At 46.3% G+C, this 288,358-nt stretch overlaps 1 protein-coding gene across 1 annotated transcript; it reads left to right on the plus strand.

Annotated features, from left to right (window-relative positions):
* Nucleotides 1-79,469: 79,469 nt before the first annotated feature.
* On the plus strand, nt 79,470-231,949 carry ADAMTS3 (ADAM metallopeptidase with thrombospondin type 1 motif 3). The gene is made up of 22 exons (XM_054990701.1): nt 79,470-79,696; nt 88,590-88,617; nt 101,930-102,327; nt 133,783-133,939; nt 178,744-178,943; nt 186,717-186,800; nt 188,722-188,878; nt 193,246-193,351; nt 194,605-194,748; nt 195,602-195,734; nt 197,249-197,362; nt 198,196-198,341; nt 199,514-199,686; nt 203,309-203,442; nt 205,498-205,621; nt 210,737-210,817; nt 217,839-218,002; nt 219,876-220,041; nt 220,919-221,051; nt 223,129-223,336; nt 225,882-225,999; nt 230,975-231,949. Exons 1-22 carry the CDS (start codon nt 79,628-79,630, stop codon nt 231,553-231,555), a joined length of 3,618 nt encoding a protein of 1,205 aa, XP_054846676.1. The 5' UTR covers nt 79,470-79,627; the 3' UTR covers nt 231,556-231,949.
* The last annotated feature ends 56,409 nt before the right edge of the window (nt 231,950-288,358 follow it).

Genomic DNA, 288,358 nt, shown 5'->3' on the forward strand with positions numbered 1-288,358 from the left:
ACATTGATAAAAGACCTCTTGGCCTCAGCTGCCACCTGCTTATGCAGCAGTAGGCATGGGTCTGGTACTGGTAGCACCCCCAAGCTATGGACCTATTCTTTTAGGAGCAGTGCAACTCAATCCTTTTGGCTTGGATCCTTTCTCAGTAAGAAGGAATCCTTCTTTGAAAGAAAATCAATGGTACCAATACCACTGCTAATAAAGCAGTAAACAAATAGCAGAAAAGATGAGCCATTGTCAAGGACCATTTCACTTCCACCAGAGCAAGTTTTTCGTGCTGAAAATATTCACGGGAGAACATTTAGCACCACCCTGCTGCTAGTACAGTGCTGCTGATAGGCAACTGTTAAAACAGCAGAGCAACAATATCGTTCCAGTCTCCTTCCACAACTGTAAATCATTTCAATATATTCATACAGTCAGCTGTGAGATTTTAAAGAAAAAATATTTTGGAGCACTGGCAGGTTACAAAGAAACAGTCTCATTTAGTTTTATGTGGAAACCCAGCTGCTGTATGAATTAGCAGCCACAACGCTGGAAAATATGATTTTGTGATATTTTTATAACTAAATGAACAGAAAGCCAACACAGGTGGCACCACACTTAGCGCATCGTGCCGAAATCGGCCTTCAGGGCACAATGATTTCTAAGGCGCAGCCTCTCCCATCCCCCAAAGAGTTGCTGTTGATATTGGGAATGCTTCTCGTTATTGCTGTTGATATTGGGAATGCTTCTCGTTATTGCTGTTGATATTGGGAATGCTTCTTTTTATATTTCTATTCTGCACATCAATTATCACGCGATGCATTGTACTGTGATCCTAACTAGGTTTGCTTCTGAATTTTCAGCTGAAGTGAAATTTGTAGCGAATATAGGAGTTCCTTTTCAGTTAAACATCTGAGAGATTTCAAGAGAAGCCAAAAGAGGTTTGATCAATGAATCTTCTCTTATTTTAGGACTTTTAGTGAAAATGTGGACTTTTTCAGAATGAAGATGAAGCTGTAGAAAAGAGCAAGAGTCCATTAGTACCTATAATCGATGTATTGTCGAAGGATTTCACGGCCGGAGAACGATGGTTTTTGTGGGTTTTCCGGGCTGTATTGCCATGGTCTTAAGTGTCACAGTGACACACAGAGATCTCTGTCTTTTGGTGCTACACCTCTGAAGATGCCAGCCACAGCTGCTGGCGAAACGTCAGGAACTACAATGCCAAGACCACGGCAATACAGCCCGGAAAACCCACAAAAACCATAGTACCTATAATACTAACAAAATTAGTGGTAGGGTATGAGCTTTCGTGAGCCACCGCTCAGTTCTTCAGATACAGCTAGAATGTGAGTCCATCTGTCCTTATATCTTGGAGAATGGAGTGGAATGACAATTGCTATTGTCATTCGGCATCTGAAATCACTAACCTCTCCAAGATATAAGGACAGATGGACTCACATTCTAGCTGTATCTGAAGAACTGAGCTGTGACTCATGAAAGTTCATACCCTGTTCCTTTTGTATGATTGGATTAATTTTTTATATATATACCATAGGTCAATCTATTATATTTACAATGTACAAATAATATCAAAAAAGACTAACAGTTAAGCTAAATAGGGAAATTAAAAAGTTTATATGCCAATATTGTGATAGAATATAATGTTGAATACAAAATGTTTCAAGTTCCACCTGTAATGAATCCCTCTTCAAAAAACCCTAAAAATGGGTCACCAGATACATCTAGGAGTATTAAAGTTTATTCTTCTTTTCTTTCTTTTTATAATAGAATTGAGGGAAATGTGGTAAAAGTACGATGTCCAGTTATGTTATATATTTTGATTATCTCTTTTATGCAGCCCAAATCTATTACTATATATTTTATATACTTTCCCAACGTAGTCTAATGTATTTTGTATAAGGTTCTACACACTTTCAATTGTCATTTTTATCCCGTTCCTAAATAAAATTTATATTAAAAAAATGAAAGCTCATACCCTACCACAGATGTTGTTAGTCTTATAGATGCTAATAGACTCTTGCTCTTTTCTACTGCTACAGACAGATGAACATGGCTACCCATCTTGTCCTGTCCGTCATATGATCACAGAGCCTCATGACAGCCTAGATGTCTACAATCAAAGACAATAATTAAAAAAAAATTCTTTTAGCCTTGCCTAATTTTAATCCCTTTCTCTTACTTCAGAATCTACCCTCCCTCCCACGAGAGCTGCCCACCGCTGTTCTTAAGCTGCTGCTATGTTCAACTGTACTGTTGCACTATTTGTTATTAATTGTATTGCTGCCATTAAGAAAAAGAGTGCTGCTATTTTTATATTTTTGTATGATGCTTTTAAATGTTTTATATGGAATGTTTTAAATGTTTTTAATGCTGTTATCCGCCCTGAGCCTGCTCGCGGGGAGGGCAGAATACAAATACGATAAAATAAAATAAATAAAATAAAATAACTATTTAATTGGCGTTCCTAAGCTGAAGAATGTAGTTGTAACTCATGTTCAAACTGCTTGTTCATATTCTCTGGTCTCAGGAGGGTACACATGAAGCTGCCAAACCATCAGTCCATCGATGTATTTATTTATTTATTTCATTACGGTTGTATCCCCGCTTTCCCTGAAAAATAGGCTCAGAGCAGATCACATCAAGAATGTAAAACAGGCAGCATAATAATTAAAAACACTTTCAGGTAAAAACATGGTGGCATTCCTATCGCACAATCTCTCAATATGCAAAAATCCATGGGGCGGGTGCCAGTCCTGGGCAGGAAGAATTCCCAAGTTCTCCACAGCAAACACGCAGGTGTGTTGGTTGAAGTAACTTTATTAGAGATCCATCAAGTTCAAGGTGCTCAGACAGCTGAATTAGCAGAAGGGACGTACATGGGGTCAGTGGTGTTAGTTATAGGGAAAGTTCCCGCCATCTGGATAAGGACTGTTAAAGTTTTGGGCTCACAAGAGTTGGTGGGGGGGGGGGGGGAGAAAGGGAGAAGCTAGGTTTAGGCTAGACAGAACAAAGAATGAAATCATCTCAGTTCCCAAGAACTGTTCCCAGCTCAGTTCGAGCTGGCCACAGCTGGCCTTCAAGGACACTTGCTGGAGGCAGCGGGGAAAGAGAAAGTAAGTACTTGTGAGATAACCTAGTGCCTTAACATCAATAAGAAACTTCCCATGCCCTCAGAGGACCAGGACATAACACAGATTACATTCATGGCAGATATGCAGACAGACATATATGACAGCGGGTAGCAAGCTGCCTGATGTTCAGCAGACGGGGGGGGGGGCATGTTCCCCTTTGGTGGGAGGCCAGTTGAGCAGTGGGGGGGGCACTCGCCTCAGCCACCACATGCCTGGCGGAACACCTCTGTTTGCAAGTCCGGAGGAAAAATAGTAAATCCTGCCAGGCCCGAGTTTCTACGGATAGAGAATTCCACCCTGGCCCTGGTTGAGGGAAGGCGAACTTCCCTGGGTCCAGGGACCACCAGCAGATGTTGGTCTGCTGAGTGAAGGGCTCTCCGGGGAACATAGACAAAAGGCAGTCCTGCATGTCAGTATTGTCTCCTCCAATTGGCAGCTGTTCTCCAGGATCTGAGGTAGAGATCTTTCATCACTTGCTTCTTGGTCCTTTTAACTGGAGATCCCGTGGAACGCACCTGGGATCTTCTGCTTACCAAGCAGCTGTTCTGCCACCGAGTCACAGCCTCTCCCTAATCAGTTGAGGGGACACCCAGATTTGACCTAGGGGCCTCTTGATTTGCTGGCAAATGCTCTACCACTGAGCTGGGAGATATCCGAAGCTTTGGAGACATGATCACAACAGAGCATTGTCCAGAACTACTGGTTCTCCAATATGGTATAGTCCCTTACTGATTCTATGGGCTGGAATAGTGTAAAATTATGGGATTTTCTGCTTGCAATGAAAATACATTATATTTGCTGATGCAGACAGACATCCCAGGCTGTTCACTTAAACCAACTACTGAAAAAAATCATGCATTCTATCGGCATTAATGATACACATCTGCTTTATATTACTTGGACGTCTGTGCTCTTGAATGGGAAATGTGATCAGCACTCGGAACAGTTGTGGTCATAAGAGACATGCTGTTAGTGACAATAATTTGCATTGGAAAAATGCAATTGTGTACTCTCTGTTTTTGTGGATAAGGGCCCTTATGAATGTACAGTGCCAACATGAGCGTATGTTGCCCGGAGATATCCGCCCTCATTGAGACCGATGTCTTTATGTCCCCAAATCCTCGGATCATGCATAGTAACAGCCATGAGGACTCTAATCTGGAGAACCGGATTTGATTCCCCACTCCTCCACTTGAAGCCAGCTGGGTGACTTTGGGTCAGTCACAGCTCTCTCGGAGCTCCCTCTGCTCCACCCACCTCACAGGATGATTGTTGTGAGGATAATAATAGCACTTGGTAAACTGCTCTGAATTGGCATTAAGTTGTCCTGAAGAATGGTATATAAATTGAATGTTGTTGTTCTTGTTGTTTTGATATCAAACCAGAGATTCTCTGTCCAAGTGCTTGCATTACCTCAAGTGCTTGCAGAAGGAAGTAGAGTGAATGCCGTAGAGCACACCAGTCAATGTTCTTTTGTGTGATCCTCCCAGACACCATAAATATCAATCCTTGTTTATTAGGACAATAGCCAGACCTTCCAAGCCACTAGAGAAATAAGCCTTACAATGGAGGATCCATCAAGGTACCCATCGGTACAAGGTGGCTCATCATGACACATTCCCAAGACTAGACAAAAATCTGGTGGTCTTTTTCCTACTGAAGCAACCTGACCCAGGAGAGGTCTGACCCAATAGCATCAGTCAGCAGGTACCCCACGAGGGATCTGAGACCTTTCGGACCCCACTACTTTCCAGAAGACAGGTAGAAGGTATACCAAAAGGGCTCCACCCCTGCTACCATTTTATAACTCTGTCTGCCCCCAAACTCTTACCTGCAGCTGACCTGAATGGGCAGAGTATGACCCCCAAAGCTGGATCAATGGGGGGAGGGCAGGCGGGGTAGTCTGCCCCTGGCACCGCCAAAGAGGAGATGCTGGGTGCAGCTGCCAGCCGCCAGGAGCACGTAGGCAGCAGCGTGGGGGGCTGGCAGGCTGCCTGCGCCATTTGCCTGCCCCACAGGACAGGGGGCAGCTGGCTTGCTGCTTGCCCCTTGTCCTGTGGGGCAGGTGAATGGCAGTGTGGGGGGCTGGGAGGCTGCCCGTGCCATTCACCTGACCTGCAGGACAGGGGGTGGCCGACTTCCCCCTGTCCTGTGGGGCAGGCAAATGGCACGAGCAGCTTCCCAGCCTCCTGCGCTGCCTCCACCAACTCCACGGCACGCTGGGGCAGCCGGTGAGCTGCGCGGGTGGCACGCTCCTCCCTGCATGATGATGTCATGGAAGTGATGTCATTACACAGTGTCAGGAGCACGCGTGCGCGTTCAAGGAGCCGGTCTTGGGTTGCCCTGGGCTCCGGCAACCCTAGATTCGGCCCTGACATTCCCTTCCCCCTTCCAGTCTCTTAAACTTCCCTTCCACATCCTTCCTTCCCTTCATTCCTTTTAGCTCATATTCTCTCTGATCCTCTGCCACAGAGCTTTACAGTCTTGTAGGGTTGCCAGCCTCCAGGTGGTAGCTGGAGATGTCCCAGAATTACAATTTATCTCCAAGCCAAAGAGATTAGTTCCCCTGGAGAAAATGGCTGCTTTGAAGAGTGAACTCTATGGCATTACACCCCTCAAAGGCCCCTTCTCCCTAAACTCTGCCCTCTCCAGGCTCCACCCCCCCCCAAATCTCCAGGAATTTCCCAACCTGGGCCTGGCAACCCTAGTCTTCTGGCTTTCCGTAGCCTCCTCCTTTCCTATCCTTGCTAGGGATTCCCTGTTTTCCTCTATCCAAATTCCCTCTCCTTCCTGTTGTTCCCATTTTTGTGCCACTTGCAGAGGTGAGGGAAACCCCTATTTATTTCTCTTCTCTCTGGGAGGCTTGTTTCCTTGGAGTAGCCATGAGAGAGGAAAACACTGAGGAGAAAGGAACTGGGTACATGTTTAAAATGAACCTGAGGATTTTTCAAAGTCAATGGCTTATTGGTTTGCCACAAGCAAATTGCTTCTGCATTTTGTCCCTGAATAGTTCAGTTCTGTGGTCTTACGTTGCGATCATCTTACTTTCCTATGCTGCATCTTGACCACTACAGTTCAGTTACTCTCTGTGTAAAATATTTGTCTCTTCATTTCTTATTCCCCTTCCCAAAGGAATATTAAACTACTAGCAACAGAGCCCATTGTGAGAAGAAATACAATGGGCTCTAGCTACGGGGCCTTGGGAGGGCTGCGCTGGCATGGACCTCCCAAGGCCCCACAGCAGCTGTGGGGAGCTCCACTCTCCCTGCACAACCTTCCTGGCACCTCTGTGGCAGCTGTGGGGCTGCACTGTGCCTTCCCGCCACCTCTTGCCCCCTCAGAGGCCTGTCGCAGGCAGCACAAAGGCCTGGTGCCGACTTCTCAAGACCCCACAGCGGCCCCACTGAGTCATCGTGCCATGCCAACAACTCACTTTTATCCTGGCACAGGCACACCTGCAGGTCCTTCAGTGATCAGTGTGGAGATAAAAAGTGAGTCGTCGCCAATACAGCTCAGCTTTTATATAGTAGGATAGCCTGGAGCTGTATATACAAAGGGCTTTAGAAGATCTGGTACTGGGTTCAGGTCTTGCACTTGTGAGAAGATTCATATCTGTGTTCCTAGACGCAAGGGCCATTTTGGGCAACCGGCAAGGTTAAAAAGAGGAACAGATTTTGAAGAGCCTGAGTGGAGCTGCGGAAAGAGGATGATATATGGCAGGAAAAACTTGCCTGAGGGGTCTGGGGTTATGGATGCACACCCTTATGAAAAGATTCATCCAACCATTTCAATGAGACCAAGATAAGCACTAAAAATGTGCTTCAAGGTGCATGCCTACAACATAAATTGGTTTCTGCGCATAGATCGTCCTTGCAGCATTGGATGATTAAAAGGCATGTCTCAAAAATTTTAGGTTACTAATTGGTTATGAACACCAATCTTCAGAATGTGTATGTTTAGCTCGCTAGACGGACAGCTAGGTAGATACGCACATACACACGTACAGCTATAACTTTGACCTAGATGGCAATAATATTTCACAGACCCCTTAAGAATCTTCATAAGTACTGCCCTAATAATTCATTCCAGTCCTGCTCTTGGGCTTTCGTCCAGATATTTCGAGCTGATACAATAGGATATGCTAACTCGGTTAAAACCAGCTATTTATAAATGAGTTGCAGAAATCTGAAGCGAGAGACGGGAATATTGCACTTTGCTTGTGTGGATAATCAGACACTTCTGGCATTCTGGGGGTTGTGTGTGCCTAACAAGCTCGGATTTGTTTCCATTCTTCTCAAATCATGCCCCCCGCCCCCTTTCCAAGTTAACATTTGCAAAGTCGTCTTTTAAAAAGAATAATGTTGAAAAATTGATTTAAGAAAAGATTTCATATGGCATGCAAAGTATATTCCAGGAAAACTGGCCAACCCCCCAGAAAAATGGAACTTACTTGCAGAAAGTATTAGATCATAAAGTTATATAGAATTCTTGGTTTATTATACTTTCATTCATTGGTATTCAGCGAATTCTTTTTTCTCACATTGCATGATCCATTTGTGGGCTTGTCATTTTCATGAACATCATAATCCTGCGAAACTGCATCTTGTGGGATGTGGGGATGTGCAGAGCCGGCCCGCCCATTGAAGCTGGCCCGGCAGTCACTTCACGGTGCTAAGGCGCCAGAGGGGCATCAGCCCGGGGGCAGAGGTGCGCGCCACAGAGCTGCTGCCGCCACCACCGGCCAGGAGTGTGTGCTGCCGGCAGCAGCATGGGGCAGCTGAGCAGGCAGTCTCCCATTCAGTTGCTTTGCAGGCCAGGCGCAGCCGGCGGCCAGGGCGGCCAGCTGTGCCTGGCCCACAGAGCAACTGAATGGGAGGGCTGGAAGGCCCCCTGCATGCGCACCAGCCCTGCTTGGTGACATCACACACAGTGACATCATCACGCAGCCTGGCACACATCTGTGCACGTGTGCGCATGCACAGAGGCAGCCGTTAAGCTGCCTCTGGTGCCGGCGACGCTGGAGCCGGCCCTGCAGATGTGATACTCTTGCAGTATCAGAGAGAACGAGATGTCCTTGGGGGGAAAGGGCTTGGCTCTCAAATTGAGCACCCTGTAAGGTTTCGCACTGATGCATTGTTTGCATTTTGTGGGGTAGCATTTCACATGCACAGCATTTCGTGTGGTTTTGTGTCTGAACAGAACAGTGGATGGCATTTAGAAGGCCAGTAGTAGCTGTTGGCACATGGTCACATTGCGAGCTTGCTCGGACTACATATCTCACAGAGATCATAGGCAGGTTGTACATTATTTGAAATCAGCTGTGAGTTGCAAGTACGTGCCGCTTCTGTGTGTACGCAGCTGGCAGCATTCATCATTATAATAATTATAATAATTGTTAATTATAATAATTGTTATATATATTTTAACCTTTATGTATCTTGTAATCCGCCCTGAGCCTGCTGAAAATGTGGGGAGGGTGGAATAAAAATCGAAAATAAATAAATAAAAAATAAATAAATCATTAGGCAGCATTTGTCATATTGCCATACCATCAGAGCTTTATTATATTGACCAGACCCCTGTTCCCAGGTAACTATGCAAGAATGCACAGAGAATTGGTGATGCAATTCAGCACATTCAGTTAAGAATAACATGTTCAGGACATTTCATAATGAGTAGCACTTCTTAAGCAGAGAAACTTCAAAGGAAAATTACAACACAAGATTGCTGGAAATGAGTTTATATGCAGATCTGAAACAATGGCACCCCCTCCCCCCGGGCTTAATAGGTACATTGAATTCTTCTCTCACTACAGATGCTGATTTTCTGCTTTTCACCCCCCCATTCTATCAAGCCAATTACAGTAGTATTGTATCTTACACCTTTACTTTGCCCTGACCTGGAGAACCCAGGTGAGCCTGATCTTATCAGTTCCCAGAAGCTAAGCAGGGTTGGGAGACCTCCAAGAAACACCAGGGTTGCAGAGGTAGGCAATGGCAAACCACCTCTGTTAATCTTTTGCCATGAAAACCCCAACGGGGTGTGTGTGTGTGTGTGTGCGCGCCATAAATCAGCTATGACTTGAGGGCACTCTCCACCACACACTCTTTCAGTACTGGAGAAAACCTTACATACTTCCACTTCTAAATGCATTTGAAGAAGAGATCTTTGACTCTCAAAAGCTCATACCCTGGAAATCTAATTGGTCTTTAAGGTGCTACTGGACCCAAATCATGTTCCTCTTGGGGACCCAAATATGCAAGGCCAGAATGTTAGAGAAAAATGTCATCACTGGCTGTATTGACCCATGCAAAATCCAAACCCAGAAGGTCAAGATAGCACAGCATCTGCACCATATGTTGTCACCACCAGGTCTTAAGGCCTGATCTGTACAATCTGCTTATTTCTATTCACCTAAATATTGTAGCGGGGTGGGCGACACACAAAAGAAAAGGCCATACTCTCCTGCTTCTCTTTGCATGCATGCTGAGTGTCATCTCAAGATGGTGAGGCCAATCAGGTTCTTTTGACCTAGCAGTCTGGTTGATTCGGTCCTGTGGCCTGGGTGCCCTTATGGCAAAATGCAAAATGCAACGTGCAATCGGCCTTTCAATTGCTGCCGGTCCACCCCCTAGATTTTTGCCTACTGGGGTGCAAATTTCAGGGTGAGTGGTATGTCGACAAGTCCATGCCCATGCGGTGCTCTGTCGCTTGTGCAGCATATGAAACCTTCAGCACATTCATAGAATGGGCAGCGAAGGAGCTCATGGGGACCCCCATATCACTCATTATCTGGATGATTTTTTTATAGTGGGGCCCCCAGGGGATCAGCTTGCACTGACCGGCTGCACAGCTTCCAGGGATTGGCCAGTGACTTAGGTGTCCCACTGGCACAGGAAAAGACTGAGGGCCCTTCCACCCGCATAGTGGTTAAGAGCGTGGGACTCTAATCTGGAGAGCCGGGTTTGATTCCCCACTCCTCCACTTGAAGCCAGCTGGGTGACCTTGGGCTAGTCGTGGCTCTCTGGAGCTCTCTCAGCCCCACCCATCTCACAGGGTGATTATTGTTGTGGGGATAATAATGACATACTTTGTAAACCACTCTGAGTGGGCATTAAGTTGTCCTGATGGGTGGTATATAAATCGAATGTTGTTGTTGTTATAAAGTTGCCACCACTGCCTCAGCAAATGCCAGGAGATTTTGAGGGTGGTACATAGGGTGGGTGGAGTTTGGGGAGGATTTAATATCAGTTCTGGGTGACAGTCTAGGAAGTTTCCCCAACCATAGATATCCAGGGAAATATGGAGGCAATTTTCTAGCCATTTTTTCTCCTGTTCCTCAATTTCTCAAGGGCAGGCGATTGGGGCCAAGGAGAAATGGAAAGCCTAGCAAGTTCAGAGACCATGGCTCCTCCTCTTATCTGGGGATCTCAGATCTTGAAAGGCTGAAGGCCACCGTCCTACGGCATCTCTCTCCTTCGGCACTAAGTAGGTGCAGGATGACTGGCCAATTCATGATTTGCAAGTGTGTTTGTGATTAGTGTCAGCTGTTCTCATCCAGCAATTTGGCCAGGGAATGCCAGGCGCATGGCATGAACAAATTGGCCATCTATATAGTCATATTGCTCCTTTTCTCTATAAAAGACCACCGCTCACCCCTATGAAACAAGGAGGGGGGGGGTAACTCTAGATCTCCAATAGCGCTTTGCCAGTTAAATCCTGTCTACACCCAATTCAGACCAGGCGGAAGAATCTACGAGCAGCTTGGATTACTGGAAACTGCATAGCAGTTTTGGTAGGAAAACAGACAATAGCCGAGTGTTTGCATTCCAAGAACACAATCTCTTTGCCACAGGAAACACACACATTAGTCATTTGGAGAAATATTAAATGAGGATTCTGGGAAGCAGATTCCAACAAGCTCGGACGTGCTGCCGCCAACTTTTGCACTGGCCTAGTGAGAGATGGGTAATCCCAATGACCTTTCCATGTGAGTAGAATCCCTCAATGGATTCCTTGCTTGGCCTGTGAGGTTTGAAACTTTGCATTGTACTGGCCCAGAAGGAATGGTTCCAGCAAAAGGTATTTGCCTTCTTTGTGTCTGCTGTTCTCTGAAATCAACAGGACAGCAGTCCTTTCCCCCCCCCCCCTTCCAATGTTTCCCACATGGCGGAGTAGTGATGTGTTACTCATCTGTCTAGAGCATTTGTGCTAGTTATAAAAGTATTGGGGGAGACAACCGAAAAACTATGACTGGTATTGGGAATTGGGATCTGCAGATTTCCCCCATTCTTTGGCTTTTCTACCTTTCCTGCTCTCTGCTGGGTTCTCCCTCTCCTCTGTTCCATTTTAACTATGATACTGGATCCAGCGCTACTACTAGAAAAATAAGTTAAGGCAGCTGCAAAAAATGCTTTCTACAATCTCACTCTAGCTTGGAAGATGGCTTCTTATCTTGACATGGCCGACCTGGCTACCTGGATCCATGCTATGGTAACATCAAAACTTGACTATTGCAATGCACTATATATTAGTCTTGCATCTAAGTTAACCAGGAGGCTCCAATTGGTGCAAAATGCTGCAGCTCAACGGTTAGCAAGAGCAAGCTGGAGCATGAACATCACTCCCATCCTACAATCACTCCTTTGGCTACCTATCAGTTACTGTGTTCAATTCAAGGTACTCGTTATTACATACAAAGCTCTTCACGGCCTTGGCCCAGCATGCCTACGGGACTGCCTCCCTCCCTGTCCCTCCACAGCAGCTTCGCTCATCCGAACAAGGTCTCCGGCAGGTGCCAGCCTACACATGGGCAAAAATCAACTGCAGCCCATACATGGGCCTTCTCTGGGTGGCCCCTACCCTGTGGAACAGCCTGCTTGAGGAGGTCAGGAGAGCTCCTACGCTCTTGGCTTTCTGCAAACAATGCAAAACTGAATTATTCAAAAAGGCTTTTTTACTCATATAGGAGGGTGGTATTGTAGGGAGGGGGTCTTGGATGTTTCGCTAATAGGAGAGCGGTATTGCAGGGAGGTGGTCTCAGATGTTTAGCCAATGAGTTGGGAACCATAGGCTTCACCATTATGTTGCTTTACATATTATCTGTTGCTTTGAATATGTACTCGTATATACTGATTGCGCTTCATGTTGTCTAATGTCAATCCTAGAACTGATTATGTTCTGTTTCAGCAATCCTTCAACCCTGTATTGGATCCTTGCTAATGCTATGTCTCTGCAAACCTGTAGTCATCTACCCTATGACACTGTTTGTGGAAATGTCCTTGACACTGTGAGGAAATGCCTACCCTTGTCCTTGCTACTGATTGTACTGATCTCACACTATGTAATCCGCCTTATGTCTCAGTGAGAAAGGCGGACTATAAATAAATAAATAAATAAATAAATAAATAAATAAATAAATAAATAAATAAATAAATAAATAAATAAATAAATAAATATGGTTGTTGTGGGTTTTCCGGGCTGTATTGCCGTGGTCTTGGCATTGTAGTTCACTGTGACACTGAGAGATCTCTGTCTTTTGGTGCTACACCTCTGAAGATGCCAGCCACAGCTGCTGGCGAAACGTCAGGAACTACAATGCCAAGACCACGGCAATACAGCCCGGAAAACCCACAACAACCATCGTTCTCCATCCGTGAAAGCCTTCGACAAATAAATAAATAAATAAATAAAATAATTTCTGAAGCCAATTCTGGAATTTGCACATGTGCTGATTTCTGCAATATTTAGAGGGTTTTTTTTTTAAAAAAAAATCATTTACATCAGTAGAAGTCAGAGGTTTACTCTTTTGTGAATATTAAAAACTGATAAAAACGTAATTCCTAATAATCACAATGGATCAAACTAATAAAAACCTGCTGTTTGGGGGAATTAAAATGCCCTGTCCTTTTGTAGTGGAGAGTGTTGTCAAGTCATAGCTGGCTTATGGCGACCCCTGCTGGGATTTTCAAGTCAAGAGACTAACAGAGGTGGTTCGCCATTGCCTGCCTCTGGAATTCTGGTCTTCATTGGAGGTCTCCCACCCAATTACTAGCCAAGGCCAACCCTGCTTAGCTTCTGAGATATGATGAGATCACGTTCTCCTGGGCTATCCAGGTCATGGCACCGTGTCTTTTTAATAGGGGCTTAATGGGAGGTTATTTATCAGATGAGGTTATTTATCTCCATGCTATGAAAAGCTTCACTTGCCCATTTCCACACATTAAACCTTTATTGAAGGGGCAGGGCACTTTTTCTCCAGGTCTGTTGGCAACCCTACACACAATTGGGGGTGCCAACAGCCTGGAGAAAAGAGTCCTGTCCCTTTAATAGAGATTTAATGGGATGTTATGTTCCAGTTAATGTTATTAACTGCCATCGCCTGAAAAGCTTTATCTGTCCATATTCTGTGTTTCCAGTTTTGTGGCCATAGACATTTTAATAGTGTTGTAGAAGCAAGTTCATTATAACTGATGTTGACAAACCTGGTTTCCCCCTCAGGAAAAAACTACCACCTTTGAAAAAGGCCAGGAATTTTACTAGGCAATAAATATCAACTTCTGCCTTATATGAACTGGAGAGGGGGATAGAAATCCACTGAATTGCCCAACTGCAGACATTAAAGTGGTGGATGGTTGCCAACTTTTACCACTAGGCCTGTTCCTTGCACCTTTAATAGAAGCCAAATAAACAATAACTGAACACTGGTTTTCCCAGCAAGAAGATAACTAAGATAAAAGTATTTTACCTGCTATATTTCTGATTATCAGGCTGCTAAAGGCAATGAGAACAGGTGGTGACTCTAATTCCAGAGTAGGATTGTCAACTGTCGGAAGAAAAAAATGTCCTATTCTTTTAACAGGAGCTCCATGGAATGCATTTTATCTGGTGATGTTATTTACCACCATGCCATAGAGAGCTCCAGCTGCCAACATCCACAAATTAAACCTCTACTGCAAGTACAGGACTTTTTTTCTCCAGGTCTGTTGGCAACCCGATTGCAATGGCACACTGAGCTTTTCCACACAAGATAGATAATGCACTTCCAATCCTCTTTATAGATCATTTGGAACGGGTTTTTTTGTGTGCGGAACAAAAAATCCACCTCAAACGATTGATAAAGTGCATTGAAAGTGCATTATCCAACGTGTGTGGAATCAGCCACTCTCAGGGTCATTGAGATGCAGATTATAAGGCTGCTCATGGAAAGCCTTCACAGGATTGAGGTTCTTGGACAAGGGCACCAATGCAGCTGCTCTGTGAAAGAAGAAATTCTTGTAAAAGCAAAAATAAAAAAGCCACCACTGATGGATTCCAAGTTTCTTTTATTTTAAAGGGGAGAAACGTAAAGCATTTCTTTTGCTAAATTCAAGGTTCTTGATATTCCTTAAGACTGTTGTTATAGGCAAAGTGTTTGAGAGAGAAGGGAGATCTTGATTCTCCACTTTATTATAGGGTGTGAAACACATCTGTGTATAATCATCCACCAGAACTGAAGCTGGTGGAAAACCAGCAGTGCAAATGATTTTCCCAGGTGATTTGCAGGGAAATAATGGATTTGGGAGCTCATGTAGACCGTTGGTGTACTCTCCCCATTCCTGCATCCAGAAATGCTGTAGGGATGATCACCTCACATCAGTAGAGTTATATAAAAAACAATTCACAAGTGCTGCAGAATTAAAATGCATTGGCTTGCATGCACCTATCTATGCATATAAGACACAAGTTTTCCTTTATTTCTCTCCTTTCCCGCAACTGTTTCCGACTCCAGAAAGATAATTCCCAGGGCTGCACAGAGGAAGAGCCCTATGAATTGAGGAGCTGGAATGAAAGCGGGGCAAGGAGGTGAAATAGGGTTGCCAACCTCTAGGTGGGCCCTGGAAATCTCCTGGAATTTACAACTGATTCCTAGACAGCAGGGATTAGTCCCCCTGGAGAAAATGGTTGCTTTGTAAGGTGAACTCTACACAGGGCCCAAGCATTGTTTTTTGTGGTCCACTAATAAACTTACGCCCTGACCCGGGTAGCCCAGGTGAACCTGATCTCATCAGATCTCAGAAGCTAAGCAGGGTCGGCCTTGGTTAATAATTGGATGGGAGACCTCCAGCAAAGACCAGGGCTGCGTGCTGAGGCAGGCAATGGCAAACCACCTCTGTTAGTCTCATGCCTTGCAAAGTCTCCCAGTGGTCACCATAAGTCAGCTATGTCTTGAAGACGTGGTCCATCATCATCAATAAACTTATAAAAAAGTCCCCCCCACACCCACACACACACACCAACACCACAGTCCCTCATCCCGTACATACAATCTCATGAACCATGGGAAAAAATTTAATTATGCAATTACATTTTCTACATTTCTGAAAAATGCCCACACTTGCAACTTTTGTTTAATAATAAACAAACATACAAACAAACAAATAAAGTCCCCTTTTTAAAAAAAATGGACCAGCGTGTCTGAAAACGTTAGGGCAATTCACTTAATGCTACATTTTTCTGGACCTTTTTTCATTGCAAAATTATGAACTAGCCCCTCAAAGTCAATTTCTCTTGCGAGTTCTCATTCAATAGACAAAATGGCTAGGCGGCTTAGCCATTCTTGCCCCATTGAAGAACGCCTTCCCTTTTGACGAGGGCCAGGTTGCTGAAACATCTTTCAGCTTCTACCACCAGGGCTGTCCATTCCCCAGGTCTCATTGCCCACAGCTGCTGGAAGGGTCAGTAGGAGAAAAATTAAAAAGAAAAATAAGGCCTTGTTTACTTAAAGGAAGTTCTTACCACAGAGTTCTGGCAGTTCCTAGAGCTACCCAGAAGTAAAAAAGAGTAGCTCAAGGAAATGTTCTATGGTAAAAACGAGAAGTTCTTGCAATGTCAGTGCAATAACATCACTTCCAGAAGTGATGTCATCACGAGCGAGCCAGGTAGGGTTCCCAGGTGCCCGCTGGTGGTGGGCAAACTCCCGAGGATTTGCCACCTTGCCTGCCAACCTGCCAGTGGTCAGCGGGAGGTGGCAAGCTCACCTCAGGATCATATGCCATATGTCTACTCCCAACAGGCATTGTGACATCACTTCTGGAAGTGATATCATCGCACCGGCCACAGGAGTGTTCCTGCGCTTCATTTAGGGCTGATTTGGGTATAGGGAGGGTATAGGGACCTAGCAACTCTACAGCCAGGAGGGGGCCCCCAGGTGGGGCCTAGAGATCTCCTGGAATTACAAGTGATCACCAGATGACAAGGATCAGTTCCCCTGGAGAAAATGGCTGCTTTGGAGGGTGGACTCTACGGCATTGTGCCCTGCTGGGGTCCCAAACCCTGCCCTCCCCAGGTTCCACCTCCCTCCAAATCTCCAGGAATTTCCAAGCCCAGAGCTGGCAACCCTACGTTGCAGAAGAGGAAAGAGGAGCATTTTCATCCTATAGCCCCTCCTCACTCCCCCCACCCCCCCCAATTCTGTGTCAGAATCCCCAAAGTGCCAGCAGGCTCAAAAAGGTTGAGAACTTGTGACCTTACTAATATTTTACATTCCCTCTTGTCCTGTGTTTGTTAGACTGTGGATTGGATATATATGAAGATGGGATATGTATGAAGGCAGGAGGGAGGGAAAAGAGAAGGGAGCGAGAATCTTTGTGCATTTTCTCATCGAAAGGGAACTCATTTTAGACTACGGTATTTTCTTTCCAGATCTAACTTTTGAATGTCACTCGTTGCGGAGCTTTGACCTCCAAAGCAGATCAATGGATCAGTCTATTCACAGGCCCTGCAGATCTGCAGCGATTAAGCAGGGAATAACTTCAGCTTCAAACAACAAAAGCTTTGCTCGCTGATTGCTGTAGATCAATTCTCGGATAAAAGCAAAGGGGCAAAGTCGCGGATTCTCTTCTGGAATTAATGTGCAGTGGAACGTTTACTGGGGGAAGATACAGACCTAAACATACTGTAGGGAAAGAGAAGGGTTTTTTTTAATTGTAAGTGGATGCCCCATACCCTGGGTGGGCATTGTTCGGCATCTATATAGTTGCATTTGCTTGCAGCCACCAGAGGGAACCTTACTGGTGTTCTGCTATCCCCTGCCAGCCCTCAATAAGACGATAGGGAGAAAATGAGTGCGTGAAATTGCAATCTTCTGACTCTACAAGGTCACTTCTGTTTACATAGCCAGTAATTTTGTGTAATCTGCAAACTTGGCTTCTGTGTTGCTCACCCCGAGTTCCAGATCATTTATGAACAAATTAAATAGCACCGAACCTTATGGGACCCCACTGCTTACTTCCCTCCATTGAGAGGACTGTCCATTCATTCCTCCACTCTGCGTCCTGTCACTTAACCAATTTTTAATCCATAAAAGGACCTGTCCTCTTCTCCCATGACTGCTAAGCTTACCCAGAAGTCTTTGGTGAGCTACCCTGTCAAAAGCCTTGTGAAAGTCCAAGTATATAATGGATACCAGAACACCATTATTTACATGCCTGTTCACTTTCTCAAAGAAGGTGAGACAGGACTTCCCTTTGTGGAAGCCATGCTAATTTTCTCTCCGCAGGCTTTGTTCTTCTAAGTGCCTGATAATTCTACCTTTGATTACAATTTCTATTAATTTTTCTGAGACAGATATGAGGCTAAGCAGCCTGTCATTTTCTGTTTCCCACTGGACCTGTTCTTAAATATCAGTGTAACATTTACTACTCTCCAGTCCCCTGGCATAGTGGCTGATTTTAGTGATATACTGGTTAGGAATTCAACAGTTTCTCATTTGAGGTCATTAAGAATTCTTGCATGTCTGGTTTTCAGTCTTCCCAGTAAGTCTAGAAATTCATCTCTTATTACCTCAATTTGACTCAGTTCTTCAGACTCAATTGCTGAAAAAGATGATGATGATGATAATGATAATAAAAATAATAATTGTACTTAAATACTTCCTGACAGATGAGTGCCTCCCCCAGAGCGGTGAACAAGTTCATGTTATTATTATCCCCACAATGCAGCTGGGGAGCTGGGGCTGAGAGGAGGGGCTTACCCAAGGCCCCCTACTGAGCTCATGGCAGTAGTGGGATTTGAACCAGGAGAGTGCTGATTCACAACCGAACTACTTAACCACTGTGCTACAGCAGCTCTCTTCCAATTGGCAGCTGCGCTCCAGGATCTCAGTTAGAGATTTTCCATACCACCTACTTATCAGTCCTTTTAACTGGAGATGCTGTGGTTTTAACATGGGACCTTCCGTATGTGTCAGTCTATGGAAATCAGGATACTCTGATTTCATCTCCCACCCCTTGCAGCAAGAAATCCAAGGTCTCTTGAGTCAAAGGTTGTTTATTGAGAGAATATATATATATTCAAAAAGTACAAGTGTCCATAGGTTATCCAAAGGCAAAAATAAGCTTTGGCTGTACACAGATCTCTTGTTGAGAATGACGTGTTAAATGCTTGCTACAGTATATCAAACCCCAAAGGCCAGCCCCCACCCTCGGTGTCTACCCAGTTAGTACAGAAGGTGGGGAAACGAAAGGAGTTGTCTCAAGGTCGCTGCGGTGAGCCATCTCAGATAAGGCTGTCTCGGGAACCAAGCTGCTCCTGTGAACATAAACTGTACTGGAAAAATACATCAGTCAAGCAATATGGAAGAACTGCGGGTAACGGACCTGACAGTATGCCCAGCATGGTCATTTCCACATGGCTGACCTTGTTCCAGAAAACAGTGAAATCTCGCACGAAATCGCACGAGAAGACGCTGTCATCGCACGAAATCGTGTGAGAAGATGCTGTTATTATGCAAGAAGACGTGATAACAGCGTCTTCTTGCGTGATTTTGTGCATGATTTCGCTGTTTTCCAGAACAAGGTCAGACATGTGGAAACGGCCCAGATGTTCTGCCTCCAAGTCACAGCCCTCTCTGATCAGTTGAAGGGACACCCGGATTTGAAGCAGGGATCTCTTGAGCTGAGAGGCGTGGCTTCCCCAAGGCCACCTATGGAGTTCATGGCGGTAGTGGGATTCGAACCAGTAGAGTGCTGATTTGCACCCAAACCACTGAACCACTGTGCTACAGCAGCTCCTAACCTTCCTCTCCTGCAATCTGGCTAGTGGCTATTTCCTTTTTCAGGAAAGGAGGAAGAAGAACCACGTGCAAGTGACGCATGCACCTGGAGGCGAGTGTCCAGTCCCACCAAAGCTGCTGCTACCATCCAAAGCAGGATAGAGGACAGCCCGGACTGGTGCTGTGCAGTGGCAGGTCTGCGGTTAGTGGTGGGCAGGGAAACTGACATCTCAAGAATGCCAGTCCCTGATGTCAGTTCTTGCCTTGAGCCAAGAGAAAAAGCGTCTTAAAAAGTGGACTGACCTCATCTGTTGTGGATACATCTACATGTAATTTGAGCATGTTTATTAAGATGCAGGCAACATTTAAAAACACACGAACATTTTGCTACGTCCAGTTTGCTTCGAAACTTATTGAGCTCTTGAAAATGGTAGCAGAGTGGGCTGAAACTCCAAGCTATCCCTATTGTGTCAGAGCTCTGCAAAGCTGCCAGAAAGTAACCATTGAAAATGCTGTATGAAATGATAATAGCCTGTTGAGTGTCGGGACAGGGGGTCTTGGGGGGGCTTCAACCCCTGGGGTGCCTCAGATGCTTCCGGGGGTGGGGTCCTATCATGAAATCACTAATGGAAATGACATCTCTGAATGACAACTTCCCCTCAACTGATCTTCCTCCCAAATGTGCAGCGACAGGATAGCGCTAAAAGCACAAGAATAGTATTGCTGAATTAGTCCAAGGAAGCCAATAGACCTCTCAGCTTTGCTCTCCATTGTCTGCCATTCCACTGAGGGGCAGCAGCGGGGTGGTGGTGGTGGGGGGTCTGCTTAGCTTCCTTTCCTTTTATTCCCTTAGAAGCTTATTGATTCAGAAAATCTTGAGCAGCGGAAAAATTTGATGCAAGAGCTAATTTTTTTTTAAGTATAAGTCGCTCACAACAGTAATGACTGCTGACTGATCTGCTATGCACACAGGCAGTTTTGCAAAAAAAAAGATCAGGTGATTTGCTCACAACTGATCAAAACCTTTGAATTTGTTAAGTCTGATCGTCAAACACATTTCTGGAAAAAGTCACAGCATCCTTTCCTTTTCCTTTCCCACAGAAATCAGTGGGTTGCCAGCACAGGGGGCAACTCTTAGCAGGAGGTGGTGCCCCTGGTACCACATGTGCGTGTGCAAAGTGTGTGCATGCTCCCAGGACCAATGACGTCACTTTGGGTCAGCTGGAAAAAGGGGGGGAGTTTTTAAAAGTTTAAATCACCCTCGGTGAAAATGGTCACATGGCTGGTGGCCCCGCCCCCTGATCTCCAGACAAAGGGGAGTCTATGGTTGTTGTGGATGTTGTAGATTTTCTGGGCTGTATAGCCGTGGTCTTGGCATTGTAGTTCCTGACGTTTCGCCAGCAGCTGTGACTGGCACCTTCAGAGATGTAGCACCCAAAGAAGATCAAGGTGATTTTTCCTTTGGTGCTACACCTCTGAAGATGCCAGTCACAGCTGCTGGTGAAACATCAGGAACTACAATGCCAAGACCACGGCTATACAGCCCGGAAAATCCACAACAACCATCGTTCTCTGTCCGTGAAAGCCTTCGACAATATATAGAGGGGAGTTTAGATCGCTGGAGCAGCATGGAGGGCAATCTAAACTTTCCTCTGTCTGGACATCACGGGGCGGGGCCACCAGCCATGTGACCATTTTCAAGAGGTTCCGGAACTCCATTCCATCACGCTCCAGCTGAAAAAAAGCCCTGCTTTCCTCTCCTACTTAGCTTCCAAGAGTTGACAAGAATGGGCTAGCTTGGGCTATCCAGGTCAGAGCAAATCATCGTAGCCCTACACTTTAACCACTGTACCACCCTGAGCTGAGGGTGTGACTTAAATACACTCCAGAATGTATTCCAAGACATGCAGAAAATCCTTGGTGGCAAAGCTATCATGGGAAAGGTCCCTTCAAGGTAGAAAGCTTGACATCAGTTGGTTTAGATATCGCTTCTGCTTCTCCCTCACCATTAAATCGAGGCAACCCTGCACCCCAAAGTTATTGGACTCTCTGACAGAAATTCCATCTGGTAGTGTGGTTTATTTTTATTTTACATTTTAATGTGCTTGGAAAATGGTATGCTTCTGGCTCCAAAACTGCAAAAATACTTTACATATAGGAATAAAGTTTAATATTCTCCAGACCTTAAGTATTTCCCTTTCTTTTGCAATTGCCAGCTCCATCTCTCAACCCTGGTGGCAAAAGGAGAGAGAAAAAATGATTTGGGGGAAGCAAAGGGCATAGTTGATTCTGAAGCACAAGCTCATCTCCTGTATTAAACCTCCCTAAAAAAGATTCCAGAGCAGTACAGGTTAGCACATTGCGGCAAAAATCACAAAGAGTTTTGCATCTCTTGGGCTGCATCCACATGGATATTGCATTGTCATTCTGTTACAGCCATCATTGGAAACTGGATTACATTGTCCACACAGAAAAACCCAGTTGCAAATGATAGCTATAGCCTCCTGCTCTATTTCTGTTTCCTTCCTTTCCTCCCTCTCACAGCCTCATAGCTTCCTCCCTTTCACTTCTTCCTTCCTTCCCTCCCTTCTATCTTTCCTGGCTTCTTCCTTCTAATCTGCTGCTTCTCTTCTTTCATTTCCCTTCAGGAATGAGTCGGGGTGTCGGACGAGGGCTGTGGGCAGTCCATGCCATGCTGCGGGGTCGGCCCCAGACACCCTGCAAGTAGAAAGATGGTGAATAGAAGTGGGCAAGAACCGGGAAAATACTGAACTGTGTGGTTCGTGGTTCATCGCTTTTCATGAACCACGAACCATGAACTTCCACGAACGTGCCCCGGTTTGTAAACTGGTTCATTTGGTTCATGAAAACATCACTTCCGGGGCAGCAGAAGGTCTGTAGAAAGCCCCGTTGCCTAGGAAACTGATTGATCGATGCCAGGCTGTCTGCAGTGACAAACCAAAAAACAAACCAAACAAACCAGCCTAAAGTTTGTGGCGGTTCGTCAGAAATGGGCTCTGACGAACCCACAGTTCGCAAACCACAAATTGGCCCGGTTCATGATGAACTTTGGTTCGTAATTCAGTTCATGCCCACCTGAATACTGAATAAAATTTTAAAGTAAATAAACTTGGGAAGTTTAGTTTGTGGCATCACATCGTGGCTAACCTCTCTCCCCTCCCCAAAGTCCACCTTTCCTAGGCCCATCCCTCAAATCTCCAGGAATTTCCCAAGCTGGAGTTGGCAACCCAAGTAGCTTACGACCACACTCCAGGTGAAAAATAGTCTACCATTCAAATCGTTAACTGAGTGAACTGCAAGAAGACAGCTCTCAGCACTGGCAAAGAATCTGCTGACTTTATTGTTTCAGTGATAATGTTTAGACGCTCTTTGCCAATTTTCTTAATTCAAGCAACATGGAAAACAGCAAAAGAATTTTGTGTGGCTTAATATGAAACACTGGAGATAACATTACAAGAAAAGCAAGCCAGTTCATCAACCAAATTAGGGGATCAATCAACGGAACGATTTCACATTAACTTCTGACTGTAGTAATGTGCCAGAGCATTTTTTTAAAAAAACAAATCTCATTAAATGTTTGCATTGGATCCTCACAACTAGTTTTAATGGAAAACACACGTCCTATTATTGTTCTTGGAGAGACGGTGGCTGTTGGCTACAATGGACCAAAACAGATTTCCCAAAACAAACGTTAAATCCAATATTATTTTTTCTTACTTCGTAATGATCAGGGAGTTTATTAAGTTGTTAGTAGACTTTTTATGGATGTTAGGAACTGGAAGACAAAAGAACTCTAGGTGGTTGAATGAATAGTTCTCCCCATAAGATGCTCGGCAGTAATGAATGGCTTCTTCTCCTGTGCTTTTCTTATGCAGATGTTGCAGATAATGTGTTCCTTTACCTGTGGTGAAATGCTTCACCTGTTGATTTTTGCAACTCAAGAAGACTCTGAGTCTTTCTACACAAGATGCCTTGGTGCATGTCCATCAAGTGAAGGGAGATGCAATCTTAGCCAGGAAGCAAAGTTTTAAAAGACAGAGCCGGCAGAGATTGCTCCTCAGAGAGTTTGTTAATTTCATCTTCGCCTCCCCTAAAGCTCTGTCAATTTCACCTCGTCAGTCTAAAACTCGCAACCAGAGGGCAGTGAGGAACAGAAATGGGCAAAACCTTTGCCTGCTCTGAGTTGTGTAGGATCGCAACCGGAGGGTAGCATGGAATGGAAGTGGGCAAAGCCTTTGCTCTATTTTTTTAAACTACCCTTCCCAGCTAGCATTGTGTCTCCTGACGTGTTCTCCATGTGTCAGTTGTCTCGTGTAGAGAGACTCTCTGTTAAAAGTTCAAGCGCAGGCCAAGAATTAGCCTTCTATGTGTGGCCCCTTCACTTGCTGACAGAGTGTGTGACGAGAACAAGTGGGCACGAGCATTCATGACCACTCGTTTGGGAGAACGGCATATATGCATGAAAGCATATACTCCCTCCCTGTGACTGCAACATTTGGAAAGCAGTGTTCCCAGGGAGGCAGTGTGTACATGGAAGTTGCTTCTGCACATAGGCACTGTTAAGGTTGCTAAGCCCCCAGTGGAGGCGAGGGATCCCCCATCCTGAGCTCTCACTGCCCACCACACTCCCAGAAGCAGTGGAGGAAAGGGAAGACGGGAAGAAGAAACTGGAGAAATGGGTGCGCAAGTTTGTCTAGGGTAATGATTACTATTAGGACTGCAATGAACCAGCTTGCTCTTCCAGAAAAACCATTGCAGCAGTTCCGAAACTGCTTTCTTCTTTCTTTTTTCGGTGATGGTTTTGCCAGCACTTCTGCCTGGATATTCCCTGTCTGTTTTTCTTGCCCTCGCTTGCTCTCCATTGCCTTCACTAGCCCTGAGCAATCATATCACACAGCCAATCTGATTGGTTTTATAGCACTTTGACACCATCTTGCTCACTGCATGGTCCCTGGGCAAAGATTTTGCTCATGCTTTGTTGGAGCATGAAGCTGTCTTATCCTGAATTATACCATTGGTCTGTCAAGGTCAGTCTAGTCTACTGACCTTGTCTACTCAAGGTCAGTCTAGTCTACTCAGACTGGCAACAGCTGTCCTGGATTTTTTTTTTTACATTGCCTACTATCTGATCCTCTTGACTGGAAGTGCCAAGGATCAAACCTGGCACCTTCTGCATGTAAAGCAAAGCAGTTGCTGTGCCATTGTGTCATGTCTCTATCCCCTGAGCATGTGTGGTCACTATAATTACGCACCATAGTCATGTTGCCCACCCCATTAGGTAGTATTTCCTTGTACGTTATGTGCCATCAAGTCGCCTCCAGCCTATGGCGACCTCCAAAACATCCTATCGTTAACAGATGCCCAGATCTTGCAAACTTCTTCTTTTATTCTTTTATTCACTGCCAAATGGCTTCCTTTATTGAGTCCAGCCATCTCGTTTTAGGTCTTCCCCTTTTCCTACTGCCTTCCACTTTTCCTAGCATTATTGACTTTTCCAGAGAATCTGGTCTTTTCATGATGTGACTGAAGTACGATAGCCTCAGTTTTGTCATTTTAGCTTCTAGGGAGAATTCAGGCTTGATTTGATCCAGTACCCACTTATTTGTCTTTTTGGCCATCTACAGCAGTGGTCCCCAACCTTTTCGGCACCAGGGACTGGTTTTTCAATTTTTCAATTTTTCCACGGACCGTGTGTGTGTGTGTGCACTTTTGTGCACTTTTTTCTATTATTACATTATATAATGAAATAATTATACAACTGTGCAGGCAGGAGGCTGGTGGCGCTTCACTCTCCAGCAGTGGCCATGCCACTGGAAGAGAGGAAGAGGCAGGTAGAGGCAGACTGGGGCAGATGGTAGGCAGCGCTCAGGGCAGCTCACTGCCCAGTGGGCCCGGCAGTGACCCAGCACACAAAGGTGCGAGGGCAGGGCAGGGCAGCAGCAGCAGCTCCAACAAGCACATCCGCACCGAACACAGCACGAGGCAGCAACTGCGCATGTGGTGGCTGGGAGCAGGAGGAGAGACCCAGAGGCATGATGGGAGTCAGTCGGCCAGGCGAGATGATATTTCTAATGAAAAGTGCAGGGCCAGCCAGGTGAGGCGCAGGCAAGGCGTGGCCGCCCCTCCCAAGATGGCGACCACCTACCTCACCTGACCCCTGGAGCCGGCTCTACGCTCACCCGCCACTCACCTCCTGTGCAGCCTGGTTGCTAACAGGCCACAGACCGGTACCAGTCCACAGCCCAGGGGTTGGGGACCCCTGATCTACAGTATCTGCAAAACTCTCCTCCAGCACCACATTTCAAAGAATATCAATGAAGCAATCAATTTATTCAGTCAAAGACCGGCACAAATCTGAACAATACAGAATACAGAAAAAATAATAAATGTTCTTCTTGTCTGCTTTCTTCATTGCCCTTAGTTTGGTATATAACCTTATATTCCATCTAAATGGAAGAGGTAAAATTCTGCAGAGTGGTGGTGGAGCAACCGCCCCAAATATAGTTCCCGGTAGAAGATCAACAGCTAATTAACGATAGATGTGAAGGCCTTCTCTGTTTTTCACTGGAAGAGTTCCTTTTACCCACAGATGAAATTTGAGGCATACAGAGTTTCTTGGATAATTGGGGAGGGGGAATGGAGGTCTTGCATTCCTCTTTGCCTGTTAGGCTCCGAGCAAAATATCATTGTGATCGCCACAATAGGAGCCATTAATGTATTAACAGGGTAATAATATTTTCCTACCTCCTGCTCCAGATTGGCTTCCCAAACGTCAGTCTGGGACTTGGACCACCCAAGCAGTCCAGAACAGTAAGCATTGCAGGCAAAGGTCAACCGCCGCAAAATAAAGAAGCCAAAAGGAGTGTTGGAAAGACTCGTGAAAATACAAAAATCTATTATTTGAAACTGTTGAGGGGGGAACAGCCACCAAGAGAACATTGGAATATAGGAAAGGGTTGGTAGATTGAGACAAGAATTCAAGGAGTTGCAGTGGGAAAGCTAAAAGAACTTAGGAGTATGCCTGAAGGCAGGGGTTTTTTTCCGGGAAAAGAAGTGGTGGAACTCAGGACTGCTCAATGACATCACTTTGGATCAGCTGGAACAAGGGGGGAGTTTTTTAAAGTTTAAATCGCCCTTGGTGAAAATGGTCACATGGCCGGTGGCCCCGCCCCCTGATCTCCAGACAGAGGGGAGTTTAGATTGCCCTCCACGCCGCCAGCGGCACGGAGGGCAATCTAAACTCCCCTCTGTCTGGAAATCAGGGGGCGGGGCCACCGGCCATGTGACCATTTTCAAGAGGTGCCAGAATGCCGTTCCACCATGTTCCAGCTGAAAAAAAACCCCTGCCTGATCGAATGGATTGTTTGGGTGGAAGGGCAGGGTGGAATAATTTTTAGATTTTAACTCCAAGCTTTTGTTGGTCAGTGTAGGAGTCAGATGCAGGCATCTGATGAAGAGAGCTGTGGTTCTCAAAAGCTCATGCTACAAATAAGTTGGTTAGTCTTAAAGGTGCTACTGGACTCTTTACTATTTTGCAACTACAGACTAACACGGCTAACTCCTCTGGACTTATTTTCCTAAGAGGTTCGGGGCTGATCAGTTTCGGGTCAGTCCTCTCTTTCAGAGTTATCACACTGGTGATTCAGTACAGGAATATTGGCAGGGTTGGAGTCCAGTGGCACCTTGGACCAACAAGATTTTCAGGGCATAAGCTTTCAAGAGTCAGAGCACCCTTCTGCAGATACAAATCTTGTTGGTCTCTAAGGTGCCACTGGACTCAAATCCTCCAGTTCTACAGCAGACCAATATGGCTACCCACCTGAAATTAGGAATATTGGCAATGACATTTAATGATAATGATAATGATAATGATAATGATAATGATAATGATAATGATAATGATAATGATAATGATAATGATAATGATAATGATAAACTGCACTTATATACCACTCTTCTAGACAGAGTAGTGCCTCACCCAGAGCAGTGAACAAATTGGTGTTATTATTATCCCCACAATACAGCTGGGAAGCTGGGGCTGAGAGGAGTGGCTTACCCAAGGCCACCTACTGAGCTCATGGCAGTAGTGGGATTCAAACCAGTAGACTGCTGATTCACAGCCGAACCATTTAACCACTGTGCTACAGCAGCTGTACTTTTGAAAAGAAGCTGAAAGCAATTCTATCAGCATTCTCCAGAGTCCTGCCTGCTCTGGGCTGGGAAATTCCTGGAGATTGGGGAGTGGGAAGTGGGTCAGAACCTAGGGAGGGGAGGGTTTGATACCGCAGTGGGGTATAATGCCATAGAGTCCAGTTTCCAAAGCAGCCATTTTCTCCATGGGAAGTGATCTCTATGTTCAGGAGATCAGTTGTAATTCTGGAAGATCTAGGGGCCCCACCTGAAGGCTGGCAAAGCTAGGACTCAAGGTGGGTGACAAAATATAAAACCAATTCGATCATACATCAAAGACCTCCAATGAACAATGTAGTAGGAACAGGATTATGAAACCGCAGAATAATACAAAGAAACAAAAAATGGTCTAAAGCGTAACATACCATAATGCAGGAAAATTACAAAGGCAGAGGACAATGTCATGTGCCGTTAATGCTGTAACTGAAAGCTAAAAAAATAAAAAAAAAATTGAACTTGAATCAATGTGTGTTTGTGTGTTATTCCCTGATGTGAAAGTTAGTTCCCAGCATAGGGAATAATGGGGAGGGGCTGGCCAGCCCACTCTGGGGGTGGTGGGGGAACTTAGGGGTGCACGTTTGTTGTTCAGGTGTGCTTTCCCAGGGACGAGCTTGCACCCAGGAGTGTGCCCTCCACTGTGGCACCCCTGGCCTGTGCATAATTGCCCTGGGAAAGACAGTTTAAAAGTTCCCACTAGGGAACAATGGGGAGCGGCTGGCCAGCCTGCTCGGGGGGGGGGACTTGGGGGGTGCATGTCTTTGGGTCTGTGGGGCTGCTGGGGGGTAGATTGAAAGGGGGATTACGCCTATGTCCATGGGTGTCACATTCCATGGGTTCCTGCTGCGGGATTCTGGATATTCCCACAACAGGAACCAATGGAGTGTGGCTGGGGCGTGGTAAGGTTTTTTTTTTAGGGGGGGGGAGTTTGGTTCTGAGGGGCTGTGTAGTGTGTAGCCATACTGTGGCTGTGGCCATTGGCAGACACGATCCATGTGTTTCTGCTGCGTGGGAATGTTCCCCACAGTAGAAATAAAATGGTGTGGTGGGAGAATCACCTTTGGGGGGCCATAACATGGCCCCCCAAAGTGCTACCTCCCTGAAACTTGGGGAGGGCATGGTAAGGCAGGTAGGAGCAGGTTCCTTAAACTTTGGGTGCATTTTGCTTGCGAAATACCACCCCAAGCCACGTAGAAAGCCCCTTTGTTTTTCCCCATAGGGAATAGAGTGGAGGAGGATGGGGCACTTTCTTTGGGAAGCCATAAAATGGCCCCCCAAAGTGCAATCTCCCTGAGACTTGGGGGAGGGTGAGAGAACAGGTCGAAGCAGGTCCCCTGAAAATTGGGTGCATTTTGCTTGCAAAATGCCACCCCAAGCTACCTAGAAAGCCCTTTTGTTTTTCCCCATAGGGAATAATGGAGAGTGGAGTAGGATGGGGGTACCTTCTTTGGGGGACCATAACTTAGCCCCCTGAAGTCCAATCGTTCTGAAACTTGGAGAGTCATTAGAGGAAAGTTAGGAGAAGGTCCCCACCAAGTTTGGTTTGATTCCTAAAGAAAATGCCCCCCCAGACTCCTGGAAAGCCGGGAGCATGTTCCCCATTGAAAACAATGGCCGATCTTTAAGAAGCAACCCGAATTGTTTCCAAATTGGGTATTTATTCTGAATTTTATTCAGAATTTTTTTCATTCTGAATTTTTTATTCAGAATTTTTCCCCCGATTTGGGTAAACCAAATCGGGAAACCCAAATCACCCTGATCCTGCACACCCCTAGATAGGTCTGCATCACAATACTTAAAGCTCTTAACAGACTGGGGCCATCATATGGCCAGAGCCTTTTCAAGTCTGGTGGAATGCTCTCCTTGTAGAAAGTTGGGCTCTGCAGGACTTGTTACAGTTCCACTGGACCTGTAAAACAGAGATGTTCTGCTGGGCCTATGGTTATGGCTGAGGAGCAGGCAAACTCCCTTGCCAGCCTCTTGCTGTGATCTTGTTCTGGTTTTCGTTCTGTCTCCACTGCCCAGATCTCGGTGGATCTGCATCTAGCCCCACAGCAGTTGATTATGATTGTTGATGCATTGAACGCTGCATCTTGGAGACTTTTGTTTGATTATACCTATATTGTATTATATATTTTCTTTTATGAACTATTTATTACTTGCTTTTATATATATTCTTGCTTGATACCCATGCTTCACTATGGTATTTAATTACTTTAAATCCCGTTATAGTACTTATGAGTATGTAATATTTTTTGGTTTGCGTATGAGTTGCACATGGATAAGGTTTCTTGAGAGCAGTAAGAGGTGATGATGCGAGAGGTGTGAGGTGGAGTTGGACTGAGGGAGGGTTGGTGTGATGAGCACTTCGACAGGTTCACGTGAGAGGTTTGCATTGAAATGGCCCTTAGAAAGGTCATGCACCATCTCCCCGTGAACATTTAAAAACTCAGTTGCTGTACTGACTTTTATTAAGGGTCAAATCACACAAGACAAAATACACTTGAACTATACTCGAATTACACTCAAATGCATTTGAATTACAAAATACACTTGAATTACCTATGTAATTTGAGTGTGTTTTGTCTTGTGTGGTGAGACACTAAAAAATCCCTATTCAGGAGTCTTGTACCATCTTTCTTCAGTTGTCTGCAGTTTCCATTACTTGGTTTTGACCTCAGAACACAAAGGTCCACAGCTGACCAATCAGACAGAGGGGGGTGCAAACAGAGAGGAGCTTGCCAGCCACATAGAAAAGGCAGGAAGATTGGCAACCCTGGGGAACTTTGAGGAGAAGACTGGAAGGTGCATTTGACCGCAAGACACGTTCAATGACTCTCAATAGACCTCTGTGTTCCAACTGCCTCGGGGTGGGGGATGAGGTGTAGAATGTTGTGAGCCCCAATCAGCCCACATATGCAAATGATGTTGAAAGGCTGGCCCAATCAGGGAAGAGTGGCCAAGCTGGCAGCGAGTGGGGGTGCAAGCAGGCAGCAGCCTGCCAGCTACACAGGGAAGCTGTCTCCCTTGGGAAGAACACATTTGACCCCTCTTTACCCCCTTAGGGGGCAAATTTCTTAAAATCCCTTCTTAGTGGGTGTTTGCACCATGAAAGGAATGTTCTCCCCAAATTTCATTTTTCTAGGTCCAGGGGTTTGGGTTGGATGTTGATGAATCAGTCAGGAGTGGACACTTGTCTTTATAGATACAGATTTTTGAATTAATGCTGTTGTAATTGTAACCCACCCTGAGCCTGCTTGTGGGGAGACCGTGATACAAGCTGAATAAATCAAATCAAATTCGGATCTAGATTTCTTTTTTGCGCTGTGTTCTCAGTTGTGCGCATTGGAAATGCAGAGGAGGAAGAAAGACATAAAGGAAAAGAAGGAACTACGGCAAACCATTTATGTACAGTGTGCTGTATCGGATCTGGAATAATTTTAAGTGCAGCAAAAGAAATTCTTCATGCATTGGTTCAGTTCTGAAAACAAAAGCAAGGGATTCAGTATAGCAAAACCTGGAGGGGAAAAAACAGATAAATTTCGAGACATTGCAATGTGATGGATTTAATGACCGAAGAGCAGCCTGGTGACTTAGGGATAGGATATCCATAACATTAGTCATTACATGTATAAATAGCTTGATTCCCTATGCATCCTTGCCTCTCAGACCTGATGAAATCATTGGTCTCTTTTTCAGCAAGGGCATTTCATGCCAAAGGATTCCAGCCACGAGTAGAATGGTACTATAAGCATAACCCCCTTAAAGAGCCAATGCCCATTAGCGAGTGGCTGCTGCATATTGCTAGAAGGCGAGTCAGAATCTATAAAGAGACCATAACTGAGAAAAATGAGAAAGATCTGAACTCGGCCAACCTAGAGTGGACGTCAGAAAGAATGGGTGTCAAGTACGAACTCTCCTTGATCGTTGGAGGTGCCCCAAAGGATGTCTATAGGCATGATGATACTCTTTGGCGTGCAGACCCACTGCGGGTGCAGACAGATGGGGGGAGAATGACTCTCCCCTGGGGAGACTTATTTTTAAACAACGAAGTCTATTTGTCACGAAGAGCATCCCGTTTGGGAACCAGACTTTACAAGTTCTAAGAACTTGTCCTGGGTGCAAAGAGAGATTTATAGACAAAAATGGTCGTGAACTGGGTGCAGTATCACGCTCCTACATCGCCTGCTTATTGAAGAATGAATGAAGTCATCGTTCATCGCCCTGCTTTTACCAAGGATGGTATTCACACATGTCACCGGAGTGAGTGAAACATGATTTCTGCTTGGGCATTCCTCTGTTTATGGCCTTGTTAAGGGTCAGCGGGAGGCCGAGCAATTTGGGGATGCTGAAAAACCAAGTGTGTCTCTGTACAGTACAACTGAAACAAAGCTGGGGAAATAGTTCTCCACGCAGACTGGCTTGCAAGTGTTCAAAACGTGAGAGCTACACCCAGGAAACTCTTGGTTTGAATCTTGCCTTTATGATGAATGCACTAGGTGGACAGTCTGTCACAGCCATGATCCCGCACCTGCATTATGAACCCCAGTATGAATCTATCCTGCTATTGGAGGCCTCTTTAAATGTTCTAAAAACACATATTGCTTTGGGGGTATATTTGTACACTGATGCAAATTCCAGTAAGATTTGAGCCCAGTGGCACCTTAGAGACCAACAAGATTTTCAGAATGCAAGCTTTTGAGAGTCAGAGCTCCCTTCAAGGTTAGGGTTAGGATTAGACATGGGCATGAACCATGAAAAAACCAAACCATGCGGTTTGTGACATTTTCACGAACCAGGAACCACGAACTCCCATAAATTGGGGCAAGTTCACGAACTGGTTCATGGTTCATGGGGTTTAAATGCCCCTTTCCGGCCACTTAGCAGTGGCAGGGAAAGGGGCATTTAAACCCCTGAATCAGCTGCTTGTCGGGGAGATCCTGGCTGGCCAGCCAAGGCCCACCTACAATTTAAATGGCCATTTCCCCACTGCTTCAAGTAGACCAGTTTGTGAAAGTTCATGGAAACAAGCTTCGTGAACCACTGGTTCGCGAACCATGAACCAGGCTGGTTTGTGGGGTTTTTTGATTTGTATTCCGGTTTGTGCCCATCTCTAGTTAGGATCAGCTCTGACTTTCAAAAGCTTACACTGAAAATCTTATTGGTCTCTGTCTCTCTACATGAGACATCTGACGCATGAAGAACATGTGTTGGAAGATGCAATGTTAGCTGGGAAAGGTAGTTTTAAAAGACAGAGCCGGCAGCAGGACAAAGGCTTTGCTATACACCAGAGCTGTGTGAAGGGACTGTGAAATTCCAGAAGGGAAACTTCAGCCCTCCAGGTCGAAGCCTGGCTCTGGAAGGCAGCTCCAGCCCATTTCCATTCCTCGCTGCCCGCTGGTTGCGATCCCACACAGTTTTAGACTGGAGAGGTGAAACTGACAGAGCCTTCAGGGTGGCGAAGATGAAATTAACAAATTCTCTGAGGAGCGATCTTCACCAGCTCTGTCTTTTTAAGTTACACTTCCCAGCTAACATGGCATCTCCATACACTTGACGAACATGCACCGAGGTATTTCATGTAGAGAGACTCTATGGTAGGGTTGTTAAGAGAAATTCTCCTAATTCCCCTTTACTTGGTTTCTCCCTCAAATTCAACTGCCTTTTTTTTAAAAAAGAAATTTGGAATCTGTTTCTAATCAATTTCTTTTTAATCAAAGTGAAGCTTGGAGGGGCAAGAAGGGAGGGACTGCAAAATCTCCGAATTTTACTCTGTAGATGCTCAGAGGCAGGCAATGTCTTCTCAAGCCTTCTTCTCTTCCTGCTACAGCATCCACCCTGGGGCGTTTAACCTAAAATAGTGGAAAGAGCTGAAGTTACAAAATACCGTCTTGATTACTCTTCAAGGAGAAATGAAAGAGAAACGCTGCACTTAAGAAAGAAAAGGAGAGTAGGAGGAATCAATGGCTATACCTAAAAACATGAATTTCAGCAAAAGAAATTCCTCATCCCATAGCAACTCTAAGTGCCACTGGACTCAAATCCCGCAGATTTGAAGAAGGGAGCTTTGACTCGTGAAAGCTTATACCCTGAAAATCTTGTTGGTCTCTAGGATGCCGCTGGAGTCAAATCTTGCTGTTCTATGGCAGACCAATAAGGCTACCCACCTAACTATCCAAATTCCAGTGTATCTTTTGGTAGAAAAATCCCTTTAAAACCAGAAATATTTCTGATGGCAGAAATCATCGTGTTTCCCAGCACTAAAACATCCAGAGCTTGAAATCGTACATGACACAAATCGAAGTGGTCAAGCCGGAACCAGGAAAATAAATATACATCTCTATGCTGACAATAAAGTCTACTTTATACCCAGACTATTAAAGTGACTCAGGGCCAAGCTACAAGTGACGTCTTACACAGGTTGGACACTTGTCAGCTTCCCTCAAGTTTTGATGGGAAATGTAGGCATCCTGGTCTTGCAGCCTTAATGGAGAGCCAAGCTGTAAAACCAGGGCGCCTACATTTCCCATCAAAACTTGAGGGAAGCTGACAAGTGTCCAACCTGTGTAAGACATCACTTGTAGTTTGGCTCTCAGTGCATTTGCGGATGTCAGAAAGCGCTCAGCAATTCAAAGGACATTCCCAAATCCTATCCATACATATATTACAAAGTTGACAATAAATACCATTCTCTTTCATAATAAATAACAATAAATAGCATTCATAAATAACGTTCAGTATTATTATGCAACCATCGATGTAATTATAGCTGCAGAAATATATACGCATAAGCATGAGTTAGAATGTTTCTTTCTCAGATATTCACCTCTCCTCTTTTGCATATCTGAATAACTCACACCAGTATGGTTCCTTTACAAAGCTATATATATATAAACAACAAAAACCTTGTTCGAAACCTCAGAAATTATGCGACTAACAGAAACACTTGTGACTTTTAAAGGAAAATATCTACATTTTATATTCCAAAATTTTTGTGTTTTCTACAGCAACAATGGTTTAAAAACCCTATTAAAATGTTCATGAAAAATGATGTGTATTATTGGATAGATCTTGATTTTCACCTTTCTGTATTCCTCCAGGCATAGTTCATTCATCTGATTGGAGCACAAATGAGCTTTGAGGTCTGCCTTCTGTAACCATTCTTGAGCTCTAATTCTAAACCAAGCCCTGGTAAGGATGCCTTTCTCAGCTGTCTTCACCCTGCCCTTTCTGTTTATCTTCCCTTGAAAACCAATTACATTCAAACCCTATGCAAGCATTGCAAAATTGTTTCAGCTCTGAGTACAGGTGCCAAGATGATTCCGGCCCACCTTAATCAGTCTTGGACCAGTCTTAGACCTTGGACCAGTCTTGATTCGAGAATCTCTTGAATCATATCCCTGAGGGCCTTTCCTCCCCTCCTTACCTGGGTTCATCCCAGTTCTTGCATGGATATTCATCATTATGCAACCATGTTTCGAGCCAGGCTTTGGGGCTTTTGATGCCCTTGAAGGACCTCTGGGCCACCCTCTGCAAGAGATCGTCAGGCGAGAGAACACCTCCAGAATAGGAAGCAAACGAATAAGCCCGTACCTAGAAATCCATCTATTCGTGTGGGAACACATGGCAGAATAACTATTGGCGCAGGTATGAGCATACAGTGATGAGAGCAATGGGAAGAATCAGATGCCCCACCTGCCAACCATCAGAGGCCGTCTCCATGGAATGCCCAGCATGTGGATTCAGACTACAAAGGAGCCCTGTGGCAGGCGATGGAAACAAGCCCACGACCTTTTGCCCTGTTACGCCAATGTGGAATGGCATACTCTGAGGTTTAAACAATCACATAACCCAGTCTGGAGCTCAGGCTTGTAACGAAGAGCGGATCGGCTCTTTGGGGCATTCGTGCCAAAGACCAGCACGGAGAATGCTGATCACTCAGCTTGCCCAGTCTGAGCAACTGATTTCCACTATGGACATGTGAATCCTTTTCAGGGATCTCTGTCTGCATCAGGGGTGAAAATAAATTACGTTTCTTACCGGTACTGTCTGTCTCGGGGGGCTCAAAGCCAAAGATGAGAAGTACTTGTTTGGCGGCCATATTCTTACTCTGTCCCAGACTGTACCAGCTTACTTTCACTCCAGTTGTGTGTTTGTGACATCTGTCCATATGCAGGTATCTGTGGCTCTGCAGTTTTCTGCAATCGTGTTTGCACGTTACATATTATTGCAATTAGCTTAACTGTGCATCATTTTTCTTGTCCATGGATATGTAGTTTTCCACAATGATTTCAGTCATGTCCCACACATCACATGCATATTGTTACAACTAGTTTAACTGTGCATTGTTTTTCATGTCTGCAGATAGGCAGTTTTCTCCACTGTTGATTTCAATCATGTACACGCATCACGTCTGTGTACATGATTGTGTATTGCAATTGGCTTAACTGTGCATCATGTCCCTCGCCAACAGTTCTGTTTCATTGTGCATATTATCTGTAGTTGTCTTAACTGGGCATCAGCTTGTCTAGGCAGTCAATGCTTTTTAACTTCTGCAAATTCAGTGATAATAGTCTCAAACCTGCTCGAAACTCTTAAATGGCATATTTAACAGAAGCAGCAAATATGTGGGTTTTATACTCAAATTTCCACATGCTCCAATATCCCAGTGTTAACATTTTGTTTTTTTCTGCTCCAAAAGGTTGTATTCCACATGCTTTCTCTGTTCAGTCAAACGGCCAAAGCCAGTAGCTTGTAGCCGTTAATGCTAATTTAAGCCGGCCCCTTCTAGTTATCAGTGCCTGCTGAAGAAATATCTATAGTTATTAACTAGCTGCAGGGCAACATGACTTCTCATTTGATAGTCATATTCCAAGTGGGGCTCACAATGTACTTTCCTGAAATGAAAAAAAGCAAATAGCTTTAGCTTCGGAGACTGAACTCAGATGCTTGTTCATCCATATGTCACCTAAAATTCAGAAGATATGTCCTTTATCACGTGCATTGCGCCTCATTATAACAGTTGCTGATAGAGACAGCATTATTATGAGTTGCAACTGGAAACCTCTCCTATAGAGGTGTGCTCTGGGGGGGGGGGATGCTATAGTTTTAGATCTGAGATTTGAGGAGGACGCTACAGCCATTCATTCTTGATTTTCAGGTGGGACATTACAGGTTCAGTCCCATCTCACCATTCACACTGAGCCCAATCTGAGCTTCTTCTGTCTCAAACCTGAAAGTATTTTCCAACTTATTATACCAGGTGTTGTGGGAAAGGCACGGGAGAGCAAGGAAGAGAGGGAGGGGCAAAGATTTGACTGCAAAAAGCTGACGGGTTAGGCAGTTTTAAGAGAAAACTTATTGTCCGTTCTCTGATTTGCAGGTCTACAGCTACAGCATGGATGGGATAGATGCAGAGGAGTTAGCCGTGTTAGTCTGTGGTAGCAAAATCAAAAAGAGTCCAGTAGCACCTTTAAGACTAACCAATAAAACTGGTTAGTCTTAAAGGTGCTACTGGACTCTTTTTGATTTAGCATGGATGGGAGAGACAGGTAAGAGGAATGGCAGAAGTGGCTCTCTCGCAAGCTCCGCCTCTCCCCCAGCCTAACTAAAAGCGTGTTTCCTGTGTTTGGTACCTCTAATTTGATTGGTAGCATCACATTTTTATCCTGCCCCTTTGCTGAGGAGCTCTGCGTGGCCTCCCTGGTTCCCCTCCCCCTCTTTTTGTCCTCACAACATCAAGGGAAGTAGGTTGGGCTGAGAAAGAGAATGACCCGCCCATCAAAGGTCCGAGAGGGATTGGAATTTTAAAAAGTGAGAGCAAAAGCCAGGTCTCCATCGCACTTGGCACCTGAGAGACTCTCTTCTTTGAAGGGTTGAGTGGAATTCCTCCTCCGCTGCAAAGTTTACTGGGTGAGAGTGGGCTAGGTATTACCTCTTAGTCTAACCTACCTCACCGGGAGACAAAATAGAGAAGAGCCACACGTCCGTGGGTGGAAATACACCTAGGGATGCTCAAGTGCTGGATTTGATGTGTAGTCCTCAATTCACATGCAGGCTGTTCTTGCTCAGCACATGTGAATGCTGCTTTCACAGGAGCTCCCTTTGTGCGATCGCATCTGCAAGTGATTCCGGAGGGCAGAGCGCCAATTCAGCTCAGTTTTTGCTGCAAGAACAAGTACTGTAGGCGCCTTTGACTTGCTGATTTGCATTTCCTTATGGTGTGAGAAAATGTCAAGGTCTGCATTTCAGTGAATGGAGGTGGGGGAAACTGGGATACTTTTAGCCGTTGAAGAGGAACTTGATATTGAAGGCATGAATATATTCATGTGGAGCAAATTGAAGTGTGACTGTGCAAGCGAGCGCATGGAAAGTTGGAGGAGGGATATGTGAAATGAGGTGCACTTGAGCATCCCTAGGTACTTCGCAAGGTGTAGTTCCACCCCATGCATGAGGTCCTTGGAGGAAGGGTGGGTGGATAGATCTGGCAGTGATTCCTGTGAGCACATCACAATTGTGTTCATGGGTGGCCTCATTAATACCCTCCCATCTCCAGCAGAGGGCCTCTTCCTCATACTGGGGAATGGTGGAGATTGGTCTCCATCACACAACCCAAGATATTATGAAGTCCCCTTCAAGTGACACATTCTTTCCTGAAATGTGGAAAGGCTACTTTGATTTTAGGAAAAGGAGAAAAAGTTCTTTTCAAAATAATTATAATCATAAACACCTGTTGGTCGAGAAGGTTCTTGGTAAATGGAGAGTTTTGCATCCAAGAAAGGAAACACCTGTACGTATTTTATGACCACTTTCCTGCCCACTTGGTGTCTATTTAGATGACTCAAGGCAGGGCGCACAAGGACACGGCCACTTCATAGAGTTTGGCTCAGCCTCCAGACTCTCAATTGCTCCTCTGCTGTTAACCATGTGTAGTGGTTAGATGCACACACCACAAACTACAAAGCCCACATTGTATGATGTCACTTTCTTTATGGGCCACTTCTGTGGTGAGTGAAACCTCACCTCCATAAGCATATGTGTAAAGATTACAACTCTGCAAGGTATATATTTAATTGGCACTTGGTTAATGCAAAAGGAGAGCCAGTTTGGTGTAGTAGTAAAGAGAGAAGGACTCTAACCTGGATTCCCTACTCCTCCACTAGAAGCCAGCTGGGTGACCTTGGGTCAGTCACAGCTTCTAGGAGCTCTTTCGGCCCCACCTACCTCACAGGATGTTTGCTGCTGTGGGGATAATAATGACATACTTTGTAAACTGCTCAAAGTGGGTGTTAAGTCATCCTGAAGGGTGGTATATAAATTGAATGTTTATTATTATTGTTGTTATTCAAATTATCCAAAACACAATCAACAATAAGCAGAGGTCACATGTTATTATTGATTGGCCTTGCTAAGCTGATACAAGTCCCCACCGGAGACCTAAGTATCAACCAGATATCGGCATAATATGTATGCTGTTCCAAGTAGCACCATCTTTTGCAGTTCTGTAGGTGTTATGTCAGAAAGCTGCAGTTTTTCCATATGAATTGTAAAGTTTTTCAAGATAGTTCCAAGTGCCCAGATGACAATGGGGACTACTGTTGCATTCTTCTTCCATAGTCGGGTAGTTTCTATTGCCAGATCTCTATATTTAATCCTTTTTTCTTTTCCTTTTCCTTTTCCTTTTTCTTCGACTCTGGCATCCCCAGGAATTGCAATGTTGATTATCCAGACTTTTCGATTTTCCACGACTGTTATGTCTGGTGTATTACGTTCAAGGTGCTGATCAGTTTGCAAGATGCAAAGTGTGCCGCTGCAAGGTGGCATGCTTGACGGGGTTGTTGTTGTTACTAAAAGTTCACCTATAACCATTTTCTCAGGTAAGCAGAAGGTTGCAGATTGAGTTTTTCTATTCACTTACTTCATTTTCTATCTGTCTTAGTATGGCAGCTAGCCCAAAGAAAATGTCTAGAGCTGGCCCTGACCACTCTGGACTTGATGGTGACCCCTGCACCTCAACAACTGCTCCCGGAGCTCCACCATGCCCCAATGCCAAGCCTGGAGCTCAGCCAGCCACTTTCCCCAGCCCCAGAACCCTTACCAGCTTGGGGGCGATGATGGGCACGCTTGTGGAGCAGAGGAGGTTAGGCTCTGCAGGCAGGTGGGAGCTGGTGGACACCATGGGCCAGCTGAGCTGCGGGGTGGTGCAGCAGCTGGAGCTGGCCAAACAGCTGATCTGCATGGCAGCACAGCAGCAATCCCCAGCCCTGCCAAGCCCTGCCGCCACTCAGCAGCCTTGGCAGGGAACACTGCCGTGGCTAGCAGAGAAGGGGCAACTCCTGCAGATGCTGGGGATAGGCCGAGCCCTGGCGGGGTGGCAGGCAGGACACCCTGCCAGGGAGGTGGGGTCGAGGGAGGGCAGGAGTGAGCTCTCCATTGGGTACCGACCCAGGGATGTGAGAGGGCTCCCCCATGATGGGTAGAACCAGGACCAGTCCTAGGAAGTACCACAGGTGCAGGTGGTGGGAAGCACAGGGGAAGGGAGGAACAGGGAGCAGGTTGGCTGCCCTAGGGAGGGGGCGGGCTGGAAGGGCACTATAAAGGGAGGACTCCCAGTGAAGCCAGGGAGGAGAAGGCTGGCATGATTACAGAGCAACAGGAAAGGCAGATCATGGCACAGCGGGCAGGAGGTTGCAACCCCCCAGATGGTGCAACCCCCTCCCTTGCCCAATCTGAGACTGAGGGAGACCTTCCTGCCGATGCACCTGGGAAGATGGCTGAAGGGGGGGGGGCTGAAGGACTGGGCAGGGCGGTGGCTCACAGAAACAAAGAATTTCTCCCTTGGGACTCATGAGCAATGTGTCAGGTCCAGTATATATCTTAACTATACTGACTCCATTTTCTAATGCTTTTAGTGTTTAAGTGTTTTCTCCTCAGGTGCACCAGTTCCCAGGCAGCATTCCCACCAGAGGACTGTTTTGTCTAACACCGTTCCACCAGGCATTGGCCTTGAAGGAGAGCAGCTTCCCAGGACTGCAAGATGTTGTTTTGAGAACTGTGGGGGGAGGCTGTTCCAGATGGGTATTGTTACTCTGTATCCTATGCTTGCTCTTCATTGGTAACAATGATCATGTACCATCCTGAGTCTCCTATTCAGGACAGTGGACTATAATGGACCTTTTCTGCAATAAAGCTTCCTTTGCCAGACATTGGACTTATTCTTGCTTCTAAAGGGAATCTTGCAGAGAGTACCTTATTTAGCCACAGTCTGACATTTTGTTACCAATCATGTCTGCGTCGGGCCCAGCGGAATCCAAGGTTGTCCCGGACAGGGATCCTTTGTTTGATCCGTATGCGTCTCCCGACAATCAACCGGTGCAAACCCAAGACTCCCAGGAGCTGGGAGCAACCGGGAACGGAACCGGAGCTTCCACTTCTACCCTGCCTCTCATCGACTTCAGTACTCGAAACGAGACCGAAAGCAATCTCGGGGCAAGGCCGAAAGCAACCGCTCTCCCCTTGATCTCGGTGCCCACCCCGTCGGAGTGGGGAGCCAGACCCCGAGAAACCAGAGAGCGCCGGGCAGGTGGACTCCATCCACGAGTCTCGATGGACGGGCGCCGAAGCCTAGAAACCGTCCCGGAACTAGATAGCAGCCAACCATGGCGATATTGCAACAGGACGTTTGAGCAGATGGAGGGGGACACGTCTCGCCGAGGCGCCCTGAGTTGGGATTATTCCGAACTTGCCCCGTGGAAGGAGCCAACGGAAGTCCCTGAACCAAGTTGGGAGCAGATACGAGGTCGCACCTATGCGGTAGATACCAGCATCTCGGCCGTGACGGGTATGGCCAAGGGAATTCTAGCCGCGAGGTCGCGAATAGTTCAAGGGGACCCTCCTCCGTGGGGCCCTTTCTCCCCGGTGAGTACAGCGAATGAAGGTTCCCTGAGGGAACAACCAGGACCAAGTCGTATACAACAATTAGAAGCTAAGCTGATGGATATGGAAGAAAGCTTGGCTCACGCCATTCATTTAATTTCCTCAATGGGGGCAGGGGAAAGACTGTCTCCTGAAGAGATGGCGATACAGATAGCTACCCTTCAAAGTGTCATCTCCTATCCGATGGAGGAAGTCCAGCAGCGGTCGTCGCCTACCGGCGGGGGGGGCACCTATCCTGGCGAATCGGGAGAACAACCCAAGGAACTTCCCCCTCAGCGGGAAACTCCACCGAGAAGGGACCACCCGGTTGTGCCATCCGGTGAGACTCCCATCGAACCTCCTATCACGGGAGGGGATGTGCCGCCAGACGAGACCCCCGTTGAGAGGCCTACGGAAGGGGAGGAAAAGCCAAGTGATACACCGGTGATACCCCCCCATACTTCCCCGAAAACGGTCCGGCCGGACCAAGCGGGAGCACCCGTGGCTCCATCAGGGGAGGGAGCCCCTGGTCAACCGCGCGAAACTGTTCCCGTCGGGCAACCTCCGGGAGATGGTCTACCAGCGCCAAAAGGCCAGCCGACGCTTCCCAGAACAACAACGCCCGGAGGGGCAAGCCCGCGCGGCCTTCCACCCATTCGGCCTTCGCCGCTGCGGCCCCTTCCGCTTCGACCACAACTAACCCCGCCGCTGCAGCCGATACGTTTGCCACTGGAACAACCCGTAAGACCGCCGCCGACCCAACCGATGGGACCTACACCACTGCGACCCCACCAACCCACCCCTCAGCGGCCGATTACTACTTCGCCACATCAACCTCAACCGCCAGCACCTCAACCGCTACGGCCAGCACCTCCGGCCTTGCCACCAGCCCTGCCGAGAGCACCGCCACCAGCCCTGCCGAGAGCACCACCGCCAGCCCAGCCGAGACCGGCACCCCCGGCTCAACCGGTGAGGCCACCGCCAGCACAACCGGGTCCCCTCATACCTCAAGTGCCATTGAGGCTTCCGGCGGACTTCTACCCAGCCCCGGCTCCGAGGCAAGACCTCCCAATGGGTTGGGTGAAACTAGACGCCACTTTTGATGGGGATCCCTCCAAACTGGGCTTTTTTCTAGTGCAAGTCGTGCAATTCTTCAACCGGTGGGGACACCTCTTCGGCAGCGAGGCCAGCCAAATTGAACACCTCGGCTCCCGTTTACAAGGGAAAGCAGCGGACTGGTACGTAGGACTATATAATATCGGGGCCCCAGAACTCGATACTCTCCAGGGGTTGGTGGATGCTATTAGAGCACAATATGAAGATCCCTTAGAGGAAACCAGGGCCCGAACAGAATTGCAGGCCATTAAGCAGGGCAACATGGCAGCGAGAGACTATATCACGAAATTCCGACAATTGGCTGCCAAGTGCCCCAGGTGTGAGGAGTCCACAAAAATTATTCTGTTCAAACAAGGACTTAATCCGAGACTTTTGGACAGAGCCCTCATGCAAGACAATCCCCCTACGCTGTTAGGTTGGATTCAACTTGTTTGCGAAGTGGAAAATCGCATTTTAGAAGTCCGTTTGGTTGAGCAACAACAACGAACGGGACAAAGAAAACCATTGACCTTACAAAAGGGAGCTCGGGGAGCTGGTTACGCCACCCGTGGAGCGAGAGATGCTAGATGGCAACAAGGGCTGTGTTTGCAATGCGGACAGGCTGGTCACTTTGCAGCACAATGCCCCTACCGGCCTGTGCAAAGACCTCCGCTCCAATTACGGCGTCCAACCCTTGCTCCGTTCCCTGCGCTCCAACGCCCGACTCCAGCTCCACGAGCAAACAGAGGCCGCGGCGCTTCCCAAAGGCCAGCCTCAGAAAGAGGGCTGGAAGCGGAAGAAGTTATGGAATACGATCCCGCTTCCCCATCTGCAGAAGTCAATCCAGAAAGTCCCCAGTCGGGAAACGAGATGGATCTGTCGTAAAAGGGCCCAAACGACAGATCCGCCCCAAGCCCGTCCCTGCACGGAACCGGCCACCTGGGTCCATTTTATTCATGCCAGTGACTTTAATCAACCCAGAGAGAAAAATGCACATTCGGGTGCAAGCTCTTATTGACTCGGGTTGCTCAAGAGACATCATAGCCCCAGCTCTAGTCAATGGACTGGTTTTACCAACTCGGGATTTACAAAATCCAGTAATTTTTGAACAAATGGATGGTACCAACATGAATCCGGTCACGACTGAAACCATCCCAGTGATCACAGGCATGGGACAACATTGGGAAAAGAGGTCCTTTGTCATCTGCTCTACTGCCAAGTACCCGTTAATTCTAGGCAGCAAATGGCTATGTGATCACAATCCCTACATAGACTGGGCTCAAGGATGTATTACCTTCAATCATGCCAACTGTAAAAATCACCGTTGGAATCAAAACTGGGGCGAAGACCCAACTTATAAAGAAAAGGCCCTCCTCACCCAAGAAGAAGTCAACCAAATACCTGAACCGTACTGGCCTTTTCTGAATGCTTTCTCGGAGGAGGAAGCTGATACTCTACCCCCGCACCGAAGAACGGACTGTGCGGTGGAAATTTTACCCGGAGCCTCCTTGCCTAAAGGACGACTCTATCCCATGAGTCTCCATGAACGTGAAGAGCTCCGGAAATTCATCGACACCAACCTCCAACGAGGGTTCATCCGCCCAGCCTCTAGCTCCCACGCCGCTCCAGTTCTCTTCGTGAAAAAGAAGGATGGGGGGCTCAGACTGTGCACGGACTTCCGAGGACTAAATGCAGTGTCCACCAACAACGCCTATCCTATACCGCTCATCCGAGACCTTCTCAACGTCGTGGCCCAAGGTAAGATCTTTACGAAATTAGATTTAAAAGATGCTTACTTCCACGTTCGTATCAAGGCAGGGGATGAGTGGAAAACCGCGTTTAATACGCCCCTCGGACAATATGAATACTTAGTTATGCCTTTTGGATTGACGGGAGCCCCGTCTGTATTCATGTCCATGATAAACGAAGTTTTACATGAATTTCTATACAAAGGGGTGGTAGTGTACCTTGATGATGTTTTAATTTATTCCGACACCGAGGAAGAACATGTTCAAATGGTACAAAAGGTCCTGGCCACCTTGATGAAGAATAAACTGCCCATCAAATTGTCCAAATGTGAATTCCATAAAACCGAACTCACTTACCTTGGGTATTGCATCTCACAAGAGGGGTTGAAAATGGATCCAGCCAAAATACAGGCGATCCAGACTTGGCAAACACCCACCACCCGCAAAGAACTGCAATCCTTCCTGGGTTTTGCCAACTTCTATAGAGACTTCATAGCAAATTTTGCCCAAATCACACTCCCCTTAACAGAGTTGCTGAAAACCAAAGAGAAAGGGGACCAAGCCAAAAAACCCTCCGCTAAACTACAATGGACCCCCGATTGCCAAACGGCCTTCGAATGCCTAAAAAAGCAATTTGTAACGGAACCCATCCTCTCCCACCCCAACGAACAGTCCCCCTTCATAGTACAGGTCGACGCCAGCGATACGGCGATAGGGGGGGTTTTGCTACAGAAGGGGGAGGATGGGAAATTGCGGCCTTGTGCATTCCTGTCTAGAAAGTTCTCAGAGGCAGAAAGGAATTGGAATGTGTGGGAGAAGGAGGCCTTTGCAGTGAAAGCAGCTCTCACTAACTGGAGGCATTGGCTGGAGGGAGCGAGATACCCTTTCGAGGTCTGGACAGATCATAAAAATTTGGAGGCCCTCCGAAGCCCCCGCAGACTGAATGCCAAGCAATTGCGGTGGGCAGAATTCTTTTCCAAATTCAACTTCACCCTCAATTATCTCCCGGGCAAAACTAACTTTTTGGCGGACGCCCTATCGCGCATGCCCCAACATAAGAGCAAGCGGGCGGAGACTGTCGACACGGTCTTCTCGCCTAAGCAACTTGGGGGCGTGGTGACTACTCGCAGCCGCGCTAAGCTGCCCCTCCCGGCCGACCAAGAATGGAAATCGAAACTTAAAACTGAAGTGGAGAAGGAGGGGAATAAAGCTCCGCGAAACAAACTAACCCAATCCCCACAGGGGGATTGGCTAGCTGGGAGCAAGTTTTATGTCCCGGACAGCCTTAAGTTGGAAATCTTGCAGCGCTGTCATGATGCTCCCACTGCTGGACATTATGGGTATCTGAAAACTTTACACCTAGTTCAAAGACAATTCTGGTGGCCGGGCATGCGCAAAGACATTTCCCAATACGTTAGTTCCTGCCCTGTTTGCCTCAGCGCTAAAACCAGAAAAGGGAAACCTCCGGGTCTCCTGCAACCATTGGAAACACCGAACAGGCCCTGGGAAGTAATCTCCATGGACTTTATCACTGATCTGCCTCTTTCAAAAGGACATAATTGTATTTTAGTTGTGGTAGATCTGTTCTCCAAACAAGCCCATTTTATCCCCTGTACTACTATACCCTCCGCTCGAAAACTAGCGGATCTGTTTCTAAAACACATCGTAAAATTACATTCTTTTCCGTCCAAGGTGATTTCGGATCGCGGCGGACAGTTCGTTGCCAACTTCTGGCGGGAGCTTTTGAAAATGTTGAATATTGAACAAGGTATCAGTTCAAGCCACCACCCACAAACCGACGGGCAATCCGAAAAAACAAATCAGATATTAGAACAGTTCCTTCGTTGCTACATCAATTTTCAACAAGATAACTGGGTGGACCTTCTCCCTCTAGCTGAATTCTCCTATAACAACAGTGTACACGCTTCAACGGGAGAAGCCCCCTTCAAAATTGTATATGGGACTCACTTCAATCCCTTCCCTTTGGACGCACCCCCTCTCCATTCCTCTAAATTGCCAGATGTATCCTCATGGTGGGGGGAGGCGGTGCAGCAATGGACTATCATTAAGAGACACCTTGAAAAAGCCAAACTGGATTACAAAAAGTACGCAGATCGCCATCGTGTGGCCGCATGGGAATTACAACCAGGAGATCATGTGTATATTTCCACAAAGAACCTAAAGCTAGCTCAGACAAGCCGCAAACTCGCTTTGAAATTCTTAGGACCTTTTCCTGTGCGCAAGGTAATAAATAAAGTGACTGTCGCTGTAACATTGCCCAAGAACCTTCGCCATGTGCATGATACGTTCCATGTCAGCCTTTTGAAGAGAGCTCCCACCGACAACAAATGGCATATCAAAGCTCCACCCATTCCAACTTTAATTGACGACCAAATACACTATGAGGTACAACAAATTTTGGACTCTAAAATCAAGAGAAATCAGCTTTTTTACCTCATTAGATGGAAGGACTTTGATTCTGGTTACGATGAATGGGTGAACTCTGCACATGTTCATGCTCCTAGATTGACCAAAGCTTTTCATACTCGCTACCCATATAAACCAGGGGGGGATCTATTTTAAGGGGGGCAGAAATGTCAGGTCCAGTATATATCTTAACTATACTGACTCCATTTTCTAATGCTTTTAGTGTTTAAGTGTTTTCTCCTCAGGTGCACCAGTTCCCAGGCAGCATTCCCACCAGAGGACTGTTTTGTCTAACACCGTTCCACCAGGCATTGGCCTTGAAGGAGAGCAGCTTCCCAGGACTGCAAGATGTTGTTTTGAGAACTGTGGGGGGAGGCTGTTCCAGATGGGTATTGTTACTCTGTATCCTATGCTTGCTCTTCATTGGTAACAATGATCATGTACCATCCTGAGTCTCCTATTCAGGACAGTGGACTATAATGGACCTTTTCTGCAATAAAGCTTCCTTTGCCAGACATTGGACTTATTCTTGCTTCTAAAGGGAATCTTGCAGAGAGTACCTTATTTAGCCACAGTCTGACACAATGGACTCCTAGAAATTTCTTAGTAATGTTCTACAGGGAGAAGAGGGCAAGTCTTATGATGTTTATGTTGGAAGAAGCGATGTCTAGTGTAAAAAGAGGAAGAGAAGAAGATCCTACAGGGAGCAGAAAGGGCTAGTCAGATAGGCACGTGAGGTCAGCACCTCTCTTTCCATTGAGTGTCATTCCCTTGTCTTGTCTTCAGATTACTACGCTCAGGCCAATATCCTTTTCTTTATTTCTTGGAAACTATAGCTAGAAGTGTATCTCTATCTCTCCAATTTACTATCAGGTATGTTCGTTCCTAAATAAACTTTCTTTACTCGTGTGATTATTGTTGTGTAGATACTCTGCCAACGTGCCTTTGGGATGATCTGAAGTAGTATAGGGAAAAGTAAAACAAAACAGAAGAGCAGCATATTATAAGGTCAGTAATGGAAGGAATGCCTGACCTAGATAGCCCAGGTGAGCCTGATCTTGTCAGATCTTAAAAGCTAAGCAGGGTCTGCCTTGGTTAGTAATTGGATGGGAGACGTCCAAAGAAGACCAGGGTTGCAGAGGCAGGTAATGGCAAACCACCTCTGTTAGTCTCTTGCCTTGAAAACCCCACCAGGGGTCGCCATAAGTCAGCTATGACTTGAAGGCACTCTTCACCACCAATGGAGGGGAAAGGCCGATGCAGTTACAAAGCTGAGCTGCATCAAAAACCCAGTGTGGAAAAGGTGACACATCATGATGTACGCACAACTGTCTTTTTTTTTTTAACATAACACAAACTGTTGTATTTTAATCCATGTTGTACCCCGCCCTGACCCCGCTTGCGGGGAGGGAGGGTAAAAAATAAATAAATAAATAAATAAAAATAAACTGAGCTTAGATGAGCAGTTTGTCAAACAGACCACAAACCAAAGGGGCAAGTGTTGGGGTATTCTCAGCTCCACGTACTTCCAGCAACAGACTTGGTTTTTTGCTGTGTAATGTGTGAAAATGCCCCGTGCAGCAGGCTTTTTTTAAAAAAAATCCACTAATAGTAAAAAGGTAAAGCCGCCTGCATGTGATCTGTTTTGTATCCAGACCTGTCAGCTCTTGTGCCCTGCGCATGAGGTGTTAAATGAGCTGAAGGAAGCCCATTAGCGTCCCAACTTCTCGTTCAAGTCGGGCTGAGAAGAAGCCCGTCTGGTTTTCAGTCACGTTTAAAGCAAAGGTGCATATTTAAAGGAAGGGAAGTCTTCAGAACTATATGATGGAATTCATTCTGGGTGGTCCTTAATTCCCAGCTCGCGCGTCCCTCTCCCCCCTTCCCCCAAACTCTCGATGGTTTCACCGCTTTGCTATTTCATGTTCAATAAAATATTAATTATCCCTCCTAAAAAACAGAGCTCTGCATAGCAAGCTAGTAGCACTTGGAAGCTAACTTTGGCATCATTCGGAGCGCACAGCTCAGACCTGGCAGAGAGGCCGACTTTCACTGCCGTTTAATAAAACTAAAGAAGAGTGAAAAGTTCAAATATTAGACTTTCCTGTGGAGCTGGTTGCTGGGGCTGGGGGGGGGGGGGGAGTGCCGGCCAATATAAACAGCAGCCCAGTGGTAAGTTCGTGTTTCTGTCTCGTCTGTGGTGAATGCTTGTGAGGGCATCGTCTTGAATGAATAAAACCTCGGGTGCGGAGTGAAGGGCGGGGGAAATCTGAAGGTTGCCGGTATGTAGGCCACTGGGGTTGGTGATCTCAAGGTGAGAGAATTTCTCTCTCTCTTGACTTTGTGGTCATAGAGTACACTGAGGTTTACATCTACTTAAAAAAAATGGAGCATGACTAGAAAAGGAGTCTTTTAAAAACTTTGAACTTGGAATCTTGAGCCTCCCATCTTATGACACAGGCCAGCACAACTCTGTCTCAGAGGTTGCCAGCTCTGGATTCAGACATTCCTGGAGATTTGGGGGGGTAGAGCCTGGGGGGGACATGTTTGGGGCAGGGGGCCTTGGCAAGGAATAATGCCATAGAGTCCACGTTCCAAGGTAACCATTTTCTCCAGGAGAACCTACCTCTGTGTGGCCTGGGGATCAGCTGTAATTCGGGGAGATCTCCAGCCTCCACTTGGAGGTTGGCAAGCTTAGTATCAACTGTGCACAGTACTTCAGATGGTACAGAACTGGACAAGCAGTGGCACTCAGAGCCAAGCTACAAATGACGAATGACACTTGAACGGCAAGTGAACAGACTCACGTGTGTTCCTCCCTGTTCACTTGTGCTGCACTTGCCCTCCACTCAATCACGTAGGGCCAAGCTACACATGACGAATGACACTTGAACGGCAAGTGGATTGAGTGGAGGGCAAGTGAACAGGGAGAAATACACTTGCTGTTCAAGTGTCATTCGTCATGTGTAGCTTGGCCCGTAGTGATCGAGTGAAGGGCAAGTGGAGGGCAAGTGAACAGGGAGGAACACACGTGAGTCTGTTCACTTGCCATTCAAGTGTCATGTGTCACTTGTAGCTTGACCCTCAGAGGCATTTCAAGCCCTTGAAGGCTGCCATATGGGATGGGAAGTCTCTCGCTTGGTGAGTCACATATTACACAGGCCTGCATGTAGGACTGTTAATTTATTATATTTATTTTATTTGGCTCATACGCCACCTTTCCCACAAGTGGGCTCAGGGCGGCTTCCAACAAGGATATACAATCAAAACATACAATAAAAGCATCATACCAACATAAGCCAAGTAACATGAAAAAAAATCCAGGCACCTCTAAGCAAATCAGGCTTCTGTGAGATTACTGTAAACCACGGGCACTGCCATGATATAAATCCAAGGCAGTTGCAAAAAGAGGTCATAGCAGTCAGAAAAGGGGGACAAAATGCTGGCTCTTAGTCAAAGGCCCAGCAGAACATCTATGTCTTGCAGGCCCTGTGGAACTGTAAGGTTCCACAGGACCCGGATCTCTACTGGGAGAGTGTTCCACCAGGCTGGGGCCAGGGAAGAAAAGGCCCTGGCCCTAGTTGAAGCCAGCTGAATATCCATCGTGCTGGGGACCACCAGAAGCTGGTTATCCACAGAGCACAAAGCCTTGTGAGGGTCATAATGGGAGAGGTGGTCCCGTAGACCATGAAGGGCTTTGAACTCTAGAACCCATACCTTGAACTGGATTAAGATAAATTCTCTTAATTTTCCCAGTTTGGCTATGGATCCCGACAGTGTTTTGCCATCTTCTGGGCATGGAGTAAGAGTGTGTGTGGGGAAGGGTTGCCAGCCCCAGGTTGGGAAATTCCAGGAGATTTTGGAGGTGGAGCCCAGAGAGGGCAGGGTTTGCAGAGGGAAAGGGCTTTACCAGGATATAACGCCATAGAGTCCACCCTCCAAAGCAGTCATTTTCTCCAAGGGAACTGTTCTTTGGGGCCTGGAGATCAGTCATAATTCTGGGAGATCTCCAGTCACTGGAGGATGGCAACCGTAGTGTGAGGGGGAGGCACTTGTGAATTTCCTGCATTGTGCAGGGGGTTGGACTAGATGACCCTAGATGACCCTCTTTACTTAGTTTCTTCCTGAAATCCAACAATCCTTTCTTTTTCCTCTTTTTAGAAATTTGGAGTCCGTTTCTAATCAATTCCTTTTTCATCAAATAAAATTTGAAGAGAGGAGGTGGGAGAAGGAAGGTTCTGCAGAATTTCAGAATTTCACTCTGTAGATGCTCAGAGGCAGGCAATGTCTTCCCAAGCCTTCCTATATTCCTGCTAGAGCATCACCATGGGGTGTATCATAGAACAACTGCAAGGGTTGAAGTTACAAAACTGATTTTGATTTCTCTTTGAAGAGAAATGAAAGAGAAACCCTATTCTTAAAAGAGAAACAAGTTAATCTCTCTCTATATATATATCTATATATTTTCAGTATATAGATTATATATAGATAAATAGAATCTCTCTCTATATATCTTAAAAAGTGAATTTCGGAAATAGAAATTCCTCACAGCATAACTACCCTACATGGTATCTGGTAATCTCTTGGGCCTGAGCAATGAGAAAACAGCCGGTTGCCAAGCTACTCTGCCAGTGTCTATGGATGCCAACCATAAGATAGTTTCACATGGGTAGCTGTGTTGGTCTGCAGTAGAAGAGCAAGATTCGAGTCCAGTAGCACCTGGACCAAAAAGATTTACAGCTGAAGCGGACTCTCAAAAATTGATACCCTGGAAATGTTGTTGGTCTTTAAGGTGCTGCTGGACTAAAATCTTGTTCTTCTATTGTAGACCAACATGACTACCCACACGGCTAGTAAAAGAGATCTCAGCCTACTAGCCAGGCACCTCACCCACCCAACCCCTACCCCGAGTGGCTCCTGGAAAGTATGGGCTATGCTTATTATTTAGTTTAAAACACATCAGCTTGCAGCTGGGCCTACATTCCAAGACTCCAACAAACAAGCAAAAAGGAGTAATGTTTGTAGTCAAATATCAGATTTCCTAGCTCTTAAAACATGAACACTTCCAAGAAGTTTGAGCCTTTTTTAAGTTAAGGAAGAGAGATAGGGTCAGACTTCACCTTAGGCAGGAGAAGAGTCCCGTGGTGCAGAGTGGTAAGCTGCAGTACTGCAGCCAAGCTCTGCTCACATGACCTGAGTTCGATCCTGGTGGAAGCCGGGTTCAGGTAGCTGGCTCAAGGTTGACTCAGCCTTCCATCCTTCCAAGGTTGGTAAAATGAGTACCCAGTTTCCTGGGGGTAAAGGGTAGATGACTGGGGAAGGCGAACCACCCAGTAACAAAAGTCTGCCAAGAAAACATATTTGGTGCGATGTCCCCCCCATGGGTCAGTAATGACTCGGTGCTTGCACCTTTACCTTTAAGAGAGATAGGGTCAGATTTCACCTTAGGCAGGAGATTCATTATTTCTCTCTTTTTAAAATGACCTGCAGCTGCAGTTCGAGGACCGAAGTAGCAGCACGGAGCTCCTAGGAGACAGTTTTAAATCTTTCCCTCCACGCTGATTTCCCCAAAATTGCATTCCCATGAGGACAAACACACAGGATGATGGCATTGGGTGATCCAGAGGAGTTAGCCGTGTTAGCCTATAGTTGCAAAATAGTAAAGAGTCCAGTAGTTGGTTAAGACTAACCAACCTTATGATAGCATAAACTTTCAAGAACCACAGCTCTCTTCATCAGATGCATGGAGGTTTTGTCAGATGCATGCCTCCATACATCTGACGAAGAGAGCTGTGGTTCTCGAAAGCTTATGCTACCATGAAGTTGGTTAGTCTTAACCAACTAGTGGACTCTTTACTATCAAAAAATATAGAGGTTTTTCACATAAGCAAAGGGTACGATTCGCAAGGTATCCAGAACTCAGCAGTAAACATAAATCTCTGATAATACTAAATGATAAAAGCAAGCATGCAAGAACATAACAGAGGTAGTGGGATCCAAATGGATTGGAATGGAGTGAACGATGACAATAGCCAAGGCCTATTGATTGTGGCTGAGACAAGAGACTGCAATTCACTTCGTTTCAGGCTGCCAACCTAGCAATATATGTGAAGCATTTTTTCCATGGATATGATATACACCCAAGCATCTCTTTTGACAAACTAACAAGTTTTTGAAGTTTCTAAAAAGAGACTTTGGAGATGATTTTTGTTTGTTTGTTCTTTACACGTGGATGAAAATATTTTTTAAATGCTTTCTATCTATTGCTGCGCTGGCAGCATAACAAAATATGAAATACAGTTTCTGTCTTATTTGTTTCTGCTTATAATTTGTGAGTTTCTTGGAGGCATCAGGGCAAACCTTGAAACCTTGCTAAGAGGTAATAGTTGATTATAATGGGGTTGCAATTTGGACAAAGCATTAAAAAAAATGACAATTTTGCTCTCCACTTGAAAACTTTGACTCATTCACTGCAATCCTAGGCATGGCTACTCAGATGTAAGTCCCATTTTATTCAATGGAGCTTACTCTCAGGAAAGTGTTCTTAGGATTGCAGGAGATGCTTCCCTTCCCAAGTGAAACTAAGCCTACAAACGTATCTGGAATAAATATATCTTATTCCACTGTATATCTCCACCCACAATAAATACAGAATACTGTGGTTGGATGGCTGGGATGGTTGCTTTGCATGCAGAGGGTTGCCAGCTGCAAATTGGGAAATTCCTGGACATTTTGAGGGTGGAGCCTGGAGAGGGCTGGGTTTGTAGAGGGGAGAGACCTGAACAAGGTATAATGCCATGCTCCAAAGCAGCCATTTTCTCCAAGAGAACTGATCTCTGTGAGCCAAACTAGACAAGACAAATTACACGAGTCTATGTGAGTGGCCAGATTCGTTATTTTTCCTTACCTTCCCATGTCTCTTTTACCCCCAGCGAACTTGTGTCTGTGGCTCTGCTCGTTGGCAAAAAAATGGTTTACATGTAGTCGTATTGGCGAGTGTCTGTGGTCAGTATCATCAAGTTGCCGTTTCAGTGTGGTGATTCTGTTTTGCTTCCACTTCCCTCTTCCCGCACAAAAAGGCAATAGGAAAGAGGGGTGGTTACAGGGGACGGTAAGCATGCACAAACTGGTGGTGCATGATGGGATACCATTCCCGCATCTTGGAGGAATACAGAGGAAACCTGGGATCAAGCACAGTCTAGCCACTCTGGTGAATGTACAGAAAAGCAGTGGGGAGACACGTGTAAGTCCATTCGTGTGTCGTTCGCATGCCATTCATCTCGTGTAGTTCGGTTCTGTGGCCTCAATAGAATTTGTAACTCTGGGAGATCTCCAGATACCACCTTAAGTTGGAAACTCAAAGAAGGTCCCAGATTCAGTCCCTGGCATCTCCAATTATAAAGATGAGGTAGCCTTTGAAACACAGGAGGTCTTAATGATTCTGGGCAACATGGGAGCCCAGAATCACTGCCACTTGCCCACTGCTTCCCTCCAAGGCCAAATAAGTAGTAGTCTTCGCCCACTGAAAGCCAGGTGCTCAAGCATTATACAAGACAGGTGCAAGCAGCAGGAGATTCCTCTTCTTCCTTCCTCCTTTGAGTGGTGTGGCTGTGGACAGTTGGAAAAGCATGTGGCCTGGGGCAGCTGTCTACCTTGACCATTGGCTAAGACCCCATTGGGGGGAAAGGCAGGATAAGAAGGAAGGAAGGAAGGAAGGAAGGAAGGAAGGAAGGAAGGAAGGAAGGAAGGAAGGAAGGAAGGAAGGAAGGAAGGAAGGAAGTTCTCCATTAGTCCAGTACCCTGGAGAACTTCTCCTGGTTGGTAGACAATACTACATTTGGTTGTTGTGGGTTTTCTGGGCTGTATTGCCGTGGTCTTTGGAATGGTTCTTGTGTCCCTGCAGCGTAGGAGAAAGGTTAAAGAACAGAGTAGATGTGCTTTCTTGTTCCGAAGTGTTTCCAATCTCCGGGTCTGTTGGAATGTTTCCTCCCCGTAGAGGTGTTCGATGTATTGTCGAAGGCTTTCACGGCCGGAGAACGATGGTCCTAAGCTCCAGAACGATGGCAATACAGCCCGGAAAACCCACAACAACCATCGTTCTCCGGCCGTGAAAGCCTTCGACAATACAATACTACATTTGATGATCCAATCATATGAGGCTGTTTCGGCTATTCATATGGCAGATATTTTGCAGAAATATGTTGCTCCAAGGGAAGATCGCATCTCATTCAAGCAGAATTTGGGGATTTACACAGTCAAAATAAAACAGCTAAAGTGGCTTACAGGAAAAGAGTGGGAAGATTTAAAGATGGCATCGTGTTTCAGTCTGTTCCCCCTCTCGTTTATCTGCAATTTGTACCTGCTGTGGAAGGAATGGTTGTTGGTCCATAGAAGCCCCATTTAATCTGCTCACGTCTGGCATGTGTCAAAGCCTTTATTCACCCTTCTCTGTTAATGGAAAGGTATGAATCATATCAAAATTGTCCAGAGGCAGTTTAAGTCTCTCATCTTTTACTTCAATGACATTTGCTGTTCCGTTTCACTTTATTTTATTGCAGGCACAGCCTTTGTGCTGGCTCAGCGCACTCGGCCCTCTTACTTAGCACACGCATTGGATTTCGACCTGTGGGCTTGCTGACGCAGCGAAGCCAAAAATGAAATCCACAGCGAATCTCTAGCCCCTGATGTTTGCTCTGGTGAAATATCCAAAAGGGACTGTGTGGAATGTCTTTATGAAGGAGTTTTCAGGAATCTGCTTTTTGGAAGCGTTGGCCTCCAGTTACGAGAAAGAATGTAAGGGCTTCTGTCTTTCATAGGTGTGTAGAATATGGAGGATTCTTGGGACAGAGTTTCCATATCCATCTTGGGAAATTCCTGGAGATTTGAGGGTTGTGTTTGGGATGAGTAAAGTATGGGCCAGGGAGGGGGCTAGTTCAGTGGGGATGTGATGCTGTGAAGCCCACCCTCCAAATCTGTCATTTCCTTCAAGGGGATGGATAAAAGTTGTAGTCCTCCAGGTATCATGTCCAGGAATTACAACTGAGGGCCAAGCTACAAGTGATGAATGACACTTGAACAGCAAGTGGATTGAGAGCCAAGCTGCAAGTGATGCCTGATGCAGGTTGGACACTTGTCAGCTTCCCTCAAGTTTTGATGGGAAATGTAGGCGTCCTGGTCTTGCAGCTGTAATGGAGAGCCAAGCTGTAAAACCAGGACCCCTACATTTCCCATCAAAACTTGAGGGAAGCTGACAAGTGTCCAACCTGTGTCAGGCGTCACTTGTAGCTTGGCTCTGAGTGGAGGGCAAGTGAACAGGAAGGAATACACTTGCCATTCAAGTGTCATTCGTCACTTGTAGTTTGGTCCTAAGCTCCAGGCTACAAGGATCAGTTCTCTTGGAGAAGGTGGTTGTTTTTGATGGTGGGTTCTGTGGCATTATACCTTGCTGAGGTTCCTCACTCCCCAAGCCCACCCTTCCCCTGCTGCACCCTTAAATCTCTAGGAATTTCTTAATCCAGAGTTGGCAAGTCCAGGAACTGATCTCTGCAACCTGGAGATCTGTTGTCATTTCAGATCTCCAGCAACCACCTGGAGGTTGGCAGCCCTAGTTGTAATTCTAGGGAAACTGCATGTCCCCCCTCCCCCACCCCAGAAATTGGCAGGCCTATCTTAAAAGCAGCTTTTCATGGATCGTTATAACAAATTTAATCAAAAGTGGGGTTGCCAACCTCCAGGTAGTGGCTGGAGATCTCCCAAATTACAATTTATCTCCAGACTACAGAGATCAGTTCTCTTAGAAAGAGTGGCTCCTTTGGAGGGTAGACTGGAGGCCATTGTACCCTGCTGAGGTCCCTCCCCTCCTAAACCCTGCTATTCCCCCAACCACCCTCAAAATCTCCAGAAATTTCACAACCCACAGCTAGCAACCCTAATCTGAAGTCCTTCTAGGCTCCTCTCATATGTACCAGGCCCTGGGGACGGGCCATGGCTCAGTGGTAGAACATCTGCTTTGTATGTATATGGCCCCAAGTTTAATCTCTGACATCTCTGATTAAAAGGACCAGGCAGTAGGTGATGTGAAAGACCTCTGCCTGAGGGTGGTACTCATCTGATAATTGATCTTCATGCATGCATGCTTCTTGCCCCAGCATGATGATGTCACTTCCAGAAGTGACATCATCACTGGCACCCCAGAGGCCCGACTGACCACTTCTCTGGCACACAGGAAGCTGGGAGAGCAAGTGAGCTGGCCACTTCCTCATCACACAGGAGGCCAAGCGGGTTGCAGGAGGTTGGGTGGGCTGTCTGGCTGGCCACATCCCCTACACACAGCAGGCTGGGCAGGCCCACCAGCCACTCCTCCAGTGTGCAGGAGTCTGGGCTGCTTGGAAGCAGGGGGGAAGGAGAGAGGGTAGCACAGGAAGGCCTGCTGGTGCTGCCACCAGCTCCTGCACACCAGCAGCCAGCTGCTCCTCCCACTCACAAAAATACTGGACATTTATATGTCCGGTATTTAAACCCCACTTCCCCTGGACAGTTCAAGAAGAAAGCAGACTGTCCTGGGGGAAACCGGACGACTGGCAACCCTACCCCCAAGGTCTGCAGAAAAATATGAAATCTTCCAAAATGGAGGGAAGTTAAAAAACCCGAAAACTCAACCTATTGTGAGTTGGAAGGGGAGGAGAGGGAGAATACATCCAAAAGGCACTGTTGAAGAACCCGCTGATGATGTAGGGTTCCCATCCTCCACATGGCGGCTTGGGATCTACCAGAATTACAAATGATCTCCGGGCAAGAGGGATCACTTCCCCTGCAGAAAATGGCTGCCTTGGAAGGTGGACTTGGTATAAAACTATGCGATCAAATAGAGTGAGAGCATGACGTATCTAACGTTTTCTTAGTTTTCTTTTCTTGATATGTTTGAGTGTTACTCCTGCCCTAACATCCCAGTTAGGGATGTTCTTGGTACAGAGTAAGAAAAGAGTTATGATTGACGGCATTCGACCAGAGTAGGGTTGCCAGCCTCCAGGCTGCCTCTTTACTATTTGGAGATGATGCGTTATGCTATGTATTTTGAACAGAACTGCCAGGAAGAAGAGAACAGGAAACGGGTGGACACACTGGCACCTCCGTCGCAGTTACTGCAACTACTGTTCATTGGACTGCCTCGGTGTTCTTCAACTTATCTTCATTTGCACCCTGAGCGGACTTTGGGGACATCTCCATTTTGATTGTTACCTATTCGTGTATTTGTACTTAGCACGGTCAGTTTAAATTGTATTTACTGTATGACTTATGCACTTTGCACTTTATTGTTATTCCATTGACTATCTTTCCTGTGCCTTGTCTACATGGCAGCTGTAGCTGTACTATGATGTTTTGATTGTACCAATGAAAAGTTTATTTCTTTAAATTTTTTGTTTCATTTTTGATGTTAGTTAGTAGATCACAGTGCTCCGTGAGCTTTTTTTTGCCTTGGTTTTTCCGTGATTCTCTCTGTTGTTATTGAGCCTCCAGAAAGTGGCTGGAGATCTCCTGGAATTACAGCTGGTCTCCAGGCCACAGAGATCAGTTCACCTGGAGAAAATGGCTACTTTGGGGAGTGGACTCTATGGAATTATGCCATGCCAAGGTCCTTTCCCTCCCCAAACCCCACTTTCTCCAGGTTTCTCCAGGTTTCACCCCCTAGATCTCCAGGAATTTCCCAACTTGGAGCTGGCAACCCTAGACCACAGTAACGCATACAATGATGCTGTCAACTGCTTTGGTGGAACTTGAGTTCTTAGTTAAAACGCATGCTTAGCTATATTTGGATTTTGGACACAATCCGTAAGTTTATTGAGATGAGATCCAAAAGGCCACGTGTGCAAAGTTGGATGTGTGCTTGCTTGCCTTTATAAATGAATGTTCTTGCTGTCTAGGTATGTTGGTTTGCATGACGATAATGTGATATAACTATTTGCTCATAAAAGTCCAAGACTATTTACAGAACTCGGGGAATGGGATTCCAAGCATCTCTGATCATCTGATATGGGAATTTTTATGAGAGCAACCAAAAAAAATGGGGGTAAGGGACTCAAAGTACATGGCCTGATTTATGAGGAGAAATTGCAAAGGGCTGTGCAAATCCAAAGTGAAGGCAGAGAAGGGACATGAGAGCAGCTAGCAGATATTTGAAAGATGGAACAACTGTGGATGAATCAAAGCAGGGAGATGAGAAGGGAGACGATTCAAGCACTGCATGGTTTTCTGAGAGTGAAAAAATGGAAATGTTTCAGCAACGCTTCAATTTTTGCACAGAACATGTTTGAAAAGTAAATTTACGTTGCGTGCAATGCCCTTTTTGTATGATTGCATTAATGCTTTCATCACAATTGAAAATGAGAAGTTTTTCAAAGGATTTTGCATCTGGAATGTTGGATTCCTTCCTTCCTTCCATCCACACCACTCTTCCACCCAATGGGGACTCATCGTCTCCTCTACGGCACTTTCTCTTCACAGCAATGACCCTGTGAGGTAGTTTAGACTGAGAGTGACTAGCCCAGGTTATCCTGTGAGCTTTCGTGACACACTAGGGATTTGAACCCAGTTCTCCCAGACCCTAGTCTAACACTCTAACCACTACCCACTACTTTGGTTCAGGCTCACAATTTACTGGCTTATCCATGCCCCGGTTGTTACCATGGGCAGGCCATGCGTCAGTTACATCAGCTGTGTTTTGAGTGTGTCTGCTGCTTTTTCCATCTGCAGAGCTCACTCCATTTATCCATCAGCCTCATTCTTTACACTCTGGGTCAAATGTGCATAGCGTTTAGGAGCCAATGGAGAGAAGAGATGCTCAAGTGCCAGCTGGTTTTGGTCCAGTTCCGCTCGCCTGTCTCAAACACGGAACTGCTTGTCTGATAGGCAGTTCACATTGCTTACCATCAGCTTGAACCTGTTTGCTGGAAGGAAGGAAGGAAGGAAGGAAGGAAGGAAGGAAGGAAGGAAGATTCCAGACTGCAGCCAGCAACCTATGGGAGAAACTGGGGGCACAGCTTAGCATGCTGGCATTGTGCTGTGGACTAATGTTATTTCCGGTAAAAACTGGAAATGACATCATTAGCCACTCTAGAATTTACAAAAATTCTTATGATAAATTCTAGAACATTCATGATGTCACTTCTGGTTTTTACCAGAAGTGACATCAGTGTGCTGACACATGCTCCACCCCCCATTTCCTCCCACCAGCACCTGAGAAGCCAGTAGTCAAAGCAGTGGGATGTTGTGAGGTCTCTTGTTGTAGTGGGAGGCCAGGCTTTCCTAGAAGGAAGGAAGGAGATGTAGCAAACTGCACCCGTTACAGAGAAGTTAGCCGTGTTAGTCTGTGGTAGCAAAATCAAAAAGAGTCCAGTAGCACCTTTAAGACTAACCAATTTTATTTTAGCATAAGCTTTCGAGAATCAAGTTCTCTTCTTCAGATGCCTGATACAGAGACCAGTCTCTGTATCAGGCATCTGAAGAAGAGAACTTGATTCTCGAAAGCTTATGCTAAAATAAAATTGGTTAGTCTTAAAGGTGCTACTGGACTCTTTTTGATTTTGCACCAGTTACAACTCTGGAATTGATGTAGAAAGTTTCCTAGTCGTATCAGAATTAAGGAGCAGACAGAGATTCCAGAACACTAAAGGATTTGAAAAAGGGAATCCACTTAATCCCATCTAATGGCCAGGCCACTCTCTTGAGGAAGGTCAGTCCTGGGGAAGGAACTAGCTTTTGCCTTTCAGCCTTGGGGCTCAGTGTGCTCAACCAAAATCCTAGAATGTGCCGTCCCAGCAACCATGCAGACCCCTTACTCCCATCGCAGAAGGCAGAGGCAACACTTGGAGACCACCCACTAGTGCTGGGTAGCCTGGTTGCAAGACAAAGCGTTTGGGTTCAACCCTACATCTTAAGTGGCCACAGCAACATCCTCCATTCCTGGAAGTTATCTCAGATCTTTCGGTCATGCTTCCATAGGGTGACCTCCGTAAAACAGGAAGGGAAGTGACCTTTCGTCCTCCCTCATTGGGAGGGCAAACGCTGTAAAGCCTGAAAGAACCTCCCTATTTTCAAATTACAAAATAAAAATGTCGTCATAAATGAGAGCAATGAAAGAGAAACACTGCTGGATAGAACAATGTGCTAAAAGCAAGTGCTGTGGGGTCCAAAGCTGCCAATGGTTTGCGGTGCATCTAAACCAACACTGTCCGCCCAAGGTCCTATTCCTCCGTAAAACAAAACAAGGCAACTGGTAATGTAAATATAGGTGCTTGCAATGTATAGCTGCTTAACTGCTACATGCCTAAAATGCAGGGTGGGGAGAGATTCCTATACTAACAGTCCAGTCCTAAGTAGTTCCCTGGGACTTATCTGCTAAGTACGCTTACAATGCCAAATCAAGGCTTTTAAAACATACACAAGCTAAATAATGGCATGAAATGCCTGTTCAAGGTGGCAAATTGGGTTCTCTCTCTCTCTCTCTCTCTCTCTCTCTCTCTCTCTCTCTCTCTCTCTCTCTCTCTCTCTTTCTTTCATTCATCCAGGACAGAGGTAATCGAGTTATTTTTTTACTTTCTGCTTCTGGGTAAAATCCAGCAATGTCCATACTTTGGGGGGGGCGGGTCTCTGTGTTAGGTTCTTTTTATATTGATGCTAGCACTGATGTCTTAGAAATTCCTGCCAGTAACAAATCTGGGGAGGATTAAGACTGTTTTAACACCATTGGTTATGCTGCCTTTTTTAAAGGCCTTGATGACCATTTTGGCTGTTGTTATTGATGGCACATTGATATGTTCCCATTGTTCTGCAAAGCTGTAAATTGACTCAGGTATTAAGTTTGTTAAGAACCCTCTAATGAATTCAACCATGGTCCACCTAGTTCCGCATCTTGATCCCTCTGCAGCCATTTAAGTGCTCGGAACACTCACAAGGATAGGATAGAAGCCAAACCTTTATTTATTTATTCCCAATAAATAAATTCTAAACAACCCTCCCTTTGTGTTATCCTCCCATTAACTGACAGCTAGAGATACACTGCCTCCAAACATGGAAGTTCCATTTAGAACACAATAGCATACAAGATGAATAAGACTGATAGCTCACCTAGTCTAGTCTCTTGGTTCCCGTAGTAGCCAACCTTGTATCTCATAGGGCCACTGAAAAAAGATCTTATCTTACTTATTAACATTTGGAAGACTACTGTCTCTAAACATGGAAATTTCATTCAAGCACCATAGTGAATACTGCTTGAGGCACGTGAATGCATCTCGTCTCCCCCACCTTTTAAGCTATCTGAGTGGTTATCACCACATCATGTGGCCATGAGTTCCACAAGCTAATTACAAACTGTGAGTGGAAGTAAGCCAGATAGGCAATGAAAAAAGCAAGTGAATAAATACATAAAGAAATAGTGAGACAGATGTGGAGAAATGGGCACCTCTGCCCACTGCTGATGGGAGTGCAAACACATTAAAAATTCTGGAAAGAAATCTTGGAACAAATAACCCACATGACTGGCTATACGCTCACAATAAGCCCTGAAAAAATCTTTCTGGACCAATGGCAGAACTCAACTATACCACATATCAGGTGCAATCTCATAAGCATCTTCTTGGTGGCAGTGAAAACTGCAATAGCTTCAAAGTAGAAATCACAGAAATCTCCTACACTAGCAAATTGGTACTCTAAGTTATGGGACCACTACATTATAGAGAAAATCATAGATGGCCTCCTTCATGCTGTAATAGAAAAATGGCTCCCATTCATTGAACATATAGTTAAAAGTAACATACAACTAAAAGATCCAGTATACCAAACCACAATGTTATGAAAATTTCAAATCTATTAGTCGGTCCTCGCACAACAACAACAGATATGCACAAACAACTTATTCAATCACTTGGTTCATTATGATACATCTTATCATAATCGACAACAAAATTAAGCTTTCAATCTCGTGTAACATCGTAAGTATTCATGCAGGTAACCTAACTGAGTTATTAACAGACATATAACATAGGAATGTTAGTACTGTACCTCGCAGCAGCTGGTTTTATTGTTATCTTTAATGTTTATCATTATTTATAAGAAGTTAAAATCAATTTTAATAAAAGTGTTAAAATTAAAAAAAATAGTGACGTTATGTACAGTACAATCCTATGCAGAGTTAATCCAGCATAAATCCACGGCCACAGGAGTAACTCTGCGTAGAATTTGCTAGTCCCTCCCTGCCGCACCAGTTTTTGCAGTGTGTGTGTGTATAATCCCTGCGCTGACCCTGAAATTGCAAGGCTCCAACTTTACCTAGCAAAATTGTTATTCTAAGTGGAGCACGGGGCTTGTATTTGAGTGTGGGGTGTGTGTGTGTAGCTAGCAGCTGTTCTAAATTAGGGTAAGGATTTGTTGATTTTGGGAAATGGACAGATGTTCCCACTTCTCAACTGAACAAACAGCGGCAGACAGATAAAGATGTTTATTTGCTAAATCCTGATGCCTTCCTAAGTCTTTAACTAAACAGTTCCCCTTGGAACGAATGGGAAATGCATAGCGCAAGAAGAGCCCGGCTGGATCAGATTAATGGACCATGTAGCCCAGCATCCTGTTTATCCCAGTGGCTGACCAGACACCCTACAAGGCTCACAGCAGAGGCATAGAATCCAAGGCCTCCCTGCCCAGCTGCTCTCTAGCATCTTAGTAAAGAGTCCAGTAGCACCTTTAAGACTAACCAAGTTTATTGTAGCATAAGCTTTCAAGACCCACAGCTCTCTTCATCAGATGTATCTGACGAAGAGAGCTGTGGTTCTCGAAAGCTTATGCATCTGACAAAGAGAGTGGTGGTTCTCGAAAGCTTATGCATCTGACGAAGAGAGCTGTGGTTCTCGAAAGCTTATGCATCTGACAAAGAGAGTGGTGGTTCTCGAAAGCTTATGCATCTGACGAAGAGAGCGGTGGTTCTCGAAAGCTTACGCATCTGACGAAGAGAGCTGTGGTTCTCGAAAGCTTATGCATCTGACGAAGAGAGCAGTGATTCTCGAAAGCTTATGCATCTGACGAAGAGAGCGGTGGTTCTCGAAAGCTTATGCATCTGACGAAGAGAGCGGTGGTTCTCGAAAGCTTATGCATCTGATGAAGAGAGCTCGAAAGTTTATGCATCTGACAAAAATAGCTGTGGTTCTTGAAGCTTATGCTACAATAAAGTTGGTCAGTCTTAAAGCTGCTACTGGGCTCTTCACTATTTTGCTACTACAGACTAACACAGTTAACTCCTCTGCACCTCTAGCATCTTGTATCCAAAGGTAAACTGCCTCCAAACATGGAGTCCCCATTCAGTCTTTATGGCGATTAGTGATAAGAATGTATCAGGGGGCCAAGCTACACATGACGAATGACACTTGAACGGCAAGTGGATTGAGTGGAGGGCAAGTGAACAGGGAGAAATACACTTGCCATTCAAGTGTCATTCGTCATGTGTAGCCTGGCCCTAAGTCCCTATTCAGATTGAGGTTCCATGTGCCTGCCATTTAAAAGAACAGCAAAGAGGGGAGCTTTGTACTCACAACTTCAAGAATCTTAAAGAGCTTAGCCCAGGGCCAGCATCTGCTTGGTGTGTGTTCTTTGACATTTTTGTTACTTCATGTGGCTTCCCCTGTGCAGCAGCACCTCTCATGCAGCAGGATTCCCACACAGAGCCTGCTAAATTTCCTGCTAATTTGTCTGTTGTTCACTGGTCACTAAGGGTGTAAATACACGTTACTAAGTACCTAGGGATGCTCAAGTGAAACTCAATTCATGTGTCCCCCCCTCTCACTCGCACATTCACACTTCAATTTTCTCTGCATGAATACATTCACGCGTTCGATATCAATTCCTCCTCAACTGCTAAAAGTATCCAGAGAGCCAGTTTGGTGTAGTGGTTAAGAGCATGGAACTCTAATCTGGAGAGCTGGGTTTGATTCCCCACTCCTCCACTTGAAGGCAGCTGAGTCACCTTGGGTCAGTCACTTAAGAGCGGCAGGACTCTACTCTGGAGAGCCAGGTTTGATTCCTCACTCCTCCACTTGAAGGCAGCTGGGTGGCCTTGGGTTAGTCACAGTTCTCTGGAGCTCTCTCAGCCCCACCCACCTCACAGGGTGTTTTGTTGTGGGGATAATAGTAACGTACTTTGTAAACCACTCTGAGTGGGCATTAGGTTGTCCTGAAGGGCGGTATATAAATTAAATGTTGTTGTTATTCCACACCCTGGGAAACTCTTACAGGATGACTCAGCTCAACCCCACCCCTCCTGAGTAGATACAAATGACCTACATCTTTTCCACACTGTGACACTGAGAGATCTCCGTCTTTTGGTGCTACACCTCTGAAGATGCCAGCCACAGCTGCTGGCGAAACGTCAGGAACTACAATGCCAAGACCACAGCAATACAGCCCGGAAAACCCACAACAACCATTGTTGTTGTTATTGTTATCCCAGTTTCCCCCACATCCATTTATTGAAATGCAGATCTTGAGACTTTCTCACAGCTTAAAGAAATGCAGACGGGCAAGTCAAAGGCACCTACAGAACTTGTTCTTGCAGTGAAAACAGATGAATTGGCACTTTGCCCTCCGGAATCACTTGCAGATGCAATCACACCAAGGGAGCTCCCATGAAAACGGCATTCATGTGCGCCAAGCAAGAACAGCCTGCACCTGAATTGAGGACCATCCATGCAATCTTGCACGTGAGCATCCCCAGATAATTCATAACATGTATTTCCACTCTAACTCCTTCCTTTGTCAAGGAGTATTATCCCTGCTGTAGGGGGTGACTGCATTCTCCCTTGCTGCTTCCTGAACAGCAGCAAGTGACTTCCACTTTTACAGCCTCTGCTTCGTTTTTATATACTCGTTTTGCAAAACACCTGACTTGCTCTCTGTGAGTCCATCTCCACTCAGCTCTGAAGTTCGCTGGGCGATTTTAGGCCAGTTATTGTCTCTCTGCTTAACCTACCTCACAGGACTGTGGTGAGGATAAAATAAGGAGGAGTATAGACCTCTGCCTCGAGCTCCTAGGAGGAGAAATAAAAGAAAAATGTATTGCTCACTTTGTACGAGGGTAAAATGAACTGAAATTCCCCTCCCCAAATTAAAACAAAACTATTTTGACCCTTGTCCAAAACTAAATATGGTCCTGCTCAGGGGTCATTTTGTAGAAAAAGAGCTGCAGGAACTCATTAGCATAGCTCATTAGCATATGCCATGCCCCTTGCCATTACCGGACGTGTGTCATTAGCATAATTGATCTGATCAGGCCCAAAATGGCCGGGATTCGGCTGCTGCCAGACAGGGGAGTGTTCCCCCACCTGGCAGTAGCCTGATCAGGGCCCTTTTGGCCCCAATCGAGGCCAAAACGGCCCAAAATGGCTGAAAGTCAGGTGGGCAGGGCCACCTGACACATGACCTGTTGGGGGAACTGCTGGAATGCCGTTCCGGTGCGTTCCCCCTCCAAATGAGCCCTGGTCCTGCTATAAAATTCAGCATCACTTCAAAAGCTGGATTGTATCTTTCTCTTTAATTTTTTGAATAATTTAAGATAACAATGTTCAGTATTACCCTGAAAAATTCAGTTTTTACAATTTGACCCTATGTAATCCCTATTTAACAACAGTCTTGACAGCTGGCATTGTTGGGGGAAAATCTTGCCCTACTGAGAATCCAGATATTGTGTCATAAAGTGCCTTACAATTAAAATAATGTACTAATGGAAAAACCCTGATATGGATAGCACAGGCAACCCCGATCTTGCCAGATCTCAGAAGCTAAGCAGAGTTGGCCTTGGTTAATAATTGGATGGGATACCACCAATTAAGAACAAGATTAAAGAGGCAGGCAATGGCAAGTCACCTCTGTTAGTATCCTGTCCTGAAAACCTCAGAAGGAGTTGCCGTAAGTCACCTCTAACTTGACAGCACTTTCCACCACCAGTGATATAAAAACAAGCCACTAAAACAATCCACTGGAATAAACAACATAAACACTATTCTTAAAACAGAAGCAAACTATTTAAAATGCTGGTGAGATAAAATTCTTAATCAAAACCCTGGTTGAAAAGATGTGTTTCAGCCTGGCAGCTAAAAGCCAGTAAAGTAGTTTCCAGGTGAGATGTTCCAAAGGTGAGGTACTACCACAGAAAAGGCCCTGTCTCTAACTTGCCAGCCTTCTCAACTCTGAAGGCAGAGGCATAGACAGCAGGGCCTGTCTGTCAACCAGTGAGCTGGATATTTATATTTATTTAAATATTTATATGTATGTATATTTATTTATATTTATTTATATTTTATATTTATTTATATTTATTTTATTTTTATATATTGGATTTATATCCCACCTTCCCCACAAGCGGGGTTTGGGCAGGTCACAATATCATACTACAACAATCTCAACAATATATAAATACCATAAAAGGCTACAAAATACAATTTAAAACCATATAAAACACTAAAACAGTAAAAACAATAAAACACAGTCCAAGAAGTGTGGCAGGGCGGTAACTTCAGTGCATATCACCGTGGGTAGGCACAACAGATCTCAGGCTGTTTCCACACGGCTTACCTTCCCTCGGAACGACCCGGAACATCGTGCAAAAACCGCGGAAGATCACATTTTCTCACGTGAGATTTGCGCAATGATGCACAAATCTCGCGTGAGAAAACGTGATCTTCCGCGGTTTTTGCACGATGTTCCGGGTCATTCCGAGGGAAGGTAAGCCGTGTGGAAACGGCCTCAGTTAGACTTTGGAAATGGAGCAGACCAGGCAAGGGACCAGCAGTATAGTTTGCCAGCTCCTCAACCATTTTCATAGGCCTGGCAAAACATCTCCATTTTGCAGGCCCGGTGGAACTGCAGTAAGTCCTTCAGGGCCCGGATCTCAGCTGGGAGAGCGTTCCACCAAGCCAGAGCCAGAACTTTATTAACTCTGGCCAGGCGAACATTCTTGGGCCAGGCCATGCAAACATTCTTGGATCATCAGCAAATGCTGGTCTGCAGAGTGTAATGCCCTCTGGGGAACGTACAGGGAGATAGTACGGGAGGAGACGGCCCTTTGTGTATCCTGATCCCAAGCCACTTAGGGCACTGAAGGTAAGAACTACCACTTTGAATTGAGCCTGGAAACAAACAGGTAACTAGCGCAGATCTTTCAGCGCAGTGGTGATACGAACCTTGAAACCAATCCCTGATAAAATCTTTCCAGATACAGTAAAATATCACTCTGTGCAAGTTTCTGCAGATCGAATACCAGATGGTAAGTGGATGTGAGTCATCTCAGCATTAAATAAATTAGTTCAAAGGGGGGAAGAAAGACCATTCTTTGATTTTCCTGTTTTTTTAAAAAGAGGACATCATTAACTTAATGGTCCTCCTTGTGCGTATGCTTATCTTAACCATTAAATGTGTTTATAAATATTCACTGGATGGAAGCCCACAGTGCATTATGTATTCTGTGCAAAAATAACCCTCTCGAGTAGGATAGCCTCTCACGGGGCCAAATCCATGCACATCATCTCACAGAAAAAGACTTTTAAACAGGCTGCACATTTTAGCCGTCTTCTTTTAAATGTCCTTTGATCCATTAGCAGTTTACAGGAGGAGCATAATCTCTCGATCCCCTACTGCAGATCTGTGTTGAAAATGCAAACCAAATTAGAGAATCTTGTCAACCACAAGCAACGTTGCTTTTACACTGTTGCCCTAATGAAATCAAGGGGTGGGGGGACCCAAGTTCACGAAGAGCCTTTCTGATAAAATCCCAACAGCCAGTGCAGTGTAGAGGTTAGAGTGCCGGACTCCCATCTGGGAGACCCGGTTCAAATCCTCACTCGATCAAGGAAGACCACTGGGTGATCTTGGGCCAGTCACACACTCTCAGCCTAACCTACCTCACAGGGTTGTTTTGAAGAGAACCATGAAAGGAGTTTGGGGTCTTCGCTGGGGGAAAAGGTAGGGCACAAATTAAGCAAATAAATAAATAAATGAAGCAAACAAACGGGAAATTAAGCACCACAGCAGTCAAACAGAAGATATAATCATTCAGACAGAAAGTATTATCATTTAGTCCCCCCCACCTCGAAGGTATTCTCTGTTGTACAGTAGAGAAATTGGCTGACCAGCTATCCGTTGTTCCTGTTTTAATTACAGAATGAAACTTTTTGACTGATTTTCCTTCATTCTCCTTCATTCTCTATTTGGGTAGCTGTCTAGTTCCACGGAGGGAACTTATCGATTTATTTGAACAAAACAACCTTATACGGACGATACCAACTGAACTTCCAGAATCTTAACTGGCAAAATGGCAAAAGTCTTTTAATAATTTTTTTCTAGGGGGGAGAAAAGCCGAGGATTAACTTCTATACTTTGTGTAGACCCATTAAAACGGGAGGTCTATTTATGCCCAATTTAAAATTTTATTACTGGGCAACTCAAATGACTCAATTATTACAACTTTTACATCCCAGCCCAGAAGATAAACGGGTGGCTATAGAATCAGTTTACACATTACCCCTCCCACTGCCAGGAACAATATGGTCAAAACCAAATCTTAGATTTCATATAGTTGCTTCAAATCCGATTTTGAGCAGTACTCTTAATATTTGGGACAGACTCAAAAAGAGACTAACTTCTCCCCTTCTTCCTATTTTGAGTATTTTAAACCTACATTGGCTTGCACAAGGTAGCGGCATTAAATCCTTTTCATTATGGCAACAGGTAGGTCTGGACAAACCTATTCAGTGGTTTAAAGACAATGCAGTATTAATTAAGGAAGAGGTGGAATCGAAACTGCGTAAGTGGGTCCATTGGTTCCATTACCTCCAGGTTCGTAACATGATGTTGGAAATAAGCCCCAGGAAAATTACACTTAAACCTTTGACTGCTCTTGAGACCATTATAGATAAATATAACTTAAACATAAGGGGTCTTCTTTCCCGCATTTATAAAATTATTATGGATACCTGTCATCTCCAACTTATGTAAGTAAATGGGCAAAGACTCTACTAATAGATGTGTCTTTAGATGATTGGGACAAGATACGGCAGTCTCCATCAAACTTGTCTCCAATTTTTAGTGTTGGAACTCAATTTTTTAAACTTATAGCAAATTGGTATATGACACCTATTCATCTCCATAGAATTGACACCAAATACACTCCATATTGTTGAAGAAACTGTGGTCAGTTAGGAACATATTTTCATCTATGGTGGGAACGTCAGGAGGTAGCAAATTTTTGGCTAAAGGTTAGGAATCAAATTGTGGATTGGTCGGGAGTGGATATTCCTCTTAGTCCCAAAATTTTGCTTTTAGATCATTGGCCAGATATCCCGGTGCAAAAATGTAAGAGAAGTTTTATTTCATTGTTGGTAGCCGCAGCAAGGCAGACTATAGCCTTTCATTGGAAAGATTCTGCAAAACTTACACTTGAAACATGGTATGATAGGGTTTGGGAAAGTTATATTATGTCTCAAATTACTCATAACGGTTTTTTTAATGGGAGATTATTTACTTTCTAATTTTTATAGTATGCAAATTTATTGGGATCCAGTTATTGCTTACTTTAGAAACAATAACGTTATACAAAACCGTTCTGATTACAAGGTATGGATGTATAAGTAAATAAGTTTATACTATTTCTTATAAATATTGGATTCTGAAATCTGTAAATGTTGGTATTAGACAAAAAGATTAATATCAAAGCTATTAGTACTCTACTGTGTAGCTACTTTATTATTATTTTTTAATTTGGGTACTTCAGGTTAAATGTTGGTCTATTGATTTATAAACTTATCTCACGGTTTATTGTTCCCTTTTTTCTAATGCTTGACTTGAAATTGTAATATTTGTTAAAGACTCAAAAGTCAAAGTTATTTTTAAAAAACAACAATGCCCCTCCCCATTTCACACACACAATTTACTTTTGAGGGGTTTTTTTCCCCTTTACAAAAAGCTGTGTGGAAAGCAACTGAAGAAAGCAGACTTAAAATATAGACATGCTTCTGCCCCACATTTGTTTAAAAAGGTCTTTCCTGTAAACAGGCATATCCTAGCTTTCCTGGGAGCATCTATCTATCTATCTATCTATCTATCTATCTATCTATCTATCTATCTATCTATCTATCTATCTATCTATCTATCTATCTATCTATCTATCTATCTATCTATCTATCTATCTATCTATCTATCTATCTATCTATTCTGCTTTCTCTGCAGAGCAGGGCCGTTTCCAGACGGCTTACCTGCCTCCGGAACGTCGCACCATGTTGCGGGGAAAATGCGAAATATCACGTTTTCTCGCACGACTTTCTCGCACAAAACTCACGCGAGAAAACGTGGTATTTCGCATTTTCCCCACAACATGGTGTGACGTTCCGGAGGCAGGTAAGCCGTCTGAAAACGGCCCAGGTTTAGAGCAGATTATATCAAGGTGTAAAAACAGGTAGCATAATAAAAACAATTTCAGTTTATAAAACCCAGTGGCACTCACATTGTCCTTCACTCAACACTATCTGTGGGGCGGGTGGTGAACGGACAGATGTTCAACAGACTGGTGGTGGGCAGTGTCCTCCTCCTAACAGGAGGCCAGTCAAAGAAGGGGGCCCTCCCAATACAAGCCGACTCCATGCCTTTCGGCTTGACTTCAGGGGAAATGAGGAGTTATGTCCCCAGTGCAGAAGGGGCTTATCTTGCAGCATTCAGAGAAATGCTTGGGGAAGGTGTGTAGGGTGGCACAAAACGGCCAGAAATGCAACGTCTTTCTAACGACAGAAAAATGATGGTATCCAGTGCATCATACAGCTGCCAGCATAGAAGGGTAGTATCTGAATTGCAAGATGGTGCCACTCTGTCCTGCAGTAATCAGATTCCTCATCCGGAGTACTGTGTCCAGTTCTATGCACCATGCTATAAGAAGGATGGAGGCAAATTGGAGAGGATTCAGAGGAAGGCCGTGAAGAAGATAAGGGTCTTGGAAAACAAGCTCCATCAGCAAAAGATGAAGGGACACGTTTAGCATGGAGAAGACTAAGGCAGGAGTCCCCAACATGGTACCCATGGCAACATGGTGTCTGCTGACACCTTTCCTGTGCCTGCCAAGTTTTTTTCAAAAACTGGAAGGGCCGGGAGGAACTTTTGCCCAGCAAAGGTTCTGATTTGCCACTGGGTATTTGATTGGCTGTGCAGATTGTTAAAAATCATTTCTTGTGCAGTAGCAGCAGAAGGATCTTCTTTGGTGTGTGACTGAATATAAGCTGCAGCAGCCATTTTGTGGCTGGCTCCACCTCCTGAGGCAGCCATTTTGTGGCTGCGCCCAACACACTGTGTCAGAATTAGAGATGGGCAGGAACTGGAAAAAAACAGAACCATGTGGTTCATGGTTCGTCAAATTTCCTGAACCACTAACTTTCATGAACCTACCCATGGTTCACGAACCAGTTCATTCAGTTCGTGAAAATGTCACATCCTGGTCAGAAAATCATCACTTCTGGGTCAGCAGAAGGTCACTTCTGGGCCAGCAGAAGTTCACTTCCGGTTCAGCAGAAGGTCTACAGGAAGTCTATTCCCTGTTGCCTAGGGAACTGATTGGCACCAGGCTGTCTGCAGTGACAAACCAAAAAATGAATCAAACGAACGAGCCTAAAGTTCGTGGTGGTTCATCAGAAATGGGATCTGATGAACTGTGGTTCACGAACCACGAACAGGCCTGATTTGTACTTAATTTTGGTTTGTATTTTGGTTCGTACCCATCTCTAGTCAGAATTCCAAAGGCTCCCACAGGCTCAACAAGGTTGGGGATCCCCGGACTAAGGACTCAACTCAACGTTATGTGTGAACTGAGTCAGTTCAGGAGGACTCCCCAGCCCTACTTGTGGTACACGTAACATCTGGGAACTATCATTCCCAAATGCATTAAGCTCATGATTACAGTGGGAGGAGGGGCTTCACTTGCCCTTCCTGAGCCTTTTTCTCAAGCCAATTCGAATCACGCTTACCTGTAGTTGAAGCCTAAGGGGAGATACGATAGCACTCTATGAGGGCTGTCCTGTGAAAGAAGGCAATGCCTGGATCTCTGCTGCTCTAGGGCAAGACTAGATCTGATAGGACCTTGTTACAGGAAGGTAGAGTTTAGTTAAACCATATGAGAATCCTAACTGTGAGAGCAGTTTAGCAATGGGACAGAGTGTTAGGAGAGTGTTGCTGTCCCACGCTTGGAGGTCTTCAGTCAGAGATTGGGCAGTCATCTGTTGGGAATGTTCTTGCTTTGAATTTAATGCGCTGAGCAGGGGGTTGGACTAGATGTCCTTAAAGGATCCTTCCAGCTCTAGAATTCTATGAATCTGCGACAGACCGTTGTTTTGAAATATGAGAAATACTACAATATTAATCATGGAATCATTGCCGTTTTGACATTCTCCAGTTGTGAATCCAGTCTTTTTGCAATCAAATTCTTTCCATCGGGACTGGATGGCCTGTCAGCGTGGCTTTTTCTGATAACAGAAGAATTTCTCATGCAGGACCCTTCCTTTTGATGTCACTTCCAGCAAAGCATGGGGGAAAGTTACAATGTCAGCCAACGTTCATGTGATGCAACCGTCCCTGTGTCTTCTGCAGCGCTACACCAGATATCCTGGAGGAACCGGCATTCAAGGAATAGCGCAGATTGTTCTCAGAATGGGAGTAATTACGTTTGGCTTGACAGTGAAAAATATTTGCCAAAACTGGAGAAGACAGTCTGAGTTTAAGAAAGGGAAGAAGCGGATGCAGAAAAGGAAATTGGAGAATCTCTCTTTGTGATGACTTTAGCACGGCTCCGTGTATTGTCGTGCTCGGAGGCAACAATGGGGTTTTCTTCGGCAAACCCATTACACATGGATTTCCCACAGGAGGAACTGTACCGTTCATCATAGATATATGCAGAAAATAGAGTGACCTGGTAGCTTTTTATTGTTGTACGTTTGGCTGGCTTGATTGGCATGAATGAATGGCCAGACAAAATGTTTCTTAGTGGTAGTATATCTGAGAGGCTTCCATGAATGGGCAGTCCTTATGGGACTAATGTGCATTTTGCAGATAGTGTATTTATTTATTTATTTATTTATTTATTTATTTATTTATTTATATTTATAATCTGCTCTTCCTACATCGGGCTTAGAGCGGAGCACAACATAGATCATAATATAGAATAAAACATGGTAACATAAAACAAGATAAAAGTACCTATAATACAGATTACTTAAAAACAGCATAATTGCACAACCCGTTGAAACAGAGCCCGTGGGGCTGGGTGGCCAGCTGCCAATGGACAGCAATGGTAGGAGGGTGGTTAGATGGCATGCCCACCTCAACCGACATATGCCTGGCAGAACATCTCTGTCTTGCAGGCCCAGCAGATAGCAAACCCTGCCGGGCCCAGGTCTCCACAGATAGAGAGTTCCACCAAGTTGGAGTTCCACCAGGTCTCCACAGATAGAGTTCTACCAAGTTGGAGCCAGGACCGAGAAGGACCTGGCCCTGGTCGAGGCAAGGCAGACCTTTTTTGGGCCAGGGACCACCAGTAAATGTTTGTCCACTGAGTGGAGCATCCTCCAGGGAATATCTGATGAGAGGTGGTCCTGCAGATATGTCTGTCCCTGTCCACTAAGGGCTTTAAAGGTTAAATCCAAAACCTTGAACCTGACCTGGAATTGCACTAGAGGCCAGTGCAGCTGGCACAAGACTGGTTTATATGTGACTGGAATGGAGTTTAGTAGAGAGGGAGAAAAAGTAAGCCGAGATTTTCTTGCTAGAGTTACCTAAAATGGGCCACAGCCTTGTAGAGGCTGCAGCAGATGCTCTCTGGAGATCTGGTACAGTGTTCAGAGATGTTACTTGCTATAGAAAGCGCTGTTTGCATCCACTACATTCTGCTCATATATTTGTAAACTAGCAACAAAGCCTGTTGTAGGAAAAAATACAACGGGCTTTAGAAAGGGGAGGGCGGACAGGCATTTGCTCCTCCTCCATCACTGATTCCAGCTGGTGAAGGAGGGGGTGGCATTGCCACCTTCTCCACTCCTAATACCTGCTGGGTTAACGCAGGGGTGGGCATTGCCACCTTTTCCGCTCCTAATACCAGCTAGGTTAAGGTGGGGGGTATTGCCAGCTGCTCCGCTCATGATCCCAACAGGTTCAAAGAGGGGGTGGGCATTGCCACTGCTGAGACCAGCTGGATTAACATGGGGATTAGGCATTGCCACCTGCTCTGCTCCCAGTATCAGATGGGTTAAGGTGGGGAGAGGGCATTGCCACCTGCTCCATTCCTAATACCAGCTGGGTTAAGGCAGGGGTGGGCATTGCCATCTGTTCTGCTCCTAATACCAGCTGTGTTAAGGCAGGTAGTGGGCATTGCCACCTTCTCCGCTCCTAATACCAGCTAGGTTAAGGTGGGGGGTATTGCCAGCTGCTCCGCTCATGATCCCAACAGGTTCAAAGAGGGGGTGGGCATTGCCACTGCTGAGACCAGCTGGATTAACATGGGGATTAGGCATTGCCACCTGCTCCGCTCCCAATATCAGATGGGTTAAGGTGGGGAGAGGGCATTGACACCTGCTCCACTCCCAATACTGCCACCTGTTCCACTCCTAATACCAGCTGTGTTAGGGGGGGCATTGCCACCTCCTCTGCTCCTAATACCAGCTGGGTGAAGGCAGGAGGTGGGCATTGCCACCTGCTCCCATCCTGCTCCCGGACTGGTTTTCCCACCATGGCATGTTTTCTAGAGGGACATGGTGCCTTGCCTAGGCTTCCCACCATGGCAGTGCCCTCTGGTGGTGCACCAGGGTATAAAGTTAGTTGTCTGAAATATGCTTACTCAATTATATAGTAAGATAAAGGAAATACTATAGTCCTCAGAGCTCTCTCATCCAAAGGAAACTATAGTGGGTAGCCACCAGACATGGTCAAATGTTTCCAATTCATTTATTTTCCATACTGATTTATTCTTTTGCCGATGGCTTCAGTTCTCAACTTTGCACTGTGTATCTGAAGAAGTGAGCTGTGGCTCACAAAAGCTCATACCCTACCACAAATTTTGTTAAGTCTTATAGGTGCTACTGGACTCTTGCTCTTTTTTACACAGCTACCCATCTTGCTCTTTTCTACACAGCTACCATCTTGAACTTTGCACTGCCAGTTTTTTAGGTATGTTTGTACTGTGTACAAATTTCTACAATTTTAATGCTATTTATACAGCGTGACTTTTTTGCGTCTCTAAGGTATGTATGTCTAATGCTGATTTATTGACACACAAATAGGGAAAATGTCACAAAGGAACAGAAAATTCAGCACAAAGAAATAAAAAACTAAAAAAAATGAAGAGTCACGGATTTGAGTCAGAGTGTAGGATGTGGCTGTGGAAGGAGAATCAATACTGAAATGGAGATTTTGAGGTCAGAATAGCAAGGATGCGAGTTCCAAATTGCCCAGAGCTTCCACCTTTCCTGGAAAGAAGTGGGGAGAATGTAGCCACATGTCCTCCGGATGCTTCTGGTTGCTCCGTAAACTGTTTATTCATCATCTACACAATAACAGTTCATCTTTAAAAAAACAAACTTTCATGCTGGGAGGAATCAAGCCCAGATTGATGTATTTATTTGGGAAATTGATATGCCACCTCCCGAGAGAACCTATTTTGGACCAAATCCCCTCTCAATTGCTTGTGGGCATAATCACTTCAATAAAGAAGGGAAAAAAATTATGCATGGAATAGTACATGAATCTGAGAGGCATTGCTGAGTGTGCATCAAGTGTAGGGAGATGCAATGTTAGCCGGAAAGCATAGTTTAAAGAGACAGAGCCTGTGGAGATCACTCCTCAGAGGGCTTGTTAATTTCACCTTCGTTGCCCTGAAGGCTCTGTCAATTTCACCTCTCCAGTCTAAGGTATGGGATTGCAACCAGAGGGCAGCAAGGAATCGAAATGGGCTGGAGCTGCCTTCCAAAACTGGAGAGATTATAATGGGCTGAAGTTTTTCTTCTGGCATTTCACAGCCCTTTCACACAGCTCCAGTGTATAGCAAAGCCTTTGCCCTGCCACTGGCTCTGTCTTTTAAAACTACCCTTCCCAGCTAGCATTGCATCTCCTGACGTGTGTCAGATGTCTTGTGTAGAGAGAATCTGAATATATGTCTTTTCCATGAGCTGCTTGATTTGCGGAGCTTGAACTCTAGGTACAACCAATTCAAGTGTGTTGCAGAAGAAGCTATGCACTTCAGATGCTTGCATAAGGGTTAAGCATTACAAATACTTGATTGGGAAGAGGAAGGTAAGGCCAAAATCACAGGTGTATTTTAATTGTTACTCTCTTTTATCTTCCCACACTCCAGTAAATTAGCATTAACACCATTCACAAATGACCCTGTTCCCACTTTTAAAGACACCGCACCTCCTCTAACGTGCAAAAATCCACCATCTCTGCTGAAGGTGGATTTCCAGAATCGAATGTAGCTTTATTCATATTAAAAATCCCTGCAACTAGAAAACCAGCATAGCAAGGACAAAACTTCTACACCCTCCGCTCTTCTGCAGGTTTTCTACTTGTAAGGTATTTTTAAACACCAGGGAATATTCCAAAAGGCGATCTCGAGAGGAGCAGTCAGTTCGTCCACCTCATCTTTCCCATCTCATTCTCCTGCACATTTATGAGCGAGAACAGTGATCTGTATCTTGGAGACCTTGGTTCTAATCACCGCTCCGCCTTGATGTTTGCTATGTGACCGTGGGCCAGTCATTCATGCACACTGTACCGCACAGGGTTGTTGTGAGGATAAAAAGGGGAAACAAGAACCATGCACGATGTCCGAAATCCCATGGAAGAATGTCAGGATGAAAATGGACCAGAATTTGGAGTAAGCAGCATGGCCCGGATTAGTACTGCATGAGAGCCAACCTTGAACAAGAAACATGTTTTCCTAATACCACTTTACTGCCAAGGAGTTCTTTGCTCTGTAACAAACTGGGGCACTGGAGGGCCAATACAGAGGCCATCTCCAGATAGGGTTGCCAGCCTCCAGGTGGTGGCTGGAGATCTCCTGGAATTAGAACTGATCTCCAGACCACGGAGATCAGTTCCCCTGGAGCAAATGGCTGCGTCGGAGGGTGGACTGTACAGCATTATACACTGCTGAGGTCCCTGCCATCCCAAAATCCCACCCTGTCCAGGCTCCATTTCCAAAATCTCCAGGAAGTCTATTGGCACCTTAGAGACCAACAACATTTTCAGGCGCAAGCTTTTGACAGTCATAGCTCCTTTCCTCAGATCTGAAGGATTTGAGTTCAGTGGCACCTTAGAGACCAACAACATTTTCAGGCGCAAGCTTTTGAGAGTCACAGCTCCCTCCCTCAGATCTGAAGGATTTGAGTCCAGTGGCACCTTAGAGACCAACAACATTTTCAGGCGCAAGCTTTTGAGAGTCATAGCTCCTTTCCTCAGATCTGCAGGATTTGAGTCCAGTGGCACCTTAGAGACCAACAACATTTTCAGGCGCAAGCTTTTGAGAGTCATAGCTCCCTTCCTCAGATCTGCAGGATTTGAGTCTATGGCACATCTTCACAAGACGTCTTACACAAGCAGGATAAAGTGAAAGATCTTACACTTGTTCTCCCCTTCTCTGATACATGTGCACTGCTAGGGAGACAGAGAACACTTGAATATCAGACCACACAGAAAGTAAGTCATTTGAACACCCCTGTGTAAGATGTCTTGTGCAGAGAGACTCTGAGACACCAACAAGATTTCCAGGTGTAAGCTTTTGAGAGTTACAGCTCCCTTCTTCAAGGTTTGACTCTCCCTCCCTCAGGCTCTGACTCTCAAACGCTTACACCCTAAAAATCTTGTTGGTCTCCAAGGTGCAGCTGGACTCAAATCTTGGGTGAAATGGCATCTTTAGAGGGAAGACTCTGTGGCATTTTACCCTACCAAAGTCCCGTCTGTCCCCAACATCAGCTGTCCCTAAGATCCATCCCCAAACCTCCAGGGATTTCCCAACCCGCAGCAGGCAACCATAGTCTTCAGAATCAAGCAGGGTTGCCAACAACTGATCCAGGTCACAGGAATCAGGTCCCCTGGAGATAGAGTTGCCAGCTCCAAGTTGGGAAATTCCTGGAGATCTGGGGGGTGAAACCTGGAGAAAGCGGGGTTTGGGGAGGGAAAGGACTTGGCACGGCATAATTCCATAGAGCCCCCCCCCCACGTGGCCATTTTCTCCACGTGTACTGATCTCTGTGGCCTGGAGACCAGTTGTAATTCCGGGAGCTCTCCAGCCACTACCTGGAGCCTGGCAACTCTACCTGGAGAACGGCTGCTTTGGAGAGTGGACTCTATTGGCATTATATAGAGGTCCCCCCTCCCCAAACCCCGTCCTCTTCAGGCTGCACTCCCCCCTACAAGAATCTCCCAACCTGGACCAGCAACCTGGTCCCGGTGAGTTTCGCGGGCCAAGCGTGTGGCAGGCGGTGCGCGCCGAAGCGCCGGCAGGAGCCGGAGCCAGTGCCAAGTGCCGAGCGCGCCAGCCGGCCAGCCTCCCCAAGCCACTTCCCCCGGGCCGGCGGCGAGAGAGCCCGGGAGGTGGAGCCCTGTCGGGGGTGGAGAGGCGAGGCCGGCGGGCGCTTTATTAGGGCGCCGGGCAGGTGAGCACGAGAGCCGGTGGGCTGCGCGCTCTCGCCTCTCCGCAGGGCTCCCGCGCAGGGGGGCTGCCCGCCAGGTCCGGCCTCCTCCTCCTCCTCCTCCTCTCCGGGCTGGCTCCCTCCCTCCCTCCCTCTCTCCTCCCCTCGGCGCTGCCTCCTCTCGCCGCACAAGAGCGCAGGGGGCGCAGGGGGACTGGGCTGCCGCCGGCCGTGCGTAAAGCTCCCCTTCGCGCAGCTGCCCGGCTTCCTTCCCGCCGCCTGGATCGGACCCGTGCAGTTCTGCAACTCCGGGCTTCCCTCCTCCCCTTCTCTTCTCCTTCTTTTCCCTTTCGCTTCCTTGCACGAAACTCTCGCTCCGGGATGGTCGGGCTGTCAGCCTGCTTGCTAGCAGCCCTTCTGGTGCAGTGGAGGACTTCGGCGCCCGGGCAGGTAAGTGCCAAGCCAGGGGCGGCTGGGAGAGAGGGAACGGATTGTGCACGCATCTTGCACGGATTCTGCACGCATCCTGCAAGGCTTCTGCACGCATCTTTGCTTATGCTGTTGCAGCATTTCTTCCACTCTGTGTTGGGTTTTTGCTAATGTTATGCCTTTGTAAACTTGCATTTATTTATCTTATGATATTGTTTATTGAAACGTCCTTGATATTGACTGCGCTAATCACTCTCTCTATAATCCGTCTTGAGTCTCAGCGAGAAAGGCGGACTAAAATAAAGCGGGCTTTCGCTCCCGCTTGCCCGTCCTCCCGTTTGATCCATTTCTTAGCTTTATTATTGGGGATGTATTTTTTTCTGTATGTCATTTATAGTCTGCCTTTTCCACTGAGACACGAGGCAGATTACACAGTGTGTCAGTGCAGTCGATTTCAAAGACATTTCATGGATATATCCATGCAAATATGCAAAGATTTAAAAACCGGCAGAAATCCAATACGGAGTTGAAGAAATGCTGAAACAGCCTAAGCAATTCTAAGCCTGACATATTAACATAGAAACTAACTATCCTGTAGGATCATTACTTACTGATATCGGACGGGCCAAGCTGGTATCCTGGAAATCTAGTTGGTCTAAGGTGCTACTGGACCGGAATCTCATAGAGCAATAGACAGTGGGTAGTACTAAAGTCTATAGCTCCATCCATTTACTGATACATCTCTTTTGAGACCACTTCTTACAGTACAGCTCTCCAATATGAATGAAAAGCCTTTGTGAATAATGTAGTTTGGCCTAATTTGTGGAAAGCCAGAAGAGTGGGAGCTTTCCTGACCTAGGACACTTATCAGTTTTGCAGTGCAATCCTAAACCGATTTACACCAGTCTAAATCCCATTCATTTCTATGGGTTTAGCCTGGAGTAACTCTGTTTAAGATTGCACTGATAATCTTGGTGTGTGTGTGTGTGTTTGCATAGATATCTTATTATATACATGTGCAATATGGGCGATGGTGATATAGAGACAGCTGTCCCCTCCCACACTTTCTTACACCCCCTCCTGCCCCCCCCTCCTAATGGATCTGATTGTGTGGTGATCTGCCTAGCTCCAGCATGGAATTGCTGCTTGGCAAAGAAAGCCCGCATTGGCCTTAAGGTTTTAATTTGCGCCGTAATAGAAGAACTCCGTTTCTTTCTAACTTTCCCTTTTGCTAACATGCCTTCCTCCGTGTGTGTGTGTGTTTTCTTGTTTCTTTTCCTTAGCTAGAGAGAGGATTAAATTGCATGGCTTCAGAAAAAAGTAAATCCGCTGCAGCCGGAGGTTTGCAGTTGGAGAGTTGCTCACTTAGAGTGGCTAGAGTTGGTGTACACTAACACGTTAGCAGTTGGTTAATTTTGTGGGCGGGTGGGGGTGTTTGGGGTGCATTTTGTTGGGAATGATGGATTCGGATGCTTGTGTCAGGCTTGTTTCTGCGTTCAAGTTCAGGGCACAATCCAGTAAGGTGCTCATCTAAGCAAATCTCATAGTAATGAATGGGAGCAGGGCTTTTTTTTCAGCTGGAACGCGGTGGAACGGAGTTCCGGAACCTCTTGAAAATGGTCACATGGCCGGTGGCCCCGCCCCCTGATCTCCAGACAGAGGGGAGCTTAGATTGCCCTCTGCGCCACCGAGTGGTGCAGAGGGCAATCTAAACTCCCCTCTGTCTGGAGATCAGGGGGCGGGGCCACCAGCCATGTGTTCATTTTCACCGAGGGTGATTTAAACTTTTAAAAACTCACCCCTTGTTCCAGCTGACCCAAAGTGATGTCATTGGCCCTGGGAGCATGTGTGCACTTTGCACACGCACATGTGGTACCAGGGCACCACCTCCTGCCAAGAGTTGCCCCCTGTGCTGGCAACCCACTGAGTTCCACCACCTCTTTTCCCAGAAAAAAAGCCCTGAATGGGAGGTATGGTGCTCTTGTGTGGTCTCCATGCAATTCAATGGAATGCGCACTTTCCTTTGGCTTGTGCCCTCTGGTAATGGACTGCTTGGGCTGTACCAAGTGGCATCTGACCTCTTGCAGTCTCCACATGTGAAAAACTTAGTCCATTCATTCCGTCAAGGAAGTATAAACATGACCCATTGAGAGCCAGCATGGTAGCAGAGTAGTAGTTACACTAGTGTAATAGTGTAGTGGTTAGTGTTGGACCAGGATCTGGGAGACTCAGATTTACCACTCTGCCATGAAAGCTTGTTCGATGCTCTTGGGCCAGTTGCACTCTCAGCCTAGCCTACCTCACAGGGCTGTTGTAAAGATAAAATGGAGGAGAGGAGAATCATAGAATCATAGGGTTGGAAGGGATCTCCAGGGTCATCTAGTCCACCCCCCTGCACAGTTCAGGAAATTCACAACTACCTCCTACCCACACCCCCAGTGACCCCTGCTCCATGCCCAGAAGATGGCAAATCACCGTCAGGATCCCTAGCCAAACTGACCTGCGGAAAATTGCTATCTGACCCTAAAGTTATCCTGACCATGTAAGAAGGGGCCATGAGAACTAAGCACTGATGTAGCCCTTCCTGTCCCCCCTCTCATGATCTGCCCAGGTTCACAGAAACAGCATCACTGTCAGATGAAATGAGGTAAGCCACCTTGAGTGCCCATTGGAGAGAAAGATGGGGTATAAATGATGTAGGGGAAAAAGCTGTTCCCAGATCTGTAAGAGATTTGTCCCTTGTTACAGAGAAATCATTATACTTCTTCTCCAAGTCAGAAAGGATTTTTCTATCCCTGATAGGGTTGCCAGGTGTCTGGTTTTCCAATGGACAGTCTGGTTTTTTCCCCTGGCGGAGTGGCTGGCGGGCCCACGCAGCCTCTGGCGCTGCCTGTACCACCTCCCTCCTGCTTCCAGCTGAGTAACGGAGAAACACTCAGCCAGCCCAGCCTCCTCTGCACCAGGGAAGTGACGGGCCCGCTCACCTCCCTGAGCACTGGAGTAGTGCCCAGCCAGCGAAGCACCCATCAGACCCAGCTTCCTCCTGTGCATCGGGGAAGTGACCGGTAGGCATACTGGGTGGGGGGCAGTGATGACATCACTGAAGTGACATCATCACGCGGGAGTTAGCAGCACATGTGCTCAAAGAACACACGCAAAAAGGAGCACTTCAGTGAGTGTCAAAGCCACTGTCCATTTTTGGGGAAAGAGGCCATCTGGCATCCCTAATCCCTGGTGTAATGTGTGAATGCATTTGTACCCCATGTAGGGAAATTCTATTCTTTCTAAGGGCCAAGCTAGAAGTGATGAATTACACTTGAATGGCAAGTGAACAGACTCAGGGCCAAGCTACAAATGACGAATGACACTTGAACGGCAAGTGGATTGATTGGAGGGCAAGTGAACAGGGAGAAATACACTTGCTGTTCAAGTGTCATTCGTCATGTGTAGCTTGGCCCTCACATGTATTCCTCCCTGTTCACTTGCGCTCCACTTGCACTCCACTCTATGTCTATAGTGAAGCGCAAGTGGAGCGCAAGTGAACAGGGAGGAATACATGTGAGTCTGTTCACTTGCCATATTACTCTCTTTAAATATTTGAAAGGCTGTCATTTGGAGGAGGGCAGGGAGCTGTTCCAGTTGGCAGCAGAGGGTAGGACCCGAAGCAACAGGCTGAAATTACATGCACAAAGGTACTGGCTGGATATTAGGAAGAACTTTTTCACGATCAGAGTAGTTCAAAGGTGGAATCAGCTGCCTAGGGAGGTGGTGAGCTCTCCTTCACTGGCAGTTTTCAAGAAGAGGCTGGATGAATATTTGTCAGAGATGCTTTAGGCTGATCAGGCACTGGACAGGGGGTTGGACTAGATGGTCTGTATGGCCCCTTCCAACTCTATGATTCTATGATTCTAAGTGTAATTCGTCACTTCTAGCTTGGCCCAAAGTGGGGATGATATAGCATGACTAAGTGAAATCCTAGGCAGAGTTACTCCAGTCTAAGTCCATTGACATCAAGGGCTTGGACTCCAGTAACTCTGCTTGGGATTTCACTGTAAATGTGCCCATAGCACATTTTATACTTGATTTTGGAATATTTTCTCAGCCTGTTGTTAGGATGAAAGAAGACATACAGACCGACTATTCTTTCCCCATTTTTCAATCAATGCTTTAAAAAATCCGTTAAGGACAAAGGGGCTTTTTCTTCCTACCTTTTCTCAGCCCTTATCATTTTCTCACGGCTTCTTTAGTTTGCACGGAAACTCATGGATTGTGCTCTGAGTGGAAAGGGCTATCTGTTTTCAACACACACATGTTCCACTGGAGGCTTGCCTGCTTCTTTCTTCCATCCTTGTAGGTTTTTTTTTTAAGTCCAATTTGGTGGGGGTGGGGTGGAAGATCGAACATTTAGGAGCAGATCTTCGGCGCCCCTCTTCCTTTTGATCTCTCTTTGTCCTGTGCATAGTTCAGGGCCCATCTTTTGGGGTTTTATTAAGTCATCTTAGATTTCTTTTTTAAAAATGTCATTTGCCAAATTTTAAAAAATGGTATGGACTCTCCTTATTGTTAGAAAGCTATATGTGTCTTCAGCAATACATCCTCCAACCTTGTCACTCTTTAGGTACCTCTTTTCTTGCTCTGCATACTATTCTGAAGTGGGCAGGAAATCTAACGCTAGAATTCTCCACATACTTAATGGTAAAGATTTGTGCTTCTTTTTTGGTTTTGATTCACTAGAGCTTTTCAACTCTCCGGTTCCATTCTGGCTTGGATTCTGACTTTAAGAAAAAAAGTTTACCTACTTATTACGATTTCAGCATTCAGAGTACTTAACCCATGTTGTTATGTTGCAATTCTTACAACAACCCTGAAAGGTAGACCAGTATCACTCTAGCCTGGAAAATGGCTTCTTATCTCGACACAGCCAACCTGGCCACCTGAATCCATGCTATGGTAACATCAAAACTTGACTATTGGAATGCACTATACATTGGTCTCTCGTCTAAGTTAACTAGGAGTCTCCAATTGGCGCAAAATGCTGCAGCTCGACTGTTCGCAGGAGCATGAACATCACTCCCATCCTACAGTCACTCCATTGACTACCTGTCAGTTACTGTGCTCAATTCAAGGTACTGGTTATTATATACAAAACTCTTCACGGTCTTGACCCAACATACCTACGGGACCGCCTCCCTCCCTATGTCCCTTCATGGCAGCTTCGCTCATCCAAACAGGGTCTCTTGCAGGTGCCAGGCTGCACATGGGTGAAATCAACAGCAGCCCATACACGGGCTCTCTCTGTGGTGGCCCCTACCCTGTGGAACAGCCTGCCTGAGGAGGTCAGGAGAGCCCCCACGCTCTTGGCTTTCCACAAACAATGCAAAACTGAATTATTCAAAAAGGCTTTTTACTCAGATAGGAGGGTGGTATTGTAGGGAGGGGGTCTCAGATGCTTCGCTAATGAGTTAGGGACCGTAGACTTCATCACTATATTGCCTTACATATTATCTGTTGCTTTAAATACATACCCCTATATACTACCTATGCTTCATGTTGTCTGATATCAGCCCTCGAATTGCTTATGTTCTGTTTCAGCAATTCCTTAACCCCATACTGGATCCTTGCTAATGCCATGTCTTTGTAAACTTGTATTCATTTAACCTAAGGCATTGTTTATGGAAATGTCCTTGACACTGTATGGAAATGCCTGCCCTTGTCCTTGCTACTGATTGTACTAATCCCACACTATGTAATCCGCCTTGAGTCTCAGTGAGAAAGGCGGACTATAAATAAATAAATAAATAAATAAATAAATAAATAAATAAATAAATAAATAAATAAATAAATAAATAAATAAATAAATAAATAAATAAATAAATAAAATAAAATAAAATAAATAAAATAAAATAAAATAAAATAAAAAAAAATAAAATAAAATACAGCAGATGAGAGAGTCTGGATCTCTTGCTTAAGCCAAAGGGGAGGTTTGAACAGGGAACCACAGCTAATTTGGTTCACTATCAATGCAATTCTAAGCAGAATTACTCCAGTCTAAGCTCATTCATTTCAGTGGGCTTGAACTGGAGTAACTCAGTTTAGGATTGAACTGGAGGATACATGGCAACCAGCACAACAGTTCTGGACCAGTGCGGATTCATTTCATGTACGTTAGTGCTGACCGGAATAGCTTGTAATTAGGCCTGCTGGGTCTCCCGGCAACCAGAGGGAGGTGGGAGGGCTGTGGTCACATGATGTTTCCTTGATGATGCCACTTCCAGTGCAACGTGATCATGGAACCAGCGTGATCCTGCTGGACTTGATTCTGAAATCGGCCCCATGTTCTGCCAGTTCGATCTCTAGTCACTTCACTGCAGACACTTCAAGAGTCCAGTTAAAGTTTCTTTATTAGAAATTCATCAGTATCAGTGCACTCCGACAGCAACATTGGCAGAAGTGACGTAAGGGGGGAAAGCAATGTTAGTTATAGGCAGGGCTTTTTTTCTGGGAAAAGAGGTGGTGGAACTCCGTGGGTTGCCAGCACAGGGGGCAACTCCTGGCGGGAGGTGGTGCCCCTGGGACCACATGTGCGTGCACAAAGTACGCGCACGTTCCCGGGACCGCACAATGACTTCACTTTGGGTCAGCTGGAACAAGGGGGGAGTTTTTTAAAGTTTAAATCGCCCTCAGCGAAAATGGTCACATGGCCAGTGGCCCCACCCCCTGATCTCCAGACAGAGTGGAGTTTAGATCGCCCTCCATGCCGCCAGCGGTTCCACTAAACTCCCCTCTGTCTGGAGATCAGGGGGTGGGGCCACTGGCCATGTGACCATTTTCAAGAGGTGCCAGAACTCCGTTCCACTGAGTACCACCTGAAAAAAAGCCCTGGTTATAGGGCAGGATTCCCGCCTTGGGATAAAGACTGTTAGAATTTAGGTGCACAGGACCTAGAAGGTTGGAGGGGGTAGGGTAGGGGAAGGTAAGAATGAGATCCTTTCATGTCTCAGGGAGATATGGCTCTGGCCGGCACTTCAAGGACTCTTTCCGATGCTAGTTGAGAAAGTGAAAGCAGCCACCTGCAAGATAAGTGGCTCCTGGCTACACAGTTAGACAGCTACACAGACAGTTCTTTACACATTCTCAGAGACCCCAAATACAGTACAGAAAATAATAGACACTCATGGCAGATTAGCAGGGTGCATCTGACACCCCAAACAGATCCTGTTTGCTGTGCAGTAAACCATTTCTGGTTTACTGGCTTTGAATATGGAGGTTCTCTTTACTCCACATGGCTAGGAGCCATCAACGGACCATGCTTCCGTGAATCTGTCTTGCCCCATTTTGAAGTCATTTATGCACCTGGCCATCACTGTCTCCGTTGTCCGTGTGAATTGAGTCTCATTCATGACTCTTGGCTTTAGCACGGCAATTTGCGCCGTTTCCTTAATCCAGTGTCTGGGACACAAAAGTGGGTGGTGCATCTCATGTTAGTATGTTGTGAGGCCAGGCGAGAAGAGGAGGAACCGGCTGAACTAAGAGAGGTGGCTGGATGAGAAGTCAGGATTTGTGTCTGCTCACAATGTGGAATGTCCATGAATGATAGCTTGGCCTTCTGTAATATGATTTGTACATAAATAGCCCAGGTGAGCCTGATCTTGTCAGATCTCTGAAGCTAAGCAGGGTCAACCTTGGTTAGTAATTCGCTGGTCTTCCAGCGAAGACCAGAGTTGCAGAGGCAGGCAATGGCGAACCACCTCTGTTAGTCTCTTGCCATGAAAACTCCACTGGGGATTGCCATATGTCAGCGATGACTTGAGGGCACTCTCCACCACCACTAAAGTAGAACATAAACTCCTTCAGCATTAACTGATATGGGATTCCTGACTTTTATGTTGGGGAGGGGAAAAGTCGCATGGAGTTGCTGTGCAAGTGGGTCCCCAAGATAACAGTACGTTGAAACGTAGATCCCAGTTCAACTGCTTTTATATTAGGTTGCTAAGCATGCAAATAGGTTTGAGAGGCAAAAGAAGTGCTATAAAACCCGTTTGTTCAGATATCAATTGCAGCGTGCCATTTTCTCTGTATGAGCTGAGTTCTGGGCCAGAAACAAGAGACTTGAGCTTTTCTGATACTCTTCACTTGGAGAGCTGTCAGTACACATGTTTGCTTGTTCCCCTACACTGTCTATCCCTCAGGAATCATAGGCTTAATTACCTTTCTAAAGGTATTTCTTCTGCCACGAGACACTAATTTCTTTTGGCGCAGAGCTGCAATATGATAGAATGGCCCATTCAGAAATCTGGATTTATTAACACATACTGTTTATGTGAAAGCCATTATTTATGGCTACATTGGGAAGCTGCTGTTTATTCATTTAATGCCATGCCTGGGTGGTGGTGAGTGGAGGAGATTAACAGCATTGTAAGGCAAGCTAGATAGGTTTTTCTGCTTTGGTTTTGATAGACCTATTAACTGAATATGCCTTCATGGAACCTCCATGAATTGTGACACTGTACCTGAACCCCTAAAACAAGGGCAACCGTCTTCTCTTTCATGCCCCACATCTGAACTTCCAAAGTAGACTTTGTTCTGATTGATCTGTCTGTCTAGTATATTTTACCCAAATGTTCCTCCAAGGAGTCCCATGCATTCTTCATTTTGTCCTCACAGCAACCCTGTGAGGTAGGATATGCAGAGAGAAATAGAGAGACTGGGCCAAGGTTACCCAATGAGCTTCAAAATGTTGTGGGAATTGAGTCTCCTAAATCATAGACAAACACTCAAACCACTACACCACACAACCCTCAAAGGCAGTTCTTTTTAAAAACGACTCCCTTTCCCAGAGATCTGTGCGCGTTTTCATCCGCCATTTGGGATCAGATGTCAATTAATGCTTGTTCAATTTTGTTTCTCTTTCCAGGCTACTGCAGGAGACATCATTCAAATAGGTAAGAACCCTAACTAATACGCTTTTAAAAAATCAGGGCATTTGTTGTCTTGTCATTTTTTCTGCATCTTTTATGGTTTGTAATGTCTTAGACGGGAGGGAAGGTGGCATGGTGTAGTCCAGTCCCATCAGATCTCGGAAGCTAAGCAGGGTCGGTACTTGGGTGGGCAACCACCAGGAAAGACTGCAGAGGAAGGCAATGGCAAACCATCTCTGCTTCTCACTTTCCTTGGCATCCCTTGCTGGGGTCGCCGTTAAGTCAATTGCAACTTGATGGCATATACACAGACACAACGTCTTAGACACGTTTTTTTGTTCCGTTGTGTTCAAATTTTATAATCTGAGTCTTATTCAGGGCTTTTTTCCTGGGAAAAGAGGTGGTAGAACTCAGTGAGTTACCCTCGGAGAAAACGGTCGCATGGCTGGTGGCCCCGCCCCCTGATCTCCAGACAGAGAGGAGTTTAGATCGCCCTCTGCACCGCTCATGCAATCTCAACTCCCCTCTGTCTGGAGATCAGGGGGCGGGGCCACCGGTCATGTGACCATTTTCAAGAGGTTCCGGAACCCTGTTCCACCGCGTTGCAGCTGAAAAAAAGCCCTGGTCCTGTTGCATTGCTTATTGGATGTTTCAAGCTGCTGGATTGCTTTGTTTTTATACTTTGTAATCCACTTTGATTCTCAGCAAGACAGGTGGACTATAAATGAAGAAAATAAATAACTACATAGAGAAACATGGAGCACACAATAAATAATAGAGATGTCTGGATATGCTCTTTTGTTTCTTCTGTGTGCATTTCTTTTTCTCTTCTTTTCCATTGCTCGTGCTTACAGTTTGTTTGTCTCTGATACACCACTGGTACAGAATCAGGTGTCACTATTAGCAGTCTTATTTGCATCAAATTTGTTAGTATGATTTGGGGGGGGGGAAGACATGATTGCAGTTTTATCTCACGTGTGGTAAAAAAATTCCAGAAACTAGAACTTCTGGTTCAAAATGGTATGCTTACGAAATCCAGTAATATCCCTATGTGTGATACCAAAGACTTATCTGAGTGCAGTCCTAGATAAAGTTGCACCCTTTGAAGTTTATAAAATCACTAGCAACAAAACCTGTTGTGGGTAAAAATACAACGGGATCGAGAAAGAGGCAGATGTGCAGGTGGGCATTGCCTCCTCCTCTGTGACTGATCCCAGCCAGGTGAAGGGGGTGGGCTTTGCCAACTGTTCCATGCGTTATCCCACCCACATGAAGTGGGGGAGGGCATTGCCACTTGTTCCACTTCTGATCTCAGCCAGGTGAAGAGGAACAGGCATTGCTGCCTTCTCCACACTTGATCCTGGCTTGGTGAAGGCGGTGGGCAGGCATTGCCACCTGCTCTGCTCCTAATCCCGGCCTGGGCTTCCCTCTGCGACATCACCCTCTGGTGGTGCAGCAGGGTAGGAAGTGAGTCATCTGGAACACGCTCTTTTATATAGTAGGATATGGGCTTGGAATGGAGTAAGTGTTTGGGATTCTCTGGGAAGGTACCCAAAAATGATCATTGCTGGCTCCTGCAAACAAGTTCTGTGCCACTAGATACTACACCAGTTTTATGTAGTGGTTAAGAGCATGGGACTCTAACCTAGAAAACCGAGTTTGATTCCCCACTCCTTCACTTGAAGGCAGCTGGGGACCTTGGGTCAGCCACAGCTTCTAGCTCTCTCATCCCCACCCACCTCACAGGGTGTTTTGTTGTGAGGATAATAATAGCAAAGTTTGTAAATCGCTCTGAGTGGGCGTTAAGTCATCCTGAAGGGCAGGATATAAATCGAATGTTATTATTATTATTATATATTATATTATTATATTTATTTATTCAGTCTACACTAGAGATGGGCATGAACCGGGAAAATGGCGGTTCATTGTGGTTCATAGTTTGTCGCATTTCATGAACCATGAACCACAAACTGGCATGAAATTGCCCAGTTTGCAAACCGGTTCATTTGGTTCATGAATATGTCACTTCTGGGGCAGCTGAAGGTCTGCAGAAAGCCCATCCCCCTCATTTCCTAGGAAACTGATCGATTGGCACCAGGCTGTCTGCAGTGACGAACCAAAAAATGAACCAAACGAACTGGCCTAAAGATCATCGCGATTTGTCAGAAATGCCCCCTGACGAACTGCTGGTTCGTGAACCAAAAACCAGCCTGGCTCGTCATCAACTTTGGTTCATATTTTGTTTCATGCTCGTCTCTAGTTTACACCCTGCCATTTTGCCGCAGACGAGTCCTCAAGGTGGCTTGCAGTGATGTCCTAGCAAGCAAATTTAAAATCTGTTAAAGGGCTAATATAATCACAGCAACAGGAATAGAAGGAAATAATACATTCATCCCAGAGCCAGTTGCAAGTTCTTTGAAGCATATATAAGAAGTTTCCCCCCCCAAAAAAAGTCTGAAGAAAGAGTTGCTGGAAGGTCTCTGGCCAGACTGCTTGTCTTGACAGTATTAGAATCTTCTGTGCTGTTCCTACTGACAGCTTCTTGTTCCCAGAATATGGAACAAAACAGGCCTCTTCTGTTTTTTCAGGCCTTCTTATTTTAATTGTTAGTAGTTCATTGTTTTAGGTAAAATCAGAAACATTCCTGCGTTGGAATCTAAAAAAATGAAGACTTTTAATCCTTAAGCCAGAAATCAAGACTGAAAACGTCCTGGCTTGGAAATACCTGTAATTTGATGTGATATCTGAGAGGGTTTTTTTTAAAAAAAACAAACAAACTATTGTTTGGTTGTGGTGAGCCAACCAGGATTACAAAGCATTAGGCTGGTTTGTGGACAAGAAACAAACAGCAATTTGTTGAAGTGGCTGTTGTGGATCTTGCAGCAAACTGCAGTTTATTGCAACCAGCAAGTCTTCAGGTTTTGGTGGGTAGCCGTGTTGGTCTGCAGTAGAACAGCAAGCTTTGAGTCCACTGGCACCTTAGAGACCAACAAGACTTTCAGAGTGTAAGATTTCAAGAATCACAGCTCCCTTCTTCTGAAATTCTTGTTGGTCTCTAAGATGCCACTGGACTCAAATCCAGGAAGTCTTCAATCAACAAGCACTGAGGCATCTGAGGATCAGTTATTTGCAGTTTATTGCAACCAGGCAGAGAGAGAGAGAGAGAGAGAGAGAGAGAGAGAGAGAGAGACATACCAACTCACTCATTCCTGCGAAGCCAGAACATTAATCTTGTATTCTCATGTTTTTTTTCCTGTTGTCACCTCCCCTTTTGAATGCTGATTGATTTCCATATTCCATATTCCATATTTGCTGTCAGATCTATAATGCGCAAAGCCCACTTGTCTTAACTAGAGGAGCAGTTGGTGGTTGGAATCTGCCTCTCCTGCAGTACAATCCTAAATTGAGTTACTCCAGTCTAAGCCCATTGATTTCATGAGCTTTCATGAGGCATACCTCACATCAGTGAAAGCTCGTACCCTACCACAAATTTTGTTAGTCTTATAAGTGCTACTGGACCCTTGCTCATTTCTATTGCTACAGACAGCAAGGTGGATAAAAATAAATGATTAAAAATAAATAAATTAAAAAATCGGATTTTTTAAAATTTAAATTGAATTTTTTACTTTAAATTTAAATCAGATATTTTTAATAAAATGTTTTTGAGGAAAAATCTATCCAAAGATAGTTTTCTGTCTAAGATACATTATAGTCCAAAGGTTATCATAATGAAATAAGGATTAGTTTTGGATTATGTAGCATGAGGCTGTATATTCATGCAATGTTTAAATTTTTTGGTAAACTAATTCCCTCAATCCATTCACAATGTCATGCTCTTCCAGAAATTTCTGTAAGATTATTGGGCAGTTTTTCCATCTAGAAGATATTATCACAGATGCTTGGTTTTACAGTTCTCAAAACTGTGAATTTGTGTCTGCAGAGATCACATCTCTTCTTCACAGCAAAAAGGTTATAAAATAAACATAAACAGTTGAGAAAAAGACCTTAATCACATTGTACCTTTGCAAATCTTTGTACACCGAACCAACCCCTTACTCCTTAAGTGCTAAGTTTCAAAAAAATTCAATGAATAGAAGATTGTTGGGAGTAGAACAGATCTGCACAAGAAGCTAAGTGTGAGGAGTCTTTATGTAGAAAACCCTGATTTAAATCTAGTCTTATTGGCTAGTGATTTAAATCGATTCAATTTAAATCAAATCCACCCTGACAGACAGACTAACATGGTTACCCATCTTGCTTTTTTAAAAATGTCCTTAAATAAAGACGATTGCAGGGGCCAAGAGGGTGCAGAGGGCTGCCTTTCCCCTGTGCATGGAGACTTGGTAAAATGCAATCATCATTAAAGAGGGAAAATAAAATGCAATCACCATTAAAGAGGGAAAGCACCGGTTCAATCAAAGAATATAACCTTTGGTAGTCCATTGGTTCACCCTACTGTGCAATGTCTACAGTGAGAGGCTGAGGTTTCCTTCTCTTCTAGACCTTGGGGAGAGGTCATGATTAGACATGGGCATGAACAGGAAAAAAACCAACATGGTGTTCATTGTTCATTAACAACGAACAACAAACAACAAACACTGACGAACATGATCCTGTTCACAAACTTGTTCGTTGTTCATGGGGGCCAGCAGGCTCTCCTCCAGCCATCAAGATCCATACCGCACCACTCCCAGAAACCCTACCTGAGCAGGCAGCAGGAAAGGTACCAATAATAAATAATAGCTTGGCCCCAGAGCCTGGCAGCAGCCCTGGAACCTGAAGGGGTAGATCCCTACCCCCCCATAAACAAAGAAAATTCAAGCTCCAATGCACTCACCCTGTCTCTCTAACAGCAGCTGTCTCGCCATGAAAGCCAGAGCTGGGAGCGCCCCCCGGTCTTTTCCTCTTGTAACAAATTTGGAGCTCCAGTCCACACTTGGAAGGAAGACCTGCCCATCAAGCTAAATTGGGCGTAGATTGGGGTTTCCAGGGCAACACCAAGAGTTCAGAGTTCAGAGAATCCCTGCTTAAGTTGCCAGGGGAATTGATTGCAGGTGCCAGACTGGCTTGACGAACAGCAATGAATGAGGCTTGCAAGGACCACCTGTTCGTTTAGGATGGGGCCTCATGAACAGCTTGTTCACGAACAGCAGACTGGGCTGTTTGTGGGGTTTTTTTCGTTCGTATTGCTGTTCGTGCCCATCTCTAGTCATGATTCAGTACTAATGCATTTGTTTTGGAGGCAGAAGATCCCAAATTCAGCCCCTGACACTTACACTTAAAAGACCTTGAGTAGCAAGTTCTGGGAGAATCTTTCCTCCACTTGAAACTCTGGGCTCGCTGCATGCAAAGTGTGTGCTCTGCTATTGAAGACTGGTCCAGAAGTCCCCATAGTCTAATCTTAAATGCTACATTCCTCAGACTTCACCCGTGCATGCTGTTTAATGAAGCAAGAGTTCTACTGTTTAATAGCATCAGCTTTTTATTATGGAGCGCTTTTGAACACTACCTTTTGGAGAATAGATTCTGGAGAAGCTGACCGAATCTGGTATAGAATACAACCATTGCATCAGAGAGCAGCGTATTCCATGCGCATGGATCATTTAAAGACACAAAGCAATTCTCATGCGTCATCGGATGACATGTTGCTCTCAGTAAATATATTTTTAGCTGTTGTGGCTAGCAAAAAAGAACGGCTGAAGTTTGGGCAGTATTTTATCCTGCAAAGCCTTCTTGGCTCAGCACTCCAAAGTCTGGAATTCCACACGGCATACAAGCAGGGAGGTGACAGAATACCGATAACGTTGACGAGTTTCTGACAAGAGCTTGGCTTATGGACTTACCCAGATGATGCTGGACAGCTGCTTTTAGCCGCGTCTGAGAAAGCTCGCTTTCGACTCCCACCAAATGTAAGGCGGGGGTGGGGGGAGGGTGAAAGGGCCACTCTCGCTCCAAGTTGACCGGAGAAATTTTGAACGGCCCCCATTTGATTCTTGTGGATATTTCCGACAGTTTTTGTCAGCTCACAGCCCGATGCCAAGCAAGGAAGGAAGTCCCACTGGTTCAATGGGACTTACTTGCTGGAAAATACATCCTGGATTGTGGCTTCAGGAAAAAAGGAATGTTCCAGTCAGGGAGCTGTGGAATTTCGTTTGGCTTTAAAAGGGAGAATCATTTAAACCTGGTTCTGAGTGAAGAAGTTAGTGTACCCCCGTGTCATTTTCTGGTTTCGCAGCTGTTTTAAGTTCCAATAGGGAAAACAGGAACAATATGGGAAGATGTCTCTTATTCTCTACTGAGGCTTATATTAGCCTGGGGATCCATTTATGACTGGGGAAACGAGGAGAATAGTTACCCCCAGGGCTTTTTTTCAGCGGGAACGTGGTGGAACGGAGTTCTGGTACCTCTTGAAAATGGTCACATGGCTGGTGGCCTTGCCCCCTGATCGCCAGACAGAGGGGAGTTTAGAGGAACTGCTGGGAGCGGGGAGGGCAATCTAAACTTCCCTCTGTCTGGAGATCAGGGAGCGGGGCCACCGGCCATGTGACCATTTTCGCCGATGGTGATTTAAACTTTAAAAAACTCCCTTCTTGTTCCAGCTGACCCAAAGTGATGTCATTGTGCGGTCCTGAGTTCCACCACTGAGTTCCACCACCTTTTTTCCCAGAAAAACACCCCGGTTACCCCCCAACCTTCTCCCATGCTGTGGTCCCAGTCCACATAGCCTTTTCCAGTGCTGTTGGATCCAGCCAGCTTTTTCACTCAGTCTTCCTCAATTGCCTTTTTTACTACAGTCTCAGTCTCACGTGGCTTTGGTCCTAGCAGTGATCAAAGTGGACCCCTCACCCCCTTTTTCTCCAGCAAAAAAGCTGGTTGAATCCAACCCCAATATGTCCCGCTTCCAGTGCAGTTGCTTTTCATAAGGGCCTGTATAAAAATTGCAGTCACAAAACTCCCATCTCATGCCTAATTTTGCAGACTCTTTGGCACCCCTTATTTAGCCTTGTCTTGCAAAGAGCCACTGTTTTGCTTTATGAGATGCAAAACTTCCAGCTTTTATGAAACTTGTGTCTCTTCAGTGCTGCTCAAATGCAAGCTAAGAAGGTGCCTGAACCTGGGAAGACATACATTGAGATGTTTGGGACTGCATTCTTAAATTCTCAGCCGAACTCATTGCTAAGCAAGCTCTGTTGAACTCAGCTCGATAGACTTCTAAGTAGATTTCTGGGCTGAGTGATCAGTCCTGTGAAAGCCTGAAAACATACCGTTTAAGCAAAGAGAAGGAAGCATAAGTGTTTTGTGGATCTCTGTCTTAGGTTCTCAGATTCCTAAGGAAGTATCTGGATGGATGTACATTTGGGATCAGATGCAATTCTGAGGTTTAGTAACAGCCACCACTGGCTCCTTGCCGGTTCTTACATCTGGTAAAGCCTGGTGCAGAATCTTCCTGTGACATCCCAAAAGGAGTTTGGTTCCCTTGAGAGGAGGAAATGTCCTAGTTGAGAGCACCTTCCTTTCCCTAAGGCAATTCCTTCTGTCCTTGTTAGCTGTTAAAACCAACATCTGTCACCAGGGGTCTAGATGTACTCTTGGGGTGTTTTTGAAAAGTGATGCTAAAAACACATTTTGGTCTGGAACTATTTTTTATGCGTGATAGAAAGCAGAAGAGAAGCAACTTTGAATTTAATGCATGTTTGGCAGGGTACATGTAGCCTGTCTGTGCTTTGGGCTGGTTTTGCTTCTAGTACTTTGCTTCTGGTAATGCAGTACTCAGGGAACAGGTCCAGGTAGCAGAGTTGGCTTCAGGCGTGCCATAAAGCTAGGGATCCCCCACTCCTGGGCCCCACACCCCGCCCCCACATACCTGAGCAGTGGGGGTGTGCACCTTCCTTGCGCACTCCCCCACAGCGTGGCGCACTCCTGTTCACCACAGCCACTGGGATCGGGCCCATTTGGGGCTGGATCGGGGCTGCTGTGGAGTGCGGGAGTGCTCCTGTGCTCTATAGTGCTCAAAACGGACCCGATCCATGGCAAACTGGGCCCGTTTTCAGCAGCTGCAGAGTGCAGGAGTGCTGCTAACAAGGACAGTAAGCTCTGCAGTGCTCAAAAACGGCCCTGACCAGGGGCCGTGCAATGACGTCACTCCTGGAGTGACATCATTGTGCCTGTGGGGGCGCACACGCACGCTCCATGCACCCTCACCCCCCTCTCCCCAAAGGTAAGTGCCAGACCCCTGTCCCCCGCCGGGAGGTTGAGGGGGCCTGGCAACCCTACGTTATCCTCAGCTGATTGCACATCCCCTAGATTTAGTCTTTTTGCTTTGTCTAACCCTACATAAAGCCCTGTTATAAGAAAATTTGTATACTGTCACTCCAGACCTACTTCTGGTGGCTTACAACAATAAAAACAAAAACAAGAAAGCAGACGATTAAAACAAATCATGTCAGTAAAAGTCACCAACATAAAAACAATTAAATCAATAAAAAACTTGCTGTCGTGAAAGTAAGTTCCTATGTCGCTGATTATATTCTGCCCTCCCTCCTTGGATCAAGGGCAGTTCATGGTCCTGGAGCAGGCTGTAGTCCACAGAAGAGCTTCTTGCTCAAGGCCTAGGGCCTTACTGTAAATTTGCACTCTGGGCCTACATTTCCCAGATACCTTCCAAGTAGAGTTGTCGATGTCCAGGTGGAATCTGGAGATCTCTCAGAATTACAACTAATGAGAAAGATCAGTTCAGACTCGATGGCATTATATTCCGCTGAGCTCTCTCTCCTCCCCAAAACTCGCCCTTCCCAGGCTTCACTCCCTCAAATTTCCAGGAATTTCCCAAACCAGAGTTGGCAACCCTACCTCCAAGTGTGGGATTAGGTCTAGAGGAACTTTGCTGAATTTTCTTCACCTGGGTACTTTCTTTCACTTTGGGAATTGACTTCTGGGGACGTTGTTCCCAGGGATACCCTGGCCCCTTTCCTCTTCCTCTCTCCGTTAGCTGTTCCACCGGAACCAAGGAAATGTGTTTGGAAATTTGCCTGCAAGCATTTTCACCCACATGCCTTTTTTGTTGAGCTTTGCATTAGCTAAACAGGATGCGCTTGAAAATGCGGAGGGGGGCACGAGGAGACAAAGATTCCATTCCACCACCAAGGGATGGAACTGCATTTCCATAGACTGCAGACTCTGGAAAAAGAATGAAGGGAGCCAGTTGAGAAATTTGGATGTCTTCAGTGTTTAAGCATGTCACATTTAATTTTAATTGCCTTTGAACACTTAAAAAAAAAATCCCTTCCAGCTCTCCATGTACCGAACTTGGAAAAGACCTCTGCTGACTGCAGACAATTCCGCTGAAATATCATCTCTTCTTCCCTCCTCCTCTTGTTTGTTCCCACCTGCTTACGGGCAGCTGGCTCTTCTCTTCTGAAAGCAAAATTGCTTCCTTGCCCCCACACGCTGGAATCTGGGGAAATGACTACCGGACTTTAAAAGCGACTTTGGAACTGCAGATTAGAGAGAGAGGAAAATCACCGTCGTTCTGAGGATGTCTGGATGGTGCCTTGCTCTACTCAAGGTTTCCATTTTTTAAAAATGTGCTCATGATGTTTAGTCACTGGAAGATTTGCTATTGTGTGTGTGACCGTCACTCTACACGTTACTTCTTTTACGAGTCCCCCATGGTGCTAACCCATGCCTCTTGTAGACACACATTACCTCGAGGATTAGCTTCTGTTTAAAAAAAATGAGCAGCAAATAGACCCAGAAAGCTGCTGCCAAGGGAGGGAGAGCACTTGCCTTTCTCCCAAGCTTTCTTCCTCATGCAAAAACGTTGTGGAGGGGAGACATTTCCCCCTTTCTGCTGCTCCACGTGGAGGTATTGTGTGCACGTGCAACAGCAGAAAGGGGAAAACTCTTCCCTGCATTATTTTTGCATGGGGGGGGGGGAAGCTTGGGAGAAAGGCAGGAGCTCTAAAGGCAGGATAAACATATGGAGCAGAGGTCCTTCAGTGGCGATTAGCCACAAGGTGTAGATGGAACTCTCTGTCTAGGGCAGTGATGCTCTGTATCCTTGGTGTTTGGGGGGGCAATCAGTGGGAGGGCTTCCAGAGTCCCTTCCCCACTGGCGGACCTCCTAAGGACACTTGGTTTTTGGCCACTGTGTGACACAGAGTATTGGACTGGATGGGCCATTGGCCTGATCCAACATGGCTTCTCTTATGTTCTTATGTTAGCTCTCCCTTCCCCTGCAGCGCCTTTCCGAGCCCATTTATACATTCATGTTTGTTTTTTTAATAGAAGCTACTCCCCCAGCTGATGTGTGCCTGTGTGAAGCACGGGTTGGCTCCGTGGAGAACTCGTAAAAGAAGTAACGTGTAGAGCGACTGTGAGCTGCACTGGTCGAAAGGGATACACATATACATATACACAGATGAAGCTACCTTCTTGTCTGCTGTAGTCGACAGTTGCTCTGCAGGTCTTTCCTGATCACTGCAACTTGAAATCCTTTAAAAGGATGTCAGGGTTTGAATTTGGGACTTTTGACGTGAGAAGCATGTTTCACCACTGACTCCCCAATTAGTGATGCAGCTGCTTTATACTAACCCATTGATCCATCTTGCCTAGAATTATCTGCAGCTCTCCAAGGTCTCATGTGAGAAAGGCCTACCCCAACCTCTGCCACCCAAGATTCTCTTAATGAGAGATGCCAGGGGATTCATTCATTCATTCATTCATTCATTCATTCATTCATTCATAGTCTGCCTTTCTCACTGAGAGCCAAGCTACAAGTGACAAATTACACTTGCCTGGCAAGTGAACAGACTCACGTGTATTCCTCCCTGTTCACTTGCACTCCGCTTGATCAAGTGGAGAGCAAGTGAATGGCAAGTGAACAGGGAGGAATACACGAGAGTCTGTTCAGTTGCCAGGCAAGTGTAATTCGTCACTTGTAGCTTGGCTCTGAGATTCAAGGTGGATTACATAGCGTGAGATTAGTACAATCAGTAGCAAGGACAAGGGCAGGCATTTCCATACACTGTCAAGAACATTTCCATAAACAATGTCATCGGGTAAATGAATACAAGTTTACAAAGACATAGCATTAGCAAGGATCCAATACAGGGTTGAAGAAATTGCTGAAACAGAACATAAGCAATTCTAGGGCTGATATCAGACAACATGAAGCACAGGTAGTATATAAGAGTACATATTTAAAGCAACAGATAATATGTACGGCAACGTAATAGTGAAGTCTATGGTTCCTAACTCATTAGCGAAACATCTGGGACCCCTTTCCTGCAATACCGCTCTCTTAGCTGAGAAAAAGCCTTTTTGAATAATTTGGTTTTGCATTGTTTGCGGAAAGCCAAGAGCGTGGGGGCTCCCCTGACCTCCTCAGGCAGGCCGTTCCATAGGGTCGGGGCCACCACAGAGAAAGCCTCCACAGAGAAAGTCTCCAGTTGAAACGATCAAGGAATCGGTGATGTGAAAGGCCCCGAAGAGCCACAGCCAGTCTGAGTGGACAGTACTGACCTTGACAGATTAATGGTTTGATTCAGTACAGGGCAGCTGTAAGGTTTGGCTGAGAGAGCATGGCTGACCCAAGATCTCTCCGTAGTTTTATGGGTATGTTGGGATTCGAACCTGGGTCACCCTGCACCTAGCTCAATACCATTTTGGCTCTCAGTGGTTCTAGCTACTGTGTCCCTATTGGCTCATCCTTAATGATCACATTCTCTTTTGCTACCTTGCACCATTTATTTCTTTACCCCAAACACACTAGTGTGAAGCAGGGAGGCTTGGTTGTGTGCAAAGTCAAACCCGAATGAGGGCAAGATCTGGGACGTCTCACTGCAGTGTCGTGTGCATAAAAAACAAAATGGGATACCAGAGAGAATTGCGATTGCTACTTACGGATGGTGATGAAAGGGGGAGAAAGTGGAGCCGGTGTGGTTCAGTGATTAAAATATTAGGGTACGATCTGGGAAAATCGAGTTTGACTCCCCACTTTGCCATGGGAGCTCATTGGGTGACCTTGCGCCGCTCACACTTTCACTCTCTCAGGGCCAAGCTACACATGACGAATGACACTTGAACAGCAAGTGTATTTCTCCCTGTTCACTTGCCCTCCACTCAATCCACTTGCCGTTCAAGTGTCATTCGTCATGTGTAGCTTGGCCCTCAGCTTAACCTACCTCACAGGGTGGTTGTGAGGATATAGTGGAGAAGAGAATGATGTGAGCTGCTTTAGGTCCCTACTGGAGAGAAAAGTGGGGCATAAATGAATGAATTAAGTAAATAAATAAAGTGGTCAGTTTTGTGAAAACTTTTGCATCTTCATCCATAACCCCTCTATTTTGAGCCAAGAGTTTGGGGTGGAGTCATGTCTCAGTGGCAGAGCGTCTGTTTTGCATGCAGAAGATGCCGGGTTCAATCCACAGCATCTCTAGACAAAAGAACCTGCAATAGGTGATGTGAGGGACCGTTGCCGGAGACCCTGGCGATCTGCTGTCAGCCAGAGCAAACAAAACTGATCTTGATAGGTGAAGAGTCCAATTTTCTGCTGTAGCATAGTGGTGAAGTGGTTGGGTTGTGAATCAGCAGTCTTCTGGTTCAAATCCCACTACTGCCCTGAGCACAGCAGGTGGCCTTGGGTCAGCCACTCCTCTCTGCCCCAGCTCCCCAGCTGTATTTTGGGGATAGTGCTTGCTGTGAATGGGGCACTATGTGGTTGGGGTGCCAATCAACACTCTGCTGGTTTGACTCCCACTACTCCTATGAGTGCAGTAGGTGGTACTCAGCCCATTTCCCCAGCTGCAATCTGGAGATAATAACACTCTATTCACCACTTTGAGTGGGGCACTAATATGTCTAGATGTATAGTTGTTATTATTGAAAGCTGCACAGTGGTGAAGTGGTTGGGCTGCAAATCAGCACTCTGCTAGTTCGAATTCTGTTACTGCACAGTGGTGAAGTGGTTGGGCTGCAAATCAGCACTCTGCTAGTTCGAATTCTGTTACTGCTATGAGCTCAACAGGTGGCCTTGCATAAACCACTCCTCTCAGTCCAAGCTCCCAAGGTATATTGTGGGGATAATAACACAGACTTTGTTCACTGCTCTGAGTGATCTTTCTAGACAAGTGGTATGTAAGCACAGTTATTATTACCAGGCTTTGTTGTGGATATTCCTTTGTTTTTGCGTAATGAAGTTCTGCTGTTGTGATGTGGGTCTTTCTTCTGAAACCATTACCTGCCTTTGGCATGCTGCTTTGATAGATTTTGTTCTGTTGGTCTCTCTTTTGTTTCTTATGTTAATTCTTTTATCTTGGATCTTTGTTTTGAATAGAAACACCAACCAGCAAAGTAAAACAGTATGCCTTAGCAACCCCGGTCAGCACGGATGCGGACGGAAGCTACGTCTCCAACGTCGTATCTGCAAGCCAGTTAAGAAGGCCCAGAAGGGACGTATCCCCAAGCCCTAAAAAACTGTATTTCAATATATCAGCTTTTGGAAGGGATTTCCATCTTCGGCTGCGGCCGAACACTCGACTGATAGCTCCTGGAGCAGTGGTGGAGTGGCACGAAGATTCGGTGGAAATTGGAAATGGTACTAGCAATGTTAAGACTGAGGGTGTCACAGACAGGATATGGAAAAAGGAACCACTTTGGACCAGTTGTGCTTACGTGGGAGACCTTGTGGATATCCCAGGAGCATCAGTAGCTATTAGCAACTGCGATGGTCTGGTAAGATATAGTCAATATAACCTTTTTAAAAAATCATCTAAGTATTCTTTGATAGCAATACCATTTGGTCCGTAACTTCTAGCAAGAAAAACAAAATGTTTCCTTCCAATTCTGCTCTTATTCCAAACAGCTTGGAGATACTGTATATAGGCTTTCTCTTAATGGTGTGCCATTCAGAGGCATTTCTGCTTCATTTCAGCAATATTCCACCCTTCCCTGGGATCCAGCAATTCATTTGGACTGTCCCACACAGCAGACACTGCAGTCCTTTGTGAGAAGAGTACTACTGATTCCACACTGGCGTTTTAGGTTGTATTTAGATGGCAACTTTGTCCTTGGACAACTTAGCACTGTTATATATTTGCTCTCCTGGAGGAGATTCTTATGCACAAAAAGCATCCAAGTATATATAGAAACCAAGAGTGTATAGAAATGTGGGGTTAGGTCCAAGTAGGTTTTCCTTAGTCTGTTGCTTAGTTCTGCATTCTACTCTTCCCTAATCGTGGCTTAACTGGGAGAATTTTTAAACGTAAAATTCTCACTGCTGCATTTCTCAGTTCATTTGTAGATTCATCTTTGGGGGATGGTGGCGAGGCCAGGCAGCAGTAGCGGAGGCTGCTGTCACTCAGTATCCATCTTCCAAGTCCCTGGCATCATTTAAAAGTTTCTTTTCAAAAGCCATTTGCTATTGATGTAAAATGTTTCTTTGTTCATATTTGGTGTTCCGTTCTGGTGGGCTTTTTTATCCTCCAAAGACATGTTTGGATTTGCGCTTGATATGCAATGCATCCAGAGTTCTGTGCTCTAACGAAAGAATGATAACAGAAAACTTTTCTTGTTCCAAAACTGCATTAAGAATGCTGTTAAAGGTTTGTCCATGTGGAATCAGCTCCATTGTTCAGTCTCCCCGGGGGTCATTTCGTAGAAAAAGAGCTGGAGGAACTCATTAGCATAACTCATTAGCACATGCCACACCTCTTGCCATCACCGGAAGTGTGTCATTAGTATAAATGATTTGCATATGCCACACCCCTTGACATCTCCTATTCTGGCTGTTTTGGACACAATCCTGGCCATTCAGGGCTGAAATTGGGCCCAAAATGGCAAAAAGGGGCTGAAAATGCCTGAAAGGGCCCCCAAAATGGTCAGGATCAGGCCACTGATGAGCGGGAGAATGATTCACCACCCGTCAGAGGCCTGATCCGGGCCATTTCAGCCCCAATCCAGGTTGAAATGGGCCCAAAATGGCCGAGAGCCAGGTGGGCAGGGCCACCTGACATGTGACTGCTTTGGGGAACTGTGTTCCTGTGCGTTCCCGCTCGAAATGAGCCCTGAGTCTCCCATTGTAGATTCTGATCCGCCTTTTGATTTTCAGCTCTAGTCCTTAACAAGAGGTGTTTGTGAACCAGGAGACACTTTAAGGCAACACAGACAATTGAACCAGAACATGTATCTTAGAGTCTCTCTACACAAGACGTCTTACACAGGAGACGCTCAAGTGTAGGGAGATGCAATGTTAGCAGGAAGCGTAGTTTAAAAAGACAGAGCCGGCAGTTTCCTCCTCAGAGAATTTGTTAATTTCATCTTCGCCTCCCCAAAGGCTCTGTCAATGTCATCTCTCTACTCAAGGGTAGTTTTAAAAGACAAAACCGGCAGAGATCACGCCTCAGAGAATTAGTTAATTTCATCTTCACCTCCCTGAAGGCTCTGTCAATGTCATCTCTCTACACAAGGGTAGTTTAAAAAGACAGAGCTGGCAGAGATTGCTCCTCAGATGATTTGTTAATTTCATCTTCTCCACTGGGAATGGGAGGTGAAGTTGACAGAACCTTTGGGGAGGTGAAGATGAAATCAACAAACCCTCCCAGGAGTGATGTCTGCTGGCTCTGTGTAGAGAGGTGAAATTGACATTTTAATTGAAATTAAAACTATGCTTCCTGGCTAACATGGCGTCTCCCTACACTTGAAACCCCATGTAAGATATCTTGTGTAGGGAGAGTCTTAGCGCCAGGCAGTCAGTGATACAGACTGGGGTGGGAGAAGGTGTGTGGGGATGAAGGGCTAAATAGCACTGTGAGATGAAATGGAGTGCTTGGGTTCCTTGGCTGCCTTGACAGAGCCTGGCAAATAGGAGGTCTACCACGAGAGAGAAGGTGGGAGAGTAGCGTTTCTCCTTCTCCCATAATACCAGCACTCAGGGTCACCTTGTGAAATGGATTGGCAGCAGTAGATAGACGAAATGAAGTGTAACTTTACACAGCAGTATGTGGAACTCCCTGCCACTAGATGTTGTGATGGCCATTGGGTGAACTTACAAGGGAAGTGGATAGATTCATGGAGGATGGGGCTACTGTTGGCTATTAGCTGTGGTCACCAAATGGAAGGCTTATGGATTGGCTCCTACCACCTTTTCTGCTGATGAGAGTTTATGCCAGGGATCTTGGGGCCCAAGTGGACAAAAGCCATGATGAATGGGGGCTGCAGGGAGGAGGAGAATTGGGCAAGATCAAGCCAGAAAGCCAGTAGGATCCAATTCTTTGACTGTCAGATACTGCGGAGATGTTGTCAGGTGAAGGCTGTCATCTGTGACTTCTGTGTGTCGGTCTCTTTGTGGCATCTAACTGACCACCATCAGAAACAGGATGCTGGGATAAAAAAGCTGTTGGTCCTGAGAGCCCCTTGGGATGTTCATATCAGTCACCTTTTGTGCATGTATAAAATCTGTTCCTGATAGTGCCACACTCTGGCGTAGCCCAGAAAAAAAAATGGGCGCCAAAATCCTGATATGTGCAGACTCGGTTTTCAGTGGCTTGGTCATTGGGTAGCATGCGTAGCTCTGCCCAAACGGTGTTCCTAAAGCCACCTTTTTATTTTCTCCTGTTCAGATAAAAGAACAAGTGGTGGAAGGAAGAGGCTGAGAAGGAATCCTCAGCTGCTTTCCCCTGCATTGAAGAGAAAGTTAGGGGGGAGGACAGGGGGTGCTTGCTCAGCCACCTGCCCCATCTGTGGCACTGGGGAATTGCCATGGGAACCAGAGAACAAGCTGATAGCTGCCAGTCTTCCAACTCTGTCCCCTTACCGTCAGATCTGTTTCTTCCAGTTCTACACCAGTTAGTACTTGCTGTCCACTTACATGCAGGGATGCCAGCGTGCCATATGAGAGGAAGTTTCTTGGCCCAGTCCTGCGGATGACAAAGGTGGGCTCAGGGAGGCTCAGGGAAGCTGCACCACTGCACTGATGTTACATAGAGCCAAGCTACAAGTGAGGAATGACACTTGCCTGGCAAGTGAACAGACTCGCGTGTATTCCTTCCTGTTCACTTGCCATTCACTTGTGCTCCACTTGACCGAGTGAAACGCAAGTGAATGGCAAGTGAACAGGGGGGAATACACGCGAGTCTGTTCACTTGCCAGACAAGTGTCATTCCTCACTTGTAGTCTGGCTCTGAGTCTGTTCGCTTGCCAGGCAAGTGTCGTTCGTCACTTGGAGCTTGGCCCATAGACCAGTGGTTAGCTGTAGGAAGGTATTACATTTTGCACAGATGGGGTTGCTAGCTTGCCAATTATTGAGTTTGGAAGTCATCTGAGGACTGGAATAAAAGGAGGTTTGACCTGTAGCAGCTGAAGATCTGCTGATAGCTGGTATGAGGCAGTGTAGAGTAGTAGTTAGAAGAGGGGAAGGTAAACTGTGGCACTGGGCTGCTAGTTTCCGACTAGTGGTGGGGGATCCTCTGCCACTAATGGCCTCATCCTGCCACTGCTCAGCTGACGGGTAGAAGGAAAATGAGGGAGTGACGGGCAGCTTCCTGATGTGCTGACATCACTTCCCATGTGCCCAGAAGTGACTTCAGCACATCAGTGTGGAACCTGCAGCATTTGGGCAAAACTCTATAGTTAAACCATAGAGTTTTCCCCAAATGCTAGAGCATTCCTAGCAACGGCATCACCTCTCTTAGCACAGAGGGAGCTATATCAGTGCATCGAGTCTCCTCCCTCGGTAACTCCTGCTGGTGTTTAGCCTTGGTTGGCAGCCCTGTCCTGGCATGAGTTCTCTGCCCAAGCAACTGAGGTGAAGTGAGATCACAACATAAGAGAATAACCAAGGCTTATGCATGTCATTAACAACATATTCATTGATAGACTTTTTCCCCCTCTCCTTGTTTTAGAGTCTTAGTCTAGGAACAGAGCAATCTAGGTTTCCTATCCTGCCATAAAATATATAGGGTGACTGTGGACTAATTTATTAGCCTAACATTGCTCACAGGGTTTTTGTGAGGATAAAATGAAGGGAGAAGAGCTGTGGATGATGCTCTGGTGTCCTTGGGGAAGGGATGGGATAAGAAGGACTTCATTCATTTGTTCATTCCAGAATAAATGCTGGAGTCCTTCCCACGCTTCTGTCTCAGAGTCTCTACACGAGACGAATTACACGAGGACGCTCAAGTGATGGGGAACGCAGTGTTAACCAGGAAACTGAGTTTTAAAAGGGATCAAAATGCTTTGTCAGTTTCACCTCTCTAGAGCTGGCAAAGATTACTCCTCAGAGGGTTGGTTTGTTTCATCTTTGCCTCCCTGAAGACTGTCAATTTCTCCTCCCCTTTGGAGACAAAGAGGAAATAAACCCTCTGAGGAGCAATCTTTGCGGACTCTAGAGAGGTGAAACTGACAGAGTCTTCCGTTTGTCTTTTAAACTCAGCTTCCCGGCTAACATTGCATCTCCCTTCACTTGAGCGTCCTTGTGTAATTCGTCTCGTGTAGAGAGACTCTCAATGTTGTGTCTCTTCTTGAACATTTGACATTTACATAATCAGAATGAAAGTTGTGGAACTAAGCGAGGTAGCTAATTCCTTTACTGGTTTAGTCAGCACTGGATGTTTTCGTGACCCAGATTGAACCCCCTGCTTGTTGCCGGACACTCGTCAGGAGCTCCAGTGCCAGGTTGGCTTGTGAGATTTCAGGCATGCTGGTGTTGCAACCCGTGAAATACTTCGCAAAACTATTTGAGATCTTCTTTGATTTATGGGACTTTGTTGAACCGAATGCTAAGACCGTCGTCATCAGGGTACACATGTGTTTCTTGCTTGAGCAATACCTTGGAATGAGAAAGTGGATGCTTTTATAGAAACATTTGGGAATCTTGTAACTGAGAAAGTCTTTAAAGAGGACGTAACTCAGAGGGCAGTTGGGATGGCAGATGCAGAAAACGAGGGTCCTGCGGCAGACGGCAATAGCCAAAGAAAAACGAAAAGCTGCCATTTACAAATGTGTTTGGATTATGCAACTATCAACACACATTCATTCTGTGCAGATCCATTCTCCAAATGCAAGAGGCTCAAAGAGGGGAGCGCTGATGCAAGTGGAATGGATCCTAAGGGATCTTATCCAACGTGTTTATCCCTAATATGGGGCTGATTTTGGAAAAGCCAAGTGGAGAAATGCCTTCCAGTCTGGGCTCATCCCCCTGTTGGGAGTTTGAGGGCTGAAACCCCCACCTTCATTCCAAGAAGTTTCTCCATTCGAACAAGTCCAAGGACAGGAAACAGGAGAGAAGTTAGTTTCACGTGGACTGTAGTAGAAGAACAAGATTCGGGTCCAGTAATGTCTTAAAGAGAGGTTAGTTGCTCTTAAGCCTCATGCAATACTTTGCTGGCTTTCACAAGCACCCAGTATTTCAGGTTTGGTTATGCAAATACATCTAGTCAGCATAGTACAATGAAGAGGCCATCTCAGAGCCAAGCTACAAGTGACGAATGACACAGGCTGGACACTTGTCATCTTCTCTCAAGTTTTGATGGTAAATGCAGGCATCCTGGTCTTGCAGCTTGGCTCTCCGACTGCTGTCCAATGGACTTTTCAACTGTCACTTGTCCAACGTTCCGACAAGCTGCCTACATTTCCCATCAGAACTTGAGGGAAGCTGACAAGTGTCCAACTAGTGTCAGGCATCACTTGTAGTTTGGCCCTTAATCTCGGTACAGCCATAAAGCTCACTGGCTGACTAGCCATGTTCAATGCCAGATCTAGTTTAGGAACAGTTCACAGATCATCCATACTCTCTCTCTCTCAGAGCCAAGCTACAAGTGATGCCTGACACAGGTTGGACACTTGTCAGCTTCCCTCACGTTTTGATGGGAAATGTAGGCATCTTGGTCTTGCAGCTTGGCTCTCTGACTTTTCAACTGTCACTTGTCCAACATTCCGCCAAGCTGCCTACATTTCCCATCAAAACTTGAGGGAAGCTGACAAGTGTCCAACCTGTGTCTGGCGTCACTTGTAGTTTGGCTCTCCATTCCGCCAAGCTGCCTACATTTCCCATCAAAACTTGAGGGAAGCTGACAAGTGTCCAACCTGTGTCTGGCGTCACTTGTAGTTTGGCTCTCAGACCCTGGCAGGAACATGACACCACACCGGGGGGGGGGGAGGGACTAAGTCCAAGGAGACTATCTAGATCAATCTTTCCAATAATAATCAATTTATCAATTCCCAAAACAAATATAGTTTATGTGAAGCATTGGCTGTACTTAAAGATACTTGTAGATTGGTGGTTTGCAATTGATCAATTCCAGGGCTTTTTTTCTGGGAAAAGAGGTGGTGGAACTCAGGACCGCACAATGACGTCACTTTGGGTTAGCTGGAACAAGGGGGGAGTTTTTAAAAGTTTAAATCGCCCTCGGTGAAAATGGTCACATGGCTGGTCACATGCCCGTCAGCAGCGTGGAGGGCAATCTAAAGTCCCCTCTGTCTGGAGATCAGGGGGTGGGGCCACCGGACATGTGACCATTTTCACAGGGTGCCGGAACTCCGTTCCACCGCGTTCCCACTGAAAATAAGCCCCGTTCGCTTCTATGATAAAAGCATTTGTATGTATAATTGCACAAACTGTTTTGGGAACTGATCAACATTATTGGTGATGAAAGATTGGTCTAGATAGTCTCCGTAGACTTAGTCCCCCCCCCATACTGTTATATATTGGAGACTATTCCTCTCTTGTTGGTTTCACGAATGTGACACCTACAAGGGATCAAACATGTGAAGAGGCCAAATTCTAGATGGTTTCAGGTGGGTGTCCGTGTTGGCCTGTAGTTGAAGAGCAAGATTCGGTCTGGTAGCATCTTAAAGGACAACTAGGTTTCCAGGGCTTTTGAGAGTCAAAGCTCCCTTCATCAGGTAACTGAGCTTTGACTCTTGAAAGCTCACTCCCCGGAAATCTAGTTGGCCTTTAAGATGCTACTGGACTCAAATCTTGATCAAATGTTAGATGGTATCTCTTCCTGGGAGTAACAGGAAGAGAAGGACTGCCCCAAGGGGTGGGCAGACATGGGACATTTTTCTTGATGCGTGTGGAAGGGGTCCATTTGGGCTGATTCCATCCGGGGGTGACAAACAGAAAGGAGCTCCCACACCTGTGCTCACACCTTAATGTGAGCTCTGATATTGTCTAATTTAGTCCTAAAATGTTGCTGAATCTAAAATTATTTGGGGGTGGGTAAGTGAGTAGTTTTTATAATATGCAGTTTGTCCTTAATAGTGTAAGCAATTTGCATTCACAAAGGGGAAAAAAATACACAACTGGAATTGGACCTTGTTGGACAGAGCTAGACGTGTGGTCTGACAGCACCCTGCTAGTTACTATTTACCACTGGCTTGGTAGAGATCTAACCCATTCGGTGGGCATTCCAGCATGGATTCAGAATCTGCTCAGATCCCTTCCCAAGCAGTCTTTTAATAAATTGGTCTTGATTGCTACTAAAATTCAGTCAGTCATTTATTATTACAGCAAAAGCCAGTAAAACAAAACAAATCTGCGATAAAAAATAAGTTATTCCATCAGGGCATAACAATAAGATCAGAGCATTAGTGCTGGAAGAATTGATTAAATAAAAACAATGAAGATAAAAGAGAGTTAAGAAAAAATGGCAAAAGCAATTATACCACATTTTCAGCTAAAAGGAGTCTGCGTTTCCTAATGGCTAAGGAACAGAATCTGGCCTCAGTATAAGTCACTGAGCTTGAGTGTCTTCTAAAAGGAAGTTGCTCAGGATTTCTGGTCTAAAGTTGAGATAGGACTGCAAGGGGTTAAATTTAGACAAGAGAGGCAGTATAAGACAAGCCCTTTCCTCTTGATAGAGTTCGCAGAATAAGAGAACATGAGTGACTGATTCCACCATGTTGGTCATGCATGGGCAAAGGCGTTCAAGCATTGGCACAAGAGAAAATTTCCCCTGCAATACGGCAGAAGGAAGTGCCTCAAATCGGGCTCTGCAGAATGCCCATCTATAAGGCTCATGAGTGATGTTGGAAAGGGAAGGAGCAGCAGTAAAACAGGGGCTGGATTTTAGATGTTTGAAGTTCTTGGGCAGCAGAGCCTCTTCATTTTGTAATTCAAGAAGTCTCTGTGTGATGGAAGTTCTTGCCATTTGTAGGCTTCCATGAAAGAGATCTTCTGGGACTAAACCAATCTGTTTAATCTTATTAAGAATTTGTGGAGACCAAATGGGATAGGGGTCCGAGGCCAGAAGGAAGGGTATAGGCCCTTCAGCTTGTAGTGAATTTTTAGCCAGAGTGATACTGCTTCTTCCCAAAATTCAACGTTTACAACTTTTACAGTGAACTCCTAAACAGAGTTAGTCCAGTCTAAGCCTATTCAATGGGCTGGAGTAACTCTGCTTAGGATTTCACTAGACGTTCATTATTATCCCAACCCCTTCTGTGTGTGTGTTACGTGCCATCAAGTTGCTTCCGAATTCTGGTGATCTTATGAATTAATGAACCTCCAAAACGTCCTGTCATTGACAGCCTTGTACTGTTATCAAAAGCCTTCCAAGTCACAAGTAAAAAAAAAAAAATAAGGATATCAAAACAATTCCAGACAAGGCGACCTTATTGATGTCGGTATATTTATGATATTTATGCCTACGACACACAAATCTCAAGGACACACTCAATGAGACCTTTGTATCCTGATGGCCACCAGCCAACTCCTAAATGTTAGATTGAATCTCTTTTTGCTGTGTGCCTCTTTTTAAAGAGAGAAATCTCAGATCGGGAATTTTATCCTCTGGGAGGGCAAAACTATTGGTTGTTAGAAGGCATTACTAGTGCGCAGAAGGGAGTTGCCTAGTATCCTAAAATCTCAAAAGCATCTGATCCCTGCTCTGTTCTGAATCCCGCTCCCAAAATATGTAGATTTCCCCCTGGGGAGCTGCAAGCCCCTGTTTAGAATCACTACTGCATGAGGAATTCAGGCAGTGATTCATACTTAGCTCCCCTGTCCCCAGTTTTTAAAATATTAAAGGCTATAAAGGGCTTGGTATGTGAGAGTCAAAACCTTGAATTGAGCCCAGTAACTGATGGGTAGCCAATGGGGTGACTGCAGAACAGGAATAATATGCGTGCTTTGGCCAGCTTCTTATAATAATCAAGCTGCAGCGTTCTGCACGAGCTGGAGTCTCTGAGTTGACTTGGAAGGGAGACCTACGTAGAGAGTGTTACAGTAGTCTAGACCCGATGTTACCCTGGTATGAATCCAGGTGGCCAGACGGGCCGTATCAAGGTAGGCGGCCATCACCTGGGCACAAATCCCTGTTTGCCTTGAGGCTTGCATCAGTCATTTTCTTTCAGTCTAATCTGCCTCGCAGGGTTGTTGTAAGGATATAACAAAGAAGGGACAATCATGTGTGCTCCTTGGGGAAGAGGGGAAGATACAAATGCACAGTCGAATCAGGATACCAGAACAGGTAAGGAAATGTTCTGTTCACATATGAAAGAAATTCTGCACATGCTCAAGGCAGCCAGCCACAGAGGCCAGAATTTTTGTGAATTATGGTGGTAGCCCTTCATCTTACTATATAATTGAGTAAGCGTATTTCAGACAACTCACTTTATACCCTGGTGCACCACCAGAGGGCGCTGCCATGGAGGGAAGCCTAGGCAAGGCACCATGTCCCTCCAGAAGAAGTGCCATGGTGGGAAGCCCAGGCCGGGAGCAGGATGGGGGCAGGTGGCAATGCCCAAATCCCGCCTTCACCCAGCTGGTATTAGGAGTGAGGCAGGTGGCAATGCCCACCACCCAACTTAACCCAGCTGATATTAGGAGTGGAGCAGGTGGCAGTGCCTGCCCCCTTCACGCAGCCATAGTCAGGCACAGGACAGGAGGCATTGCCCCCCCTTTACCCAGCATGTATCATGCATGGAGCAGGTAGCAAAGCCTACCACTCCTTCACATGGCCGAGATCAGGCAGATCAGGTGTGGAGCAGATGACAATGCCCACCCCACTCCTTCACCAGCTGGAATCAGTAACAGAGGAGGAGCGAATGCCTGCCTGCCCTCCCCTTTCCAGAGCCCTTTGTATTTTTTTCCCATAACGGGCTTTGTTACTAGTTAGTCTACAACTAGAGATGGTAGGAGTAGTGCAGATTATTCGATCATAACCTAGATGACCCAGGCTAGCCTGGTCTCATCAGATCTTGGAAGCTAAGCAGGGTTGGCTCTAGTTAGTGCTTGGATGGGAGATGACTAAAGAAGTCCATGGTGACACATGCCCCCCTTCACCCAGCCATAGTCAGGCACAGAACAGGAGGCATTGCCCCCCCCCTTTACCCAGCATGTATCACACATGGAGCAGGTAGCAAAGCCCACCACTCCTTCACATGGCCGAGATCAGGCAGATCAGGTGTGGAGCAGATGACAATGCCCACCCCACTCCTTCACCAGCTGGAATCAGTAACAGAGGAGGAGCGAATGCCTGCCTGCCTGCCCTCCCCTTTCTAGACCCCGTTGTATTTTTTCCCCACATCGGGCTTTGTTGCTAGTCAGTCATAAGTGCCCGGGAGGCAAGTCTTCTACAGAGTTCATTGCATTTGCAAGGGGAAGAAGGTTTAGGGGCATACGTCAGTTGAAGTATCTCCCCCTACTACCCTGTGCCCCCTGATATTTGGAGATTCTTTATTTGGGAGACCCTGCGCAAAACGTTTGCCCTGGGCAAAAATCTGCTTCCCTTCGAGCTCGAGATCAAGCCCTTCGTCGATCCTTTTGGGAACAGCCTTCTGTTTTTGGCCCTTGCTGACCTCCCTTTTCCTTTGCTCCCATGCCAGCTTCTTCCTACGCTTGGAAGAGAGTCCTACGCTTGCCTGCCAACTCCACCTCCCTTCCTCTCTTCTTAAAAAGCAACTTTCAAGAATGCTGCTGGGCGGAAGCTGCCCAAGGCCAGCCTCCACCACGGTTGACTCCTGGCTAATGTTCTGTGTTGGAGAGAGCTCTCATTTTAGGTGAAGGGCCCGTTTCTGGGTTACTGTAAAATAGAATGATCTCAGATAGCGTGATATCCTGTCTGATGCCTTTATTGTTCCGGTTGCATCTTTTCTATTTTGTCTTTGCATCACTGGGGCACGTCATGTCGGAATCACTTTCTCCCTTCTTTCTAGGAACAGCGTTTGATGGTCGGCAACTAGTTTTGCTAGGAGAGTAGGGGAACGTGCTGATGCATTCTCCATTCCCCTCTTCCAAGTAAGCTCTTGAGAAATCCCATTTTCACCACTGTTACACATCCTTCCTTCTCCCACCACCACAATTGGAGAATGACAACATCCCTTAACATTTAGGTACGCATTGTTGGGCAGTGTCCGAGGCCTTGGGAGGGCCTGCCACTGCATCACAGTACCTACTGCACCTCATCTTCTCTCTCTCTCTCTCTCTTTCTTTTTGAGTGGTGGTCGTGGGTTTTATGGAAGAATCAGACCTAGGGGAGGGCACGAACTGAAATATGAACCCAAATTCGTCACAAACCGGGTCAGTTCACGGTTCGTGAACCGGCGGTTTGTCAGAGCCCCTTTCTGACGAACTGCCACAAACTTTTAGGCTGGTTCGTTTGGTTCGTTTCGTAGTTCGTCACAGCAGACAGCCGGGCTCTGATCAATCAATTTCCTTGGAAACAGGGGGGATGGGCTTTCTGCTGCCCTGGAAGAGCCAGTTTGATGTGGTGGTTAAAAATGCGGGACTCTAATCTGGAGAGTTGGGTTTTATTCCCCACTCCTCCACTTGTAGCCAGCTGAGTGGTCTTGGGTCAGTCACAGCTCTCTCAGAGCTATCTCAACCCTACCCACCTCACAGGATGTTTTGTTGTGGGGATAATAATGACATACTTTGTAAACCACTCTGAGTGGTTGTTAAGTCATCCTGAAGGGCGGTATATAAATCGAATGTTGTTGTTGTTATTATACTGCTGCCCTGGAAGTAACGTTTTCACGAACCAAATGAACTGAAAGTTCGTGGTTTGTGAAACGGGACAAACCACGAACCTCACGGTTTGTTTGTTTTTTCCCGGTTCATGCCCATCTCAAATCAGACCTCTTCCTTTCCTTGGTATGCATGCTACCACCATAAGGAAAAATGGTGGCTCTTTTCTGTGAGATAGTCAGGCGTCCGTGGATGTTGCATGCCACCACGTACTCTCTGCCAGAGAGCAGTAAGTGAGATTTGAGAAGTCGCTGTCCTTTGCCTGATTTTTCTGTTGGTGCCACTTTGGAGGTCCACCTGTAGCCTCCTGCCAAGAGATCTCTACACCTGGAACTAGCGCTGTGCCTGCCCCTGGTCTCAGCTGCTGTTGCTAATCGGGAATGTTGATGTGTTCCCCTAGATCTCATCTAGCACAGCCATCCATAAAATTGGGCATGAGTTGCTATGGCACAGGGGGCACCTTCTTTCCACTGTGTATTATTCTGCATGTTAAAACAAATTACATTTGTAGTTTCCCCTCTGCTATATAGTTCATCTGGTTTTTTTGGAAGTGTGATTCATCGGCCCCCAATCCACCTTCAGAAATAATAGTTTTTCCAAGGGGGTGCATTTCCCTCTTCCTGTTCTTCTAGGGCTTGTTGGGTCATAGGAAAAACTGAATTGACACACAAGTAGAACGGCTTGGAACTTCGACTGCACTTGTTCAGCCAAGTAGAAGCGGCTGCCTTGTGCTTTTAGAGGGTGAAAACAGTAACTCACTTCCAAGAGATTTTGCAAACGAAAGGGCTTTCGCCCACAGAGTACAACAAAGTGGAATGGTAGAACTCCGTGTTATACCAGCAAACGTGTGTCCTAAAAGTTATGGCAGGAATGGAGGTTATTGTAGGGGTGAATGGAGAAGTTGCTTCTTCCTACATCATCTAATTCTCTTTTGCAAATCCCCCCACCCCAGTCATTTTCCCCTGTAGCCTGGATTTTTCTGGTTTCGGAGCCCAGGGTGAGTCAAAAACAACACCAAATTAACAATTGCTAAGAAAGGAGAATTGGTGGATAGGAAAGACGTAAGACCTTCTTCCAGGCATCAGTGCTGCCTTCCAAATCTTCTCCCTCTCCCCTCCAATGTTAGTAGCTCGAGAGAAACATGGAAGCATAGACCTCAAATGATAGAGAGACCTCATCTTGGAGTCCCCTTGCTGACAGGAGCTGGGCGAAGGTGCTGTTCTCCTCTCAGCCCGACTTTTCTTCACCCCTCCAGAGCTTCTTGCTTCCAGTAGACACTTCTGATACTGAATCAAGCCATTGGTCCATCAAGGTCCGTATTGTCTGCTCAGATTGGCAGAAATTCTCAAGGGTCTCAGGTCTTTCATATCACCCACTACCTGGTCCTTTTAACTGGAGATGCTGGGGATAAACACATGGAATTCGTTGCCACAGGAGGTGGTGGCAGCTACAAGCATTGCCAGCTTCAAGAGGGGACTGGACAAATATATGGAGCAGAGGTCCATCAGTGGCTATTAGCCACAGGAGATAGATGGTATTCTCTTGTGGGGAGGTGGTGCTCTGTTGTCTTGGTGCTGGAAGGAAGGCAGTGGGAGGGCTTCTGGTGTCCTGGCCTCACTGACAGTCCTTTAGATGGCACTGGATTTCTAGCCACTGTGTGTGACAGAATGTTGGACTGGATGGGCCACTGGCCTGATCCAACATGGCTTTGCTTATGTTCTTATTGAACTCGGGGCCTTCCGCATGCAAAGCAGAGTCTCTTCCACTGAGCCACAGCCCCTCTCCAGTACTTCATACAAAGAAATAAGACCCACTGAGGATGTTAGATGCTCAGAAATGGAAATTTACAATATTACCTGCAACAGAAGAAGGGCTGGAGAAGATGATGGACTATGTTTGGTGTAGTGGTTAAGAGTGCGGGACTCTAATCTGGAGAGCTGGGTTTGATTCCCTGTTCCTCCACTTGTAGCCAGTGGGTGACCTTGGGTCAGCCACAGCTCTCTCAGAGCTCTCTCAGCCCCACCCATCTCACAGGGCGATTGTCGTGAGGATAATAATAACACATTTTGTAAAGCACTCTGAGTGGGTGTTAAGTTGTCCTGAAGGGCAGGATATAAATCGAATGTTGTTGTTGTTATTATTATGCAGAAATGGCTAAACTTTCGTCACTGGACAAATATATTGTTATCTGGAAATTCCTTATTGATTTTTTGTGGGAAACAGAGAGAAATAAATTGATGGGTTGTGCATTGGAAGTTGATGAAATATGTTCTAGAGGGAAAGGAGAAGTAGTTACTTAGGGTTAACTTGGGGTTAAGCTATATAATTGATTATATAGAAAACTGGTACCTAGTCCTAATTTCTATTTCTATTGTTGGGGAGGGGTTTGGTTTTTTCCTCTTCCTTTTTCTTCTTCTTTCTTTTTCTGTCAGCCCCCCCATCCCGGTAGCAGTGCTGCCCCCCCTAACTGCCCCCCAACTGCTAGGGGCCCCCCAACTGTTAGGTTCAGTGCTTTGAGAACATCCCTCTGAAAGCTGCAGCCAACTGTGCAAGATGCTTGGCTCTTTGCACCTGCATCGCAAAGCTGGTCAAAAGGTTCCAGAAGCAGAAGAAAAGCACATTTTGCTTGCCTGGTGATGGGGCAGCCCTGAAGGTGGAGCGATTCTGCTCAGGCCAATGTCACAGCTTGGCCTGTTTGACGAGGGTGTAGGGCTTGGAGCCAGCATGAGCTACAGTTTAAAAATAGCCGCTGCTTCCTCTAAAGGGGCCAACTCTTTAAAAAATGCTTCAGCTAAAATAGGGTACAGTGAGGGGTATGAGAGACTGATGATTATTTAGAACTTCGTGCTTGTGCGGGTTTAATACCTTCCACTTTGTGTGGAAAAGCAAAGTCAAATCACCTGGTGTTTGCAAAGACAAAGCTCTGTTGTTGTTGTTTTTAAGTGGCTATTCCTGGACATCTTATGTTCATAGTTCTTCTGAGAATCTTTTGTGTGGACTAGAGATTTGAGTATCAGAGTAAAGCCCGGGAAATCCAGCTTCAAATCCACTGTCTTCCATGAAACTTTGCTGGGGGTTGAGGGGACTTTGGGCCCGCTGTTGTCACACAGTCTCAGCCACCTCGCAGGGTCGTTGTGAGGATAAAATGGAAGAGAGGAAAACTGTATGGGAGAACCTGGGCTTTTTGGAGGAACAGTTGATAAAAGATGTACTACATAGAGAATCTTGCTCCTGACAGAGGATCCTCCAAATTGCTGCTGTAGTGGGACAGCTAAGTGGTTGGGCTGCAAATCAGCACTCTGCTGGTTCGACTTCCACTACTGCCATGAGCTCTGCACATGGCCTTGGATGAACCACTCATCTCAGCCCTAGCTCCCCAGCTGTATTTTGGGGCTAATGAAAATGCTGATCTGTCCAGAAGGGCAGTATGTAAGTACAGTTATTATTACAGGAGCTGCTGTAGCATAGTGGTGAACTGGTTGGGCTGTGAATCAGCACTCTGCTGGTTTGACTTTCACTACTGCCATGAGCTCAGCAGGTGACCTTGGGTAAGCCGCTCTTCTCAGCCCCAGCCCACCAGCTGCATTGTGGGGATAATAACTAGAGATGGGCATGATCCAAAAAAAATTGCCGATCCAGCTGATCATGGATCAGCGCCGGTGACGATCCCAACTAAACGATCCACACCGATCATCTCCCGTTCCCGATCCGTGGATCACGGAGGCCAAAGCGGGGTGCACTGCTATTCCCAGCTATGTGGGAAGGTGGGTGTTAGCGGCGGCCACCGGGCCCGGCGGGCACGGGGAGACAGTGATGAGCCGCCTCCCCTCAGGGGGCAGGGGGTCTGGCTGCTTACCGGCAGCAACCCCCATGTGCCTGCCCACTAGACCAAAAAGGAGCGCGCTGGCGAGAAAAGAACGGTGGGTAATGCCGGCGGCATCTGTGTTTGTGTTTGGCCATCTGAGCTGCCTATCAGGGTTTGCAGGGATGAGATTGGAGTGCCCATGGCTACAGAACACCCCCTCCCCCTCCCTCCCCTGGGTGTCTTCTCCCAACTGGTGACTGCTTTGCTGCTCCATGGTTGGAAGGAAGCCCTGCTGATCAAGGAAAGCTAGGCTTCCATTCGGGTTTCCAGGGCGACAGAAGGAGGGGAAACACAGCTCAGGCATTCCCCTGGCTCCGTTGCCCCAGGAATAGATTACTGGCGCCTGAGTGTCTGGCTTCCCGATCCGAGCACGATCCAGCCCCGATTCAGCCCCCTCCCAACCACTGGATCGTTGGCCGTGGCCAATCATGATCCGCTGAGTCACGATCGCGCGATCACCATTATCGTGGGTTTTTTTGGATCGTAATGTGGATCGTGCCCATCTCTAATAAAAACAGCACTGTCTTTGTTCACCGCTCTGAGTGTGGCACTAATCTGTCTAGAAGAAAGATATGTAAGCACACTATTATTATTATATACTGAATCCCTTTGCACAACTCTAGTGACTAATCCTAGTAGTGAACTGTGAGGGTCACTTCTGACATGCATATGCAGCTGTTTACACGGCCAAGGAAAAAGGCAATGTGGTTGTTTAACCTTGTCTACTTCCAATCAGATGTGTATGGCTGGCGCACTGTTTGTGTGTCAGAGTCCAAAGCAGGTGGGAGAGAAAATGATTCAAGCGGCTCTTTGGCATATTCCGGTGCCTTTTGGAACACACAAGGTTGCTTCTCTTTCTTTTGAGTGGCAAGGAGGTAATCATACGCTGACCGCCTGAAAAGAGGCCTGGCTTGGGGGATGGGGGTGGATGAGCGATTAATAAAAAAGCCAACTGGAACAAGTGGGTGGTGACTGGTTGCTTCTTAGGTATGTGTTTTGGAACTGTTGTCGAATTGCACCTTCCACCCTTGGCAATATGTTATTTTTGCAAAAACAGTACAGTACACGCTTGGGCAGTTTGACAAGCAATTTTCCTTCTGGATTTCTGCTTTGGTTCCAAAAGGCAGCAACTGTTCTCGAATCCTCTGTTACTAAATTCACAGCTTATAGTGTATTTAAACAGCTGGGATGGCATATGGCTTCCAGTCAGTCCAGTCCATGACGATTTGCTTGTTACTGAAGGATGGAGCAGCCATCTTGTGTCCACCCAGGTGAATTAGCTGGACAAAGGCAACTTCAAGCTATGATGCCAGAATATTAGTTCTATGAAAGGTGGGACATGGAGGCAAGTCTTCCCTCTGCTTTCCATGCACAGAATGGGTTTTGCCACCTGCATGCCTAGTCCCTATGGAGGTGTGGCCTGCTCATTTGACATGGATGAGTGGATGTGGAAGAAGAAGAAGAGAATCATAGAGTTGGAAGGGACTTCTAGGGTCCAACCCCCTGCACAATGCAGGGAATTCACAAGTTCCCCCCATGCCCCCAGTGACCCCTGCTCCATGCCAAGAAGATAGCAAAACACCTCCAGGATCCCTAGCCAAACTGACCTGGAGAAAATTGCTTCCTGACGCCCTTGTGTGTTCCGTAAGGCACCTGGCATATGCCAAAGAAGAAGAGTTGGTTTTATAAGCCGCTCTTCACTACGGCTAACAATCCCCTTCCCTTCCTCTCCCTGCAACAGAAACCGAGTGAGGTAGGTGGGGCTGAGAGAGCTGTGACTGACCCAAGGTCACCCAGCTGGCTTCAAGTGTAGGAGCGGGGAATCAGACCTGGTTCTCCAGGTTAGACTCCGTTGTAATTAACCACTACACCCAACTGGCTGGGAGAGAAGATTACAGCAGCAGACCCAATGCTGATCTACAAAGATTCAGTCAAAGGTTTACATGATACCAGCTAGCATGTAGCTCAGCCACCGTTTGATTGACGGTCAGCATGGGGGTTATTTTGCACTCAGGCCTCTCTTCTAGGGTACCAAACAAACCCCAGAAGAAGCGGCCCTGGTGTTTAAGAGTGACACTCTGTTAATTTGTTCAATCCTGTTCATGCCTTCATAAATCTCTTTTGGGCTTCTCAGTCTTCCATCCCACATTCTGCAATTGCTTAGACCTTTGGTAGAGGCAGTTCATGCAATGGTTAGAGCACAGGGCTCGAATCTGGAAGTTCTGGGTTCAGATCCCCATTGTGTCATGAAATTCACTGGTTGACTTTGGGTTAGTCATTCTCTCTCAGCTTAACCGAACTTTAAACATTGTTGGGATGATAAAATGGGGGTGGACTATGTATCTGAGCTTCTAGGATAAAGGTTGAGGAAATGTACTTGCTTGATAAATGGTTATCCTTTCTTCACTAACCTGTTCCATGTTCTTATACCATATCTGAACACTCCAGTGTGTACAATGTGAATGCACTGTGTATATTTACTTAGTGGTAGTGGAGAATGCCCTCAAGTCATAGCTGACTTATGGCGACCCCTGGTGGAATTTTCATGGCAAGAGACTAACAGCGGTGGTTTGCCATTGCCTGCCTCTGCAGTTCTTGTCTTCATTGGAGGTCTCCCATTGAATTACTAACCAAGGCCAACCCTGCTTAGTGTCAGTCTATGGATGACAGGCTATGGCAGACAGACCCCTGTACCCATACAGCAAGAAGTCCAGGTTCTTGGTTAAAAGGTTTTATTTAGGAATCAAATCATTTCCATAGAAAAGGTCCATAGGATTACTCAGCAGCAAACATAAGCAACCAAACATGTAGACAATAACTTGGCAGGAATAAGAAATTGAGAAGAGCCCCTTCTTCAGCACAAAGACTCCTCCCCCCTCCCAACAAAAGACATAATTTTGAGCGTGAAAAGACTGGAAACATTTTACATAGTTTACATATCATCTAGACATTATGGAAGGCACAAGATTAAGCTGCAACATGAAATAGTCAGTTACTAGGTCGAGGCACTGGGAGCTTTCAGGGAGGAGAGAGAGAAGAGATGAGACACCTGTAGAATGTCTGGTGAAGCAAATCACTTATGGCATGAGTAATATGATATTAAGGCACAGCACTGACAATGGTTCAACAAGATAAAACAATGGCATGGATGCAGGGGTACAGATATGACCAGGGCTTTTTTTCTGGGAAAAGAGGTGGCAGAACTCAGTGCCCTCAGAGAAAATGGTCACATGGCTGGTGGCCCCGCCCCGTGAACTCCAGACAGAGGGGAGTTGAGATTGCCCTCTGTGCCGCTCCCCTCTGTCTGGAGATCAGGGGGCGGGGCCACCGGCCATGTGACCATTTTCAAGAGGTTCCGGAACTCCGTTCCCCCGCGTTCCCCCTGAAAAAAAGCCCTGGATATGACACGTAGCTTCAGAGATCTGACAAGATCAGGCTCACCTGGGCTATCCAGGTCAGGGCCTATGTTTACTTAACTATTTAATATTCAGATACTTTCCCAATAGCTCCAGATATAGAATCACCTATTGGGAGTTTAATCTGCTGGATTCTGCACCTGTCGAATAGGAGGCAGTATGTTGGGCTTCTGCAGCGTGATGGAGACTGAATGAGTGGATTGTGGCAAAGAAGATGTTGAATTTTTCATCTCCCTTGTTTGGACCTGAAAGTCCCCTTGAAACGGGATTGTTTGGGCTTTGTAAAAATATTGCCACGTCTATTACTTTATCAAGAGGCCTTGCTTGTGGGGCAAAGCTGTTCTCCTGCTGTCTCATGTTATCAGGTCCTGAAGGCTTTCGGGCCCTGCCTTCCTCTGCTCTCCGTCTGGTCTGTGCATCCATTTCTCCATATTGCCTTGGTTCTCTACCACAGCCTTGGACTTCTGGCTGCTGAAATCTCTCTTGCTACTTTGCTTTCCTTGCTTATTATGGTAGTGTTCGAAAAAGCCATGCACCAGAAGCTGCATACTCAAAAAGGCTTCACAGCCCCACTCCAGAAGTCATCCCTGAAGGACCCTCCAGAGCAATATTCCACAAGGCAGTTGGCTTTTATGTTTTATGCCACATTCCTATGAAGCGCAAGACGATATAACTAGGTTTCCCCCTCCTGTTTTATCCAAACAACAGCCCTGCAAAGTAGGGGTGTGTGTGTGTGAGAGAGAGAGACAGAGGGAGAGGGAGAGACAGAGAGAGTGGCCCAGAATCTCTCAGAGCCAGTTTAGTGTTGTGGTTAAGAGTGGCAGGACTCTAATCTGGAGAGCCAGGTTTGATTCCCCACTCTTCCACTTGAAGCCATCTGGGTGACCTTGGGTCACAGCCCCACCCACCTCACAGGATGTTTTGTTGTGGGGATAATAATAACACACTTTGTGAACCACTCTGAGTGGGCATTAAATTGTCCTGAACGGTGGTATAGTACTACTACTACTACTACTACTACTACTACTACTACTACTACTACTTCTTAACTGCCCACACAAAAAGAAACCAGTAGTCCCCTTTTCACCAAATGCACACATTCTATACATATCCCTGGAAGATTCAGTGGAGCCTAGTCTAACATGTCAACACCTGTGTCCATAACATATTTTTATATGTTGTGGTTTTTCCCGTGTTCTCGGCTTCATGCTTTTTAGGGCCAAACTGGATGTTATCTGAAATGCATTGCCGATTCCCAGTCTGTAGCTCTTCTCTGATATCTCCAGGTAAAGAAGATGTATTATAACATTTCAATGACTTAACCGTGAATAAGTGTTATACATACGAGGCTTAGTGCCCCCTGAGACTTTAAAACCACGTGGGCTACATCTCTAAACAAATATCTGACTGTGTTATCCCACCTTTCTTCCAAGGCGCTCAAGACAGAATAGTTGGCCTTCCCCTACATTATTCAGACAACAACCTGATGAGGTAGCCTAGGCTAATAGAGAGCGAATGGCCTAAGATCACCAAATGTGCTTCATGACAGAGTGGGGATTTGAACCCAGGACTCCAAGATCCTACTCGAATACTCTCTACACCACACTATGTCAAACTATTGGCTTATTTTTTCCAGTATTATCTGCTCTTCAATAGTGTGTCTTTCCCAGGCCTTCCACCTGAGATCTTTTAGTTAGAGTTAGTAGGATTCTTCCTGGGTTCTTTTGCTTGTAAAAACATGCTCTACTATGGCCCTTCGATGTTGGAAAAGTCATGTTCTGTAGAAAACACATGCAAACTAACAGTCTGTAGAATGCTTCAGGGATCTGGCCTGGAGAAAAATGTCTCATCCCTTTAACAGAGGCTTAAGGGGATGTTATTTAGTATGTGATGTTATTTACCTCCATGCCATGAAAAGCTTCAATGACCCATTTTCACAGCTAAACCTCTCCAGGCCAATTTGCAATCCTAATCAAGATTCCCTGAAAATTAAACGGGGATGTAGATGCGAAGGTAGATGTCGTGTTTTGGCTCGGAGACTGCTTAAGCATCACGGTAAGTCTCAAGAAGGAGTTGTTTTAATGTACAACAGGCTTCCGGTTAAATATTAGCTTCTTAATTCCAAAGGCGGGCAGCAAGGTAGGGCCTTGCCAAACCAAACGGAGGGCTTTTTTGGATTTAATTGCATTTTTCTATGCATTCGCAGGGCTTTTGCGTCACTGTCTTGAGTTTGCACGGCTCAGATGGTCTGACCCTCTTGGAAGGGGGTCTTAGTGGGCTGAAGCCAGGGAGTCAGCGAAGCACAGAATGGTGTGCTTCATTCCAGGTGTACAGACAATGTAGGTGCTGATTGGAGAGATGTCCAAAACAAAGCAAGTGGTGCACAACAGATGGACTGCGCACCCCCAAGGAGCAGGAGGGGGTGGGAAAGGAAAGGAAAGGGAGGTGAGGAGACGAACAGACCAATCATCATGCAGGGGGCGGGTCTAGGGCGGGTGGGGGAAAGACAAATGTGAATATCTGCACTGGAGCCAGATCCGGCATGTTCGTGATAAATCAACATCCGTTAAACTCTGGCAAACCTGGGTGAAATCACCACTGAAGGTATCGAATACTGTGCCTAAATCAGAAAAACGTCAGACAGAGTATAGGGCCAAACTGGGGGAGGGGGGAATAATCTCTGGGTAAAAGATCAATGTTTCTCATTCGGAGAGAGCCAGTCTGGTGTAGTGGTTAAGAACGGCAGGACTCTAATCTGGATTGCCAGGTTTGATTCCCCACTCCTCCACTTGAAGCCAGCTGGGTGACCATGGGGCAGTCACTTAAGAGTGGCAGGACTCTAATCTGGAGAGCCGGGTTTGATTCCCCACTTCTCCACTTGTAGCCAGCTGGGTGACCCTGGGTGAGTCACAGGTCTCTCAGAGCTCTCTCAGCCCCACCCACCTCACAAAGTGATTATTGTGGGGATAATAACAACATACTTTGTAAACTGCTCTGAGTGGGTGTTAAGTCATCCTGAAGGGCGGTATATAAATTGAATTATTATTATTGTTGTTATTATTGTCTGGTGCAGCTTCAATTTGCCTTGGGGTCATGTGGGAGGGAGAGGTGTTTAACCCTTCATTTTTGTTAATGCAAACAGATCTTTTTCTCACTCAAAATGCTAATGGTAAAGCAGGAAGCTCAGTTTCAAATACTTAAACTTCCTTCACTGAATGGCTCAGAGGCAAATACCGATTGATTGATTTTGCTCATGTCCTGCCTTTCTGCCCCATGGGGACCCAAAGCAGTTTATATCAACCTCCTCTCCTTTTCTCCTTACAACAACCCTGTGAGGTAGGTTAGGCTGAGTATCTTTAAAAAGGACCAGGCACTAGGTGATGGGAAAGTCCTCTGCCTGAGATCCCGGAGAGCTGCTGCCGGCCTGAGTAGACAATACTGACTTTGAGGGACCAAAGGTCTGATTCAGTGTAAGACAGCTTCATCTTTGTTTTGTCTGCATGATCCCTCAGCTAGTCATTTACTCACAGCTTAACCTTCTTTACAGCCAGCGTGGTCTAGTGGTTAGAATGTCAGACTAGGGTCTGAGAGACCCAAGTTCGAATCTACCCTCTGCCATGGAACCTTGCTGGGTGACCTTGGGCCAGCCACACATTCTCTGCCTAACCTGCCTCCCAGGATTGTTACTGTGAGAATAAAATTGAGGTGAACCATGTTGTAAGCCGCTTTGAGTTCCCACTGGGGAGAACAGTGGGGTATAAATACTGAATTTTAAAAATAAACGACAAGATTGTTGTGCAGATAAAATGGAGGAGAGACTATTGCACAGTGCAATAGAGAGAGATGGTGGATCAAGGACGTAATAATAATCGATGTGCATAGGGGAAATTTGGCTCTCCTCTTATGCTGAGCAAGACAAAGTAAATAGCCTGTAACATGTGTTTGGTTGTGTGTGTGTGGGGGGGGGGACAAGTGAGATCAGAAAATTTGGCCCCAAGACTAGAAGAGCCAGAATAAAACTGTAATTTTTAGAAGCATAGAAACAGGTGATGGGCAGTGGGGGGGGGGCAACTACAGGTGAGTTGAATCAGAAAACACCAAAAGTATAGATGTAAATGCACAACAATAAAACATGAAACTCACCAACACAGAATTAACCTTGATCACTGAGAGAAATGTGACTTTATAAGCTGCATTGTTTGGATATTGCACACTCCTTGCACTGTAATCAGGGGTTATTTCGTAGAAAAAGAGCTGGAGGAACTCATTATCATAACTCATTAGCATAACTCATTAGCATATGTCACACCTCTTGCCATCACCAGTATAACTGATTTGCATGTGCCACACCCCCTGACATCACCTATCCTGGCTGTTTTGGACCCAATCCTGGCCATTCAGGGCCGAAATTGGGCTCAAAATGGCAAAAAGGGGCTGAAAAGGGCTGAAAAGGGCCCAAAATGGTCAGGATCTGGCCACTGATGAGTGGGAGAGTGATCTAGCACCCATTGAAGGTCCGATCTGGGCCATTTCAGCTCCAATCTAGGCCAAAATGGGCCCAAAATGGCCGAGAGTCAGGTGGGTGGGACCACCTGACATGTGACCTCTTTGGGGAACTGCCGGAACTGCGTTCCTGTGCATTCCCCCTTGAAATGAGCCCTGACTGTAACAATTGTTTGCAGCTGCCCAACCCAGGAAAATCCAGTTGTGGATGACGGCTACACAGTGTAATCATAGCTCACTGTCTACCAATATGCGGCAACAGCTTTCATGACTGCGTTTTTCTGGTGTGATGGAAAGTCCCAGTATCTGACTGCTCTCCCGTGCGTTGGCTTGGCCAAAAAATCAAGCGGAATCTCTTAATCAAGCTTGCAGTAGCAGCAAGCTTGATTCAGAACAGCTAGGGTCACAGGAAGGGGTACTAGTGGCAGGGCACATGCTTTTTCATCACCCTGCCTTCCCGAGCTCATCCTCTGCTTTCTTTTCCCTCCTGCATTAGCAGCCTTCCAGCCCTTTGGGAGCCCTACCAGAAGGCAAGTCCTCTAGATCTGCAATGTATCCAACTTCTCTGTAGGGGCAAAGAATGATAGAACCGTGGGTTGGAAGGGACCTCCAGAGTCATCTAGTCCAACCCCCTGCACAATGCAGGAAATTCACAACTACCTCCCCACCACACCGCCAGTGACCCCTGCTCCATGTCCAGAAGTTACAAAACTAACAAGGGCAACCCTAGTGCAAATTAGCAAAGACAACAAGCCAGGGCTACGGTATAGTCAATAATTGACAATTTGACTTTTTTGGCATTTGCACTTTAATTGATAAGATTTGTTCCGGACAGTGACATTTTGCACAATTATATACTTGCTACTTACCTGTATCTATGCACTTGTGATTGCTTTTGTATAAATTGGCTTATAATTCATGTATGTATTTATAGCACTTTTGCACTTTGTACTGTGAATAATAGATTATACTCCAATTATTGACTATACCGTAGCCATGTCCAGAAGTTGGCAAAACACCTCCAGGATCCCTGGCTGATCTGGCCTGGGGAAAATTGCTTCCCGACCCCAAAGTGGTGATCAGCATTACCCTGGGTGTGTAAGAAGGGGCTACAAGAACTAAGCCCTGATGTGACCCTTCCTGCCCTCCCTCTCGTGATCTGCCCAGGTCCACAGAATCAGCATTGCTGTCAGACGGCCATCTAGCCTCTGCTTAAAAACCTCCAAAGAAGGAGAGCCCACCACCTCCCGAGGAAGCCTGTTCCACTGAGGGATCGCCCTAACTGTCAGGAAGTTCTTCCCAATGCTTAGCCGAAAACTCTTTTGATTTAATTTCCACCTGTTGGTTGAAATGATTGGAGAGCCACTAGCACAGGGCAGCTAAGGACTTCAAGGGGAGGAGCTGTGGCTCAGTGGAAGAGCCTCTGCTTTGCGCACAGAAGGTCCCAGGTTCAATCCTCAGCAACTCCAGTTAAAAAGATCAGGGAGTTAGTGATGTGAAAGGCCTCTACCAGAGACCCTGGAGAGCTGCCTGAGTAGACAATACTGACCTCGATGGACCAAGGGTCTGATTCAGTATAAAGGAGCTTCATCTACGTTCATGTTTGTGACTTCTTCAGAATCCTTTCCCCAGCGAAACCGAGAAGCTTCCAAATTATAAAAAAGAAAACTCGGAGAGCAATCCCTCATTGCCCTCCCTGCAAGACCCACCCAAAGATACATCCCCTTCGCCACGGAATTAGGAAATCCATAATCCACCCGGCCGCAGGTCTGTTTCGATGGGGGTGGGCAGAGGACCGTGTGATGTGGGCTTTGCTCCCTCTTTTTGGCTGCCGTCTCCCCTCCAGTAAATCAGCCAGTGTTTGGTGCGGCTCCGAGCGGCTCCGGCCTCTGTGCTTAAAAAAGCGAGGGGCAGGTAGCTGGTGACGCAGGTTTTGCTCAGTCATGGAACCAAACACACCTTAAGCTAACAGAGAGGGTGAAAGGTAGCAGTGTGTGTTTGGCTCGTGAAGATGTGTTTTTTAAGACCAGGCAGCGTCACTCCTATAAAAGCACGTTTCATGCCCGCTCTTGAAGAAATCAAAGACTGAAGCGCTGTCTCCAGAAACGGCACAATCCCGGCCCCCTGATTCGCACCTCCCTTCAGCCAGGTCTCGTGTGTTTCTCTTGGCAGACCTGACCTGTCTGCTTGGCTAGTGCTTGGCTCTTAAACGGATGGAACACAGAACTCTTGATGCTATTCTCCGGGGCTCCTGTTTAGTTGGCAGCAAAGCAGGGCAGTTCTGCCACCTGCCATTGTCCAAAGCCCTGCACGCGCGAGCTTGTGTGTGTTTTGTATGTACTGGGGGTGCAACTGCAAATGTTTCCATTGCAATGATTTATTTGTATTTATTTAAAACATTTCAGTGCCGCCTTTCCACCTAAGTAGAGTCCACACGACAGGAAGCGTCAAGACATTTGAACATTAAAATAGATCCGGAGGAGTGAGCCGTGTTAGTCTGTAGTCGCAAAATAGTAAAGAGTCCAGTAGCACCTTTAAGACTAACCAGTTTTATTGTAGCATAAGCTTTCGAGAACCACAGCTCTCTTCATCAGACTTGAGAGAAAGAGAGAGATTTTTTCCTACTGAGTTTATAACAAGAGTGAGATAGAAAGCCGTTCTCTGCTGATTCACTATTCTCTGTGGTACCCTAAGCAGAGACATCTGACATGTGAAGAACACGTGTCAGGAGATCCAATATTAGTCGGGAAGGGTAGTTTAAAAAGACAGAACCGGCAGCAGGGCAAAGGCTTTGTCATACGCTGGAGCTATGTGAAGGGGCTGCGAAATGCCAGAAGGGAAACTTCAAGCCATTATAACCTCTCCAGGTCCAAACCCAACTCTGGAAGGCAGCTCCAGCCCATTTTCATTCCTTGCTGCCCTCTGGTTGAGATCCTACACAGATTTAGACAGGAGAGGTGAAATTGACAGAGCCTTCCAGGAGGCGCAGATGAAATTGGCAAACCCTCTGAGGAGTGCTCTTCGCCGGCTCTGCCTTTTTAAACTACGCTTCCCAGCTAACATTGCATCTCTCTACACTTGACCAACTCGTGTCGAGGCGTCTTGTGCAGAGAGACTCAGAGCTGGATGTTCCTAATCCCAATAAATTCAGTGGGTTTAGAATTGTGTAATTCTGTTGAAGATTGCACTATCATTTGCCTGGCCACAGCTATTGAACATATTTGTAAAATCCCATTACTAAGCCATTAAACTGCAGACGGGGTTAATAAATCAGACCAGAGTTTCATTCCAGATTGATTGCAGCACCATTACTAGCTCTAAATCCAGGTTTGCCAGTCTGTCTGCGATGCAGAGGAATGTCAGAGGTACGAGACTGAAATGTGCTGCTGACGGAAATACATGGTGCTTTTTGCTAGGGATGCCTGAACATGCCACTTTTTGTTTCTTTTCGTAGACTGACATTGCGAAGATTTTCATCCCGCTGGCTTCCCCCTCCAATTTCACTTGTGTCTTTACAACATCTGTATGGCATTTATATAATATATGCCATGCTTGCACAAAACCAGACATCTCATTTACTATCAAATGTCATTATTTGGTTTGGAGGAAATGGTGACTGCAATTTCATACCCAGCTCTGAGAAAGTGGAAATAGAAGCTCCAGCTTTCGAATGGAATCGGAATAAGCGGAGAATTTCATGGCATACCGTTCTGCACTTCACGGCAGCTGACAAAGGCAGCAGACAAGAATATATATGATAGAATTAAACAACTTGGATAAAGTTTGAATGGAAGACTATTTGGAGGTTGGGCAGTTTTCTTTTCTGTGGTTAGATATGTATTTTAAATGGTGTGTTGTCTGTCTAACTTGATTGACTGAACAGTTTCTGGAACAGCGTTTGCTCCTTGTAGCAGTAGATCCATTGCTTTTTGGCTCGCTGCTCTTTTTTGAAAACAACCCCATATTCACCTTTGACATTTTAAATATATACCTAACCAGAGAACAGAAAACTGCAAACCTTCAGTTTAAGGAAGTATAACATTAAAAATCATGGCCCAGTGGTTAGAGTGTTGGACTAGGATCTGGGAGTTTGAATCTCCACTTTGCCATGGAAGCTTTCTGGGTGACCTTGGGCCTGTCACACCCTCTCAGCGGCAGCCTAACCTACCTTACAGGGTCGCTGTGAGGATACAAGGGAGAAGAGGAGAACAGAGTTGTAAGCCTTCTTGCTCTTCCACTGGGGAGGAAAGTATGGTATAAATATCTAAAAGGACAGAGCTGCCACCTTTTGTTAAAGATAGTCATGGAATTGAGCCTGTCAGCCAGTAGGTATGGGGACAAGAGGGTGTGTGTAACGTCTCTGACATCACTACATCACTTACGGATACAACCAGGAAGTGACAAAAGGTAGCTCTAGGAATTGCTGTAAACTCGATGGTAAAACTATAGTGTTTCTATTGATTACTAGAGCTACCCTTTGCCACTTCCAGGTTGTACGCAGAAATGATATAGTGACATCAGCGACATCACTGTTTTTTATTTTTCTCCTGCTGTTTATTGGAGTGATGGGCAACAGGGCCTCCTGTGTGCTGCCCCACCAGACACATGCAATAATAAAAGGTACTGCTTGTGATGCTAAATATAGAACAATAACCTTTTGAATTACGGGAGTATCTCTGACCATGTAGGGTGGCCTCTCCCCACCACCATCGAACCTTGTGTCTGGAGTGAGAGGACTCTGCCCTTTCGCTCTCTCCTGAGCATGAAGCATGGGAGAGTTGGCCAGGGTGCCTGGAATAGATTAAACTAGCTGTGGAGACAGAGTAAAATCACCACCACCCCATTATGGCTAGCTCTCCCTTTTCCTGAATGGCTACTTTGGTGGTGGTTTTACTGTCTCTTCCCCGATGTTAGCTTGCTGTGTAGCGGTTAAGAGCAGCAGGACTCTAATCTGGAGAGGCAGGTTTAACTCCCCACTCCTCCACTTGAAGCCAGCTGGGTGACCTTGCATCAGGCACAGCTCTCTCAGAGCTCTCTCAGCCCCACCCACCTCTCAGGGTGATTGTCATAGGGATAATAATAACACACTCTGTAAACTGCTCTGAGTGGGTGTTAAGTTGTCCTGAAGGACAGTATATAAATAGAATGTTGTTGTTGTTGTTGTTGTTGTTATCTCCCAACAGTCACAGGAAGGAGAGCATGGAGGCTGCAGAGAAGGGTGGGGTGGTGGGGTGGTGGTGGTTGGAGGGGATGGCCCCTTCCACCCCTGGTGCAGGGCCCACAGCAAACTTGTCCTCCAGTCTTTCCACAGTTTCAAGGTGGGAGGCATCTGCCACCCACAAGCCTTATTCAACAAAGGTTTTACCCAGTTTCCTGGAACATGGGATAGTTGCCGCATTGAGGCAGTGAAAGCTAGTGTGGTATAGTGGTTAGAGCATCGGACTAAGATCTAGGAAGCCCAGGTTTGAATCTTTACTCAGCCGTGGGAGCTTTCTGGGTGACGCTGAGTCAACACTCTCAGTGTAACCTACCTCATAGGGTTGTCGTGAGGATAAAATTGGGAGGGAAGGAGAATTAGTTAAGTTGCTTTGGGTCCCTGTTGGGGAGAAAAGTGGGGCATGAAGTGGAGGGCTGTGCTCAGGAGAGCCACAGGTGTCGTGTCAAAGAGCCACATGTGGCTCCATCCTGAGCCATTGAGTGATTACCGTTGCATTAGAGAATTTACTCCTGCAAAGAATTTGTGGTTTAGGGTATGTGGATTTTCCTGCATGTGTCTCTGGATTGGGATGAAGCTGAACTTCCTTGTGCTTTAGGTTGTGTCCGACTTGTGTGATGATAGCCTTGCTGTGGTGTTGGTTATTGGGATGGAAGAAAGGACAGTAGAAACTACAGTCCATTTTTGCAGACATTTTTTCCTGCACAAATTATTCATCTTTTATGAATAATGCAATTATGGGTTTTTTCCCCTTAACAGTAACGTTAAGAAGATATAGTTGGGAATGGGTGCCTGCTTGCTGGAAAAGGAATCAGTGCACTTCTTTGAACTTTGGCTAATTGCTTCTATTCCTTCTTTTAAAAGAAAGCTAGCCTGAATTCAGCAACTTCCAAGCTGAAGAGCTCAAAACTGAGATCTTTTTTAAAAAGCCACAGGAGCAGGCCTTGATGTCAGGGGCACAGCCAGGGCTTTTTTTCTGGGAAAAGAGATGGTGGAACTCAGTGGGTTGCCAGCACAGGGGGCAACTCTTCCCAGGAGGTGGTGCCCCTGGTACCACATGTGTGCGCGCAAAGTGCACACATGCTCCCAGGGCCAATGATGTCACTTTGGGTCAGCTGGAACAAGGGGGAGTTTTTAAAAGTTTAAATCGCCCTCGGTGAAAACGGTCATATGGCTGGTGGCCCTGCCCCCTGATCTCCAGACAGAGGGGAGTTTAGATTGCCCTCCGTGCCACTGGAGCGGCGCGGAGGGCAATCTAAACTCCCCTCTGTCTGGAGATCAGGGGGCAGGGCCACCGGCCATGTGACCATTTTCAAGAGGTTCTGGAACTCCGTTCCACCATGTTCCAGCTGAAAAAAAGCCCTGGCATAACAACAGTAGGCATAAAACTCTCTCTCATGCCCTTCCCTAATGCCAAGGACATGGTCTATTTACATGCTAGCTGCTGAATGGGATGCCAGCCTAATAATTCATCTTGGCTATATGGAAAGGGGAAAAACATGAGGGCATGATCTAGAACTGACTTATCTGAACCTAATTACCCCCAGGATTATTATTTGCTCCTGTTTTAAGAATGTGCTTTGCAATTAAGTGAAATAGATTTTGAAAATATATTTTAAGAGGGCCAGAATGGCAGAAACAGATAGCTTTGTTTTTAAGTGAATGAGCACTCTCTTAACAACAACATTTGATTTCATCTTTGCCTCCCCCGAGGCTCTGTCTATTTCATCTTCCCTTCTGGGAGGCAAAGATGAAATTCACAAATCCTCTGAGGACAGATCTCTGCCTGCTCTGTCTTTTTGAACTACGCTTCCCGACTAACATTTCATCTCCTTACACTTGAGCATTCCCATGTAAGATGTCTCGTGTAAAGAGACTTTAAGTAACCACAGCCAGTCTATACACATGTGAAGCTGGGTGGTTTCCATGTTGGGACAAGGACAGCGTTTCACCTTCTGTCCTCCCCTTCCAGAAGTTGAACACAAGTTATCCTTTCCCAGCATAGCAGAGAAAACCCATGCTAATTCATGCTGCTACACAGATACATTGCTTTGCTTTGGTTCTCAACTTTGGTTATTATTATGTCTTTAAAATGAAATAGAGAATCAGGACATTTGGCTGCGTACCACTTAAAGTTCCCCATAGGAATCTATTGTTATCAAGAGTCTTTCAGACGGATTCATCACATTTTTGTGGCTTTCCTCTTTTCTTCCCTCACTAGGCTGGAATGATTCGGACAAATGAAGATGAGTATTTCATTGAACCGTTGGAGAAAGGCAAGCAAATGGAAGAAGAAAACGGGAGGGTTCATGTACTCTACCGGAGGTCAGCAATTGCACAGATTCCAACAGATGAACTCCCTGACTTCCACAGAGAAGGTTAATTCTCTTTTTTTGAATTTATTACAACTAAGTTGGTTGGCATTTCTAGAGTTTCTTTTCAACATGAGAATTCTGTTTGAGGTACTTGTTCTCAAAATGATAATTTCTGTGGGATGCCGGACAGACAATTCGGTTGATGCTGCAAAGCCTGTGCATCGATTGTGTGGTTAAATAGTCTTCAGGCGTTAGATGCATCCTATAGAATAATCTGATTGTAGAGGAGGAGTCAACCAAGATTAGGGCCGTTTCCACACATCTTACCTGCCTGCAGAACATCGCGCAAAAGATCCGGAAGGCAGCGACACTGTTATCCGGGAGTTTTGCACGAAATCACGCGAAATTGTGCAAAACTCCCAGATAACGGTGTCTTCCTGGCGCGATTTCACGCGAGAAGACGCTGTCTTCCAGGTCTTTTGCGCGATGTTCCGCAGGCAGGTAAGATGTGTGGAAACGGCCTGAGTCATATAACCAGAGATGATACTGCAAAATTAACGAAATGAGTCAAAATCTTTGCTGGAATTAAATGCCCCCCGAAGATGATGAATGGAGTGGAAAGGTTCATTATTCAGAGAATATAGCTAAAGCCTATATTCATACAGGTTAGAAATCCCTGCTAAAACAATTCATTCCCAAACAATGGGTATTCAATGTATTGTCGAAGGCTTTCACGGCCGGAGAACGATGGTTGTTGTGGGTTTTCCGGGCTGTATTGCCGTGGTCTTGGCATTGTAGTTCCTGACGTTTCGCCAGCAGCTGCTGGCGAAACGTCAGGAACTACAATGCCAAGACCATGGCAATACAGCCCGGAAAACCCACAACAACCAATGGGTATTCACTTAAAGTGCAAGGTGCTGAAGCAGGAAAAATGTTCATTAAAGCACTGTGCGCCTCCCTGAGAACCTTTAAGCCCCAAAGCAGTCCGTGGCCACAAGCTGCCCAAGGGTGTTGTAAGGAGAAGGAGCGGTCCAATCAAGGAAGAGCCATCTGACGGATGGACCGGTTCCTATGCAAAATGCCGTTTCGATTCTTTTTCAAAGATGGCAAGATGAAACAAAAACGGGTACTGACACTATCCTTATTCAAAACATTCTGTTCTGGCAATTTAGCATACACGTCAGACCCACTCCTTCAAGAGGGAAGTATGTAATAAAGTGCGCCCTGTATAAAGGCTTTAGCACGTAGCACTTTAAGTGTATCCTCCTTGTACTGATTAATGAATTGTATCAATAATTGATGTTGCCGAGGTTTTGTTGGTTGCGTGTCTGTTTGAAAAGTATAACGTCTGACAAATTACATTTAATGATATTGCTGTAAACGTGTTGTATATTTATTGTCTTATACCGTTTATTGGTGGTGCTAGTTACTTTTCACAGATTTTCTTGGTTACCTTCCATCTCATAGCATTTTAAAAGCTATTGTTGAAAAGTAGAAGCTGAAGGCAGATTTTGTGGCCAAAGTCCACAGCTGGAGGGTCTTCCTTGGAGAACTTGGGGTCTTTAGAAGTGGACAAAAACCCAGATGTAGCCATTTCTCCCACTCTGTTGCTCTTAGTGGCTCTCAGGGGCCCTCTAACCATTTTTTCTGGCTCTTTATCCCACTAGCCAGTGGTACAGTCCAGCGGGGCAATGCTCCGAAGAAATTGTTAAGCAACTGAATGATAATAGTAATAACATTCGATTTATGTACCGCCCTTCAGGACAACTTCATGCCCACTCAGAGCGGTTTACAAAGTGTGTTATTATTATCCTCATGACAATCACCCTGTGAGGTGGGTGGGGCTGAAAGAGATCTGAAAGAGCTGTGACTGACTTACGGTCACCCAGCTGGCTTCAAGCGGAGGAGTAGGGAATCAAACCTGGCTCTCCAGATTAGAGTCTTGCCATTCTTAAGTGACTAATCCAAGGTCACCCAGCTGGCTTCAAGCGGAGGAGTGAGGAATCAAACCTGCCTCTCCAGATTAGAGTCCTGCCGCTCTTAACCACTATACCAAACTGGACCACATGAAAGCCTGCTGTGGGCCAGAGGTTCCCATGGGTTGTAATTTGCTCTGATCTGTAATGGAGTCAGCAGTCCATGATGTCTCACAGCATAATCATTGCTCAGCTAAGGGGGACTGTAGCATCATAGTCCATGGTCAGTATTCCCGTGATAGTCCATTACTTTGAAAATGCATGGCCAGTGATGAAAGAAGTAGCACAAGAGACCCACAAGTACATTTGTGTGCCTGAGTGCTCGCCCATGTTTGAAGAATGCTATGTGTGCAAGAAACTCCATTGGCCTATTTTCCGTTTGGTAGCTGATATGGCATTCTGTATTTGATTTCCGTTTCTAGTCACAGAAGGGGGAAAAAACGTGATGGGACTGGCTGAGATTTCAGATTGCTGACTTGTATGAACTTCTAGTTGTTTCAGCGTAATTGATTTGGTCTGGGCATATTGGGATGTAAGCAGAATGTGGTTGGTCCATCTTAAAATAATTATTGCTTATCCTAATCTGCAAGATCTCCTTTTCTCCTGCTTTCAAAATGATTTTTTCCTTATGAATGTTTGAGGAGCCAAGTGGTTCATGGACCAAGAATTCTCTCAAACATCACTGGAAGCTCTCAGCGTACGTTCAAGTTGAGGCAGAGGGAGCGGCAAATCTTATTTGGCTTCCCATATTCTGTAAAATGAGGCATATGGCTATGACAGCTTTCCAAAGAACAGGAGGGAGAGGGCTGAAATAGACCCCTACAAGTGGGTGGGGCTGGGGTTGCTATGCAGGAAAATCTGGAATTGGGGAGAAGCTCCTACCTGCCATCTGAACTCAAAGATGGTTCCAGTAAGAGGTGGAGGATGCGTATATCCTTCAGCTATTCAAAATAAACCTACAAATGTAGGGTTGAATTCACTGGAAGAGTTTATGGAAGGTGTAGGAAGATCTTTCCTCTTCCCATATGTCGGATCCTTCTGGATTCGTTGTGACTATACATGCACCATTCTTGATAAGATTTATCCGGACCTGTCTAATACAGATCTTAGATGTCTGGACTACTGAAAAATTATCATCTACACCAATCAAAAAGAGTCCAGTAGCACCTTTAAGACTAACCAACTTTATTGTAGCATAAGCGTTCGAGAATCACAGTTCTCTTTGTCACATGCATCTGATGAAGAGAACTGTGATTCTCGAAAGCTTATGCTACAATAAAGTTGGTTAGTCTTAAAGGTGCTACTGGACTCTTTTTGATTTTGCTACTACAGACTAACACGGCTAACTCCTCTGCATCATCTACATCAATGTTTCTTTAGTATTCCTGTTTTATTTGGGGACGTGGGACCTACTCACTCGTTCATAGATATACAATTTTGATCATATGTACTCTATTTATCCATATGTGTTTTAATGAACTTTGTATGACCTTTAATGCAGTTCATTTGCAGGGTGTGACAAAATACAAATGTTCTTATATCTTTGACAACCAGTTAAAAATAGTTGGGCAAAGGGTAGATAAAATATTTTTTTAATTGCTAGAAAAGATGAAGTATAATCTGTTTATCTAGCCTGTAGTAATTTTTAAGCATTTTAAAAAGATTTATAGTGTCTTATCTTTGCAGGTGTGCAATGGCATCATAAATTAGCTTTAGTAAAACATCATATGATTAAAAATATAAAGAATCACATTTTTATATGATTGTCTCATGTAAAAGATCTTAGAGACGTCTTTATAGATAGCAAATGTTATTTAGTATAAAAGGATGTCATCAGGATAAGAAATTAGGGCTTCGATTAAGGAAATCTCACCCAGAAGATTGTAGGTGAGAAATGTATGTGTTTGTACAAGCGCGCAGAGCTTTGGGCTTAGCGAGCAAAGCGAGTAAAGGCACAGCCTCTAGTAAAAAAAAAATCAAGATTAATATTTTTTTAAAAAATTAAATGTCCAATGAAGCAACTGGCAATCAGGCAAGTGAAAATTACAGAAAAGAAGCCCTGCAAAGTGTCAGGATGGCTAAGTTACTCGGGGCTTAGAATCTTGTCTCGGTGATAAAATTGACAAATAAATTTTATACAGGCCAACGAAGGAAGATAAAAAGGACAATCTGTTTTTAAGGCAATCTGCTGTGTTTGTGACATTCTAGAGGAATAAAGTACAAGACAGCCAGATGGTTTACATCCAATGCCAACCAATGTTTGGGTGATATCATCCTCCTCCCCCGCTCTGTGGGCCAAGCTACACATGACGAATGACACTTGAACGGCAAGTGGATTGAGTGGAGGGCAAGTGAACAGGGAGAAATACACTTGCTGTTCAAGCGTCATTCGTCATGTGTAGCTTGGCCCTGTGCCTCTGCAAAACCTAATTTGCAATTTTGACCAACCCAGCAATCCATGCATTGAAGCTCCCCTCTAAGGAGACCGCTGGTCTGGCTTGGAAGGAAAGGGCAAGTTGTATTTTGGCCAGTCTGGATTACATGGCAAACTCTGGTTTGCCAAAAAGGAGAAGTGTGGGAGGAAGAAGTGAGGAAAGAAGGGAAGAAGGAGAGGACGTGAAGCGGCCTGAAGCCTGCTCACATGGGCCGTTTCCACATGGCTGACCTTTGCTCGGAACGACCCGGAACATCGTGCAAAAACCACGGAAGATTGCGTTTTCTCATGCAAGATTTGTGCAACGTTGCGCGACATCACACAAATCTTGTGTGAGAAAACGCAATCTACCATGTTTTTTGCACGATGTTCCGGGTTCCGAGCAAAGGTAAGCTGTGTAGAAACGGCCATGGTGTTAAACAAGGATTTGACATATGAACCGAGTCCGTGGTGAATTTTACACATTGTAAAATCTTGTTTGACTTTCCACCATTACGATAATTTATAATTTTGTGAACTTTTCTGGGGTAAGTTTTCTTCAGACATTATGACTGTGCATACCAAGAAGCTGCCAACCACACGGTGATTCTTTGTGATACGTACGGTTGCCTTGTTGACACAGATTTTCAGCTTTGGTACACATGCACCAGAACCCTGGAAAATCAGGGTTTGGTGTAGGCAAGATCCATCTTTGGCCCCTTTCAGACAACGTGGCAGCTGTGCATAGCACAAGGATCACAGGTAATGCATGTTTCTGATACATACATTTGGCATGTTCCCAGTACTCAGAAATGTAACATCTGAAGAGCCCAACAGTGGCTGAGAGAATAAGTCCACAGCACTGAGACGGGCCGTAGTTCAGTGGTGGAGCACAGGTTTGTGCACAGAAGATCCCAAGTTCTTTCCCTGACATCTCCAGTTATAGAACCAAGTAGTAAGTGACCGCTTTCTGAGAGCTAAACTATAGGAGACGAATTACACAAGGACACTCGCGTGAAGGGAGTCGCAGTGTTAGCCAGGAAGCCGAGCTTTAAAGGACAGATCGGAAGGCTCTGTCAATTTCCCCTCTCTAAAGAGCCGCTCCTCAGAGGGTTTGTTTATTTCCTCTTCACCACCTAGAAGGGGAGGTGAAACACACAGAGCCTTCAGGAGGTGAAAAGGAAATAAACACCCTGAGGAGCTATCTTTGCTGGCTCTGTAGTGAGGGGAAATTGACAAAGCCTTCCGATCTGTCTTTTAAAACTCAGCTTCCCAGCTAGCATTGCGTCTCCTTTCACATGGGTGTCCTCGTGTAGTTCATCTCTTGTAGTTTAGCTCTGAGACCCAGGAGAGGGACTGCCAATCAGAATAGATAATACAGAGCTTGATAGGCCAGTAGACTGAGGGCCAAGCTACACATGGCGAATGACACTTGAATGGCAAGTGTATTTCTCCCTGTTCACTTGCCCTCCACTCAATCCACTTGCCGTTCAAGTGTCAGTCTTAGGAGCTTCTTTTAAATTTTAAAATTAAATTGCAGCAATATATAATCAGAACCAGGATTTGAGTCCAGGGATACCTTAGAGACCAACAAGATTATAGAGTGTAAGCTTTCAAGAGGCAGAGCTCCCTTCTTCAGACAATTCTGACTCTTGAAAGCTTATTCTCTGAAAACTCTTACTGGTCTCTGAAGCGCCACTGTATTCAAATCCTGCTGTTCCAGTGCAGACTAACATAGCTTCCCACCTCAGAACAAACAGCAAGTTGACAAATTAAAAATGAGTGAAGAAAGAGAATGTACACCTTTCTAGTAATTCCTTTGGTTATCCATTCACTTCTAGCAGCGTAAGGATTTTTTTTAAAAAAAAAGTACAGCCAATTGTTGCCAATTTTTGTTCCTAAATATTCTTAGAATTTTGGATTGCTGTTAGTTTAACTATTGATAACAACTATTGATAACCTCCCTGAAATCAGTAGTTATATCAACAAAATATAAAAGATATATTTCCAGTTTCAAATTAAAGACCAGCCCCCCCCCATCTCAAAAATTGTCTTTTGCACTGTTTTTTAATAAACTTGCCTTGGTATAAGAAGCTTCACACACCTGAGCCCTTGGTTCAAATCTCATTTTTGCAGCTACCTTCCTATGTAGCCTTTGACAAGTCAGTCTTTCTCAACGTCAGCCCTTCAACTGCAATGCAGAACTGATGTAAGGATTATAACAAGCTGATGTATATGAAACACTCAGAATATAGATTCAAGTCGGTAGCCGTGTTGGTCTGCAGTAGAACAGCAGGATTTGAGTCCAGTAGCACCTTATCGTCCAACAAGATTTTTCGAGGGTATAAGCTTTTGTGAGTCGGAGCTCCCTTCTTCAGATATTTGACCTCTCAAATGCTTAAACTCTTGAAAAATCTTCTGGGTCTTTGAACAGAGAAAATGTTACAAAAATGTGAAGTATTATCATAATGACGGCCATGTATTCATGATGGTGGAGAGTGCTGTCAAGTTATAACTGACATTTAGCGACACCTGGTGGGGTTTTCATGGCAAAAGACTAATAGAGGGGTTTTGCCATTACCTGCCTCTGCAACCCTGGTCTTTGTTGGAGGTCTCCCATCCAATTACTAACCACGGCCAATCCTGCTTAGCTTCCAAGAGCTGATGAGATTGGGTTTGCCTGGGCTATCTGTGGCTGTTTCCACATGTCCTTAAAGGAACAGCCCACTCACTGAATGCTGCCAGCTGTCCCCCTTCATTCCACACATCTCCGATTTCAAAACGGTAGCAGGCGGTTTGGCTTCTGTTTTTTCCATGCCCTTTTTGAGAAGGCACTTTCCTGCGGTCCTCAAAAAGGCACCAACAAAATGGAAGCCAAACAACCTGCTACTGTTTTGAAATCGGAGATGTGTGGAGTGAAGGGGAAAAGCCAGCAGCATTTGGTGAGTGGGCTGGCCCTTTAAGGGCATGTGGAAAAGGTCAGTGTCAGGGCCACATATTCATAAATTGTACAATTACAATTTCTATGTTACAATTTTAAAATGAGAAACCAAAACATATTGCTACAGTGTATGAGATTTGTAAACTTTCTCCTTTCCACCTAGCTAGAATGGCCACGGGCCAAAAAATGCATAATAAACCTAGAAGCCCTCCAAGAAAAAGCAGATGCTGTGATTTCTTCATAACCAGAAATTGGCTTTCTTTTTTGAAAGATAATCTGGCCTTCTCGTTGGTCAAGCTAGCCACATTAAGGGTTAGAAAACCATGCAAGTTTTGACCTGGCACAGGAACCCTGAGCAAGGAATGCTGTCCGAAGAGAAACTGCTTCCCCGACATGTCTGCCCAGCACCGCACGTAAGGGAACAAGAGTCCTCGAGGGAAATTTCCTTCCCCACGGGCTGGCTGCCAGAACTGAAGTAACTGGGCAGCCTTGTTTCATAAATAAATAAGGCTGGCTCCAAATAAACAGGGCTAGTGAGTCATAACTAAGAATCTGGCAGGTCAAATTTATCTTAAGTGAGATTTGGAGAGCTCACCTCTCGTGTGTGCATGCGTGCGCACACATAAATACACACTCTCACATTACACACGCTGCTTCACAGGGAAAATTTTGGTGTCCAAAAGTGAAAAAAAAAAAACCCAAGCAAAGTCGGGAGCCAAGTTAGGGAACCAAACAAGGGATTTTCTGAGTGCAATAGGAGCAGAGTTTCTCTCCAAAGGTCACGCTGGGTTGCTGTGTTCTAACGTCTTAGCCTTGAGTATTTGCCTAGAAAGTTTCAGAGAAAGAGAGAAGCTGATAGGAGCCAAGCAGGCGCCCTGTCTTTGGAGAAGCACTTAACTTTAGCTCGGCCTTGCAAATAAAACCACAAAAGTTTCTAGACCGCAGGGGAGTTTTTTTTAACTAGTCTGCCTACACACACGAACTAAGGAATGAAGAATGTATCAAGTCCTTTACCAAGAATCATCTGCCTGTTCTCCTGGAGGCGTTTCTGACTTGTCTCAGGTGAAGAAGAGAGCAGATTTTTCGAAACTTGCTTTATTTACATGCTACTGGAAAAAATTACTTTGAACAAAAGTAATTCAATTTCAGCATAACAGTGTACAGATTCCTTTTAAAAACGTCAGTTGCGTGAAAGGGCAGAGTGTTTCGGTAAATTCAGCCACAAATAAAAAGTCTAATGGTCCATACTGGATATCCCTAAAATAGTCTTTGCCGTTCAGACCTGGATTGTATAATCCAAGGCACATTTCCCTGGCAGCTGGAATTTAGGGAAATCAATGAGAATTATCTAGTTGACTTTTAACTGTCTTTCTGTCCCTTGACTTTTAACAGTCATTCTGTCCCTTGTTTCTTTTTCTTACTTATTTTGAAGAATATTTAGGGCCAAGCTACACATGACGAATGACACTTGAACGGCAAGTGGATTGAGTGGAGGGCAAGTGAACAGGGAGAAATACACTTGCCGTTCAAGTGTCATTCGTCACGTGTAGCTTGGCCCTTAGAATCTTATTATACGTACATGATGACAAACACCTGCTTGTTGTCCTAGGTTTGTTTGTTTTTTGCTGCACCATCTGGTTCTACAAACCTTTCAATGTGACATCATCGTGGTCCATGTTTTCCCGCTCCATTTCATTGGTCAGCTGCTCTGTGGGCGGGGGAGCATGCAGCATGATGACATCTGATTTACATGTCCTTGGGGCATATTCCTGCATTTCTTATATGCATGCATTATATTTAGCATTGTCAACTCCAGGGTAGTAAATTGTAGGGGGGTTGCCTGGGGAGGGTTGAGTTTGGGGAAGGGGAGGGACCTCAATGGAGTCTAATGCCATTGAATCCACCTTTCAAAGCAGCCATTTTCTCCAGGGGAACTGATTTATGTACTCTGGAGAGCAATTGTAATTCCAGGAGGTTTCCAGGCTGCACCTGGAGGTTGTCATGCTGATTTCATTGCATGTGAGGTTTGATAGGTCCCTCTATCCTCCTGGCAGGAGGGCTGAGACCTGGCACTTACCTTTTGCTGTCCCAGTTTGAATCCTCACGCGTGCGCTCCAGCCGTGGTGTGATGACTTCATTTCTGGAAGTGACGTCATTGCGCTGGACACAGGAGTGCTCCGGTGCTCCGCATGGCTCAAATTCGGCCAGTTTGGGGCCTAAATTGGCTCCAAACGGCATGCAGAGATGCTCCTGTGGCTGGCATGGCCAGTGGGAGCACAATCACGGCGCACGCTCCTAAGGTGCTTGCTGGCGGCGGGCAAGTTCCAGGAGTTTCCCCCCTCCCACCAATCCCAGGAGTTTGCCCGCCACGGGCAGGCACCTGGGAGCCCTATTGCATGTGTACGCATATAATCACTACACACTAAAAAAGTAATGTATAAAATAGCCCAGCAGAGGCTTATTTGCATTTTTAATCTGGCATGATAATGCCAGGAAAGTGATTTTCGTGTTTTGTATCCATTTCCAAGAATGGTTCTTGCGGCAAAGGCCTTGCAGAAAATGGCCACCACTATTATGCCTGAGATGTCGGTGTCCTGATTTTTAAGTAAGAAGAATTGAAGAGATCCGTAGTTGATATAAGCAATTTCTCTTCAATTGCGTATCAAATATTAGCTTTCTGTAATATAGCCAACTGCCTGGAGAAAAAAAATGTCCTCTCCTTTTAATAGAGGCTTAATAGGATTTTATATACCAGGTGATATTATTCCCTTCCATGCCATGAAAAGCTTCAGCTACCCATTTTCCACCCATCAGACCTCTATTAAAAGGGGCCAGGCATTTTTCTCAAGGCTTGCTCCCCCCCCCCCCCCCGCCCTCCACCATAGCTTTCTGTGTGTTGAGGAAGCAGTTTGAAACCTGCCTGGGTGAATCGGCCCATGAGGTCCCCAGGCCGTGTTTCATATCCCGTTGAGGAATGAATATTTCAGGCTGAAAGGAGACATGAGAGAGGATACATGGCTCATGCCAAAATTGGCAGGCCTATTTTTTTCTGCTGCACCATCTGGTTCTACAAACCTTTCAATGTGACCTCATCGTGGTCCACGTTTTCCCGCTCCACCTCATTGGTCGGCTGCTCTGTGGGCGGGGGAGCATGCAGCATGTTGACATCACATTGAGGCATCCGAGGGCCGGTGTTTTCTGTGCCAACCCGCATCCTCTGACATGCCCATTTCCAGCCTTGGTCACAAAGCCTTGTGTGATTTTTATCCTGGCCTTGAAACGGTGGAGGAAAAGAGCGAAAAACGTGTTGAATATTCTAAGCTAACACTTCCCTCTCAGGATTTTCGTTTTTCCTACGAGAACCCAAACACTTCAGCGGCAAACACGGTTGCTAAGGAACTAGGCTCGACTGTCTTTGTCCCAGGTGGGAAGCACGTAAAATTCCAAAATCATTTGAGAGTTTCTTCTGGAACAGAAGTTAGGAGGAGGGGTGGGGGGCAGAGGGAATGATGCCTGCTCTAAAGACCTCTGAAAGTTTCGGAGGTCACCTTATTTCACCTTTTAAAGCTACAGGCCTGTTGATAATTGCTGGAACTCCTTCCAGGGGGAGTTTCAAATGTCACTTGCCCTGCCTGGAGTCTGCTCAGCAGTAAAAGATATGCTATTATGTTAACATAATATCAAGAGGGGATGTAATTGCTTATTAGGAAGAACAGGAGAGGACTTAGGGGGCACTTGGAAAGGAGCAAGAGAGGAGGGAGGGTTTTTTGTCCTTCCCTCCACATACTCCTCAAACAAAGTTCTTCACACAGCAGGCAAAAGGGGCTCTAGCCTAGATGAGCAAATATCCCCTATTTCATATCTTTCAATATTCATTTATATTTACTTTGTCAAGGGTTTCAGTTCTTCCCTTTTTTGATATTGGGTTTCTAGATTCTTTTGTGTTGTTTAGGCACGTTGTACGTCGTGTATAGGTATTCCCTGTGATGTATTGCTCATATAATGTATGAAAATGATTTATTGGCCCACAAATGATTTTGGGGGGAAAAATGTATACATTTTTAACGGAGAAAAATTTGCCGCAAGGAAAGAGAAAATGGTGCAAAAATTCAGGATCTTGTGTGCAATTCACATGGTGGGTGAAAGAAATTAGTAGTTTGGAGAAAATTTAGAAGTGGATCTCACTTCACATGTTTTGATGAGGGCAAGACTAGGCAGGTCATGGCAATATTGTGGGGAAATGCTCAATTTATTCTGAATGAAGATGGGACCATTTCACAGTCAAGTTATTAACACAGCACAATTGTCCAGGGGGATGGGACTTTGTATATTGTGTTCCTCTTCTATCCCCAAATATTCTAAAGCCTTTGTGGAAAACATGACTGAAAGATCCAGTGGAGTTAGCCGTGTTAGTCTGCAGTAGCAAAATAGCAAAGAGTCCAGTAGCACCTTTAAGACTAACCAACTTTATTGTAGCATAAGCTTTTGAGAGCCACAGCTCTCTTTGTCACATGCATCTGACGAAGAGAGCTGTGGCTCTCAAAAGCTTATGCTACAATAAAGTTAGTTAATCTTAAAGGTGATACTGGACTCTTTGCTGTTTTGATGACTGAGACAACCTGTGATTTCTGTGTTTAGAGGCATCTAAAGAGCAAACCGATGCAGGAATCCTACTCATGTCTATTCAGTGGGACTTATGCTTGCTCTGCAACTCACTACCAGTTGCTAAGGGACACTGTCTTTGGAAGGCACGTGTATCTCAGTTGCTTGGAAATTTACTGGGAGCAGAGTTGCCGGGTCTCCTCCTGCTATAGCTTGGGCAGCAGCCCCCTGACTCCAGATGCTGCTTTGTAGGTTAGTGTGGGGAAAATAAAGGAAAAAATGCTGTTGCACTGACAAGGTGATGTCATTTCTCGGATGAAACTGGAAGTGATGTCATGCAGCTGTAGGATTCAGTGGAAACTCTATGGTTAAACCATTGAGTTTCTGCTAAATCCCAGAGCAACGAAACATCACTTCTTCAGCCTAAAATGCCATCATGTTTTCAGCTTGATGGTGCCTCCATGTTCCTTCTTCTATGTCCCCTACTGGCAACCCTAACTGGGAGCATTTGTTCGGAGATAGAATGCTGGGCTAGATGTGCCTTCACTGTGATCCAGTGTGGATCTTCTTACGTTCTTCTGAGACCAGGCCTAAGGGCAGGGCTCATTTTGAGGGAGAATGTCCAGGAACGCAGTTCCGACAGTTCCCCAAAGAGGTCACATGTCAGGTGGCCCCACCCACCTGACTCTCAGCCATCTTGTGCCCATTTCAGCCTGGATTGGGGCCGAAATGGCCCGGATCGGGCCTTTGATGGGTGGTGGATCACTCTCCCACTCAGCAGTGGCCTGATCCTGACTATTTTGGGCTCCTTTTCGGCCATTTTCAGCCCCTTTTTGCCATTTTGGGCCCAATTTTGTTCCTGAATGGCCAGGACTGGGTCCAAAACAGCCAGGATAGGTGATGTCAGGGGGTGTGGCATATGCAAATCAGTTATGCCAATGACATACTCCCGGTGATGTCAAGGGGTGTGGAATACGCTAATGAGTTATGCTAATGAGTTATGCTAATGAGTTCCTCCAGCTCTTTTTCTACAAAATGACCCCTGCCTAAGGGGATGATCACATGTAAGAGAGGCAGAATCTCAATAATAGAAGAACTTTTTGACCTTCTTATTTAACAAGCAAGAGATGAAACATCACCATCTTAAGCCCTCTCCAGATGATGTTGAGTGCACTGAAGTCAATGCACATAGAGGGGGGAGCATGAACCATTCTGGCCCCTGCCTCTGCTTAATTGGCAGCTTATGAGGATCAAGTCTAAATGTGTAGGAAGTATAAATTCACCAGCTCGATCCTTGTCATCAGGAATGTTTGAAGAAAGTGTTTCTTGACCGTGCTTATGTTATGTAGGAACACTTCCTATGAGTAGATACTCCATGTTTACTAGCTAGTGATTGTGCATAGCAGGAGGTGGGGCTAGCATGTTCCCGCCCAATCCTTCTCTATTTGTGCTGAATTCAGTGTGCCTAATGTTGTCTATCGAGGGCTAGATCGTCAATGTGTGGGAATATATCACATAATTCCTAGAGCGCGGGGGATATAAGTTGTTTTTTTCCAGTGGAGAGATACTTGTGGGCGACTGCTAGTCTGGTGCCAGAATGGAGAAGAATCCTTTCCACGAGTCCAGTAACATTTTGTGGTTTCTCACTGTGATTTTTCTGCACACAAATATTTGCATACATTCAAGACTCCATCCAAGAGAGATTTTTCTGTCGCCACAGACGATGACGGGATCCTTAAGCCAGTGAGATGCATTTTCCCCTCTCGTGGATTGGAAACTTATTAAGTGTTTTTGTAAATTAATCTCAGCTGGGCTTTGCCTTATCTGCTCTTCTTACATCTCCAGAAGGACTCGGTAAGGTTTCCGTGTCTTTCACCTACTGCATTGAAATAGAAGCTGCCTGTCACTGATGATCGAGTACTTGAATAAGGCAATGTGCAGAGAAGAATTTTTCAGCTGTGGTCCTCGAGCTGTGGAATTCAGGAAAGACTAAACGAGGTCCTTCTTCACGCAAAGAGGGATTGGATGTTCTATAATCCTTCCCCCCCCCCCACTCCCGTACCACCTATACTATCACTTTGGGGTTTCAATATTTATTTATTTATTTATTTATTTTTAACCCACCCTTCCCGCAAGCGGGCTCAGGGCGAGGTACAACATTGATTAAAATACAGCTTAAAATCAATGATAAAAACAGATAAAATACTGTGCCCCTTTCGGGGCAACCAGCGGGAGTGGACTCTCCATACCCCTTGTAAAGGGAGACCGGTGGACGGCTCGGCAATGATGGGCTAAAATTAGCCTCCACTATATGTCTGGCGGAACATCTCTGTCTTACAGGCCCGCCTAAAAGATACAAGATCCTGGTGGGCCTGAGTGTCCTCAGACAGAGAGTTCCACCAGGTTGGGGCCAGGACCAAAAAGGCCCTGGCCCTGGTAGAGGCCAGCCGAGCCTCCCTAGGGCCAGGGACCACCAGTAGATGTTTTCCGGTTGAACGAAGTGCTCTCTGGGGCACATACAGGGAGAGATGGTATAATAATATAAAAGAGGGATCGGCTTGTTTGAATTTTTGGTGTGGTGATGCTCGTTAGTCTAGTTGGCTTTAGGGGTGGAGACTGGACAAATTCATGGAGGAGAAGCTCTTAGCTGCAATGGCTATAAAGAACCTCCATGTTCTGCAGTAGTAATCCCTGGAACAGTAGTGTTGGGGTGCAACAGCAAGAGGTAACCAGTACAAGCCTAAACTCCCTAACCTGGAGAGCCTAGGCAAGCCTGATCTTGAAAGCTAAGCAGGGGCTGGCCTTAGAGTTGCCAGGTACCTAGACCCTTCCGGCAGGAGGGGGCGGACCTAGTACTTACCTTGCGCCTTCTCCGTGTGTTTTTTCATGCACACGCACTCCTGGCGCTTGTGTGATGATGTCACTTCCGGAATCATTGTGCCAGCCATGGGAGCGTGCTCCACACTTCTTTGAGAATCGGGCTGCTTGGCCAAAATTGGCCCCAAATGAAGCACAAAAGCACTCCTGCGGCCAGCACAACAGTGACATTGTCACATCTGCTGGGACCGTGAGTACCATGCGTGGTGGCAGGCAATCTCCGGGCAGCTCAAAACGTCCCTCTGGTCACCAGCAACCAGCAGGCCAGCAGGTAAACTGCAAGGAAATTGCCCACCACCGGCAGGCTCCTGGGGATCCCTAGGAGGCCTTGGTTAGTAGTTGGATGGGAGACCTCCAGAGAAGACCAAGGTTGCAGAGGCAGGCAATGGCAAACCGCCTCTGTTAGTCTCTTGCCTGGAAAACCTCTGCAGGGGTCGCCGTAAGTCAGCTATGACTTGGCAGCACTTTCCACCACCCCGAGCCTAAACAATAAAAACCCGGCGCATACACTAACAGCCCAGACGATTGTCCGATCAGTCTTCAGCAGAGTTTTTATTTGTTTCTTTGTTTTATTAAAGAGCTTTATAACCTACCTTCCCACATAGTTCAAGGCAGCTTACAAAATGATTCCTTGAAGATTCCAAATTAAAACCAAGATAAATCTCTCCCTCCCCCCTTTAAAAGATACCTGTATCTTTAAATATAAACCTTTCCTTTTGTAGGTCAGTTTTGGTATAAGTTCATCCTGTGAAGAAGGGATGGGGGGGCGGGGGTGATTCCCATAGAAATGTGCAACTGGAAGACATTATAACAGCAATGAAAATAGACCAAGTGTGTTTTCAGGAAATATCTGTATGCAGGATCGTACGAAGGATTCTCACGGTCGTCTCTTACTGACGGGCCTTTTCCAGTAGACTCCATGCAAATTACCAGCTTCCTGGGTTACCTCTCCCGCGTGCATCCCTCGGTGGTAGTACATTCCCCACATAGCGTACATTCTGTGTCATTCGCCTCCAGGAATTTTTATATCAGCGGCTTTGTTGTATCGTACTTTCATAAAATTATTATGCATAAATTGTTCCACTTGAGTGTGATACCGCAGCTCCCAGTAATCGCAGTCACCGGTAGTCCACCCGGAAATGACTCATGTGGGAACATCATGTGCACAGTGGGAATGGTTCCCAGTGGACTACATTTCTGCCCTGTCTTGCTCTTAAAGGTTATAGATGTGCGTAAATCGTAGTGAACTGCATCAGCGAGATCTCACAGCCCAACCTCCCTGTATTTTCTTTTTTGGTGTGCCCTGAGAGAAACAGCCCTTCTTATCAAGGACATCTCCTTAGCTAATTCTTTTCAAGCATTTTAAGTATGCGGAGGCTTACATCTGTCCAGACAAGGTTGTGGAGCATTACTTTTGCAATCGCTAGGGAGACAAAGCTGTGCTATCTCCCAGGGCTGGACTTTCAGAGATAAGAGACCCTTTCACTCACATTACAAAGCAGAAAAAAATAGAGTGATAGGGGATTATCTTGTTGCTCTGCTCAACCTTGGTGCAGCCAGAAAGAAAGGAGGGAGCGCCTACCACCGATTTTGCCATTAGAGCTATTTTCTTGTTAGAGGTCAGCAGAAAGTCAGCGGCTGCAGTGGCTTGTCTATGATAGTTGTGGGATAGCTTTTTTAAAGGGGTATCATGTATGATCAACTAGGGTTGCCAACTTCAAGGTGGGGCCTGGAGGTCTCCTGGAATTACAGCTGATCTCCAAATGACCTAGTTCAGTTCTGTTGCAGAAATTGGCTAGATTGGAGGATAGACTCTATGGCAATATATCTAGGGTTGTCAGATCCCCAACGGGAGATTGGGATGCTGGCTCTTACCTCCCCTCCTTCCCCTCGTCTTCTTCTTGTGTACTCCCAGCTGGCATGATGACATCACTTCCTGGAAGTGATGTCATCATGCGAGTCAAAGGGCAACCCAGAAGCGCACCTGTGCTTACCGAAGGGCTGAATTGCCCCCCTTGCGGGGCCTGATTTGGCCCGAAATGGACCCACTGTGGGATGTGGAAGCATGCTGCTATGGGGTACAAGGGTGTGCTTCACTGCCAGGGGTGTGCACTGGATGATGCACCCCCCGCTGGCCAGGTAAGTGGGGGCAGGGGGGGCAGGGGATTCCCCTCCCCAGGTGGGGGAATGGCAAGCCTAATTATATCCCATTGAGGTCCCTCCCCAAACGCCACCCTTTCCAGGCTCCACTCCCAAACCACCCAGAATTTCCCAGCCCGGAGTTGGCAACCCCAGTTTCACCTCCAGGATTTCTAGAGCATCTTCTAACAGTTACAGAGATGTATTTGAAACTCCTTACGCATAGATATGCCTTGCACAGGGAGAAACCACTGATCCATCATCTACTCTAGTCGAGTGTTCTCTGACTGGCAGTAGTGGCTCTTGCAGGTCTGAGACTTAAGACAGTTGTTTCCTTCACATCTGCTGTCTGCGGTCATTTCACTGGAGGTGCAGAAGTCTGACCTTTGAACCTTGCGTATGCACAACATGCTCTTTGCATCCTGGAATGGTTTGCTTGAGGACCCCATCGGACGTTTTTAGCCTCCTATGCAAAAAAACAACATAGGCAGGTTTGTAAGGGGATGCTAAGACTAGTTTAGTTGTAATTTGTGTAAATGTTTTGCACTACAGTGTTGATTTTCTTTATTTGGAAGATCTAAAAGTAATGTCTTGCCAGGGAAGGGAAATCCCATTCTCCCTCCCAAATGCCACTCTTGCTCTGTGATGTCTATGATGATGATGATGATGATGATGATGATGATGATGATGATGATGATGAACATTTCTAACCTGCCCTTCCCACAAGTGGACTCAGGGCGAGGTACAGCAGTTATAAAAATACAATACAAATATTAAAAACAATTCATAAAACATTTCATCAGTTAACGCCAATTGGATGCTACCTACAGGACGTGATGTACATGTTAAAAATTTTAAATAAAATACATTGTAGCACCTTAGTCAGTTTGGCTATATAATTCTGATTCCCCCCTTATTAAAAAAGTATTTATATTCCATTTCCCATACAGTTCAACATGCTTCCTAAAAATAACCAAAATCCATCAAAATTAAGGAATGCAATAATTAAACTAAAAATACTTAAGCAGAAAACAGCGGAGAAACAAACTGTAGAAGAGCAGACTTTATCGCATTCAAAAGGGCAAAGAGGCGACAGCGATTTATGCAGCTGATTAAATCATTAATGAAAGTCAATCGTTCAAGCAGTCTTGAAATTCGCAAGGTCACAACCAGGTCGTGTAACCATAACACAAAGAAGAGCTCGATCAAAGGCAGATCACACACACACACATGCAGTTTTGTCTGGCACCTGAACTTCTGCAAAGATGGTGCCTGGTGAACCTCATGGGGGAAGAATATTCCAGTAATGTGGCACCAATCACTGAATAAGTCCTATCCCCAATTGCCGACCACCTCACCTCCAAAAGAGAGGAGAACCAGAGAAGATATTAATAGACAGAAAGAAGTAACCCTTGAGATGCCCCAACCCTAGACCATATAGGGCTTACAGATTTAATTGATTCCACTTTGGACGGCATCTGGAAATAAAATGGGATCTAGTGTGGACCTTAGTCCACAGATGTGATTATTGCAGTGTATACCAGTAAGCACTCCAGCTTTTATGTATTGGAACAGTTGAAATATTTCATGTTTTCTGCCAAAGGAAGCCCTGCTGAGACCATTTTGCAGAAAGTAATATTTGTTGTAATGAGAGCATGGATAACCGTAACCATTTCCCTCACAGGAAAAGCAACAAATAGCACACCCACCAGTAGGGCTGCCAAAACCTGGTTGGGAAATTCCTGGATATTGGGGGCTGGAACCTAGGGAAGGTAGAATTTCAGGAAAGGAAGGACCTCATTGGGATATAATGCCATAGTGCCCACCCTCCAAAGCAGCCATTTTCTCCAGGAGAGCTGATCTCTGTGGCATGGATATTAGTTGTAATTCTTGGAGCTCTCCAGGCCCCGTATGGATATAAAGAATATAAAGACTCAGGGCTCCCCACTCTTCCCTGTATCTGAAGAAGTGACTTCGACTCTTGAAAGCTTACACTCTGAAAACCTTGTTGGCCTCTAAGAGCCAAGCTACAAGTGACGCCTGACACAGGTTGGACACTTGTCAGCTTCCCTCAAGTTTTGATGGGAAATGTAGGCGTCCTGGGCTTGCAACTTGGCTCTCCATTTAATTGAAGTTTACAGAGCGGCAGTCTATGAGAGGGAAAACATGCGGTCGGGAGGGGAGTGCAGGCGTCGGGCTCTCGCCGGGCGCCCCCCTTCCCCTCCGCTGGGTGTGTGTGGGGGGGTTTCTGTAAACTTCAATTAAATGGAGAGCCAAGCTGTAAGACCAGGATGCCTACATTTCCCATCAAAACTGACAAGTGTCCAACCTGTGTCAGGCGTCACTTGTAGCTTGGCTCTAAGGTGCCACTGGACTGAAATCCTGCTGTTCTGCAGGACCATCACAGCTACCTACTTAAAACCTGGAGGCTGGCTACCCTACCCAGCTACCATAAGTTGCCTTGGGTCACTGATGCTTATTGGGCATCCCGAAGCTGATCTTTTAGAGTCAGTGCTGCCCAGTTGGTGTTATTTTTATTTATTTATTTAGTGAAAGAATTTATCTACCACCCTTCCGTCCCTTAAAAGAGATCTCTGGAGTAGTTGCCTTTTAACAGTGAATGAGAGCGTTCACTCTCATTGTCCTCGACAGGTGAAGTTACAGTGATATGCAAATTGCATTTTGATTGATGCAATCATTTAAATAGCAGGCAATTAATCAGCTGCAAGTTCTTGTGGCAGGGGAGATCACGTCCTCTGCTGTCTTCCTTCTTTACTTTTAGCCTGCGTTTTAACTTTTGAAATAACATGAATGTATATTTTAGTCACTCACAGACGACTTTAGGAAGAGGTGCGGTTACTGTGAGCATGCTGGAGGGAGGGGCAGGTTTCCTTCTTCTACATTCTGCTCTTCGGTCAGAAATTTCAAAGCACGGGGTGGTCTTTCCCTGCCTCCATTTTTATTATTACACCAGTCTTGTGAAGTAGGCTAAGCTGAAAGGGAAGGGCCATTTCCACACGTCTTAACTGCCTGCAGAATGTCGCATGAAAAACCTGGAAGACAGCGTCTTCTCGCACGAAATCGTGCCAGGGAGACGCTGTTATCCAGGAGTTTCGCGTGAAATCGCGCAAAACTCCCAGATAACAGCGTCTCCCTGGTGCAATTTTGCGCGAGAAGACGCTGTCTTCCGGGTCTTTTGCGCGATGTTCCGCAGGCAGGTAAGACATGTGGAAATAGGTAAGACATGTGGAAATGGCCAAGAATGAGTTAAACAGCTCATGACCTTAAAAAAGGATCTATTTCTTCACAGTTCCCGTACCATCATTGTAACTCCTTTTTGAGCTAATTCTGCCAATGCAGTGGAGAGGGTCTGTGACTCAGTCAGAGCGGGACCACAAGTGACGCCTGACACAGGTTGGACACTTGTCAGCTTCCCTCAAGTTTTGATGGGAAATGTAGGCGTCCTGGTCTTGCAGCTTGGCTCTCCGACTGCTGTCCAATGGACTTTTCAACTGTCACTTGTCCAACATTCCGCCAAGCTGCCTACATTTCCCGCCAAAACTTGAGGGAAGCTGGCAAGTGTCCAACCTGTGTCAGGCGTCACTTGTGGTCCCGCTCTCAGTGGTAGAACATTTCCTTGGTACACGAAATGTCCCAGCTTCAATCCTTGGCATCTCTAGTTGAAATGGTTGGGTTGTAATGATGTGAAAGACCTTTATTGGAGAACCTGGAGAGCTGCTTTCAGTAGATGATACTGACTTCGATGGACCAACAGTCTTAATTCACTGCAAGGCAGCTCCACATGTTCAGTGTTGCCTGACTCAATTCAGTGTTGCCTGACTCGAACGGTACAGGTAATATCACCAATGCATGTAAATCTTTTATCGTGTATGGATATGCAATTTAAATATGGCTTGTGGAGAAGCTTTACAAAACGGAATGTTTTAGTTGCTAGCACACCCGTTGCCAATACTCCCGGATCACTGCTTCCCATCGGATGAAATCTTGTCCTTCATGACGGTTATTTGCCTGCAAAAGAATCAAATACGATATCAACAAAAAGGATTGTATTATGTGAATTTACTTCATATTTTTGGACTTACCTGATATACTTACCTTGTACTGGAGCATTGGTTGAACCTAATAATTCATTAATTAATCAATCAAGGGTGGTTATCTTAGTGGTAGAACAGCTATTTATAATGGTTATATGTATGCTTGAATTGTTCTGCACTTATAGCGCCTGCACTTTATAAACATTTACAAACATATTGTATTGCTACTTCGGCGTATTGTTAAAAAAATGTTTCTGGGTCTCCTTGCAGTGGGTTCCTTGGGTCTTTGGATGACTTAGGGCCAAGCTACAAGTGATGAATGACACTTGAATGGCAAGTTCACTTGCCCTCCACTTGCGCTCTACTCGATCCACTTGCCGTTCAAGTGTCATTCATCACTTGTAGCTTGGCCCTCAGTTCCCACTTAGCTATCCATCAGGCAGCTGTAGACTGCAGGGCCAAATTCTGCACTTACATCTTGTGCAACTCTAGGGATGTTGAGAAACTGGTCGTCTCTTCTCTGTGACATTTGTTGATTATGTGCACTGTTCTTTCTCACCAACCCTCCAAGCCAGCATTTCAGAAACTGGGCGCCTGGAAGTCCACAAAAGATGCATGGGTGGGGTCAGAAGTCCTTTGTGAAAGCCTACTTGGCTAAGGCTTGGGGGACAAAACTTCCCTTGAGATGGAACTGGCCTTTCTAATAGGATGGGAGCTCAAGAGCTACTGACCACAACTGTGTAGCTTCTAGATCAGAGTTTCCCAAGCTGTGGGTTGGGACCCTAAAGTGGGTCACGAAGCCTCTGAAAATGGGTCAGAAGCCAAGCCTCCCTTATGGCCACCCCTTCTTTTTGCCTCATTCTTTCTCTCCTCTTCCACTTCGTCAACTTTTCAAATTATCGCCTTCTACATCCCTTTGCAACAATAATAAGGTGGGGAAAAACTCTTGGGCAAGTAGTGGCTGGAAGGAGAGAGGAAGGCTGGAGAGTTTGTGGGAGCTGTTCAAATGCAAAGGCTGGGTACTTCAGAATGCCGCTTGCTTGGGGGCAGCTGCGCCTTTTGTGCAATGTTTGTTGGTTTCTTAACAACAACAACAACATTCAATGTTGTTCTTCAGGACAACTGAACACCCACTCAGAGCAGTTTACAAAGTATGTTATTGTTATCCCCACAACAATCACCCTGTGAAGTGGGTGGGGCTGAGAGAGCTCTGAGAGAGCTGTGACTAACCTAAGGTCACCCAGCTGGCTTCAAGCGGAGGAGTGGGGAATCAAACCCAGCTCTCCAGATTAGAGTCCTGCTGCTCTTAACCACTACACCAAACTGACTGGACTAGATGTTGGACTAGATAGGCACCGAGATCATAGTCTGCTTAGGATGCCCCAAAACATTGGGTTGGCCCTGGATGGGTCACTGTACAGAGTAAATTTGAGCTAATCGGCCACCAAAAAGATTGGGAATCAGTGTTCTATGTCACCTCAGAACAACAAACTAACAAGACTATCCTTCTGGAACAAGGAAAACACAAAATAGAAACAGAGATCTGGGGGTTAAACTGGCTAGCATGAGAAATTCAGTATCATCCATAGTCATCATCAGGGCTCATTTTGAGGGGGAACACGCAGGAACGCAGTTCCAGCAGTTCCCCAAAGAGGTCACATGACAGGTGGCCCCGCCCCCCTGACTCAGCCATTTTGGGCCCATTTTGGCCTGGATTGGGGCCTAAATGGCCCGGATTGGGCCTCTGATGGGTGATGGATCACTCTCCTGCTCAGCAGCAGCCTGATCCTGACCATTTTGGGCCCCTTTTCGGCCATTTTCCATCCCTTTTTGCCATTTTGGGCCCAATTTCAGCCCTGAATGGCCAGGATTGGGTCCAAAACAGCCAGGATAGGTAATGTCGGGGGGGGGGGTGGCATATGCAAATTGGCTATGCTAATGACACACTTCTGGTGATGGCAAGAGTGTGGCATATGCTAATGAGTTATGCTAATGAGTCCCTCCCACTCTTTTTCTACGAAATGACCCCTGATCGTCATAATGCAGCATTACACTTTATTATTCTTCTTGTTGTTGTTATTAGTGTCATTTAGAGTGCACCTTTCTCACTGAGACTCAAGGTGGATTACACAGTGTGAGATTAGTACAGTTAGTATCAAGGACATTTCCATAAACAATGCCATAGGGTAAATAAACACATGCTTACAAGGACATAGCATTAGCAAGAATCCAATACAGATTTGAAGAAATGCTGAAACAAAACATAAGCAATTCTAGGGCTGCCATTAGACAGCGTGAAGCACAGTTGCACAGGTAGTGCATAGGAGCACATATTTAAAGCAGCAGGTTTCATAGAAGTCAAAATCGTGTTAAGATCTGTCATTGTAATTTTTTTTTTACACTTTTTACTTTTTACGCTTTTTACACTTTTTATACTTTTCAACTGAGAAACGTCTCCTCATCCTCAGTCCATCCTTTTTGATCATAGCCTTCTGTTTAGTGGGAGCCCGCAGACACCCCCTTTGGTGACCTCTTTAGTTTCAGCTGTTGCTGCACAAGAATCAAATGTTGAAAAGTCTCGTTTTCCCTCCTGGAAATCTCTGACAAGTTCTTGGGCTGTGTCTGATGACCAGATGGCAGCGTTTTCGTTGGCAATTCTTTGTGGCCACCATCATGGGAAAACTGGCTTTTTCATTGCTTCCAGCACATCACTGGTTCCAGGATGCTGAGGGTGCCCAAAACATTAATAATGACAATTGCAAGACAACTTATTTATTCTGTGTTGAAAATGCCTTTTTAATATGGAACATGGAATGGAATAAATCAAGCAGAGGAGGCCAGCAATGTGTTTTAAGGAATGATAGCTACAATTCCTAAGGAACTTCTAACAAGGTTGTTAAATATTCCAGGAAGACGACTCAAGGGTGGGTTTTATTAGCTTGAGACCACGACAGAAGAGTCGAGAGCTATTTTGAGTGGTTTCTCAGGAATGTTCCTCTAGCGTTGGCGAGGAAGCATGCAATATTTATGTTTGCTTGTTTGTTTTAGAGCAGAAGCCTAACATTCTTGGAAAAAATTGACAGCAACGAAAAGCATCTGGGATTTTCTTTCTTTTTTCATGCTAGCGTTCCGGGAGCATCCTGCCTCATTCTTGGGAGCGGTGTGATTCTGAAGTATGCACACATACATCCCTTGGCCCATGAGTGTAGGCGACTCCTTAAGTTGGTGATGCATCAGAGAGCAAGGGCGATTCCGCAGGTCCCGGCATAGTGCTATACTCGCGCAACAAGGGCGTCTTCCTGGCGCGATTTCTGATGTCATTGCACCTTGAGAGAGGCATCGAGGCACGATGACATCAGAAATCACACCAGAAAGATGCCCTCATTGCACCAGTATAGCACTGTGCCGAGATGGGCGGAATCGCTCCAGTTTGGTGTAGTGGTTAAGAGCGGTGGAACGCTAATCCTCCGCTTGAAGCCAGCTGGGTGACCTTGGGTCAGTCACAGCTTCTCGGTGCTCTCTCAACCTCACCCACCTCACAGGGTGATTGTTGTGGGGAATAATAATAACAGACTTTGTAAACCGCTCTGAGTGGGTGTTAAGATGTCCTTAAGGGAGGTATATAAATCGAATGTTGTTATTTATTTATTTTGCTGTGTTGATGCTTAAAAATAACTCTCTAAAATGAGATGCATCATTCTGTAGGAGGTGTGAAAGTCCACATCTACTGACTTGTCTACCACCAGTAAAATATGACTTTGAGATTCAGGACTCAGGCTCTGTCTACAGGAGACACCTCGGCGCATGTTTGTCAAGTGTACGAGATGCAATGTTAGCCAGGAAGAGTAGTTTAAAAAGACAGAGCTGGCAGAGGTTGCTCCTCAGAGGGTTTGTCAATTTCATCTTAGCCTCCCGAAAGCTCTGCAAATTTCTCCTCTCCTGTCTAAAACGGTGTGGGATCGTAACCAGAGGGCAGCGAGGAATGGAAATGGGCTGGCGCTTCCTTCCAGAGCCGGGCTTGGACCTGGAGAGGTTATAATGAGCTGAAAGTTTCCCTTTTGGCATTTCACAGCCCCTTCACTCAGCAACGGTGTATAGCAAAGCCTTCGCCCTGCCGCCGGCTCTGTCTTTTTAAACTATCTTTACCAGCTGCCATTGCATCTCCCAACAAATATTCTTCATGTATCAGATCTCGTGTGTACAGAGACTCATAATTTGGTTGCAGACAGTAGGAGCAAACGTAGGGGTAGAAATATTAAAGCACACCCCTTGGTTTCCAATTTGATCCCTCCATTTCTGTCTGATCAACCTGCTACAGGGAGCCACCCCTAAAATAAAGAACAATCAAAAGGCTCACCAAATATGATCGGAGGAGGTCTGTAAGTGATGGCGTGAACTGTAAATATGGCAATAAGTATATTATTGATACTAAATCTAGAAAGAATGGATAGTCCAAGGTCACACTGTGAACTTCACGACTAAATGGGGAGATGGGGTTTGTACCTGGGTCTCCTCAGTCTTAGCAAGACATGCTAACCATTAAATCATACCGAATCTCATGGACTTGATGTCCATTGCTGTTTAGAGTCACAGGCTGAGCAGGCCTGGGCTACAGAGCTGGAAGAGCCTTAGGAAGCTCCCAGGAACATAGCACATAGCAATATGTAATATATTAAAGTGAAACTCAATAAAGCCAGCCTAAGATAACACTCCCCCAGTCATAACCTATTCTACTGGCATCCCCTGACCCCCTTGGTCTGCTTTCCATGAGGTTTAATTCTTGCTTTTATGTAAACAGTTCATTGCTGGAAAAGAGACCAGTCCTGCAGAGACCTCATTGTACGCAACCATGAGGAACAGGGAATGTTATTCCAAAAGTGTAGCACTCCCACCTTGCGAGTGTTGAGATCCCCGGGTGATGTTCAGTTAGTTAATTAAATGAGGAGGGGAGAATACTGGAAAGCTTCCCCCCCCCCCTCCAGCAACACTGCAAAGGAGAATAAATTCAGAAAAGAAGAACAAACCGGTTGTTTTTTGTCTGTGCTTGTACAATTGAGCCTGACATACTAATTTACTCTTAGCATTGATTCCGCTGCTAATCTGAAACAACAGGCTGCTTCATCTTTGTATCCAGCTCTTTGTAATGAAGACAAACCTCCATTTCATTTGTATGAAACAACAGGATCGGTTTCTTTCCATTACCTCGTCTTCAGGTCCCCTTGATTTTTGAAGTAGTAGACATGAAATGTATCCTCAAACCAGGGGTCATTTCGTAGAAAAAGAGCTGGAGGAACTAATTAGCATAACTCATTAGCATAACCAATTTGCATATGCCACACCCCCTGACATCACTTATCCTGACTGTTTTGGACCCTATCATGGCCACTCAGGGCCAAAATTGGGCTCAAAATGGCAAAAAGGGGCCCTAAATGACCAAAAGTGGCCATTTGGGGCCTTTTGGGGCCTGGTTTGGGGCCAAAACAGCCCAGATCAGGTCAGTGCTGGGCATGGGAGGGTTCCTTCACCCAGCACCGATCCAATCCAGGCTGTTTTGGCCCCAATCCAGGCCAAAACAGGCCCCAAATGGCTGAAAGTCAGGGGGGCGGGGCCACCTGACGTGTGACCTCTTAGGAGAACTGCCGAAACTGTGTTCCTATGCATTCCCCCTCGAAATGAGCCCTGCCTGAGAAATAGATTTTAAAAACAATGCAAAATCTTAGATCTTTAGTCTTCTGGTAGATCGGGACCCATAAATGGGTGATATTCTGACCTAAAGAGGGTTGCTCATGCATCATTACCTTCTAAAAACAATTGCAAGCCATCTTTTTGATGTGATACATGTTTGGATGAAAATAATTGGTGGTGGAGAGTGCCATCAAGCCATAGCTGACTTATGGCGACCCCTGCTGGAGTTTTCAAGGCAAGAGATTAACAGAGGTGGTTTGCCATTGCCTGCATCTGCAACCCTGGTCTTCGTTGGAGGTCTCCCATCCAATTACTAACCAAGGCTGACTTTGTTTAGCTTCCAAGATCTGGGGAGATCAGTCTTATCTGGGCTATCCAGGCCAGGACAAAAATACAACAATAATAAGAATATCTCCATCAGGGTGGTGTTCTCAAAACTAGAGTCTTCAGGGTGTAAGCTTTCGAGAGCCAGACCTCCCTTCGTCAGACACTGTTGTCACCATAAAGATGAATGCATAGATTGTCCTGAGCTGTTGTGAGTCCAACTTTGTTAGCTTATATGGGTTATAAAACTTTATGCCCCAAATATGTTAGTCTTCAAAAAAAAGCTTGTCTCTGGGCCAAGCTACAAGTGACAAATGACACTCGAACGGCAAGTGTATTTCTCCCTGTTCACTTGCCCTCCACTCAATCCACTTGCTGTTCAAGTGTCATTCATCACTTGTAGCTTGGCCCTTAGACATAAAGAGTAACTGCCTACTTCAGGCGCACTTTATTATTATCAAAAGCTCAAAAATCAATAGCTTTATCTCTTCACACTTTCAGGACATTGTTACTGGCAATCTATTGCATGATATCCCCAAAGGAAAATTAATTGCTATGTATTGTTTATTTCTGCCCAGAAAAAAACCCCAGGTTTTTAACACTGATGGTGATTTTGTACTTGGGTCCATGCTACATATTGGGATACAAACTGTCTAGAAGAGCGATATTTAAGCACACTGGTATTATTGTTGTTGTTAAGTTGACACTCTGTTAGCAGCATGTTGTCTCTTCCTATGCTAATGACACAGAGCCATTTCCCATGGCCTCCATGAAGTGGGTATCTCCCACTGCACTCATCAATAGCACATGCCTCTCAACATAAGTAAGGGATGAACCAGATCTCCGGCACGTTGGAATTGGTACATGGTACAAGGATTCCAATTGCAGCCTTTAAAGGGGTAGAGAAGTGATTATTAAATCTGGCCTTCTGTGCCATTTTCCCACTCTCAGATGATCCCCTTGTGTTGTTTTTACTTACTTATTTAGAACATTTTGTGCTACGTTTCCAGAAACTGCATGAGATTGTATATGGCATAAAACAACAGTAAAGCAACCAACCTCAAGTATGACTAACCTAACCTAACCTGTATGTGTGTTATGTGCCATCAAGTTGCCTCTGACCTATGGGCGACCCTATGAAGGAAAGACCTCCAAAATGTCCTGACATTAACAGAGTTGCTCAGATCCTGCAAACTGGAGGATGTGGCTTCTTTTATTGAGTCAAGCCATCTCAGTTTAGGTCTTCCTCTTTTCCTACTGCCTCCTACTTTTCCTAGCATTATTCCAGAGAATCTTGTCTTCTCATGATGTGACCAAAGTATGATAGCCTTGGTCTTGTCATTTTAGCTTCTAGGGAGAATTCAGGCTTGATTTGATCTAGTACCCACTTATTTGTCTTTTTGGCCATCTGTGCTATCTGCAAAACTCTCCTCCAGCACCACATCTCAAATGATTCCATTTTCTTCCTGTCAGCTTTCTTCACTGTCCAACTTTCACATCTATACATAGTAATGGGGAATACCATAGTTTAGATTATCTTGATCTTGGTTCCCAGAAAGACATCTTTAAGGATCTTCTCTAGCTCCCTCACGGCTGCTCTTCCAGGTGTCAGTCTTCTTCTGATTTCTTCATTGCAGTCTTTCTTTTGGTTGATTATTGAGTCAAAAAATAGAAAATCTTGAACAATTTCCATTCCCTCATTGTCCACTTTAAAATGGTGTAATTTCTCAGTAGTCATTACTTTTGTCTTCTTAATGTTCAGCTGTAATCCTGCTCTGATGCTTTCTCCTTTAACCTTCATCAGTAGTTGTTTCAAGTCTTCACTATTTTTTCCCATTAACCTAACGTAATCAAGTACAACTAACTAAAACAAACAGCACATTAGCAGAAATATCAGCAGAAAAACATTAGAAGCATTCCAAAGCCAACCTCAAACAAGAAAGGCCATAGAAGCTATCAGATATATGAAATGGGAGTTCACTATGGCCCACGTTTTATTTTCTATCATTGAGTCTTGTTTTAACCTATACTGTTTTATACTCATATCTGTAAATTTCACTATGGTATAATTTGCTTGATCAACAGCTAAAACCTCCAGAAAATTGCACAAAACTCATTGCATGACGGCGTCTTCATAGCACGATTTCCTGTTTAATGGTGGGATTTCTGACGTCATTGCGCCATTGAACGGGAAATCGTACTATGAAGACACCGTCATGCGGCGAGTTTTGTGCAATTTTCCAGAAGCATTAACAGGCGTGTGAAAACAGCCTGCTTGCTGGTTATGATGAACCATAATGATGATGATAATAAATAAAAAGAAAGCATAAAGGGTATTGAATTAACCAAAATACATCTAGATACCACTCTCCATTTTTATTTTTAAAGTGAAAACATGTTAGTCATTTCTTGTAATATGTGTACATGTAGTATTTATGTATGTGTGTTCACTGTGATATGTGGACAGGGCCCTAGCATTTTGTGATAACAAAAGCTTCTTTCAGACATTACATTCACATATTCTGGAAGCAATGATCCTCCCGAAACAAATCATCACCGTGTTGACTGAACAGGGGCAATGCATGTCTTCGCTAAATCCCCAAAACATGCTATTAAACATTTTACCAAATAATGTTTCAAAAGAACAGGGAGATCTTTTCCGGTACATGGAGACAGCAGCAAGAGTGCTATATGCAGCGAAATGGAAAACAGATCCGTGCCCCGACACATCAGCGTGGATAGACAACCTCTACAAATATGCATCTATGGCCAAATTAAGTTCTTATGTCCATAATAGAACAATAGTTGAATTCTGGAAAAAATGGAAAGATTTCTTTGATTATTTAATTTAAAACTAAGATAAATGAAGGTAACTTGACACAAAGATAAAAAGATAAAACCCAGGAGAAATGACTAAAAATGGTTGATATTAAAATTTGAGTATAAGCAACTAAGGAGAGGGAATGAGAGGTATTACATAATTTATTTGTGCTGTGACATACCCTGAATTATCTTTCTATTCGTTTGATCTAATCTTAAATGTAGTGCATGTATAAGTTTTTATGCACTTTCTCTTGTTATATGTTACCAGAACTGCTCTTTATTATAATGGGGAATTAGCTGTAGCAGTCTGTAACTTTAAAATTAGCGCGGATCTTAACCTATGTCTACGGAGGTCCCGATCCCAGACACTCTAGTGAAAAAGAGGCAGACTACAAATAGGTTCCAAACACGTGTATTTAGTGTGGCGTAAGCCTAAACTTGCACAAGCATACAGAGAACACACAAGACCTAAGAAATACAGGGTATGAAATACAGAGACGTTCGCATTAGCTGGTTCCCAACGATGATAGAGGAAATACTCACTTATCCTGGAGCGAAGCAGAGACACAGCAGCGAGGGTGGCCCAATGCCAGCACTGGGACCACAGACGGACAGCAAGGAGGTCTGGATAGGGAATGGCCTGAGCACCGAGTGGTCTGGAAGACCAGCTTAAATACCCCAAAACGTACCCTGGGGCTGGTGCTGTACTTGGTGGTTCTCACAGGTTAAAACAAAGGTTCTAATGGGTTACTGAATGGCTTGGATGGGCCACTTTGGTAATCAGATTGTGATAAGTGACACCTCAGGAAGAGGGGACAAAAGAGGGAGGGGGAAATCCAAGTGGGCTGAAAGGATGTTCCAGCGGACAGGGCTTGTCCTGATGTCATCAGCTCTGGAATGCGGAGGTTTCTTTGAGATGCATTCTCTAAGTGCTTGGGATGGTCGGCACTTAGTTCCTTCTCCGGGGCGGCTCCTAAGATATGCAGAGCGGGGCGAGGTACTCTCGCTGCGGACATGGTGTGCCTGCTTCGCCGAAATGGCTTCCCAAAGCAGTCTTCTTCCCAGGGTCTTCTGGCTGCCTGAGAACATGGATGCCGGCTGGGCATAGCTGAGGCTGGTTTGCAGGCTAGGGCAAGCTCGGGGGCCGGCCCGCGGGAGGCTCCAGGCGGGAACTGACCAGGGAGCGCCTAGCCAGGCTTGCTGGAGGTTTCCCCGGCAGGCGCCCGGCTGCTAGCAGCGGCTTGGGCCCATATGAGGCAGGCTTCCATGGAGGCAGGGGGAACAACACTTTAAAACACAGTCCAAGGCAGGGAACAGGCACGGTCCGTGGCAGATGGCAATGCAGGCACGGGGCACACTTGTAACACAGTCCAAACACACACTGGGAAGTCCAGATACAGGTCAGGGCAGGGCTGCCCAGAAAAAGAGTCCTTTGTGCAGTTATCCAAACATGGAGTCAGGGAACTACACAGTCTATTGCAGCGGTAACGTAATTGACACGCAGGCAGGAAACTGACACGTGTATCAGAGCACACACGTGCAAAGCAATCTTTGTGTGGCAATAAAACAGCAATGCAGGAAACTTTAACACAGTTCATGGCAGGCCTTAAAGCAGGAGAGGGGGCCTACTTGACAACATATATCTTTTCTTTTTAAATAAGATCTTTTTTAGAAATTTAAAAATACATGTCTTTTGCACGTGCACAGAGCTTCTATGCAAAGCTACACAAGCCTACCACTGCATTTTCCAGGATTCTGGTTTATGTATACCCAAAAGCTTTGTGTGCATGCAAAATACGTCCACTCCTCTATCCAGGAAACTTGGCAGATGCATATATGGGGAGCATTGTGGTAGCACATAGTCGAACTGCGTGCATTTATTGGACTCTCAGTATATGTGGACTCAGGGCTTTTTCTCAGGGGGAACGCGGGGGAACGGAGTTCCGGAACCTCTTGAAAATGGTCACATGGCTGGTGGCCCCACCCCCTGATCTCCAGACAGAGGGGAGATTAGATTGCCCTCTGCATGGAGGGCAATCTAAACTCCCCTCTGTCTGGAGATCAGGGGGCGGGGCCACCAGCCATGTGACCATTTTCTCCGAGGGCAACCCACTGAGTTCCACCACCTCTTTTCCCAGAAAAAAAGCCCTGTGTGGACTCAAAGTTCTAATTAATTGTGCAGTCAAAGTTTCATTGGCTAATTTGCTGTTGAGTTGTGGAAATGAGCACAACGGCAAGGATGCCAAGGAGCCTTTCACTTAGATAAGATGTGGCCATTATTAAGCCTGGGCCAGCTGACACAGCCCTTGCTTGAGACACTCCAGCTTACTTAATGTCAACCGCAGTAAATCCCATTTCATTTTAACTAAGCTAATAACACCCCCCCTTACAATTTATTGGAGCATGTCATTATAGCAATGATGTGAAAACAGTGTGTGTTGGGCGGGGGGTGTTAATGCAATCCCAATTTTATCTTACGGAGCTTAGGATGAGAACTGATGGTGCCAAAGTGCAGCCGGGAGATCTTATTCATCAAATAAAAGCCTGCTGATTAAGCCAATTCATTCAAAGTCCATTAGTGGTCCATCTGCAGTATGTCAGGCACCGGCATTACTTATTGATTGACCTCTGTGGATACAAATGGGTTAGGTTAGGGCACCTTCCCCCCCACCCAAAAAATGAAGGAATCAGATTTTCCTAAGAATAGCATTAAAGAAAGGACAAGATAGGTACGCATGTGCCATCAACTGAGCAAAGGGCTTTCAAGGCAAGCGAGAAGCAGAGGTGGTTTGCCATTGCCTTCCTCTGCAGAGTCTTCCTTCCTCATCCAAGGACCAACCCTGCCTACCTTTTCTCAAGGGAGAGATAGAGACCTCTATATTTAAGAGAGAGAGAGGAGGTGGAGGACAAACCTGTTTCTTGTCTTCTTCGGCACTCTTAATGACATTTTCTCATCACTGATTTTATTTCTATCATTTCAAATAAGTCAGACTAGGGTTACCATACCCCCGGTGGGGGCAGAGGATCCCCTGCCCCTGCCCCTGCCCCCACCCCTCACACCCCGCCCCCACTTCCCTGGCCGGTGGGGGGGCATGTACCTTCTGTGAGCACTCCCCTGCGGTACTGCACGCTCCTGTGCGCAGCAGCCACTTGGATCGGCCCAGTTTAGCAGTGGTTTTTGGACATACCTTAGCAGTGGCATTAGAGTATTTTCTTTGTAGTCTCTAACATTATGAATGCTGGGCCCAGAGAACAAGGGATAATTTACCTTTAGTATTATTTTTAAAGGAGCAACTGTGTCTCAGTGGGAGAGCACATATTTGTAATACAGAAGGTCTCAGGTTCAATCCCAATTGCTGCCCCCCCATCAAAATAAAATGCAGACATAGCTTGGGTATAAAATTGGCCACTTTATTAATTACAACAGAACTTGTCACTACAGCAAGGGATCTAGCTAACGAGCGGTACAGGTCAAGCCTGGGGTCACCCATGACCTCTGCCTTGACCTGTGTGGATGTGCCTCCGCTGCCCCTGGGGTGAGCCATACAATGCATGGCTATACCCAGCGTCCAGGCAAATGGTTCCCCCCTCCATGCCTGCAGCTCCTCACCATAGATCAGGAGAGCCTTGCTTATACAGGAGGAGCCACACAGCAGTCTGCCCTCACAACTGGCAACCATTCAGACTACCGGCCACTCCTGATAGATCCCAATTCCTCACCAATGAGGATGTGCCAAGGGGGTCACCGGCCCACTTATTTTCCCATCCTAACCTGCCAGTGGCCATACTATTTACAGCTCCACTGTACCAATTACATAAATACATCCCACAGTGCAAGGTAGGTTAAAAAAAAAAAAACCTCTCCCTGTATGCCAATTGAGAGAAGAGAAAAAATTCCTACCTGGCCCTGGTAAACAATGACCGACTATTCCTGCACAGCTATAGGGAGGCAGGTGGGCCGAGCAAAACCAAGCAACTGCACCCTAAGGGAGGGCAGAATTGGCTTATATGCCTTCTACTCTGTCCACCTGTCTAAGACTTAGATGCCCGGGAAAGGCTCCAACTGCCCTTCCTTCTTCCGGTGAAGCAAACACGGCCCCCGTCCAAACCGCTGCGCTTCCAGCCTGGGAGTACCAACATATCACCCTTTAAAACTGATCAGGTGGTAGATGCTTGTAAAGACTGTTCTGTGCTTGGGATCCCGGTGAGCTGATACTTGTCAGAGCAGACAGTATTGGGCAAAATGGACCAATGTACATGAGTGCCATCAGGTCACTACCATCAAGCAAGCAAGGAGAAGAGGTGGTTTGCCGTTGCCTTCCTCTGAAGAACAAGCCTCTTCTTTCTTGGCAGTCTCCCAACCCAGTACTGACCAAGCCGGATCGGCTTAGTTTCCAAGATCTGGCTTCAAGTCATACCATGCTTCTTTCCCATCCTCCGATTCAGTATAATACAGCTTCATGAGGTTTGAGAACTGTTCTGAGTTTTCCTAGACTTAAGGAAACATTTTTATCTTGCTTAAAAATCCCACAGATGCTTTGCCCCTTCAAAGACAAAGCATCTGAGAGCCAGTTTGGTGTAGTGGTTAAGAGTGCGGGACTCTAATCTGGAGAACCGGGTCTGATTCCCCACTCCTCCACTTGAAGCCAGCTGGGTGACCTTGAGCTAGTCACGGCTCTCTGGAGCTCTCTCAGCCCCACCCACCTCACAGGGAGATTGTTATTGTGGGGATAATAATGACATACTTTGTAAACCGCCCTGAGTGGGTGTTAAGTTGTCCTGAAGGGTGATATATAAGTCGAACATTGTTTTTATTCAAGAACCTCAAAACCTGCCTAGAAATTTCAGTCGGGGTGAAATGCAATTCTCTTTAAGCAGGATGCATTGGAACATGTGCGGCATTACTATTAATGAAAGTTGTCTTTGTTTAAATAGGACCCAAATTGCATATGTGAATGTCCGTATGTTTTAACGGGACAAAATGCACAGTGCTATACATCTGCCACACTTTTTGTGTGTGTGTGGCCAAAAGCTCTCAATGGCAACAGCTGTTTCTGCTTAAAGAGCCGTAAAAAAAAAATGAATGGAGTTTCCAGCAAACGTAAATACTGAACCAATTCATATTATGTCAGGTGTATGGAAGAAAAAATCATTCGAGGTATGATCTCATAGGCATTCTTTCGTGTGCACCTGGCAAAAATTCTACTCCTTCACTCCTGTCTAAAAACAACTCCTGTCTTCGCATACGCTGCTGATTCTCCCCCGCCCCTCCACCCTCCAGTCCCCTCCCACTATATTTCCATTAAAGAGACACAGACTGCATTTGGAAGACTGACAGTGCAATCCTATGCAGAATCAAAAAGAGTCCAGTAGCACCTTTAAGACTAACCAATTTTATTGTAGCATAAGCTTTCGAGAATCAAGTTCTCTTCGTCAGATGCATGGTACAGAAACTGGTCAAATATAGAAGAGTTAAGCCCATTGATTTCAATAGACTTAGAATGAAGTAACTCTGCAGAGGATTGCTCTATAAGGTGTTCAGACTTCGGAGAATCTCAAACTTGCAAATCTTTTTCTTTTTAAACATAGTTTCCTGTTCAAAGCCTGACTGAGGTCAAACCTGCCATGAGATAAAGGCAGGTTCTCCCTATTCCATTATTCTGGGATTTCGCTCTGCCCTCTGACCCACTTCTCCAGAAGTTCAGGTTACCTAAGAAAATGTCTTAAATTAATTCCAGAATTGGCACAGCTTCATTTAATTTTCATCTACTCCCCCTTTCTGTCTTACGGATGCACTCAAGCATGTTAACAAAAAAATGCAGCGTTTGGCATGTTTGCCGTTGCACTGAGATTATTTTTGTGGGTTAGTTTGCCGCTACAGCTGCCCAGGCAAACTGCTGTACAAGGATCATGATACAGTGCTGTGTATAGTGATGTCATGAGTGCTTGTTTGCAGTGATGAAACACTCCCCACAAACACCTGGGGAAGAGAAAACACAAAGGACTGGAAGGAGTGTCATAAACGGCACGTGCGAAGTGTTCTGGACTATGGGCCAAGCTACAAGTGACGCCTGACACAGGTTGGACACTTGTCAGCTTCCCTCAAGTTCTGATGGGAAATGTAGGCAGCTTGGCGGAATGTTGGACAAGTGGCAGCTGAAAAGCCCATTGGACAGCAGTTGGAGAGCCAAGCTGCAAGACCAGCTTGTTTTAAAGGAGAAATGGAAGAATTGGCTCCAGTTCACGCCAGCACATCTTGGAACTACTAAAACTTGAATGCTCCCGACTGCTAACGTTGCATTCAAGCAGGGCAAACCATTTGTTGTCAAGCATGCAACATAAGGTTTGGTCTTTCCACAACAGAACTACCAACTGCAGTGTTTTACTCTCCTCTGTAGTAGTGTAGAGGGCTTATTCTCTTATGTGGTGGAAAGGAAACATGTACAGGCAGGGGATGAATCTCAAGCTTGCATCTGGTGTCCCACTGGCACATCAGTCCCATCTGTCTGTCTGTCTGTCCATCTGTCTGTCCGTTTGTCCATCTATCTCTCTGTCTAACTGCCCATCCATCTATTTGTCCATCTGTCTGACTGTCCCTTCCTCTCTTCTGCTGTCCATCTGTCCATCTGTCTGTCCATCCGATCTATCTGTCTGTCTGTCACCTTTTCTACAATTAGTTCAGGAGATCTTACATGGCTCTCCTCTCCTCCGTGTTGTCCTTACAACAGCCACCCTGTGAGGTAGGCTACACAAGCAGAAGGTGATTGCCTCAAGTCCCCCAATAATTTCACATCATGAACCGAGGTATCTCTAACCCTAGTCCCTGGCTTAGTGGAAGACAGCTTTGTATGTTGGAAGAAGAGCTTAACTCAATACAGCAGTGAGTCCTGGGACCTTCTGTGCTCCTTGACATTCTAACACACTGTCTCTAACCATTATGTAACCCTGCTAGTTTCCCCCCTCCCCTCAAGAGGAGGCTTGCTAATCCACATCATGTGCTTCGGTCCATATAATTCATTGGAAGCTGCTGAGAATTGCAAGCCCTACCTCTAAACCGGCTTAGTTTGCAGCCCAGTTCCATTTCTTGGTCACTCAAGAGCAAGACCAAGCAATGGAAACCAGGAGCTGACTTTTAGATGTGTGGATTTTTTTTAAAAAATAGTACTGGTTATATAAGTACATTATTAACCTCATTTCTTGTAAGGGAAACTCCAAAATCTCGATGTGATCAGTTGATATTTTAAATGTTATGCTCTTTAAATGGGAAAGTAAGGCAAAGTTTGTCTGGGGTTTCAAAATTTTGTCCTTTGAGTCACTTCCCATGTTTATGCTATACAGCAAGCAGCATTTAACTTTCATTTTAAATAGCTGCTAGTGGAAGAATGTTCTTTTTTGTAAACAGATTTACAGTACCTTTTAGCACCCTTAGCTCTTGGCATCCAAATAAGTTCACTTTTTTATGAGAGAACTCATTTATGTCTTATTCTGAAGCTTGCAAAATCAAATTTAACCTTAAAGCCGCTGTCTTTGACATACTATAATGTCTGTTCAAGGGACACAGACCCAGAATTATTTTCAGTCATCATCCTGAAATACCCATTCATATTAAAAGGGACGTCGATCATCAAATATAATGACGAGTCCAGCAACATCAGTTTTTGTTAGATTAACATATCAACCACCAATCCATATGCAAGAGAACCTCCTCAGGATACAGTGATAATACTTGAAATGATAGTTCAGAATTATTGGGAGAAAGTAATACAACAGATTAGTATTCCACACCCAGGGAAACTCTTACAGGATGACTCAGCCCAAACCCACCTTCCTGAGTAGATATAAATTACCTGCTAACATCTTCTCCACAATTTGACACTGAGAGATCTCTGTCTTTCGGTGCTACACCTCTGAAGATGCCAGTCACAGCTGCTGGCGAAACGTCAGGAACTGCAATGCCAACACCATGGCCGTACAGCCCGGAAAATCTACAACAACTAATGTTGTCATTAATGGCCAAAACTAAAAACCAACTCATGAGGATAGAGCATAGAGCATGCTACAGGAGCAGTTGAGAGCCAGATAAAGAGGAAGAGAGAATAGATGGAGATGGGGAACAGTGTTGTACAGTCCGGGGGGAGATTGAGTGTTTGGGTCCCCATATGTGGTGGGTTTCTGAAGTGTTTATTCGCACACATGCATGATTTTTGTGTGACTTTTCAACTACTGTGACCTGTCTCCCAAGGTACGTGTGAGAATAAATTTGAAAAGAGCAACGTTTCGTTAACCACAAAGTTATGCACTGGTCTAAATTGTATTGAAAAGAGAATGCCAAGTCATGAAATGCAGATGCACATGAGACATCTGATATGTGAAGAAAATGTGTTGGGAGATGCAATGTTAGCCGGGAAGGGTAGTTTAAAAAGACAGAACCAGCAGCAGGGCAAAGGCTTCAGTATACACTGGAGCTGTGTGAAGGGGCTGTGAAATGCCAGAAGGGAAACTTCAGCCCATTATAGCCTCTCCAGGTCCAAGCCCGGCTCTGAAAGGCAGCTGCAGCCCATTTCTGTTCCTCGCTGCCCTCTGGTTACAATCCCATCTAGTTTTAGATTGGAGAGGTGAAATTGACAGAGCCTTCAAGGAGGTGATGAAATTAACAAACCCTCTGAGGAGTGATCTCTGGCTGCTCTGTCTTTTAAAACTATGTTTCCCAGCTAACATTTCATCTCCCTACACTTGATGAGCATGCGTTGAGGCGTCTTGTGTAGACAGACTCTGAGCTACTGAGAAATTACGAGAGAAAATAGCAATCATGAAAATTCCTATACTTTCACAGTAATGTGTACAAAAATACCCCCCTTGCAGAGCGTGGCTTTCAAAAATGACATCACTGATTGGCTCAGTTCTTCTCTTTGAACCGCCACAGTGGAATTTCTCAGTTGGTGCAGAATAGATCAGTCCACAGTAATGTTTTTATGTGATGATGAAAATATTATTTAAGAAGTGGCACCCCTCTAGGTCAGTCTAAGTAGACATTTGCCTTGCTTTTGAATCCTCATTAAAAATAGATCGGAGCACCTTATACCACCCAAAGCATTTTTTTTTCACTCAGTGAACTTTCAAGCTTATCCCAAGGAGTACCACTTTCCCATTACATTTCCTTCATTAGAACTTCTGCAGATGCAACCTGTTCTGACAAAACCATTTCTAATTTCTTGTTTCGGTGTTTCTGATTATTATCTCGCACTCTGGAAACCAATTCCTATTGGTCCGGCCAGAGAAAGTGTCAGAATAATAATGATAAGGGTGAAAACCTATTCATTAAAATACTTATACCTCACTTTTCCCTTGCAGTTTAAGGCACTTAAAATTCCAAGAATTAAAAACATACGTCTTTAAATGCACCATATAACTGTATACAGTATAACCCCATTTCACCTCCTCCCCAAAAAAATGCCAGCCTAAAAGTGTCCCACGAACCCACAAACAAGCAGAATTAGTTCCATCAAATATTTTGCCCCACTGACCTAAATGGGCTTAAATCCAAGAATTTAAAATTGGTGAGGTTGTTTTCAACAAAGGAGTGTGTGTGTGTGTGTGTGTGTGTGTAGTATGTAGGTAAGTGGTACTTAACAATGTTGTTTGCAGAAAGTTCTTTATTTTCTTAGTAACATTACTACTGAGGGTCAAAACACTTCATGGGCAAGTGTTGGATCCTGCAATGATCCCTGGGAATTGTAGTTTAAAAAACCATCTGCTCAGTGTTATTCTCAGCTGGGGAGGGAGGGGGGAGTTTCACACACAGACTCACTCTTTCAAAAATCCTCTGAGAACATGAGATGGGGGCGGAGTGGGGGAACAATGTAACAAGAGACAGGAGAGACGAGCGAGAGAGAAATCCGTCTCAGAGAAATCCCTCCCTCCCATTCTCCAGTTGAGCGGCTTTTCTTTGCAAGAAAATCCCCTTCGCTCAGAGCCAAGCTACAAGTGATGCCTGACACAGGTTGGACACTTGTCAGCTTCCCTCAAGTTTTGATGGGAAATGCAGGCATCCTGGTCTTGCAGCTGTAATGGAGAGCCAAGCTATAAAACCAGAACGCCTACATTTCCCATCAAAACTTGAGGGAAGCTGACAAGTGTCCAACCTGTGTAAAGTGTCACTTGTAGCTTAGCTCTCAGAGAGGGAGGAGGGGGTGTTAGACTATCATTCCCAGCAGAGATTGCAGGACCAATCAAGTGCTCTCCACGTGAATTTTGTCTCGTGTGTTCTGACCCTGAGTCAGATCCCTCCCCCCTTTCCCCCCTTCTTCTGCGAACATCATTGGCAGTGAGAATACCAGGGTTTGAGTCCAGTGGCACCTTAGAGACCACAAGATTTTCAGAGTGTAAGCTTTCAAGAGTCAGAGCTCCCTTCTACAGTGGGAATACGAATGTGGCGGCATGGAGTTGCCCACTGGATTTGGTTCAGCCTATTTGCCACTAAGAGCCAAGCTACAAGAGATGAATTACACGAGCAGGAGCATGTGAAGGGAGTCGCAGTGTTAGCCGGGAAGCTGCGTTTTAAAAGAGATCAGAAGGCTTTGTTAATTTCCCCTCTCTATGGATCCAGGGAGATCCCTGCTCAGAGGGTTTGTTAATTTCCTTTTTGCCAAGGAATGGCTCAGTCAGTTTCACTTCCCCTTTTAAGAGACAATGAAGAAATAAAAAACCTTCTGAGTAGCATCTCCCCAGCTCTGTAAAGAGGGGAAATTAACAAAGCCTTCTGATCTCTTTGATAACTCAGCTTCCCGGCTAAGAATGTGACTCCCTTCACATGCTCCTCCTTGTGTAATTCGTCTCTTGTAGCTTAGCTCTAAGTCATAGCCCTTCCTCTCCTCTGAATGGGGCAGCTACTTTAGGGTTTTGCTGTCATTTCTGCTGTATGTATAATCCCTGTTTAGACCTTCAGCAGTATGGTGGTGTTCCTTTATGCTCACCCTGCAGTGAGTCATCCCCACCACTGGAGGTGCTGTGGGTTCAGCATTTGCTGCTTCTGAGCAGCCACAGCTAGGCCCAATGGACCGACGCAGGCAGCTCTTGGCAACAGAAGCCAAATGCCCACCCGAGACCCAGGCTAACAAGAACTAGTTGGAGCTGTGAGAAGGACACAGCTGCCAACCCTAAAGGAGAAGGATGGTTGTTGTGGGTTTTCCGGGCTGTATTGCCGTGGTCTTGGCATTGTAGTTCCTGACGTTTCGCCAGCAGCTGTGGCTGGCATCTTCAGAGGTGTAGCACCAAAAGACAGAGATCTCTCCTTCTCTAAAGGAGGTTGGTCATCCCATTTTGAACAGACTATTACTGAGTTGCACATTTTGCAAAGAATTGTTCACTCTTCCTGCTTTACACTATGTAGCCTATGGCAACAGGAAGCAAGCTTTGGGCTTCAGGCCCCACTTGACCCAACAGTCGTTGCCAGAAAGGAAAACTGAGGAAAGAGGAAGTGGGGAAGATTCGTTATACGCTTAAATGTGGAGACAATTTTGAAAGAATGCATTTGCCTTGCATGTGCACAAAGGGTGCCTCTTTTGATGTTAAAACTGAACTTTGATGTTCAAATTGAATGCAGACTTTCAGATATGTGAATGATAAATGGGACTGCCCCATCACATCTAGTTTCTCCCTTAATACTTTGATAACGAAATGGTGGATTATAATGATTCATACGATTTAACTGGTCAGCACCTTCATCCCTAAATGTATTCAGCAACAGGACAAAATTTCTCTCTCTTTCCGTATATGTGTGTGGGTCTCCCTCTCTCTGCATGACTGGATTCTTGTATTTCATTAAGACTTTCCGTATATGTAAACTCTGACTTTTACCCTACAAATCTAGGAACTAGCTCAATATCAGGGAAAAGAAAATGCTTTGTGCAGCCCCTTCCCCTCTTATGTACACATACAAAAAGAAGGATTCTCCACTTTCTCCCCTAACCACAAAACCACTTATTTAAAGAGGGAAATGGCAGCCAAACCAAAGGGCCCTGGGTGGAGCAGATGGATCTTTCTTCTCCCTGACCTCCCAATTCAGACTCTTCCATTCATGCACTGGGCATAATGATATGATGACATGACTTGTATATTTCCATTGGACGTGGCACTCCAGAAGCCCTAGCCAGGAGGAGCAATTTTTAGAAAGTGGAGCCCGGGTATGAATTTCCCACTTGTCTGCTATCACAGCCTTTGCATTCTTGAGCATGAAAGGAGCGGAGGTCAAATGGTGGCGCTTGTTTGCAGGGCCTGGTTTCGCACCCGCGAAGCAACAGCTCGCAACTTGAGGGAAGTCTTCCTGTCTGATGTGGCGAAGAGAGGAGAGTTATTTATATGTTGTGGAGTTACTGAGATGTATCCAGGAGGGAGTGAGAATTCCCAGCTAATGAGCCAGGAGCTCCTTGGACAAGTATTGTCAGAGCTTCCATCCTGTACTCTGTAGGTTGTATCTGCACCAGAAACTAACCATCTAGTACTTCCACTTGTAAATGTATCTGATGAAGGGAGCTCTGAGCCTTGAAAGCTCATACCCTGGAAATCTAGTTGTTCTTTAAGCTGCTACTGGACCCAAATGTAACAATCTAGCAAAACACAATGGTGATAAAGTCCCATTGAAAACAACAAAACAGGGGTACACTCACACTTCACTTTTCAGACTGATAGAATTTAGTTGTGTGACTTTTACTGGGCGTATGTATGCAGGGTAAAGCATTCCACAAAGATCTGTCATTTTCCACAACTGAGGCATATTTATAGTTGCAGAGAAATATTCCTAGTGGGTAGCAGGTTGCCAGACCCACAAATGAAAAGTGGAAATTCAATGCACACCTTGACACCGCAATTATAGATAATAAGAATTTGACATACAAAAGTGATAGATATTTGTAAGATGTTGGTGCTTCCAAATAAGGATCATGTCGCACAATAAAGCCTAACTGCATGGTATGTGTTGCACATATAATGCTGTGGTGTGATGTTTTTGCACATATGTTGTGAGAGCTGCACATCCAGTTGCAAAACTGAGTATATGGGAGGACAATGAGAATGGATTTGGTTTTGTATATTCCTTGATGAAGGGCATTCCCATCCCAGGGTCCATCAGATTGCAGGATCCTTCACTGTGACACAGCCTTTGCACATGTGTGTGTGGTCTTTGTCTATAGAAAATCACCTGACTAGAGATGGGCACGAACCAGGAAAATGGTGGTTTGTTGCAGTTTGTGGTTCGTTGTGTTTCACGAACCAGCATGAAATTGCCCTGTTTGCTAACCAGTTCATTTGGTTCATGAATACGTCACTTCCAGGGCAGCAGAAGGTTTGCAGAAAGCCCACCCACCCTCATTGCCAAGGAAACTGATTGAGCGGCACCAGGCTGTCTACAGTGATGAACCAAAAAATGAACCAAACTAACAGGCCTAAAAATCGTCACAGTTCGTCAGAAATGCCCTCCAACAACCACCGGTTCGCAAACCAAAAAACGGCCTCTTTTTTTTTTTTTTGGTGATGAACTTTGGTTTGTATTTTGGGTCATGCCCTCCTCTACACCTGACTAAAATTCCTTGGGCAAATTAGTGGGAATTGCAATGTCAGTTTGCAAATGACTAAGAACATACTTTCAATATGCATCAAGAAGACCTGCAGTATTTCACCAGGGCAGCAGCATAGACTGCAGTAATTCAAACAGATCTGGTGTTTGAAGTGCAAAAGTTAAATGTTCAGTAAGTATAATAGGTTTGGGATCAGAACTGGGCTGTTTCCACACGTCTTACCTGCCTCCAGAACATCACGCAAAACACCCAGAAGACAGCGTCTTCTTGAGCGAAATCACGCCAGGAAGACAAGATTTTGAGCAAAATTCCCAGATGACAGCGTCTTCCTGGCACGATTTCGCGCAAGAAGATGCTGTCTTCTGGGTGTTTTGTGCGATGTTCTGGTGGCAGGTAAGACATGTGGAAATGGCCCTGATTAAAAGTTGTATGACTACCTGCATTAAAACAGAGCATGATATCAAAAATGTAGTTATGACTGCCTGCATTAAAACAGAGCATGATGTCAAAAATTCCCTTAAACCCACTAATCTATGAACCAAACTACATGTTTAGGATATTAACTAGTTGGGTCTGGGTTCCTTGGACTCAACTTGTGTAATTTGCAGCTACACAGCTACACAAGGCAAGAGTCTAACAGGTGGTTTGCCATAGCCTCCCTCTGCGACTCTGGTCTTCCTTGGAGGTCTCCCATCCGATTACTAAACAAGCCAGACCCTGCTTAGCTTCCGAGATCTGAGGAGATCAAGCTTGCCTGTTATTTAAACTGACTGATGCAGACACACGGCTAGCCAACCCCAAATTGCACATGATTGAAATCCATGGGTTGAAGGATAGATAAAGTTAAGATTGCACAACTTAAGACACCCAATTCCATGTGGATCTCACTGCTGGTTCACTTTAGAGGAGCCTGTTTTTAGAATCAGAGGAGTTAGCCGTGTTAGTCTGTAGTCGCAAAATAGTAAAGAGTCCAGTAGCACCTTTAAGGCTAACCAACTTTATTGTAGCATAAGCTTTTGAGAATCACCGTTCTCTTCATCTGACGAAGAGAACTGTGGTTCTCAAAAGCTTATGCTACAATAAAGTTGGTTAGTCTTAAAGGTGCCACTGAACTCTTTTTTTTTTAGAATGTTGTACTTGTTCCTAACCCCCTGGAAGCAAAATCCTCTTCAAACAACTTACTTGCCCTCTTCTCGTATAGTTATGCTTTGCAAGACAGCTGGAGCAATTGGCTGGGGTCCCCACCCGAATCAGTCTGGGGCCCAGAAGCCGAACATCTGGAGGTCATTCAGCAACTTAAATTATTTCCAGGCTAGATGTGCGGTTTTCATCCAACCCTAATCCATTTGAGCTGGCACCACCTGAAACCAAAAGCATAGGAAAGGACACATGGAATCCCCTGGAAAACTATTGCCCAAGTCGAACAAGGATAACAGAATATTTCATTATTGTTTCTCCTAGAAGCTGATTTTGGAGGCCTACAGAATCTGGATTCTGCTTCTGCAAGCCTAGAGCAGCATCTGAACGAGACGTTGAGGCAACGGAGGCATGCCGGAGATGATGACTATAACATCGAGGTCCTTCTCGGGGTGGACGACTCCGTGGTCCGGTTCCACGGCAAAGAACACGTTCAGAATTACCTGCTCACTCTGATGAATATCGTGAGTGCCTTTCCTCAGTGCTTGCGTACGGCATCTCTGGACCCAAATTTACATCTCTAGGTCAAAAGCGCAGTTAGCTACCCACCCGCACATTTGATCAGAATCGATGTGTGGTTCCAGTGGAGCATTTTCCAGATTTTAATACGATATCTGTTTCTCAGCTGTCTGCCCTATTTATCCAAAATGAAAAACCAGGGGGAAACCTCCTTTAGGATCGACTCAAGGGTAGAGAGCCAAAGCTCAAGGAGGCACACAAAAAGGTTGCAATCAAACAACTGTTAACAATAACCAGTTTTATGTCTCAGTGTAACAATCAGAATAGTCCAGTTCAATAGCAAAGTCCCATGCACCAAACTGTCATATATTTTCTTATTCCTTTGGTATCCAAGGTGCCTATAGCGGAGCACACACAAATCTTTCAATCTGTAGTTAATGGAGGGGAAGAGCAGAGGCGGCATTTCCACCCTGATGGCTACGAGCTTCCCCAGCCCCGTCTCCTTAGGCTCGTTTCGAGAACAGTCTTCTTCCGGCCAATAATTAGTTCTTTCCAATAAACAAGTTTTCCAACTTCCATCTCCAGTGTAGTCAATATCAATGGGGTCATGGCGTAGTTTAGCTCATCAACCTCACAACAACCTTGTGAGGTAGGATAGGCCACGAAAGACACTTCCCAAGGACACCTAATACGCTCCTTGGATGAATGATACTTTGAAGATGCTTCAGGGGTCAAGCTACAGCAGATAAAATATATTCAAAATAAATATTTATTGTGTTATCTTCACAATAGTAACTTTAAAAACAAAAGGCCTGGATATCAGGCTGCTTTCAGAGCCAGAGCAAGCTTTATATAAGCTATAATATTTTCCAAACATAGTTAATGAACGTATCAAATGACAAACACAATATGTTCAAATATATTTTCTTTGCTGTAGCTTGACCCTCGTAGCATCTTCAGTATATTTTGGGTTGAGATTTGTCCCTCCCCCTCTTTTTTTTCTTTGTTTGCATGATACTTTATTTTATTTTATTTATTCGATATTTAGCCTGTTCTCCGCACAAGCAGGCTCAGAGCAGGTTACAACATAATTAAAATAATACATAATAGAATATAATACAAATTTAAATACAGATTTTAAAATCTATAATAATATAGATACTAAACAGTATTAAGTGTTTCTAAAACGTTTGATGACATCTGCTACAGAATTTCTTGTGGTAGCTGTAGACGGACCATACAGTAGAATTAAGTGGGTGAGAATAATAATAAGGCTGAACATCTTTAAATCAGCCCAAGTCTAACCTTCTACGTATGCTAACATTTTCAGTACCTATGATCCTCTTTTAAGCTCCACCAGTAACTTTTATATAACTACATATGATTACTGATCTCTTTTTCTTAATTTCACAAAAAGTCCCTGTGGAGAAACGCCATTCTGTTTGGGGAGTTAGCTTTCTATGGGCTGCAGAGGGGAGGGGCTAGTTCTGGAGTGGAATGTGATTGGAGGGAGAGCGAGTCGGTGGGAGTTGGAAGTTGACAGTTGGTGGCTGAGGAGTTGAGGGAGAGATGGCTCTGAGGGGAGAGGGAGATCTAGTGTAACCCCAGGTATCAAAGGATTGGGCCTGCCCTACGCAACATCTCTTCAAGGCATGAGGGAGATAGAGTACGGGCTTCTGTTTATGATTTATTATTCCTTCCATTCGCTGTATATTTGCCTGTGTATAGTTAGAAGTTAAGTAAATGAGTTTTTTGGGAATTTATGAAGGAAGAAAGCTCTTCTGGTCCACATAGTCCCCCAACCGCTTGGGCCCACTAGCAGAGGAGGGAGGTTAGGAGGCTGTCCCACCTGACCAGGACCCCATACAGGAACAGTGGCGGAAGCAACTACCCGGAGACAGGAAAGGGAGGCAGCCTCTTCAGGTGCCTGGCCAGAGGCGAAAAGGGAGGGGTAGGCAGAACAGGGTCTACCAGTGGGAGGAAAGGCCCCATTTCGCCACAGTCCCAAACAAAGAAAAGAAAGAAAAACATTGGGTGATGGAGCTGCCACTTTAAATCAGAATGCAACTTAGACTGGTTCCGCACGTCACACACATACGAAACTGTCTTATACTGAATCAAACAATTGGTCCATCAGTCTGTATTGTTCACTCAGACTAGCAGTGGCTCTCCGGGGTCTCAGGTAGAGGTCTTTCACATCACCTGCCACCTGATCGTTTTAGCTGGAGATGCCAAGGATTGAACCTGGGACCTCCTACATGCCAAACAGATGCTCTACCACTCAGCTACAGCCCCGTCATTGGATATTGCGCTCTTATAATAATTCTCCTCTCCGTTTTTCCTACCAGAGAGGAGAATAACAAGAGGTGAATTATTACAGTAGCACAATATCCAGTAACATGTCAATACCACCCAACTATTAGGTCGCAACCCTATATGGAGGGAGGGTTTGTGATGTCACAGTTTCTTCCTATATGCTATCATATGATTGCCTAGTTGAGCCAGTAACTATGCAAAATCGCTTTATAAGATTTAGATCTGGTTCCAGTAGTTTGTGAAGCCAATCATGGCTCACCCCATTTAACAACATCAAGCAAATTGTTCATTCACACATTACTGTTGGGTTTTCATTTGCTTGCATTGCCAGCTGTTGTTGTCCCTCATCTCCTCCCCCCCCCCCAAAAAAAACATTCTTCAGCAATCTTGCTGTAGTATTCTGGACCAATTGTTGTTTCTGGATACTCTTCAAGGGATACCCTACATAGAGAGCAATGCAGTAGTCTAGTTTAGATGCTTATGAGGATCAGCCCATGTAATAGTGCTTGCAGAGCACTAAAATGAACAACAGAATATATTTATTTTATTGTATTTTATTTAAAACATTTATTTTCTGCCTTTGTACCCAGCTACGGCCCTCGAGATGGCAAACAAAAAGACATTAAATATCAACTTTAAGAAACAGTAGATATGTAAAAACAACAATTAAAACAAATATGAAGGAGAGTCAGCCAGGGTATGCCAGATGAAATGAAAAAAGTCTTCTCCTGCTGGTCAAAGACAATGGTAGAGGAGGACAGATGAATCTCCCTGAGCAGGGAATTCCACAGTTTTGGAGCCATGACTGAGAAGGCCCTTTCTGGGGGTTAGTGCCTGTCAAATTATGATAAGATGACCTAAAGCAGAACTCCTGATCATACGGCCTGGGTACTTTCATATAGGAGTAGGTGTTCCGAAAGATATGCACTTCCAAGCTGACAAATGTTTTAAAGGTCCATTCTAGGTCCAGAAGCAAATTGGATGCCAGTGCAGATGGAACAAATGCGGAGTAACATGGCCCCAACAACCTACTCCTCCTAGCATCGTTGCTGCAGCAGTCTGCACCAATTGTATTTTCCAGACACTCTTCAAGGGATACCTTACATAAATCCCATTGCAGTAGTCTAGTCGAGATGCTTATGAAGAAAACATCTTGTTGCCCACACATATGATATAACAGACTGTGGATCCAGAGGTTGGGTAGTTAACTTCTCCCCTCTTTTTCTTATCTTGATCAGAAATCCATATAGAGCCGCTTCCTGGTTTCCTTTTTCAGCTCCATCTAACGATTTGAACACAAGTCCCAAGAGTCGCATGTGCAGTAGCCCAAAGAATTTGTTTCCAGACACAGTTCTCCTTCTCTAGATCAGATCTGATGTGCTTCAAGAGTGTTGGTTATCCTCTTGTCTCTTGACTGAGAACCTGGATATTTTAGCTGGACAAATGAATCTCCTGAATTGTCTTTTCGATACAACAATAATGATTCCATTTTGGAACACTGACTTCCAATACTAGTGTACTTTACTCTGCAAACTGCTGAGCTGGCTTTTTTATTACTGAAACGGATTCGCAGTAAAATAGCCTGTCTTCTTTTTAAAAAAAGGGCACAGCGCCATCTGCTGTTAATATAGAGTATCTCCAAAGACTGTTTGCTTTGACTCTCGAAAGCTCATACCGTGGAAATCTAGCTGGTCTTTAAGGTGCTACTGGATTCGACTCTTGCTCTTTGTTACTTGGCAAGAGATATTTCCTCTGAAGATCTCCTGAAACAGTCCTTTAAAACATTGCTTTTCATTATGTCCACCGTTTAGAATCCTTGGAACTTTTCAGATGTCGTACCTGTCTCAGAGTTTAAATTACTGGGGGGAGAGGGTTCTGTGTCAAGCCCTGAAGCTGAAAAGAGGAAGATGCCATCACGAAAGTTATATTGGGCTGGATCCTCCATATCTGTTCTATTAACGGTACCGCCTTCTTCCAGCACGAGGTGCCCTCTCCTTCCCCGCCTCTCATCTTAGTAGAAGCAGCCTTACGCAGGAGGAAGGTTTCCCCCATGAGCAAAACATCTGCATGAGTTAACTCATTGCATCCTCAAATCAAGATAAAGTCCTTAAGTGAGAAGGACACCAACTTTAAACTGAGCTGCTGGGATTTTAACTAATATGTCCACTAACTCAAAAGAGCAGGGTTCGAGTCCAGTAGCATCTTAAAGGACAGCAAGACCTCCAGGGTATAAGCTTTCGAGATTCAAGCTCCCTTTGTCAGATACAAGTATCTGAGAAAGGGAGCTTGAATCTCGAAAGCTTATATCCTGGAAGTTTTGTTGGTCTTTAAGTTAGACTCGAATCTTGCTCTTCTACTGCAGACCAGTATAGCTATCCACCTGAAACGAACTCAAAAGACTTCAGATCTTCTAAAGCGCCTCCTGCTCCAAGTCAGAGAAGGAAAGTTGGGACTAGCTCTTTGCTTTAAAATGGAGGGGTTGTTGTTGTTCACTCCCTATATGACTGCAGGAAAAGGTTACTAAATCCAGAGAATGAAAAACTTCTTCATGTTAAGAGTAGTTCAGCAGTGGAACCAGCTGCCTGGGGCATGTGATGGGTTCCCCGTCATTGGCAGTCTTCAAGGAACAGCTGGACAAATACTTGTTGAGAATGCCCTAGGTTGTTCCTGTATTGGCCATGGGGTTAGAATAGATGATCTTTAAGACCCGCTCCAACTCTAGGATTCTGTGATTCTAAGTGTCTGTGGCCAAGTTGAGCATGCACATCTGTGAAGTGCCAACCCAAGAGGAGCTCTGTACTTTGGTCATCAGTCAGTGGTAGACATGGGCACGAACAGAAAAAAACCTGAACATGGTGTTCGTTGTTCGTTGCCATCCACGAACAATGAACAATGAACATTGACGAACTGACCTGTTCACGAACATCTTCGTTGTTTGTGGGGGTCAGCAGGCTCTCCTCCAGCCTTCAAGATCCCTACCACACAACTCCCAGAAACCCTACCTGAGCAGACAGCAGGAAATGTACTACTAATAAATAATAGCTTGGCTCCAGAACCTGGCAGCAGCTCTGGAACCTGAAGAGGTAGATCTCTATCCCACCACACACAAAGAAAATTCAAACTCCAATGCACTCTACCTGTCTCTCTCTCTCAAAATGCCAACAGCAACTGTCTCTCCCTCACTGTCTGCAAAACTAGAGCAGGGAGCCCCCCTCCCCCTTGCACTTTGCTTCCATGTAACAAATTTGGAGCTCCACACTTGAAAGGGAGACCTGCCTATCAAGCTAAATTGGGCTTAGATTGGGGTTTCCAGGGCAACAGCAGGAGTTCAGACAGAGTTCAGGCAGTCCCTGCCGCCAGTTGCCAAGGGAATTGATTGCAGGTGCCAGACTGTCTGGCTTGACGAACAGCAACGAACAGCAATGAACGAGGCTTGCAAGGACCACCTGTTCATTTAGAATGGAGCCTCATGAACAGCTTGTTCGCAAACAGCAGATTGGGCTGTTCATGGGGTTTTTTTAGTTCGAATTGCTGTTCGTGCCCATCTCTAGTCAGTGGTGGGGAGAGACCTGAAAGCCCCTGTTGGGTTTTTTTTTTGCTTAAAATTTTTAAATTTTATCCTCCAGATTCACAGCACTCCCAAGTGGCATGCTGGAGGGCAATACTCTGTTCTGACTGGCAACTGCTGTTCATGATCTGAACAGGTACAGGTCTGTCACAACACTTGCCACTTATGATCCTCTGATTAGAACCAGGAACCTTCTACATGCAAAGTGTGTCTTCCACCCCTTAGCCAGGGCCTCTACCCATTGGCATGCTAGCATCTCACCCCCTGATGTACCCTATCAAGCCACCCTCAGACTGCAGATATGCTCTTAATGTGCAGGGCTGTTTCCACAGCATTTCTTCCGCTGGACGGCAGCTTTTTCCTTTGCCAATAACCAGTCTCAGTTACAGCAAATGAAAAGCACTTTGTGAGTGAGGGAGGAAAATCGATGTGTCTGCAGCTTTAAAAGTATCAGTTCTTCTTAAGCCTTTCAAAACTTCCTGAAGCTGAAACTCCTAAAGGCTTTGGCAAGTCAAGAAATTGATTCCCTGCAAGAATTATAGACGGAGCTCTTGACCTGGAGGGTCTCCTGTTGCAGTCCAATGCCAGTCAGCAATCTGCCTTTGGTTGATTATTTATTTAAAATATCTTTATGCCACCTTTCCACGTGGGTTAGGGTCCCCGAGGTGGTGAACGATCAAACACATTAAAAGAAGCTTTTAAATTGCATAGTATAAAAACAAAAACACCAATTAAATGGATTGTGTGCACAGTTAAAACAAATACACAGAAGGAAGGTTAATGAGAGACCACCAGATGGAACAGTGAAGTCTTCGTCCCCAGCAGAAGACAATGATAAAGGAGGACAGACAGATCTCCATGGGGAAAGAATTCCATAGTTTTGGTGCCATGACCAAGATGACATCACGCAGGACGGGCGTGCCACCAGCGGAGTGGCGGCAGCGCGGGCGGCTGGGAGGCCACCCCTGCCACTCGCCTGTCCTACTGAGGGGGCGGCTGGCTTGCCGCATGCTCCCTGTCCTGTGGGGCAGGCGAATGGCACAGTTGGCCTCCCAGCCCTCCGTGCCACTCGCTTGCCCAGCAGGACAGGGAGTGTGTGGCAAGCTGGCCACCCTCTCATTCGGGCAGGCGAGTGGCACGGAGGTCTGGGAGGCTGCCCATGCCATTCACCTGCCCCGCAGGACAGGGAGTGTGCAGAAAGCTGGCTGCCCCCTCAGTGGGGCAGGCAAGTGGCACGGGTGGCCTCCCAGCCCTCCGTGTCATTCGTCTGCCCAGCTGAGAGGGCGGCCTGCTTGCTGCGTGCTCCCTGTCGTGCGGGGCAGGTGAATTGTGCGGGCGGCTGCTCATCTGCCCGCATTGCCACCGGCATGCTCCCAGCGGCTGGCAGCTGCGCCCAGAACCCCCTCTTTGGTGGTGCCAGGGGCAGACTACCCCCCTGCCCCCCTTCGATCCGGCCCTGGGGCCCAAGCTAAATAATTCTTATAATTCTTTTACAAGAATTCAAGTATCTTTTTAAAGGCCAACAAGACTTCTGGCATATAATTCTCAGAAGCTCCTACCCTGGAAATCTAGTTGATCTTTAAGGTGCTACTGGACCCAAATCTTGCTCATTCACAGCAGTAGTCAATGAAAAAGAAGGGGAGGACGCACCAAGACAAAATGAAGAAGGAACAGCAATTGATGCAAAGGGAGGAATTCTTGAATTATAAAGTAACTTAATAATTAAAGAATTCTTCCCTTTGGACCAATTGCTGTTCTTCCTTTCACTGCAAGCCAACATGGCTACCTGCCTGAAACTTGAAATTCTTTTAGGCTTTCTCAGCCTCTTTGTACAGACTGCAAACACTACATTGTGTATTTTCCCCCTTCTTTCTTGTTTCTCTCCCTTTCTCAGGTGAACGAAATTTACCATGACGAATCCTTGGGAGTCCACATCAACGTGGTGTTGGTGCGCATGATGATGCTGGGCTATGCCAAGGTAAATAAACCAGGTGAATGGTTCCTCTCTCTCCTTCCTCCTTCTAACCAGTCTTGCAGGAAAACTCTTCATGCGCCACCCCATTCCAACCAGAACGCAACACGTTTGTGTATAAGAGAGCAGGAGTGGGTGAAAGGACATCTCCATACTGGTTCCATCACTCAGTGGTTGGGTTGGGGAAAATTAGGTCTGCTGGGATTGTATGTAGTATACAGTAAAGGGAGATAAATCTTATTTCAAGCAAGCCAGCTCTGTGACCATTATGGAAATTAAGTTCAATTGCCTGACAGCGCTTATTTTTTGCGATATATTTTGTGGCTGTTACTATGTTACTTTTGTTGTGTTCGTCCCTGAGAAGCTTGAGAAGGTTTGCAGGGCACTGAAGCCTTGAGCCAGAGCAATGGAAATCTCATCCATGGCTTTTTGCATGTTGAGATCTCAGCTGGCATTGTGCCCAAGCTCTTTTTTGCAGCCACGAAGGCTAGAAATGTGAGTTATTTTTTTAAAAGAAAGTAAGTTAAGGTTTCCCTCACCTAGATAGCCCAGGCGAGCCTGATCTCATCAGATCTCAAAAGCTAAGCTGGGTCAACCTTGGTTAGTCATTGGATGGGAGACCTCCAACGAAGACCAGGGTTGCAGAGGCAGGCAATGGCAAAGCACCTCCGGTAGTATCTTACCTTGAAAACCCCACTGGGGCTGCCATAAGTCAGCTATGACTTGACAGCACTTTCCACCACCACCACAAGTTAAGGTTATCAACAAGTTGAGGTTATCCCATGCCCCTTCATGGTCCTTTCTGTATCCTAAATAATGACCATGTATGCACCACCCCAGCTTGCATCCCTTTGGAGGAAGTGGGCAGAAGTGCAGTCACAGTGCAAATGGAAGCTCTTTTCTCCAGTAGAATTTCTGCAAACACCTGGACATGATGTCCTGCTCGATAAGAAGGGCCAAGCCTCTTATCCTGTGTCAGGGTTGGCAAACAGAAGATATTACACAACAGAAAAGAATCTCTCAGGTCATCTTGCTGTTAGGCAGGGCAGGTTGCCATAAGGCCTGCACAGCAAAAAGGACCTAGGATGGCTCTTGACCCACAAGCCACGTCTTGCTGGTGTATCCCTTCCATGGGAAGCTATTTGCTTCCTGAGATGCCAGAGAAATCCAAACAGAGTAGCCATTTTAGCCCTGACCTGGCTCACCCAGGCTACATCTTGTTACATCTCAGAAGCTATGCAGAGTTCGTATGATAGGAGGCCACCAAGGAAGTCCAGGCTGGCTATGCAAAGGCAGGCAGTGGCAAACCACCTCTGAACTTCTCTTGCCTTGAAAACCCTGTGGGGTCATCATAAGTTGACTGTGACTTGACAGCACTTTACACACGTAGATTTTGTTACACCAATTAATGGGAATTAATTAATTCCCAATTATTTGGGAATATAAAGCTTCTTGGGGGGATGAAATTGGAGTCCACAACAGCTCCCAAATGCTTATTGCATTTGCAATTGAACCTGTATATTTGGCAATTTTTCAGCCCTCCCTTGCAGAATACTAGAGATGGCATGTGCTCTATGGGTACGTGCAGGGGGAGTTTTCTGGGGAAAGAGGTGGCGGAACTCTCAAGAGGGAAATGAGGAAGAAACACACGGGGTTCATTGAAATAATATTATTTTCTCGCACTATTACTGAGTATTTTCAAGAGGTGCCAGAACTCCGTTCCACCATTCCCGCTGAAAAAAAGCCCTGGGTATGTGTGTGTCTTACAAGAGTTTTATTTCATACCCGTGGCACCTTCTCCCCCAACAGTTCAGAAGATAAGCAAAGCTCAACTCTGCAGCTCCAGGGGTCTCATCTGAATAACTCTCCCACTGCTGATTCTGATTCCTGCATGTTTGGTTCTGACTCGCATATCGTATTCTCTTAGTCCATCAGCCTAATTGAACGAGGAAATCCATCCAGGAGCCTGGAGAATGTTTGCCGGTGGGCGTACCAGCAACAGAGGGCAGACCCGAAGCATTCGGAGCACCACGACCATGCCATCTTTCTAACCAGGCAAGATTTTGGCCCAGCTGGAATGCAAGGTACTGTGATCAAGACCTCCACAGGTCAAGTTGCTGTTTCTGCTTTTTTGTAACACTGTTTCTGTGGCTTAATTCAGAGTGGAAATACACATTACGAAGTACCTCGAGATGCTCAAGTGAAACACATTTCATGTGTTGCCTCCTCCAACTTCCCATGCACTGGCTCGCACAGTTACATTTCCATTTGCTCCATGTGAGTGCATTCACACGTTCACTATCAGTTCCTCCTCAACTGCTAAAAGTATCCCAGGTTGCCCCACCTCCATTCATGGAAATGCGGAACTTGACACTTTCTCACATCTTAAAGAAATGCAAATTGGCAAGTCGAAGGATCCTACGGTACTTATCCTCGCAGTGAAAACGGAGCTGAATTGGTGCTGTGCCCTCCAAACTCACCTGCAGAAGCAATCACACAAAGAGAGCTCCTGTGAAAGTGGCATGCACATGCGCCGAGCAAGAACAGCCTGCACATGAATTGAGGACCACACATACAATCTTGCACTTGAGCATCCCCAGGTAATTCGCAACATGTATTTCCATTCTCGGAGATTAAGGCAGTATCTTCATGCACTGTAAAGCTAGAATCTGTTATTGAAGTCTTATGCGATCTCCTCATGACACAGGGACTGATAATTAATCATCCATTTTGCATTTTTGCTCTGGGTGGAATGCAAGGTACTGTGATCAAGACAAGAGATGGGCACGATCTGCATTATGAACGAAAAAAAACCACGATAATGGCGATCGCGTGATCATGACCCGGCGGATCGTGATCGTCCATGGCCAATGTTCCAGCGGTTGGGAGAGGCCTGGATCAGGGTGATCGGGCTTGGTTCAGGGATCCAGACACTCCAGTGCCAGCAATCTATTCCCCTGGCAACGGAGCCAGGGGAATGCCTGAGCTCTGTTTGCCCTCCTTCTGTTGCCCTGGAAACCCGAATGGAGCCCAGCTTTCCTTGATCAGCAGGGCTTCCTTCCAACCCCGGAGCAGCCGGCAAGCAGCCAGACTCCCTGCCCCCTGAGGGGAGGCAGCTTGTCACTGCCTCCTCATGTCCACCAGGCCCGGCGGTGGACCCACCCACCTTCCCACATAGCTGGGAATACCAGCGCACCCCGCTTTGGCCTCCATGATCCATGATCCACGGCTCGGGAATGGGAGATGCTCGGTACGGGTCGTTAATTCGGGATCGTCACCGGTGCCGATCCACGATCAGCTGGATCATTAATTTTTTGGGATCATGCCCATCTCTAATCAAGACCTTCTCTCCTCCCCAGGCCAAGTTGCTGTTGTTGCTTTTTGTAACACTGTTTCTGGCTTAATTAAGAGTGGAAACGCACGTTACAAAGTACCTTGGGACTCTCAAGTGGACCTCATTTCATGGGTTCCCCCCTCCAACTTCCCATGCACTCACTCACACAGTCACACTTCAATTTGCTCCATGTGAGTACATTCACACATTCAATATCAAGTATCCCAGTTTCCCCCACATCCATGTATTGTAATGCAGATCTTGACACTTTCTCAAACCTTAAAGAAATGCAAATTAGCAAGTCGAGGATCCTAAAGTACTTGCTCTACAGTGTCTATTCTTCAGAGTTCTCCCTGCGAAAACAGAGCTGAAGTGAAGTTCTGTCCTCCTGACTCGGTGTTCATACTCACTTGCAAATGCAATCACACAAAGAGGGCTCCCATGAAAGCGGCATGCTTATGTGCCCGGCAGGAGACAGCCTGCATGTGAATTGAGGACCATGCATAAAATCCTGCACTTGAGCATCGCCAGGTAGTTTGCAAAGTGCATTTCCACTCTCAGATAGCCATTGAATTCAACAGCAGATCATTTTTGCTTCAATCTTTACGGCTAACAGCCCAGGAATGGCCTACGTGCAGGTCAAAAAAATTTACAGTGGGTCCTGCCCAGGATGCACTTTACACACCTGCAAACCCAGGCGAACCCTCACATTTGCACAACAGTCCGATTAAAAAAATAATTAGAAATTGCTGGGTTAATAAAACCCAAAACAGAATCAGCAATTTCTGTGCCTGCACAAACAACATTTTTGAAAATGGAGAAGGATCAAGCAGGTGGAAGAAGGAAGTGACCTTGGAAATAGATGCCATTCCATGGCAGGGGGAACCAGCCAGGAAGAGGAAGGGAAAGTGAACCAGAACCGAAAAGAGGAAAGCAGGAAAGGGATGGAGGGGGAAGGATGCAACTTTCCATCCTCCTCCAATATTCGCAGTTCGCCATCTTATCATTCCTGCCAGTTCCTGTTTTTGAACCTCCTCCCTGGTTGTGTTATGTGTGTTCGTATATCTATATGTTTTTATTGAATTGTTTAAATATTTTGTATATATCTTATTTTGCATTCTATTTTAAATGTTTTAATGTGTGCTACTTTAGGGAGTCTATTTGGGTGGAAAGATGGCACAGAAATGTTTTTAATAAACCAAATAAATAAATTAAATAAATAAATAAATTCATAGTTGACAAAGTTGGCTACTGGTGTGTATTCTAACTATAGCAGACTAGCAACAGAGCCTTTTTTTAAAAAAGGGCCCTAGAAAACCTGGGAACGCTGGGCTTCCCACAGCGGCGGGACCCTCTGGAGGGGTGGGCTTGCTTTGCCATCCCACTGCCACGGCTCCCACTGGAGGGGAGGGCTCACCCGGTCGTCCTGCCACCGTGGCACCCTCCAGAGGGTCAGGTGGGCTTGCCTGGCCGTCCTGCGGTGGTAGCTCCCTCTGGATGCCGCATTGGCCAGGACGCACTTTTTATCCTGGTGCTCCTGCACAGACGCACCAGGATAAAAGTGTGTCGTCAGAAACACAATTTCTCTTTTATATAGAAAGATTCTTTGGTTGATGTTACTCATGTATATATCCTATGGGTGTTCAGGACAAAACGGAAAGTTCATTGCCCCTGGCTCCTAAGTAAGGATGTAAAAGAATGGCAGTTCTAGTGCATTGATTTCTGCAAAGCTTTTGAGGAGGTGGGATTTACAGCAGTGTAGTAGTCAGTGAATATACCACAACCTTTCATTACTCAGTCCATGATGTTGCTGGGGCATCATAGGATACAGCTAGAAAGAAATGGTACCCACAGTGCTTGTGTAGCACAAGAATCAGAAGTCACACAGTCAGCTTCAGAAAGATTCTCCCATGAACCTCACCCCCCCCCCCCAAAGGTTCTGAGCTCTTGGTCTGGTGCAGCAGAGCCAGGGCTTTTTTTCTGGGAAAAGAGGTGGTGGAACTCAGTGGGTTGCCAGCACAGGGGGCAACTTATGGCGGGAGGTGGTGCCCCTGGTACCACGTGTGTGTGGGCGAAGTGCAGGGCCAATGATGTCACTTTGGGTCAGCTGGAACAAGGGGAGAGGTTTTAAAAGTTTAAATCACCCTCAGCGAAAATGGTCACATGGCTGGTGGCCCCTGATCTCTAGACAGATGGGAGTTTAGATTGCCCTCCGTGCCACTCCCGTGGTATGGAGGGCAATCTAAACTCCTCTCTGTCTGGAGCTCAGAAGGCGGGGCCATCAGCCATGTGACCATTTTCAAGAGGTTCCGGAACTCCATTCCACCATGATCCAGCGGAAAAAAAGCCCTGAGCAGAGTGTTATGTGCCGTCAAGTCACCTCTGACCTATGGCAACCCTATGAGTGAAAGGCCTCCAAAACATCCTATCATTGACAGAATTGCTCAGATCCTGCAAACTGGAGGATGTGGCTTCCTTTATCGAGTCAAGCCATCTCGTTTTAGGTCTTCCTCTTTTCCTAGCATGATTGACTTTTCCAGAGAATCTTGTCTTCTCATGATGTGACCAAAGTACGATAACCTCAGTTTTGTCATTTTAGCTTCTAAGAAGAATTCAGGCTTGATTTGATCTAGTACCTACTTATTTGTCTTTTTGGCTGTCCATAGTATCTGCAGAACTCTCCTGGGACAGGGACTTTTCGGTCCTGGCCCCAACCTGGTGGAACTCTCTGTCTGAGGACACTCGGGCCTGCTAGGATCTTGTATCATTTCAGCAGGCCTGCAAGACGGAGATGTTCCACCAGGCTTACGGTTGAGGCCAGTGTCAGGACCATCATTGAGCCTCCCACAGGTCTCCAGTATTCGAGTACAGCTTGTGTGCCTGTCTACCTCCTCTCTGTATGCTGGGGGCAGGAATGTGTAGCCAACTATATCAGGTTTTTGTATATATATAATTTTAATTGCTGAATTTTATTATAGAATTTGCTATGTAATTGTATTTTGTGACTGTTGTGCCCTGTCCTGAGCCCACTTGTGGGGAGGGCGGGTTAAACACTAAACTAAACTAAGCTAAAAGACAGTGATCTCAAGGAACCTCCAACTTTAATGCTTCCGCCAGGGTATGCTCCAGTCACCGGCATGTGCCATCCGGTCAGAAGCTGCACACTCAACCACGAAGATGGGTTTTCTTCAGCTTTTGTAGTCGCCCATGAAACTGGACATGTGTAAGTCTTGTTATAAAATAGGAGTTGGCAAGTGCGGGGCAGGGGATCCCTGGACCAAATCTGTCCTCCTAATGAGGTTATCTAACCCTTCTTCCCAGTTGCTAACCAAAAGACAAGAGGAGGAGATAGTATGGCGATCTATATGACAATGGAATCAGTTTGGGGGCAACTTGGGGAGCGTGTGATATCCCATCATGCCCTGCTCCTTTCTCAAAATGGCAATCTAGCAAATGGAGCGGTTGCCAGAGAAGAATAGCACCATGAGCTGCAAGCAGTCCCATTCTCCCTTGCGATTTACTTTATGGGACACTGGCATTCTAGTTTTGTAAAATGGCTGGGGATCTTTGATATAGATCAGTAGTACCAAACATGGCACCCTGAGGTGCCCTAACACCTGCTGTTGTGATTCTTAATGCTCAACTGCTTCTTTAGTGTAAGGGATAAAATTTGAAGAGTCTCGAATGGAAAGGAAAAGATGGCTTTAGGTCACTCACTACCAGCCAACTGGAAACAAAACACTGTGCTCATCTTGGGTGGACATGCCACAGCTGTGCCTCTTCATCTTGTTCATAGGCTGTTTTTGGGTTTAGAAGCCTCTCCTTGTGGCTGCTCAGGGAGGGAGAAAACCCCCTCCCCTTCTGATGAGAAGCCACAATTCATGAGCATCTCTTCCTAAGGCGTAGAACCAATCCCATCTTTTCTTTGTCTTCTGGATGCAAAGAGTCCAGAGGCATCACAGTTCTGCCTACAGGGAGCTTTCATTTAGCAACTCTGCCCTGGAGTGTTTGCTTGGCTTGGAACCTCCCAACGTTTTGAAATTGGCCCCGCCCCTATGGCAACCATTTCATGATGGCACCTAATATAATATTCAGAAGTCCATTCCATGGTTTATTATAGTTACCAAAATCTGGAGCAGTTCCAGACCAGGTTTTTACTTATGGCTGTAAGTAAACTGGCTAGCCAAGCGGCTGTATAAGATTGTGGGAGGTTTTCCTTTGTTTACTCTGAATAAAGTTATACCGTTTACTTAAAAAGCATATTCCTGAATGATATAGCATCTTTAAGTGCTTGTTGTCCTTTGCCAAGATTTCAAAAGTGCTAGACTGACTCACCAAGATAAGTACTGAAATCTTTATGGGGCTGAGCTCATTCCCAAGCGTAGTATAGTCAAATTTTGGAGAGCCGAGGAAGAAATTGTTCAGGCTGCTTATATGTATTAACACTTTCTCCCCCTTTAATTTCTTTGGTTCCAGGTTGGGAATGGAACACGATGGGCAAGGGAACCGGTGTGGGGACGAGACAGCCATGGGGAGCGTTATGGCTCCGTTGGTGCAAGCAGCCTTCCACCGATATCACTGGTCCCGCTGCAGCGGCCAGGAGCTCAAAAGATACCTACAGTAAGGACTAGTCTGTGCCTTGCAAATACCGTACTGAGTGGCTGAGGATGCAGAGAGCTTGTATCCTGGCCACATGTGGGAATTACTCATTACTAGGGCTAGAATGCGCTTAGGATCTCTATGCAAGCTTATCAGGATACTGTTCCCCTTACAGTGCAACCTTATGACTTCAATGGCTTTAGACTGGAGTAATTCCATTTAGGATTGTGCTGTTAGTGTCACTTCTGTAACCCATTTCTGGAGAAGTTATAATGGGCTGAAATTTCCCTTCTGGCATCTCACTGCCCTTCACACAGCTCCAGTGTATTGCAAAGCCTTTGCCCTGCCGACGGCTCTGTCTGTGCAAACTATCCTTCCCGGTTAGCATTGCGTCTCCAGACACGTGTTCGTCACATATCAGATGTCTCATGTAGAGAGACTTCTAGACACCTTGGCTCGGGTCTTGCAGTAAATTATTGCTAATGGAAGGGATTTGTCTCAGTAGAAAGAGGCTTTGCCTTTTACCTTCTGTTGCAGCCCAAAATTATCACCCAAATAATGATCCTGGAGGATATAGGACCCCCCTAAAACAGCACGGTGAGAGTCACAGGTCTCCTGAAGGAGGGTAGAAGTCAACAAAAATCTACCCCTTTCGTTAGCAGAAATTTTCCGTGGAATCCAAGCCTTTGCACTGACAGTGTACGAAGTCCCCAAACTATACAGTTTAAATAAGCAAGGAGATGCCTTGAGATGATACACATGATGCACATTTGAGTGAAACTGCGGACCCTTAGAAGAAGTTTCCGTTTCTGGTTGATGGTGGGGTTATGGTTTGGTCCCTTGCCAATTCTTTTACCGTTTGCTCTTCTCGCAGCTCCTATGACTGCCTCCTTGACGATCCCTTTGAACACGATTGGCCCAAACTTCCTGAGCTGCCGGGGATCAATTATTCCATGGACGAACAGTGCCGCTTTGATTTTGGAGTGGGCTACAAGATGTGCACAGCGGTATGTTCCTAGAAAGGTTAAGTGTTTAACAACTTAGCACTCTTCGGGAGATGCCACGTTGTTCGGCAGGGGGGGAAACGGTAAAGGAGGAAATTATATCCATTAATCGTCGTGATCATAGCGTGAGCATTCCTTGGAGTGTGCCTGAGTTAATTTAGTGAGTCTCTTGCCTACAGCTACTGTGCGGGAAACATCTCATTGTTATCATCGATTTACGCAGCGTCTTCAGTGCGCTTGAAAGGGTAGCCTAAATTAAAGTAGAACAGTCTGTTCACATCGTGTTTCCGTTTCTCAGTGGAAATGCCACTTCAAAGAAGCAAAACACTTGCTTTGTCTCCAAAACAATAGCCAACTGGTGTGAAAAATCAATGTGTTTATCTGAGGCACAGACAGGAACACTCAAAACTACCAAACCCCCGAGCAATTCCAAAAGTGGCTTGCAAGAAAATTGCTCAGAGGAAGTTCCCCATCCTTGGACATGGACTCTGGGCACACCCTGAGCTGACCCCAAAGGGCCAGGGGTCTCCAACAGGGTGGTGGTAGGCATTATAGTGCCTGCCAGCACCTTTCCTGGCACCCGCCAAGTGTTTTTAGACAATTGGTGGGACCAGGCAGGGCTTCTGTCCAGCGAGGCTTCTGATTGGCCATTGGAGATTTGGTTGGCTATTTTTTTAAAAAAAAAAATTGGCAGTAGCTGCCACCACAACACAAGGATATTCAGTGGATAACTAACGGTAAGCTGCGGCAGCCATTTCAATAATAATAATAATATTTGATCGATATACTACCCTTCAGTACAACTTAATGCCAAACTCAGGGGGGTTTACAACATGTGTTATTATTATCCTCACGATGAACACCCTGTGAGGTCGGTGGGGCTGAGATAGCTCTGAGAGAGCTGCGACTGACCCAAGGTGACCCAGGTGGCTTCAAGAGGAGGAGTGAGGAATCAAACCTGGCTCTCCAGATTAGAGTCCTGCCGCTCTTGTCTTAACCACTACTCCAAAATGGTGAGTCTGGCTCCACCTCCTGCAACAGCCATTTTGTGGCTGTGGCTGTCATGCTGTGTCAGAATTCAAAAGGTGCCTGCAGGCTCAAAATGGATGGGGACCCCCACCATAAACCATGTCACTGTGGAGAGCGTCAGCCTTCTGCTGAGTCAGCCTATTTTGTACTATGACTAACAGCAGTTCTCCAACATCTCAAGCAAAGCATAGTCTTTCTATATGAGATTCTTCAGCCGGATATGCCAAGGATTGATCCTGGGACCTTCAGCATGCAAAATATGTTTGCTACTACTGAGCTATGACCCTTTCTGTAAGGGAAATGTGCGATTGAAAGAATTTCTTTTGTAATGTGTACTGAAATCGCTATGTGCAGTCATGTGCTGGTACATCTTGGGTTCAGAACTCGGTTGCTTCTTTGCAGCTGTTTTTCTTAACTACATCCTCTATTTCTTTGGCATTCATGTCAATTAAGGGGGGGAAACATATCTTGATTTCTCATCCTTTTAGTTTCGAACCTTTGACCCGTGTAAACAATTGTGGTGCAGCCATCCGGACAACCCCTACTTCTGCAAGACGAAGAAAGGGCCTCCGCTTGACGGGACAGAGTGTGCACCGAGCAAAGTGAGAATGCCTTACTGGGTTTAAAATACTAGATCATGTTTAAGTGCGTAGAGATAGAAACAAGATGTGGTTTGGGTCAATTTTGTCGTCCGTGGAAAATGTTCTCAGGATACTTGCAAAATGGGCTTTTGCTTGTTTCCTGTTCAGGGTCAAATTAACTGAGTATCTCAGGAAAGCCCAATAAGCCATCCTTGAGTGTTCAAGAAGGTTGGTACGAGAGATAGCGTTCTCATATGACTGCCCATGCAAGCCTGTTAGGGCTTTCGTGGCTAAGACCCTTTGAATTCTTCTTGGAAATTCTGGTGGTGGAGAGTGCCCTCAAGTCATAGCTGATTTATGGCGACCCCTGGTGGGATTTTCATGGAAAGTGACTAACAGAAGTGGTTTGCCATTGCCTGCATCTGCAACCCTGGTCTTTGTTGGAGGTCTCCCATCCAATTACAAACCAAGGCCGACCCTGCTTAGCTTCTGAGATCTGACAAGATCAGGCTCACTTGGGCTATCCAGGTCAGGTATATACTATGTTTGCAGCATCTTTATTAATTAATGAATGAAATCCTGCCCTAAAGTCATAGATGACTTATGGCGACCCCTGGTGGGGTTTTCATGGAAAGAGACTAACAGAAGTGGTTTGCCATTGCCTGCATCTGCAACCCTGGTCTTTATTGGAGGTCTCCCATCCAATTGCAAACCAAGGCTAACCCTGCTTAGCTTCTGAGATCTGACAAGGCTATCCAGACCAGGGCCCCTGGAATCTCTATGCAGGTCAAATGAACAGTATGCTAAAATAAATCCCCAAAGTCTGTTTTTTTCCCTCCCTATTCCTCCCTCAGTGGTGCTATAAAGGTCACTGTATGTGGAAGAATACAAATCAGCTGCAGCAAGATGGCAACTGGGGAGCCTGGACGAAATTCGGATCCTGCTCGCGGACATGCGGAACTGGTGTCCGCTTCAGAACACGCCAGTGCAACGATCCCATGTAAATCAGAAAAGTATTTTTGTACCTACTAGATCTGGGAATTAATTGGTGTGTGTGTGCAGGGGGGGTAACAAGATAAGCAACATCTTACAATCCTCATACAATACTCTCCTTCATCCAGGCTCTTTTTCAGCTGGAACGCGGTGGAACAGAGTTCCGGAACCTCTTGAAAATGGTCACATGGCCAGTGGCCCCGCCCCCTTATCTCCAGACAGAGGGGAGTTGAGATTGCGCTCCAGCAGCATGGAGGGCAATCTAAACTCCCCTCTGTCTGGAGATCAGGGGGCGGGGCCACCGGCCATGTGACCATTTTCTCCAAGGGCAACCCACTGAGTTCCACCACCTCTTTCCCCAGAAAAAAAGCCCTGCCTTCATCCATGGATTCACTAGGTAACCTTAAGCCATCCACTGTTCTTTCAGCCTCTCATTGCCAAATGGGAATAATTGCACATACAACTCTTACAGTGTATGTGAGGTGCTTTGAGTACCATAAAACACTATATAGATGCCAATCACTAGCATTATTATTACCAATGCTGTATTAATTCAAAAGGAAAGTGACCCTGAGTATAAGATGACCCCCTTAAAAATGTTATACACACCCCAAAAATATTATTGGACAGAACTGTGACCTGTGTTAGCAAATGTGAGGAGACCCTCTCTTTTTTAATTGCATGCCTGTGGGAAAAAATCTAGGCTTGCACTTGAGTAAATACTGCAATAATTCAGAAGAGTTAGCCGTTTTAGTCTGTAGTAGCAAAATAGAAAAGAGTCCAGTAGCACCTTTAAGACTAACCAACTTTACTGTAGCATAAGCTTTCGAGAACCACAGTTCTCTTTGTCAGATGCAGATGACGAAGAGAGCTGTGGTTCTCAAAAGCTTATGCTACACTAAAGTTGGTTAGTCTTAAAGGTGCTACTGGACTCTTTTCTATACTGCGATAATGGTAAGGTATATAGTGGTTGGGGATGAGATGGTGATTCATACGTTGGTAGATATCTTTAAATGCATCCTTCCTTCCTCCTACTAAGCACTTGGGTATGTTATGCCAGCCTTTTCCATAATTATGGGGTGTATGATTTATGGAGAATTAGAGGGAGGCAAAATAAGATTAGTGATACAACTTCTGAGTCTCCGTAATAGGGCCTCTTTTCTCTCTTCACCTACTAAGGCCTGTGAATGGCGGTCAAGACTGTGCAGGCGTCAACTTTGAGTACCAACTGTGTAACATGGAGGAATGTCCGAAACATGAAGACTTCCGAGCTCAGCAGTGTCAACAGCGCAACTCACATTTTGAGTATCAGAGCAGCAAACATCACTGGCTTCCGTACGAACATCCCGAAGGTAAAGGATTCGGTTTTCTTGCTTTTGTCTCCCTTATTCAAACTTAGTTGGAGCATTGCAAAGGAACAGGAAAAAAGATTTTGACATTTGCTTCACTTAATGGGAAAGAAGTAACTTGCCGGGATGAAAATCCACACAAAGGGATGAATCGATTTCCCCCGTGTCTTTTCCTATACCAAAATTTATCTTTGTTCTGCATTCCATTCCATCTTAATTCTGGTTTAACTGAGAGAATCTGTTAATAGAGATGGGCACAATCCGCATTACGAATGAAAAAAAACCACGATAATGGCGGTCGCGCGATCGTGGCCCAACGGATCGTGATCGGCCACGGCCAACGATCCAGCGGTCGGGAGAGGCCTGCATTGGGGCGTTCGGGCTTGGTTCGGGAAGCCAGACACTCAGGCACCAGCAATCTATTCCCCTGGCAACGGAGCCAAGGGAATGCCTGAGCTCTGTTTGCCCTCCTTCTGTCGCCCTGGAAACCCGAATGGAAGCCCAGCTTTCCTTGATCAGCAGGGCTTCCTTCCAACCACGGAGCAGCAAAGCAGTCACAAGTTGGGAGAAGACACCTAGTGGAGGGAGGGGGAAGGGGGTGTTCTGTAGCCACAGGCACTCCAATCTCATCCCTGCAAACCCTGATAGGCTGCTCTGATGGCCAAACACAGACCTCCTGTGTTGCTGAATGGGACCCATGCTTATAAATAGCCGTGGTCTCCCAGGCTGGGTTTCACTTTCTGCGAGCAGTGGAGTGGAACAGAGCTCTTGCTTGCTACTTGCTAGCCTTTGGAGAGAGAGAGAGAGAGACTGAGAGAGTCGGCCGCCGCCACAACCCACCTTCCCACATAGCTGGGAATACCAGCCCGCTTTGGCATCCACGATCCACGATCCACGGTTCGGGAACGGGAGATGATCGGAATGGATTGTTAATTCAGGATCGTCGCTGGCACCGAACCACGATCTGCTGGCTCGTTAATTTTTTTGGGATCGTGCCCATCTCTATCTGTTAATTATGAATTAAGCTAACTACTGATTTTAGTTCTTTGCCATCTTTTTTTTCCCCTTTCCATGTTACTGGTGCATTGCCAAAGAACAACTCTGATGTGGTAATATTGTGATTGTATCAATATTGGGGGGGCAGTGTCATGTGCTACCAAACACTGTTAAAGCATAACCCTGATACATCAGGGTCATGATAGTGGAGAAGGGTGGCTAACTCTCCACCATTTCCCTGATCAAAGATGGGCTGCTTTAAGGCTCAGTAGGGGAAAAAGACAGGCACAGTATGTGTAATTCTCTGCGTACTTTATGAGGGCTTAGAGAAGCCCTGGAGAAGAGGGTGTTTTCAGTTAGGGGAAACAGTGTGGAAGGAAGATGTGTCCATTGCAGCTTCCCCTAATCCCTTTCGACTCCCTTCCCTATTGCTGTTTGTTTTTAGGGCCCCTGGGGATGGGCGGTATATAAATTGAAAAATAAATAAATAAATAAAATAACATGTCTGTAGTTCTCATCAGAGAACTGTAGTTTGGCCTGCTGGATTCATTGAGCTTTGTGTTTTAACCCTATTGAGAGTCAGCAGGTTGTAGTGGTTAGGGCATCAGGCTAGGATTTGGGAAACTCCAGTTCAGAACCCCACTCCACTGTAAAACTCACTCAGAGCCAAGCTACAAGTGACACCTGACACAGGTTGGACGCTTGTCAGCTTCCCTCAAGTTTTGATGGGAAATGTAGGCAGCTTGGTGGAATGTTGGACAAGTGACAGTTGGAAAGTCCATTGGACAGCAGTCAGAGAGCCCAGCTGCAAGACCAGAATGCCTACATTTCCCATCAAAACTTGAGGGAAGCTGACAAGTGTCCAACCTGTGTCAGGCGTCACTTGTAGCTTGGCTGTCAGTTCGATCCAGCTAGCTTTCCTGCTCATAGAAATGGAAGGAAGGGAATCTACTTTGATCACCAAAGGGGGATCATGGGACCTGAATGAACAAAAGCCACGTGGCATACGGGGAACTGACAGGGCCGTATTGTTCATAAGGCTGACTAGGCCGAAGCCTAGAGGCTCCACAAGGACTAGAGGCCTGTCATTTTTTTTCTGCTGAGGCACATCCCCACATAAATGACAATTAATTGATCCTCTTATATAACTATAATTATATAACTATAATTAATAAGGTAATTAACTGCTTCCTTATTGAAGTAAAACAAATTGTCACTTATATTAAAACAATTATCCATAAATTATATATATATATTAATAAACAATAAAATTTGTATTCACTTCAAAATATTACAGTATTGAACCATTAAACCCCCCAAATTTGGTTTCCTGAAGAGTTCTACTCATGCAATAAAAATATTTTTAAAATTGTGAAAAGAATTCTTCAGGAGCCCCTCAAAATGGATGCAGGACTATGTACTGCAGTCTAGTACCTACCATACCTCTGGGCTTTCCCCAAACAATGCAAAACTGAATTATTTAAAAAGACTTTTTTTCTCAGCTGAGAGGGTGGTATTGTAGGAAAGGGATCCCAAATGTTTCGCTAATGAGTTAGAAACCATAGATTTCACCATTATGTTTCCTTACATATTATCTGTTGCTTTTAAATATCCTACCTGTGCTTTGTGTTGTTCAATGTAAGTCCTAGAATTATGTTCTGTTTCAGCAATTCCGCAACCCCACACTGGATCCTTGCTAATACTAGATCTTTGTGAACTTATATTCTTTTACCCCGTGACATTGTTTATAGAAATGTTCTTGACACTGTATGGAAATGCCTGCCCTTGTCCTTGCCACTAATTGTATTATTCTCACACTATGTAATCCGCCTTGAGTCTCAGTGAGAAAGGCAGAATATGAATGAATGAATGAATGAATGAATGAATGAATGAATGAATGAATGAATGAATGAATGAATGACCAGGGTCAGGCTGTCAGCTGCAGTGAGGTGAAAGATTGAAGTGCTGGAGCAGGCCCGAAATACCTGAAAGCCTAGAGGCTCAGCCCTGTGTTAATACAGCCCTGAGACCTGAGCAAAATTGAAGGGGAGAAGCTGGCTGGATCAAACCCATTAAGTGACTTTGGAACCATCATTCTCTCTCAGCCTTACCTCCCTCTGGGTGGATCAAATGGAGGATGGGAAAACTATGTACACTGGCCTGTGGTCCTTAGAGAAGGGATCCCCAGCAAGGAGCCCTTGAGCACCATGGCACCCACTAACACTTTTCCTGGCATTCTCCGAGGGCCAAGCTACACATGACGAATGACACTTGAACAGCAAGTGTGTTTCTCCCTGTTCACTTGCCCTCCACTCAATCCACTTGCCGTTCAAGTGTCATTTGTCATGTGTAGCTTGGCCCCAAGTGTCTCTAGAAAGTGGATGGAGCCAAATGGGCCTTTTGCCCAGCAAGGCTTCTGATTGGCTATTGGAGATTTGATTGGCCCTGCCGTTTTATGAAAATGTTGCTTTGGCAGTAGCTGCCACCACATCACAAAGATCTTAACTGTGTGATTGAAAGCTGCGGCAGCCATTTTGTGGCTGGGTCCGCCTCCTTCACCTTTCCCTTAGAGGAAGCTGGAGATAGCAATATAGTCAGCCACTAAGAAATAAATTCCTGCCTTCTGTAGCCAGCAAGAGGTGCCAGCTTTACTGCCAGTCCAAAGAGACGGGAGACGTAGCATATATGAAACAACTGACCCACGACGGAACTCGCTGTTCATACAAAGACCCCTTCAGCATTTGTGTGCGAGGAGAATGTGTGGTGAGTGATAACTGCTTTCTGGGGTTTTTTTTTTTATTGCTCATTTCAACTGGAGTTTTTCAGAAGCCATACTGTGAGAAGCCATCAAATGTGTTGGTAAAAATATTTCCAGTCCTATGAATGTTTATTTTGAACTAATCTTTTGAAGGGACAGTGTCCTAGCTTGAAACGATTGTATTATTTTGCCTTCCAGAAGTTCCTGGTTAAACTTCGTCTAAAAGATTTCAAGTGAAAGGACTGGGAAGGGTCCCTGCCTGAGACCCCCAAGAGCTGCTGCCAGTCAGAGTAGACAGGATTGGGCTAGAGAGAGTGAAAATTTGACCCTCGCATATCAATAGGTCATATCTCAGGGCCTCGTCCACTTTCAGGAAGGATTCCTTTAGTGTTTAGTTCCAAGCAGCTATACCCAGAGCTGATACTTAAGCATACAAGGGGGAGAAAAATAAGAAATCTGCATTGAATAACTCAGGAAAATAGAATTCCACACCCTGTAAGAGGTATAAACATTGAGCTCATTTGCCTGTATTTGCATATCATTTTGTGTTTACTTTCTTTGAGTAGATTTTACCTTTAATCTTTCCCTTACACCCTCTGGGTAGTTTGCTGCCACCAGGAATATTATATTCCAATATATTTTATTTAAGTTTTCCCTTTGGTAACGTGTTTATGCGTCAGGCTCCTTCGTGGTTCTATGTGGCCCTGAGGATAGGAATGGGATATAGCAATGACAGCTACTCTGGGATATAACAAAAACAAAATAAACTTTTATTTTTTCAAGAAGCGTATCGGTTTCATAAACGTAGTTCTCGGTTCTTAAAGTTACTTCCTATAAACTCATTCACACAGATCTCTTCTGAGGCTTCACACACAGTTAGCCTCTTTCTCTGACTCAATATTTCTCACAGGCATGCTTAGAATTACTCAGGCAGCACACAGCTAGCCTCTCTTTCTCTTGACTCAGTATTTCTCTCACAGAGATGCTTTAAACTCCTCAGGCAGCACACAGCCGGCCTCTCTTTCTCTAACTCCTATTCACAGAAATATTAAACGTGCTCCGGCAGCACACAGTTGGCCTCTCTTTCCCTGACTGAGGGCCAAGCTACACATGATGAATGACACTTGAACAGCAAGTGGATTGAGTGGAGGGCAAGTGAACAGGGAGAAATACACTTGCTGTTCAAGTGTCATTCGTCATGTGTAGCTTGGCCCTGAGTGTCCTTTCACAAACATGCTCAGTTCAGGTTCCACGCAGATTATATTTCTCTCATAAATACTTCACTATACTCAGGCAGCACACAGCTAGCCTTTTTTCTGAAGGCTAGCTTTGCACTTTGCTCTCTGCACTATTAGTCTAAACTGCATTCATTCCACCTACACTCTCAGGGTAAAGCTACAAGAGACGAATGACACTTGAACAGCAAGTGTATTTCTTCTCCCTGTTCACTTGCACTCCACTCAATCCACTTGCCGTTCAAGTGTCACTTGTAGCTTGGCCCTCAGTCATCAACCAATCATATCACTCACTCATCCCTCTCTCACCCCCACTCTTCACCTAGCTCACACCAAGCATTTAAAGACATATGCACACATTTACTTGAAATCATTACATTTTGCATAAAGTATTTCTTCTAGTTCTGGGGAAAGGCAGTGAGCTACAGAGGGCTGTGAAGTCCCACTCACTGGAAATCTTGCTTAGCCTCTTTTGGGGGTTCTGAAATTTCACTGGCCTCACGGACTCATGTCAAGTCAAGTCAAGTTTATTGGTTACGGTCTGCAGCCAGCATAAGCAAGACATTAAAACGGTTTAAAAGTTCAACCTCATGGACTAAAAGTTTGCATTTCTGGTTTTGGTTATAAAAGCAGAGATTCTAGTAATGTTGAATTCTAGGCTCATGATTCTATTCCTACAGAGTACAATTTCAGGGTACACACAGGCTTGTAGTATATTTACAATAAGTGATAATACCAACAAATCTGAGCTGGATTTTGTACATTTCCCAATGATGCCTCTCGCACTTCTGAGCTCTGGTGTTGTGCTTGAACTTCTCTCCGCAGAAAGTGGGCTGCGACAAGGAAATCGGGTCCAACAAAGCTGAAGATAAGTGTGGAGTGTGCGGGGGAGATAATTCTCACTGCCGGACAGTAAAAGGGACCTTCACGCGAACCCCTAAAAAGCCTGGTAGGGATAACTCCCCCTCCCTGACTCTCCCGTGTTGTATTTAATCACTGTGCTATAGTTGTAAAATGAAGAGATGAAGCAGTCCTGTGACTCCAAGATTGGAAGAGACTGCTGCGGGGAGTGGAATGTGGGTAAAATCAGCATCTGCCCGTACCTTTCACTGCTGATTGGTTGGATCCAAGCCAATGTCTTCAGTTTCAGCATCTTTTCTAAAGATACTGAGGATTGTTGAGTGTCTTGCTTAACTCCACATTGTGAAGGCCTGGGCATTTGGGAACGTTTTTTTCAAATGTGGCAGAAAGTATTCATGACACTAAAAATGGTCCTTGTGCATTCTGATAAACCAAAGGGTGCCAGACAGGGGTCATTTCATAGAAAAAGAGCTGGAGGAACTCATTAGCATAACTGATTAGCATAAGTAATTAGCATAAGCCAGGCCCCTTGCCATCACCGGAAGTGTGTCATTAGCATAACTGATTTGCGTGTGCCACACCCCCTGACATCACCTATCCTGGCTGTTTTGGACCCAATCCTGGCCATTCAGGGCCAAAATTGGGCCCAAAATGGCAAAAGGGGGCTGAAAATGGCTGAAAAGGGGCCCAAAATGGTCAGGATCGGGCCCCTGCTGACTGGGAAAGTGATCCACCACCCATCAGAGGCCCGATTCGGGCCATTTTGGCCCCAATCCAGACTGAAACGGGCCCAAAATGGCCGAGAGTCAGGTGGGCGGGGCCACCTGACATGTGACCTCTTTGGGGAACTGCCGGAACTGTGTTCCTGTGCGTTTCCCCTCGAAATGAGCCCTGGTGCCAGACATGAGACATATTAACTATATTGGAAGCAAGCAAGCAAGCAAGCAAGCAAGGAAGGAGCTTGGAAAATATCATCTAGCTGTGGAGTAACAGTTGTTGAGAACCATTAAAAGGCAGAACATTGTCATATTATAATACTAGATTGTGTGTTGCCCTGACCTGGATAGCCTAGGGAAGCCCGATCTCATCAGATCTCAGAATCTAAGCAGGGTCGACTTTGGTTAGTAATGGGATTGGAGATCTTCAAAGAAGACCAGGGTAGCTGTGCAGAGGCAGGCAATGGCAAATCACCCCTGTTAGTCTCTCACCTTAAAACCCCAGCAGGGGGCACCATAAATCAGCTATGACTTGATAGCATTTTCCACCATATAGTGTATTACAGAAAATACTAATTAGTATCATTATTGTATTTCTGTATTTATATACTGCTTTTCTTATGGACAAAAAGCAGCTCACATAGAAAAGTAAAATACATTAATAGAGGACAAAAAAGGAAATGGGAGGAATTATACTAGTTATACTAATTGGCTTGATCAGAGGCACATGCATGCAGCAAAAATTAAGTTCCAGATTAATGGAAGCAAAGATTCTCTAATAATATTACTTACTATACCAAAAAGAAACGAAAGCATTGAGAGTTTAAGGATTGGATTTAACAAAGCTAACTAGAAGCCTAAGGCTTCTTCAGAGTACCCCTACCTCTGAATCAGACCTGACCCAAGTCTTCCAGAATATATTTTAGTCTATATTACTTTAATTTAAATTGAAGACATTGCGGCAACCCCAGCCACAGCCATCGGCTGCTATGGCTGGGTGCCGTCCTTTGCCTGCCTGGAAGGAGAAGAGGCAGGCTCTCCTTCCTGGACATCCAGGCATTGTGAGAGGGGGACAAAAAGGGGGGACATGCAAAAAGAGGGGGACATGCTGAATCAGTTCCCACATTTGGGAGACCCTGTAGAAATCCAGTAACTTGAATCAAAAGTGTATGACTGTATGTAAAGTAGTCCTGCCTCTAATGGAATGATTCTTACATCATCATTAAAGTTTACTGTCTATGGCCAAATGCTGTTTAGAATCAGATCCATAAAAGAACCTAGCAAAATGACAGAATACAATTACAAATATCAATGTTTAAAATGAACAACCTAAAAGGTGCTGATCAAATAAAAAGATTACTAAAAACAGCTTCTTACAGTATTTTATTTTATTTTTTCACATTTCTATTCCACCTTCCCCACAAGAGGGCTCAGGGTGGATCACACAACCCATTAAAATACTATAAAATTCATTTCCATAAAACATTGAAAAACATCATTAAAATAAAACATATTTCTAATTATACAGTCAGCCTTACAAACTAAAACAGGATGGTGGACAGCCTTTGCAGGGAGGGTTAGATTTTATACAACGCTTGTTGGTTCAGGCCAGCAGAGGCCCAGACCTCAGCCATGTGCCTGGCGGAACAGCTCTGTCTTACAGGCCTGGTGAAAAGTTAGTAGGTCTTGCTAGGCCCTGGTCTCAGTAGACAGAGCGTTCCACCAGGTGGGAGCCAGGACCGAGAAGGCCCTGGCTCTGGTCAAGGCTAAGCAGGCCTCCTTGGGGCCAAGGACCACCAACAGCTGTTTATCCCCTGATCAGAGTGTCCTCCAGGGAATATATGGGGAGAGACGGTCCCACAGAGCAAGGGATTTCTTCATGAGCAGAAGGGCACCTTTCAATCCAGTAGTTTTAGGAGGAAAAGTAAGATATGAACATAATAGATATATTTTTTAAAAAATCATAAAGGTCATCACGTCGTCTTCCTACTTCCCCTGGCAACAAAGTGTCTCAAACCAGCTCTGATTCTTCTATGAGAGCAGGCCAAAGGAAGAGCGCCATTCACCAGTCAACTCTCCAAATGGGTGTGAGGCATTTTAATCTCAGAGGCTTTCATGGGAGATAGTTCCTCTGGATTGTTCTTGAGAGTATCTACGCTACTTCTGGTTTCTTTGTCTAAGAAAATTTGACATTGAAGGCAAGTAAAAAAAAATATGGCAGAGCTTTGGGACTGATTGTCCATAATGGGTACTGATAGTCCATACCAATACATGCATCTGCCATCTATATCATGTGTATTTACCATCAAGTCACAATCGACTTATGACAACCCTTGCTGGGGCTTTCAAGGTAAGTGAGAAGCAGAGGTGGTTTGCCAGTGCCTTCCTCTGCAAAGTCTTCCTTGGTGGTCGTCCATTCAAGTACTGACCCTGCTTACCTTCCAAGATCTGATGGGATCAGGCTATACAATGCTGCCTTCCCTCCCAGTCTCTATCATAACCCTTATTAAACTTCCGCCAGTTCACATGACCATGTAAAGTCAACCAGAAATGGTCCTTTCTAGTGGATTTGAATGGTTCACATCAGGGGTCATTTCATAGAAAAAGAGCTGGAGGAACTCATTAGCATAACTCACTAGCATATGCCACGCCCCTTGCCATCACCGGAAATGTGTTGTTGGCATAACTGATTTGTGTATGCCACACCACCTGACATCACCTATCCTGGCTGTTTTGGACCCGATCCTGGCCATTCAGGGCCAAAAGTGGGCCCAAAATGGCAAAAAGGGGCTGAAAATGGCCGAAAAGGGGCCCCAAAATGGTCAGGATCAAGCCGCTGCTGAGTGGGAGAGTGATCCACCACCTGTCAGAGGCCCGATCTGGGCCGTTTCAGCCCCAATCCAGACTGAAATGTGCCCAAAATGGCCGAGAGTCAGGTGGACAGGGCCACCTGACATGTGACCTCTTTGGGGAACTGCCGGAACTGCATTCCTGTGTGTTCCCCCTCGAAATGAGCCCTGGTTCACATTACAGTTCAGCCTTTCTTGCCTCAACTCACTTTTTGAAGATTTTCTAGACGATCTTGGTGTGAGGTCTGAGCATGTATATATGAACCATTCATAAGAACAGTTGAATACACACATATCTTATAGGGGGGGGGGGAAGTCTGGTTAATGATTGTCTTGCAGGCCAGGGTTTGAAACAGTTGAGCATTTTATCTTCACTTTCACAGGGCTGTCTCACCTTTATCATTCGATTTCATTTGGCATTCCAGGAATTAACCCATAAAAAGTCTAACCAACCTCTTCCAACAGGGAAACAGTTAAGCAAGAGATGCCAAAACGAGCTCAAGTTTCTGGAAAATCAAATCTGCAAGTATCCAACTGATTTTTCATGACTCCTGTTTAGTCTTAACTTTCATTGACTACCAGGACAATTCTAAGCAGAGCTACCCCAGTCAAAGGCCGTTGATTTCAATGGGCTTAGAGTGGAGTAACTCTGCTTAGGATTGCACTGTACGTTAAGAATTGCTGCAATGTGTGTGAGCGAAAATATTTAAAATGGAATTGCGAACATAATTTTTATGTTTCGTGGATAAATGACACTCACATGTAGTCAATGAAAATTCAAGACTTTGGTGCCCTGGTCACTAACAAAAGACATTCTGTTTAAGGGAAGACAAGAGGAGCGTTCACTTTGCCCAAAGGAGCCCGTGACGTATCTGTTTCTGAAACCAAAGAATCTAAAAATATCCTGGGTAAGTTTCACCCAGTTGCAGAATGTTGAACATCCATGGCCACCGTAGACCGTTCTTTCTTTTTGCTTCATTTCTCGTTGCAGGGAAGTCACTTACGCTCACTGCAAAAAAAAGGGCAAACCTTTTATGCTTCCTACGAGAAATTCTAGACAACAGAATAATCTGAGGACGTATCATACCTTCATCCATCTGTCATCTGTTAGCTAAAAAATGGGATTTGATCTTCAGCATGCTGAATTGGGCTTCCAAATTTGCTGCACTTTCACTGAAGGCACGCCCCCACCGTCTCATTTAGTGGGTAAATGAATGGATCCTTCATGATCCGTAGTTACTCCAAGGTTAACGACTGGGCTTGCAAATGATAAAAACTAAAAGACCTTGTTGCTGTCATGCCACGAAACTTAGGACGCATACATTCTTTGCCTAGATGACCAAAATTGTTATGGTCTCCGCCGGTCATCATAACAAAGTAAGTGACTGATAGGTTTGCAGTAAGATTCGCTTGCTTTCCTCCTCCTCTGTGTGTAGCAGGAGGAAAGGCAATGCTTCTTAATCACATCGACGTGGCAAACCTATCTCTGCTTTTCTTAGAACTTCTCCATGGGCCTATGGATGTTCCTCATCTGCAAACAAAACCTGCCTCTTCTTGCCGCTGACTAACTCTCGCTATGATTTTTGTTTTCTTTCTTTCTTCTGCTTCCCCCCCAATGCCTTACTGCACATGCCAAAGGGTACCTTAAGATGTTTGACATCCCACCGGGTGCTAGACATGTGTCTCTCCAAGAAGACGAGGCCTCACCTCACATTCTTGGTAAGTGCTTCTTTGCTTATGCTTGGCCGTGATGGCCGCAGCCTTTATCTCAAAGCCACTTTCCAGAAGATTCTTGAATCCAATCCCTGTGCTGACCTAGCAGCCTTCTGGTTGTGAAAATATTAGCCTGTGTTTAGTTGTAGGTCTAAGATTTTTAAAATGTGTACCTAACAAAAGTAAAGTGTGAATGAGACAAACACGAATCGGCCCCCAAAGTCATGGATTTCGTGACAAATGCAGCCTCATGAAATGCGTTTTGATGATACACGAATCTGCCCAATTCGTCACGAAATTTGATTTGTGTTTCAATTCGTGCCCATGTCTAGTGTAAACTTTTCTATGCAGAAATAATGGTACATTACGGTTGAGGCCAGTCTTCGATTATTAGAAAAGCCTCCCAGTCTCTTGTTGGGGGGGCTATAAAACTGTCTGCCCCTCCATACGCGATGTTACAGTATGATATCAGTTGTGCCCCTCCACTCCCCTCCTCCTTTTTGTTATAGTGTGGTATGAGAAGAATGGAGGGGGCCACCATCTGAGGCTTTGTTGGTATATATATTGCTGTTCTGATTTTAAATGTATTTAAATGTTTTATTGTATTATTGTGTTATTGTAACCCGCCCTGAGCCCACTTGTGGGGGGAGTGGGCTAAAAATCGAATAAATAAATAAATAGAGGAACTCTCATCAGAGAGCCAGCTCCATATAAAGTCACAACACATTTTGAGTTTGGACTTTGCCTGTCCCAATGGACTCCCTGTCTCATAAATAGCTAGCTATAGAGAATGGTCCCCTATGTCAACCATATCACATTGGTCTATCAAGGGCCATTTCCTCATGTCCTTAAAGGGACAGCCCGCTCACTGAAACCAAAGAATCTTTTCCAGTTCACTCTAGACATATACATTTTCAAAACAGTTGCAGGCTGTTTGGCTTCCATTTTTTCAGCACCTTTTCTGGAACCGCACTTTCTCATGGCACCAGGAAAGGTGCTGAAAAAACAGAAGCCAAACAGCCTGCAACTGTTTTGAAAATATAGACATCTGGAGTGAACTGGAAAAGCTGCCTGCCTTCGGTGAGTGGGCCGTCCCTTTAAGGACGTGCGAAAACAGCCAAGGTCTGTACTGTCTACTCTGACTGGTAGGGGCTCAAGCAGAGGTTCTTCACCATCACCTATTACCTGTTCCTTTCAATTGGTGATGCTGGGGATTGGATTTCGGACCTCCTGCGTGCAAAGAAGATTCTCTAGCACTGAGCCACTGGGTAATGTCTAAATTGGCCTAAAGCTACAAGCATTAAAGAAAGTTGAGTAGGAAAAAAGACTTGGTAGTTGTGGCGTGTCACAGAAGCACTTCTCATTTCACTTTGTCCTTGGAGCATTGATGGCGAACTTACGAGGTTGCGCCAACGTATGTACATGCCATCAAGTTGCAGATGAGGTATGGCAACCCCAGCAAGGAGCTTTCAAGATAAGGGAGGACCAGAAGGGTTTATGATTGCCTACCTCTGCAGTCTTCCTTGGTAGCTCCTCCATCCCTTACCCTGCTTAGCTTCCCAGATCTGGAATGACCGGGCTATTTCATGTTGTTCCCACAATGTCACCTTCCCTCCCAGCTCACACCTAGTCATTCCAGTTTTAGTAAATGTACTGCTGGAGCAGGCTAGGTCACGTTTAGTCAGTCCTTAGCACTGGGCAAACTGTCATCACCACTTCCAAATACAATAACAACAACAACAACATTCGATTTATATACCGCCCTTCAGGACAACTTAATGCCCACTTAAGGATGCTTTGCGGTTCCAATGCATGACACCAAACCTGTAGCAAAGATGCTGGGCCATCATATGCTCGGCCCCAAACCAACTTTGCAATAAGTATTTGCCGAAACAAATGGCTGACCCCCCCCCCCGCCCAGTTGCAACAGACGCTCTTTTGAAGAGGGTGCAGACATTTGTAGAAGGACTATCACAATTCCAGAGGAGTCAGCCATGTTAGTCTGCAGTAGCAAAATAGCAAAGAGTCCAGTAGCACCTTTAAGACTAACTATCTTTATTGTAGCAGAAGCATTCGAGAACCACAGCTCTCTTCATCAGATGCATTGTCAGATGACGAAGAGAGCTGTGACTCTCGAAAGCTTATGCTACAATAAAGTTGGTTAGTCTTAAAAGTGCTACTGGACTCTTTGCTATTTTGCTATCACAATTGTCTCCTGTGCGAGGGTGCTCAATGGGGCCACACCTGGAATCTAGTTCTGAGGGGTGTGCGTTTGTCCCTTTGCCCTTTGAGGACAGCACTCATGCACCACATGGGCAGCATGGGTGGGTCTGGCATCGCTTCCTGGCAATGTGCCACTGCCAACAGATACAAATAAAACCCTCTGCAGCTTGAACCCCAATCTTAGCCATTGTGGCCCAGGAGGCAGATGGGCTTACCTTGCTTGGGCCAGAAAATACTTCATACCAGACCTCCACTGACTAAGTAGAGCATCATGTCTTAACTTGTTTATTTTTTAAATTTAAAATTTGAGGTGGAGGGGATTGGATGCATTTCCACTTATAGGGTGAGGCAAGCACTCATTCTAACTTTATGAAAGAAGAGACTTTAAGAATGAATAGAGCATGGTTTCCAGTCCTGAAAAACACCAGGCTAACAAAATACTCTGTACCCGACAATAGCCCTGCAGAGAAGATTAGCATATCAAGCACCAATCCATATGCAAAAGAAACTCCTCAGGACACAGTGAAGCCTCCCTCCATTAGCATTCCACACCCTGGGAAACTCTTACAGGATGACTCAGCCCAACTCCACCTTCCTGAGTAGATATAAATTACCTGCCAACTTCTTTTCCACACTGTGACACTGAGAGATCTCTGTCTTTTGGTGCTACACCTCTGAAGATGCCAGCCACAGCTGCTGGCGAAACGTCAGGAACTACAACGCCAAGACCATGGCTATACAGCCCGGAAAATCCACAACAACCATTTATGAAGTATCATATTCTAACTTTCATGAATAGGACCTCCCCACCACCCCATCCCGCTTCTGCATTCAGTATCCAATTTCTGAAATGCCAATAAAACAACATGCCATTTCCAATACTACTTTTAATCTCAAAACACGTGTTCCCCCTTTTCCAGCCTCACATATCTCATTCCTGTTGCCATATATTTAAAAAATAGCAATTTGGGGCGCATCTATGCCAGCTTTCAAAGCTGACGATGGCTAATGATTTACAGGCATCTGAATTCTCCAAAGATGTAATAGCAGAGAAGCAGGGGGTCTGCTTTCCCCTCGCTGTGGGAGATCATGCAAGCAGACTTAGAGGGATGCCTGAAATGTGCCTTCCATGCAGGCAGCCACCACAGGAGTCTTTTTGCAGCCGCTGGGTTCCTCTCTGCATGCCATTACCGTCGATTGCTGATATTAATCACAATCATGGGTTCGGTCTTGGTGGGGAAGAAGAGCAACCGTAGAGTGAGGATGCAGAGATGGGAGGCAGTCGTATTCAGCAGAGCAGCCCTCATCTTTGAGTGAGAAAACTGTTATTAGTGGGTTTGAGTAGAAAAATAGGAGGGAAAATAGGTACTGCCTTTCATCCGATCGATAGCCGATGGAGTGGGATTGAAGAGGCAGAGAGGCTTTTTAGCTGCCCACAACTTGTCGAGAAGCAGTAAGGGAATCTGCAAGAGCAGATGTGGCTGAAAGTGGGAACTGCTGGGGCTGTCAAAGAGAGGCAACGTGGGATAGTAGTTAGTGTCAGACTAGGATCTGAGAAGCCCAGGTTCAAATCCCTACTCTGACATGGGCGTTCGCTGAGTGACCTTAGGCCAGTTGCACCCGCTTAGCCTACTCTACCTCGCAGGGTGGTTGTGAGGATAAATTGAAGGAGAGAAGAATAATGGGAGCAGCTTTTGGTCCCCACTTGGGAGAAAGAAAGAGTATAAATAAATAAAATACGGGAGTCTGTGCCTTGCCTGACAAGAATACCCTCCCATGCCCAGTTGCTTCAGCCTAGAGTTAGGGAGGTAAAACTGAGAAATTTGGAAAGAATGAATGAGAACCCAGGTTCCACTGACTTTATGGCACCCCTCCCCAAACCAGGGCCTGATCTAGGAGGGCAGGAGGTTGCCTGCCTCCAGTACTGACAAACAGGGGGTGCTTGGCACGGATGCCAGCCAGGAGTGCGTATAGCAGAGCTGGTGGCAGCAGTGCAAGCGGCTGAGCAGGAGGGCTGGGAGGTTGCCTGCGTGCCACCCTGGCCACCTGCTGCACCGACAGCTGCGCCTGGCCTGCAGCAATTGCGCCCAGCCTTGAGTGCACGCTGGTGTCAGCAGTGCAGGGCAACTGAGCGAGCAGCATCCCAGCCCTCCTGCTCAGTCACCCCGCACTGCCACCACCAGCGCGTGCTCCCAGCCGGGTGCAACAGCTGTGGGCCATGCACAGCCATCGATGCAGCAGGCAGCTAAGGTGGCATGTGGGGCAACTGAGTGGGAGGGCTGAGAGGCTGCCCACTCACCATTCCAGCTGCCTGCTGCACCGATGGGGCAGCCGGCTCGCACACAGAATTGTGGGTGCACTCCCGGAGGTGGCATTCCCTGCATGGTGACATCATGCACAGTGATGTCATCACACAGTCCAGGTGGTCATGGGGGCGGCAACAGCCCTGGAGCTGCCCCTGGGGCCGGCGAGCCTCACTATGGCCCTGCCCCGAACACACAGACAAAGATCACAGAATGGTAGAGCAGGAGGGCTCCAGGGGTCCGTATAGACCAGACCCCTGTTCCGTAAAGGAAATCAAAAAATAGAACATCCCCAAATGACAGCTATCCAGCCTCTGCTTGAAGACCCCTAGCCAGTTTGGTGTAGTGGTTAAGAGCGGCAGGACTCTAATCTGGAGAACAAGGTTTGATTCCGCACTCCTTGAAGCCAGCTGGGTGACCTTGGGTCAGCCACAGCTCTCTCAGAGCTATCTCAGCCCCACCCACCTCACAAGATGATTGTTGTGAGGATAATAACAACACACTTTGTAAACCGCTCTGAGCAGGCCTTAAGTTGTCCTGAAGGGCGGTATATAAATTGAATGTTATTATTGTTAAGTTAATCAGTTCCATGTTGAACTGCTCTCACCATTAGGAAGTTTCTCATAATTTCTGTCTGAAATCTACCATCCCATAATTTAAGACCCTTACCTCTGGAGCAGCAGAAAACAAGTCTTTGACCTCTTCCCTGTATTCGAACAGCACGATCCCCCTCATTCTTCTCTTTCCCAGGGTAAACATATCCCAGTTCTTCAAATGTTTAAGCAAAGAACATAAGCAAAGCCATGTTGGATCAGGCCAGTGGCCCATCCAGTCCAACATTCTGTCACACACAGTGGCTAGAAATCCAGTGCCATCTAAAGGACTGTCAGTGAGGCCAGGACACCAGATGCCCTCCCACTGCCTTCCTTCCAGCACCAAGACAACAGAGCACCACCTCCCCACAAAGAGAATACCATCTATCTCCTGTGGCTAATAGCCACTGATGGACCTCTGCTCCATATATTTGTCCAGTCCCCTCTTGAAGCTGGCAATGCTTGTAGCTGCCACCACCTCCTGTGGCAACGAATTCCATGTGTTTATCACCCTTTGTGTAAAGTAGTATTTTCTTCTATCTGTTCTAACCCGACTGCTCAATAATTTCATAGAGTGCCCACGAGTTCTTGAATTGTGAGAAAGGGAGAAAAACACATCTTTCTCTACCTTCTCTAACCCGTGCATTATCTTGTAAACCTCTATCATGTCTCCCCTCAGTCGTCTTTTCTCCAGGCTAAAGAGCCCCAAGCGCCTCAATCTTTCCTCATAGGGAAAGTGTTCCAACCCTTTAATCATTTTAGTTGCCCTTCTCTGTACTTTTTCCAGTGCTATGATATCTTTTTTAAGGTGTGGCGACCAGAACTGTACACAGTACTCCAAATGAGGCCTCACCATCGATTTATACAGAGGCATTATGATACCGGCTGATTTGTTTTCAATCCCTTTCCTAATAACCCCTAGCATAGCATTAGCTTTTTTTATGGCAGTCGCACACTGTGCTGACGTTTTTAGTGAGTTATCTATCATGACTCCAAGATCTCTCTCTTGGTCAGTCTCCGCCAGTTCAGACCCCATCAACTTGTATTTATATTTTGGATTTTTGGTTCCAATGTGCATTACTTTGCACTTGGCTACATTGAACCTCATTTGCCACATGGATGCCCACTCTTCTAGCCTCGACAGATCCCTTTGGAGTGCCTCACAATCCTCTCTGGCTTTCACCACCCTGAACAATTTCGTGTCATCTGCAAATTTAGCCACTTCACTGCTTAATCCCAATTCCAAATCATTAATAAACAAGTTAAAAAGCATTGGACCCAATACCGACCCCTGTGGCACCCCACTGCTCACCGCCCTCCACTGTGAGAAGTGCCCGTTTATACTCACTCTCTGTTTCCTATTAATTAGCCAGTTTTCGATCCACAAGAGGACTTGGCCCTTTATCCCATAGCTACTGAGCTTACTTAGGAGCCTTTGATGAGGAACTTTGTCAAAAGCTTGTTGATAGGGGTTGTTTTCCAGACTCCAGTCATTGTCCTTGCCCCACTCTGAACACAATGCCACATGTCCAGAAGATGAATGATTATTTACTTGGTACATTTTTATCCCACGCTTGGTCCCCTCCTTCATTTTGTCCTCAACAACGGTCTTGTGAGGTAGCTCACAGTGAAGTCCTAAGCAAAGTCGCACTTTTTAAAGCCCACTAATTTCAGTGGACTTGGATGCGTATTTCTTAGGATTGCTGGGCCAAAGTCCAAAAGTCACTCAGCAAGCTTCGTGGTGAAGTAGGGATTTGAACTTGGTTCTCCCAGATCCTTGTCTCACATGGTTATGCTGCAACACGCAGCCCCAAAGACCTGGAAACATACATTGTGTCAGATTTGGGGGGAGAATTGCATCTGCTGATTTATATGACAAATTGCAGTTGTGTTTCCCTCTCCTTTTAGCCATTAAGAACCACGCGACTGGCCACTACATTCTGAACAGCAAAGGGGAAGGATCCACCTCTCGCACCTTCATTGATCTGGGCATTGAATGGGAGTACCGTATCGAAGATGACATAGAAACTCTTCATACCGATGGCCCTTTACGTGATGCTGTTGTCGTCCTGGTAAGTCTCACTGCCTTCTCTCTTTGTTGATATTCTCCTTGTGACTCCAACAGTCAGTTCCTGGGAGTAACAAAAGGTTTGATTATCTTGATTGCTAGCTGCCAAGGTATGTGAAAGAGAATGCAAAGTCTCTCCTGGAACTGCACAAAAGGGGCAGTTTGTTAATGGAGTCCACCGGAGCTAAGTTGATTAATTTAGTTGTGGAATGTACCTTTCCCAGGAATGAATTATAAATATTTATGAATGCCAATTGATTTGCTCCTCAATCATGGGCAGGAGATCTCATTATGGAAGGAGGGGAAAGGAATGTGTTACGTGGGATGACTCTGCGAGACCTTTGTTGCTCTGGATTCCTTTCGGAGATGAGGAGACTGTAAAACTAATCACCACTGGTCACTCTACATTTACATGCCTGGGTCTACTGGGAGGGACTCAGCAACTGCTAGCTGGAAATCCTCTGTTTGCAAGACAAACTGCTTTTAATCCGGGAGTCTTGCGATTTACTATCACAGGTGCCGATATTAAATAGCTATTAAACATGGCGGAGGCTGGGCCTACTGCTTACAAAGAGGGGTTTGCTGCTCTAGGCCAAGCCAAGCAGACATAGGGGAATTTCTTTCTGCTTTCAAGACCACTGAGGCTGCAGGTGGAAATACACCTTACCTTTTCCGTTCTGGCTCCAGCCTGATGGAATGCACTCCCATTAGAGATTCAGACCTATGAAATGTTGCAGATCCACAGGGCCTGTAAGATGGTGATGTTCTGCTGGGCCTTTGGTTGAGGACCGGCATCCGTCCGCTCTTCCATCTTACTTCCTGACCACCATGTCCCATTTTCCGTCCCACTCTGGATGCCATTCCACAGCTGACCTTGTAGAATTTAAGTTTATACCTTTTATAGTGGCATATGTATTTTAATGATGCCTGGAATTGTACTACTGTAACTAGTAATAGCATCTATAGTTTTATATTTTTATAAGCCTATATTTATTGATGTTTTGTTGTTAGCTACTCTAAGCCCATTCACAAGGAAGGTGGGATATAAATCTAATAAAGTAAATAAAAATAAATAAATACTAAGTACCTAGGGATGCTCAAGTGAACCTCATTTCACGTGTCCCTCCTCCAACTTTCCATGCATCACTCACACAGTCACACTTCAGTTTGTTCCACGTGTATGCATTCATGGCTTCATGATACATTGTATTCATGATACATAGATATCAGTTCCTCTTCAATTGCTAAAAGTATCCCAATTTCCCCCACATCCATTCATTGAAATGCAGATCTTGACATTTTCTCACACCTTAAAGAAATGCAAATTGGCAAGTCAAAAGAGCCTACAGTACTTGTTCTCACAGCTAAAACAGAGCTGAATTGGTGCTTTTCCCTCCAGAATCACTTAAAGATGCAGTCACACAAAGGGAGCTCCCATGAAAGCGAGATTCACGTGCATTGAGCAAGAACAGCCTGCACATGAATTGAGGACCACACATACAATCCTGCACTTGAGTGTCCCTAGGTACTTAGTAACAAGTATTTCCACCCTATGTCCAGTTTGTTGTGCTAGATCAACTGTGTACCATTTGTGATACATAGCCAATTGGCTCTCAACCTGCCTGGAGGCAATGGGAGTCCAACTAGCAGAGTGCTGATTCACAACCCAACCACTTCACCACGATGCTACAGCAGCTCTCAGTGTTGTTATTATTCCCACACCAACACTGGGAGCTGGGGCTGAAAGGAAGGGTTCCCCAAGGCCACCTGCAGAGCTCAAGGCAGTAGTGGAATTCAAACCAGCAAAGTGCTGATTCACAGCCCAACCACTTAACCACTATGCTTCAACAGCTCTCATGATGCTTGCCCTTTGACAGATCATTCCTCGGGACAACGACACGCAATCCAGCCTGACTTACAAGTACATCATCCACGAGGATTCAGTGCCCAACGTCAACAGCAACAATGTCCTTCAAGAGGAACTGGACACTTTTGAGTGGGCTTTGAAGACTTGGTCCACATGTTCCAAGCCTTGCGGAGGAGGCAAGTCATAATGTGTGTGTGTGCTGGGTCTGGATTAAAACAAGACCATAGATATTTTGTGTGCGTTTGTGCACGCATGCATGCTTACATTAAAAAGGGCCGGTATGTTTTAGGATTCTCCGTTTTTTACAGTAATGCAAATTGACCTCCCAAAGGGGAGGTGAAATTGACAGAGCCTTTGGGGAGACGAAGATGAAATTAATAAGCCCTCTGAGGAATGATCTCTGCAGGCTCTGTATATAGAGGTGAAACTGACAGAGCCTTTGGCTCGACCTTTTAAAACTATGCTTCGTGACTAACATTGTGTCTCCCTACACTTGAACGTCCTCGTATAAGATGTCTCAAGTAGAGATCCAGAGGAGTTAGCCATGTTAGTCTGTAGTAGCAAAATCAAAAAGAGTCCAGTAGCACCTTTAAGACTAACCAATTTTATTGTAGCATAAGCTTTCGAGAATCACGTTCTCTTTGTCAGATGCATGGAGGGCAGAAGGAAACTGGCCAAATATAGAGGAGGAGGGGGGGAAGGGGGGAAGGAGGAGAGGGGGGATGTAAACAACTCCTTTGATATGGAGATGCAGACAGCTCCTTTTGGTGTGGGGATCAGTTTGCTTGTGTAAAGATTCAAAGGAGTTAGCCGTGTTAGTTTGTAGTAGCAAAATCAAAAAGAGTTCGGCAGCACTGCAGCACAAGCCCTCTCAAGTAGAGAGGCTCTAACACGGCTACCCATCTCGATCAGTATTCCAGACTGGTCTTTCTGCTCCCACTCTTGAGAAGTTATCAGGCTGAGACATTCCCACTGTACTTTCTCTTTGTCAGGCATTGCATTTTTTGACAGTATGTTTTTCCCTCCCAAAATGTCAATTGTTATTCCCTCCAGGTTTCCAGTTCACCAAGTACGGGTGTCGCAGGAAAAGCGATAACAAAATGGTCTTTCGTGACTTCTGTGAAGCCAGCAAAAAGCCTAAGCCCATTCGCCGGATGTGCAATCTTCAGGAATGCACGCAGCCATTGTAAGCATTTGCAAACATTCAACAGTATATGAGGTGCCAGCGGCATGGGTTCAAAAACGGCACTCGGTCAGAAGGTATCCTAACTCAGTGTAAGGATGCCTTTGAGAAAAGGCTGTAGCATTCCAATGCATCGCCTGTAAGAGGCACCATGGAAACAGAAAGCCAGACCTGCATTAATTTCAGATGTTCCACTTCGGAGTGCAAAAGCCGTGTTTGTTTGTGCAAAACCAATTTACTCTAAGGTTGGTGGGAAAATCTAGTATGTATTGACTTCATAAAAAACATGGCCTTTGCATTCCAAACTCACTTCTCTTGGACAGCAGAAAGGGGAAGAACAGTTCAGGCTTGGTGGTAGAACGAGACGGTGTAGTGTAGTGATTAGAATGTCAGGCTAGGATATGGAGGCCCAGGTTCGAATCCCCACTCTGCCATGCAAGCTTGCAGAGTGGACTTGGGCCAGTTGCATTCTCTCAGCTTGATCTACCTCACAGGGTTGTTGTGGGGATACAATGGAGGAGAGGGAAACAATATAAGCCACTTTGGGGAGAAAAGTGGGGTATTTATTTATTTTTATTTGTTATTTAAAATGAATACCCCCTTTTCTCCCCAAAGTGGCTTATATTGTCCTCCTCTCCTCCATTTTTTTATTGACATTATTTTTCTAAATCAAATCAAGCCTGAATTCTCCCTAGAAGCTAAAATGACAAAACTGAGGCTGTTGTACTTTGGTCACATCATGAAACAACAAAATTCTCTGGAAAAGTCAATCATGCCAGGAAAAGTGGAAGGCAGTAGGAAAAGACCTAAAACAAGATGGCTGGACTCACTAAAAGAAGTCACATTCTCCAGTTTGCAAGATCTGAGCAAGTCTGTTAATGATAGGACATTTTGGAAGTCTTTCATTCGTAGGTCAGAGGCGACCTGACGGCACATAACACATAACACACATAGCATTTACATTATTTTTAGTCTGCCTTTCTCACAGAGACTCCAGGCGGATTAAGCAGTGTGAGTCAGTACAGTCAATTTCAAAGACATTTCAATAAACACGTAATAGAGTATATCCATGCAAATTTGCAAAGATTTAAAAGCAGCAGAAATCCAATACAGAGTTGAATAAATGCTAAAACAGAGCACAAGCAGTTTGAAGACCAACATGTTATACAACATAGGAACTGCCCACTAGATTCATACTTATAGCAATAGTAGCAGAGTCTGTGGTTTATCATACTTCAGCAATAGTAGTAAAGTCTATGAAATAAAAATGAAATCTGGCCCTCAAGTCAGAGTTGACTTATGGCGACCCCGGTGGGGTTTTCATGGCAAGAGACTAACAGAGGTGGTTTGCCATTGCCTGCCTCTGCAAGCTTTGTTGGAGGTCTCCCATCCAATTACTAACCAAGGTTAACCCTGCTTAGCTTCTGAGATCTGACAAGATCAGGCTGTCCAGGCCTATCCAGATCAGGAAGTGAAGTCTATAGTCTCTCCTAAATCCAATCCTTAGCATATCTGGGACCCTAGAAAGCTGCTGTTAGTTGGAGTGAAATGGACCAATGGTTTGACCTTATACAAGGCAGGGTCCATAGTTCGTAATGAAGGTTTGATCCCCTGCTTCTCCAATTAAAAGAGTAGGGGGTGTTGGGGAAGGCTGTGTTTGGCTGAAGCCCTGGAAAACACCTGCTGGCCAGATTAAACAATTTGAGAGGGAGCCAATGGAAATGATCAGTTTCAGCGATGGATCTCTATTCTGCCTGCTCCTAAAGCAGCTTCCAGTGTTTGACGCCCCAGCCAGCACCAGCCTCCTGGGCCAGGTTGGCGCCAAACGAAACCAGCTTGTATCTCTGTCCTACACACTTGTCTCAGTCATTCTATCATGTTTGTTTCATCTCTCACTGTAAATTATTAAAAATTCCCATTCTCCATTCCGTCAGCAGCAGTTTTCCAGCTGGGAAACGCCGTCCCCGGGTCATGAAATATTTGTGCGTGCATGAATGGAATCAATCTTCTGAGCTGGTTTCTGGCACGAATTAATGTAGCATAAAAGTTTCACAACTGTTCTTTTTCTCTTCCCGCCCAGCTGGGTCTCAGAAGAATGGGAATACTGCACCAAGACTTGCGGGACCTCTGGTTATCAGATCCGAACGGTCCGTTGCGTTCAGCCGCTCCACGATGGGTCGAACCGCTCAGTCCATTTCAAATACTGTAGCGGGGACCGCCCAGAGAACCGTAGACCTTGCAACCGAGCCCCATGCCCTGCTCAGTGGAAAACCTGGCCCTGGAGTCCAGTAAGCACCAAATCTTTGACTTTTGACCCCCCATTATTGAAACTGGCATCATCTTTTGCTTTCCTCATTTGGTATGCAGAAAAGCTGTGAGTACTGAGTCTGTGGGGACGGGGGGCAGGCAAAAATTGTGTGTTAGCCAAAATGCACTTCCAATCCTCTTTAGAGATCATTTGGAACTGAATTTTTCGTGTATGAAACAAAAAATCCACTTCTAAATGATTGCTAAATTGCATTGAAAGTGCATTATCCAAAAAGCGATATTCTGGAAGTCCGCCGAACATCTTCAAAATATGCAACGAAGCGTCAGCTGCCTTGCGAGATTATTATTGAGTTTTCATCTAAGAAGACTCGGGACACCATCTTATATAATTCGTACAATGTGGACTTGGACTTTCTGGGTAACAAGGTTAAGATATTGAAGGACGTTCCATTTTTAGCTCGGAAAAGAAGATTCAAATATAAAAGGTTTGCAGCTCTTCTGAGGAAGTGTGAAATAAATACAAATGGTTATTTCCAGAACGCATCTGGTTCAGTTATAAAGACCAAGCCTACAAGATAACATCGGAAGCACAGCTGAGGGACTTTGTGTTTAATCATCAAGAGTTTCAGCAAGGAGAAGATTTAGGATCTGAAGGGGGAAATGGGGAGGAGGGAGTGAGCGCAGCTACTGTAGCTGTTCAGAGAGAACTGAGACCGAGACGCAGGGGGCGGGGGGGGGAGAAGACCTGGTCCTGACCGTAGTTCGTACTTTATAAGATCTACTAATCTAATAGCATATTAGAAAGTTTAACTTTAAATAATTGTATCATGAAGGGAATGCAATACTTGTAGATGTAGTGTGTGTTTTTTATATGTTGTTTCTTCCCTTTCCCCCTGTTCCCTTTTTCCCTTCTTTATAGTTTTTGTGGCTAGTAATTAAAAATAAAAACTTATATAAAAAAAGAAAAAAAAGAAAGTGCATTATCCAACGTGTGCAGAATCAGCTGCAAACTGCCCCATCCCAGAATGCAAAACGAAGTCAGTTCAGATGATTTACTTACGCTGACTGTGATTGTCCGAATGCAGACCCTGACATTCACTAGGGTGAAGAGAGGGTGTCCCGCACACCAGACAGGAGGAGGAAGAAAATTAGTTCCTGCCTCCCTGATTGGATGGTGGGAATCACCCTATTTTTATTTTTTCCAGATATTTCCAGAAGGGTAGCTGCTTTCATTTGTGCAGAAAAACAAAACAGAAGTCCGGTGGCATGTTAAAGACTAGCAACTTAGAGTCTCTCTACACGAGACATCTTACACAGGGATGCTGAAGTGTAGGGAGATGCAATGTTAGCCGGGAAGTGTAGTTTAAAAAGTCAGAGCCAAAGACTCTGTCAATTTCACTTCTCTACATGAGGGTAGTTGAAAAAGACAGAGCCTGCGGAGATCACTCCTCAGAGAGTTTGTTAATTGACAGTGCCTTCAGGGAGGCGAAGATGAAATTAGCAAATCCTCTGAGGGGTGATATCTACCTGCTCTGTCTTTTTAAACTACCCTCCTGTAGAGAGGTGAAACTGACAGAGCCTTTGGCTCTGTTTTTTTAAACTACACTTCCCAGCTAATGTTGTGCCTCCCTACACTTGAGCATCCCTGTGTAAGATGTCTTGTGTAGAGAAACTCCTAGATTCAACCTGAGCTTTCATGAGTCAGAGCTTCAGACACATCCATCAACTCCGCAACTGAAACCATCGTTTGTCAGCAGAATTTAAAAACAAGTGCCAAGGAATAGCCAAACATCCCACTGGTCAGTATACTGGCTTGGTTCCAGGCTCACCTTTCCAGTAAGATCTCAGGCTGTCATGGAAAGGAAAAGGTGAGAAAGTGGTGTTCCATGGGGAGAAATTCTTTTGGATCCAAGCCGTTGCGAGGCAAGTGGGAAGAGGTTCATTTCTTACAGACAGATGGGATAGAAAACTGCCTCTTTCCTTTTCTTTGGTATCTGAAGAAGAGAGCTCTGACTCTCAAAAGCTCATACTCAGAAAATCTTGTTGGTCTCTAAGATGCCAGTGGACTCAAATCTTTATTCCCCTCGTATCTCTGGGTTATAGGCTTTATGTTTTGAAAATGAAAGTTCAGGGGAAAGGCTTGATCTATCGCCCTGCAATCTCACATCCCCGGTTCACATCCACGGAGGGTGCATTGGTGTGTATCCAACCATCTGTGGATTTGGCAGAATGGGATTTGAGGCTATTCTCTCCTGCTGCAGCCCACGGAGTCCCCTGAAATTTAGTTCTTGGGGCTGGTGAATCACAGCCTAGGGGAGAATCGGAGGGTAAGAAGTGAGAGGGGAGAATCGGTCAAAATTGTTGCCCCCTCTTTTGGGGACTTAAGTGTCCTTAAGCTGTCAGAACTCCACAGTTGGACGCGTACTACTGGCAGCCCCCTCCTCTGTGTTGACCTAAATGAGGGAAAGCCCATTTGTTCACACCACATCGGAGGCCACACAGATCAAGATGCAACATGCTAATTTCAGATTCTCGAGCAACATGCCTTTTTGTTTTCCTCCAAAGTGTTCTGTGACCTGCGGCGAAGGGACTGAATCCAGGCAGGTTTTATGTCGGGCGGGCGACCAGTGCGACGGCGAAAAGCCAGAATCCGTACGGGTGTGCAGGCTTGCTCCTTGCAACGGTAAGATAAAACATCACTCCCACTTTTCAGCAGCTAGTTTGTAACATTTGCAGTGCAATCCAAAGCACAGACCCACCATTTGCAGCCCAAGGCAAGGCCAAGTTCTAATGCATCTTTTCTGCCTCACCTACACTGCATATACCTGTACGGTTTCTCCCGCACTGTCAAAGTCTGGAGGCTGGTAAAGCAACGCTGCTGTCCTGAAAATCCCACCCATTGCAAAAGGGCACATCTTCCCATTTCTGGCTGCCACCGATGTCCACGGATGGAGATCCCATTAATTTAGAGTATTGCAACTGCATGCCTGTAAATCCTGTCTTCTCCCTTTTCCTATCGAGCCCTCCTGGCTGAACGGGTGATTATAGAACATGCTCGGCTGGTGCAGATTCCTAAAAGCGAGATCACCTTTAACCTCATTCATATATTCTTTGGCAGGTTCTTTTGTGCAGTGTTCAGGAAACCATAATCAGTTTACACATAAGAAGCAGTTCATTGAACAAAAATCCCGAACGGTGCTTTCTGCCAGGCAGGGTTTGGATATGAGACAATAAAATGTTAAATAAGGTATCATTATACTGACAACCAGGGGGGAAAAAACCACACGTGGAAGTGCGATACAAACAGGGTAAATTACCTATTGTCTCGCACTAAATGCCCACCCAAAAAGCTGTGCCTTACAATTAGATACTTAGAATAGGAACGCCTAAAATTGCCCTTGATTGAGTCACACTGTTGAACTTTGCAGTTCAGTCTTGTATAATCTGATGGGCAGCAGCAGTGTGGAAAAACATCTACTGTCTAATCTTTTTAGCTCGAGATGCTGAGGACTGAACCTAGGATGTTCTGCCTGCCCTACCCACCCAGTTTCTCGCTGTCTTTTTATTTTTAGGTCAAACACGCAACCTTTAGATCAGGCGAACACATTGGACTTTAACATCAAAATAGGGTCTGTAAGGCAAGGCATTGCCTGATCTGGATAGCCCAGGCAAGCCTGATCTCATCAGATCTCAGAAGCTAAGCAGAGTCGGCCTTGGCTAGTAATTGGATGGGAGACCTCCAAGGAAGACCAGTTACAAAGGCAGGCAATGGGAAATCACCTCTGTCAATCTCTTGCCATGAGCGCGGGACTCTAATCTGAAGAGCCGGGTTTGATTCCCCGCTCCTCCACTTGAAGCCAGCTGGGTGACCTTGGGTCAGTCACTTAAGAGCAGCAGGACTCTACTCTGGAGAGGCAGTTTGATTCCCCACTCCTCCACTTGAAGCCAGCTGGGTGACCTTGGGTCAGTCACTTAAGAGCGGCAGGACTCTAATCTGGAGAGGCAGTTTGATTCCCCACTCCTCCATTTGTAGCCAGCTGGGTGACCTTCGGTCAGTCACGGCTCTCTGGAGCTCTCTCAGCCCCACCCACCTCACAGGGTGTTTTGTTGTGGGGATAATAATGGCATACTTTGTAAACCGCTCTGATTGGGCATTAAGTTGTCCTGAAGGGCGGTATATAAATCAAACGTTATCATTATTATTATGAAAACCCCACCAGGGGTCGCCATAATTCAACTATAACTTGGCTGCACTTTCTGCCGCCAAAGGGCCATAAATCCTGAACTGTGCACTCAAACAGGCAATAATAACAGCAAATGAAAAAGAAGACGTTGCTGTTGCACACAGTCGCCGCTGAAAATACCGAGTCTTTAAATCATTGTTTACTGCATAAGCATTATCGCTCTTTGGAAGGAAAGATCTGAGTTCTGAAAAACCCTTTTCATTAGAGATAAGAGCAAGCAAGAGGGTGGCGTTTTTGAGAGCATTTTGCTCAAACTCCAACACAGATGCTAGATAGTATAGAGTGTCGATTCAGAATAGTTTAACGTTTTGTCTCTTTTACGGTTGGGGAGGAGCTGTGAATCAGTAGCAGAGCATCTGCTTGGAATGCAGAGGGTCCCAAGTTCAATCCTCAGCTTCTCCAGTGAAAAAGACCAGGTGATACGTGATGGGAAAGACCTCTGGCTGAGACCCTGGGAAGCTGCTGCCATCTGAGAAAACAATACTGACCCTGATTCAGTATAAGGAATTTTCATGTGTGTTCACAGGCAGTCTATAGATGATTTCAAATTTCTATCCCCTGCTCTTTCAACCCCCAAATCCCTGGGGCGACCATGCTTCTTCGCTGTGCAAACTGGACCCTCAATTATTTATTTTGCACCATTTTCTGTTTCCTCACCACAAAATTTCCCCATAAAATGTATGCATTTTTTAACAAGCTCTGGATATCAGTAGATAAGCAGCGTATGTCTTGAGTATAAATTACATGTATTGGCTTGGGTCTTTTGGTAAATCTCAGCTGACAGTAGGGATTGCTGTCATTGAGTGGGATGGGACTTCCGTTTCCTACCTGCATCCGAAAATGCCACCTGAAATTATGCTCCTGTGGGACAGGGACTCCCGCGCCCCAAAACAGTATGAGGAGGAAGATGAAGGTCTGCCTTGGGAGTGGGAAATCCACAGAAATCACACACCCCTTCTGTTAGTTGGAATTTTCCTTTGGATCCAACCCATTGTACACTTAAATATGAAGTGTACAGGAGCCTCTAAATTCATGAAGAGGCTTCTTCCCGCAGAGGAAAACACCTCCACTAGTGGATCAGATCCTCAAGATCCAACCCATTATCCAACTGGTGGTGGTGGTAGAAAGTACTGCCAAGTCATAGCTGACTTACGGCAAACCCCATTGGGGTTTTCAAGGTAGGAGACTAACAGGTGGTTTGCCATCGGCAGCCTCTGCAACACTGTTTTTTCTTGGTGGTCTCCCATCCAATTACTAACCACGGTTGACCTTGCTTAGCTTCTGAGATCTCGTGAGATCAGGCTTGCCTGGGCTGTCCTGGTCGGGGCTTCCAACTATTGCAACACAGTTACCTGCAAGAGATCTCAGTAGGAGAGATTTTATACCTTTGTAGGCACTAGAGGGCAGTAAAGGGCCTGTTATACAAACATGCACACCATCTGTTTTCTCTGTTTTTCGAAATAGTATTTTTTGATCTGTTGATCCCCTCTGAAAAGAACAATGCTACTAAAAAAGGACTTCATTAGACCCACATTCCTTTCATCTTGACATAAAAGCAGAAAGTGTTTTTAACACCCCTTAAATGCCCCTGAATGACTTTGGGCCCCATACAAAGATACCAGATTCTGGTAGGGTCGCTATATGTTAATCTGTTGTAGCAAAAGTCTTGGGGCTCCTTAAAGCTGAATGGATTTATTGTAGCTAGCAAGAGGAGGGAAAGAGGAAGTCATGTTGGGAAAGGGTGATGTGAAAGATCTCCACCCGAGATCCCTGGAGAATTGTTTCCAGTCAAAGTAGCTAAGTTGTCTGACTCGGTATAAGGCAGCTTTCTTTGTTCCTGTTATTCTTTTCATAAATAAAAATAGCACATACTTCTGCATCTTCTTGTTCAACAAATTTAAAGAGTTACCAAGTCCCTGGGAAGTGGCTCATTAAGTTAGCACTCTGGTGTGATTTGATTTGATTTTTTTTTTTTTGCCCTGTGGAGTCATGTTTTTTCCCCTGGTGGAACTCTGCCTGTTGAAACACAGGCTGGGCAGGATTCCACCAGGCCTGTAAAATGGAGATGTTCCGCTTGCGGGGAGGGCGGGCTATAAATGTAATCAATCAATCAATTCTACCAGGCATATGGTGGATGAGGCGAATGGCCCCCCTCTTAAACGGCCTCCTTTCAGAGGTGGACATGCCCGCCCGCCCCCGGTCTGCTGAACATCAAGCAGCTCGCCACCCCACCCCATGGGTTCTTGGTTGCCAAGGGATTTTAGGGGTAATAGGAATGCCGCTTTATTTTATTGACCGAAATTGCTTTAATTATTTTGTACCCTGTTTTATATTTTCTGATGTGATCCGCTCTGAGCCCGTTTTACAGGGAAAGCGGAATACAAGTGTAATAATAAAATAAATAAAATGTTGTTTAAGGGGAGGGCCCGAGTTGCTAAATGGTCCCGTTAGAGCCTTCCTTTGAAATGAAACAAGCCAAGCTGAATTTCCAAGGGAGCGGCAGAACAAACTGAGCACTTGACGTGAACACAAACGTGCCTGCGGCGAGGACGGCTGAGGGTGGGGGGTACGGGTGTCGCAATCAACGTTGAAAGAGGTCTGTGTGTAACGGCTCCCGACAGCGTCATCGGCTTTGTTCTCAAAAGCATCACCTGTGTTCAGGTGGAAATTTTTAATGCATCTGTTATCCGGCTTCAGCAGGTGCTTAGCCAGGCCTCCTAAGGGTCTCCTTTAGGGTACTTCAACTTTTTTTTTTTGAAGCATTACTGTTAAGCTTAAGAAGACGGGTTGGCAAACATGTTTTAGTGTCATTTCCCCAAAGAACCACAAGCTGTCCTCCAGTTCCCATCAGCCCCCGCACAGAGCTGCTTTCTGCCGCTGAATTGTTCCCCTGCGCAACCCTCTTCCAGTAACTGGAACAGAAGCAATTGTGAATTTATGCCCCGTATTTTAGTTGATGATGCCTCTTCCTGCTTCGCCCTTTGTACTTCCCAGCAATCTTTCTTCTGTTATCCTGCCATTGCCTGCCTCTGCAACTCTGGAGGTCTCCCATCCAATTACTAACCAAGGCTGACTCTGCTTAGCTTCTGAAATCTGATGAGATCGGGCTTGCTTGAGCTATCCAGCTCAAGGCAGCAATTCCGTATTTTTTTTAAAACATAAGTTGCTCCTTTAATTACATGTGTACGCGTACACTGTGCGGTCGGGACCAAATTCTAGCAAACCCAACAAGGAGCTTTAAAGGCAAGTGAGAAGCAGAGATGGTTTACCTTTGCCTTTATCTGCTGTGTCTTCCTTGGTGGTTCCCTGTCCAAGTACCAACCCTCCCTAGCTTCCAAAATCTGGCAAGATCGGGCTGTCGCATGCCACCTTCCATCCGACACCCTTTAACTAGTGTTGGGTTTTGTCTTGCAGATGAACGTTGCCTGGGAGACAAGTCGATCTTCTGCCAGATGGAGGTGCTGGCCCGTTACTGCTCCATCCCGGGCTACAGAAAGCTGTGCTGCGAATCCTGTAGCAAGCACAGCAGCACTCTTCCGCCCCCTTTCCTTAGCGAAGCCGCCGAGACCGAAGAGGACATGATGGCTGACCCTGGAGACATGCCCAAAACGTGGGTCGCTCCGACTTCTTTGGTCCTTCCTCGCTCAGAGTCTGCGCTGGTGAGACGAGTTCCGTTGAGCCAGATCTCCCCTGCGGAAGAAGACACGCACGCGCTCGTTCCTCAGGCCTACGGCAGGGCCAAAGTGGCCGACCGACCCCAGAGGAGAGCTCACAACCGAGCAAGAAATAAGACTTCTGGGCCCCGTGCAGTGCCCTATCAGCTTCCTGCCAAGAGTGAGCACCTCATAACCCACAATTCCTCAACTTGGTTAGATGAGCTTGCCCTGATCCAGAGCAACCAGTCGACTGGTGCTCTGCCAAACAGAACCACAAGGAAAAATGAGAAGCAAGTTGACAAGTGGCAGGCTCCAAGACCTTCCCCCGTGGAAAGATGAGACAGAGCGCAAGTTAAAAGGGAGAGGACTCTTTGTTTCAGTTCCTTTGTTCCAGGTACCCAGGGTACACGGGAAGCTTTCCAAACACACATTTTCTCGACAGATTGACTGCTAAAAAGAAAAGAGGAAAGTGCTGGATTCACTTTCCAGCGGCTTTCGTCCTTCCCTTTTTCCCTTCTTCCTCATCTCCCAATATCTGGTTACCTTCAGCGCTTTGAAATAAAGCACCAAAGAAAAGTGACACAAACGAGACGCTGAATGGGTCTGGCTACGTTTCTGGTGCTCAGAAATCTACGTTGCACATCAGCTGCTTTTTTTTTAATTATTATGATTAATTTAAAAAAGAAAGAAATTTAATTTGGGGGGTGGGGGGGGCGTGGGGAGGGAAGCTGCCAGAGGTACCAAAGTTTACACTTCTAGGGAATATTTTTTACTGTGGAACAACAGAGTCCATCAGAATTGTATTGCTAATTTATCTCTATAAACCGGTGATAATTGTATGGTCGGAATTGCAGCTGTCGTGTACATAGTGTATATTATGGAAACAAAAAAAAACAGTATTATTTTTCAGAGTTTTGCGTTGCTCTGTTTGTTTACGGACTTAACATTTCTGGGTCATGCTTAGGTGCCTGCCATTCAGTTCTGCCTTGTTTACATTCCGTGTGGCAGGGATCCAAAGAGCACGGTGCACTGTGTTTCCCGCATTCTTCTATGGATGTGATTCTGTGCACCTGCTAGAAGTTACCAAATGGCCTCTTCCAACAACTGTTCCTTGTGTTGCATCGGAGATTCCACCTGCTTTATGAAGGGGCACAAGGAAGGCAGGGAGGAGAAGCCCAACTATGCAGGTGGAAGTTCTGCTCTCGGCTCTTTGGATCCCAGCGAGTGGCATTTTTATCAAAGATAATCTCCTGTTTGGGCTTCGTTAGGAGGGGGTTAATCTCAGCCATGCCTCATAGCTTCGGGAATGATAAAGTACAAAGTGTACATGTTGTGATGTGGTTTGCTTATGCCGTTTAGGACAAAGTCGTTGAAATGGGAAGGGAAAACGGGCTCCTTGTGTGGCAACCATTCAAGCTGACAGCCGGGCTTACAATTAATGGGGCTTTGCTAAGGAAGACTAGATTAGCAGTGCCTTCTTCTGTTGCCCGTGTCGTTGCTTGCACCCATGCAAATCCACAGGGCCAGCTGCACATGGAATATGCAAACAGTCCCTGCCACCAGCAATGCACTGCGCATCAAGTGGCACATCAAATCCAAGCGTATGCAATCGGTATTGCAAATGGTTATAGTTTCCAGCACCAGCACTTGTCTTGTAGTGAGAACTGGCTCCAGTGCTGGGTTGCCCCATGCTGCAGTATACCTCTTTCTGATACAGGAGCCTTCCTTAACAGAGCTTAAAATAGAGGAACCAGTTTCCAAAATGAAGACGCTGGTGCCTTCCACCAGGACCTGAAGTGGATTGGAGTTGTGGAAGAGGGCCAGAGACTTCTGCAGAACACGACTCATTGGAAGAGGTTGTCGCTCAATGCTGGAGGAAATGCTTTGCATACAGAAGTTGAATCCATTGGTGCTTCCAGGGAAAGGAGCTCAGGTGGCAGATGGCAGGGAGAACTTCGCTCCACCTGAGATCCTGAAGAGCTGTTGTCAGCTGTAGCCAAAGTAGAAATAGGAGAGCCAATAATTTAACTCAGTAAAAGGCAGCTATATGTTTATTCCTGAGTCTAGTCGTTCAGAGAAAGAACGCTCGGGCTGTAGAACAGCACATAAGGTCCCAGGTTCAATCCTTGTTAACTCCAGATAACAGGGGTCAGCAGGAAAGGCCTTAAGAAACGGACGAGACTTGGATGGATAATGGTGGAACTTTGTGTAAGATATCTGATCGCCTGAATCATTGCATTTGTGCAAGAGCACACCTCATTCTTTTCTGTGGTGCTTGTGAATGAGCAGCTCCTGGACTCTATAGGGAAAGTGCAGAAATGTTCCTGGAGAAGAAGGCAACTCGTTTTTGATTTTCAGAATGGCCTGTTTGTCACTCGGGACACCAAAGAGCATTTCCACATTGGTGGTGGAAAGTGCCCTCAAGTCATAGTTGACTTATGGCGCCCCCCCCCCCTTTGCTGGAGTTTTCAAGACAAGAGACTCACAGAGGTGGCTTGCTGTTGCCTGCCTCTGCAACCCTGATCTTCTCTGCAGGTCTCCCATCCAGTTGCTAACCAAGACCGACCCTGCTTAGCTTCTGAGGTCTGACGAGATCAGGCTTGCCTGGACTAGCCCAATCAGGGCATTTCCACACTAGAGCAGACCTAACTGATCAGTAGATATGTCAACGGATGAAAATGTACTTTCGTTTCCCGCTGGTTTCGAAGTGAGAGCAGGATTTGGTTTCTAGCAGTGTGTTCTTCTGACAACTCAACCACATGCATCTGACTGCAATAACCCAATCCTGCTTGGGGTCTCACAATCTGTCTCCTTCACCGTCTCTGCTGGGTAGGCTCTCTCTCACACCTGGGTTTTGCTGTAAAGTTATTGTACATAGAAATGAAAAGTAAGGCTATTTATTAAAAAGATTGTTACTGTCTTTGATTTTCTGCTAGTGTTTTATGGGCTGGATATTTACGCTAAAAATGGTGGCTTCACCCTGCCTCCGAGTATTAAATTAAAGAATAGAGGGGGACGGTGGCTCAGTGATAGAGGATCTCTTGGCATGCTGAAAGTCTCAGGTTCGATCCCCCATGTCTCCAGTTTAAAATATTTAGAAGTATGTGATGCGAAGGACCTCTGCCGGAGATGAGATAGTACCAACCTTGATAAGTCAATGCGCTGACTCCATATAAGGCAGTTGCACGTTCCTATATCAAGTACAGCCCCCATTAAAACAGCAGGATTGGAGTCCGGGGGCACCTTAGAGACCAACAAGATTTTCAGGGTAAAAGCTTTGGAGAGCCAGTGCTCCCTTCTTCAGATATTGGGAGGAGTAGATATCCTGAGCTTTTTTATCCCAGCCAGGAGGTGGGCGCGGTGAAGCAAAGAAGACAGTCAGGGACTAAAGGTACAAAGCAGCTTAGTTAGAGCAGAAATTAGCATCTGTAGTGAGATCAGGATCTTATGTTTCTGTTCATCCCGGAGGGTTCCATAGTTCTGAACTTGCAAGTTCTCAACATTGGAGGTAAGAGCATGTCTGCCCTACGGAATTCCATTGTACAATCAAGCTGGTTAATTATCATTTCCTGCTGACTTAAGTGGGATTCATGTAGCTCGGGGAGGGAGGCTCCTTTGTGTATAACGGGGGCTTTCACCAAACTGGTTCCCCTCCCGCACTTTGATCTGGTTTATCGCCCCTGTCTCCCCTTCCCACTGAATTCTGGGAACTGTTGTTTCATCAAGGAGCTGAGGATCCCTCTAAACGTTACTTCTTTCACGAGTTCTCCACGGAGCCAACTCGTGCTCCACGCAGTCACACAGCAGCTTTGGGGAACGGCTTCTATGAAAAAAGGAGAGCCCAAATGGGCTCGGAAAGCTGCCGCTGGGAGAGGTAGAGCCCCTGCCTTTCTCCCAAGTATTCCCCCCCCCCCCGTGTGGGGGGAGAGAGAGTTTCCTGTTTCATCAGCTTCACATGGGGGTATTTTGTGCATTTGCGGCAGCAGAAACAGGAAAACTGCCCTCCCTCTACACTGTTTTTGCATGGGGGGTGGGGGGGAAGCTTGGGAGAAAGACAGGAGCACTCCTTTCCCCCGATACAGCTTTCCAAGCCCCTTTGGGCTCTCATTGTTTAATAGATGCAGAAGAGTTAGCCGTGTTAGTCTGTAGTGGCAAAATCAAAAAGAGTCCAGTAGCACCTTTAAGACTAACCAACTTTATTGTAGCAAAAGCTTTCAAGAATCAGTTCTCTTCGTCAGATGCATGGAGGGCAAGAAGAAACTGGTCAGATATATAGGTGGAGAGGGGAGGGCGGAGTAGATGCAAACAGTAGCTTCTGATATGGAGATCAGTTTGCTTCTGTTAAGGAAGTCAGTTACGTCTAATAATGAGATAACCATTCATAGAGCAGAACCACAAGTGACAAAAGGCACAGATTGGACACTTGTCAGCTTCCCTCAAGTTTTGATGGGAAATGTAGGCATCCTGGTCTCGCAGCTCGGCTCTCTGACTGCTGTCCAATGGACTTTTCAACTGTCACTTGTCCAACATTCCACCAAGCTGCCTACATTTCCCATCAAAACTTGAGGGAAGCAGACAAGTGTCCAACCTGTGCCTTTTGTCACTTGTGGTTCTGCTCATAGTCTCTATTCAATCTCAGCTTGACTGAGTCAAATTTATATATGAATTCCAATTCAGCAGCTTCCCGCTGGATTTTGTTTTTGAAAGGTTTCTGTTGAACTACAGTGACCTTTAAGTCCTTGATGGAATGTCCTGGTAGATTGAAGTGTTCTCCCACTGGTTTCTGGATGTTGCCATTTTTAATGTCAGATTTTTTTAATGTAAGTCATTCCCCGAAGTGGTTGTGTGCCTGTGTGGAGCAAGGGTTGGCTCCATGGAGAACTCGTGAAAGAAGCAACGTTTAGACTGAGCGTCTCTGAGAATCAATTCTTTGCATCAGTTCTACAGATCCCATAGCAGGGAAGATTCGTTGCATATTCCTTTAAGGACATAATCCAGGCAAAAGCAAAATGTTTTAAAATTGCATTGATTTTGGTTGAAGGGCTAAGCATGTACTTAACCGTTTTCTGCTGAGACGAACTGAACTAAGAAGTTCTTTTATCAATATTTGGTCCCGAGATCACAGTATTAGATCCACCACTCCCATTAGAATCCAACATCCTGGACAATTGTATAGAACGTGGAACATTAATGAAACTACTGTAATTCTTTTTTTAAATCATCTTATGCCTTTTTCTTCATTGTAACATCTGGAAGATTTTAACTTGTTTTGCTTAAGTTTCACATACAGCTTTTTGAGAAGATCTCCATTTTGCCCTGACTGTCGGAGAGAACAATTCTATCAGACAGGGAACCTGTCGGGGCTCTCTTATGGTCACTTTCCTGGGAGTAACTCCCATTGAATTGACTTGAATAGGATGCTGAGCAGACCTTCTTATGATTGTCCTGTGTATCAATAGAGTGATTGGCAGTTAAGGTGGCCAACATCCTCGAATAAAAAAATATCATGGCCCTTTAATAGAAGTTTAAAGGGATGTCATTTACCTCCATGCCAGAAAATCGGCACCCCCGGGGCGCGCTTGCGCGCTTACCCGGGTGCCGGGCTTTGCCCTTCCGCATGGATGAAGGGCGGGAGTTTCCCGGGCATCCGGGTCTTCAAAGGGGGCGTGGCCGGCCATATTTAGGCCGGCCCCACTCTCCCTGTGGCGCAGTTGCCGTTGCGCGCTCGTCCAGGGCGGATCTCTCTCCGCTCTAGGAGCGCGCTAGGGCCTTCCCCCGTCGGCGTTTCTGCCGCGTTTTCGGCGGCGGCGGCGGCGGCGGCTGCAGCTGCCCTCCCTGGCTCCGGCTCGGCAGCGTTCTCGGGAGGCAGCGGGGCAGCGGAGGGCCCAGGATCGGCGGCGGCGGCGGTGGCGGCAGCGGCTGCTCTCCCTGGCTCCGGCTCGGCAGCGTTCGCGGGAGGCAGCGGTGCAGCGGAGGGCCCAGGATCGGCGGCGCGGCGCAGCATTCGGCGGCTGCTTCAGGGCCCGCACGGGTCTGGCTTGTGGGCTTGGCCCGTGGTTGCGGAGGCATCCAACGGCGGCCTGCTGTGCTTCATCACCCCCCCCTTTTTGTTACCTGCCCCCTTTAGGGCTTCGTTCACGCTCTCTCTCAGCCAGGGGGTGTTAGGAGTTTGCCCTCCCTGGGGGCTAGGGGGTTTCTGCCCTTCCCTTCGGGTGGGCACCTGGGGTTGGGAGCTTTAGCCAGCGCCATCCTTGGCCGGTTAGGGGTGCCTAGTGGTTGCAGTCTGGGACATCATTACACAACCCGAGCGCTTTTCTGGCTGGTTCTCGTGGGTCTGGTTGGTGGTGTGCCCTGGCTTTGGGTGTGAGTGGCTTTTCTCTGGGGGGTGATTGGAGCCTCCCCCACCCCTGTTTTTTCTAGTCATCATTGTATCGGTGAGGGGTGTCAATACCGGGGTTGCCTGTAATTGTAGCGTAGGCTAGTGGGAGAGGGCTTGTCCTTGCCATGCCTCCTAAGAAGGGTGCAGGGGTTAGTAAAGGTAAGCAGCCTGCCAAGAGGCCTCCGCCAAGTCAAGCCTTGCCACTCTCGTCTTCTGATGATGATGAGGATTCTATTTCTCGGCAGGAAATCCTGGCCAAGCTGGCGGCACTGGAAAGCCGCCGGGGCCTGGCCTCTGGTCAGGTGGCGGGTGCCCGGGGGCAAAGGGCGTCCAAAAAGGTGTCGGTAGCCACTTTTCAGAGGGAGGTTCTGACACGTCTTTCTGCTCTCGAAGGTGCCTCTAGTGCGGCTGTGGCAGCAGCGGACCCACCTAGCAGCCTGGAATCGGGTAGGCTGGCGGAGCAGGAGGCGTCTGAGGCGCAGGAGGCGGCAGAAGAGCCACCTGTTGCTGTGGTCGTTGGTCAGCCTGAAGCAGATGGTAAGCTGTCCTCACCACACACACCTTCCACTTGGCCCTGGGGGCCGCTTGGGGGACCTGGTTTAGCTAACTGGGCCCCACCTTCTCAGGGTAGCGGATCTCAGGTCGCCCCCCTAGGGGGATCGCTGCCCGGGCAGTCTTACCCGTACCAGGGGATTCAGGGCTTTGCGGGCCCCTGGCAGTTTTGGGGTGCCCAGCCTCCACCTCTTCAGCCTGGTGGGCTGGCCACACAGGGGGTAGTTCAGGCTAGTGCGCCTGGTTCTTCCACTGGCAGTCTCATACAAGGACAACCACAGTGGGGATGGCCGTCGTTCCTAAGTAATCCTTATTATCAGGCGTTAGGCGTCATGCCCTACCGGGTCATGCCATTTGGAGATACTGCCTTACCGTTAGGGGACCACTTGACGCCTGCAACTCGGGATAAGATTCTGCGCGGTGAGTTTGTAGACGTCTTTACCCTCCTTTTCCGAGATTTGGAAAAGAAGGATAAGGAAGATATGGACGACCGTGACAAGGAACGCCTTAAGCGGCGTAAGATTGATCGCACCTGGGCGAATTGGTTGCCCGGCATGCTGATCTACGCGGGGGTTATAGCCCGGGCGCAGCCTCAAAGGGCTGCGCCTTTGTTCCAGTACATTGACATAGTCTATAGGGCGCATACGGAGTTCGTCGGTGCTGCTTGGATGCAGTATGACGAGGAATTTCGTATGCGTGCGGCGGTGGACCCTACATTGCCCTGGGATCGCATCCACCAGCAGTTGTGGCTGCAGCTCATGGCACCGGCCAAACCAAACCTAGGTGATAGGTCTGATAGCGGGCATTTGTTGCAGCGTCTTGCCACCTCTCCTGGTTCCCGCGCCTCTGCGGGGCAGTCGGTTCCGCCCCGGCTGCTTTGCTGGGAATTTGCTTATCAGGGGGTGTGTGCCAGGAGGGGTTGCGGGTTCAGGCACGAGTGCCCACGGTGCAAGGGACCCCATGGATTCTCGGCTTGTCCTCGCCCCCGGCCACGCGGAGGCGGTCCCCGCCCGGGAGGTGGTCAAGGTAAGCCCTTTGCTGACAAGGGGCCCAACACCCATAAAGCTGAGGGTGCTTTATGAATTACTTCTGTCCTACCCAGACGTGGATTCCGCCACATTTTTATTTGAAGGGTTTAGTTTTGGCTTTCGGATACCCTTTCAGGGGCCTCGGGCCTCCTTTATGTCATCCAACCTGCGTTCGGTGGTTGGCATGGAGGAGGTGGTGAGGCGAAAGATTGAAAAAGAATGCCAAGAGGGGCGAGTTCTGGGCCCCTTTACTGCCCCGCCTGTGCCCAATCTGAGGGTCTCCCCATTGGGAGTTGTACCCAAGAAAGCGGCAGGTGAATACCGCTTGATTCACCACCTGTCTTTCCCCAGGGGTGGATCGGTTAATGATGCCATCCCAGAGCACTTGTGCACCGTCCGGTACACGTCCTTTGACGAGGCGGTGGCTATGATAAAGCGCAACGGCTTTGGGGCTGAAATGGCAAAATGCGACATCAAGTCGGCCTTTCGCCTTTTACCCGTACATCCTTCTGATTTTGAGCTGCTGGGTTTCTCTTTTGACGGCCAGTTTTACATGGACAGGGCGCTTCCTATGGGATGTTCCGTGTCATGTGCCGCTTTTGAGAAGTTCAGCACCTTTTTGGAGTGGGCTTTGCGTCAGCGGATGGGATGCCGTGACTCCGCCCACTACCTCGATGACTTTATTTTCTGTGGGCCCAGGGGGTCGGGCCAATGTGCCAAGCTATTAGCGGGATTTATTGGTCTGGCTGAGGAGCTGGGGGTTCCCCTCGCCCATGAAAAGACCGAGGGTCCTGCTCAAGTCCTGGTGTATTTGGGTATCGAAATCGATACCGTCCAGCAGACTTTCCGTATCCCGGACGTCAAGGTGAGGGACCTTCGGTCACGCCTGGCGGCTCTCCGGATCAAAAGGAAGGCTTCCTTGCTTGAACTTCAGCAGCTGGTGGGCCACCTCAATTTTGCTTGCAAGGCTGTGGCACCGGGGCGCCCTTTCTTACGGCGCCTTTGTGACGTGATGGCGGGCCTGCGGCTTCCGCATCACAGGATTCGGCTGTCCCAGGGGATCAGGGAGGACCTACATGTGTGGGAGGATTTTCTTTTCTCATATAATGGAGTTACATTCTGGAGGGAGGAGCTCTTGCTCGAAGCGGAGTTGCGGGTGGCTTCCGATGCCTCTGGATCAGTGGGGTTTGGTGTTTATTTCCGGGGACACTGGTGCGCTGAGCCCTGGCCAGCTGCATGGCACAACGGCGACATTATTAAGGATTTGACATTTTTGGAATTTTTTCCAATCTTGGTAGCCGTTTGGCTTTGGGGTGACGAGCTGGCCAACCATGCTGTCCACTTCTGGTGTGATAACATGGCGGTTGTTCAGGTTATTAACTCCTTGTCATCCCGGTCGCCCAGGGTCATGCGGCTGGTCCGGCCATTTACGCTCCGGTGTCTCCGGCTGAACGTTTTGTTCAGGGCGATGCACGTTCCAGGTCTGGACAATGGGGTGGCGGACGCTTTGTCTCGCCAGCAGATGGAACGTTTTCGCCAATTGGCCCCAGAAGCCGATGCCTTGCCTGTCCAGATGCCAGTGGATCTGTGGAACCTTGGAGGGCTGAAGCATCCAGGGCTATCCGTTTAGCCATCGCTCCTAGCACCAGAAGGTCGTATGATCGCGCGGTGCGGCAGTTTGCAGGCTTCCGGTTGGAAGCTGGCTTGGAGCAGAGCTGGCCCATTCCGGCAGAGCATCTTATACAGTTCTGCGTAGATAGGAAGGAGACTGGCTTGTCGGTGAAGTCTATACGGGGCCTTTTGGCTGCCTTGGCCTTTGCCAGTAAGGCTCGGGGTTTTACGGAGGTAACAGGGGACTTTAGGGTCCGGAAAATGTTAGAAGGGTGGTCTAGGGAGGCCGGTTTTCAGCCTGACGCTAGACAACCCATTTCCCCATCCATTTTGACGGGCTTAGGTGCAGTATGGGGCACGTTATGCTCATCTGGGTATGAGGCCCTCCTGTTTCATGCGGCATCTCTTGTTGCCTTTTTTGGGGCGTTTAGGATAGGTGAGCTTGTGGCTCAGTCGCGGGCGGATGGGTCTGACAGACCCCTTCAGGCTCGCGACGTGAAGTTTGTAGGGGATGGTGTTTCCATCTGTCTTAGGCGGTCTAAGACTGATCAAGCTCGGAAGGGGGTTGTTGTCCAGCTGGGTCCGTGTGCCGAAAGGGAACTTTGCCCGGTGCGTGCGCTGAGGGCTTATATTGAGACCAGAGGCTCCGATGGTGGAGTTCTGTTTCGCCACAGCGACGGGACCCCTCTTACGAGGTACCAGTTCTGGGCTGTCACGAAGAGGGCCCTGGACAAGCTGGGGCTCCAGGGGTTTAAATTCTGTTCTCATTCATTTCGAATTGGGGCTGCCTCGACAGCAGCTGCCATGGGGTACCCGGAAGCGGCCATCCGCGGTGTTGGGCGGTGGCGTTCGGCGGCTTACCGGCGATATGTCCGGCCTTTGCCACCCCCGTTGTAAGCTCTTGTTAATTGTTCCTTTCTTCTGTAGGTGCTGTGGTTCGCCGTGGGAGGTGTCGGATCCTCATATGCGGACACAGTATGGTCTTTTGGGCTGCACACCAGGCCAAGAGGACTCCGTGGGGGTCCCAGCTTGGCCTTAGCCGGTGGGCTCAGATCGAGTGGCAGGGCCGCCGGGGCCTGCGTTGGCCGGGCCTGTTGCCACTCTTGTTTGAGGGAAGGTGTTCCCCTCCTCCTAATTTCTTAGTGATCCACTTAGGTGGAAATGATTTGGGTTGGGTCAAGGGCAAGGCCCTTACTTTACAGGCTCAGGCTGATTTAAAGTTTATTGCTGAGAAATGGCCTGGCGTCCTCATTATATGGTCTTCCATCCTCCCACGTCGGGTTTGGAGGGAGGCTTTAGATCATGACGCAGTTGAGCGGGCCAGGCGCAAGGCCAATAAGGCTATGTTCAAGGCATTGGTGGCAGGGCTGGGGATTTATTTGCCCCATCCACGTATTCGTGATTCCTATGCTGACCTCTACAGGGGAGATGGGATTCACCTTTCTGTCAAGGGCAATGGAATATTCCTGACCGATTTGCGGCAAGGGTTGTTGCTGTCCCTACAGGAGATGTGGGGCGTCAGGGCCTAAGCAGAGGCTTGGCCCTGTCGGTGGCAGGTTAGTTGGGGTAGGCAGAGCGGGCCGGTGAGCACCCGGTGGCACAGCCCCATTGGTGGGGATTGGGGGCCTGTCTCGGATCGGCTGGCGGGCTTTACGGCTGCCAGCTGAGAGGGCAGGCTGCCCTGGGACCCCCTGGAAAAGACCTTCCCTCGGGCCTTACGGCTGGGGTGTATGGTGCTTTAAAGGGGGGAACCATTCGCCTGGCCGGCCGGGTTACAGCCATGCAATGGATGGCTCGCACCTGGGGCAGGGGGTGCTCGCCCATGCTAGTCGGGGAGCAGGTCTGTGTGACCCCTCGCTCGAACAGTACCGCTAGTTTCACCCTTGCCGTTATTAAGTTAACAGGTTAATTAATTATAAATAAATCGGTCATTTAATGGCCCTGTTTCACCCATGCCTTGTGTCCGTCTCTTTATTCCAAATGGGAGGGCAAATCGGCACCCCCGGGGCGCGCTTGCGCGCTTACCCGGGTGCCGGGCTTTGCCCTTCCGCATGGATGAAGGGCGGGAGTTTCCCGGGCATCCGGGTCTTCAAAGGGCGCGTGGCCGGCCATATTTAGGCCGGCCCCACTCTCCCTGTGGCGCAGTTGCCGTTGCGCGCTCGTCCCCCCCCCTCCACTCCCTTGCTTTTGGCAGTACAGGTTTAGCCGGTCGCTGGTTTTCAGGGCCAGGTAGGAATTTTTTCGCCTCTCGCCTGTTTGGCTGTTGGTGAGGGGTGTTTTTCGCCTACCTTGTACTGCTGCATTAGGTTTAGGCTGTTTTTGCCCGTTGGCAGGTTAGTTGGGGTAGGCAGAGCGGGCCGGTGAGCACCCGGTGGCACAGCCCCATTGGTGGGGATTGGGGGCCTGTCTCGGATCGGCTGGCGGGCTTTACGGCTGCCAGCTGAGAGGGCAGGCTGCCCTGGGACCCCCTGGAAAAGACCTTCCCTCGGGCCTTACGGCTGGGGTGTATGGTGCTTTAAAGGGGGGAACCATTCGCCTGGCCGGCCGGGTTACAGCCATGCAATGGATGGCTCGCACCTGGGGCAGGGGGTGCTCGCCCATGCTAGTCGGGGAGCAGGTCTGTGTGACCCCTCGCTCGAACAGTACCGCTAGTTTCACCCTTGCCGTTATTAAGTTAACAGGTTAATTAATTATAAATAAATCGGTCATTTAATGGCCCTGTTTCACCCATGCCTTGTGTCCGTCTCTTTATTCCAAATGGGAGGGCAAAAGCGTCATCTGCCAATTGGCACACATTGAGGACCGAACATTTTTTTTCTCCAGGTTGTTGGTTTGTATGCCCTAAACAGTTGCTGTTTTCACACTGCTTACTGGCCACGGAACATCGCACCGAACTCCCGGAACAACAGCATCTTCCTGGTGCAATTTTGCACGAGAACAACTGTTCATTGTCGTTCTTCTGTGCCTCCACACATGGGACTGCGTAGGCGCAGGCCAATGTGTGTCAGCACAGAAGAACTCGATGAACAAAAGTTACAAGTATGTCAACCCTGTTTTCTCGCATGAAATCGCACCAGGAAGATGTTGTCATTCCGGGAGCTCGGCGAGACGTTCTGTGGCCAGTAAGCAGTGTGACAATGGCTAGTAACTGGTTGGCCACTGTGTGAAATATAATGCTGGACTAGATGGATCACTGGTTTGACCCAGCAGAGCACTTCTTATGTTCTTAAAATTACATCCTTCTAAGTCCATTGACTTCAGTAAGATTAGAAGGGTGTAACTTTGCTTAAGATTGGAGTGTAGAGCAACATATATTTGTGGTTGTGGGGGAGCACAAGAGTCTACTCTGAAGTAAGTGCCATTTTATTCCATTGGGTTTCTTCCCTGGAAAGCATTCTTAAAATTGCATACTTCCTTGTATTGTGTTGCAAAGGAAAATTCATGCCTGCAACTTGCGCTATTTCCACACGTCCTAAAAAGAGTGCCCCACTCAACGAATGCTGGTGGTTCTGTGCAGGATTTCTGACGTCTCCATTTCCAAAATGGAGGCAGACAGTTTTTGCAGTGCCGTGAAAATGGAAGCAAAACTGCCTGCCTCCATTTTGGAAATGGAGATGTCAGAAATCCGGCGCAAAAGTCGCCAGCGTTTGGTTAGTGGGACACTCTTTTTAGGATGTGTGGGGATGGCTTTATACTGGATTTTGAGGCCTGGCCAGAAAACCTGAGTGTCAGTAACTTGAGTATGGACCCACACGGTCTCACGATACAAGATAGAGATTCAGCCCACTGAACAATTTTGAATAAATGCTTCCAAAGCAGTGCTATGCACTAGGAAATCGTGAATGTTTCATGTGTTCGTTTTTAATAACAGCATTGCTGGTGTAATCAAATGAGGATCTGAGGCAATAAACTTGTTGCTTTGGAAGCCTAACAGAAGAAAATGTTTTTCATTTCTTGCTTCAATCAGACTCTACAGTTGTTTCTACGTATGCCTTGCCCACACTTCCTCCAGTCCCCATGACTTCTTCTAAGCTTCCTTCCACTTAATATCCTTTAAACCAAAATCCATCACTCGTTCCTTCACGTGTACGTGCTTCCAAACTCTAGGAGTGCTCAGGCAGGAAGTCTCAGCCCGTATGCACCAATTTGTACTCTAAAGCCCTTATTGATGGGTTTCTACCTTCTCCGGGTCTCCTCTGCTACGGCTCCCTCTTTGTGGGAGTCACTTCCAAAGGCAACTGGGTGCAAGATGTAGTGTAGCCTGAGCTGACCTTTGCAGCTTTGGGCTAACCTTTTCAGTCATGTGGCTGTTCGGTTATACGTGTGTGAGGCTCCTCCCTCACTGGCGCCCTCTCCTGATGGCCTGCCATCCTACCAACTCTCCAGGCAGGTGTCCTCCGGCCTCAGATGGGTAGGGAAGGGGGTTGCACCACCTTGTTCCTTCTCCTGCCCTGGGAGTAGCAGCATGCTCCAGCTGTCTCTCCCTGCAAAATCCTCCTCGGCCTTCACCGGAACCTGAATTTAAAGGCCTCCTCTGGCCCCACCTCCCTGGCCCTGCTCCCAATCGCCACCCTGTCTCCCTGACTGGCCCCGCTCCCAGCCTATCTGATAGGAGGGCTGGGTAGACTCTGCAGCCTCCTGGCCCCACCCACTCCATCCCCGCCTAGGGCGGGGCATTTGGTCTGCTCTCTGCCTGGCTCGCCCCTGCTGCTTCTGAACCTTCCTCAGTGGCTCCCTTGCCTGTGCCTGCCTGACTTGTGCTGATGGCACAATCTCCTGTGAGCCTGGATGAAGTGGAGCCATCTGGGCAACTGTAGGAGACGGGTGAGTCTGCTGAGTGGCTGCAGGCTGTTCCCCAGAGTTGTGCCTGGTCGTCGGCTGCAACTGGCCTAAGGGTGGGAGAGGCCTGGAGGCCTGTAGGGGCTCCTGCAACTGAAGTACTGCCAAAGGCTGTGCTGCAGGGCCTAAAGTTGGTGCCTGCTGCTGCAGGGCTGGTGGTGAGAGTGGATAAAAGGCCAGCGTCGCCGGACACAGTGAATAGGTTGTTCTGTAACTTCTTCTAGCCCTTATTTTTTTCTTCCTGGTGAACCTCCTAGAAGGTACATTTGATGTTAGACAGCAGTATAACGGCCACAATGCCTGCTACCAAAGAAAGGACAAATTCTGATTATACAGGGTGTGAGGGCCTCAAACAGAGACACTCCCAGGCTGCCCAGCATTTACCATCTCTGCTACCTCTGACAAAGCTTTTGAAGGCCTAAATGTCAGTGTTGGATCATTTGAAGACAGTCCCAAGCAGACTCGAGGGTCAAGAGACTGGTTAAGCTGGGAACGCATGATCACATCTTTCTGACGTGTAACAAAGCTGCCATGGGGGTGATACAGAATAAGCCCAGATATCGGGATAAGAGGATTCATTCTCCCTACTTACATCATCTCCTTAAACCAAAAAGCCTTCTGTAGGCTATGGTAGGAAAATGCCTAGCTTTCCCTCTAGGGTTGCTTAGAGAGAGGGGGGTTTGAGGAGGGAAGGGTCTCAGCCAGGTATAATGCTATAGGGTCTCACCTCCAAAGCAGCCATTTTCTCCTGGGGAACTGATTTCTGTAACTTGAAGATAAAGTGTAATTCTAAAGGATCTCCAGCTACTACCTGGAGGCTGGCAACGCCATTCTCCTAGGGCTTAAAGCAATTAGAAAATAGCATGCAAACAAGTAGTGTTAACCCCCTTTCCTCGGTATTGTAGCACCATTCCATTTCACCCCTGTGGCTGCTTCTTGCAGCCAACGACATGTCTAAATTACACATCCGATCACTTACCCCCAGTCAAAAGAATTGATTGGCCTTTGGAGGTTGTGTGCGTGTCACTTCTGAAATGAAACTCAACAACCGCATCTCTATCTAGTGCTCACTGATCCCATGTTGATTTCTTTTTCATACTTCCTTGGCTTGCTTTGCCTCTCTGCCAAAGAGAATTGCTCTGTCATTACGTGTATGCTACCGACAGCAGCTGTTGTATTGGGAGGCATGTCACAATAAAGATGCCTGACGCTCTGTAAGTTCCTTGACTCTTGTCTTGGATGTGTCATGCAATCTCTCTCCAACAAGGGACATGCGGTCTCCTCACAGAGTTCACCCTCACTTGGACTAGAGATGGCCACGAATCGAATTATGACCCAAAAATCCGCACGAACCAGGCCAGTTTGTGGTTTGTGAACCAGTGGTTCATGGAAGCTCAATTTCATGACCACCTACAAACTGATCTACTGGTTTGTTTGGGTCGTAAAGGGGCAGTTTAAATGGCCATTTCCCCAGGGAAATGACCGTATAAACTTTTCCTGTGGCTTGCAAGCTGCAGGGCCCTTTAAACTGTCCAAACCTCAGCACCAGCACCACATTTATCTTGCCCTGGGCTGTGTCTGGGGGCTGGGGCTGGGGTTTGGGCAGTTTAAAGGGCCCTGCAGCTTGCAAGTGGCATGTCCCTTTAAACTATCAGCTGGCAGGCAGCAAGAGGGGGATCCCCCCGCCGCCTGCCAGCTGATAGTTTAAAGGGACCTGCCACTTGCCAGGCAGGAAAGGACCCTTTAAACTGTCAAATGCCCCTTTCCCTGCTGCTGCTAAGCAGCCGGAAAGGGGCATTTAAACCCCACGAACCACAAACTGGTTCGTAAACTTGCCCCAGTTTGTACCAGTTTGTACCAGTTCGTGGTTCCTGGTTCGTGAAAATCCATGAACCACAAACCTCATGGTTCGTGTTTTTTTGTGATTAGTGCCCATCTCTAACTTGGACACAACATGTTGTTGGCTAGAAAATGCTGTTTTACAGTGTAGATGGCTATGCAAGCGATGCCATCTTCCCTTTGCACAAAAGGCATCGAGAATTGGTCTCGATATAGTAGTCTGCTGGTGCAAGCTATTAACGCTCTTGCGTCATTTCTTTCCCTTTTCCCCGGATGAACTGGGAATGTCATGTACAGAGCGCATCCTGATGGATAGTAGCGTATGGTTTTGAATGCAAGGCATCCAATCAGGACCTCATTTGCATTGTAAAGCTCGTGCAAGAGCATTTCCAATTAAGTTGCAAGGTTAACAAGAACGTGGTTGCCAATCACAGCTGCCTGCATATTGCACATGGCAGTATCTGAATCACAGCCAATAGGAGGTATAAATGTTGAAATATTTCTGTGGCACACACAGGCATATTACAAGTCACATCTGATGGAACACAGCAGAGGTAAACATTACTTAAACATACTTAGATCAAGATGGGTAGCCGTGTTTGTCTGTCTGTAGTAGCAGAAAAGAGCAAGAGTACAGTAGCACCTATAAGACTAACAAAATTTATAGTAGGGTATAAGCTTTTGTGAGTCACAGCTCACAAAAGAAGCTGTTACTCAAGAAAGCTGTGACACACTGAAGAAGTGAGCTGTGACTCACAAAAACTCATACCCTACCACAACTGTTGTTGCTAATGGACTCTTGCTCTTTTCTACTTAAACATACTTAATATTAAACATAAACATTGTTTATTTCTCAAGCCTACGTTTGTAAACCTCTTGCAAAATAGCTCACGTCCCTTGGCACCCTGACTGGCTTTGTGATTTTGGAACTGTGAACATGATTCTGTTTGTTATCATTCATGTAGATGTATTGGCCCAAGACTTGGCTGGAAAGCGAAAGGAAACTCAGACTATCCATCTTGTTTAAGTATTTCTTTTCTGTCTTTCTCCCCACCGTGAATTCAAAAGTAATTTTTAAAAAGCACAAAAATATAATTTAGAACAAAATACGCCATACGTCAATGTCCTAAGGCGGCCCTGGATCCGCTGGCCAAACAGCTGCAGGGGTATAGGCTGTGAGCCAGGGATTAAAAAGTAAGGACCAAGATGCCAATGGCTCTTGCCAACAGGCTTACACCTCTGGCCACATCCTTGGACTTACTCATTTATAGAATCATAGAATCACAGAGTTGGAAGGGGCCATACAGACCATCTAGTCCAACCCCCTGCCCAGTGCAGGATCAGCCTAAAGCATCCCTGACAAATATTCATCCAGCCTCTTCTTGAAAACTGCCAGTGAGGGGGAGCTCACCACCTCCCCAGTCAGCTAATTCCACCTTTGAACTACTCTAACCATGAAAAAGATTTTCCAGCTGGTACCTTTCTGCATGTAATTTAAGCCTGTTGCTTTGGGTCCTATCCTCTGCTGCCAACTGGAACAGCTCCTTGCCCTCCTCCAAATGACAGCCTTTCAAATACTTAAAGAGAACAATCATGTCCCCCCTCAACCTCCTCTTCTCCAAACTAAACATTCCCAAGGCCCTCAGCCTTTCCTCGTAGGGCTCAGTCTCCAGACCCCTGATCATCCTCGTCGCTCTCCTCTGCACCCTCTCGATTTTGTCCACATCCTTTTTGAAGTGAGGCCTCCAGAACTGCACACAATACTCCAGGTGTGGCCTGACCAAGGCAGTATAGAGAGGGGCTATGACCTCCTGCAATTTCGGCGCTATGGCCCCTTTGATACAACCCAGGATTGAATTGGCCTTTTTTGCCACCGCAACACACTGACTGCTCATATTCAGTTTACAGTCCACTCTTATACTCCATCTTTCTCCCCAGTAGGGACTCACAGCCGCTTTCTCCATTTTCCTCTCTTCCATTTCATCCTCACAACCCTGTGAGGTAGGATAGGCTGAGAGTGTGACTGGCCCAAGGTCACCCAGCAAACTTCCATGGCAGAGCAGGGATTCCCAGTTCCTAGGCCAACACTCTAACCACTACACGCACTGTTTTCATGTATTATTTCAAAAGCACAATGGATCCTCCTCGGGGTTGAATACCTGCAACAGAACAAGAGTGGAAGTGGCTCAGCAGACAGATCTCATTCAGCAACCAGATTTTTTTTCAGATTTCTCAACTGTTGGTTGCATACAAGCTAAAGATTGCTATTATTAGCAATAATAGTAATAACAACAACTCCGTGCTTATATATTGCCCTTCTGGTGTAAACGGTTCCCTTCCTGTAATTTTATTCTCACAATTACCCTGTGAGGTAGGCTAGTTTGAGATGACAGTGGTGATAGTGTGCTTATAGACCACTCTTCTATACAGATTAGTGCCCCACTCAGAGCAGTGAACGAAGTCAGTGTTGTTGTTGTTAATAGAACTGGGACTGAGAGGAGCAGCTTGTCCAGGGCTACTGACTGAGCTCATAGCGGTAGAGAGATTCGAACCAGCAGCCTGACTACTTAAGCACTACATCAGTTCCCCTGGAGAAAATGGCCTCTTTGGAGCAGTGACCCCCAACCTTTTTGGCACCAGGAACTGGTTTTGTGGAAGACAGTTTTTCCACGGACCGGGAGGGGGGATGTTTTCGGGATGATACAATTGTGTATTTTATTTCTATTATTATATTAAAATATATAATGAAATAATTATACAACTCATCACATTGCAGAATCAGTGGGAGCCCTGAGCTTGTTTTCCTGCAACTGGACGGTCCCGTCTGAGGAGTGATAGGAGACAGTGACACCCTCCCAAGATGGTGACTGCCCACCTCGTCTTCTCCCTGGAGCCAGCTCTGCACTCGCCCACCACTCACCTCCTGTGCGGCCCAGTTGCTAACAGGCCACGGACCGGTACTGGTCTGCGGCCCGGAGGTTGGGGACCCCTGCTTTGGAGGGTAGATTCTGTCAGTGCAATCCTAAGCAGAGTTACTTCAGTCTAAGCCCATTGAACTCTGTTTAGGATTGCACTGGGTGGCATTTTACCTCACAGAGGTCCTTCCCCTGTTCATCATCTCTAGGCTGCATCCCCAAATCTCCAGGAATTTCCCAACCCACAACTGACAACCCTATGAGGCGGACACAGCTGGGGCCAAATCCGGCCCTTGCTCAGAGGGATGCGCTGTCCCACAAACACACCACCACTTAGGGGTATGACAGATAACAACAACAACAACAACTGTGTTCATATACCGCACTTCTAGACTGATTAGTGCCCCATTCAGAGCAGTGAACAAACTCAGTGTTGTTATTATCCATTCAATACAGCTGAGGCAGAGAGGAGTGGCTTACCCAAGGCCGCCTACTGAGCTCATGGTAGTAATAATAATAATAACTGGACTTATATCCCACTCTTTTTCTTCTTTTTTGTTGATTAATTTTTATTTTATTAGAAAGAAAGAAAGAAAGAAAGGAGGGAAAGGGGGGAAATCAAGACAAATATAGGACTGTGTACTACACAGGTTGCTAAAATACAGAGTTCAAAAGACATAACCTTTATCAATGTTAAAAAAGAAATGAATATAATTATTGAGCCTAAGTAGTATATATTTTCCCATCTGTACTACTCAAAATTCAAACCTATTCCTGCTAGTTATTTAATAATAAAATAAAAACCTCAGTATTTCATTATTAGTCCATGTTATCCTTTCTGTTTTTAACAGTATCAATTATTAGCAATATCACTGCTTATCCCTTAATATGACTAATTATATATACCGCTCTTCTTGACAGATTAGTACGCCATTCAGAGCAGTGAACAAAGACAGTGTTATCATTATCTCCGCAATACAGCTGGGGAGCTGTGGCTGAGAGGAGTGGCTGACCCAAGGCCACCTGCTGAGCTCATGGCAGTAGAGGGAGTGCTGGTTCACAGCCCAACCACTTAACCACTATGCTACAGCAGCTTTTCAGCAGCAAAGCCAGGGGGGAGCATGAAAGGTGGTTGGATAAGTAGCAATGCTATCCTAAGTAGTTAGGCCCTTCTAAACCCACTGACTCTCTTAGGATTGCCCTGTTTTTTAAAAAAAATATACTCATAAAATCCATATTCGTTAATTAAGAAAAGCTTTTCCAGACAATATGAATTTGCTTGGTCTAGTGGGAAGGGAATTAAATGGAGATGAAAATGATATCTGCTGGTTTTAATTAATTTTATCCCTTGGCAGGCACTTAATAAATGCAATTGAATTAAAGATGACTGGAGTGTATCAGACTTCCCTGCTGTTCACTTCAGTGTTAGAATCACAGGTCGGAAACCCGGCCCCTACCCCTACTGTTAATATTTCTCCTTCATGCATTCTTTATCCAAGAAGGATTCCAGAGGTGCCTTCCAACAGAAACATCAAAGCGAAAATTGGAAATCCATAATCGTTAAGTACAATAGCAATATCCTAAGAAAGCAACCATAAAACTTGAGCAAAGAACAGCTAAAATTACACAATCTGAAATGTGCTGATGGCATTCAACAAAGTAACACTACAATCAAGTAGAGTAAAAAATACCGTGAGTGGAGAAAGACTGCATAAAAAACCTGTACGAGAGAGTGTTCGTACCATTTTCTATTTATCCATGAAGTATTCCAGAGGTACCTTCCAACAGAAATATAAAAGAAAAAATTGGAAATCCAAACCGATAACCACAACAGGAGCATTATAAGAAAGCAACAATAACTCTAAAAGTGCAGCTAAAATTACAAGATCTGAAATGTGCTGACAGCATTCAACAAAGTAACAGTATAAACAGTATATTGTCGAAGGCTTTCACGGCCGGAGAACGATGGTTGTTGTGGATTTTCTGGGCTGTATAGCCGTGCTCTTGGCATTGTAGTTCCTGACGTTTCGCCAGCAGCTGTGACTGGCATCTTCAGAGGTATAGCACCAAAAGACAGAGATCTCTCAGTGTCACAGTGTGGAAAAGATGTAGGCAGGTCATTTATATCTACTCAGGAAGGTGGGGTTGGGCTGAGTCATCCTGTAGGAGTTTCCCAGGGTGTAGAATGCTAATAGAGGGAGGCTTCACTGTATCCTGAGGAGGTTCTTTTGCATATGGATTGGTGCTTGATAAACAGTATAAACAATAGTTAAAAAATTACTATGGGTGGGGAAAGACTGCACAAAAAATATGCAAAAGGGAGTTTTCATGCCGTCCCCTATTTCTTCAGTCCCCATTTCCCCCTTAAATTTTTAAATTTTTAAGGATCTCCACTCCTCCCTAGAGGCTGTATCTGAAGAAGAGAGCTTTGACTCACGGAAGCTTACACACTGAAAATCTTGTTGGTCTCTAAACTGCCACTGGACTCAAATCCTGCAGTTCATGTGGACCAACATGGCCACTTACCTGAAACTACCTTAAATTTATGTAACCCTGTTGGCGAAATAGCCCATGTCAAGATATTTAGCTTGACGGGAATGTTGGGTGATGTCAACATTTTTAAGGACATTAATTGCTGCAGCATTGAGGTGTTAGCAGATTTATGGTGCTTCTGCCCCCTCCCTAGGAGTCAATGCTCTTCTGATTCCATAGAGGAAAGAAACAATCTCTGTTGGGGAATCATGGATTTAATTCCAACTAGTCTGTATGATTGATGATGCTAGGCCTTCATCCCGAAACTTTACTCCCGATTCAGGGCATGAGTGCAGTTTGGCATGGGAGGCCAGCTGACCTAGTTATTTAACTCTGAGTCTTATTTAACTTCTGATTTGTGTTAGGATTAGAGATCGGCATAAACCAAAATGCAAACCAAAATTCATGACGAACCAGGCCGGTTTGTGGTTCGTGAACCAGCGGTTCATCAGATCCCATTTCTGATGAACCAGCATGAACTTTAGGCTGGTTCGTTTGGTTCGTTTTTTTGGTTCGTCACTGCAGACAGCCTGGTGCCGATCAATCGGTTTCCCAGGCAACAGGGGATGCAGACCTTCTGCTGGCCCGGAAGTGACCTTCTGCTGGCCTGGATGTGACGTTTTCACAAACCAAACAAACTGGTTCATGAACCGGGGGCAGGTTCATGAAAGTTCATGGTTCGTGAAATTTAACAAACCACGAACCACATGGTATTTTTTTTTCTGGTTCGTCCCCACCTCTAGTTAGGATCTCAGTGTTTAACATTTTTACTCATGCTGGGCACATCAAAAACAATAGAAAAAATTAAAGAACTGCATTTCAGTTCATTTTAATTGTATTCAGAAGTTTCTTGTTTTGGTCAATGTTCAAGAGAATGACTGTGGCCTCATATCACCTCTGGATATGGTTGCCACTCTCCAGGTGAGACCTGCAGATCTCCTACTCCTAGTATTATAATGGACTTTTAGACTCAGATCCATTTCCCTGGAGAAAATGACTGCTTTGGAAGGTCAACTCTATGCATTATACCCCACTGAGGTCCATCCCACCACCTGCCCAGGCTCCACCTCCAAACCTTGAGGTATTTCCCAACCCAAAGTTAGCAATCCTATCACTGGGGGGGGGGCTTCTTCTTAAGTTAGAATTCAACATCAGGCACACAGTAAAAATGGTCCCAGTTTAGAGAGACTGTCTTCCTGTACCATCTAGCTCTTTGACATGGGCTGAATCTCAAAGCAGACCACTGAACAAGTCCTGGGCCATGAGAAGTGCCAATGTATAGAATTAACATTGTGCATAGCTGTTTTTTCTGTCACTGCAACAGTAATTTTTTGACACTCAGATTTGTTGGGCTTTTCAAAACAGATTGCAAGGGATTTGTTTCATAACGTCTGTTCAATTTGATGGTGGTGATGCCTTGGAAATGTTTAGACTTCCATGACAAAGAACAAATATTCTGTCACAACGTGTGATAGATATGCTATATGTTCTTTTCCTTCCCAGTTTGGAACTCATCAGTTTAGACACGATAAGTCGGAATGTAATGTGCATCTAAAAATGTCAGATGCTAAAGTAAATCCCACTTGCATTCATGGTATTATGCATCAACTGAATTATACCCAGAGAAGGACTGACTGAGGCTCAATCTGCATATGAGATGGAGCATTCTACCGCTTTATTCCCACCTGTTTCTCCTGTTTGTGTAAATCAAGCCTTATTCTCAGAATTATGGGGAGATGTACTAATAGGACAGAAGTAAGCCCATTATGCACAGTAACAAACTCAGCCACGGGATACCATAATGAATTTGAAAAAAGACACCTAGCATATATCCTGGAGGACAGGGCTTTTTTTCAGCTGGAACGCGGTGGAACGGAGTTCTGGCAACTCTTGAAAATGGTCACATGGCCAGTGGCCCCGTCTCCTGATCTCCAGACAGAGGGGAGTTTAGATTGCCCTCCGCGCCGCTCAGCAGCACAGAGGGCAATCTAAACTCCCCTCTGTCTGGAGATTGGGGGCGGGGCCACCAGCCATGTGACCATTTTCGCCAAGGGTCATTTAAACTTTTTAAAACTCCCCCCTTTGTTCCAGCTGACCCAAAGTGATGCCATTGTGCGGTCCTGAGTTCCACCACAGAGTTCCACCACCTCTTTTCCCAGAAAAAAAAGCCCTGCTGGAGATTAATACCAGAGTTGTCAGGTTTCCTTACCCTCCTGGCAAGGGGACCCGGCACATACATGCATCTTCTTCGCATGCATGATGATGTCACTTCCAGGCTTCACGCTGGGCCAATTCAGCCCATTTCGGGGCCCAAATTGGCCCAGTGCAAAGCCCGGGAGCACTTTCGGGGCTTGCACAATGATGTCACTTCTGGGCCTGTGGCACTCCAGAAGCATGACCTAGGAGGTCCATTCTTGCACCTTTTCCCCTGCCAACCTAGTAGGGTTGCCAGATGCAAGGTGGGGAATTCCTGGACATTTTGAGGGTGGAGCCTGGAGAGGGTGGAGTTTGGGAAGGGGAGGGGCCTCTGTGGGGTATAATGCCATACAGTTCACCCTTCAAAGCAGCCATTTTCTCCAGGGGAACTGATCTCTTTGGACTGGAGATCAGTTGTAATTCTGGAAGATCTCCAGCTACCAACAGGAGGCTGGCAACCCTACAACCAAGTGAGTAGCAGGGGGGAGGAGGTTGGAAGCAGGGGACCCCCAGCCCCCACCAGGGGAACAGCAACCTTAGATAACACTAAAAAGAAACACTGTGCTGGGGTGGTTATTTAAAGTATTATTAGAGGTGGCATCAATATTATTCTTACTACGTTCATTTTGTATGATTGGATGAATGTTTATATACATAATAAACCATTTTATTAAATGTAGAATAGAAAATGAATATTAAAATAAATTAACAGCCAAGCTAAATAGTTAAACTAATAAGTTAATGAATATTGTTAGGCTGAATATAATGCTGAAAATGTTTAAACTCTCATCATCTGTTGAACTCCCCCCCCCCAAAACCTCCTTAAAATATGTTGCTAGATACTCTGTCTAGAAGTATTATAGTTTTTCTTTATTTTTCTATAATAGATTGAGGGAGAGGAATAACAGTATGAAATTCAGTTATGTTATATATCTTGTTTATATCTTCCATACAGCTTAAATCTATTACTATATATTCTGTATATTCTATGACCTGAAGGAGTTAGCTGTGTTAGTCTGTAGTTGCAAGATAGTAGAGTCCAGTAGCACCATTAAGACTAACCAACTTTATTGTAGCATAAGCTTTCGAGAACCACAGTTCTCTTAGTCAGATGCATTATCAGAGAGCTGTGGTTCTTGAAAGCTTATGCTACAATAAAGTTGGTTAGTCTTGGAAGATGCTACTGGACTCTTTAATATTATATATTCTATATATTCTTTATGTTGTAGCTCAAGAATAATAATAATAATAATAATATTTGATTTATATACCGCCCTTCAGGACAACTTAATGCCCACTCAGAGCAGTTTACAAAGTATATCATTATTATCCCCACAACAAAACACCCTGTGAGGTGGGTGGGGCTGAGAGAGCTCCAGAGAGCTGTGACTAGCCCAAGGTCACCCAGCTGGCTTCAAGCGGAGGAGAGTGGAATCAAACCCAGCTCTTCAGATTAGAGTCCTGTGCTCTTAACCACTATACCAAACTGGCTTTTGTATAAGGTTCTATGCACTTTCTATTGTTATTCCTATTTTCTTTTTCAAATAAAATTTTAAAACGTTAAAAGAGATGTGGCAGCCCATTGATGCCACCCCCCCCCCCCGCAACACAATTGCTAGTGCTCCAGAACCCAGGCTCCCAGATGTATTCACTGTCCAGCTACAGGCTCACAAGCAGGCGGACTCATGAGCAGGCAGGGAAGGACATTCAGGTGAGTGGGAAGAGAGAAGGGTATGAGAAGGGGTCATGGTGGTGGGCAAAGAAGGAGAGGGGGCCCTTGGAACTCTGCCATGGGCTCCTCAAAACTGGGATGAGTCCTGACGTTTTTTTGTTTATCCAGATATTGAAGCAGAATTGTCCTTAGAGCCATTTGTCGTGGCGAGGGAGGGGGGAGCATGAAAATGCTCCATTTGTGCCCACAGCCTTTGACAATTCAAACCATCTAAGGCAAGCAACTATTTAGTCTTTTTGAGCAAGGTGGGGAGAAATTACAGGTACTGTGCTCACAAAGGCTGAGTGCACCGTACAATCTCATAGATGATTCGTTTGAAATGTAAAGCAAAGGGGTGTTTGTTGTGCTCATGTCTGCGCTGTTGGCAGCATTCAGCAGGGTGGCAGACTGCCTGACTAGCTGCTGTTGGCACGTCCTCTTCCATTACTGGACTGCTTGGTGCCAGGATCATTACGGGCAAGTTGTGCATCACTTACATTCAGCTCCATTTTATTGTCTGTGTCTTTTGGCGCTGGCACTGTCAGCAGGATTCATTTAACGGTGGCGTTCATCATGCTGGCACGTGCTCAGCCCTTTTTAAATGTTGTCTCCAACCAGCTCTCCCTTAGAAAGGTGCAATTCAGTTCAGAATTGCAATACTAATTACAGTTCCTTGGTGCACGAGTATGTATATTATTTTGATCCAGGTAGCACATTAATTAGCATGAAATATGCTTGGTTTAGGGAATGAGGCAAATTATGCAAAGCTAGAGGGACACTAAAGAGACAAGCCATACGATTTCCACAACCATCACCAGTCTGACCCCAGGAAGAAGACTGAAACAGCTATATACCACGTTGGTCAGGCCCCACCTGGAGCATTAGGGTACCCATTCCCCTGCCCAGGATGGGGGATCCCCCGATCCCACCCTTTCACCCCCTGCACCCACTTACTTGGCCAGCGGGGGGGGGGGGCGCACTTCCATGCTGTAAGTGTGGGTGGCGGCGGCGGCAGCAGCGTTGAGAACGGGCAGCAGCGGCGACGAGAGCCCACTCTTGCTACTGCCACTGCTCACTCTCGCTGCTGCTGCCACCACCCCTTTGCATCAAACAAGAGCGAGCCACAGCTATGGTGGCAAGAGCAGCCCGCACCAGTGAAGACAAGGGCCCCTTTGACCCAGGGGTGCCATTTGACCCCCACATTATGACATCACTCCAGGAAGTGATGTAATCACATGAGCCGAGGACACACACGCATTGCACGCATGCGAATAAAGAATCCGGGGTAAGTGCCGGCTCTCAATCCCTCGCCGGGAGAGCCCAGGGACCTGGGGATCGCCCGTCGAGGAACTCCAAGTCTTTGGCAATCCTGTGGAGTATTGTGCACAGTCCCAGAGGCCTCACTTCAAAAAGGATGTGGACAAATTGGAATGGGTACAGAGGAGAACAACCAGGATGATCAGGGGCCTGGAAACCAAGCCAGAAGGACCTAGGAATGTTCAGTTTGGAGAAGAGGAGGCTGAGGGGAGACATGATTGCTCTCTTTAAGGATTTAAAAGGCAGTCACTTAGAGGAGGGAAGGGAGCTGTTCCTGTTGGCAACAGAGGACAGGAAGTTATGAAAAATTCTTCACATTAAGAGTAGTTCAGCAGTGGAATCAGCTGCCTAGAGATGTGGTAAGTTCCCCCTCATTGGGAGTCTTCCAGGATGCTTTAGGCTGTTCCTCCATAGGGCAGGGGGTTGGATTAGATGGTCTGTAATGCCCCTTCCAACTCTAGGATTCTATGAGCAGGTAAAAACACCTCTTTAGTAAGATCATAGTTGTCTCCCCCTTTTGGCAGGTAATGGACGGGGAGGGGGCAGGCAAGGATCTGAGAAATGATGCACAAGCACAAAATCTTTGCATTGCAACTTTGAACATTAACGAGTGAACTTATTTGAGCTTCCAACAGAGTTAGGCTTCACAACTGCCTTGATCTGGCAGGAAATTCCCAGCCCCAATCACCAGTCCTCGAGAAATTGAGGAGCAGGGACAAAATGGCCTCTACTGTGACACTCTAAGAATTTCTGTTCAACTCTATGGTACTTACTGTAGAAATGGGGAATTCCTAGAGTGTCGTCCAAAAGTGACATCACATCCTTCCCAAATTCCATGCTCCCCAAACACTGCCCCACAAATCTCCTAGCAATTTGTGTAGTGGTTAAAAGTGGCGGGACTCTAATCTGGAGAGCCAGGTTTGATTCCCCACTCCTCCACTTGAAACCAGCTGGGTGACCTTGGGTCAGTCACAGCTTCTCGGAGCACTCTCAGCCCCACCTACCTCACAGGGTGACTGTTGTGGGGATAATAATAACATACTTTGTAAACCACCCTGAGTGAGTGTTAAGTTGTCCTGAAGGGTGGTATATGAATTGAATGTTGTTGTTGTTGTTGTTGTTAGGATTAGCATTAACATTTGCCTAGGCGGTGCTGGGAACCCTAAGCAGGGCAATGTTTGCTCATTGTCGTCTTAATCCGGTTTCCTTTTTAATTTGTAGATGGCCTTCACTTCCAGAAATACGTAACCTGGGAATATGCCACTTCTTTATTCTGTAGAATATTTAACACATTGTTGATATCAAAAAATTAATGATACAATTGGTTCGGATCAAGGTGACAGCTGAATGGCTGCAGGGTGGCATACTTGTTTGGGTATATATGAGCTTAAAGTTATCAAAAAGTTGTAACCACAATAAGGTGTTAGGGGGCAAGGGGCAGGTTACAGTAGTCTTTGTGCTATTAGAGGTTTTTACAACATCTGGCGCTTTTATTAAAATTCCATAGGGGGTGCATTAGGAGATTGGAGCTGAAAATATACACACAAGGACCATGATTTTCAGGAATGGTAATACAAATCCACGATTCTTAAGCATTACACACGTCGCACCCCCCAAAATCTGTGTTGTTTTTCATGTTCAGTTGCTCACATCAGGCATCTTGTTTTTCTTTGATGCTCCGAATTCCCCAGGAAGTGGCATGTCTCCCTTCCAATCAGATCCTTGTAAGAGATCAGGAGGTGAGTGCTCCCAGCCATTCAAATTTCCACGGAGGAGTCTGTACCGAGCTGTGAGTCACCAGTTTCATCCATTTGAAGCTCCCAATTTATGCCAATAACTTCCCACTGGTGGTTTTTTAGCATCAGGAAAAAGACTTGGAGGTGCAAGAGCCCCCACCCCACCCAAACCACCCCTTGTCAGTAAAATCAGATTCTGTGGTTTTTAAACAACATTCTTGGAGCGGATGTGTGAACTAGGAGACAGCTCGTACACAAATATATCATGCAGCTTAGGTCTTGGACTCCCCCACATCCCACTCCTGCCACCACCTCCTCCTCCTAATACTCGTTAAATAGTAACAGTATTAAATACTAATTAAGGTACCCGTACAGTGAATGCCCAAAGTGAAGATATATGTCTCATAGCAACTGAAAGATTGATCCATCGCATTTAATCACACACATACATTCTCTCTCTCTCTCTCTCTCTCTCTCTCTCTCTCTCTCTCTCTCTCTCTCTCTCTCTCTCTCTCTCTCTCTCTCTGAAATATGAACTATTTTCAAAGATTGCAGGGATGCAACAGGGTTGGGGGGGGATGTTATCTGCAAAACAGGTCTTCTTTCCTTTGTGAAAGGAAAAAATGGACAGCAACAAAGAAGGATGGCAAACAGAGTTTTCAGCAGAAAAGTAAACTTTTTATTGTCAGTAAGTCACTGTAAGATGACAGGAAAAATGGATGCAGGCAGGACTTTTTTTCCCCAAATGCCAGTGAACAGCGCCATTTTCCACTGATAGGGATCAATAAAGAGAAGTGTGCCTGTGCTAAGAGGCACCTTGTTCAGGGGTCTACAAAATCAAAACCATTTGTCCATTCTGTCTTTAGATTAGAGAGAGGACTATTTGTCTTTTTTGCTATTGTCTTTTTAAAAAGCTGGCCCCGACCCTTGAATTTGTTCCCTATTGAAAATAATGGCCCCCAAAATCCAGAAACTGAAAAAAGCACTAAGATCAGAAACCCGAATCGCTATTGTCCTACCTCAAACCCAGCAATCACAATACACCCCCCGCCCCAAACTCTGGATCCAAAATTATAACTATTTCTTTTCTTGGTGTACGCCCCTAAGTTCCATTCCTTGGGTTAGGTGAAAGCTTTAAGCTTTCATCTTGCTTGTCAAAGCAGAAAGGAAGCTGAAAGAACCTCATATATGAACAGTCTGAAAGAACAGCAGTGTTCAAAAGGCACCGAGAAATGCTGAAGAAGAAGAATAAAACTTCAAAGTTGGGGCAGTTCTTGTTTGGAAGCTGATTTCCAGGGACAAGAGGTCCAGCTTCATGATATTTGCTACTCATTTTCAGAGGGGTAGCAAGTCATTGCGACTTTCAAGGAAGAGCAGCTGAATTTATGGGTGAGCTTTCAGTAAAAGGATGGAAAACCAGTGATTTCTAAGTTTGCCAGGCCAAGCCAGTCAACCAGCAGGGGGGCTGGAGCGCAAGAACATGGGCTGGATGTATGATGTCAACTATGTCACCTACATCACTGTCACAAAAAGTGAGCAGTACAAGAGGGAAAAAAACCACCACCAATATGCCAAAAATAGAAAATCTATTAGAAAATATCTTAAGCAATGTAATTATACGGCTGCCGCATTGCACTGAACTAGCTGAAAAAACGGTCTGTTCTCAGATCTGAACCTCTCTGGTAACTTTGTGGATATAGGTGGCACAAAATAGGAAGAATAATTGAAATGTACTCCACACGTTTGAGGACAAGCAAATTGTAGCTGAGGAAGATGTAATTGAAATGTTATGCTAGCATTTGTTACATCTTTTCCCAGCCTCGTAGTTACAAGCTATTAATTTGAAATCTGGCCTTTTCATCTTATCAAGGGCAGACATTCTTTCACACTTTCTCACAAAGATACACTGCAGTGTAATCTAAGTACTTATATTTCTGGGTTATCATCATTGTATAATTACATTGTTTGAGATATTTTCTAGTAGATTTCTGGCATATTGGTGGTTGGGCATTCCCCCCCCCCTCTTGTGCTGCTCCCTTTTATTTTTATTTTATTTATTTCAAATTTCTATTCTGCCCTCCCCGCAAGCAGGCTCAGGGCGGATAACAACATAATAAAATACAAAATACAATAAAAACAACATATTAAATACAATAAAAATCCATACACATTTAAAACAGGATGGTGGACAGCCTTCACAGGGAGGGTTAAGATTTTATACACCCCCCCCCTTTTTAGTAGCTGTTTTGAGGGGTTCCCCTTTGCTCTTAGTCAGCCAACATCACTATGTCACTTTCCAGGAACAACCGCACCTTTATGGTAAATCTCTATGGCTGGGATGGCCAAACTTGCTTAATGTAAGAGCCACATAGAATAAAAATCAGATATTTGAGAGCCGAAAACATGACGCATTGAAGTGACTTCAGATGAAGAGGTGGGTTTGGGGGAGTGTCCTGAAAGTGACATCACAGAAAGGGGTGGGGGTTTGGTGCAGTATGCTGGAAGTGACATCATCAAAAGGGGTGGAGTTTGGGAAGAGCCATCACCTGACCTTTGACTAGGAAGTGACATCACAAAAGTGACATCGCATCCTTGATGGCTTCACCCCCAAAGTCCCCAGATATTTTCTGAGTCAGACCTGGCAACCCCAATATTTTTAGTGAATATATGACAGACATGGAAAGAAAGAAGGAAGGAAGGAAAAAAGGAAAGGGGAGGAAAGACATGGAAAGAAAGAAGGAAAGGGAGGGAAAGACATGGAAAGAAAGGAGGAAAGGGAGGAAAGGAAGGGAGGGCAATAAACTAGACTAAAATAAAATGTATGGCCATGGTGATACTCAGAGACTGCCAGGAGCCACGCAATATGACTAGAAGAGCCTCATGTGGCTCTTGAGCCTCAGTTTGGCCACCCCTGCTCTACGGCGATTCCTAGAACTGCTGTTTTCACTTCTGGGTTGTACCTGTAACTGATGTGTTGGTGGCAACTAGGCCGGAGTCTTTTTTTTTTTTGCTTAATTTTTCTCCCGCTGTCACTCCAAATGGCAGCAATCAAGGAATAGGATCCCTGGGAGTCTGCCCACCATAAACAAGTAAACGGCAAGCCTATTGATTTCCTTATAAGCACAAAATAGTCCATGAACCTGTAGCCAAGCCCAAAATGTCAATGCGAATTTTAAGAGGTCCTACAGAAGTTTTCTGTTTACTGTGGCATAGTCCTTCAGGAAGAAGCTGCTACAAGCCTCCTTTCTCTGGGGGAAAAAATACTGTTAGAAGACCAGGGCTGTTCTCCCACAAAATCGCGCCAGGAAGACACTGTCGTTCTGGGAGCTCAGCACAATGTTCGGTGGCCAGTAAGCAGTGTGAAAATGGCCCAGATTAGTAGGATCCAACTCTTCCTTTGATTTATAATGCACTTTTCTTAAATAAATGATTTATTGTATTGTCGAAGGCTTTCACGGCCGGAGAACGATGGTTGTTGTGGGTTTTCCGGGCTGTATTGCTGTGGTCTTGGCATTGTAGTTCCTGATGTTTCGCCAGCAGCTGTGGCTGGCATCTTCAGAGGTGTAGCACCAAAAGACAGAGATCTCTGAGTGTCACAGTGAGACACTGAGAGTTCTCTGTCTTTTGGTGCTACACCTCTGAAGATGCCAGCCACAGCTGCTGGCGAAACATCAGGAACTACAATGACAAGACCACGGCAATACAGCCCAGAAAACCCACAACAACCAAATGATTTATTGTTGCAATTGAGGCTTGCCCCCAGGATCCTCACATTTGCACACCCCAAGAGATCTCCTGACTTAACTGCCAGAAGCGTGGATAAAATAATACAGCTTGATATCAGAGCACATGTGGGGGGGGGGGGGTTGAACTAGCTGGAATTTCCTCTGGATACTTCCCTGTGAGATAGTAAAGAGTCCAGTAGCACCTTTAAGACTAACCAACTTTATTGTAGCATAAGCTTTCGAGAACCTCAGCTCTCTGATAATGCATCTGTGAGCTGTGGTTCTTGAAAGCTTATGCTACAATAAAGTTGGTTAGTCTTAAAGGTGCTACTGGACTCTTTTGCGACTACAGACAATATGGCTTACTTCTCTGGATCTATTCCCTGTGAGAGTATCCTATCTCCAAAGAGCACAGTGTTTAAAAGGGCTTTTGTCCTCTACATCCAAAAGTCCCCTCTCATCCGAGACTGATTGACTCAGGCTTGCTGGTTACTTAGGCTAAGGCGGGCATCCCCAACCTTTTTGAGCCTCTGGACACATTTGGAATTTTGAGAGGGGGTGGTGAGTGCCATCCAAAAACGGCAGCTAATAAGAAGCACTGCCCTACAATGTCTCCTCCCACTTTCTGAAAATCTCCGTCGGCACCAAGAAAAGTACTGGTGGGCACCATGGTACTCAGAGGCACCATGTTTGGGACCCCTGGTCTAAGACTATAGAACTCTTCTTTGCATTTAACCTACCCGGGTGCCTTCCTCTGGGCAAAGAGCAGGGGTCACTGGGAGAGTGGGAGAAGGGGGTAGCTGTGAATTTCCTTCATTGTGCAGGGGGTTGGATTAGATCACCCTCGGGGGTCCCGTCTGTTGGGAGAAAGGGGTTAAAATAGCTTAAAATCAGAGGTGCAATGGATCCTGAATAGAGAGTCAGAGCGCCAGTTTGCTTTTAAAAATCATTTACTTCTAAAGGAAAAAGGTACACAGGATTGCTACAAAATAACAAAGCCTAAGGCTACATCTTGCTGACCGCGAGTACAGACAAAGAGATAAATAGGAATGGAGAATCTTCCCGTCTTCTTGACCCTGAAAGAAAATCACCTGACCTATTGACCAATAAGAGTTTACAAACACCCTTCAGTTTCCCGCTTCTCGGCTATTGGCTCTGTGCCAGGTCCTCTTCCAGGTCAATCTAAACAAAAGAACGGTAGGTCAACACAACCCCATAATGACTGAATGTCAGACCTTGCAACACACATATATTCCAACACCACCCAGTTCTGTTTCTATGAACCTAGGGAAATATCATCACACTGCTACTTAGCCCTTTCTCAGCCATTTGCCAGTCCCAGTAACTCAATCCCCCCCCCCCAGCTTTCTTGCCACCTCCCTCACACTTCCTACTGTAGATGCCAAACTCATTATTGTATACTGAGCCTGGCGCTCAGAATGATTGCAGCCCAGAGTGATTTCAGCCAAAACAATGCTCTTTATTGCAAGCCAGAACAGACAGACGAAAGCACTAGATGACACTACACAGAACAGAACAGAAGCCCTCAATATATACAGAGAAACCCCGCCCCAAGAATAGCTAGCAACCAATAAGAACGTGTACTTTACAATGCCATCAAAAATAGTCCAGTAGCACCTTTAAGACTAACCAACTTTATTGTAGCATAAGCTTTCGAGAATCACGGTTCTCTTCGTCAGATGCATGGAGGGCAGAAAGAAACTGGTCACAGTTCTCTTTGTTAGATGCATCTGGCGGGGAGGGCTGTGGTTACCGAAGGCTTGTGCTGCAGTGGAATTGTATGGTCTTTGCATCTCCATATCAAAGGAGTTGCTTACATCCCTCCTCTCCTCCTCCCCTCCCCTCCCCTCCTCTATATTTGACCAGTTTCCTTCTGCCCTCCATGCATCTGATGAAGAGAACTGTGATTCTCGAAAGCTTATGCTACAATAAAATTGGTTAGTCTTAAAGGTGCTACTGGACTATTTTTGATTTTGCTACTACAGACTAACACGGCAAACTCCTCTGGATCTTTACAATACCATCATTTGCATTAACTATATACAATGTATAAGATAGGCAGGCCACTGATTGGTCTTTATTTGAGAGGACCGATTGGCTGCTGCCTTCAGAAAGTACCCAATGAATTTGCAGATAGAATAACCAATGAGATTGCAGGCATTTGGAACCCTGGCATAACCTGAAGCTCAGTGTGTAACCATGAATACATTCAATATAGCAATTACCTTAGAGGCCTAGCTCAGCCCAATACACAACACTCATCCTTCCTGAAGCCCTTAAAAGGGGTATCTCAAGCCCCTCTGCATCTGCAGCTGATTTTGTACCTGCTTCCCCAACTTCATGGCTGGCTTGCTTTCCAGACATTCGTTCTTCTGCTGAATCATTGGTCCTCCGCCTTGGATCCCAGCTTCTTAGCTGATTTTGGTTTGGGTTTTTCTTATGTCCTGAACCATCTTCCATTCTCTTCTGCCCTGGATCACAGCCCAATGGACTCTTCTCTTCAGGATAAGGTAAGTGTGTTTTTCTTTTCACCTTTTATTTCCTCTCAGGCTTGCCACCTCCTGCTGATTGCCAGCAACCGGTGGGCAATGGGGCAGAGCCCCAGGAGATTGCCTGCCTCCGGTGGGCAACTGGGAAGCCTACTATTTGGGTGGAAAGGGGACATAACATTTTAAGCAAGCAAGCAAGCAAGCAAGCAAACCAGCCATCAGGGTCCTACTGAATTTGCCCACACAGAGCCAAAACTCATTATGGGTGGCTGTAATGGTTGCCAGTCTCCAGGTGAGGCCTGGAGTACTCCCAGAATTACAATGACCTCTTCACCACGCACGGGGCGAAGACACCACCTCCTGCTCCGGGCACCACTAAGGCACGTTACGCCGCTGAGGAAAAGTCATTTGAAATCTTTCTTGGCCAGTTTATTCAACCAGAACCACCGACTGTTACTTTCAGCGACAAGAACACAAAACCAGGCTTGCAGAAAGAGAAATGCCTGCTCCCTATTTAAAAAATTCTGCACAGTTCAAAGCTTTTCTAACAACCTGCTTTAGCTAAAGAAATCAATGCAACAGTGGGGTCTCTGAATGTAGCTTTACAGCATACTCTCTCCCAACAGATCTGCATTTCTCAGTTCCTCACGGTGTAATCCTAAAAAGAGTTACTCCAGCCTAAACCCAATCATTTCAATGGGATTAGACTGGAGTAACTTTTTTTAGGATTGCACAGTCTGTCTCCTTCCCAAATACCCTCTATAATTACTTGGAGACTTCTTTGATTAAGGCATTGAACATAAGATTGTCTTGTAGGAGAGCAAAGTACTGTTTATTGAAGGTTTTATCTTGGGGAGGGAGGATATTGCACAACCATGTATCTGTTCTCCATAGGCTGGGGTGCTAGGCCTATTCACACAACCAGTGGATGCAGGATGAAGGCAGTGGTGTCCAGGTCTTTTTTTCTGGGAAAAGAGGTGGTGGAACTCAGTGGGTGGCCCTTGGAGAAAATGGTCACATGGCCGGTGGCTCTGCCCCCTGATCTCCAGACAGAGGGGAGTTTAGAGTGCCCTCCACGCTGCCCCGGTGGCGTGGAGGGCAATCTAAACTCCCCTCTGTCTGGATATCAGGGGTGGGGCCACCGGCCATGTGACCATTTTTAAGAGGTTCCGGAACTCTGTTCCACCATGTTCCAGCTGAAAAAAAGCCTTGCTTGTGTCACTGATTAGACCTTTTGGGGGGAGACTCAACAGTTATGACTAGACATGGGCACGAACAGAAAAAAAAATGAACACGGTGTTCGATGTTAATTGCCATCCACGAACAATGAACATTGACAAACATGACCTATACATGAACATGTTCATTGTTTGTTGTTCGTGGTGGCCAGCAGGCTCTCCTTCAGCCATCAAGATCCCTACCACACCACTCCCAGAACCCCTACCCAAGCATGCAGCAGGAAATGTACCAATAATAAATAATAACTTGGCCCCAGAGCCTGCAAGAAGCCCTGGAACCTCAAGGGGTAGATCCCTACAGCACCACTCCCAGAAACCTGACCTGAGCAGGCAGCAGGAAAGGTACCAGTAATAAATAATAGCTTGGCCCAGAGCCTGGCAGCAGCCCTGGAACTTGAAGAGGTAGATCCCTATCCCACCACACACAGAGAAAATTCAAGCTCCAATGCACTCTCCCTGTTTCTCTCTCAAAATGCCAACAGCAACTCTCTCTCCCTCATTGTCTGCAAAACCAGAGCTGGGAGCCTCCCTCCCCCTGCTCTTTGCTTCCTTGTAACAAATTTGGAGCTCCACACTTGAAAGGAAGACCTGCCTATCAAGATAAATTAGGCTTAGATTGGGGTTTCCAGGGCAACAGCAGGAGTTCAGGCAGAGTTCAGGCAGTCCCTGCCTCCGGTTGCCAAGGGAATTGATTGCAGGTGCCAGAGTGTCTGGCTTGAGGAACAGCACCGAACCTGTTCGTTTAGAATGGGGCTTCACGAACAGCTTGTTCATGAACCGCATATTGGGCTGTTTGTGGCTTTTTTAAGTTCGTATTGCTGTCTGTGCCCATCTCTAGTTATGACTAAAGTAAAACCTGTGACAGATTACCTGTGTCTGTTGAAAACTTTTTTTTTCCTATCCAAAGGAGGGATGCTTATTATGAACATATTTTCTGACAGAAAAATAAGGTTCAAGCAACATGTAACTCTTCTTAAAAAATAGAATATAGCAGGAAATGGGGGAGGGTTTACAGGCATGGCCTAAGGATGGAAAAGTAAGTGTTCATTTCAGTCTGTGTGTTTCCTTATTGTAGAGGAAAGGGTAAAAGTTTCCATAACATGGCAACGTCGTTTTGGCTTTAGATTGTTCCTGTAAAAAATCCAATCCCAATTCGAAGGACTCAAGTCCTGGGCAGACATCCAGGCTCATACAGAGATACCTCTACTGCAAGTATTTAGCTGAATGTTGATATGCACTTTGGGGTCACAGATTAGAGAAAATCTATCAAATGTCACAATGAAAAATTCTAGCTGAGGCCTATCTATCACAATTGGGGTGTCGGGCTAGTGTGCATGTGTGCTTTGCAGTGGGCCAATTTGGGGACCAAATACTTATATTCTGGTCTCTGTCCCTGATAACTCACATCCCCTATCAAAAGGATCGGTTAGTAGATGATGGTTAAGATCTCAGCATGCCCACAGAGAAAAGCACAAATGTGCTGGGGATACCACAAATGTTGTGGTTCAACAGTCAAACACATGTTCAACAGGTGCAATCACTTATAAGCTAGACCATGAATCTGTTCTGCTAGCCACCATCTGGGTCTAACAGGTATCAAACAACAGCTATGAGTATGGCGTGGGGAGTTGCTCTTCCTTGGCTTGCAAACCACTTTTGCATCTCTGCAGCAGGCAAAATCAATTCTCCCCAAGGTCAGGTCAGGTAAATCATTGATATGGGAAGGGAACTACAACTCTCATGAGGCTGGGTAAAGATGCACATGTGCAAAATAACCTTGATAACATGGATTTAAACACAAACTGGTAAGACTTTCTTTTAAAAAGTGTTCATTTAGGATCACTGGCTGAGTGACAGCTTTGCTCACCACCTGTTTATACAATTGGCTGCCAACTATGTGCAGTGATGTCAGGTTTGTGAGGAAGAAGGGGGGAAACTCGAACGCTCATTGGCCTGTATGAGAAACCCTGCCAATTGCCCTGTATTGTTCTATACTATTTGAATAGTTGTGTACATGCATTAGGGCTGCCAGCCATCCGGGTATGCAAGGTAGGGTGCCCAGTTGCCTGCTGGTAATGTGCAATCTCCTTGGGGGGGTTACCTCAGAGCTGGCAAATTGGCACCCTGGTGATTGGCCATCACCAGCAGGCAACGCGGCAAAGCACATAGCAAGTACACTCCTGGCGAGGCAAGATGATGTCACTTCCTCAAGAGATGTCATTGCGCTAGCAGTAGGGATGGTTTGTGGGGGCTAATTTTGGCCCCAAATGGACTGAACTGGCCCTGCACAAAGCACAGGAGCATCCCCGCTGCCTGCGCGATGATGTCACTTCCAAGAAGTGACATCATCCCAACTTGCTCAGAGTGTGCGCGCGCGAAGACTCACTTCCCAGTAAGTGCCAAGTCCCCTTCCCTTCTGCCGGAAGGGTACAGGGACCTGGTAACCCTAATGCCAGGAGATCTGACAGCTCTTGTTGCATGCTACTACTCTGAGCAGTAGCAGGAGAAAAATGTTTTTAAAATATTGGCATTACATGTGCTGCGATGTCACTTCTGGGGAAAACCTGGAAATGGCATTGGGCAGCTCTAGGAATCACTGGAAAAACTGGTTTTACCAGTTCCTAGAGTGAAGTGATGTCATTTCCGGGTTTTTCCCCTGATGTCACAGTGTACAAGATGCTGCCCTCCCTCCCCATTCTGCACCTGAAGATCCAACCCCAGCACGCATGTATTTTACAACAGTCCTATCCAGCACTCCAAAAATACCTTTCAAACATCTTTGAGGGTTAAATGGCATGCTCATAAAAATGTGAGCATTTTCAGGCTGAATACTACTCACCTATCAGTAGTTTTAAAAATGCAACACAGAGAGACATAGAAAGATTCCTATTGAACTTGCTGGGATTTACTTTCACAAGAATTTGGATCATACTTTCTCAGAAGTACATTACTCCCAGTTGAACTTAGAAGCCCCTGTTAGTGAATTCTGGAAGCTATGACCAGGGCCGGCGCACCCATTGAGGCCAGGTAGGCGGTGGCCTCATGGGGTGCCAGAGGGGGCACTGGAGGAGGCGCGGGGGTGGGAGCGCGCACCACAGAGCTGCAGCCTCCTAGCCCTCCCGCCGCACGCTGTCACCGCCAGCACACACCCCCAGCCGGGTGCAGCAGCCTCGGGCAGGCAGGGCAACCAAGCAGGAGAGCTCAGAGGCCACCCATGCGCCGTCCCAGCTGCCGGCCGCAGCAATTGGGCCGGCGGTACGCATGCACCCGTGATGATGTCAGGGGGCGCCCGGCCCACCAGCCGGCCGCAGGCACCGAAAACCCTGGCACCGCTGCTGGCTATGACCCCCATTTGATAATCAATTTCAAACACAGGTCTTAAAATAAATACCAGGGAATGCTTATCAAGCCATTATCATCTAGAGATTAGATTTCTGGATCCTGTTATTTCCTAATACACAGAAAACAAGATAAAACTAATGGTGGGAACTGATGAGATCCCAGATAGTTCTGTGCAAAGGTTTCTAGTGAGAAGTCAGAAACCAGAGGGATGAATAATTCACTTGGCAAAATAGCATGAAATAAATTGGAATTTTTTAAAACTTAAAAATCAGTTGAACAACTGACTTGAAGGATAAATAGCTGGTGAATATTTCATCAGAGGGGAAGATGTCGACATAGTCATGCAATAAATTATTCAGTCTATCAATATTGTGCGTTCCAGACCACAGATGTTGATATAACCTTCTCTGAAGGAGAGCTATAGACAAAAACGTTTGAGAGGTGCTCAGTCAGGACAAGTCAGAAATGCTTCGCAAAGAAGCTATGCACATTTGCATAAAGGTGCATTTAATATGCACTTCATCAACTTTTGGAGACCTTTGATAAGCTTGGTGAGGAAGCATGAATATTTGCATACTCATTTCAGACCTACAACAGAATGAAATCTGTTAAGTCTGTGCATAATAATTTGTCCCTATAGCTCTCCCTAACGTGATGGAGAATGGTATGCACAAACAGACACTCCACATGCTGCTCTGCAGCCTAGAGTTGCCAGATGGGAGTGTTTGGGGGATAGAAACTGGGGGAAATGATGTCACGGTGTCTGTGATGCTCTAGGAATTTGTCAGGCTGTGGCACGCCCCCTGGCGGCGGGTCTGGGCGGGGCGGTCCCGGCGGGTCCGTGCTGGTAGCCTGGGGCGGCTGGGCGGGTCCTCAAGGAAGCGTGGAGGCTCCTTCACAGGCGGCCTCAGACTAGGGCGGCCCTTGTCTGACCAGCGGGCCGGTCAGCACGTGGCTCCACCCGGCCGGCTGCGCCTTAGCCTTCAGGGCAGCCAGCTGACAAACGGCAGGATGCTCGCCTTAGAACGCAGGGCACCTGCTTTGTCTCGTCCAGTACCTTCCTCCTCGGCCTGCCTCCAGAGCCTCCTTAAATACTTTTCCCACTCCAGCTCCACCCTCACCCCCGAGTGCTTCCACCCACCATCAATCCCAACACCTGTGCCACCTGCATCCCCGCCCATTGGGCCCACCTCCCTCTACCCCGTTGGTGGGCTGCTAGCCGGGCTGCCCCGCTCTCCCCCAATGCCTCTTGCCCTCCGCCCTCCTGCCCTGTGATGGACGGCGGGCTTGGCCCCTGGCGGGGCGATCCGGCCCTTCCCCGAGCTGCCCTCCAATCCCAGGCTGGCTTGCTCCTCCCTCCCCCCTGCTGGCCCCGGCCACCATCCCGCTCGGCCGAGGGCGCCTGCGCCGGCGTTTGGCAGCCCGGCGCGGCCTCGCCCCGCTCGCCACGGCCTCCCCCGCGGCCCGGACGGGGCCGTCGCCGCCAGAGCGCTGACCGCGCCGGCCGCCGCTTCCGAGTGCGCCCGCTGCCGTGGCCGCTCGGGATCCTTCTCTCCGGTGCGGCGGCGGGTGGCGGCGCAGCGGCGGCGCAGCTGCTGGGGCCTTCGTTCGCCGGTGGGGCCTCGTCCTTGGCCTCTCCCGCCCGGTAGGTGGGCCCTGCGTCGTCGGGGGGGTGGGGGTGGGGGGAGTCCGAGGCCGGCGTGTCGGGCCTCGGACACACACCCCCTCTTTGCGTTGCGTCAGGCGTGGCTTCCCCGGCGAACATCCGGGACAGGAAGTCGGCGTTGACATGCTGTTTCCCTGGTCTGTGCCGGATCGTAAAGCTGAAGGGTAGAAGAGCCAGATACCATCTTAGCACGCGTGCATTGTGATCCTTAAGCCGGGACATCCAGACAAGGGGGGCGTGGTCCGTCACGAGGGTGAAGGGGTTATTAGCGAGGTAATATTGCAGCGCCCCGACAGCCCACTTGACAGCGAGGGCCTCTTTTTCCACGACCGCGTAACGGCGTTCAGCTGGTTGGAGCTTCCTGCTGATGAACAGGACCGGGTGCTCCTGCCCGCCGTGGTCCTGGGACAGGACGGCCCCGAGCCCGCTATCGGATGCGTCCGTCTGAAGAATGAAGGGCCGGTCGAAGTCAGGGTTGCGCAGGACTGGTGACCCTGACAGAGCAGCCTTGAGGTAGAGGAAGGCTTGCCGCCGGGGCGGCGTCCACTGGACCTGGTTGGGCTGGTCTTTGCGCAGGCAGTCCGTAAGGGGGCTGGCTCGGCTGGCGTACTGTGCGATAAACTTACTGTAGCAACCGACCAGCCCCAGAAACCCCCTTAGCTGCTTCTTGGATTTCGGCAGGGGACACGCCTCCAGTGTCGCCACCTTGTCCGGGAGGGGCCTCAGCTGCCCCCGCCCCACGAGGAACCCGAGGTATTTCAGCTCCTGGAAGCCCAGTCGGCTTTTGGCGGGGTTGGCCTTCAGCCCTGCGTCACGGAGGGCTCGTAACACTTGGCGGAGATGGCGGAGGTGGGATGGCCAGTCAGGGCTGTAGATTACGATGTCATCTATGTAGGCGGTGGCGAAACCTTGACACTGAGCCAGCGCCCGGTCTACCAGCCGCTGGAAGGTGGCGGCGGCCCCGTGTAACCCGAAAGGCATGACCTTGAACTCAAACAGCCCTTGGGGGGTGGCGAAAGCCGTTTTCTCGCGGTCTCCCGGGGCCATGGGAACCTGCCAGTATCCTTTGGTTAGGTCTAGCGCCGAAAGGTAGCGAGCCGCGCCTAGCTGGTCGATTAGCACCTCGGCCCGGGGCATGGGGTACGCATCGAACTTTGCGACCTTGTTTACCTCCCTGTAGTCGACACAGAACCTCACGGACCCATCCGGTTTCGGGACCAGCACAATGGGACTGCGCCACTCGCTGTGTGAGGGTTGGATTACGCCCAGGCGTAGCATCTCCTCCACCTCTCGGGCCACGGCCTCCCATTGCTTCCGGGGGAGGGGCCTCCAGGTTGCCCGGGCCACTTGGCCGGGGTCTGTGGGAATCCTATGCTCAGCCAGGTGGGTGCGTCCCGGACGGGTGGAAAAACAGCCGGGCAAGTCCTCCAGCAGCGCCCGGAGTTGCTGCCGCTGGTGGGGCTCCAACGCCTCGTCGAGCCCCGGCGCGCTTCCCTCCGGCTGGCGGTCTGTCCACGGGAGTTCCCCCGTTGGCGGGTCCAGTGGGTCGTCCGCGAGTTGGCAGGTGCCGGAGGGCCGCTCTTGCCACTCCTTGAGGTCGTTGATGTGCAGGCGTTTGGACTGACGGGGGGAGGCGCCGCACTGGACCTCATAGGAATGGGACCCCAATACCCGCTTGACCTGGAAGGGACCCCGCCATGGGTCGCCGTGGTGCCCGGGCCCGAACACTCGGCGGTTGACCAGGACACGATCCCCTTCCTTGAAGGTTCTCAGCCGGGTCCCGCGATCGTACCGGGCCTTCTGGGCCGCCTGGGCCTTCTCCAGATTCTGCCCGGCCAAAGTCCTGGCTGCTTCTAATCGTTCCTGGAGTTCTTTCATATATTCAGGGGCGGGCCTCCCTGGGGGTTCCGATGACTCGGCCCGCCGCCCCTCCATCACTTCCAGGATCCCCCGAGGGTTGCGCCCATATACTAATTCAAAGGGGGCAAAGCCGGTTGAAGCTTGGGGCGATTCGCGGACCGCGAACAGCAAGGGGTCCACGAAGAGGTCCCATTGGGCTGGGCGGTCGTGGGCCAGACGCCGTAGCATCTGTTTGAGCGTTTGGTTGAACCGCTCCACTAGGCCATCTGTCTGAGGGTGGTATATGGAGGTGAAGATCTGCCGTACTCCCATGGTGCGGCATAACTGACGGGTGACGGAGGCCGTAAACGGGGTGCCACAATCCGTGACCAGCTCCTTGGGAATGCCCACCTGCGCGAAGAATCGTACCAGGGCGCGCGTCACGCCGGGCGCCTGCATCGTCCGCAGGGGTATGGCCTCCGGGTACCGGGTGGCATAATCCACCAGGACGAGGACGAACCTGCATCCCCGGGCGGTCCGCGGTAACGGGCCTATGAAGTCCATAGCCACTCTCTCGAAGGGCGTGCGGATCACGGGCAGGGGTGCCAAGGGGGCCCGCGGGGGCGGCCGACCCGCTGTTCGCTGGCAGACCTCGCAGGTGCGGCAGTAGTCCTTCACGTCCCGGGATACCGAGGGCCAGAAGAACCAGGCCAGCACTCGGGCCAAGGTGTTAGCAGGTCCCTGGTGTCCGGCCCAGCTGTGGTCGTGCGCGTGGGCAAGTATACGTGGTCGATAGCCTTGGGGGGCCAGAAGCTGTCGGACCTCGCCACCCCTGGCCCTCGTGATGCGGAACCACACGCCCCCTTCCTGGATCACCCGAGGTACTCTCCCAGCCCGCCTGCCATCCATCACGACCCCCTCACTCACCGCCACGGCGTCTCGGAGCCCACCTAGAGTGGGATCGTCCGCTTGGCGAGCGATGAAGCTGGGGTCCGTCGACCAGTCCTGGGCGTTCGGGTCTGCTGTGGGGTCGTGGAGGGTCCCTCCCTCGGGTCCTCCGCGGGCAAGGCTTCCTCGGGCCCGCGTGCTGCCTGGAGGTGTTGGTGGAAGCTGGGGGCATCGCGGCCCAGGAGAACAAGGTAGGGCAGGGCCGGTACTCGGGCTAGCTCTACCTCCCAGGTCTGGCCTCGGCAGGTCAGAGGCACTCGTACCACCGGGTAGGTCTCCGAGTGGCCATGGAAGCAGGCCACGGCCGTCGAGCGGACGATGGGTAAGTGGGGCGGTAGCAGGCGTGTGCGGATCATCGAAATGGAACTGCCGCTATCCAAGAAGGCGGACAGGCGCCGTCCTGCCACTTCTACCATCACTATCAGCGGCGGCGGCCTTGGCGGGCGGGCCGTCACCGGGTAGGCTTCTTCCCAGCCGGCGTCACACTCCATGAGCGGACAGTCGCGGATGAAGTGGCCCCGCTGGCCGCACTTAAAGCACGGGCCCCGGTCTTCGGGGTCTCGGGAACCCTTTGGGGTGGCCTCCGGTCCAGGCCCGGACAGGGGTCGGCCCCAGGCCCCCTCACGACCGGGGAGCAGCGGGGGTGCCCGGGAGGCCCCCGGTCACGGCCCAGACACCTCCCGGGCCCCGGACCTGGCCCTCCCCGGGCGCGGGTTTTCTAGAGGCCGGGGGGAGGATCCGCTGGTCCTTGTTCCTGGGTCCGTGTCCCGGGGGGCCTCGCGTGGGTCTGCCGCGGCGGCGAAGTTTTCTAGGAGGGCCGTGGCTTCCTTCAGACTCGCGGGGTGGCTGCAGGCTACCCACTGTCGGGCTTTGGGGGGGAGGATATTGAGCAGTTGCTCCAGGACCACTTGATCCACAATCTTCTTCTCGCCCTCCAAGGCGGGCTTCAGCCACCGGTAGGCGGCATCCCGTAGTGCGTTGATCAGGGCTCTGGGCCGCTCGATCTTTTTGTAGGTGATGGACCTGAACTTCTGACGGTAGGAGTCGGGTGTCACCTCATACCGGTCGAGAATAGCGGCTTTCAGCACCCGGTAGTCAGTGCTCTCCTCCTTGGGGAGGGCCCTCAAGGCCGCCTGGGCCTCCCCCGTCAGATAAGGGCCAATGATGAATGCCCACTGGTCCCGGGGCCACTGGGCGGCTTCCGCTGTGCGTTCGAATGCCTCCAGGTAGGCATCTATCTCGTCCGCCTCTCCCAGCTTGGTCAGCTGAAAGGGGGCCCCTCGCACGGGGCCGAGGGCCGATGCGGTGGGTCCGGCCCCCAGAGTCTGGGCCAGTCCTCGGAGCAACGTAGCCTGTGACTCCTGCTGCTGTGCCGTCAGGTCCCGCAGGAGCCGCACTTGCTGCTCGGCCATCCATTGGCTGAGCTGGCCCAAGTCCAGGGCCGTAGGGGCCGCGGGCTGCCCGGCCCCGCCCGCTGCTGCGGCGGCCGCTTGGTCCATGGGGGTGCCCTCCGTCGGTACCGCCTCGGAGTCAAGCCTGGGCCGGCCGAAGGTTGCCGGGCGCAGATAGGTGCGAGGCCTCGTCCACCCGGGTGGGGTCGGAAGGTGGGGTCGCGGGCGCCTCACAGCAGGATCCGTGCCCGCATTCTCCACCACAATGTCAGGCTGTGGCACGCCCCCTGGCGGCGGGTCTGGGCGGGGCGGTCCCGGCGGGTCCGTGCTGGTAGCCTGGGGCGGCTGGGCGGGTCCTCAAGGAAGCGTGGAGGCTCCTTCACAGGCGGCCTCAGACTAGGGCGGCCCTTGTCTGACCAGCGGGCCGGTCAGCACGTGGCTCCACCCGGCCGGCTGCGCCTTAGCCTTCAGGGCAGCCAGCTGACAAACGGCATGATGCTCGCCTTAGAACGCAGGGCACCTGCTTTGTCTCGTCCAGTACCTTCCTCCTCGGCCTGCCTCCAGAGCCTCCTTAAATACTTTTCCCACTCCAGCTCCACCCTCACCCCCGAGTGCTTCCACCCACCATCAATCCCAACACCTGTGCCACCTGCATCCCCGCCCATTGGGCCCACCTCCCTCTACCCCGTTGGTGGGCGGGTAGCCGGGCTGCCCCGCTCTCCCCCAATGCCTCTTGCCCTCCGCCCTCCTGCCCTGTGATGGACGGCGGGCTTGGCCCCTGGCGGGGCGATCCGGCCCTTCCCCGAGCCGCCCTCCAATCCCAGGCTGGCTTGCTCCTCCCTCCCCCCTGCTGGCCCCGGCCGCCATCCCGCTCGGCCGAGGGCGCCTGCGCCGGCGTTTGGCAGCCCGGCGCGGCCTCGCCCCGCTCGCCGCGGCCTCCCCCGCGGCCCGGACGGGGCCATCGCCGCCAGAGCGCTGACCGCGCCGGCCGCCGCTTCCAAGTGCGCCCGCTGCCGCGGCCGCTCGGGATCCTTCTCTCCGGTGCGGCGGCGGGTGGCGGCGCAGCGGCGGCGCAGCTGCTGGGGCCTTCGTTCGCCGGTGGGGCCTCGTCCTTGGCCTCTCCCGCCCGGTAGGTGGGCCCTGCGTCATCGGGGGGGTGGGGGTGGGGGGAGTCCGAGGCCGGCGTGTCGGGCCTCGGACAGAATTCCTTCAATTTCTATGGTAAAAACCATAGAGATGTGGAGAATTCCTAGAATGTTGCAGGTGCTATGGCATTATTTCTCTCTCCTCCTTCCATTTACACATGGGGTTAAAGCTGCCAGCTCACAGCAGCAGGGACTGCTGCACACTTCACAGTGGGTGAAGTTTGCATGCTCATGGTGGCCATGGTTGCCATGCACAGGACCAGGGTTGCAGCTACTCCTTGGTTGGGGCTGGAGGGGCTTTGGTTGGAAGTGGTGGAGGCAGGCCAGCCTCCCAGGCTGTTGACCCACTAGGACTTTTCCTGGTGGCTTTAATCGCTAACCCACTCCTGAACTTGGCTCTTTCTGACCTTGATTTCGATTCTTTAGTAGGCCATCTGGATTGAGGTACAGGTTGTCTATGACCTCTGTCTCCATCTTTTCCCTTCTAAGTACCTGTAATATTACATCCCTTGGTTCCAGTATTACTCATTAATACAAGTGACTCCAGTTGTTTACAGCTAGTATTTGGCAAAGGGCTCCAAAAGGTGATGAAGTGCAGATTAAATGCACCTTTAACTATGCATAAATAGTTAAGAGAGAAGCTTCTTTGGGAAGCATTTGTGACTTGTCCTATATTCCTCTCAAATCCAGATCTTCTGGGTGTGCCCTGACATGACAGCACCCCCCATGTCCTCCCCTGCCATCCCATGATGGTTGCCAAGTATTGACTGGCAATTCAACTCCCAGGTCTAGTGTGCCATATTAACATCACAATTCTTTGTCGCAGGTCTTAGACCTTGGAACAGGGCAAGAGAGATCAGGCAGAAGATGAGAGAGGGAGAAGATGTGTTTCCTACCGTTTCTCAACTTAGCTGTTAAAGTTCACAATGTCAACCTTGCTTGTAAATAAGTTTCTATGAAATTTAGGCCTATAGAACTTAAATTGTTCAATGCTTTGTTTAGACATCTGAGTAGTTATTCTGTTAGAGTTATATAGATATTTAGTTGGGGTGGAAAGAAACAATTACGTTATTACTTTCTGTACTTTAGAAAGCTTGGTCTTATTGTTATATTTGAAAAATTGAAAAATAAAGTATTTTAAAAATTTAGCTGTTAAAGCATTTTGGCTTCCTTTTGGGGAAAAGGTGAAGAGAGCATTTAAAACAAAGTCAATGAAGTTAAAAACTCAGTTTAGCATCAATAGTCCCCTAAACCTGCATGAACAATTTTTTTATATATCATATCACACTTGCACCTTTCTACCTTGCTTATATCCATTCCTGTACACACCATGTTCAGATGAACTTGTGACCCAGGGAACAAACAAGTTGACTCCTGAAGAGCAGATAACCTACCAAGCAGAAGATTAGGATTTCATGGCTGGTTTAGATGGTCAATTGAGCCCTTTCTGTGATTCTAAGAAGCAAATATGATGCTTCAAAGGAAGTCAACTGGATCGTCAGAAATTCTTCCCCTTTCTCAAAATGTGACATTTCCCCCCAGAGATTATCAAGCTTCTATCCATCAGCTCTTAAGTTCTGAAGCAGTCACCTTTCGTATGAAAAAGCTGTCTTCCGGCACGCGAAAGAGGAATACTTTGGTAGGTTGACAGACTTTAACAAGTTGCTGTAGTATTTAGTGCTAAAGTTCCATGAACTTATTCAATATTGATCGCATCTCTCACTGCTGAGTCTATTGTTTGGGGAAGATGTTGGCTGAAGTCCAACCTGACATTGACTGGGACAGTCCAAGAGAATTAGGAAACTGAAATTGAAATGACCTCTTAGGGCTCAGGGAGCCTCAGATATTCAGCAATGTCAGCAAAAGACAGGGAAATATGACAAATTAATGCAAGCCTCTGGGAACATGACAGAAAAGGGGACAACTTGATCCTAAACCCTGTTGTGCCAGTAGATAAATTGGCATCAAAATCTTTAACAATAATTAAAAATAACATTAGCATAATAAAACTCCCAGAAAAGGGTGCAGGATAAAAATACCCAGTGAAACAAAAATGTTTTAGCCAGATTCCAAAATGCCACTAAATTTATCGTTGTGTAGAGGGGTAGGATTAAGGTGGTGGTGGAGAGTGTCCTCAAGTCATAGCTGACTTATGGCGACCCCTGGTGGGGTTTTCATGGCAAGAGAATAACAGAGGTGGTTTGCCATTGCCTGCCTCTGCATAGCAACCCTGGTCTTCATTGGAGGGTCTCTCACCCAATTACTAACCGAGGCCAACCCTGCTTAGCTTCTGAGATCTGATGAGATCAGGTTTACCAGGGCTATCCAGGTCAGGGCAAGAATAAGGGTGGAGTATCACAATAAAACGGCCCTTTTCCTTGTATAACTTTCAATCAGTTTACAAAATTCAACAGATTAACAACACACAAGATACTGGGCAGAAGTCATTTAAATAATTTCTCATGGATTTTCCTTCCAAGCTATGGCTGGAATAATCTAGCCCGCTCTACATGCCTTCTGTCCTGACTGAGATAACCCAGGCAAGCCCAAGCGTGCCAGATCTTGGCTGCTAAGCAGGGTTGACCTTGGTTAGTAACTGGTTGGGAGACTTCCAAGGAAGACTAGAGTAGATATGCAGAGGCAGGCAATGCCAAACCACCTCTGTGAGTCACTTGCCTTGAAAACCCCACCAAGGGTCACCAGAACGAATTTTTTGGATCCATCTTGAATTGATTACGAGAGCTTCTCTTCTCCACTTGGTTTTTACTGCTCCCATCAAAAGTTTTTTGTTAGGTTAAATAGATCAGTTTGAACTGGTTATGCATTGCAAAGGGTAGGCAGGATTAATGCAGTCTAATTATTTTTCACCCTAATTAAATCGACAAGTACCCTAAGGCTTCCACAGAGGGAAGGATGTAGGGCTGTAATCTCCAGATGGGGCCTGAAGATCTCCCAGAATTATGACTGATCTCCAGACTACAAAGATTGGTTCCCTGGGAGAAAATGCTGCTTTGGAGGGTTGGCTCTATGGCATTATACCCCAATGAGGTACCTTCCCTTCCCAGGCTCTACCCCCAAAATCTCTAGGAATTACCCAACCCAGAACTGGCAACCCCAGCAGGAAGTGGCCAAATCAGACAGTGCAGGCTGACAAGTCCAAAGGGAAGAATTCTCTCATTGCCGAGCATCAGGATCTGAATTTGCATGTTGACCAGGGCAGGAGAATGTGTGCAACCGAGAAGCACAACACGGTGTTGCTGCATAATTGTTCTGCTCAAGAGACAACTGGTTAAATAGACAACTAGATCATTCTCAAATCATATTGATCAGTCACCAGTAAATGCTGTGTTTCAATAAAATCCTGCCCTTTGGTGTTTTTCTACATAGTCCTTAGTGATGCTTCTGATTAGTTTGAATTAGTAGCATTTTTATTTTATTTTATCTTATTTTATTTTATTTATAGTCCACTTTCCCCACAAGCGGGGTCAGAGCAGATTAACAGCATATAAATATATACAGGGGTCATTTCGTAGAAAAAGAGCTGGAGGAACTCATTAGTATAACTCATTAGCATAACTCATTAGCATATGCCACGCCCCTTGACATCACCAGAAATGTATCATTAGCATAACTGATTTGCATAAGCCACACCCCCTGACATCACCTATCCTGGCTGCTTTGGACCCAATCATGGCCATTCAGGGCTGAAATTGGGCCCGAAACAGTAAAAAGGGACTGAAAATGGCCGAAAAGGGGCCCAAAATGGTCAGGATTGGGCCACTGCTGAACAGGAGAGTGATCCACCACCCGTCAGAGGCCCGATCCGAGCCATTTCGGCCCCAATCCAGGATGAAACGGGCCCAAAATGGCCGAGAGTCAGGTGGGCAGGGCCACCTGACGTGACCTCTTTGGGGAACTGCTGGAACTGTGTTCATGTGTGTTCCCCCTCGAAATGAGCCCTGAATACATATTTAAAAAAACAAATAAAAACACTGGTAGCAATCATGTAAATACAGCTCTAAAAAAGCCTCTTCATGCATGTACAGTTTTGGGAAATCTCAATGCAAACCGGTTCAGATGGCTCACAAAACATATAAATCAGTCATCAATTAATGCTGTGTTTCAATACAATGCTACCCTTTGGTGTTTGGTTAAGTAGTCCTTAGTGATGCTAATGGCTGCCAGTCAGTTTGAATTAGCATCATCTTTGTGCATGTGTTTGGGGAAAACAAAATGCACACCAATCGACAAACATTTGTCGCTTCAACACAAACCAAACAGAGGGATCAGCTCACACCTGACGGCTACCTTCGACGATTGAACTTATTTGAATGATACTGCCCATACAGCCAATTCGGCTCTGAACAGTGTCACACTAAATTTAAAATAAGAAAAAACATTACTAGTGCATGTATCTATATAATATAAACATTTAATTGACTGAGAGAGAAACTTGGCAACTGCCAATGTAATATTAAAATCCACCCCTGCTGAAAGAAACTTCAAATTATCCACTACACATCTAGAGTCCTGGATATAAAGCTTTATCCAACTGTCTCTTGCCAGACTGAGCATATCACAGTCGAACAGACAATGTGGAAGGGTGTCTATTTGGCCAGAACCACATTGGCACACTTGGTCAGAACAGACATCCTAGCAGCTCTCCTAATGGGATAGCATTCAATCTAGCCAACATAAGTAATCGTCTATAGCGTGGAACTGTCAGGAAATCAAAATAAGCCGGAAGAGACTGTGGTAATATTAAACTTAAATATAGAGGTGAGCATACTCTACATGCTTTTACTATAGTACTTCGATGATTGAATGTGTATGCAGTGAAAGTTCAACATCCCTAGGAAAGAAGCAGCCATGCACCCCTTGGCTGTGCCTGGATCCAGCTCAGCCAACAAAACCTTCCTCACAGACCGTTTGCATTGAAGTCGAATGTAATTTGCAATTGCTCTCATTGTCAGAGTCGCCTGAAGTTGAATCCCCAGAAGACAGAGGTTCTGTATCTGGGTCGTGGGGCGAGGGAATTGGGAATCAGGCTCCCAGGCCTCAACGAGTGCAGCTACAGCCTCCGTCGACGGTGAGGCGCCTGGGTGTGCTCCTGGATGCCACACTTTCTACGGAGGCCCAGGTTGCAGCCATTGCCAGATCTGCATTTTTTCATATTCAGGAGGTCAGGCAATTGGTGCCCTATCTCTCGCCCCAGGACCTAGTTTTGGTAATCCATGCAATGGTCACCTCTAGACTAGACTACTGCAACTCGCTGCACACTGGGCTGCCTGTGAGCTTGACCAGGAAGTTACAGCTGGTCCAGAATGCAGCAGCATGCGTCCTTACGGGGATGCTGTTTAGGGCACATATCTGTCTGTGTTGTGCCAGCTGCAATGGCTTCCAGTTGAGTTCTGGATCCAGTTCAGAGTACTGGTCTTAGTATTTAAAGCCTTCCATGGATTGGGACCTGCATACCTACGGGACCGCCTCTCCCATTATGTCCCCTGCAGGGCCTTGTGCTCTGTGGATAAGCAACATCTGGTAGTCCCCAGCCCGAGGGACATTTGGCTGGCTTCAACTGGGGCCAGGGCTTTTTCTGCCCTGGTAGAACACTCTCCCAATGAAGATCTGGGCCCTGCAGGACCTTTTACAGTTTCGCAGATCCTGCAAGACAGAGATGTTCCACCGGACCTTTGACTAGGGGGCAGCTTTTTTGTCCCCCTGCTGACCTCCACACCCTCCTTTTGCAGCCACCCGTGAGTTACATCACTGTGGTGCCGGGACTTATGATGATTTCGCAGTCACCGATCTGTCTGACGGCGCCTGAATTTTAATGTGTTAATGTAGTTCAACAGAAACCTTTCAAAAACAAAATCCAACGGGAAGCTGCTGAATTGGAATTCATATGTAAATTTGACTCAGTCAAGCTGGGATTGAATAGAGACTATGAATGGTTATCTCATTATCAGAAGTAACTGACTTCCTTAACAGAAGCAAACTGATCTCCATATCAGAAGCTACTGTTTGCATCTACTCCTCCCTCCCGTCTCCACCTATATATCTGACCAGTTTCTTCTTGCCCTCCATGCATCTGACGAAGAGAACTGTGATTCTCGAAAGCTTATGCTACAATAAAGTTGGTTAGTCTTAAAGGTGCTACTGGACTCTTTTTGATTTTGCTACTACAGACTAACACGGCTAACTCCTCTGAAGGTTTTTATTGTATTTTAACAGCATGTTGGAAGCTGCCCTGAGCCCGCTTGCGGGAAGGACAGGGTATAAGTTGAATATAATTAATTAATTGATCAATCGATTTCTAGAAGCCACTTTGGGTTGCAGATAAAAAATATAATCTGTAAATGTGCAAGGTTCCTCTCTTCAGATTTCTTCAGACAACTCCTATGTTGCTAGACAGTAGCCAGTGAACTAGGTTTTAGTTTCATGTTGTATTGGGGATTCTGGATGTTAAATGGAGACATGGCTTTGCTTGAATCTGTTTTTTGGCCTTCAAAACAGATAAAAGAACCAAACATTCACAGCTCTAGAAATAATAGAAGTGACAGAGTGGCAACAATAAATGCAGGACGGCGTTTCAAAGACAAGTTTGGATACTGGAGAGAAGGTTGAAACGCAGCTGGGAAAACCAGCAAGGGGTCATTTTTCTAAAAAGTCTCATCAACATACTCTGTTGCTTGCAACTTTGAAGGAGCAAACTTGTCACAAGAGGGAGTCAGGGAAGATCCCGATTGTTTTGTCCTGTTTTCGATTTTGGAAACTCAAATCTTGGGTGTTTTGATGAGAAAATTTCCCAGGGGCAGAGAGCTGATTCTCTTAGCTAGGGAGGAAATCGTTCAATAAATATCAAGTACATTTACTTTGTAGATCCAGTAGGGTTTTTTTTAATTAAACCATAATAATTGGGCTGGTGGGATTGCTCATATGTCCACAGCAGGTTGACTTTTGTGAACGTTTTTCAGAGAGAAATTATTGCTGAAAAGTACCTTCTGGAGGATTAGACAGCAGTGTGGACAGAACATCAAGTGCTAACAGTTAATTGAAAGATCTCAGCATTTAGGGAATAAATTAACCTTTTCTAGTCTGTCCATACTTCAAGAAGCTTAGGCACACGTGGCTCACCCCCTCCAACTGAATCCAGGTGGGGCCTGGAGATCCCCTGAAATTACAACTGATCTTCCTCAGACTACAGAGGAGAAGTCCTCTTTGGAGAGTGGCCTGTATAACCCACTGAGGTTCATCCCCTCCCCAAGCTCTGCTCTCTCCAGGATATACCCCCAAATCTCCAGGAATTTCCCAACCCAGAGTTGGCAGCCCTATCCTCAGACCAACCTGTGAGACAGGTGGGACTGAGGGAGAGTGACTGGCGTCGGGTCACCTATAGTTTGACTGGAAGGAGAGTTGGGGCCAGAGAGCCACCAACACAACTCACCCCAAAGTGCAACATATTTTAAGCCCAGAGTATGTACAAGAGTGTGTTTGTGTGTGGGTGTGTATAAATCTCATTGGGCTTCATGATTGCATCAGACATCCAACTGAATGAATCCAGAATTGTAAACATTTTATCAGTGATTAGAGATGGGCACTGTCATTATCTGGCTGTGCCAGGAAGGCCTAGTAAGGCCTCAGAAGCCTGTTAGCAGTGGGAGTAGGCCTGCATACAATTCCCAGAAGCCCCTGGGCCGTTTTGGCACCCTTTTTGGCCAATCAGAATACAGGGGGCTGGTGCTATATAAGTCTGGGAGGGGGGGGGGAAGCCTGGGTTCTTTCTCCCAGGGAGCAGGTCAGAGGAGGTTCCTGCTAGGGGGAGAGCCCCTCATCCAGGTAGGGTGAGAAGGCAGGCCTGGCAGACAGGGGGACAGTGAGTTCAGTCGTGCTAGGGCCTTGTGTTTATTTTGCTTTCACTCATCTATTGTTGCTAATGCACCTTGCTTGCTTGCTTGTTTGATTGATATTAACTGATCTGCTTGTAAATAAACCCTTTTGTTTGTTGTTTCTCTGCGGGGCCCTCACGCCTGTTTATTGGCCAAGCTACGGAGGTCAGACGGGTTGAGAGGGTACTGTGTGCCTTCCCAAGGGACCCTAAATCCCAGAGTGGTGGCAGCGTAAGGTGGCTTACCCCACCTGAGGCATGACAAGCACAAACTGAAATATGAACCAAAGTTTGTCATGAACCAGGCCATTTTTTGGTTCGCAAACCTGTGGTTCATTGGAGGGCATTTCTGATTAACTGCCATGAACTGAGACAATTTTTACGCCAGTTTGTTTGGTTCATTTTTTGGTTTGTCACTGCAGACAGCCTGGCACTGATCAATCAGTTTCTTAGGCAACAGGGGCCAGGGGGATGGACTTTCTGCAGACCTCCTACTGCCCCAGAAGTGACATATTCATGAACCAAATGAACTGGTTCGTGAACCAGACGATCTCATGCCGGTTCGTGGTTTGTGAAACATGACGAACCATGAACTGCAACAAGCCACCATTTTCCTGGTTCGTTCCTATCTCTAGTAATGATACTGATATTTAGAGGTTCCACGAGTTTCTTTCAGGCTGAACTTTCTCTTTTGGTTCCTCATAGGCCTGTTTTATAGTTTTCACAGAGAAAAGCAACTTTGCTTTCAAAGCTTTCATCTTTGTACCTGCAACAGATCGAATGATTAATTTAGCAACTGTTGTTTGTCTCCCAAGCCACTAGTCTATGTTGCTCAAAACTAGATCTCAGTCGCAGATGACTCAGCTGAGATTGCTTGGCTTAGTGGAAAGGTCATTTCAGGGCACGAAAGATTCATAAAAAGAAAGCTCTGTGCAAAATATTGCTAATCTAATTCTTTTTGTTTGTTTGAAGAAAAACAAAATACATTGCTGGTCTTCATGACTGATCTCAATTCATTTTTTAAATAATTTCAGATTATGGTTTATTGTTACTATATGTGCATAGACCTGGATGGCCCAGGATAGCCCAAACACATCAGATTTGTGAAGCTAAGTGGGGTCAGCACTTCTTAGTTGCAGAATCACAGAATCATAGAGTTGGAAGGGCCCGTAAAGACCTTCTAGTCCGGCCCCTGCCCAATGCAGGATGAGCCTAAAGCATCCCTGACAAATATTCATCCAGCCTCTTCTTGAAAACTGCCAGAGAAGGGGAGCTCACCACCTCCCCAGGCAACTGATTCCACCTTTGAACTACTCTAACTATGAAAAAGGTTTTCCAGCTGGTACCTTTCTGCATGTAATTTAAGACCGTTGCTTCGGGTCCTATCCTCTGCTGCCAACTGGAACAGCTCCCTGCCCTCCTCCAAATGACAGCCTTTCAAATATTTAAAGAGAGCGATCATGTCCCCCCTCAATCTCCTCTTCTCCAAACTAAACATCCCCAAGGCCCTCAGCCTTTCCTTGTAGGGCTCAGTCTCCAGACCCCTGATCATCCTCGTCACTCTCCTCTGCACCCTCTCGATTTTGTCCACATCCTTTTTGAAGTGAGGATTCCAGAACTGCACATAGTACCCTAGGTGCGGCCTGACCAAGGCAGTATAGAGAGGGACTATGACCTCCTGTGATTTTGATGCTATGGCCCCTTTGATACAACCCAAGACTGAGTTTGCCTTTTTTGCCACTGCATTGCACTGACTGCTCATATTTCGTTTACAGTCCACTCTTACCCCAAAATCTTGGATGGGGGACCACCAATAAAGACTTGGGTTGCTATGCAGGGGCAGGAAATGGCAAACCACTTCTCTTAGACTCTTGCCTTGAGTTGTGACTTGACAGCACTTTACACTTTACAAACGTGTAGAGATACACTAAGTCCATTGACTTCAATGGACTTCGAAGAGTGTAACTCTGTTTAAGATTCATAGTTAATATAACAACGTGTTCAGATTACTTCATTCATTTGGTAGCTGTTTCCATTGATTTCAGCAGGAAACCCATTCACTACCCCTTCCCACGACTTCTCTTCCATATCTAATTAAAGTGAGGATTGTACTGAAGTGTAGCTGGAAGAAAGTGTCCCCATTCCACTCCGAATGAAAGGCACAACACATTTCCATATGTAACTCCTCCATCCCAACCTGCATCCAAATGAGATGAAATTCCCAGTGATTGCAGCTCTTGCCCGTAGGATCCACCCTGTTAAATTGCATAAAGAAAGGAGAAAATCTTTCCATGTTACAGGCCTTTAAAATACTCCTTTGAAGAAGAGGCACAGGGGCATGTTTTCCTTTCATCCTTTTGAACCTCCAGAATCCGGATAGCGGCAGGGGTCAGGAGGTAGCAGTCTATTTTTAAACAGAGTTGAAGCGACTGTAATTATATGTTTTTAAAGTTGTAAGTAATCTGGAGGCTTCCAGATGTGTATAGCTAGAGATACCTTTAGGAAGCTTCCAAGCAAACCATAAGAGGGCCTTTCTCAGTTATCTGACTCTAGGCTTGCCATTCCCCCACTTGTGGTGGGGGATCCCCTGCTCCCACCTTCTCCCCCTGCCCCCACTTACCTAGCCAGTAGGGGGCATGCCCCCGGGACACCCCTTCAGTGGCGCAGCGCACCCATGGGTGGTGTGGAGCACCCCTGCACCCCGCATTTGGCCCATTTTAGGCCAAATTGGGCCGGGGGGGCGATTCAGCCTCCTTGCCAAGCGCAGGAGCACCCCCGGGCTGACCTTTGACCCA

Source organism: Eublepharis macularius, chromosome 10 (genome assembly GCF_028583425.1).
Source record: "Eublepharis macularius isolate TG4126 chromosome 10, MPM_Emac_v1.0, whole genome shotgun sequence".
In the NCBI taxonomy this organism is placed as follows: Eukaryota; Metazoa; Chordata; class Lepidosauria; order Squamata; family Eublepharidae; genus Eublepharis; species Eublepharis macularius.

Coding starts and splice junctions, on each gene's coding strand:
- ADAMTS3 (XM_054990701.1), top strand. CDS start 79,628: ATGGTCGGGCTGTCAGCCTGCTTGCTAGCAGCCCTTCTGGTGCAGTGG. Junction 198,342..199,513: donor CGCCAGTGCAACGATCCCAT/GTAAATCAGAAA, acceptor TCACCTACTAAG/GCCTGTGAATGGCGGTCAAG. Junction 220,042..220,918: donor TTCCAAGCCTTGCGGAGGAG/GCAAGTCATAAT, acceptor TATTCCCTCCAG/GTTTCCAGTTCACCAAGTAC.